We start from the raw sequence: 285,808 nt of genomic DNA, 5'->3' as shown, positions 1-285,808 counted from the left end.
CTTTTTTATGAGGACACTGCTTGTCACATAAATCAGTAGTTTATGTTTAAAGGGGTGGAGCAGAGAGAAGGACAGGACGGTGTAGTTCCTCTCCAGCACCACCAGGAGAATACACCGTGCCCGGCTCGGAGCAGGAAATACCACTCTTTGCTGCCGGTCATGTGACTGCCAGGGATGAGATGGAATGGTAATAGCATTATCAAGCTATTCTACAACCACTATCTCCCTGTGCCCTTGTGGGTGAGAGCTAAATATAGCCAGATAATCCTCCTCATCGCTTAGAAATTCAGCCAACGCTTCTTTTGTGGCGGGGATTGTTTCCTCCTCTCATCTTCCCGATAAACAAAAGCATAGAATATGAACATTTAATTTAACCTCTGCAGGTTTAAGTGGGTCTGTAGCTGGTATGTTCTGACCTCCTGAACCTGAGTCCTCCCTCCCCCGGGGAGGTGATGGACAGAAGACGGGAGCTCTGTGAGTTAGCGTGCGCTCAGACGAGAGATATTGATGATTCGTTGGGATCAAAGAGAAGATGGTTTGGACGGGCTCAGCGGGTTCTCGTGGGTTAATGGTTTGGTGATTTGCAGACGTCCAAGGACGGAGCGGAGAGATCGTTTGTCTCTGCTGCAGGTGTCTCGTCTGAAAGGATGGATCCAGATTTCACATCACGTGTCCACACGTACACGGAAAGGTTGCAAACAGCTCAAAGACCAACAGTCACGAATTTCATAGAAAAGCAGCAAATCTGTACATTTAAGGTGTCGACACCAGCAAAACTCTGGCATTTCTGCCTGAAAAATGTCTCAAGCAATTAATCGATTATTAAAATAGTTGACAACTTATTTCTTTCAATCGATTAATCAACTAATCCATTGCTTACTTTGGAAAGTGATGGATTAGTAAAAGACAAAACCCAAATGTATCAAAGTTCTTCCTCCACAAATTTCTTAAAGTATGCATGAAAATCAGTTATAAACCCACCGGGACGTCATCATGAAGGTCCTGAATCCCAGACTTCAAGTTTCCTTGTCTCGTCTACAAAATAAAATACATCATTAAGTTCCCTACATTTAAATTATAAAGCTCTTCTGTGTGTTAAAAACAGTTAACGAGTGTCTGAGTGAGACTACAGAGGTTGTCGGGTATATTAAACGTCCTCACAGCGAACACGGACACTCATCTACTCACTAGTCCGTCTTTTCAGGCCCACTTTAGTTGCACACTGTTCTAACTCTGACATTACAACTTGGACATTGATCAGTTTATAGAAAACCTGGATAGTAATTGTGCAGTAAGACTCTTAGTGGTGGTGACGTTTCAGTCATGTCGTCTGTTTGTAGCCTAACATTAGCTTCTTACTGCTACATAGTTAATTTAAACTGAAAAATTCACCAAAAGAGAGAAAGAGACTTTTAAAACTGCGACCCACTGATTGGATAAAAGTCGTAATAACAGAGATCAGATCTGACTTTGTTCCCTCGATGAACAATGTTCTCAAATATGCTTATTGTATAATTATGTTCTTTTGTTTGTGAGTCATTGTTGCGACGACTCAAACACACCCTGACTGATGAATGTCGGTGCAGAGGTGTGTGTGTCGGCGGTCAGGGGAACAGAACGGGGCGGTGCTGTGTGATGCCGGGTGTCGGGACATTAACAATAACACATTCATTCCTCTACATCCTGCCAAACATGAGGTCCGAGCAAGGCCCGTTCATGACATTTCCAATACCACAGCTATTGGACAGGACCGATCAGGAATGAGTGCTATTTCTCTGAAACTGAACACACCAAAGGAAACTAGAGTAAACAATACATTTAGCCCAGGACTACGACTAAGACCAAGGTTCAGCTCAGGAAGGCAAACCTCAGAAATACTTCACCTCAAACTCAAAGGATATTTAGCATCGAGTTACATGGAAGGCAGTCGTTATCTGACCTCCTGGTTGGACTTTACGAAGTATTTCCATGTAAGTTCTGAGTGAATTTATTTCATATTGTGACAGATTTTAAGAGAAAGGGGTAAGAGTAGAGAGAGAAGGAGCCACAGTGTGATACGTTAATGCAAAACAGTCATAGTACACGTGCTGTTGTATTAATAAAACAATGCTTTAATTAGTATTTATGAACTGGATCCATCCATCCACCATCCAAACTTCTATCCAACCAACCATCCACCCGTCAACCAATCAATAGACCAACCAATCAAGCATCCATTGAACCATCCAACCAACAAGACACCAAACCAAACAACCATCCAAACATCCACCCATCAATCAACAGACCAACCAACCAAGCATCCACTGAACCATCCAAACAAACAAACAAACAAACAAACAAACAACCAACAAGACACCCAACCAAACAACAATCCAACCGTCAATCCATCCATCCACCATCCAAACATCCATCCAACCAATCAACAGACCAACCAACTAACAAGACACCCAACCAAACAACAATCCAACCATCAATCCATCCATCCACCATCCAAACATCCATCCAACCAACAAGACACCCAACCAATCATCCATTCATCCAGCCAACCAATCATCCATTCATCCAGCCAACCAATCATCCATTCATCCAGCCAACCAATCATCCATTCATCCAGCCAACCAGACAACTAATCATCCAAACAACCAATCAACCAACCAAAGAACCAACAATAAAACCATCCAACCATCCATCCTACTCGGTATGCTAATTATTACCCCTCCAGTTCTAATCTTGTCGTGTTCACGGTTTTGCTGGAATGTCATAAAGTTCTGGCTCCAATGGGAGTCGACTGAGACTTTAACCCTTCAGGTTCTGTATGTGTTGTGGGTCCGCAGGTAGCTGGGTCACCTTTAAGGGACGTGGCTTTGCTCCTATACTGTCCTCTGTCAGCAGGAACGACGGCAGGTAAATGGATTAAGCGTATAAAAAATCAATAACCAATCACTTAAGCCAGTGGAGTAAAGCCAAGGGCTTCTGCCTGGTTGTGGCTGAGAATGAATAATAATATTGTGTGTGTATGTGGGCGTCATCATTTGGGCGAGTGGTGCTCTTGAATAGCGTATTCTATGTACAGCTTACTTAAGGACATCCTCTCTCTCAAGAACATTATGAAATCCATCAAGAATGAATTATGTTGTGATTTAGCCTCCTCTGCTCCGGCTGATAAATGGCAGGAAGCTAATGAGGCCAAATGATAATGGGGCTGCCGGCACAGTACGGAGAGCTACGCGGCTCACGGTCATTATTCTGTTCGGTTTCATTGTAATGCTGCGTCCGTCTCTGTTTCATAGCCCACACGTCCTTCACTGTGGACGGGGAGAAGGTGAATCTTTGTTTAATACCGGGACGCACCGAGGACGTCCGGCGGCGGCACGTTGAAGGTTTGACAACAGCCGTGATGGTCCGCTGTCACGTGACCCCTCTTTAAGATCTGTTCTTTTAGTAGCTTGTAACTGTGGTAACAATATGTTTAATGGAGGAAGAAGTCATCCTGTTTCATAGTGTGTGTCAGTCGTCCTTTATGCGATCTCTCTGCACTCTCATTACAATGAAGAAGTGGCTGTAAAGACAAAATGATCTGCTTGCAAGTAATTTTATTAATTGACTGGAGTTTCATCAGTCGGATGTACTCAACAAAGAGTCCTTCTTCAAGTGTAGGTCAGCTGAAAGAGCTCTCCTCAAAGTCTCCAGCTACTTCAGCTGTTTAGAAGAATGACAACCAACCAACCAACCAACCAACCAACTAATCCTCCATCCATCCATCTATCTGTCCATCCATTCATCCAACCAACCACATCACTTTGTACTGTCACTTGATCAAGAACATATACAGGATAAAGAAATGTCATTTCAGAAGTATTTGGGGGGAAATGTCAAGTACCAAGAGAACTGCATCGACTGAAAACAACCAAAGGTGAAGATGAAATCTCACTTCGGCAACATGATTAAGAAACAAACCCTGCAACCAAACAAATGTGACCTCAGTCTGTTTGTTTTCGGGACCCAATGGCGGCGCGTTGGCCACTTGTTTCCTGGCTGTGAGCCTCTTTCATCTTCTTCACCTGCGGCTGTGGACCGGACAGCAGCAGGAATAATGACTCCAGATTCACGACCTTTGCACGCAAAAAACACATTTGCATTTTGGAAGGAAGGTGTTGATCCGCCAACACTGTGGAGGGTCAGAGAGTGCATCAGGACATGTGGCTGTTTTGATGCTTGGAAATACGAGAACATGGCTGTTTTATATCCACGGGGGCGACTTGAAGATGTGAATTAATGTTTCAGGAGAACAAGATGGAACGATCTTGTTTCCGTTTCCAACAGCAGTTTGATCTGGTAATCTAGGTTTTTGTGTCATAGGACAGAACCTGCATCCATCACTTACTGAACCCCAACACAGCTGAAGGTCGCTGTGCCTTTAGGTGGTGTCTTTGAAGGCCAATGTCAGGAGTTTGGATCTTGTCTGAACTGGTTAAAATGCTTCTGACTTTGCCTGAGGATCAGTTCAGAGCTGCAGTCACGACCTTGAGTGTCGTCCATTTCTAGAAAGCAGAATCTGTGGTCACTTGTTCAGGAACTCACAGGCGCACTGAACTTAAACTGAAGAATAATCTTTACCTGTCTTTCGTTTGTAGTGGGGGAACAATTTGGACGTAGTCAATATCACCTGTCACAAGAAAAATGTGCCGACCAGCCACTCAGAACTGATCTCTCAACTCAGGTCTTTAAAGTTCCCATGAAACTCATTCATGCTGTTTGCTTTTTGCATGTTTCCTATTAAAAAAACAGCAGCTTTCTTTTACATTCACACGTTTAAATTCTGTTTTATAGACACAAAACTAGTCTACGCCCCAGAGTGAAGGATGAGGTGAAAACACCTTTTTCCAGGAAATACAAACACTTAAACTCCCTGATATGCTCTACCGTTATTTGAGATTTACTGTAAATGTCACTCTGGAGTTCACGTCATTGTTGTGTTGTCAGTGATGCAAAAGACACTGAAATCTTTTTTAATCCGTCTGTATATGTCAAAAAGCGTGAGCTCCATTTACAACTGCGAGTGTATTTTTAGTTTGTTGTACGATATAATTCTCCAGAGTTCACGGAAGTTTATTTTATTGCAATGTTTGATGATTTGTGTCGCCTACCTTGTCACCATTAGCAGGACGTGGAATTTTATTGTGAAGTATTCTGTTGTGTGGATAAATAAGCGGATGGCGGAGCAACACTAAATTTATATCAAAAAATGTAATATTTCATTGCACACTGGAGCTACGGAAACGTTTTGATTATCAAGAACAATCCTACAATGCCGATTCAACATGTAAATCATCTCATACCGTCCATATTATGTGCTTTTGACACTTTTGTCCAAAGTGACTTAAAGTAATTCATACGTTCATGTCGGCAGCTGCCATGCAAGGTGCCAAGCAGCACATCAGGAGTTGGCGTTCAGTATCTTTCCCAAGGACACTTCAACATGCAGACCAGGGGAATCGAACCAGCGACTTTCCAATACCAAGACACTGGCCCTGAGCTACAGTCGCCCTATAGATGGTTTGCGTATCACTTCAGACACACATCGCTGTGAGCAGAGTTTGAACCTGCATGGGGAAACCCCAACATTGGATTTCAAGTCCAACGCCTTAACCACTCGGCCATCACAGCTCAGGATCAGTGGAAGAACACTAAACAGTGCCAGTACAGAGGGCGATACTGGGTCTGAACGAGGCCTGAGAGACATTAACCCTTTAAATTTACATGTGTGTCGATGGCATCTGTGTGCACAGTGGTGTGTTCAGCCCACAGCTGATAACGACAGCGCAGCTCCAGACACTGAAAGAAAGCAGCTGAAGCGTTTCTCTTCACATCTTTTGAAGGTGTGAAGGAAAAAACACATCCTCCCGGTGCATGTGAGGAGCTGCCTGTTGCCCTCTCCTCTGCAGCCGCTGCCCTTCGTGGGCTTTGATCTCGTCCACGGCGGTTCAATCTGGGCCTCAGCTGTGGGAAAGAGTAGCAGGGCTTAACAGCACAGAGCCCAGGAGATAGCAGGTGCTGGAGCCGTGACCTTCCTATCCCAGGCCAGCATTCCTGCCTGTCAGCCCCCCCCAGGTCCGTGCATGCACCGTCTCCAGCCACACCATCTGGAGCTGTTTGTCCCGCTGCACTGTGTTCGAACGGGAGAGTGTCGGAAACGCTTCAAGCACTCGTCGACGACACCGCACGACCACAGCAGCTTTGATTAGGAACGAGGAACCCTCAGAGAGCTATGTTGTTTGTGGCTACGCTAATCCTCACACCTCTCAGCTGCAGGGTAAACACAGCGGCAGCCCCCAGCTTTAGGTCCAGAGCTGCGATACAGCCTCAGGACCCAGAACAGAGTAAAGCCTTGGGTCTGCTGGTGGATGATTGACCAACCAGGAGGCTCCAACTCAAACGCGCTGATGCAAAACCTGAGTGTGTTTTGTTGTGCATGTTCTTGTGCATCCTCTACGCTCGCTGCTGTATCGTGCACACGTTCGTTTGGTCGTGCAGCTCCAGAGAGTTATTTAAACGCTGATAAGCAGCAGCGGTGGCTTCTCTCACTGTCAGGAGTTTCCATTTGAAGTGCAGAATCCCGGAGAAGAGGAGGAATCTGCTCCCCGTCCTCTCCACACCTCTTATTATAAGCAGCCTGATGTACGAGGAATCATCTTGTCACTTGTTCGGACACATGTGGGACACATCAGGGAGACGAACATCGTCCCCTCGACAAGTAAAGTCAACACACTGGAGCACGAGAGTTAAACACTCCTCTGATGTGCTGACAGTGCGTTAATGTGCAGCAGAGACCACATTTACACCTGGAATCAAAGAATGATCCGTGTTTTACAGAAGTCCAGAGGGGAAGAACAATCCATTCATTCATCAAGTCTGATCTATAGTTTCTCTCCTGTGTTTATGACTTAAGAACTGGTGGAAAAAAGGGTCCTTCTTTCTTTCCATTGGTGAAATTCCCAGGAGGCAAAAAAATAAAGAATGTAATGTGTAAAACCGAGTGAAAGAAAAATGTTTAGGCAGCTTAAAAAGAAAAAAAAGAAAACAAGAATTCTCCTGGAAAATATTTATTTTCACACGGTTTCACACGGGAATTTTTTTTTCACACGTTTTCAAAGAAGAGAAAAAAATGTAGGAACGTAAGAAAGATGATCCTCAGAAGTCCTGAAGTCATAAACACCGACAGTTTTATGACAGTTTGTTTGTTCGCTTGGTTTCTGTTTTGAAAAAGATTTTTGTTGGGTTTTTTTTTTACGTGTGGAACCGAGTGTTTTCTTTTTTTCCAAGGACAAACATTTTTTTTTTTTTTTTAAACCAACCAAAAAAATGTTAAGGCGAATTTTTCTCACGAGTCAATTCAAGTCAAAAAAAAAATGTTCTTTCCGCTCGGTTTAATATGAAGAAACCAAACGTTTGTTCTCCTGGAAAAAGAAATTCATTTTTGTTTCCCGACTGTAAAACAATTATTTTTCACTCAGTTTCATGTGAAATGTTTTGGGTTTTTTTTTTCATCATGACAGTTAATAATAATTCAAAATAATTTTTTCTTGTGCAGAACTGAGTAAAATTCTTTTTTTTGTTTTTTGTCCTGAAATAAATATTTCTCAAGTGTTTTCACAGATGGAAAAGAAATGAAGGAAGTTAAGTAAGATGATCCTCGGAAGTTCTCAAGTCATGAAACACAGCAGAGAAAAGAATGTAGATCATAATTCACAAGGATTTTCTTTTTCCTTTTTTGGAACTGAGTGATTTTCTTTTTCCCAGGAGGAAGAAAAAGTTAAGAATTTATGTTCGACACCAAGTGAAAAAAAGTTTTTCAGAAGAATTTTTTTTCATAAGTGAAAATGTTTTTTGGGGAGAAACAAAAAAAATATTTTTTTTTTCCCTGAAAAAATATTTTTGTATTAATTAAAGTAAAAAGATTTTCCCTGTAGAATTTTTTTTTTTACTTTATGAAACCAACTGAATAAATATTTTTTTCAGGAGAATTTTTTGTTTTTCGTGTTTAAATCAGAGCAAAAAAAAAGGAAAATCGTGTGATATATTTTTCAGGATTTAATGTTTGATGAGTTTTTTTCTTCTGCCCTTCATTTTTACACATAGAAATAAAATCCTCCTGAAAAAAATATTTAACTTGAGGACATATACATTTTTTTAATGTGAGGAACAAAGCAAAATGTTTTTATTTTTTATTTTATAAAACCAACGGAATACATTTTTTTCCAGGAGAATTTTTTTGTTTGAATAAAATCCTCCGGAAAAAAAATATTTCACTTAATTTCGCAAAAAAACAAACAAACCAAAGGAGTTTGAAAAGATCCTCAGAAGTTCTGAAGTCATAAACACAGAAGAAAATAAATTCAGATCAGAATCGATCTCCTGATCAAAAACATTTTCTGTATTTGCACGTTTAACACAATCACGTCCGGATGGTTCAGGTGAAGTCGCCGCCTCGGTTCTGCCAGGTGGACTGCAGGGACCGGTTCTCCGGGCCTGAACTCCATCACCCTCCTTTTTTTCCTGTCCTGGTCGCCCTCAGCTCTGCAGGTTAGGACTAATGTAATCACAGACCCCTGCAGACGGGCCAGCGCCGCAGACAGAAGCCGGGCCAGACGTACAGGTATTCTAAACTGGTTACATTAGACCAAACAGGCCATCTGTCTCCTTCTGTAATTGGACACTGTGGATTAGAAGGAGACGGCAGCGTTTCCCAGCCAAGTGGGCTAGTTACTGTTTATTTGGAATTAATTACCAAGGAGAGTGGAAACCTCACAGCTCCCACAGAGTGAATCCAGACACTCGAGGCCGGGATGAGAGGAAGGAAGGAGAGTGCCATACCAGAGCTATGGCAACAGAGATGGGTCAGCTCAGAATGGTGGAACGGCTGACGTTAATAATGTCAGAGCCTGAGAGATGATGATGATGATGATGATGATGATGCAGCCGGCGTGTCAGAGTTAGGTTCGATAAGGACAAAAGCTTTTTTTTTTTTTTTTTTTTACAAACCCTCCTTCTCCGATTCGGTCACTCTAAACTCAGGCAGCGGATGAATGGATGTGTTCAGCGCTGGTAACGAGTATCCTGGTGTGATGCCATTAGCTTTTCTCATGCCGTGGGTGCTTTCCAAGAGTTGAGTGAAAGGACAAGAGTATATATCTCTGAGAGCCTGTGAGAACGGGGCATCCAGCCTGGCAGCCACACATTCGATCCTCGGTGTTCACGTCAGGCTTTTTCCTCTCACAGGGATCACTGTCAACGGTTTACCCACAATCACAGAGTCTCTATTAAAACAGATCTTTATATTGTATCTTCCATCGTCTTGACTCGTTTAATCTCGTTGGTTAAATCCATACAAAGTGGAATGTTTTGCTCCAGGAACAAACCGACAAACCTGCAGCAAAGTGAACCACCCTGGATTTTTTGCAACTGCTGTGCCAAAAATACACTCAAAAATATTACGATCGATTTATTGAATCTCATTCGTGAGAGTGTTGAGAAGTTGGAAGTTGGAGACAGACTCTCGTGTTCACGCTTCCTGAGTTTAAAACCTTTTTGGCGCCTTTCAGGAAACTTTCATGGGGATGAATGTGGCGCCATCCAAGCGGCGACGTGGATCAACCCAAACCTGCAGTTCCTCTAACGGCCACTTGAGACTCCTGAAGCCTGGTACCAAAAGTGGTTTTGGTCTCTGTAGCTAATTCATCCCTTCACTGTAACTGTAAAACACACTTTTTCCTCAGTTTAAAGGCTTAAAGTTGTGCTTTAGCAGGTAGCAGCATGCTAAATCCAGTCATTGATCTCCACCTCTCGCCCATGAAAATGTAAAACTCAAAATATGAAACACTTGTCGTTCTAAACTGCTGAGATAAAAACCTGGAACTATCTTCATTCTCGCTTCTCAGCTTCTCCGCAGAGTCCACCGAAATAAACGGAGATGACGTGACTCTTTATTTTAGAGCTCTGGACCGAGTCAGCTGCTGACGTCTGGTACCAACAACTCTGATCTTCATTCTGAATCTTCAGGAACCAGCAGGTGACGTCACAATGGCTCTGTCCGCCATCTTTACAGCTAATAGAGAAGTGGAGGGACGATTTAGTTCTGTAGGTTGTGGAGTTTATGATACTTCCAGGCGTAAATTAAATGTGCAGCAGTAAGAAGCTAATGTTGGACTACAAACAGACGTCATCACGGTCACATGACTTAAACGTCACCACAATTACTATCCAGGTTTTCTATAAACTGATCAATGTACAAGTTGTAAAGTCAGAGTTAGAACAGTGTGTAACTAAAGTGGGCCTGTAAAGACGGACTAGTGAGTAGATGAGTCTCGTTTAACCTCTGTAGTCTCATTCAGAAACTTGTTAGCAAGTTTATAATTAAACTGTGGGACATTTAATGATGTATTTCATGTTGCAGAACAAGACGTCTTCAGCCTGTGAGAACCACAAACATTACTTCACATTTTTGACTGAAAAGCAATAAATAAAACTCACAGACTTTGAGACGAGGAAGCCGGATGTGCTAACATGCTAACTGTCATTTCCTGGACTTGTTCACCGTACGGTTGCTCGACAGCCAATAAAGATCCTGTCCAACCTCAACTCGTGTTTTTTCTTTTAATGAATGGATCTTGAACACAGAATCGTCAGAGGAGAAAATGAGTTGACCAACACGGAGTCTCTTTAAAAGCTGCTCTTTTTATTTTATCTACTTTTTAAAAAAAACAAAACAAAAAAAGGGCTGGTGAAGGGCCGCGTCACTGCATTTTTTTCACTATGCTAAATTTCAGTTTTTGCATGCAGTGAAAATAAAAATGTACAAGTGAGACAACGCAATAAATTAGCATATAATTTACATTTGAAAAAAAAAAATTAGTAACAGTGTACCAACATTAATACTGAATATAAAATATAAGCAAAAATAATCACGATGCTTTTTTTCATTTCTCTTGCACTTTAGGTACAGGTATAAGCAATGTGACATTCAAACATCCGAGTTCACAGCAATGAGTACCAGTTTGATTGATTTCACTTCTCGTTTTATTTCTGGAGGCTCCCGTTCTCTCTCTCTCTCTCTCTCTCTCTCTCCCAGCAGACGAGTTAGTCCTGGTTTCGATCCACTGTCCTTCTCCAACTGCCTCATTCAAGGTTTTGGTAACCGATAAAAAAAAAATTAAAATCTGCTCGACATGTCATACTGAAGGTGGCTACAGAAAAAGTAGCAGCAGCAAAATTAAAAAAAAAACAAAAAAAAACAAATTAGTTGTTAACAGCTTCGATGAGATTCTTGCACACTCCTGCGTCGTCGTCGTCGTCTCGTCGGGTTTCTCCTCGGCGTTCCCTTTCACGACCCCGACGCCGGCACAAGGGATCGGTTACAACTGGGGCGAGCGTCCATTTTTTTTGTTGGTAGCACAAACAACAATACAAAACGGATAACAATGAAAATTTTCCCAGTGTGAGGTATAAACAGATACATACAAAAAAAAAAAAAAACAATAACATGACCAGCATTTACCAGCAGAGATATCTGACAAGGATATTATTTCATATTGTTTGGATCCAGCCTCACGTGGAAGCACACTGGAGGAGAGGGGGTTGAATGGAAGCACCCACTTGATAGCACCAGAAGCCTGGGAAGGCTGTAACCCCTCAGGGAGCGGAGCGGGAGGGAAAGAGGAGGTAAACACTGAACTCCATGGAAATAAAAAAAAAAAGGAGAAGCACCATTGAGTTGGCAGAGAGGGAAGAGGGGAGGTAACGTTATCTGGAGGAGTGTGTGTGAAGCCTGGATACGAGGTCTGGCAACGATGTGTGTGTGCGTAAAGGAATAGTTCTGGGGGAAATGCGTCTATTTGCCGAAGATGGATACCACTCTCATGCCTCGTGACGTTAGCTTAGCTTAGCATAAAGACTGGACACAAGAGGGGAACTCCTAACATGGCAGCAAAAGAAATGGGGAAAAATATATCAAGCGAATACAAAATTTGCAAAAACAAGAAAACGTGAAATATGAGGCACGTCTCCGTCAACTGCTGTGGAGCGACAGAACGAGGTCACGCAAAAAGAATTTACGTTATGAAAGAAATGGCGGTAGAAGAAGCTGTGGCGCTTTGAACGGGAAACAAATACTTTTATTTTCGTACCGCTAATAAACCTAAAGAAGAAGAAGAGACGTAAAAACAGGAGAGAAATCACCTCGAGGGATTTTGCTTCCTGTCTCTGACGACATGAAAGTGGTATCGAACTTCTCACCTAATTCTCGGCATCAAGGCAGATAAACACATCTCCCAAAAACTGTCAAACTAGTCCTTTAACTCCTGATCAGCGCTGAAACACAGATATATGACCGACGTCTGATTAGATAATCATCCGGCTTACAGAAACCGTGACCGCAGTGTGATTCCGATGAACAAGCTGCTTCATAGAAAATGCTCCTTCAAAACGAATCCTTCAAAAGTTGAACTGAGAGCTCCTCGCTGGATGTTTCCTGAAAGGCCAGTTTGGTGACAGTGTTTTTTAAGAGTGGCCAGGCATCTGACGATATCTTCATACTACGTTTGGACTGATAACTGACGCCGGGTCGTCTTTGATTTGTTAGGAACTAAGGCACCCGTCTGGGGGGGGAAAAAGGAAAAAAGCGATTCAAAGATCCTCCTCTAACCACGCGGTACGTTCTGGTCCTGGATTAACATCATATATAATATACAAATCCTTACAGTATATAAGGGTTTAACGTATGTTACAGTATGTAATATTCTCATTCCAGCACAGAGACATTGAATATGAATTCAATCACATTACATTCCCTTCCATGACAGTAGGCTACTATCTGACACAAACGTGATCAGAGGACAAAATCTCAGCTCTGTTTGGAATCGTACAATAAATATACAGTACACTGATCGGGTTTCTCTGTCGTATTTGAGCGGTAACTTGGCAAAAGTATTTACACGGAAAAGTGCACCGAAGCCAAAAAAAAGTCTGCCTGCCAATAGCACCATCACAGTCGTCCCAACGACGGGAGGAGTCCCGACGCCGTCCCCGAGCGAGGAGTCCTCCCCTCCGTCCGTCCGTCCGTCCGTCCGTCCGTCTCCGGGGTCCGTCCTCTGCGAGCGATGTGTGTCCAGCACTTTGGATTCATACAACAACAAACAACGAAGGAAGACTAACAATGATATTAATAATTATTATTATAATAAAAATAACATCACCAACAAATAATCTTCCGAGTTCCACTTCACAGAAGTGAAAAATTAAAAAAAAAAATAAAGTTTGTGTCAGCGTTACGGGCTGAGCAGTGGTTTGGGTTCCACCACGATGGAGGGTCGGAGGATCAACGGGGGGGAAATCTTCTCCTCACCAGCGCCGATCCGGAGGTTTGTTTGTCAGTCCGCCCTGTTTTTCTTCTTCTCTCCCTTTTCAGTGCCGTGTCAGCCTCCCTCCATCTTTTTTCTCTCTGGCCTCGTCTCTCTCTGTCGCTGCGTCTCGCTCGTCCTCTCCCGGGTCAGTGGCCCTGGCAGGTCTTGCAGCACATCTGTCTGAAGTACGCACGGCTGCAGAACTTGAACTTCAGTACCAGCGGGCAGTAAGCCACTTTGTTTACATCTTTGCATTCTGGTGAGAGAAAGAAGAGCGAAGAAGAATTCAGTTAAAGCAGCTGCGAGGAACTTTCACTGTGTGTTGATTCTGGCCGTCTGACGCAAAGATTGATTATTTATAGATTATTGGTTGTAAGAGGCAGGTCATCATCAGTTAATGGTGTTGCTTGACATCGTGCATCCCTAGTTTTAGTTTCTCTGACTTATCACCGATGACTTTGTCTCGTGTGCACAAGAGAGGATGGAAACTTGTGCGGTACGAGGTGTTCGCCGTTTCAACCGCGCCGTGGTGCGACTGCAGCGTGTCGGTGATACACGAGAGGCGCCGACTGGGCCGAACCTGCTGCAGGACGGCTGGTGCATCTCCCTCCACAGGATCCAACTCTGCAACTATACTTGGACGCAGAGGCTGAGACAGATCCTGGCCTCGTTCACTAACTGGGCTATCTGCCATCCCTACACACACACACACACACACACACACACACACACAGCTTGCTGGATGCCGGACAGGCAGCGCTCTAAATGCCTTATCACGATCAGAGTGTCTTCCCTTATTAGGCTTTGCCCCCGGCCTCCGCAGAGCCAAATGAAACGAGACGTTGCCTCACTGCTGTCCGTAAAGGAACAATTAGCCTACAGCTAATCCCATTAGCCGGCCTGTAAACGCTGCTCACGTTTTCCATTCAGGCTAATCGAAAGGGGCCCTTCTCGATGCATCTGAATAGCCATCCATCATGTGTAAGTGTATATGGAGGGCTGAGCTGTTTCGCTCTGACCAGGAGCCAACCTCGCTGGAAAGATTCATGTAGCTGGCAGAGTGTGGAGGAGTGTGTCATCCAAGTGTGTTTAGGTCAAAGTAGAACAGTGAGGATGAAGATGGAGACAGTTTATAACCTTTTTCAATTTGAGCTTGGTGTGAAAGCGGCTCACGTACAGCAACGCACAAAACCATCTGTCTCTGCATCGGGAGGAAGCTGCGGTCCGACAGACGGCTCGCCGAGCCAGCGCTCTTAAAACGTGATGGCGGACTCAGATGTGCGCTCGTACGTTGTGTCATCTTACCGTCGCCGTTGGAGATGGGGGTGGCGTCGCACTTGCTCTCGCACTGCTGCATGGTGGTGGGTCGGAGGGACTCTGCGCACTCGTTCGACGGCTGCCCGGTGTAGGACAGACACTGCACCGTCCTCATCTGCTGGCCCAGACCGCACTGGGCCGAACACTGAAACACAGAACACCAGAGTTACACTGAGCAGGAGCCCGGCAGACAACTGGACTTCAACAAAGAACTGAGGACCATGTTTCCCTGTGTGACCCTGACAGACACACACTCAGCTGTTCAGAGTAATCCCTGCACACACACACACACACACACACACACACACACACACACACACACACACACACACACACACACACGCGCCACACGACTTGATCCAATCAACCAATCATCAGGGCGCGGAGGCAGCGGGCAGACAGTCACCTTCTCCTCTGTCTGATTCAGCCGGCTGCCTCTCAGCGACTCTGGAGAACCGGGTCAACTGTCGCTCACGAGGTTTTTCTCGTGCAGCAGAGACGGAAACAGAAAAGTGTCTCCTGCATCTCTGCAACAAGCTGAGACGCAGGAGAATCATTTCAGACGCAGTTATGAGGCTCGTAAGTCTTTTATATTTCACCTGCACGTCAACGGCTACTTAAAACACACTGATTTGATTGCACACAGCATTACTTTTTAAGTTGATACGTGAAAGTTGCAGCTGATTTCTTAAATCTTTTATCCACTTCACGAGCAAAATAATATTTATTGGTAACTCTGAATGTTTACAGTGTTCATATCATTATTCCCAGCACTGCAGTCTTATTCAGGATTCATTTTCTTCTCTTGATTTTATTCGCTGTTTCTCTTTTCTGTTGTCGTTTTTAATCTCTGTAAGGCACTTTGAGCTACTCTTCTGTATGAAAAGCACCATACAAATAAAGATTGATTTGATTTACTCCCAAACATCTGAGTATTAAACAGTGTTGGCTCTTAAAAAAAGCAACACAAAGATGCTTTTAGTGTGTCGTGTGGCTTCTTGTTGTGTAACGAGAAGCGACTCCGTTCAATGGACTGGTCGTTGATCACGAGACAAAAGGAGGAAACATTAGTTAATGCACACCTGCGTTTCTTCTTCTATTGACGAGCCAGCTGTTATAAACACTCAGACTGGTTCTGTGGGCGACCATAAAAACTTACTTCGCAGAATTTAAAACACACAAAGAAAGAAAGAGTGCAAAAACGATGGGAGTCACTGCAAAACACACCGTGCGGTGAAACAACACACACCTGTCAGCCACCAGCGAGTGTGTGCGTGCCCGACGTACGAGTGTGTGATGTGAACCCAGCCTTCAACAAACGCCCCCCCGCCCCGCTGACGACAGAGCTACCAGGCTTTCTGTCACCTTCACTGATCCTCCGCGGCCGCCTCAGATCAGCGCGCCCGCATGTCATCCCTTCCCAATTAGAGAGTCTTTATTAGGACCCGCTGCTGGCCATGACAGATGGCGTACGTCAATGCTGCGACTTAAGTGGGATTTGAACCGGTGACCTTTTGGCCTGGGAGAGCAGGAGCTCGGTGGCTGGCAACAATCTCGCCTTTCTGACGCATCGAGGGCCGGCCGGGCGGCGAGGGACCGGAGCAGCGAGGGCGAAGCTTGTAATTACAGCCAAAAAAAAAAAAAAACACACACAGAGGGGAGAGAGCTGCACACACACACACACACACACACACACGCAGACATCTGCAGCACATGAGAAAGTGCTGTGTAAGAGTCGACTCCAGCTGTTGCTCTACGAGGTATTAACCTCGGCGCGGCGTGACGAGGCGTCGCTCTTTGATGGCGGCGTGGAGGTTATCAGTCAGGTCGGCTTTGTTTACGCCTGTTATTGGCTCCGATTGAATTGTAAAGGTGTGTTACTGATGTGTGTGTGAACGCACATGTGGCCGTTACGAGGAGAAGCCGAGGGAGCGCCGTGACCTAGACTGCCTGACTCTTGACCTTTGACCTCTGACCTCAGCGCTAAAGCCATGACATCATCACCTCCACCGGAGCAACGAGCGACCCGAGACGCCGTCCTCTAAACACCCGAGCGCTCTGTTTAAACTTCCACTTTACGCTGAATTATTAACAAATCCGACAAAATAACAAGCCGTACTTTTTGTAGATACAGCTCCGCTCTGACGCACGTTTTCTGGCGCGCGCTCAGCAACATGAGTCAGCTGTGTTGTAAAGTGTTCAACAGCTCTGCTGAGCGCACTAAGTCATGTCAGGGTGAGCCCGAGAATGCTACTCCTCGCTCTTCGTCTAAATCGTGTTCCTGGAAGTGATCGAGAGGCCTGGACCGAGGCGGAGATAAACTTCAAACATTCAGGGAGGTATTACTGCCACTGATCACACACACACACACACACACACACACACACACACACACACACACACACACACACACACACACACACACACACACACGTCACAGTCCTGCATGTGTGTCATCCAGGTGTAAATAATATTAACCGTTCACCAACACATGGAATCTATCTGTGCACCTTTTGTTTCCTTTTAAAGGATTAACCAGCAGACTGTCGTTTCAGGACGGTTAAAGGACGAGTTCGCCAAGTATATTCAAACTTCGGTCATCATCGCCTCCATTATCCAAGTCTCTGGAAGCCCCGTGAGCCCAAATTCATTCAGAAATATGCATATTTTAGTCCCTGTTTTTAAGATCTTCATTGCAGCAGCTGAGCTAAAAGCTTTAGCGCACACCGTCTGAAGTGGGAACACAAGCTAGAGACTTGTTTCAAGCCTTTTATGTTTTTTTCTAAAGATGTGTATCTCCTCACCGCTCTGCTGATGGAAGGTCGGGTCAGGTTTTGTAGTCCACAAAATACCAAATTGATTTGAGAAGATGTTCTTTACATCTTTCTTTAAGCTGACATCTTCACTGTAGCAGCTAAAAGTGTTAACAGGAACCATAAAAAGTGTATTAATAACGTATTTGCAAATCACTTCTGTGTCTCAGGGATTCCAGAATCTCAGACGAGCTGTACGGAGCCACTTTCTGTTGTTTTAATTTAAATTTTATCTCCAGCTTCTTCAGCTGTTTAGCAGAATGCTGCAACTCTGTTTTAACATTAAGCTCCAGAACTGTTTTGTGGACTACGACACTTACTGGCTGAATTATCCTTTTTGGCTGAACTGTTCCTTCAAGTGTAAAGAGAAAGCTTCTCAGGTGTGATGTGCAGGAGGTGCTGTCCTACCTGTCCCCATTCACCGGGGATCCAGCGAGGAGGAGGACAGCGTCCTAAACTGCAGCGGATTCGGACCGGAGGTTTGTTGTGGCTCGGGCAGTGGGCGGGCGGGAAGGTCTTGGTCAGGTCGCTGCTCTTACACAGGGCGATGCGGTGCTTGAAGCCGGGGCCACATTTAGGTGTGCACTAAAGAGACAGGAAGAGGTGTTCAGGGGAACGTCTCCACAGCAGCACGATGACCCGAAGTACGTTCAGGGTCTCGCCTCACCTCTGACCAATCCAGGGTGACCCACTTGGGCGGGCAGGACTGGTTGTTGCAGGACTCTTGTTCGATTGGGCGGTGAGTCAGGCAGTGGGTGTCCTCCAGCGTCTCCTCCTCAGCAGGTCCGATCTTCCTGATGCACAGAACCGTCCTCGTCCTCATCCCGCCGTCGCACGTCTTCCCGCACTCGGACCAGTCGCCAATGAACCACCTGCAGGAGGGAAAACAAAGAGCTGACTGTGAGCGATGTCCCGCAACTCTCCTGTTCTCCGGAGTGTTCGACTCCCTGTGGTTTCTTCATTACAAAACAGGCTTTGGAAATTAGCTGGAGTGTAAAATCACATTATGGCTCTGTACATCTGAGTGACTTCATCAAGGTCGGATTAACAAAAAGGGCAGAGCGGGAAAAAAAAAAGCCCCCCGGACATCAAACTTCTAAACGTCTCTGATACCAGTCCAAACATGAAACAAGTCAGTAGAAACCAAAGTTTGCACTGAATCATTTAATTCTTTTATCAAACTAGAACTTCAACAATTAGTCATTTTACAGACGAGTCGATCAAAAAATATCTTCCGAGTCTTTTTCATTTTTGGGATGTTTTCTTCTGCGCGGTGATGCAGAAAGAAAGAAAACAGCTCGTGCAGGTACAACAAGACCTGTGGACTAACCAGGTCGTGATTTCTGGACGGCGACATCATCGTTATCAATCAAGAAGAAGAAATAAAACTGGAGATAAGAGGAAAAATGTGTATTTTAGATTGTGTTCCTTTAAACGTGCCGTGCCGCTGAGCTTCTAACCTCCATAAAATTAGAATTGACCTTATTCAACTCTTCGTCTACAGACTCGAATATCATAAAAACTGCCGAGACAACAGCCCTCCAAACACGTCCAGCCTGTGAGATATTACATCATCTGCAGGAATGTATACAGAATTAACAACGTGTTCAAACATCTGTGTTGGCTTTCATTACCCGCGCTCATAAAACCCGGACGATTCTAAAACAATCGTGTTTACACGGCCGGCGTTACTCGGCCTTTTTTCCCGAGGCTGCGGAGGGTGTTTGCCTGCGTAACAGACACAAATGTCATGTGTGCACGCTAACACACACACACACACACACACACACACTGCAACAGCCTTCAAGTACTAATCAAAACAAATGAGACACCACAAGTCTGCGTCCACTGGATACAGATGTGAAAACAAATAACCGCGGACTGAAGTCTGAACGTATGAAAACAAACGACCCCTCATGCAGCACATTTATGATACTGTCATTGTTTTTGGCTGAGAGACGCCGACACTCATCGTCAGATCGTCTGAATCTAATTAATGCATTTAATCCCACTTTTTCCAGACGTGATTGAAGCGAGCTCTGTGTGTGTGTGTGTGTGTGTGTGTGTGTGTGTGTGTGTGTGTGTGGCTCGCAGACATTTGGCCACCGAACACAAGTTCATATTGCACCTGTGTACGTGTGTGTTACCCCCTCGAGGATCGGCGGCGAAGCCAAAACAATCAAAACACAGGTGGTCATTTTCAAGGGGCTCTAATTTTTGGCACGAGGCGAACACTGAAAATAGTTAACATATGAAGTTATAAATCACCGCCGCTCTTATTTTATTATTTTCTTCCAAACACAGCTCGCAAACCGGAGCTCGTCGGAGGCGGATTAATATCGTGAGTCAGGCTCTTTTTTTTAACTTAAAGCTGCTTTACTCAATATTTATATACGATCAGATGTCTGTGTGGTGTGAGCGGTGACACAGTCGTTCTCAGCTCCACCATGAATACAATATTCAGACCTGGACGCTGCGGAGACACTCGGCCTTGTCTTGATTATTTTTTTTCCCAGCAGCCCAGAAAGTTTTTTCCCCAAAGAAAACTTTTGCCAGGACGCCTCAAAACACAAACCAGGTCGATTATCCCTCTGAAAACTAATCAATCAGTTGATTTAAAGACAAAATATCAATACTGAAAAAACATAAATCTCAGTGCGGCGTACTCTGGAGGACAGGGCTCGGTGTTGCAGTCTCTCTGGTTCTCTGGATGTTTGCTGTCCGGGTCACAGTAGCTGTTCTGGACCACCGAGTTGTCGTCCAGCCTCTTACACACCACTTCCTGCTTCTGGGAACCTGCAGAGAGGAAGAGAGAGAGTGATCAATAAAGAGAGCTGCAGGGAGCTCTCTCGCCCAGCTGATTAAACCACCACCACCACCTCCACCTCCATCCACCCCAGAAACATGGAAGCCGGCGGCCGTCGTGTCGAGCGCTCGCTGTGTTTGAGCGCCGATGGTATCGCTTTCAGCCTGTAGTAAATCCAGACATGTAAATTCCTGATTCTTTGCAGGATATCTTGGCAAATCACTTTTACAGAGCAGAGAGCTCTTTACTTTGGCTTCTGACGGAGAGAGCGAGGGCTACCGTATCAGTGTCACACCTCCCACTGGGTGTGTGTGTGTGTGTGTGTGTGTGTGTGTGTGTGTGTGTGCCATACCAACTCAGAAAGGGGTTGTTTGGGCCCTCGTGGGACGTATCCCACAGCAGACTTGTCTGGCAGCTGTAATGAGATATGTGTGTGTGTGTGTGTGTGTGTGTGAAATATAGAAAATCTGCCCATCTGTGCTCGAAATGTGAAATACAGTTTGGAGGAGCGGTGCGAGGCATGGGGTAGAGGTAGCTTTGGGTTGTCAGGCTGTCAGAAGGTGTTTTTTCACAGGTTTTATTGCTGCAGTGAAATATTCGACAACGCTGGACGATCAGCGGAGCTCGCTGCGTCTGACGGGACGATGATTAAATAACATCGCGCTGATTTAAAGCTCCGCGCAGGCACAAGGCGCAAATTAGATCATTTGGGTCAACAATGCAAAGGCATGTTTACAACGGTGGAAGGCCGTGTGTGTGTGTGTGTGTGTGTGTGTGTGTGTGTGTGTGTGTGTGTGTGTGTGTGTGTGTGTGTGTGTGTGTGTGTGCTTCCCCATCTAAGGAATGGATTCAAACTGCTGCTCAGGACTTGGAAATCCTTCCTTTAGAGAAACCCACATGCTTATTCAGTCATGCTTTTACAAAATATTACAAACCCGTCCAGGCCACACTTGACAACTGGGAAGAAACACTATTTATTGTTACATGAAACCCATTGCTTTTGGGCTAAAAGGTTTGGTTTAGTCATTCTTGAGGCCTTGGTCAACATTTCAGTGCGGTTTCAGATCCTGAATGTTTGACTCTGTAGGACGAGAAGAAGAGCGAATCTGTGCGCCGCTCTGGTAAACCAGAAGCTATGCAGAGCAGCTCATTCACAGAAATTACACCATATTCATTACGCCGGGCTAAAATATGGAAAATATACATATTGAATTTATTAGAGGGCTCAATCTCCAGCTGTAAAGTAATGATTTTGGATCGCCAATTATGATACTGGGTTTCCACACACTGCTCCTCAGCGCTGGTGTAATTACTGGTTGGGGAAGATTTACAGAATGACACACACAAGATATGAAGCATTACATATTTGAGACTGTCAGAAATATTCAAGAGGAATTTAAAACACCCGCAGTGTGTTTTGGTACTCAACACCAAAATGCTTGGGGGTGCTTTTTTTTTTTCTTTCTCTTTTCTAAAGGCGACTTGAGCTCAGCAGAAGGTCGACACGGAGAAGACGGTTCTTCTTAGTTTAATAAGTTGTACAGCTGCTTTATAAAGTCAACGTCATGAGGCGAAAAAGAGAAAAAGAGAAGAAGATGAAGGCTGAACCTCAGTTAGCAACTGACAGGAGGAAATCAAACGCAGACTAAATGAACGCATGGACACCAGCATCAGGAATGCTCGAATCAGGGTCGACGAATATCTGCACCGATCTGATACGACATAATTAATTCACACTGCTGCTTCCAAACAGCGTCCTGCACGCATCATGAGTAAAATTACAAGAAAAAAACCTTTGTGTAAAACCATGAAATGTGTTATTTCATGATATATTTATGAAAATCTTCTTCACTGGGACCCTTAATGCAACTCATGTGACTCGTGTGATGAGCACGTCCATAATATAACATCCAAACAGGGTAAGTAGCATTAAGTTGTTAAGAAATAATAACTAGATATATATATATTTTTAAAAGCACTGATATCGGATCGCTGCTCGTTACTGGGATGGAAAAACTGTTATCAGTACATCTCCAGTGTGTCTCCATCCACCTACACTGGAACCAGGTTTAGCATTTAATAACGACCAACATGAAGCACTTTGTGGAAATTCTGCTCAACTTTCAGCTAAATTTAGTTCCCAGCTGGAGAAAGCACGACTGAATAAACACTGAAAATGAAAGTGGACACCCTCAGGTTCTTGTCAACACCTTCCACGCTGGCGAGGCTACAGCTGTGTTTCTGTGACCGTTAAAGAGTCCAGAGGAAACACGCTGCGGAGAGAAAGGTTCCAGTGCTGACTCACCTCCAGAGCAGGTAGCCGAGCACTCGGACCACGGCAGGTGGTGCCAGGAGAAGCCCACCTCGTTGTCACCGCTGCCGGTGCGCTGGATGGGAACGTTGAACTTGTAGCGTATTCCCATGTTCTGTTCCTGAAGGAGAACCTGCAGAGGAGGCAGCACACAGAGAGAAACAGGAAGAGGAAGAGGAAGAGGAAGGAGAAGAAGGAGAAGAGGGAGAAGAAGATGAAGACAAAGAAGGACAAGAAGAGGACGAAGAAAAAGAAGAACAACAAGGAGAAGGAGGAGAAGAAGAAGAAGAAAAAGAAGGATGAGAAGAACAACAAAAAGAAGAAGGGAAGAAGGACAAGGAAAAGAAGGAGGACAACAACAAGGACAAGAAGAAGATGAAGAAGGACGAGAAGAAGAAGAAGAAGATGAAGAAGGACGAGAAGAAGGACAAGAAGAAGAAGATGAAAAAGGACAAGAAGAACAAGAAGAAGAAGAAGAAGGACAACAACAACAACAACAACAACAACAAGGAGAAGAAGAAGAAGCAGAAAAGGAAGAAGAAGATAAAGAAGAAGGTATGTTTAGTAAAATATGTCCTCCTCCAATTCTTCTTCATCCACTTTATACTAATCTGTGCTCAGGTAGTGTGCAGCTCTGAGAGCTTCAGCTGAGACTGAACAAACACAGCGAGGCTGCAGGTTTGAAAACCAAAACAAGGAGCTGAAAGGAAACGTTCACCCAAAAATGAGTCAACGTCCAGTTTCATGGTCCACAAAACATTTCTGGAGTTCTCAGTTTCTCTGTTTTAAATCAAGTCTGCAGCTAAACTTCAGTTGTTCAGCAGAACGCTGCAACTCTGTTTTACTGTGAAGCTCCAGAAATGTTCAGTGGACGACAACACTGCACCTGACTTTATATCATCAGGAGGAGGAGAGGAGGACTTTATATCATCAGGAGGAGAGGAGGACTTTATATCATCAGGAGGAGGAGAGGAGGACTTTATATCATCAGGAGGAGAGGAGGACTTTATATCCTCAGGAGGAGGAGAGGAGGACTTTATATCATCAGGAGGAGGAGAGGAGGACTTTATATCATCAGGAGGAGGAGAGGAGGACTTTATATCATCAGGAGGAGAGGAGGACTTTATATCATCAGGAGGAGGAGAGGAGGACTTTATATCATCAGGAGGAGAGGAGGACTTTATATCATCAGGAGGAGAGGAGGACTTTATATCATCAGGAGGAGGAGAGGAGGACTTTATATCATCAGGAGGAGGAGAGGAGGACTTTATATCATCAGGAGGAGGAGAGGAGGACTTTATATCATCAGGAGGAGGAGAGGAGGACTTTATATCATCAGGAGGAGGAGAGGAGGACTTTATATCATCAGGAGGAGGAGAGGAGGACTTTATATCATCAGGAGGAGGAGAGGGGGACTTTATATCATCAGGAGGAGGAGAGGAGGACTTATATCATCAGGAGGAGGAGAGGAGGACTTTATATCCTCAGGAGGAGGAGAGGAGGACTTTATATCATCAGGAGGAGGAGAGGAGGACTTTATATCATCAGGAGGAGGAGAGGAGGACTTTATATCATCAGGAGGAGAGGAAGACTTTATATCATCAGGAGGAGGAGAGGAGGACTTTATATCATCAGGAGGAGGAGAGGAGGACTTTATATCATCAGGAGGAGGAGAGGAGGACTTTATATCATCAGGAGGAGGAGAGGAGGACTTTATATCATCAGGAGGAGAGGAAGACTTTATATCATCAGGAGGAGGAGAGGAGGACTTTATATCATCAGGAGGAGGAGAGGAAGACTTTATATCATCAGGAGGAGGAGAGGAGGACTTTATATCATCAGGAGGAGAGGAAGACTTTATATCATCAGGAGGAGAGGAGGACTTTATATCATCAGGAGGAGGAGAGGAGGACTTTATATCATCAGGAGGAGGAGAGGAGGACTTTATATCATCAGGAGGAGGAGAGGAGGACTTTATATCATCAGGAGGAGGAGAGGAGGACTTTATATCATCAGGAGGAGGAGAGGAGGACTTTATATCATCAGGAGGAGGAGAGGAGGACTTTATATCATCAGGAGGAGAGGAGGACTTTATATCATCAGGAGGAGGAGAGGAGGACTTTTTTTATCATCAGGAGGAGGAGAGGAGGACTTTATATCATCAGGAGGAGGAGAGGATGACTTTATATCATCAGGAGGAGGAGAGGAGGACTTTATATCATCAGGAGGAGAGGAGGACTTTATATCATCAGGAGGAGGAGAGGAGGACTTTATATCATCAGGAGGAGGAGAGGAGGACTTTATATCATCAGGAGGAGGAGAGGAGGACTTTATATCATCAGGAGGAGAGGAGGACTTTATATCATCAGGAGGAGGAGAGGAGGACTTTATATCATCAGGAGGAGGAGAGGAGGACTTTATATCATCAGGAGGAGAGGAGGACTTTATATCATCAGGAGGAGGAGAGGAGGACTTTATATCATCAGGAGGAGGAGAGGAGGACTTTATATCATCAGGAGGAGAGGAGGACTTTATATCATCAGGAGGAGGAGAGGAGGACTTTATATCATCAGGAGGAGAGGAGGACTTTATATCATCAGGAGGAGGAGAGGAGGACTTTATATCATCAGGAGGAGGAGAGGAGGACTTTATATCATCAGGAGGAGGAGAGGAGGACTTTATATCATCAGGAGGAGAGGAGGACTTTATATCATCAGGAGGAGAGGAGGAGGACTTTATATCATCAGGAGGAGGAGAGGAGGACTTTATATCATCAGGAGGAGAGGAGGACTTTATATCATCAGGAGGAGGAGAGGAGGACTTTATATCATCAGGAGGAGGAGAGGAGGACTTTATATCATCAGGAGGAGGAGAGGAGGACTTTATATCATCAGGAGGAGAGGAGGACTTTATATCATCAGGAGGAGGAGAGGAGGACTTATATCATCAGGAGGAGAGGAGGACTTTATATCATCAGGAGGAGAGGAGGACTTTATATCATCAGGAGGAGGAGAGGAGGACTTTATATCATCAGGGAGGAGAGGAGGACTTTATATCATCAGGAGGAGGAGGAGGACTTTATATCATCAGGAGGAGGAGAGGAGGACTTTATATCATCAGGAGGAGGAGAGGAGGACTTTATATCATCAGGAGGAGAGGAGGACTTTTTATATCATCAGGAGGAGAGGAGGACTTTATATCATCAGGAGGAGAGGAGGACTTTATATCATCAGGAGGAGAGGAGGACTTTATATCATCAGGAGGAGGAGAGGAGGACTTTATATCATCAGGAGGAGGAGAGGAGGACTTTATATCATCAGGAGGAGGAGAGGAGGACTTTATATCATCAGGAGGAGGAGAGGAGGACTTTATATCATCAGGAGGAGGAGAGGAGGACTTTATATCATCAGGAGGAGAGGAGGACTTTATATCATCAGGAGGAGAGGAGGACTTTATATCATCAGGAGGAGGAGAGGAGGACTTTATATCATCAGGAGGAGGAGAGGAGGACTTTATATCATCAGGAGGAGGAGAGGAGGACTTTATATCATCAGGAGGAGGAGAGGAGGACTTTATATCATCAGGAGGAGAGGAGGACTTTATATCATCAGGAGGAGGAGAGGAGGACTTTTTTTATCATCAGGAGGAGGAGAGGAGGACTTTATATCATCAGGAGGAGGAGGAGGAGGACTTTATATCATCAGGAGGAGGAGAGGAGGACTTTATATCATCAGGAGGAGGAGAGGAGGACTTTTTTTATCATCAGGAGGAGAGGAGGACTTTATATCATCAGGAGGAGAGGAGGACTTTATATCATCAGGAGGAGGAGAGGACTTTATATCATCAGGAGGAGGAGAGGAGGACTTTATATCATCAGGAGGAGGAGAGGAGGACTTTATATCAACATTAGGAGGAGATAGATTTAATTATTGATCATGGCAGCTTTAACGCTGTCTGGCTGGATCAGTGAAGGATCTGGTGGGTTTTATATCAGCCTGCTGGACTCAGAGGGAGATTGAGGCAGTCGGCTTTGTAAGCCGCAGAGAAACGTCCAGCGGTGGAGCGGCCGGCTGCTCGTCTGTGTGGTCTGGTATTTTCAGCGTTCATTTTCAGGCAGAAACCACCGAGTGTTACGACAAGAAAACGCTCTGTTGCCTCACATGAACACACAAACACGCAGCGGAGAAAAGGGCATTCACAATTTTACACGAACAAGACACAACAACAGCATGGACGATGACATTGTTGGCACGGATTTAAAAACAGCTTTCTTCAACCCTCAAACCGCCGGCTGAGGGTCATCTGAGGTCAGCGCCCAGATGGTGAGTTCAAGACCAACACGGCATTTCATGCTCACAACTGCTCAGACGGACATCATACGTGTAATTCACGGCACGATAACATTATAATATCATTACATTATTACCATGACAATCAGGTTTTCAGTGGTGGCTCCCAGCGCCTCTAAAGACTCGGGCTCGTCGGAGGGTCTCTTGTAGTGGAACGCCGTCCCTGCGATGTCAAACTTCCTGGGCCAGTCGATGGTCCACGCGCCGTTGATGTAATAATCGTCCCCTTCAGATTTCAAAGCTGAGAAATCACAGAAAATAAGAAACACTTTTTAGAAATCAGCAGCAGAGAGGACCAGCAGCAGGTGGAGGAAGTCACTGGGAGTGATGTCACAGTCGCTGGTCATCGTCATCGCCGCCATTTTCCTGCTGCCGCTGACGACTTCCTGTCTGTCTACAGGCTGAGCAGACACACCGCGCACACACTGACAGCGAGCGAAGACATTCACGTGCAGCGACATGTACATACGTCTAATTTGGGAAGAGAAAGAAAACACGCTTCAGGTGAAAGCCTGGACGAGGCTCATGAATACCGCTCTGTCTGGTCGTCAAAGCAGAAGTCGGTCTCCAAGCACAACAGATCTGAAAATATCCACTTTCTGAGCGTTGAAATGAGGCCAAATTGAGGAGATACGATCCAACCGCTCGCTATTCTGTCTGTTTGGCTCGTGGCTCTGCAGATTCCCCCTCCGCAGCATTCACGCAGATTAGACGAACAATAGTTTACTCCTCTTTAACATATCACAATCTCCCCCTGCGATAAATTCAATTTCAGCACATCTGGCACTCATTGTGAGCATTGTGATCTTGTTATTCTGAGCGGGGCAGTTTACACAAATCCCTCACCAACATCCCAGACTCTATTTTTATGTTGTCTCGCTTAGTTTTTAACTTTAATATAACATCTTTGCTGACCTAAATAGCAAAAGAAAAAAACCTCAGACAATTGCAGGAGAAGAGAAAATATTATCTTTATCACAGGGGTCACAGATGAAACTCATAACAATGATACAAATTGCTTGGAAGGGAAAATCTCGTCCGGCACAATAGCCAAAATTGCACTCTTTAAACTTTGATATATAGACATCATATCCCTCTAATCCTGGTGGACCAGGCAGCTGTCACCACGGGCCTATAAATCTGATGCGGCTCTTCGGTTCAAAGAGTAACTTAAGCCCTCCATCAACACCATCCGCTATAAATTCAACACGCCGTCACACGTCTCTCTCCTGTTAATGAAAAGACACAGAACGGGCTTAATTGAATCCGGTTGTTTGATTGTTTTGGGTCGGGCGCTGCCAGTGTTGCAAATAGTTTTTTGTTTAGTCTGGAACGCAGCGGATGAGTCTGGTGCCAAGATGGCCATCACATGTGTTAAGATTCAGGGTTGTGTGTTTGGTTTTACGGCTTCGTGTCAGAGGCGTCAGCAGATTAAAACGATGGCATCTTCTGTAATTTGCTTTCAGCGGAGACACGAGGAAATCCCAGGAAATGTGGTCGGAACAGAACCGAACAGATAATGTGAAACAGCTTCAGGTCGCAACAATTCGCCAATTTTATTGCGCTGAAGTGAGCGACAAGGTCTGATGGTGAACAAGACTGAGAGTCCGCAGCTACAGTGAGCTAAATGCTACAGACAAAATGCTAAAATGCTAATAATGACAACGGTTGATAGCAGGGTTGTTTTTGGCAGCCATTTTAGCCATTTTAGATTTCTATATGTGATAGTTTTAGTCCAGTTCTAGTCGACGAAAACTCAAACAGGTTTTAGTCAAGTTTTAGTCAGTTTTAGTTAAAAAAACAAAAGAAGTTTAGTCTTTTAACAAATTAATTTAGGTCAATAAGTACATAAGATCTAAAAGCTCACAATGTGTTGCAATGTGTTGAACTTGTAGATCTGCTATTTTCACAACAACAGTTGAAATATGTTGGAAAGAAAGCTGAAAAGTTGAAATATGTAAAAGGTTTCTGTCCAACAGCACTCTCCAATACTTATGGATTATATTTGAAAATACGTCCATATATCTGGGGGTAGGTGTAAACAGGTGACGTGACATGAAGCTCGAAGTTGGGCTGTGAACAGTGACAACGAATTTGTCTTCAAAATAAGAGCTTTACATTGCCCCCCATTGGAGTTTAGAACTGGGTTCTCAGCGGGGGGCTTTTAATTTGAAAGTAGCGACCGTTCGTAGCTTGCCGCTACAACAACAAGCCTACAACGAAGACAGCAGAGATGTCACGCATTTTAAACGTCTGACAGACCACAGACTAACATTTACGTCCATTCTCGTCTCGTCAACAAAAACTCACGTCTGCATCATGATTTACAGAGCGTCCCACAAGAGAGTGTAAGAGTTGTCCCCTCAGAGTTGTGGTGGATTATATTTAAAAATACATCCATATATCTGGCGGTAGGCGCAAACATGTGACGTGACATGAAGCTCGAAGTTGGGCAGTGAACAGTGACAACGAATTTGTCTTCAAAATAAGAGCTTTACATTGCACCCCATTGGAGTTTAGAACTGGGTTCTTAGTGCCAGGCTTTTAATTTGAAAGTAGCGACCGTTCGTAGCTTGCCGCTACAACAACAAGCGGACAATGAAGACAGCAGAATTGTCACACATTTTAAACGTCTGACAGACCACACACTAACATTTAGGTCCATTCTCGTCTCGTCAATGAAAACTCACACACGTCTCGACATGTTTTAGTCATCAAAGAGCCGCGTTTATCTCGTCACCGTCTTGTTATCGTCATGAAAAAAAGGGGCGAAAACATCACTGGTTTGGTCACAGCGTCATGATTTACAAAGCGTCCCACAAAAGAGTGTAAAAAAAGTAGTATGTCCCCTCAGAGTTGCCGTAGGGCCGCAGTGAGAACAGTAAATGTTTGTTGCGACTCAGTTGAGCCGTTGCTATTTTATCCAAAAACAAAAATATCGACCTCGTGGTGGCGCTGGAGGGAAAATCAGGGGATTATAAAAGTCAGTGAGCTTCATCTTCTGGGGACCACGAACATGAACGAGCCACAACAAAAACAAAGCTCGCTAAGTGCACATTAGTCTCGTGATATACGTGACTTGTGATCGTCACTTACCGATGTAATTTTTCGACATGGCGAGTTCTTTGATCTCGATGTGGACCGAACCTTTTGGGATCTGAACCACCTCCATGTATCCTGCGAAGAAGACAAGCACAGGAGATCGTTAAAATCAGACTCCCTCTTCTCCCTCCTAATCTCATTTCTACAAGAGGTTTTGTTTTACAAGACAGTCCAGACAGAAAGTTACATATCATGTTCAGCAGGAGGACGTATAGAATAAATTCCAATTCACCCAAAAAGGTCAAAGCAGGAGGACAAAACAATCCCCTCCTTTTAAACAGTCACACACAGTATTTTTAGATGGTTTAGTAGCCATACCATAGAAGGAGAAATATGTTTTCTCTCTCCCCCGGCTCTCTATAGACGACCTCAGACGAAAGCCGACACCGTGTCCCTATCTCTGCTCCTCGTTTCTTCACTCCATGATGTAATTAATGGGAGAAATATTATGTTTTGATCTAAACTCTGACAACATCACTCTAAATAGCCCCAAAACATATGTTCTGTTGGCGGGTGACAAAGGCAACACAGGCACACTTCCATGAAAGATTATGTTTCCTGGCTTCGGACAAAAGGACGATTTCTTCACTTTGAGTTTGTCACACACGATCTCCCCTCCTCCTTCTCACACTGAGCGGATCAGAGGAGCCTGAACGCTGCTTTGTTACAGAAACCTGAGGCTGAACAAACATCTCAGGTCTCTCATTCTTGAAAACTTCATCGTCTGGAGTGTGAAGTGTTTTACCTCCTCGGGGCAGAGACTCGTTGAAGAGTCCCTCCGTGGCCTCGCAGGTGCTGCCGTCCCCTCCGCACACACGGCATCGATCTTCTTTAGCGTCGGAGCTCAGGATGTTGTCGCAGCCCACGTGCTTTGAAGCCGACAGACAAAGCCAGGAACCAGAGTTAGCACTGATCGTTTTCAGGAGATTTAACATGATTTAAGGGAACAGGCTTCATGATCTTGAAAAAGGTGCAATATGTTAGAATATGAGTTGAAAACATTTAAAGTGACCGTATTTTTGTTTTTGGTTCAAATTCATTTTCAATGGGAGTGCTGCGGGCACTTTAGCGATAGCATCAAAATCTCTATTTTTAAAACACTAAGAAGGCTCGACACAACATGAAACTTTGCTCGTAGTATCACCAGGGTCTCTACACATCGCTCAACTGAACCACATACACTTGACCCGGACGTGTCGATCCCCGAGTACGTCTGGGCTGCCATGACAGCGGCGAGCGGAACAAGCTACTGCTAACGTGAGCTGTCCAAAAACCTTCTTTTTAGTAAACTCTGTGTACACAAACAATGTTCTCAATGCTCGTGTTCATGTGTAGAGACCCTGGTGATACTACCAGCAAAGTTTCATGTTGTGTCGAGACTTCTTGCTGTTTTAAAAATAGAGATTTTGATGCTATCGTAAAAGTGCCCGTAGCACTCCCATTGAAAATGAGTTTGAGCCAAAAACTAAAATACGGTAAATCTTAAAAGTGCCTCTTTTGTTGTAATTATGCTTTTACATGAAGGTTTGACTCATTTACATTCACAACTAAAGCCTCGGTAGCATTTTGGCGAGAGTTTCGCTTTAAATGGTCAACCAAAAATGTGAGGTCTCGTGTATTATGTTGCAGAGACATCTACTGAAGCTAACATGCTAACCCATTAGCCTGTCACGATCCACAGCTCCTGCAGCAGCAGCGTAATAAACCGTGAAGGGTTATTATATTATAATGTCTTGCTGAGTTAGAGGAGAAGATTGTTTCAACTCTCATGTCGTTTTGGGAAATAAAAAATAACTCAAGCCAGCAGCCGGTTAGCCAGCTAGCTAGCTGATTAGCTAGCACTTTGTAAAGCTGACTGATTAATACGTTATATGTCTCCATCTATACACCATCCTGCTGTCAGAAATACTCGACAGAACCACATGTGTTCCAATCTTATTTTGTGGTCTTAAATATCAAACGTATTCAATAAAACAGCAGACTGATCCTTTAACACTTCCAGCAGCTCCATTGTGATCCAGCACATTACAGCTGTAGTTGCTAAAAAACTTGGCAGGTTTGTTTCATATCAAACACATGAGAAATCATAAAACATGATGTTTATACTAACCACTGGAACATATAATAATGTGCTGGCTCCAAATTAACTTTATTAAGCAGGCTGCCTGAAGCCCATTAAATCTTTATCTGAGCTCGATCTGCAGCGATTGCATCATCGCTGCTTAATTGGTAAAAAAACTCAGAACGGCCTTGTTCAGCAGATTCTGACTGAAGCCAAAGATCTGTGTTGTTTCCTCTGCCAACGAGGTCGAGTGTTCACCTGCGTCAGTCTGCTGGTTGTTTGATTACACAGAAGATACAGAACCACGAAACCTTAAAGCAGGATGAGTTCTGACCCAGAACTGACCCTGTTAGCTTTTGGTGCTGATCCAGATGGAGGGACAGATCCAGGAATCTTTTTCTTTTTCTCAATTTCTTTCTTTTCTTTCTGTGAGATTGTTCAATGTATATTGATGATTTTGCAGGAAACAATTGACAAATCTTGATGAATAAAAATCACCTAAAAATCGAGATCTAGCCTATTTAAATATGTTTGGCGGAGGTATGCACTCTCCTGAGCAACACCTTAAATGGTGCCACAACGAATTTGTCCGCGTTAAAGTGTGTTTATGGGTCTCGGGGAAATAAATAGTATAAAGCCTTTTGTGTCTCCAGAGGAAGCTGCATGTAATCTGATTAAAGAGTTGCATTGTGGGTAATGTAAGCATCAGGTTTTGAGAAGGAAGAAGAATGTGAGGAATAAAAAAGGGAAAACTGTCCATAACGAGTCAGTTCAACACCTGCTGCCTAAATTACCCACAATGCAGCGCGAGGAGCTGCTGCTTTGCTCTGTTTTACATCCCTGCAGACTGGAAATCTTCAGGTTTCGCCGTTCAGATTAAAATCGGCAGACAGAAACTGTCGTGTGTCGGATTTTAACTCGGCAGAAACTTTATCAGCTCTGCGTTAATGAAGTCTGACAATCCATCTGGGAGGATGAGTGTTATCACCGACACTTCCACTCCTCTGGATCTCCCCGTTCTTTCTACTCTCCCTTCTCTCTCTCGCTCTCTGTCTCTCCACCACCTGCAGACAGCAAAGCACTTTTGAGTGTTTCTGAACGGCGTCCAAGCAGACGGCGTTCCCGAGATTTATCACAATGTGGCAGTGAACCCGGCGAGCCAGCCTTCTGAAATAAAAACGACACGCTGGATTCAGACTGGAAATAAACCTGCAATGCTCCTCTGGTCGGGAATATTCCACCTCTTAGGGTTCTCTTCCCATTAAAACACACACCGTGTTGTGTTTTTATATTAGAATCAGAGTAATGTCGTTGGCACGGACGCGGCGCGCTGCACGCCAAACAGGAATCAAATTGTACGGTCAGGTGGAAGTCAAAGCAAATACTTAAAGCGAGCAACCAAGAAGTTATTTCAGCTGCATCTCGGAAAATACATACACACACACACACACACACACACACACACACACACACACACTGGACAAAAAATGATTTATGCTCATGAAAACAAAGACGGCAGCAGCTGCCAAGTCCTTTCGATAAAATGTTATTTTCCCTTGTTATTAAATCAGCCTTTTCAAATATATATAAAATCATTATTCAATCAAAACAATGATTTTTGTGTTTTATTTATCACAAAACAATCCCGGTCGAGGCTGCAGACGACTGATAAGAGTCAGAAGAGAGCAAAAGCCCGTCGCTCCATCACAATCGGCGGCTCAAAGGCCCGATTGTTTCTCCTCTGGAGGATTGTGCAGTCTCGTGCTTTTGGCAGTCGTGTTTACACAATCAGTATCTAGCAAACTGTGCAGAGGAAGATAAAGACGGAGCTGGAGCTCTTTTGCAAGTCTCTCTTTTGCTCCGTCAAAAGGAGGGAATTAGTTTTTAAGCTGACAAAAATATGAGTCACAAACGATCACAGGAGCTCGCTGAGGCGACGTCAGAGTGAAGCTGGTCGTTAAATCGTCTCAGTTCAGGAGATGAAGAGTTTTATGGAGTTTTACAAGATAATCGTTCATAAAACTGCACCGACGGCACGATCTGACGTCACCATGCTGCTGTTGTTGTCATGATTCAGCGTCTTCTTCCTGTGTTTTCTTTTATTTTAGATTTTACGCCCTTTTGTGTAACTTCTTGCTCTTCAGTCTCTCCCGTGTGTTTTCCCCTCTCAGTGTTTTTCAGTTTGTTACCTCACCTGTTCCTCATCCTCTCGTTAGCGTGTTTAGTCTTTGTTCTCCCTCATGTGATGTTCTTGGTCCGTCTTCCTCCTGCGTCTCCTCCACTGATCTGTTTGCATTTTGATTTCTTGTTTCTCGTTTGATTTGAACTGAATTAACGCTCTCCTTTTGTTTCCCCTCTCCTGCCTCTCGTGTGTGTGTTTGTGTTTGTGTCCTCATCAAGTTTCCCCCCTTTAAGTGTAACAGTTGTTCCCACATCATGATAATTAAAGGAGACAAACTGTTAATTTTCAGTTTTGTAATCTTATTTTTAAGGTGACTACTAGAAAACGTTTACATGCTTGGGAATAACGACTTTTGCATCTCATTTTTTCAACTTCTTGGCTCATACTTTGAGATTTTGAACCTGTTCTTATGACTTTCATCTCGTAATTATGACTTCTGAGCTTAGTTTTTGTCTCATCCTTTTCTTTAACGAGCTGTAATGGGCTTCCTTGTTTATGACCGTGAACCGAACCCTGCTGGCGCGGGACACTTCTGCAGCGGGCGCCAACAGACGGTGCGCCTGCAGCAGGTAGACTGATTGTTTATTCAAAGCTGCTGCTGCTGCTGTGCACTGTAACTTCTGTCATCACTTTCGTTTTTTTCCCACTGCGGATGTTTCTGCCTCTGAGCAGAAACTCCTGATTGATTCTGACTGTGTGCAAAGTCTGGACACGTCATGTTTTTATTGAATATAGGTTAAAGGGATATTCCAGTGTAAATGTAATCTGTGGTCTAACACACTGTCACACAGAGTAAGACCCCCCCCCCTCGAGAGATCAAGTTTTCCGACCGCTAGCTTACGTAGTCTTAGTTACCTCAGAAAAGACAGCACGATAACAATACTCTGCAGTACACGCCTCCGAGATGAAACCACCATCAAAAAGCCACAAATAATGCTCAGAATGACACCAAACTTCAGCAACAGTACAAATAGGGTCTCAGAACAAAGTTTGAGGCATCAAACATCTGCTAGCTTTGCCGGATGTTTGCCGTGCTGTTGTGGGGAAGCCCTGACGAGTCGATTACCGAGTGCAGTAGAGTTCCACAGCTCAAGGATGAAAATGTATGATTATGACTCCATGGAAAAGCAATCAAAGTTCATATGTGTCTTACCTGCCAGTTTATAACAGTTATTATTGAGCATTTCTAACTGCACTCGGTAATCGGCTCGTCAGGGCTTCCTCACAACGAGCTAGCTGCTGCAGGAGAGTGGTGAGTTGTGTTCAATTTACAATGGCAATCCGGTAAAGCTAGCAGATGTTTGATGCCTTGAACTATGTGCTTAGACCCTATTTGTACTGTTGCTGAAGTTTGGTGCTGTTCTGAGCATTATTTGTGGCTTTTTGATGGCGGTATCTTGGTTGGAGGCATAGACTGCAGTGTATTGTTATCGTGCGGTCTTTTCTGAGGTTGATAAAACTACATAAGCTAGCGGTCTGAAAACTTGATCTCTCGAGGGGGAGTCTTACTCTGTGTCATGGTGTGTTAGACCATAGATTACATTTACACCGGAATATCCCTTTAATAGTGTGTCTCAGGTCCCACAGAAATGTGCGAACCATCCCAACAGTTTGACCACGTGGGTGTTGCCTCCTCACCTTACACTCTCCATTGATGCAGATGTCCAGAGAGTCGGCCTGACATCGGGTGCCGTCTATGACCGCCGGCGAGCGCTCGGTGTAGAAGTTGTAGCCCTCTGCCAGGCAGTTCAGCGCGCACGGCTTAACACCACCTGGTTCACACAAAGACGGAGCACATCGTTATCTGGAGTTCAGCCTGCACGCAGAAAAACACACAACATGACCTGAACTCTACCTCAGAGATTAATGATAAACAACACATGGAGACCAGCAGACACCGGTGCTGTCCCCCAGACCCGCGGCCGGCTCTGGGATCTCCACTACACTTGTTGACAATAATAACCATGTGGAGTGAAAGTCAGCGGTGCTCAGATCTAAAACCCAGAGCCTGACGTCACTGTAACACTGACACCAACAGAGACGGCTCAGCCTGCCAACAACAATTACACTGACGCAGGTTATCTGCTGTTTGTAAATGGCGGCTCCCGGCCCGAGGAGCGCCGCGAGTCAGGAGGTGATGGATTGGACAAAACAGACCCCTGTGATAAAAGACATCCAACTCCAGCTCTTCCATCTCTCAAAGAAAATAAAAGTCGTGTTTACATGCTTCGAACTTTTATCACTTTCTCTTGTGTTTTCAGTTAAGTGGATATTTTCCATGATCTGTAGACATCAAGGAGAGAAGTGAGGGGAGGAGAATGACAGCAGGCCTGCACTCCTAAACTCCTGCCAATAACTGTGATTGAATACAATAGCACTTGCAGCAGATCTGGCTCGGTGTTGATCCAGAAGAGACCCAAAGAATGAGCCCTTTCCTCGGGGAGGTTTCTGACATGAAATGTGTCAAGAGGCCCGTCCAAAAAATGTAAAAATCTCAAAACCAGGTCGGACGAGCAGCAGATCCAGCAGGAGTGAGTGAGCGCAGCACAGAGTTCTGGCTGCACGTCGAACAACTCAGCCATTTTGACGGCTTTTCAACAAACTGGCAACTCACAGGATTCCTGACTCTTGATGTGTGTAACCAACTGTCACATACATTAAAAATTGCTTCCCTCTTAACAACATATAAGGATGTTTCTGTCCAAATGGATTTACAGTCCGGTCCTGAACTCACCACCAGTGTACGGCTTCCAGTTGTAGTATTTCCCACGGAAAGGCATGCTGTCGAAATCGGCGCACTGCTTCTCCCGGAAGTCACGAGACCCGGCAGGACAGGGCTGCAAACACACAGGAGACGCTTTTGTGAATTTGTGATGATCAAATGTTTCATTCATTAACAATAAAAACACAATAACAACATCTCAGAGTCCTGAAACTTGAGATCGGATTGCCTGAAATGATGGATAATAACATATTTGCTGGATGGTTTGCCTCTCTTGACTTCACTCCTTTCCATGCTGAGCTGTGTTAAGTTTTAATATTGATCATTGTTAAATGTTTGTGAGGTCGATGTCGTGCTGCCTGCAAACTGTTTCCTTCTGTTGGTCTCGACATATTGACGGCTGCTTCTCCAAACAGAAGTCCAGTCAACGATGCAGTTTAGCTCCGAATTATTCAATACTGATACCTTTATTCATTACTGGTATTATTTGATGTTTGAATCCAGCAGTTCAGCTCAGCATCTGGTTGTCGTTGTTGTTGTTGTTGACCTAATTTTATTAAAACAAAACTTTGAGTCACAGCGAATTTAGCGGCTTAAAGCGATACAGACTTTTCTGATTAAACGCATTGTCCTTAGATTCTTCTAAATAAACATCTAAATGCAGACTTGGTGGATTTGACAAGTCCAAAACATTTTGTCTGTCAGCTGATTTTCGTGCCACGTGGAAATAAATGGAAACAAAATGCATACCTGGAAAAAAAAAACATCCATAAATACGCAGATCTGTTGCCTGCGTTAAAAAAAACACCATGATTTAAGAAGGAACAGTCACCTAAGATCTTTACATGTATGCTAGCATATTATTACAATCCGAGTACTTGTTTACTATCATTATTTATCATTTATTATAATAAATTTCTTCTCATAAGTCCTACTAGAGAACAGTTTGTTTTGTGTTTGGAGGCTTTGCTTTGTTTTCATGTGTGGACATTTTCTCCAGTAAAAAAAAAAAAGAGGTAAAAAGTGGAAAGAAACACTTTATTGGTGTGAAAGGGTCCTTTAGAAACCCCAAAACACTTTCCCCCGGGGCGGATAAAAGCTCTCAGGTCAAAGCTGTATTTCACAGGCTGAAAGTGTTCCACGCTGGAGCGGCCGAGCCACTTTCATTACCACTCGAGTGTTTGGCCAATATGGCAGCTTTTAAACTCGCACATCAAACAGGCAGATTGAGTCAGAAGAGACAGAATAATATTATTACAAGTGTGTGTTGAAGCGACGACACGCAGCCGAGTGAGTCAGAAGGAAGGAAAAAAAACCTTCAAAGATCAGATTAGAAGGGATTATTTTCTTTATCAATTAACTGGTTGATTTGAGTAATTGATTAATCTTTTTTTTTTTTTTCGAAAATACGCAATAATCACCTCAGAGTGACGTCGTCTAAACACCAAATCCCAAAAATGAGAAGCAGCGAGTGTTTGTTGTCGTTTCCAGCTGATTGACTGATTAATTAATTGGCCGAGCGGCATTACACAACTGTGAGTGCTCGTGTGACGACACCAGGCTGCTCCAGGCTCCAGAATTAAAGGGGAACTCCGCTGATTTTACGCGTCAAAGTCAATTTGCTCTTAATGAGGCGCACAACTGTACAACACAGTTGTATAACGCCTGGAGCTTCGTCAAGTCTGAGAAACTCTCCTGACATCACTTCAGTTCAGGCTCTGAGACGACTCACTTTGAAGCATGCGTCTGAACCACACGTTGGTGTCTGAAATATCTGAACTTTCTCCTCCTCACATTTTCAAAACAGCCTCGTTAGTTTATTTTGATGCATTGAGTGAATTATGGATGTTATAAAAGACGTAAACAGACAGAGAGGGAGACTGGAATGTGGAGAAAAAGCGTGTTAGTGTCTCGTATCTGCAAATTGTTTCGGATTTTTTTCTCTTTGTTGCTGCTCGGGACGCTTTACCAACCCAACATGCGTCTATTTGACCTCCTGGGAATAAGACTCAACAATCAACTGTCTTTGTGGTGCGTTCAGGAACAGCTGGGACAAAATGTCCATTTTTAAATGCAGAACAGTCGTTACAATTCAAGTCAGCATCCTCAAGTTATCTCATTATTACGCTCCCATGAACAGCCGTATAATATTAAGTCATCTCCTGCAGGAAGGACGTGGTAGCAACAGGAAGGAAAGGGAGTCGGCATTAACAGAAAGTATCTGACCGCTGATCAGTGTTAGAATAGCCGCGATATAATCATCAATGGCATCAATTTATGAGTGTGTGAGTGTTTGTCACTGTATCTGCAGCTCGCACAATTACACACACTTGGACGAGGTGTGGTCAGTGTGATGAAATAGCGGTGAGAGATGTTGTTTGTTTTCCAAAGAAAACACGCAGTGCTGCACTCAGCTGTTATTTTAAAGACTTTGCGGTTAAGCGTCCACCAGGGCCCGAACTATTTCAATTTTCACCTTGTGAAAAAAAAAGCCCACCTAGAAATAGTTGAACGGAGATTTTCAACTCGCAGCCATGTTAAATATTTGTTTAAAGCTTCGCTCCAGACCTCAAGAAAGAAGAAAAAAAATGAGTGTTTTTCGTGGAATACATTCTGTCACAAACAATATATGAACTATTAGGGTGACAAAGAGACGAATGAACCCAAAGTTACTGAGGGAATATCGAATCACTGCCTGTGCATTTTTATCACGGTCTGTCAGAAAGCTTAAAGGCAGCGTGAGGCTGCGAGCTAACATGCTCCTTTTAAAGCTTCTCCGAGGATGACATGTTCTGCAGGAGGAAACCTGGAGAGAACTGATCCAGTGTCAGAACACTTAACGTAGTCGGTGTAAGTGATCTGACAACTTCACGGTGATGTCCACTGTGTACTTTTTAGACAGATTGTTGAGATTATGATTTTTAACATCCTCTCATCTTACTCCTGTTTCCAAACTTCACACAACCTCACTGACTCGCACTCCAGTGGAGAAACTCAGCAGCTATTTCAAGTCTGGATGCTGTCGTGAGCAAGACATTTTATAATTGAGAAACCAAGAAAATAGATTGTGATGGTTTTTTTGGCCAGATTGCAGAAGTGACGAAAGTCCAGACAGTCTCACCTCCAGTAGAAGTACTGACTCAGATTCTTTACTCCAGTAAAAGTAATAGAGTACAGCTTCTTTACTCCAGTAAAAGTAATAGAGTACAGCTTCTTTACTCCAGTAAAAATAATAGAGTACAGCTTCTTTACTCCAGTAAAAATAATAGAGTACAGCTTCTTTACTCCAGTAAAATAAATAGAGTACAGCTTCTTTACTCCATAAAATAAATAGAGTACAGCTTCTTTACTCCAGTAAAAGTAATACAGTACAGCTTCTTTACTCCAGTAAAGTAATAGAGTACAGCTTCTTTACTCCATAAAATAAATAGAGTACAGCTTCTTTACTCCAGTAAAAGTAATAGAGTACAGCTTCTTTACTCCAGTAAAAGTAATAGAGTACAGCTTCTTTACTCCAGTAAAAGTAATAGAGAACAGCTGCTTTACTCCAGTAAAGTAATAGAGTACAGCTTCTTTACTCCAGTAAAATAAATAGAGTACAGCTTCTTTACTCCAGTAAAATAAATAGAGCACAGCTTCTTTACTCCAGTAAAAGTAATAGAGTACAGCTTCTTTACTCCAGTAAAGTAATAGAGTACAGCTTCTTTACTCCAGTAAAGTAATAGAGTACAGGCTCTGAAATGTACTCAGAGTATCAGAGTAAAAAGTCTCCCTCTGAAGGACATTTGTGGTCAAAGCTAACTGAAGCTCACGTCATATTAAGAGAATCAAAGACTATTAAAGTTAAAGGTAGAATCAGTAGGATTTGTCCCAGCTGTTCCTGAATGCACCACAAAGACAGTTGATTGTTTAGTCTCATTCCCAGGACGTCAAATAGACACATGTTGGGTTGGTAAAGCGTCCCGAGCAGCAACAAAAAGAGAAAATCAGAAACTCTCTGCAGATACGAGACACTAACACGCCTTTTCTCCACATTCCAGTCTCCCTCTCTGTCTGTTTACGCCTTCTTACATCTTTTACGTCTTTGTCTCGTCTCGCTGCGTCTCCCGTGCGTGATGTGCTCTGATTGGTCCACATCAGTCTGCTGATGGTGGGAAATAACAATAATCCAGAATTCACCTCAGATGCATCAAACTGAAGTAACGAGGCTGTTCTGAAGCTGTGAGGAGGAGAAAGTTCAGATGTAGAGAAGTCAAAGTACAGAAACCTGAAACATGAACTAAAGTACAACAACAAAGTACTTCGCCCATGCCATCGTCAACAAATCAATTATCTCCGTCCTTTAACGAAGCAGCAGAGCGTTCATCCAGAGGACAGCTAAGTCTCTTTGTCTTAGCGCTGCATCGTGTAGAAAAATAAATATCATATTGTGATTATTTTGGCTGTTGGAGAACCAGACTTGTTGGTCAGGACATCTCTGCAGCACCACAGAACTTCATTTGTCACACATCTCATCAAAAAACTAGACAATGTACTGTGTGGCAATGTTGGAATTTCTCTAGATCCAAGCAGACAGTCAAACAAGGAGGCAAAGAAATAAAGAAAACTCACGTCGGTGTTACAGGATCTGTAACGCTTCCTCTCCCCCAGACAGTACTTCCCTCCTCCAGACGGGCTGAGAGACACAGGAGAGGTGAATGAGCGGGAGGGATTGAAAAGTGATCTTCAAAACATCACACCAATAAATTACAATCGCAAAAAAACAGAAAAGAAATAAACAAAGCTTCAAAGAAATGATTGCAGGAAGGGTTTGGTGGATGCAGGTCATGAAACAGGCCTCGTAAAGTGTGTGTGTGTGAGCGAGCGTTTCATTCACGAAATCCCAGCTGCTCTTAAGTGTGACGTGCCATTTAGATCCGGCAGAGAGACCGAAGTCACGTAACCTCAGAACCGTCTTGGTCTGACTGCTCGTCCTCTCTTCTCTACACCTAGAGGGTTTTGTTTTTCTTCTTCTCGTATCTCTTTCCATCCTCTCACCTTCGTTAGCCTCCCCTTCTCCTTCACGACTATTTCCACTTCATTTGAAAATAAGACTAATGAATGTGTTCGAGGCTTGTCTGCCTGTGTTTTCTCTGCCTCCCTCCTCTTTGCACTGATGCCTGAGCAGCAGCGATCACCTTACACAGGTGTTCCACATTATGCCGGTGCCTTCTCCCCTCTCTCCCCCTCTCTCCCCTCTCTCCCCCTCCATTATTTTCCCTTCCCTCTGGTTCACCCTGGCTCTTTCTCATGTCTTCCCATGACGTGTTTGACGTCATATCTAGCTTCCAAAACAAAGGAATGCAACGCTGGAAGAGAGATTAAGATCCCAAACGTCTACTCGCCAGACGAAGATGCTCTGGACAATGATTTGTCTGGTGAGGACACATGAGAGGCCTTAAAACAGAACTACACAGCGCTATAATGCACAGCAGAGAGTGAGCTCTGTGCTAACTGATTGCACATGCTACATCAATCCATCTCGAACAGCATGAGGCTTCCTGCTGTCCAGGACAACCTGAAAGATCCTCCTTCTGTTGAAAGAAGGAAAAACACATCCTCTGCTCGGTGGGGGCACATTAGACAGGCGTCTGAAATCTTTAGGATCAAAAACTTGACGATTTGTGACTTTTTCTGCATCAGTTTATGGTGAAAGTCTCTTTATTATCGTAAAGAAAACAGCTAACAGAATGCTAGTTGCTTCGGCAGAGTTGTGTGTTTCCCGTAAAAAACAGGAAGCAACCGATTGCGTGGATACGCTCGCCCCATCCCCAAACCGACAAGTCACAGACGCTGATTCTCTACAAAGAGGGAGGCCAGGATGATGAAGAGGAAACACAAAACCAATTAACGAGCTAACCAGCTAAGAGCAGCTAACGTTCCATTCAGCAGCAGTCAAGTTGTAAGGTTGTGTTTGTGTTCAGTAATCCATGAGGTCTGTTCCTCTTTTTATACATCCACGGCAGCGTCACACAAATAAGAAAAGCATTTTATTGGATGAAATAAACGGAACGTACGCCCCCAAGTGCAAGATGAGTCATCGACATGTTTAACTCTAAAATACGATTTACAAATATGCTACGATAGGTTGTGATACTGGTGTAAAGAGGTGAGATATTTTTGGGTGGACTGCTCCTTTAAGCAACCACATAGAGCTTTAAAGGAAGATCTTTGATTTCCCCAAGGAAGAAGAAACATTTCACCACCACTTTGCTTCAGACTCCCTCTGCATCCACACACACTGCACACTCACACAAACACACACCTGTAGGCAGGACCTGGATGTGTGTGTTCAGCTTGCTGTGGCTTACTTTGCCTACTTACGCTGGGCTGTCACAGTGCCTCATGGAGGAGGATACACCGCCCCCACAGGTCCTGCTGCACTCCCCCCACATGGACCAGGGCCCCCAGCCTCCGTCCACACTCTGAGGCCAGGTACCGAACGCCACACACTCCCCCTGGTAGCACCACTGGCCGAGGGAGGAGCAGAGACACAGACAGAAGGACACGTTGGTTATTATGCAGCAGAACCGAGACATTTTCCTTCACAACCAAACAACTAGAGATGCTCCAGCCAGGAATAGTAAAATGTTTCACAAAAAGAGAGTCTGTTGTTTACGTCTGTCGTTTCCTGCTCACCGTGCACGCAGACCATAGGCGGAAATCCCGGGGGGTACAGGGGGGACATGTCCCCCCTCCAGTAAAGCTGTCCCCCCCCAGAATAATTTGAGACACAATTGATAATTTTTGAACAATGCAGTAGCATTTATTGAAAGCACAATGTAAGCGGTGCTCATTATAATCGCGCAATAATGTGCTATTTACATCTGTAAAGATTTAGTCCCCCCCCTCCCATTCCCAAATGGTTGAGTCCACCCCACACTCTTTCCAACGGGCGGAGCTAGCAGCTGCAGCAGCGTGTGGGCGGAGCCTGCTACTCACACCGTGCTTCGCGGGGTAAGAGGTCTATACCACACAGACATAGTTACATAAGTTACAACAATACACATCACATTTACTAAAAGTGCCAGGTCCAGGCTGTCTGCAACATTTATCCTGCAAAGCCTACTCAATTACGAGTGCTGTTAAGCTAAGTTAAAAGCTACAGATAGCGATAGTCACAGACAGAGAGGAGGAGAGGACAAGAGCAGTAATTATTTTTGTCATTCTAAAAGACTGTCTGGATATAAATGTCAGAATCAGATATAACTGACATTTTAGATGTATTTACAGGAAGGTTTTATCCAGTTATCCAGAGTTAACTGTCTTAACTCTCTATCTGTAAAACAGTTTTACAGATAGAGAGTTAGAATACATACAGTTTTGTGGCATAGTTATCAGATGTTTAACACAATAAATATATATTTTTGAGAAATTGTTTTATGTTAGATTATTCTTGAAAGTTTTTCCTTTAGTTTTGGGATCTTTTGGAGCTTTTACCTCTTGTAAATATATTCAATGGACTGTGGTGGAAGTTAGAACAGTGAACAAAGGTATTATGTCAGATGTGTTCACATAAAGTGTATTATTACCACCTTCCACCTAATACCATTGTTTTGTATTGCTGGGTGAATGAACTTGTATACAGGTAGGGTAAGGACTAATACAGTATAATGCAATTATTGTAATTATCATTACTTTTGATAACATTTTTTAAAACATTTGATTTGAACATACTGACAGTGCAAGAGTGCAACACTGCGAGAGAGAAAGAGAGAGAGAGAGAAAATATCATAATCTGATATCTTTCATCTGGAAAAAGGCAGTTATCTGATTATAAGAAATTTGATAAACAAACTTAGATGTTTGCCTGATAATTAGTTTATTCATTGCATGTGTACATGGTAATTTGATTTCAATCATTTTGTTTTAAGTCTAGACATGTGCAGGTGGACTCAGCCAGTGCTAAGAAAGGTCTTCTGCCTTCCTGTTGGAGAGGAAAGCATCAAATTGCGGTAAAAGATGCTGTATAAAAGACAGGTTACAACTTTTATTTCTTGTCCCCCCCTGGAATTATTCTCTAAGATTTTACTGTTTATTGTCCCCCCCAACTATGAAATGGGATTTTTGCCCCTGACGCAGACGTACAAACGATGGAGCTCGTCTGTGACTTTGCGTCTGTAAACGTGAGTGTGATTAAGATACGTGTGGATCAGCAGGTGGATAACTTCTCACATGACGTCCGTCCGCCTCCGTAAGCAAAGTAAAAGGTCAATATGTGAAACTGTATCAGTCTATTAGTCATTAACGATTGTTTTAATAACAATAACTTGAAACACAGAAGACTTGAGCGTCACTTTAGCAGCTTTCCAACAGTCATTAACTCCATATGAATGTGTGTGTAGTGAAATGTAGACTACACAACCTGACTGATGAGGTTTTCTCTCTCTCCCTCCGTCCGGCTTTAAACACTCTCTCACTTGCCGTTCTCCAGCAGTTGTGTTATTGCTGTCCTGGTTTCCTCCACGCTGAGCTCGAGTGACTCAAGTTTAAAGGAATAGTTCAACATCTGGGAGGAGGCGCGCTTGTTCGTTTTGCTTTCCAAGCGTGAAATGAGGTGATTTTACGTCTGCTTGTGACGGCAGGAGTGAGAAGAAACACAATCTTCCTCTGACAAACGAAATATAACCTGTCTATTCCTTAAATATGTCATCATTTCATCAGTGCTTTGCTAACAGAACAACATCTTAAACTGATTTAGCCTGATTTTAGTGTCTGTGTTGGATGTTTCCAGCGTACTGTGAGGTGTTTTCTACAGACAGGTGAGAGATAAACAGTGCTGTGCGTGCATGAGAGCTTCAGCAGTGTTTTAAGCCTCGTGCTAAGCTCTTCCAGAGGGAAGAAGGGATCAGAGACGGCCCTTTGTCTCTCCAACTGTGTCAGTAGGTTAAGAACCCAGAGAGGCTGGGCCGGTCAAGGTAAGGTGAGGGCTTCGTGGGGCCACTGGCCTCTTTCCCTGACTTACTCATTCACGTCCTGAGACGCTGTCCAAACAAGATTACCGGGGTGGAGAGGAGGGAGGCAGAAGGGAAAGTGACGGGCAGAGACTCAGAGGAGGGAAGTCTGCTTTCCTTAGAGCTTTTCTCTGAGTTCAGAATGAAACCTCCTCTCTGCCGGTCAGTTTCTGTCTCTCCCCCACCTCCCTCTGCCCTCTCCCCCAGACTCTCTCCCTCTCTCCCTGCTCCTGTTGGGAGGGCCTCTCTCCATTACACGCTGGGTGAGAAATGGCTGACATTCATATTCCTTTGAAGCTGTCCCCGGCAGGGGCAGACGGGGTATGCCACTGGCTCTCCTAAAGCTGCTCCGAAAGCTGTTCCAAAGCCCCCCAGGCTCAACCTGGGGCCCCCTGTGTTGTCCAGGACCCTGTCCGTGGGCCCCGGTCCTCAAAGGCTCCACTGAGCTAATGGTAATCACGGGTGACAGCTCGTGACACTCTCCTATTCTTCCCTTTTAGACCTCGGACCATCCGGTGACAATGGCTGCCGTAATCCGTGTTAAAACTGTCTCCCCTAACCTGGCTGGCATCAACAGCGGGCTGATGACCTAAAGCCTGGCCTGCTTACATGTGTGAGTGTGTGTGAGTGTGTGTGTGTGTGTGTGAGTGTGTGTGTGTGAGTGTGTGTGTGGCAGCACCCACTGCATGAGTGAACACTCGGAGGACGGTTACCCTTCCCAGAGCGGGATCGAGGCAGCGAGGTACCATCAGCTGAGGCGTCGCAGTGCTCGTCTTACATCATCAGCTGCTGAGCTAACATGGACACCTGCCTCACTCACCTCTAGTAATGTCAGGACTGATCTATATATATATATATATATAATATACCATTATCATGATATGAGACGTCATATAGACTGAGTTTCTATTAATATTTTGTCAAAGTTCCAACAATCGTTCCTTCAATCCCGTCACATATTGTGGTAATTTTGGATTTTGTTGCATTTATAGGATGATTTTTTTTTTAAATATTTTTTTTGGTGTGCAACCTCCACATGTGTGAGAACCGTCCGATGACTTACCCCTTTCTCGATGCTGCCGGTCTGGCACAGAGTCCCCTCTGCAGCAGGGATACTGTTGGTTACACAGCGGTTGCTTTTGCTAAGGCACCAGAGCTCTCTACACACTTCCTAGGAAAGAAGGCAAAAGCAAGTTGGTCAGAATAAATCAATGCAGCAGACTGGAGGGAGGGGGGCGGATAGCTAAATAAGGGTGAGGATGATTTATCAGAAGCCTTTGGTGGTTTTCCTCTTAGTGTTTTTCTTCTGCTCTCTGACAGCTGTGAGAGAGACACAAACAGCACGGAAATTCATGTATAAATCAACAGGATTCCAGATCGAATCAGCGGATGAGAGGAGCTGATGAGACCGCAACAGGCATCTCGCCTCGAGATCGCATATGCTTTGGATCATAGAGCATCTTGAGCAATACGCTGAAGGGTCATCGGGTGCTGTTAATGTTCTCTTATGAGAAATGAAGAGTCAGCTGGATCAACACCGTGACTAACGTTTGCTCACGTTCACCTCGAGACCACACGGGACCGTGACATCAGTTCAAGAAATCCAATTTCTGCTTCTTAGGGGAAATCAAGAGTGAGCAACAGGCCTCCCAAGTCTCAGATAAAGATGACTTGTAGGCCCAACAAATATCTTTAGTATTACTGAGCGCTCTGAATAAACATCGTGTCTTCTTCTCCTCAGAGTAGAACGTGATCAGAATCCATTTAGATTTCTAAACAAAGGAGCGTGTGTGAGATGGTGAGTAGACGGCACATAACAAACATCCTGAACGAGTGTTTAAACTTTTTAGGGGCAAAATTGAGGATGTTTTATTTCCATGTCCATTTGTGGTAATTAAGTTGCATCTCTCTTACATATTTTTTTCAATGTTTCTGTTATACCTGTTTTATTGACTCATCTGAAAGCAGAGGGGGGCGTGCACCAAAATGGTTCCAATCAAATGTGATTTTTGGCAAATAGCTAACAAACCCAAACATTAGCGAGAGAGACACGACCTTAAAATGGTGTGTTATTTTTAAGGTCTTCTTCTTCTTTTCGTGTCTTTGAAGCTCGTTGGTTATATGACAGTTTCCTCTTAAATTTTTTAGGTTGCAATACCTTAATAACCCATTTCATAACTGGGCGACAAAACCAAATATCACAACTTCCTGTGTTCCTTTTCAACTGGAAAGTCAAAATTTCGGAGTTTCCAGTCGGCAACTTCACCTGAAACCTTACTGACCTAAAAATCCAAGATGGCGGCCTCGTGGCTCAATAGCTGGTAGCGCTGTAGAATAAACAGTTTGTCTAATTAAATCAGTCTTACAGAAAGTTCTGAACAACTTCCATGTGTGGATGTGTTGCTTCAATGTTTGGATATGAAGTTATTCCCAGCTCTGTCTCAAAGTCGGAGGTGCGTACAGAAACGTATCCAACCAAATGTGATTTAGAGCGACAAACTAACGAACTGTTAATGAGGGTCGGGCGATGAAGCCTTAAAATATGGTGATATTTTTAGGCTACATCACAATACGAGATATTTATTTATCTTGATATTTTGAAATCTCCTCAAACGCATTTCATAACTGAGCCGTAAAGTCGAGTTCCTCCACTTTACTCCTCAGTCCAGAACATAAGGAGAATCCATTTAGGTGTGTGTGTGTGTGTGTGTGTGTGTGTGTGTGTGTGTGTGTGTGTGTGTGTGTGCGTCTCACGACACACACACACACACACACACACACACACAGAGATAGTGGGTAGACAGCACTAAGATGCCCCCCAAATAAATAAAACCATAAAGTGAACACATGTTACAAGGACAGCTCTGCACAACCTCGCATTAGATTTCCCATTAAGCTGAACTGGGTCATCTCGCGTCTCCACTTCAAAGGCCTTTTACAGGACAATTGTGTGCGGCGGAGGAGCAGGCCAATGAAAAAGAGTTATGATCCCGCGCGTAGATTCTGACCCCCGAGGTCAGTAAATATGCCACGGTGCCGCAGCTCTCTGAGCCTATCCAGATTAAATAAAGCGGCAAACTGCCACTCTCTGGTTGCAGCGACTCCCCTCAGCCAGCTGGTTTCAATAAGCCGCCCCGCTGCTCCATTCACTATCTCGGCCTCGCTAAAAGGTCAGCGGCCGGGGCCTTAACGAACTTGGATGTGGGCCTGATGGATTTACGCTAAGAGAGAACAAGCTGGCGATAAAAAAGGGCAGAGGCACGCAGAGAGGGCCTCGCTAATATAGCCATCAAAGGCTGTTTGTTTTTCATACCTCCAGCTTCCTCCGACTCATAAACACTCACATGGCTCGCCTTCAGAAGTGGGAAGTCGTCACCGAAACCAAATTATTGCCATAAATTACCCCCGACTTTCTCTCTCAACATCCGAGTAACTTTTCCCACCTCCGACACCGTCTCACGCTGCGTTTTTAAAGTCTGCGATACCCCGCGGATTTAAAAGTGTCGTCGGCCGTATTCGGTGAAATACTGCGTGGCTCGCAACCTCTTTATGTAATGGACCCTAAATACAAAGCAGTACATACTTTGGTTTGATTTGAGAGCAGTTTAATTGAAGGGTGATGCATCATTTCCAGATCTGACTGACTTCAAGTGGCCTAATCTAAACCCGCCAACGCTCCCCGAGTCTCTAGTTTTAACCCTTTCTCCTGCTGGGCTCCTTTCCCGTTGATCTCTAGATTTCATATTGTTACTAGATATAGTTTTTCTGTGTGGGACACGTGCAGTCAGACCTGGCAACCCGACCCAGAGACTCCCGAAAATCTACTTCTGTCTCACAGACTAATGTTAGCAGATGCTAATCATAGCCTCGTTAGCTACAGCTAACAAGCTTCCACTGACAATGTCAACACATTTAACAGGTGCAATGTTTACCATTTTCGTTTAGCGTGTTAGCATGCTAGCAAATGCTAATTAGCACTACAGTTGAGGCTGTTGGGGATGTCAGTTTACATGTGTTTACTTTACGTCGGTGCTAGCAGGACAGTCGGGGAATCAGCGAAGGCACAACGAACGTCTGCAGAAAAAATCTTGTATGAATCCAACGAGGTAGACGTTTTACAGGAAGTAAAAACTTTGGCTTTAGGATAAATCATCTGTGTACGACCCCCAACTCCAAAAATGTTGGGACACTGTGTAAAATGTAGAGAAGACTAGAATAATACAACTGTGTTTACAGTTTAACCCAGTTGAACAGGAGGCTTGATGAAAACGTAAAAGATTGTAGGTTGAAAAACATGTAATTCCCTATCTAACAGTTTGTTTTACGAGTGACATATTAAAACTACAATATGAGCGTTTGACACTGTTTACGATATAAGAGGCTAAAAGTGAAACGTCCGGGCTGAACTTCCTCTCCAATCACGCTTCATCTGTATTCTTCAGCAGCAGCAGCAGAAAAAAAAAAAAAGGATTCGTCCAAATGTTGGAAAAGTTCAATAAGTTATGGCTTCAGAAAACCAGACTCTTCATTCATTCGACCTTTTATCCATTTCTGTGGTCACGTCTGTCCTGTAAAGCAGTCGCACGGGGCATCTCTTTCACAGATGGCTGCATGAAATAGATCTGATTGTCAGATGAGAAACTCCAATCGAGCTCTGCTGGATTGGCGCCGGAATCCACTCCGCTCATAAATGTGCGTCTTTCATGCTGATCTAAAACCACAATTATGAGCTTAGGAGCCAAAATAACAGGGCTTGATTTTGGAGGCCTGTTATAATCTGCTGTCAGATATTTCTTTCAATGAAATGAAATAACTCTGTGATCTCAGCTAATCTCTGTCCTTCTCTTTTTACCAAATATTTACGTAACGCTAAACAATATCACGTTATTGTTCGTTAAATCTTTTGAGGATTCTTTCAACTGCTCGTTTTTACCACACGGTCGTTCCCTCGTCTTTCACTGCCTGTGTCACTCTATGTGCTGAGGTTTTCTCATTACTCAGGCGGTGGTGGGGGGGATCATTATCATTACAGACTTAAAAAAAAAGAAAAGAAAAACAGATGAGGGGAGTGTTGACTTCAATCCTTCATCTCTTTGTCTGGGAAGTTTTAGAGATTAAAAAGAAGAACACGGCGATGTGAGGACAGACACCTCGGAAGGAGCTCAAGCTGTCAGACGATAATAAAACAATTATCTTCCCCTCGCATGTTTACTGCGCTTTAATCTCAACAAGGAAATATAAACTTCAAGAAAACTGTCGTTATCCCAACAGGGAGCGAAGGCGCTGTAACTGTACGTCAACAACCCGTCAGTAAACATGTAGGGAGTAGAACTTTATCAGAAAAGAAAATGCTTTTTTTTTTGTATTTGCAGTGTTGATACACTTTCAGATAATAATAAAAAAATACAAGTATAATGTTCTTCTCATTTAAAGGAGCACTGTGTAGTTTAGAAGAAATTCAAACTCAGAATTTCAATATTTACAATATTAATGAGGTAATAATACAAATTCAGATGTATGTATTTTTTCCATGAGTGAATAAACAAGCTGCTCTCAGAGGAAAATTCACGTCCCAGGACACTGTTTGAAGCTAGGACAAGGTGGCAGGGTCCGCCACATGTAAACAAAGTATCACAGTATAAGTTGTGTCGTCGTTTTAAGGTCAGTTTGTTTATTCAGTCATGAAAACAGTTCTCTTCCAGTTTCTCTTCTCATTAACATTTCTTCACCAAAACTACAGAGTGCTCCTTTAATAGTCGTTTTGTTTATTTCGTGACTGTGGCTCAGCGTCTTGTTATCGGAAGGTCGCTGGTTCGATTCCCCTGGTCTGCATGTCACAGGCATCAAACCTCAGACTGCTCCACCGCCATCAGTGTATGAATGTATGTATGAATTACTGTAAGCATCTGATAAATACCCTAAAATGTAAAATGGCCCCAAAGAAAACTGTCAAAAAATTTGAAAAATGGGCATCGTAAAATTCTTAAACGTGACGTGAAAGTCCCCCAACAAACCGTCCATAATCCTGACCCATATTCAGTCTTACAGTCATATACGCAGGGATGGAATGTAACTAAGTACATTTACTCTAAGTGCTGTACTTGAGAACAGTTATGAGGTAATTGTACTTCCATTTCCTGCTTATTTATACCTTCACTGGACAACATTTTGGAGGCAAAGATTTTCTGACCAGGGACTAAAGATCAAAAACTATATTCTTTGCACTATCTGTTCATATCCGAATAAGTTATTTATTCATGCGATACTAAGTATCTCGTCTCCTTTATAACTCCAGTCATGTGTTGGTGTTTCAGTGAAGCAACCCCAAGATGTCTCTGAACACACCGTCCCCATGTTTCCATCTGAAAATGTGATTAAAATCAAAAACATATGACAGGCGTCAGTTTGAGGATGAGTGAGAGGAAGAGATGCTGGTTTCTTACCCCGTACTTGCACTGGCGTGAGGAGGCTCCGTACTGGAAGCGACACTGCTCGTCTGCATCGTACACCTGCCCCGGGGCCACTGTTGGGTACAGGAAGTCTCGTTTCAGAGGTTCATTGTCCAGACACGTCCCCCGACCTGAGCTGTCAAAAAAACAAACCTACAATAGGATTGTTTCTTACACAAAGAAACCTTTCTACACTCGGCTGATGGCAGAGTCAGAAAATGCCAAGATTGGATGATTAAAGAACCCCCCCTTCTCCTCCTCTTCTCTTTGTTTCACACGTTTAATTTAACCACCACACGACTGCTGTAGGAAGCTTGTCAAAGATCTCAAATGACATGTAGTTAATGTTGATATCACACATCAACGCCTACTCATCAAAGGGAGGGTTGAAGCACAAGAGGAGACATTTCACCAGAGGCAAAGAGGGCCGATCTGCCCGTCTTAAGAGAAGCAGCCCTCTCTGATTATATGGCTGATCTGTATGTCACCGCTCACACTGAATCCACTGAGGAGCCAATAAAATAACAGAGCAGGGAAGGAAGAGAGAAGTCTGGAGTGAGCTGTGGGTCATACGTCCAGGGCTAGGATTATGTTTAGTCTGTTTTGTCAGATAGAAATATGTGCGCTCACAATGAACTCACAGGAAAAAAAACACACACACACACATGTAGCTTTGTTGTATTCTAGTAGCTAAAAAATAAAAATACTTCAGCCGAGGAGCTCACAGTTTCCTTTTGTGGTGCGGAACAAAATTTAGTATTATTCTTTTGACCTTCTGCCAATGAGCGAGATACTGTAATCATACCCAAGACAAGCGTCAGTAAACAAACAGAGATGTATTTCATCTTGATTTCTACCTCCCCTGTTTCTCTCTGAGTCAGAGTTTTCTCTCAAGGCAAAATATTACTACAACTATTTACTACAAATCTGATTTCTTTCCAGTTGCTGCAGCTGCAACGTGCCTTCCACCCCCCGAACAGAGAAGTGGGCCTGGTGACGATAATACTGTAGAGGTAGACTGTCCAAAAGACAGGAGAGAACAAAGACTAAAGACTGAATCTAAGAGAACATTAATACACCTAATTTGGTCTCCAGGTTTTGGGATATTTGTCTCTGAGATTATCTGCAATACCTCAACACAATGAAGGTGTGTGGACACCATCCCAGTGTTAAATATTCAGAGAGACTTTCTAGATAATGTCCTTCAAACTCTACTTGAACATCACTGTGATGTCACGCTAACAACAACACTTCCTGTCAGACAAATGGCGGTTGATTTGCACTGCACGGATATGTCAGATCAGCAAACTTAAACTCGATGGTCCAACCTGTCTGATGTTCCTGCTGAGTTTATCTTATTTACTGTGCACCTTTGCTAGTGCCGTTGAAATCTAAAAGCCTGCTGGAATACTGTTACTTTTGGAGAAAACCCTCAAACAGCACCCACGTTGTGTAGATAGTAAATGTACTTGAGTGTGTTTGCAGCAGACACCAACAAAAAGCTGGTTTAAAGTCAAAGGCGCAGGATTTTTCTTGCTATTTAACGGCTGCATTGTTCAGATAGTAAGATGTACCTACACAGACGGGTTCACAACATGTTACACTCTGATTCTATGCTTATAGAGGCTGCTTTCTGTCATGTTAAACACCTCAATGCACACATTAAAGGCGGCACACTTAAGCAGCAAAACTGACAAAAGCTGTATTATAAACTTTACAGGACAGAGGAAACTCTCCAGAGGAAAGAGAATTAAACGTTTATCTTCTGAAACAAATATTTTGGACAGCTCTGATGGAGCTCGGGATTTATCAGGAGGACAGCTGCTTTACTCCTAACAATTCTACTGTGCGAATCTTAACTGTGCGCTACCTTTATGACGTTTAGATCAACACAGTGTTGCAAGCAGAAACTGTGGGGGACAACAATTAGCACAGAATGTCAATTTCTTTCACGAAGAGACACAATTGTCTTGTCTGTTTGTTTGTTGTCTGATTTATTGATTCATTAATACTTCAGTTGGTTCCACATTCTCCCATTGATTTAGAGTTGAAAAACGTATTTTTTCCGGAAAAACTTAACAACAACATAAATTTTAATTGTTACATGATGGAGAGCTGCACAGTCCAAACATAACAACACAATTTAACAAAACAAGACATGAAATACATGCTGTTTGTTTTCGTCTCAGGGTAGCAAATTAAATATAAAAAAAATATTTTTAGGGGAATTTAAACGTTCTGTTCTTTTCTTCCTCTTCCCCCCTCACTTCCCTCTTTCTCTTGTCTTTCTTCCCCTCTTCATCCCCTGTTCTCAGTTACTGAATGGAATAATCCTGCTTCTTGGCTCTTGCTCCTCGGAGGACCCTCTCATCATGGAGAGCGAGAGACAAGCTAGTCTCTGAGGCCCCCGGACTCCCTGTGCACCAAGGGCAAGCCTCACTATTTATTGATTTGGAGGGAGACAAAATAGTCAAATTTAAACATAGAGGCTATTATTTGACATGTTCGCAAAAGCTTCCTGTCCGGTGGATTCAGCCAAATTCATTATTCTGAGCGGAAATATCCTCTAATAAGCGAGAACATCAGCGATCCCTGAACTCTGACTCCAGAAATTCATGTAGATATCAACCAATGCTGATTGGATCCAAACAGAATTGAGACAGCAGCGCGATTATCATAAGTCACACAAGTCTAACATCACATTTAATAACTCGTCTCAGAGTTCAACAAACCCAAACTGGCTGCCATAAAACATTATAACATGCAGACTTGGGAGAATAAACTATGACTGAACTGTGAGTGCATTCATAAACCATTCCTAAAAAAAAAAAAAAAACCCAAACAAAGCACCGCATATTGCTTTAGCACGACGGTGAATCTAGGCCAACACCACAGCCAAAGTTGTTTACTTGGCTTGGGGAAGCATGTGTGATCTCCAAAACTCTGATTGAGGGAGAGAAAGGGAGGATAATTGGAGTTTACAGACTGAACCCTTTTGTAAGAAAACATAAAAGCTGAAGGCAATAAAAAACCAAAATGAAAAGAGAAAAACTCATGCAACAGACCGATGCAAATATAGCCTGAGCAATATATTTGATTCTGCGTAGAAAACAAGCGGACAAACTTTGTCTCTTCTTTGTGGGCTTTGGTCACTCTTAGACACTCGAGCCAGAAATAGGAAGGAACCCGACGGAGGCAGCAGAGAAGCAGCTCTTTGTGCCCCAGTTGGAAGTTGGCATATAATACTGTCATCTCTGTCACAAGTGCTGTTCAGCAACCCTTTTCTAACAGCTTTCAGCCGGAAACATCATCTGACAACCACGGCCGCTATTATCGGCTTTCTTGGAGGGGCCTCGCGAACTAAACATGAATACACAAACAGACACACACAGAGACACACCGCACACTTGCAACCGATACTCTAACACGAGGGTGTGTATTCGGATTTAAGCAGCACTCAGGTCTTTAATGACGGGCGATGAAGCTGAACTGTAGAGAGAGAAAGCCTCCGCAGGGATGGTGGATTAAGGAAAACTGCCTTTGGGTCTCAAATTGAGATGTTTTCAATCCCCTCTAAGCTTAAAGGGACAGTTCACCCCAAAATCCCAAATACAGATGATTCCTCCCACCTGCAGTGCTTCTTATCTGTCTACATTGTTTTGGTGTGAGTTGCAGAGTGTTGAAGGTATCAGCTGGTAGAGATGTCTGCCTTCTAGATGGCACTCAGCTTGTGGTGCTGACCCGGTTACTCAAGATAATCAACAGATCTTATTGTGAGCAGTTTCATGTGGGAACTATTTTCTTTTCTACTGAGCTAGACTCAACAGTTTCAGAGCACAGACAAAACTCTGACACTCACTTTACTTGTGGCCAGCTAGCTAGCCTGCTGTAATGGACGAGAACAGGCTAGTGTCAGTGTTAGCTTCTCCCTGCTGGGAAAAAACAGCATAGAGCACCACCAAAACACAACATATGCTGGTCTTGCTAGTCACTAGCAATGTTGTGTTCTGTGCTGGTTTTGGTGCTGGTCTACGCTGGTTTTCCCAGCAGGGCTGTGATGGGCTAACATGTGTATTAGCTTCTCCAACAAGGTCACATCACCATTAGCTTCTCCAACAGACATCCCTCAGTATTAGCTTCTCCAACAGACATCCCTCAGTATTAGCTTCTCCAACAGGCTAACATCAGTTTTAGCTTCTCCAACAGGCTAACATCAGTATTATCTTCTCCAACAGGCTAACATCAGTTTTAGCTTCTCCAACAGGCTAACATCAGTATTATCTTCTCCAACAGGCTAACATCAGTATTATCTTCTCCAACAGGCTAACATCAGTTTTAGCTTCTCCAACAGGCTAACATCAGTATTAGCTTCTCCAACAGGCTAACATCAGTATTAGCTTTTCCAACAGGCTAACATCAGTGTTAGCTTTTCCAACAGGCTAACATCAGTGTTAGCTTCTCATCGACTTTAGCTTCCCTACTAGGAAACAACAGATAGAGCTCCACCCGTTAGCCCCATCTGCTTGATATATTGGATGTTCTCATTATTGTAACTCCAAGAATTTAACTATTTTCACTTAAGGTGAGCTGCAAAGTTCAAAGTAAAGCTGCTCAATTAGAGCAGATTGTACTTAGTGTACCCACGACGTGCAGGGATCAGGGTAGTTCTTAGTTTCCTACAGTCCTGTCGAGTTCACAGTGTCAGTTTCTCCAGTTTTGTTCCATGCCAGGCTGGCAGGACTTAGCAAGCGATCCCTCATTCTGCCTCACGTCACCGCTTTACTCTTCAGTTTATTTGTGCTCCTCAAGTTTTTGTCTTCTCTGACTGATCCACATAACAGCGGAGCAGTGGTTGAAGGCAGCTGGCCGACACATCACCACCGAGCACCACATGAGCTCCAACATCACCCGCCTTGTGGTGCAGGGATGCAAGGGTGGAAGGCACCCAGTTATCATACACAGCCACAAGGAGGTCTGGCAGGAGGCTCGGTGATGAAATGGATGTGAATAAGTGGGGAAGGAGTTGCATATAAGACAGCCTAGCGGGTCACCACAACGGCCAGCCGGTGGCAGCGGGTTGTAAAGCGAGGCGGCTGCAAGCGAGCAGGAAAACAGGCATGCACCTTTTTCTCTACTGCACACACACACACTGCCAAATCCAAACACACTCAGACCGCTCCACAGCGAACACAACCATCATCCACTTACTCGAGAAAGCTGGTGATGTAGTCTTTGCTGCAGGCGGACCAGGAGAAAGGGTTGGTGTTGGCTGTTATGTGGGCCGCCATCAGTTTGGCTGTCTCGTGGCCTTTGGTACCGCAGGAATTCCCGATCCCATCGTGGTTCATCCCAAAACTGAAACACACACACAAGAAAAAAAGAAAATATAATTAAAGCAGCTGAGTATGAAGATCATGAGTAACCACTGGTCTCAAAGTGACCTTTTCTTCTGTTAACTCTCTTAACTTTTGTGGGAGAAGCTAACTCTGGACTTTGTGTTTATAACATTGATGCTTGGTGCGTCACACAGTCAGAGTGGATGGACACTTTTTCCCTGATGTCGTCGTTCTGATGTGAAGATGCCGACTGGTCACAGTTTCCCCTACGTAAATTTAAGATGTTTATTTAGTCACTGTATATAAGTTCTATAATGTGGGTATGGTTAATTAATTACATACCCTAAATGGCATATCTAAACATAAAATATCACAAAACCTGTCGTACAATAAAATAATTGTCGACAGGCTAACATCAGTGTTAGCTTCTCCGACAGGCTAACATCAGTACTAGCCTTCAACAGGCTAATATCAGTATTAGCCTTCATTACACTAACAATAGCTTTAGGAGAAGCTAACACTGATGTTAGCTTCTCTGACAGGCCAACATCAGTGTTAGCATCTCTGACAAGCTAACATCACTGTTAGCTTCTCCAACAGGCTAACATCAGTACTAGCCTTCAACAGGCTATTATCAGTAATAGCCTTCATCGCGCTAACAACAGCTTTAGCCTCAAACATGCAAATGAGTGCATTTCTAATTATGTAATGTCTCATTTGCATGTCAGAAAACTTGTAACACAAAAAATAATTTTCTTGATGTAAAGAACCAACTGCTGAAGTTTCATGGTGATATCTACTCATGTGAACTTTGACCCCGTTCACCTGCGGTGTCTAAACACCCGGTTCAGACGGGAGGACGGTGGACAGTCCAGGTTGCTGGCTGGAGGACGTCTCCCTCTGTGGCTGTAAAAGATTGAGCTCTGCGGCTCTGAAACAGCTGTGTGGAGGAGAGCCAGGGGTCGAGGGTCAAACCCTGTCTGGAGCTCGGCAGGAATGAAAAAAGTTCTAATCACCACTCTGATGCCTGCCTGTCAATCACCGCCTGCAGGTCTGAGCAGGCCGCGAGTCACGAGGATGAGGGAGACCCACACCGCTCCCGACCTCAAGAATTTATTTCAGGCTGCAAATAAATCATTTTCAACAATTTATATCTTTAAAAAAAAAAAAGCCTTATCTGTCTGGATATCATTTGAGAGAGAAGCTCGTGTTACGGCAGGATGTCAAAGCCTGACTTCTCCTCACAGTCCAGGAGCACAAATCAGCTCTAATGTATATAACAAACCCGACCACATCGCGCAGCCTGAACCTGTTTTTCTAAGGCTGGCGTTTATGACATTTTACCCTACTCTGGAAATAAATCAGGGCCGGTTGAAACCTCGCTGCAGTGTGTTTTTTTTATACATCCTCTAGAAGCAGAGACTATTTTTACAACTGCCCCACAACAGAAGCAGACACGAGACATAATAAAGGAAATCACCATCTTGCTGAACTCTCTCGAGAGGGATACGTAGACTAATACATCATCATTATTTTGCTTTATATTCAGGAGGAAAGAGCCAGAGGTATGTGGACACTGACATTTGCATGAGGAAATATGTGGAGATACAGTTCAAGACGTCTGCGAGGGGGAAAAGGGGGCTGCATGCAGGTCTGGAGGACTCGAGCAGTGAAGAAATGTTTGTTCAAGAGCGATTATTAGAGCGCGTGGTCGGGAAAATGATAAAAGGGTTTAAGAAGTTAAAGGAGGAACCTCACTCGTTTGAAGGAGTTAGACTCAGTCGGGTCATGATGTTGACGACTTTAGACAAAACCACAAAAAAGCTCAACTTTAACTTTAACACAAGTCATTTGTGAAGTCACTTGAAGTCAAGTGTTTTATGGCTTTATGCCGCCACAAGCTAGAAAAGTAGTTTTTTTTTAAATACATGGTTTAATAACAGGACCTTGTTCAAGTCCAACATTCAAAATGCATGACTTCCTGTTGGGTTTAGGTCACGGCACCAAGAGATGTTTGTTTGTAGGTCCGGCTGCGACACACATGAATACCAAATTTGGGGTCGGTACGTTTTAGGGGGCGCTAGCAAGTCATTTAGCTCGCCTATGATTGAAACACCTTAAATTAAATTCCTTGTACGTGCATTTTAAGTTTCTCTCCCACTTTCATTCTCGATTTTCTGGTAGGAAACCCATAACAGACACATATCGGTATATCCCGACACTTCTAATTCAAAACACAGTATTTTTGTCCTGAAACATGTCGGTGAGGGATCTTTAAGAATCAATCTGATGTTCTCGTCTGGTCCAAACGTTTCATCTTAAAAACTCACTTGTGTCCGATCTCGTGCGCGATGGTGAAAGCAGAACCGAGGCCGATGTCTTCGTTGATGCTGCAGCTCCTCTCCGGCTCGCACATTCCAGCCACCGAGGCCAAGCCTGGACACACACACACACACACACACACACACACGCGCACACACACACACACACACACACACACACACACACACGGGTCAGGATGCAGCCTTTTTAGGACTCTTGGTCATAAACACATCAGATCTTTAGCATCACCACCTTGACGTCTTCATCCCTCACAAACGTCAGACTGCTGGAAAACGTCTAGACGAGAGTTCAGATTTATTCATTTCAATTCATGTAACAAGGGAGCGCCTAGAACACGAGCCAAGAACAGGAATATAAGAACCCCCCCCCCCTTCCTCCCTCGCCAGCAGCGTACCCCGGCAGAAACCTGTCAGAAGATGTAGATGTTTTACTCGTTTCAGAACAAGAGAACACGAGAGAGAGAGAGACGGAGAGGAGAAGGTGTTTTAAGTTAAAAAAAACCCTCTCCAGGATCCAGGTGTCGCAGCCTGACAGGTCAGATCGGGAGACAGGAGGCAATTCTTCACAGATTACATCTACAGGTGACTGCAGAGAGGATCGTATGACAGCGCAAAGCAGGTGTGTGTGAGTGTGAGTGTGTGTGAGTGTGTGTGTGTGTGTGTGTGTGTTGGGGGATGTTACCATGTGGGACGTTTTGTTTCATTCGACCAGGTATTAAAGGAGCAGTTCACCGAGTCATCGTCTCCTCCCTCCATGCTGATGGAAGGTTAGTACTAAAAATCTTGAATTTCTTCTACAAAACTACATAGTGCCCCTTTAAGTTAAGGTAATATAACGATGTGGTTAGGTTTAGGAAAGGAAAACACTTGGTTAGGTTCTAGAGAATCATCGTTGTCTGGGTTAAATTAAAAATAAATCAGCGTTCACTTCTGCATTCAAACTGGTCGGGAGCAGCGATGATCCCCAAATATTAAAAATCATCTCCACATTGAACTCCCGGCTGACTGGAAGAAAATCTATCGCTCAATCTCAAAGAAAGCTTCGGATGATCTTTGATACTGACAGACGCGACACACCGGAGGGACTGTGTCGCTCACGCTGCGGTGGTCGTGGAGTTTCTGGTGTCGTCTGCGTGAACTCTGCCGCCTCTCTGCTCAAAGCAGCGTGGCTTTTGTATCCTCTTTACTAAGAAGCTAAACAAGAATAGACTCGCAAATCAGGGAGGCCAGTGAAGCCATTACTGCGGGGAAGAGAGGGAAGCCTGGAGGTGAAGAAAGAAGGAGGAGAAGGGAGGGAAAGGAGGAAGGGTGGCTACTCTGCGATTAGTTTAAGAATGTGTGTGAGAGAGTGAGTGAAGTGAGAGCAAACACACACACAAGTTGTTTTCTTAGCACCGGGGTGGACTGTGAATTATCTCCAGCCCCGTGATTACTCGGTGACCCTAAAGGCCAGAGATCTGACCCGGGAGCGTGATCCCCCCCCCCCCCCCTGAAGAGGAGAGGGAGGAGGAGGTGGAGGAGAGGGAGGAGGACGAGGAGGAGAGGAGGGTGGGGGTTGAGACAACGAGGAAGCCGAGCAGATGCCGGGGCAATTAAAGCGACCGGGGAATGTGACGAATGCGGTCAATCTGTCAAACCACCCCTGAAGTCACAATATTACCTCCAAGATATACTGAGGTGCCTGCAGGGCCTGGACAAAGATAAGATGGGGAGAGGAGGAGAGGAGGAGGAGGAGGAGGAGGAGGAAGCATGCTGTCCTTTTTCCACCCCAAATACCACCACAACCAGCATATCACCCTCTCTATCTCCCTCCTAACGCTCTCTGTAATTGTCCTTTCCCCCCTCTTCCACCTCCTCTCCTCTCCTCCACACACACCTTCTCCTTTCTCCCCCTCGGCCTCGGTGGAAGTGTAAACACCTTGGACAAACTGAGGGTCGGAGGGCGGAGGAGAGAGAGAGAGAGAGAGCGCTTTATATAAACCCGGAGCCGACCGCGGCGAGTCCAGGTTGGAGGAGCAGGAGGAGGAGGGGGGAGTCGCTGCGGAGCTATAATAACCCAAGTGAAAACATCCTTCTCATTATGTCTCGCAGGAGGAGGCCGAGGCGAGCGCCGCCGCTAAATAAGGTTTGTCTGAGGACACGTCGAAGGTCGGGGCGAGAATGAAAACCTCAAATTAAATCCTGAAGCAGAGGATGGGATCGTCAGCACTCACCTAACGTCCCGCAGGGTTTGTTCTTGTAGGTGCAGATGTCGTACCTGCAGGACAGGAAGAGGGACAAAAAGCACAATTCAAGTCTGAACTGTTTAGCAAAACAATCAATGAAGGAGAGTAACTAAGTACATTTACTCAAGTGCTGTTCAGAGGTGCTTGTTCTTTACGTGACTGTTTCCATTTCTGCTACTTTACACAACAATTCTTCCACATTTTGAACACAACAATCACACAAGAAAACACTTATAATTTACTTTTATTTGTACTTTTGATACTTAACTACATTTAATATCTGATACTTTAAGACTTTTACTTAAGTACTGTTACTATAGGTGACTTTAGCTTTTACAAAAGATATATTTTCACCCCGTCTCAAGCTCAGATGTTCATGACTTGACTTTATATCATCAGGAGGAGGAGAGGAGGACTTTATATCATCAGGAGGAGGAGAGGAGGACTTTATATCATCAGAGGAGGAGAGGAGGACTTTATATCCTCAGGAGGAGGAGAGGAGGACTTTATATCATCAGGAGGAGGAGAGGAGGACTTTATATCATCAGGAGGAGGAGGGACTTTATATCATCAGGAGGAGGAGAGGACTTTATATCATCAGGAGGAGAGGAGGACTTTATATCATCAGGAGGAGAGGAGGACTTTATATCATCAGGAGGAGAGGAGGACTTTATATCATCAGGAGGAGGAGAGGAGGACTTTATATCATCAGGAGGAGAGGAGGACTTTATATCATCAGGAGGAGGAGAGGAGGACTTTATATCATCAGGAGGAGGAGAGGAGGACTTTATATCATCAGGAGGAGAGGAGGACTTTATATCCTCAGGAGGAGGAGAGGAGGACTTTATATCATCAGGAGGAGGAGAGGAGGACTTTATATCATCAGGAGGAGGAGAGGAGGACTTTATATCATCAGGAGGAGGAGAGGAGGACTTTATATCCTCAGGAGGAGGAGAGGAGGACTTTATATCATCAGGAGGAGAGGAGGACTTTATATCATCAGGAGGAGAGGAGGACTTTATATCATCAGGAGGAGGAGAGGAGGACTTTATATCATCAGGAGGAGGAGAGGAGGACTTTATATCCTCAGGAGGAGGAGAGGAGGACTTTATATCATCAGGAGGAGGAGAGGAGGACTTTATATCATCAGGAGGAGGAGAGGAGGACTTTATATCATCAGAAGGAGAGGAGGACTTTATATCATCAGGAGGAGGAGAGGAGGACTTTATATCATCAGGAGGAGAGGAGGACTTTATATCATCAGGAGGAGGAGAGGAGGACTTTATATCATCAGGAGGAGAGGAGGACTTTATATCATCAGGAGGAGGAGAGGAGGACTTTATATCATCAGGAGGAGAGGAGGACTTTATATCATCAGGAGGAGAGGAGGACTTTATATCATCAGGAGGAGGAGAGGAGGACTTTATATCATCAGGAGGAGGAGAGGAGGACTTTATATCATCAGGAGGAGAGGAGGACTTTATATCATCAGGAGGAGAGGAGGACTTTCTATCATCAGGAGGAGGAGGAGGACTTTATATCATCAGGAGGAGGAGAGGAGGACTTTATATCATCAGGAGGAGGAGAGGAGGACTTTATATCATCAGGAGGAGGAGAGGAGGACTTTATATCATCAGGAGGAGGAGAGGAGGACTTTATATCATCAGGAGGAGGAGAGGAGGACTTTATATCATCAGGAGGAGGAGAGGAGGACTTTATATCATCAGGAGGAGAGGAGGACTTTATATCATCAGGAGGAGGAGAGGAGGACTTTATATCATCAGGAGGAGAGGAGGACTTTATATCATCAGGAGGAGGAGAGGAGGACTTTATATCATCAGGAGGAGGAGAGGAGGACTTTATATCATCAGGAGGAGGAGAGGAGGACTTTATATCATCAGGAGGAGGAGAGGAGGACTTTATATCATCAGGAGGAGGAGAGGAGGACTTTATATCATCAGGAGGAGGAGAGGAGGACTTTATATCATCAGGAGGAGGAGAGGAGGACTTTATATCATCAGGAGGAGGAGAGGAGGACTTTATATCATCAGGAGGAGGAGAGGAGGACTTTATATCATCAGGAGGAGGAGAGGAGGACTTTATATCATCAGGAGGAGAGGAGGACTTTATATCATCAGGAGGAGGAGAGGAGGACTGAGTTTACATTTATATCAGATACTTTAAGACTTTATCTTGAGGTGGTGGCAGGTGTTGTTGTAGGAAACACCTGGTCCACTCCTCCTCCATGTACGAGCAGGAGGTTTGTGCAGAAATCCTCCTGCTGAGTCACTCGTCACTCACACAGGTAATCCAATACAGCCTGTTGTGGGGGGAGGATGCCTTTAAGAAGACATCATACATTTCAACCGAATGATCCAATCATTCCTCAAGCTTTTAATCTATTAAAACCAAGGGCACAGCAAATTTAATTTCCCTCTCCTCCCCGTCTCTCCCTCCCTCTCTCCCTCTCCACATAAACTCCTCGTCTTCCCTCTCAGTGGAGAAGCTCCAAACCAGTGAGGTACGAGCGAGACCTCGCTGAGGACGTCTGCTTGTTTTGATTGATTTCCACTAATTTCCCCTCAGTGTCAAACAAGGCAGCGTCCTCTAAATGCTGCCCGACGCCAAAACTGACAGAGAAGCAACAGTACTGCTGCTGCTGAGGCGACGAAGATGAGGAAGATGATGATGATGATGATGATGATGATGATGATGGGGCTCCAACTGACCGTTATTTTCATCATCGATTAATTAATTTGTTGTTTGGTTTTATAAAATGTGAAAAATGCAGATCGAAGCCCGGGACGACGTCCTCAAATGTCAAAGACGAGGAAAATATTCACAGTTAACGAGCTGGAATAAATTTTCATTCTTAGAAATGACTCAAAAGAATCGACTGATTATCAAAACAGTTGTCGATTCATCTAATAGTTCATTATCGGCATCAAACATAGAAAAGAAGCAAATCGTCTGCTAGAGAAGTTGTTTAGTTATTTAGCTTGTCTTTCTTCCGTCGCTGATCTGAAAGTTAAACACAATCGGCCGACAGCTGCACAAATCAACCGACTGACGTTTTTAGGTGGATTCTTCCAGCATCACGAGGAATGTCTGACTGCTCCTCCAGACACGGTGGTGGTTAATGAGGGCTTCCTGCCCGCCATCAGCTATTTATACTATCTCCAATGTTAGCATCTCTGAGCTCAGCGGGCGCCGCCTCCCCACAGCTTATTATCTCATTATCTCTCGCCTTATTTTTTACTCAGTATTCACCCAATTCTATATTTACTCCACATTAACCAATACTTCATCATCATATGCCCAACAGCGGTGTGGACGTGCGCCATCTACGGGCTATAATAGCTTCTATACAGCTGACACGAGTGCTGCGGGGAATGAACAAAACCTGCAGTTATTTTCTCAATCTAAACAACTTTACCATTTGTGCGCTTGAAGGAAATGTTCACCTCCCACAAATTTAAAACTTCAGTCATCCTCTCCTCCCTCCTGATGATGTAAAGTCAGGTGAAGTCTCGTCATCCACAAGATTAAAAGAAACTACCAAAGTAACCTTCATGGTTTCATCTCCAGAAGCCCCGAGATCACAGCTCAGAGTGAAACTCTCGCCAAAATGCTAAACTTTTTGTGACTTTTTGTGTCAAATGCTCGTTTAAAAGCATAATTACCTTAAATCTCCTCAAAGTTACGTCGCATTCTGAGATCGACACTTCTCCGCTGGCAGGACGGCGGCAACTGCTAGCGTGAGTTGTTCAAAAACCTTCTTTTTAGTAAACTCTGTGTACACAAACAATGTTCTCAATGCTCGTGTTCATGTGTAGAGACCCTGGTGATACTGCGAGCAAAGTTTCATGTTGTGTCGAGCCTTCTTACTGTTTTAAAAATAGAGATTTTGATGCTATCGTAAAAGTGCCCGTAGCACTCCCATTGAAAATGAGTTTGACCCAAAAACTAAAATACGGTAAATCTTAAAAGTGCCCGTTTTGTCGTAGTTATGCTTTTAAAAGAACATTTGACTCGTGTACATTCACAAAAAGACCCTCGGTTGCATTTTGCTGACAGTTTCACTTTAAAGAAGGGTGTAAATAACATCTGTGGCACTCGTCTCTCATCTTATCTGATGTTTCTTGAAAAAGCACTCACATAAGAGTCTGGGTTCCTCTTTCAGTCCCGCCCTCAGGACGACCCAGTGTGGGTTTAATCTCCTTTGTGATCTTTTTCCCCTGAGATGTAACGACTTATAAATCTTGGCTCAGTGCGAGCTTCCTTCTTCTAAGTTGGTTAGTTTAACTTCCAAGCACCTCACATTCACCTGGAGTTAACTAATCCGCGGCTGAGAGCACCTGATATTGTCTCCTCCTGCTTATAAACTGTCTGTTCCTGGTGGAGATAAACCCCATGACCACTGCACCTAGACTTTACGAAGCAGCCTTCAGGTTGCTGCCGGCGCTTGAAGTTGAAACCGACAATAAAAACAGGAGCCAAAGGAGCTGGAGAACATCAGCTGACAGACAACAAGCAAGAGCACACTAATGATAGAAAGGCTGTTCTGAACAGAGCCCAGAGAGTCAGAGAGCTTGGCCTCAGCCCATGTCAATCACCGAACACCATCCTCTCTCCTGACAAAACCAGAGGGGGGAATATAGACCGGAGTTGCTAGGTTATGTGGCCAAAACAGTCCTGGCAACAATGAAGCCTGTTCCAGGTAATGACAGAGGTTTCGCTGTTTTATGGTAACACCCATGACATAAATTGCGGTGTGACAGGTACAGCACATTTTAATTTAAGAACTGAGGTCTTTATTCCCATCAGCTTTAACAGTTACAGGTAAGGTTTGTGCACAAGAGTTGGACATGTGACGGGCTGAGTACTGCAGGCTGCCGGCCGCCGCTATTAGCAAACACACACACACACACACACACACACACACACACACACACAACTACAGTGTGAAGCCGGAGCAGTGAATGAGCAGCTTGTATGTGCCAACAGCACTGAAAATAACCTGCAACCTATTTGCTCAAAATGAGAAAATTAGCAGCACTTACAATGAAAGTAACAACCGAATGAAACAACTCGTACTCTCTGAAGTTTCCACGCAGGCAGCAGACGTGAGGTCACACTTACCGGGTGATTAGGACGGCGTTGTCGTGGTGAGCCATCCCATTTTCAGGAATGCTGTTGCCGTCGCCGTGATGAGACAGGATGGACTTCTGCCACTTGCAGAAACTGTCCAGAGACTTGTCAGCGTGATGGTTGATCTCCAGGTTCGGCTGCCAGAAGACAAAATACACGCAGCATACAGTGAAACGTGATACAGCAGCGCAGAGAAAAACCATACGATGCAGCACAAAACTATTGTATTGAATCATGTCATCGTATCATGATGTGTTGGACTGCAACCGCGGCGTATCAACTGTTAACATGTCGTCTTGAATTTGTGTTGTATCGTCTCACATCACAGCAATCAGCAATGCATTTGTGTAGTAATCTTTTATATCACATCGTACCGTATCGTATCGTTCTGTATTGCATCATATTGTATCGTGTCGTATCATATCGTATCATATCATATTGTATCGTATTGTATCGTATCATATCATATTGTATCGTATTGTATCGTATCATATCGTATCGTATCACATCGTACCGTATCGTATCGTTCTGTATTGCATCATATCATATCATATTGTATCGTATCGTACCGTATTGCATCGTATTGTCTCACATCATATCGTATCGTATCGTATCATATCATATCATATTGTATCGTATCGTATCGTATCGTACCGTATTGCATCGTATTGTCTCACATCGTATCGTATCATATCGTATCGTATCATGTATTGTATCAAACCGTTTCGTACCGCACTGTATCATAACGTAACATGTTGGATTGATTTTGTTTCCTATCCTTTAGTATCGTATCAATACGATACAGTATCACATTGTATCATAACATGTCCCATTTTATTTGTGTTTTATTGTATTATATCGTAACCTATTATAACGTCTTGTTGTGTATTTGTATCGTATCCTATCCGATCATATCATGTCATACTGTATTTATATCGTTTTGTACCTTCTGGTGCACGATACAGGAAAAAGGTCATCCTTCGCCTCACCGTGCCCTTCAGTGGCTGCTAAGTACGCAGAGAATCCTCTCTAGAGTTGTGTTTGGTGACGTCTGCTGACACCCTGATGGTTTGATTACAGCCACGTACGTTTTCTATCAAGATTTACCCCTCTCAACAACTGATGGCCTCCACTGTCTCCAGTCCGAATGGAGGCAGAACTCCAAACAAATGTGACACTGCACATAACGCCACGTGTTGACAGCGCTAACCAAGGAGCCACCAAGCAGAGCGATTATCTGGATGAATTATCAGCAGGAGTGCTGAACTGGGATCAGAGAGGGTTTAGACGACAAGTTGTTGGAACGGCAGAAAGTTTCTGTACTTGATTTAAGTCGCCGCAACGGTAAAATCATTTACAGCAGGAAGAATTAGAGGAATCAAAAAAAAGGGAGGAGAAGAAGGACTTGCATTATTTAAGAAAAGCAGGAGATGTGGAAAGAAGACGAGCGGGAGGAGACGGAGGAAAACCAAGTCTGCAAAATGCATCTACGTCCATGAATGTAATGGGCTCAACGACCGTAAACCAAATGATTGATCACTCTGATTAATTACCGAACAACTCAACAGGCCATCAGTGACTCACTTCCACCATAAAATGTTGTTTGTGCTGTAACTCAATTTTCTGTTCATTTTATCCAAATCAAGAGCTGAGAAGCTTCCTTCCAACTGGATCAAAGCGCGGCGCGGCTTTACATGAAAACTTGTTTTTTGGACGTGACGCTACATAAAGAGCCGCTAGGAAAAAAAAAAAAAACAGATGTTAGATGGCGACTCTGTTTCTGCCATCACACATACATGCACATGTAGATGGAGGCTCCCTGAGGGAAGATACCCGAGAGCATCTCTTTTAATCTGAGGCGGTGTTTAGTCTCTCCTCCGCCTCCACTTACACCACGGCAATCATCTCAAATAGACACTGACTGCAGGTGATGTGGGTGATGATACTGCGGTTCAAATAACATCTTTCCAAATCAGTTTAGGATCTCAGGCTTCAAGAGACTCGGATTACACCTGATGAACTTTTTTAAATCAAGTCTCCAGCTGCTTCAGTTGTTTAGCTGAATGCTGCAACTCTGTTTTACTGTGAAGCTCCAGAACTGTTCTGATGACTACGACACTTCACCTGACTTGAAGTCTATCAACTATCATCGGGAGGAGAAGAAGAGGACTTTATATCATCAGGAGGAGGAGATTAATTATTATTTTTGAAAGAACTGTTCCTTTAAGAAGCTGGAATCGAAGCATTGTAACTTTTTTTCCCAAAAAATACTACATTAACCGATTTCCTGCAGACTTATTTAGAGCCAAAACTGATATGAAGACATTATTTACACCCTCGACAGTGAAGATTCCAGCTTTTCAAATCATTTTGGGATCATCTGGCTTCCGGTGACTTGGACATGGCATTTTAAGCTTTATTTGGTAGTTTTTTAACTTTTTAAATCTAGTCTCCAGCTGCTTCAGATGTTTAGGAGAATGAGCCGACGCTGTTTTGTTGTGAAGCACCAGAAATGTTTGTGGACGGCATGAACTGCTCCTTTAAATGTGAAAAATGTCCTGGTTTCAGTAAAGGACCATCATGTTGAACTTTGGGAAACACTGACCAACATTTTCACCATTTTTCTGCCAAGTGATGAATCAAGAGGATAATTCACAACAAAAATAATCTTGCAGCTCTAAATCAATGATTAAAAACGTAACTTCTTACCTGATCTTCCGTCAGAACAATCAGTCTGGTCACAATAATGTTCACAACATTTCCTAGACTGGCATCACGGTAAAGTTTGGCAACCTGACCTCCAGAAAAGAAGAAAAGACACAAAGTCAGACAAATTGTGTCCGAGAGCCACAAACAACATCCGATCTTCGACCATGGAGTGAAGAAAACAACAACAACGTGAGCAAAAAGTAGGATCAAACTTACAATATTCATTACAGACAAGATGTAGTGCTCAATGTCTTTGCGTCCGTGGTAACCGACCATCATTTTATCAGCGACCACGAGCGTCTCGACGAAGCGCTCGCTGCTGACGGAGCGCCGCTGTCGGTGGGTGCTGTTCGACTGCTCGCTGTCGTTTTGGGGCGCGGGAGACGAGTGGACAGGTGGAGGTGTGCTGAACTGGCAAGGTGCACTGCTTTTATTGAGGTCTGTGAAGGCCAAAGAGAAAGCTGGAGTTAATCATTTAATTGAAGTGCGTTCTGAGAGTGAGATGCTGGTGCGAGTGTCGTAGGAGCACGCGGGGGAATCTGCCCCTTTGAACCTTCGCAGCTGAAGCCGGCTCTTTATGACCCAGATGCTCTGGGAAAAAGCTATAAGATGGTACGTGTTCGGGCACGCCGGCTTCCTGACGATGACAGCCCTTTGCTGTTTCTTATAAGACCTTGGCCCAAATACCTAAATATCCACCTGGTTCCTTTTTCCAGCCCGTCATATCTCAGCAGACACTGTATCTGCTGGAGCTGTTTGAAATTCTGAAAAACCTGAACATGATTGTTGCTTCTATAAATAGGATTCTGTGCTTCTATAAAAGTCGGAGCCAAGTCGCTCTTTATGCACTGAGGAGCCTTTTATGAAAGCCGGAGTGAGACTTTTTTTTTTTCTTACAGGTTGAAAGGTGTCCAGGCCCAGGAGCAACTATAGCACACAAGAGGCCCGGTCATGTCTTACCAGAACCTGGGCCTAGAACCAAACCAGCACTTCCTCTAACCTGCTATGTATAGTTATTCCTTTACGTCAGTTCCACCCACACAGAGTCCAAACCCAGATGGAGGTTCACCAACCTGAAATGCCACAGCTGAACTCCTGGCTATGCTCTTGCGGTGAGGGAATGGCAGACATTTTATAAATAACATGTTGCTGTGCTTCGTCCAGGTTCCATTCGCTGGAGGTGGTGGAGGAAATGTTCTTTAATGGCTCGATCAAATACTGTTCTTCCTCTGTTGTTATGACGCCGTGCTGGTCGGGGGGGAGAAACGCAACGAGAGAGACGAAAGTTACAAACACAGAACATGCATACATCTGAACAAAGCACAGGTAATTAAAGGTGCAGTCCGTCTGATTCACACCAGGAAGTTTATTGTGGAGGGCTGTATTACCATTATTGTGACATAAGCGTTGTTTTTTCCTGATTACTGGTTGTTTTCTGAACTCACCAGACTGTTCTACTCATTCAGATACCAAGCGAGTCATTATATCCACATCATCCACTGATGAGTATCGATCAGATGCCTCACTGTGTTCGTTCATCCCCACAGAATCGAGGGATTCAGTGAGAAATACTGTGATTTTTGATTTTGCAGCCCAGTCTAACATTTAAGGAGTCCTACGGAGGAGATATATATCATGTAACACGCTCACAGTTTTAAAGGGGGAAGAAATTGAACAATTAGACGCATATTTGCCTCAAGCTAACCCGAAAAGACAAAAAGATGTGTCAGTGTGAGTAAACAAAGACTGCAAGAAACAACTGGAGTATGGGAAACGTAGAATCCAGCATTTTTGGTTGGAGGGACTGAGAAGTGTTTCTTTTCTTTATTGTGTCTCTAACAAGCCTCCCAACTTGTAAAAGTTACACTTAATAGGCGGAGTACTCCTTTAAATAAGTAATATATTCCCTGGTGTGACCTCTCACGCCGTGTTTCAGCACATACACTGAACCGACTCCATCCGGACCGACACCACAGAGGTGGTTCTCGGTCCTCCAGCAGCCTCTGTGGGCCGTCCACGGGGAGAAAACCCTTCAAAGTGAGTTTTGTAGAAAACACTGGCTCAATGAAACGATTAACCCCACATCACGCCAGCGCACAGAAACATGTTCGATTTGGGGGTTTTAATAGTGTGTGATGTCAGCATCTCAAAACTGTCCAGACAGCTGATTACATTAAAAGCACAGACACAGTTTTGTCCATTTTTGGTGCTGTTAGAAAAAAAAGGGCAAACACTAATTCAATTTATGATTCTCCGTGTAGGTCCTGCCAACACATTTGGCTACAGGTTTCTCTCCACATGATTTCATTTGCCAATACGAAGCGGGGCCTTTTTTTCCCTCTTCTTCAGAGTTGTTCCGAACCGAGGAGGGATATTAAAACGTCTTCCAATTTCTTGATTAGCGAAGAGAAGCTGGACAGTCGCACAGTCTGTGGATAAGAGCCCGAGGACTAAAAGCTTAGACAGGATAATTAGATGCCTTGTTAGCGCTGCTTAGTTTAGTCTTTTTTTTAAACACTTTGGAGTAATATCTCTGACTTTACACGCATTATTTTACAGATCAGATAAAAAACGAAACGCGATCTCAGCGATGGAAGCTTTTAAAGTCTGAGGATAAAGTGTGATATTTAACACACAAGCAGGAAAAAGGAGAAAAAGCCTCTGATGCTGCGCGCTAACAGATCCCCGAGATGATTTCTCTACATGAGCATCACCTCCAGTTCCCAAAGCTGCAGGACTCGCCGTGCCAAGTGGACGCAAGCCAAGATTCTGTTAAGCAAACTACAATTGGTCTAATCCTTTGGAAAGACTGGCTGACATCAGAGCAGCACCAGTTAGGTATGTATTGGTTATCTGACATTAGCATCGGGGTTTGTTTGAGGTTAGCAGTGTGAACTCCAGTACACCCCCACCCGCTTCGTTCTGCACGCTCAGGTCTGAAGGTGAGGTGTCCTGGTTCTTGTTGGGGCTCCAGGATCAATCCCAGTTCCTATTCTCACTCCCTGGAGTCACAAGGAGTCCGTCTATGAAACGAGACCCTCCGTGTAGCTCACTGAGCGCTTTAACACAAAACTACATCAGGTTTTACTTCAATTACATCAAACTGAGACTTTATCGACTTGGAAAACATCTTATGTGTGATTCATGACACAATTTAAACAGGATCCAAAGTGTTCTGGTCCCATCAGGTCCAACAGGAGGGGCGTGACTTCAGCTCGCTAAGGCGTGGTGCAGCAATGACGTACTTTTGTAGCTCACCCAGAACTTAGCATCGCCCTGGTGGGACCGTACCTATATTCCCCAGGTCCTATGTTCCCCGGGTCCTCTGTTCCCCGGGTCCTCTGTTCCCCGGGTCCTATGTTCCCCGTGTCCTATGTTCCCCGGGTCCTATGTTCCCCGTGTCCTATGTTCCCCGGGTCCTATGTTCCCCGTGTCCTATGTTCCCCGGGTCCTCTGTTCCCCGGGTCCTCTGTTCCCCGTGTCCTATGTTCCCCGGGTCCTCTGTTCCCCGGGTCCTATGTTCCCCGTGTCCTATGTTCCCCGTGTTCTATATTCCCCGGGTCCTCTGTTCCCCGGGTCCTCTGTTCCCCGTGTCCTTTGTTCCCCGTGTCCTATATTCCCCGGGTCCTCTGTTCCCCGGGTCCTCTGTTCCCCGTGTCCTCTGTTCCCCGTGTCCTATGTTCCCCGTGTCCTATGTTCCCCGGGTCCTATGTTCCCCGTGTCCTATGTTCCCCGGGTCCTATGTTCCCCGTGTCCTATGTCCCCGGTCCTCTGTTCCCCGGGTCCTCTGTTCCCCGTGTCCTATGTTCCCCGGGTCCTCTGTTCCCCGGGTCCTATGTTCCCCGGGTCCTCTGTTCCCCGTGTCCTATGTTCCCCGTGTCCTATGTTCCCCGGGTCCTCTGTTCCCCGTGTCCTTTGTTCCCCGTGTCCTATATTCCCCGGGTCCTCTGTTCCCCGGGTCCTCTGTTCCCCGTGTCCTATGTTCCCCGTGTCCTATGTTCCCCGTGTCCTCTGTTCCCCGGGTCCTATGTTCCCCGTGTCCTATGTTCCCCGGGTCCTCTGTTCCCCGGGTCCTCTGTTCCCCGTGTCCTCTGTTCCCCGTGTCCTATGTTCCCCGTGTCCTATGTTCCCCGTGTCCTCTGTTCCCCGTGTCCTATGTTCCCCGGGTCCTCTGTTCCCCGTGTCCTATATTCCCCGGGTCCTATGTTCACCGATCAGGTTAACCCTAACCCTAACCCTTTGGGTGAACAGCGGGGAACATAGGACCCTTTTTCTAAAAAATGGTCCTATGTTCCCCGGTCACATACAATGCAGGGAACATAGGGATGATCCCGCCCCGGTTCCCTGCAGCGCTCCATCATGTCTGTTTACACAAACACCACTGACGACTTCTGATGATGTATGAGGGTCTTTCTCATATTTCACAGGGGGAGATTTCAACCACTGGCCCTTATAACTCTGCTCTGAGGAGCAAGTCAGCACTGGAGGAAAAAACAAAGAGAGGTGTGTCCCAGTAAAAGTCTTCCCCGCGTACTCACCAGGCCTTTGCAGTTGCTGAGTGCCACTCGGGTCGTGCTGTGCTGGTTTTGCAAGAATCCCACATAGTGACAGTTATCTACCATGTTATGACGCCACTCCAGCCCGTCTTTGCCCCAATACTCCACTGTAAAATGTTTTGACACCAGGTGGGGGTTGAGCGTCAGGTTTAAGTGAAAGTGCTTTCCGTAGGCTGACAGTCTGTAGAACAGCCGGGACTCTGGGGGGTCCGAGGCGGGCAGCTGTCCCATGATGGGATCCACGGCTCCGCGTCTCCGCCGGCCCGGCCGGTGGTGCTTCACAGTGTAGCTCAGGAACTCTCCGTTCTCATCCACCCGCACCGGGACAGTCAGCTGGTAGTGCTGCAGGTAGGACAGGAACTCCTCTTTAACGGGAGAAAGGAGAGAAGAGACAATGAACATACTGCTGGTGACAGTGACAGTGTTAAAGGAACAGTTCACCCAAAAATGAAAATCCAGGCATCATCATTTCTGGAGCTTCAAACCGAAACAGTGCTGCAATAAAAAAACACATAAATTGTCTCCATGCAGCTTGGACGAGCTGCGTGGAGACAAACTCTGCAACTCTGTCCTGCTGTGAAGCTCCACAAATGTTTTGTACCTGACTTTCCATCAGAGATCACAAATTGATTTGAAAAGATGTCATTCACGCCCTTTTTGAAGCAGAAATGTTCTCTATAGCTGCTGACGTAAAAGAGTTAGCATGCATCGTGTCTGAAGTCGGTGCGTGAGAGCTGAACGAGTCTTTTCTTACGTTTTAGAGAAAGTCTCCAGCTACACGAGTTGGAGAATGCTTCAATATTGTCAGTCTGTGAAGCTCCACACCTGACTTTACATCAACGGTAATTTCTAGGTGAACTGTTCCTTTAAGATCCTCCCGCCCACCCGTCATACCTTGAGAGTTGTGTGAAAGTCTGTTGATGCTTTGAAACTCAGAAGCAGCCATCACCACCAGGCTCAGTGTCCAAGTCAGCGTCTTCCACAAAATTTCCATAATTCAGGGGCAGCTGTGACATGGGGTGAGGGGCAGAGGGTGCTACAAGCGGGTTAAAAGCACGCGATGGGTCCGAGGCCCGACCATAACAAGTCCATGGTTTGTCTCCTTCGCTCAAATGTTCTCGTGGTGCTCGAGGGCTCATCCAGGTCTCAGATTTCTCCTGAAGGCGAGCACTTCCACGTCTCACTGGCCTCTGAATTCATGTCAGCAGCTCGTAGCAAACACCGTAATCCATCAGACGCAGTCGCTCTCAGGTGTAACTCCAAACAGGAAGCTTTATATTGGAAACTTGTCTTGACCGATCCATCTGCATTCCTGCGAAGGGAATCAATCAGAAGTTAAATGACCCGGTGGCTCTGAGAGTCGGCGCTCAATCAGAACCATTAGTCAATTAATCGCTCGAGAAAAAAGGTCTTTAGGCTCTAATTTGCATTTTTCCAGGATGAACCCATCGATCAGAGTTCACTGATCCTCACAAATTAATACTTTTTGATTGATCGTTTTAGTCTTTAACTGCAGAAATATGAAACATTTGTGACCGCACGCTGCTCGTTGTCTCTTTTTTCAGGCTCTGGTTGTGATTTTCCACCATCGGCTGCTGTTTCATTAACCAAATGATTAATTGATTAATTGATTATACATGTGTGAACATACCAAGTTATTCAGTTGATCTTTGTAGGCTGGATTTCAGACAAAATCAGCTGATTTTTGTTGCATCCTTTCAGCTCTGATTGTCATTTCCCTCAATTTCCTGCCGTTATAATTGTTTCTGCATAAACCAAACGATTAATTGATTAATTGATGATGCGCGTGTAACCACATCAAGTTGATCAGCTGATCTTTTTAGTCTCATTTCGGCAAGAAAATTTAACTTTCTGACAAAAAGTAAATTGACATTTTACGCTGCAACCTTTGTGGTCTGATTGTCATTTTCCACGTTATTCAGCAGTTTTCCAAACCAAACGATTAATTGATTAATCAAAACGATTAGAATTAACCGACATGTTCCATTTAAAAAGACATGAAGCAACAACAAGCAGCAAACCTTCACATTTACGAAGCAGACGTGAAAAAGTGCAGGAATTGATGAATGATTGATCAGAAATAGCTGCAACACATCGACCCTCCCACGAACAACCCTGTGCAACACTGACTTATCGATCCGGTGATCACCTCCTGCAGTGACTGACAGGTCTGCACGGTGCCACCGACGCGTCACAGCCGCGTTAATACGCATGTGTAAATGTTCAAACAGCCGCTGACGAGCCGACCGGATTTCATTCGTGCTGCATGTGACAACCACAGCGCTGTAAACAAACGGAGCCAGGTGACGTCCGCTGAGAGTGACCGGGTGACAGCCAGTGTGTGTGTGTGTGTGTGTGTGTGTGTTTCCTCAGCTCCGACACTCCAGACAGACAGCGCTACTTACTTGGCCACTCTGACCCAGACAGTTGGCAGCCGGCCCGGGTGCATTACACCGGTACCTCGACTACGAACCCCCCTGAAGGAGCAGAATCTCTGCAGACTCACAGAATAAACCACCTGACATCTCTTTGCAAAAGAGCTCTGCAGACCTGCAAAAACTTTAAAAGTAGATCCAGTGCGTAAAAGTTTCCCTAAAAAAAAGTACGCATTTTGCGCGCAAAACGCCCCCAAACCAAACCAAACCAAACCCCCCTCCCCAAGAAAACTCTGTGAACCCGCTGCGCATGAATGAAGAGGCTACACAACACAGTCTGCGTCCCCACACAGGACTCAACCAACAAACTACACCTGAAACACACACACACACACACACTGTCCGTATTCTCAGCAGCGTTAGCGCATAGTTACCATGCTCATCTTCATCGCCAGCTCCGGTCCAACCGCGCAGAGAGAGCTCGGGACAAAAGACGTGAAGTGCAGCTGTGGAGTTGCTCCGCTGCGCTCCTCCGTTCATCTCCTCCTGGACTCTGCCATCCTCTGGAACTGCAAGCGTTGAGTCTCCGCTTCAGACCCGGACCCTGTCACCCAAAAACTGAAGCGGTTATGGAGCTGGATGTGGTCCAGCAGCAGGGGGAGACTATTTTCAGTCGTCTTCTTCCTCTTCTTCTTCTCCTCGGAGGCGCAGAGAGGCTTCAGAAAGTGAGTCGAGGACGCGGAGCCGCCACAGTCAGACTGCGAGCACCAGCAGGAGTTGGCTCGGAGCTGCTCCTCCTCACTACATCGCAGAGACCGGGTCTGTCCCAGTCCAGGACAGCTCCACACACTGCCAGCTTTTTCAGGGGGGGAGGTGACGTCAGTGCAGATGTTGCCTCTCAGCTCCATCAGCTGTGCGCATGTCCATCACAGCTGCCCTGAAATAACACCGCAGACTTCAGCTGCTTCACCCCGAGAGCAGGAGGTGACCCACAGCGCCTGTACTCGAGTAAAAGTACTCCGTTACACGTGAAAGTAAAGTCAGGGTCTCTCAAAGAGCTCGTTTAGAAACAAGACAAAGTGAAAGTAACTAGCGATGGAAGGTAACTGAGTACATTTACTCCAAGTATTCACATGTCCTGCTCCACTTCATGAATCTGTTACCTGGAGTAAAAGTGACGTCACTGTCTTTATCATTATCAACACATTTACAAACAACCCAAAGTGAAAGTAACCACTGATGGAATGTAACTTACTAACTGTTTTAGATACTTTTACTTTGAGTATTTCCATTTTCTGCTTCATTTGTTCAACAACTTTAGTTACTAGTTACTTCATGTGAGTGAGTTTCACACCACAAACTTATTAAAAGTATTATTTTTAAAGTACTCGATTACAAGTTACCCCCTGACAGAGGAGGTGTAGCGCATTATAAAACTACTCTATTACAAGTAAAGTGAATTAGCACGTTTAAATAGAGTGCAAAGTAACCAGCAGTGGAATGTAACTAAGTATGTTTACTTAAGTACAATGAGGAAGTACTTTTACTGACACTTGACTACATTCTGGAGGCAGATATCAAACTTTTACTCCTCTATATGTATCTGATTACTTTAGTTACAAGTTACCAGTGAAGGAATTTACATTTTAGTACATTTATGAGACGCTTTTGTTCAAAGAGACTCACAGTAATTCAAACATTCACACACTGATGGTTGCGGCTGTCATGCAAGAAGCCGACCGGCACATCAGGAGCAGTTTGGGGTTCAATGTTCAACAAGCAGATCACGGGAATCGAACCAGCAACCTTCAGATAACAAGACGCTGACTCTGCCTCTGAGCCACAGCCGATATAACTGAAGACGTTTGCTCACTTAAATCTAAATCTTTCCATTTTCTTCTGCTTTATATTCATATAGCTATACACTCCATTACATGTTTACTCCATTACATTTATTTGATAACTTTAGTTACAAGTTACGTCACAGATTCAGATCAATAACACAGAATCTAATCAGCACCTGACTGCAGTGATTTACTCAAACACTTTACTTAACTTACGTTCTTCTTGTTCTTTGAGTATTTTTTATTTTCTGCCACTTCACACTTCATGTTGCTCCTCCGTATTCATGTGATTACTTCAGTTTCTAGTTACTTTTCTGATTACATCACCGCCATAGATGTGCATTTATATATATATTTATTTTATCAGCCAACAGGAAACTTGTACTTTTCATACTGAGGTTTATTCAATGTCAGATAATTTCACTTCCTGTGGTTGTGTGTAACTTTTGTCAAATACTTCAACACAATTCACTCACATGGTGCTTTAATGTTGCATTTGGTCACAGAAGAGCTCAATTTATCTACTTTTGTGTATTTTATCTTTAATAATAATGCAGACAGCTCGTGTTTTTATATAAAATATGAATCACAGCTGTCAGAAACATGCAGGGAAGTAAAAAGCACAATATTTCCTTCTGAATTGCAACGAAGAAGAAGAATAAAATCAAAGTATTGCAGCACAAAAACCTAAAAACTATACTTGAGTAAAAGTGCACGTTGTCTTATATTGCTGCAGCGATGTTCCACTGACTGTATGTTCAGATGACGACGAACATCCACAGAGAACAATATGAGACAAAACACACACACAACTTTGAATTTAACTAATAAAATCTCCCGTCAGGCTGAAAGACGAGCACACGTTTGTCTGATTTTATCATTAACCCTGAAGTATCCTGATGTAAATCAAACACAGATTGTTAGAATAAACTTTATTTCTTTATTGCTATTAAGTAATAAAGTTTAAAGCTCTGATGTTTGTGTCGGCTCAGGCTGGTGAAAGTCTTTCGGGGGTCTGCTGTCGACTGTCGGTTAATGACAACCTCGTGTATTTTGCTGTAATTTGGCCCACGTCTATCTTTAGTCTGTAGGAAATTGAAAATCATGCCTATTCCCCGAGCTTCAGTCACAGCCGCTCATTATGTAGGAGCCCATATCATTACAGTCATTACACGCTCTCCTACACAGCCTGAGGAGGCGTCGCTGAGGTCGTGGGAGGCGGCGCCACCGTGTGTCTGAAAGCAGCATCGCAAAGGATCAGAAACACACCTAAAGATACATTTTTATTAATTAATGTTCCAGGAAACTTTGCTCATATATTCCACGGATCATATTGAACTTTGTACCACTTTCCATTCAGATAACTTTAATTATTCCCTGTTACTATAATTTGGAACGAGGCGTGTCGGCTGTAAGACCTGGATGTTTATGACTCAGGATTATTCAAACACAATAAAACTGACTGTACTGTGTCTGTTGAATGAGGTGGAGCTGATTCTGTTCCTGAAAACAATAAATGAAAAGGGCTTAATAGAAATGACGCAAAGAGAGAAAACACTGAGGTCAACACAGCACAAATATCTACAAATTGAACCATGTCTGAGTGTATTATTAATATTATTATATCATCTTCAGCTTTTTGAAAAGGAACACTTTCAAGAAAATGTTATTAATTGTCAAAATATTGTATATCTTTTATAAAAGGTGTGTTTTTTTCAGCTCTGAGGTCATTTTGTGAGATTGGCGCCACTAAATAACTTGTAGATGTGATAAAACTTCACAGAATCAACATCTGGCTGCAGGAAAGTGGAAACTAGTGGAGATTTAAATGTTTTTAAAATGACAGATTCTTCATTTACTTTCACAGCTTCAAGCTGCAACCTGTGATTTTCCTGAATTCAATGAAAAAAATGTGAATGTGATATTACAGCCAGTGAAAAGAAAGAAAGAAATCACTGAATGATGGAGGAATATAACATCTTCAATTGACATAATAAAGTTTACAGGAAGTTAAATTAATCCTTCCTGTCGAAACATAAAGTGTTTTATCAGCTACCAGGTGAGATTTAACACGATCTTAACGAGAGCAAATAACTCGACATAGATGTGATGGAACTGTACTCGAATTATGAGTTATTATTAGAAATGAAAGGATCTCATTTGGTCTCATTTGATGACTGTAAACATTCAGCAAAAACTATTCACAAAACTAATGTTTGGTTATTTTGTGGGTGTTCAGGACAAATTTCAACCCAATCCAGAGAAAAATAAACGAGTGGAGAGGTGAAATTTAAAATGTCAAAGCTGAAAAAGTATTTGGACTTCAGTTTTAGGATTTTAAAGTCTCTATATGAATTCTTTCAAGAGGATCCAGGAGATGAAGTGGAGGGTCTACGTGAGCACAATCACAGCAAATGTGCCGGGAAGGTTACTGATCCTCCAAAGGTCGTAAATAAGAGCGATAAATAAGTGGACTTTGGATCCCTGCAGTGAGACAATAGGTGAATTGTGAGTGAACAACTAAATGTGTAACAATGCGTCATTCTCTACGCTCATAATAGCTTTTTTCTTTAATTAAAGCAGTTAAATAAATTGCAGAACAATAATTACTTCGGAAATGTATTCGAATAATCAGGTAAACTACAAGTACATGAGAATCCTCACCTACCTGCTCGCTATACAAATATACACAATACAACATTTTTTACACAAAGAAAGAAATATATTCATGTATAACATTTGACGAATTAACAAGAAGGCCAAAATAATTAAAAGTGTTGTCAAAAACGCTTCGATATGATTATAAAGTTCCTTCGTATGCAGCAAGTCTCAAAATTGATAATTTTTTTAAGGGAGTCTGGTTGCTTTCTCCTCGGGATGGAAAGAAGCTGGTTTAGTGTGTCAACATTCATAAATAAATAAGTTTACAAATTAATCAGTTACTAAAAGAAATTGAACATTGAACGGAAAAGTTCATAAATACGACGGTAAATAAGTACAGAGGCAAATTAATACAAATATCAATCTATGTTTTAGTGTATTTTGGCATATTAATTCAATTTATGATTTATTTATTTATTTATTTATTTATTTAGGCAGATTTGGGTCTTATAGGTTTGTACATCACCACAGTACTTTGAATCATTATATTGAGGAAGTTGTTGAAAAATAGGAAGCGAACAACTTCTGTCTTTCACTCATTACATCACGCTCTCGTCTATCTTTTCCCATATTATTATTATTATTATTACTATTATTATTATTATTATTAACTTATTATATATCATAACCATTATTTATGTATTTGTTTCCCTTGTTAATGAGATTCTGATTTCAGAGTGACCTCCTTATTAAATAACGTACGTGTATCTGTTACATATAAAAAGTCTGATTGTGTTACTAACATGAATCTGATGCACGTGTCACTGGAGTTGAACTTACATGCACAGTTCACATTTGCATCAAAGGGTTTTTTCCTACATTTGAATAAAACATGAAAACTTCCTCAGGTGTGTGTGTGTGTGTGTGTGTGTGTGTGTGTGTGTTTCCTGTAATGAGGTGTGCACAGAGGAGTGTCACACATTTAAGTTTATTGCACTGTTGTGTCCTGTCGGTGTGAGTGAAGGTGTGTTCACTGACGTCCTTTACTGGAAGTTCCTGCACAATAAAAGCGATAAAGTCATCAACATCTACTTTAACTCCGCTCACTGCGTCTCTGGTCTCAGTCTGTCGTCCAGCAGTCTCCTCCGTCAGCTTCTCTCTCCATCCATCTGGTAAGATTTACCTCCTCCTTAACGACCGCTCGAATCCTGAACTCATGTCTCATGTTGTTTGATGTTCAAAAGAAGGTTTATACTTCTCTTATCTCTGCTGGAGGGAAACACACATGTAGTGATTTGAAAATGTGGCCCAGAGAACAGAGATAAGAACAAACATCTTTTTTTTCATAGAATCATCTCCATCATGGCCTGGACTACGCAACCAGGGCGAGTCCAGCAAACTGAGTTCCAGACCGGCACGTTCGACTGCTGCGATGACTGTGGAACCTGTGAGCGCTCCTTCCTTTTCTTTGAACACACGTCCACAGTTACACCTGCAGACAAGACGTAGATTTGTGTATGTTTTTCCCTCCGAGTCAGGCTGCTATGGTTTCTTCTGCTACTACTGCCTCGGCTGCTCCATCGCCAGCGACATGGACGAGTGCTGCCTGTGTGGGTTGGGAATGCCGATCCGCAGCGTCTACAGGACCAAATACAACATCAAGGTGAGTTCACAGTGGACGTGAGGAGCTGGATCACCTGTGTACAAGTAAACACACTCAAGTTTACCTTTAAAGATGCAAAACATGGATTTACAAGAAGATATAGATTGCTTAAAGGAACAGTTCTCCCCCAAATTATATTCAAACGTTAACATACGGACAAAGAAATACGTAAATATCTGTACTTACATTTGTAAAACAGGCTTGTTACTTTAGTTTGAATGCATTTCAAGGGGAATTATTATATTTTGAGTGAGTGTGAAGTGATTTTAACGTACAGACTTTCTCTCAAACCTTCTCACATGTTGTCAGACTGAACATCAGCTCATCCAGCAGAGGTTCATCCTGATGCAGCTCGTAAGTGTGTGTTTGTTTTTGTGTTTCCAGGGGTCGATGTGTAAAGACTTCATGGTGGCCCTGTGCTGTCCGTACTGTGCCGCCTGCCAGCTGAAGAGAGACATCGACCGCAGAAAGGAACAAGGGATTTTCTAAACACGCGCTCGTTTACAAAAAGCCTCACACTTCCACGTAATGATCTGTGGGGTTATCGCTGTGCAGCTGCCGAAACGAGGGAAAGTCACGTGTCTGTTTTATATCTTAGAAATTTGATTACACGCCGTCACGACATGTTGTAAATCTGCTGTGCTGACTGAAGCCACTGTGAATGCAGCCAGTTACATAAGATTTTTATAAAGGGGTATAAAGTATCATATAACATCACATGACAGACTAATCACAATCTTCCTGACAGTAAAATATTAGTCGGCTGGGACAAAAACATCACCGTGGATCTGAGCTGCAGACGTATTTTTGTGAGGAAGATTGATTTAAATTACAAAAGACATGAACGGTTTTCTAAAAATGAGCTTCAAAACGCCTCTAAGTCTATAAAATGGATGCTGATGAACTTGTGACTTGGATACTAAATATCCGTTAAACTGATTTTGAAAAACAAGTGATTTGATTTGAATAAAAGTCTCTTTGCTTCAATTTTATTTGGTAATTTCTTCATTTTTTGAATGTTTTTATTTACGGATGTCGGTCATTATGCAAATGTTGGGGAAGAGACGTGCACAAAGACGTGTACAGAAAACGAGGAACCAAACAGAAATCAAATTTGCTTCTGTGTGTAACAACATTTGCATCATTTCCGCATACAACCATGTTGGGCATTTTATTATAGTACCTATTTTGCATCATGTCTCCTGAACAAATCTGTGTGTGTTGATGTTCAGGGAGTACAATGATACCATCCACTACATGATTAAGGGCTCAGGTGAACAGGTAACGGTGAATTCAGGTACGCTGTGGTTAAGATACTACAGAGATTTTACTTTCCACAGTAACTGAATGACCTTTTTGTCAGCGTGTCTCCTGAACCGAACATGATGAGACAGAAAAGGTGTTTTGATGCATGTTGTGAAGACTTAACACAGAAGCTATAAAGATTAGATTAAATTAGATTAAAGAGAAGGATAATATTCAATATATATTTTGGGCGAGGTTCAGGGCTCCAAACTCTAAAAGTTTTATGCTTTTATGAAAAAGGGACATTTTAACATATCATCTGGACTTTATCCTCTATATTCTGATGTTTGTCTTTTATATGGATGCTTAAGTTGAAAAATAATTATTATTGGTCTCTGGTAAGGATTTTGACACAGGATTACATGAACAGTACACAGTTAGAGTACTTCATATTATTCATGCAAGTAGTCAAGGAAGTACTAAGTTCAGCAGTTTATGAATCTTGGACCACTTATAGAAAATGTTTTAAAGAATTCCTTTGGTGGATCGACACTTTTTGTCTGCCATGACGGCGGCGAGCGGAACAAGCTACTGCTAACGTGAGTTGTTCAAAAACCTTCTTTTTAGTAAACTCTGTGTACACAAACAATGTTCTCAATGCTCGTGTTCATGTGTAGAGACCCTGGTGATACTACCAGCAAAGTTTCATGTTGTGTCGAGACTTCTTACTGTTTTAAACAGAGAGATTTTGATGCTATTGTAAAAGTGTCCGTAGCACTCCCATTGATAATTAGCTTGCCCGAAAACGGAACTACAGTAAATCTTAAAAGTGCCTCTTTCGTTGTTATTATGCTTTGACACGAGGGTTTGACTCATATTCAATCACAAATAAAGCCTCGGTTGATTATTGGCGTGAGTTTCACTTTAATTACTTCCTCCTCTCTCCAGGTGAACAGTTCTGCGTCTGTCGGCTGGTGGAGTCACAGGTCCTGTGATTGTTGCCATGGAGGAGTTGGAGCGAGGATGCTGTCTTATGATCTGAGATAAAGTCGAACAGAAATGTCACAAAAGTGAACAAGTTGTGCAGTGACACCACCTGACGCATCTTATTGTCATCACCTCAGCAGTGACTGGGAAAAAAAGACTTGATGCACAAAGTGTGACATGGTTGAAGCTTCTGGCCGGAGACTGATGAGGAGGCAGCAGCAGAAGTGTTGCTGGGATCAGTTGATGCAGCTTTCTTTTTTAAATGTTTTTTTTTTTTTTTGCTGTATTGACAGAGCAGCTGAAGATGTGACATGCAGTAAAGGGCCCCAGGTCGGGACTTGAACCCGGGGCCACTGCAGCGAGGACAAAGCCTCTGTACACGGGACGCCCTCTTTACCCACTGAGCTAAACGGCGCACTGATGCATCTTTCTGAAGAAGGATGACTGTGCAGCCTCCTCGGCCTGCAGCTCTGTGGAGAATCATCTGACTGGTGATAAAGTGAGGCGTGTCCTTGCTGATGGAGCCGGCTCCCAACAGGTTCTCTTAGCCAAGGCCCACTTTCTGTTCCAGGCAGCTGAAGGACACAAACAACAGCAGGGATGGTTGAGAAAAAGCTGCTGATGTAAATTTTGGAAATGTTGTTTTAATAATTATAGCCTGACCAGAACTGGACTTATGAGGCCAGTGTCATTATTGTGATCTGTTTGTTTATATCAGCCATTAGTACATGTTTTAAACAATAACAAACAGTCTTGATGCAGATATCTTAGATTTTATCCAGGCGAGTAGCATTACTATGAATGGCAATGTTCGTCTGTCAGCTGGTCAAGTGTCCCCTTTTTTCCACAAATCCAAGGTGGCAACTGTACTGTAAAGACGGACTAGTGAGTAGATGAGTCTCCGTGTTCGCTGTGAGGACGTTTAATGTCCCCGACGACCTCTGTAGTCTCATTCAGACACTTGTTAGCAACCGCTAACTGTTTTTAACACATAAGAGCTCCATGATTAAACTGTGAGACACTTAATGATTCTGTCGTAGAACAAAACGTGTAAATATCTTCAGCCTGTAGTGACCACAGGTCTTATTTCAGGCATCAAAGTGAAAACCCATTCAATAAAACTTGGCGAACAGAACTGCTAAACTAACTGATACTTTGGGTTTTGGGACTGCTTGAGACAGCTGAGAGTGGCTCCAGCAACGACCTGTGATCCCATAAAAGGGATAAAGTGGTTACAGAGGATGGATGGATGTTGGGCTGATTATAATTTGAGAAGATAACATTTTGTCTCTCACAAACCTTACTTGTTGTAAGGTTTGTGAGAGATAAAATGCATCTTTACATGATTTGTCTCTGATGGTCCATCAGCACATCTGGCTGTGACAGTTTGTGAATGTTTTAAAAAAAGAAAGGATCCTGAAGGAGTTCATGATAAGACACTCTTCTTCTCCACATATTGACTTTCTATCTCAGAATGACATACACAGTCATTATCTGGAGATCCTGAATAGATCCTGAATAGATCCTGAACAGGACAGTGCTGAGACATCTGCAGGAGAGTCTGACTTCTGTTATATGACTTCTGATTTAAAGAGGCTCTGCAGGATGTTGTGATGTCACCTCCCCGTCTCTCTTGGTTACCTACGGCCTATACTGTCTTAGTTGCCTGTTTGCAGCACAACAGAGAAGCTCCACACAGCACCTTAAAACCTTTATATCAATTATTACAGAAGCAGAAAATAACAACAAACAAAAGTTTATCTCAGCTGTGAATTTAATTCTCTTTGCTGATATTCTTTAAATGTGGACTGAGAAGGTTTTACACAAATAAATCCAGAGTCATTTATCAGATGTTTGTGCGTCATTATGTTAAATTAAAACACGAGAATGTGTCAAACACGAAAGCTTAAACACACCAGGCGTTCAGATCTTTTACTTCCTTTTCACCCTGTTACATGTCAGCTATCAGATTAATCATGTCCACGTTTTTTAACATGCTGAGAGAATCACACCTTAAAGTTACATTACACCTCTTGTGTGATGACATCCGTGCCAGACACTGAACGTTTTTCCCTGTCGGCAAAGATGTAAATCAGTGTTCTCTGAAAATATAAACAAGTGATGGTGACGACGGCGCCGCTCTCCTCGGCTGTTTTTCATCACCGGGACTGAAGTGCAGACGTTTTGACCAGAAAGACGACACGTGGAGACGCCGAGGGAGCAGTTTGGGGTTTTTTATTCTGAGAGCGGTGTCGAGGTTTACTGGGTCATCTGGGTTTCCATGGCCTGTGCAGCCCACTCTGGAGCCGCCGTACGGATCTTTTCTAACAGGTTGTTGACCTGGAAACACAGAGACTGGATCTGCTTGTCCCACGTAGGAAGCGGTTCACGTGCTGACAGAGATAAAAGATCAGAATTATATTAAACAAATGTCTATTTAGGGACACGTGAACAACTGATTTACATGTTCACAACACTGTGTGTGAGTTCTAATGGCTGCTGTAGACCTTCCCATGAGCAGGGAGGCTGCTTTCTGCTGTTTGTTGTCAGTCCTGTTTGAAAAGGCTGCCCCCTGCTGGTCGCTGACCGTTTACTGAGCCAAATCATAATGTAAACACTGTAAGACATACTTTTAAAAGTTTGGGTTTTATTTTTTCCCCTTGACAGGAGTCTGTCTTGGATAAAGGGAAGTTCTGCATCAAACCAGATATTCCAACAAAGAACGGATTAATAAGAGCGTGAGAAGATAAACAATCAGGCATGTTGATCACAGAGTCAAGCTTACAAAATTAATAAAATAAAACATTAGGTTCAAAGGATAATATATGCATCTGTCAACTAGGGGTGTCACAATAATGACAAGTATGACAACTGTCACTTGTCACATATATAGTATGAATATAACTACAGTGGATCCCACAATACGTATGACACTAAACACTCTCGTAAGTGGGAAATAAACAATGAAATCTACAAATAATTAAACAGTTTTTTGGTCTTTGATTGTGGCGAGTTCTGCTTGATATCAAATATAAAATCGGACCAGCTGTCGTTACTCACTCTCAAAGTGTACTATGCCATCTATCTGGTCGATGAAGCCGTTCATGCGTCCTTCTGTGATCATCTGCGAGGCGATTTTCTCAGCCTGAAGACAAACAGTAGAAGCTGATGTTTCAACGTATGTTATGGAAAAGAAACAGCAGCATAGGTGACTATCATGAAGTAAAAAGATGAATCGCTTTTAGTCGTCTTTTTTAACTGTGGGTTCAATAATAAATACAAAAACATGTAAATGTAGGAAGGGTCTGTAAGTAAAGATTGTCTGTATCTATTTTCTAAGTCAACAGCTTCTACAGTGAGCTAAAATGAATCACAAATGTCTGTATAGATAAGGGTAAAAATAAGAAACACTAAAAACTCAGATCTCATCAGTGTCTGACCTTTGCTGGGGGGATTTCCAGCAGCGCTCCTAGTTCTTCAAACGTGATGTTGTTGTAGAGTTTACTGGCTGACAGCAGGTTGTGTTCGATCACCGCTCTGTCGAGGATGCTGGAGCCTGCGAGGGCGAGAACACACAACCTCAGCTGCAGTCATCACATGGTGAAATCTGACTGACTGTTTTCTTACATCCAGAAGAGGAATCTGGACTTTAAGAAACAAAACACTCCATGCATACGTCAAATATATCAAAAGACGTATAAAGCTAATTATCTCGACTCACCGTCTGCTGTGGTGGCTTTCTGGTGGGGCATCAGCATGGCAGCAAACTCCTGCAGCTGGTTCCCTCTGATAATTCGATCGAGGTACATCTTCTCCAGAATACCGTAGGTGGCCAGCTGCTGACAGCGCTCGTCCTTAAAGAGAGTGGCCAACATACGGGAACGCTGCTGGCCTGCAACACATACAGGTATTTTAGTTTTTCCCACTTTGTTTTGTCCTTTTATAATGTCTTTGAAAGTATTGTTGTAAACACAGAAGTCTTAGTGTACCTGCTGAAGCCAGTATGGTGCAGTTCAGAGCGTGTTTCAGTGCCTCCAGACGTTCAGTCTCGTGGACGATAGACTTATACGACAGCTCATTGTATCGTTGTGCAGCTTCAATGAACTTCCTCCTGAAGTCGAGGACTCTGGCATAGCACACCTGACAAGGAGAACTGCATGAGACACCGATCCAAACAACTACAGGTACTGATACAGCAAAATCCCCATAATAATTCATTTAGGTAGGACTGCAACTAATGATTACTTTATTACTGATTATACAACTTGTTCTCTTTTCTGTGATGCAGGGGGTCGAATCCCCCCAAAATATAATTCCAATGCAAAAGAGTGAATTCTCTTGTAATTTACTGTCGAGACATGATGAAGAACAGCAAAATTACTGCATTTAAGAAGCTGGAACCACATTTTTGTTTGAAGAATAACTGAAACAATTAATTGATTATCAAAAAAGTTGCCAATTTTTTTTTTCTTCAGTCAACTAATCATATATTCAACTAATTAATGCAGCTCTAAATTTAAGCACATTGTTTGCATTCAACTGAAAAAAAAATACCTTATAGTGAATCTGCAGCTGCTCATTAGACGACTCATTCTGAAGCAGTGACGCTCTGTTGATGTACGCCTCTGCCTGCACTGGATCATCGTCCTCCAGGTAGAGACGGGCAATTTTCAGGTATGTGTCCAACTTATAGTCAACATTGTATTGCCTACGAGGGGAAATAAAAAGGTTTTTAAAGAGCTGGATCACAAACATTAAATGTAAGGATATAAATCTGCCATTAGCTGACTTACTTCTGTCCTGTTTCGAGGGGAATTCCAACTAAAACCTGGGCAGCGTTCCTCCAGTCGCCCTCCTTTTCATAAATGGTTGCTAAGTGCTGTCTGATTGAGGCTACCTGAGGATCAGCAAGAACACCAATTAATTACGCATGTCAGTAGGAATACTGAGGTTTACTGACCTTATGAAGGCCTGTGAGAGAGTGTGAGGGCATTTACTTGTTCCTCAAAGGAGATGACTCGCGGCTGAATCTTTTCCAAGGTGAAGTGATACACGGCTTTAGCTGTGGCGTCAGGCAGATTGGGCAGATGTGTGCAGAAGTCTGTGAGCAGCTGCCTCGAGATGACCAGACTGACATTTTCATTGACCACTGACCAAGAGAGAAACAACATGGTTAGATATCCTGTTTACATCCTAATGTACAAAGCGTGTTGTGTAAAAAGAATTGGGGGACATCATACTTGCTTCAACAAAGGCCTTCAAGGATTCCAGCTGATCTGCATCTGTAAACTGAATGGCCTTGTCCAAAATCTGTCGATACCTACAAGAGATTTCACAGGTCAGATTCACCAGTTTAACTGATGAATGGACATCAAACAGGCTGAGACAGAAATATGGTGTGTTATGTATAAACACAAAATGAATATAAAGCTCAGAGGTACACACAAGTTATACTTTGTTTTGATACGTCATAACATTAAAACATTTGTTCCAACAAATACAAGTCTGTTAATTTTTTCTTATTAATTATTGTTCCTGACATTATTATTATTATTATTATAACAATAACGTGATATTTCATGAATATCGCGCACGTAATCGTTAACTGATTAGCCCGAGTTCCGACTCTGCTAGCTAATGCTATGCTGTTGCTAGCTAGTAAACAGCAGCCGTTAGTTTCATGCTATTGAGATGAAAATATAACAGTACTGTGTACAATGTTGGTGTTACAGCGTAAAGACGAATTTACTCAAATAAGTGCTCCGGTAAACAGTTAACGTTTACCGAGCTCAGCGTGGCTAATCTGGCTAGGTAGCGAACATTAGCTTAGCTTGGTCAATCACAGCGATTCCGTTCCTCGCTAACAGTTACTTTCTAGCTGTAGGAGAGCATGCAGCTGCTGTCTGCATGTAAAATGTTTTCAGAAACTCGTGTGACATACTTGGCGGCAAGATCTTTGTGAGATCCTGTTGAATTCATCAGCTGTGCCAGCTCCTGCCTCACTTCGGTCGCCATTGTTGCCCGTCGAAGTGTCAACAACACCGGCTTCCTCCGCGAAAAAGAGAGCGGGACTTCCGGTGTGCGTGCCCGCCGCGACTGCGTGCTCCTCGCGGGAGCGCGCGTGCACAGCGAAAAGAAGTTGAGATTTTTATACAACGTGCTGTTTAAAAACTAAATATTAGATTTAATGGTAACATTTCATGGTTCTGGCCTCTCAAGTGTCACTTTTATCATTTTTATGATCTTAATTTATTTTTAATCATATGTTCTCAGTGTTTTTCTAAATGTTTTCAAACCAAAACATCAATTGATTCCTGATTAAAATGATTAGCAGATTAATCACTAATAAAGTCCTTATTGTTTCTATAGTTGTCCTTTGTATTGTATTGTATTGATTGTATTTGTACATGAATGTACCTGCTGCTATGGTGACCTTATTTCCCTTCAAGGATTAATAAAGAATCTATCTATCTATCTATCTATCTATCTATCTATCTATCTATCTATCTAAAGTCCTGCTTTTACATTGATGCATGACAGGTAATATGATGTAATGATCATAGTGATGGTATTCATCTACATTGATTCCTAGATTTTCCTTATTATACTGACATACATTTACTTAGTAAAAATCACATGTACACTTGAACTTCAGCACAGTTACACCCTGTAATCTAAAATGTGTTTTTTGCATGTAGGCTATGTCATGGTTTCAGATAAGTAAATATAATCTAAACACACTGAGGACAGAAAACTACCGGCTGTGTTGTTGTTACCACAAAGTCAAAGCTTACATCCAAAGCTATAGTGGTGTATATTTTACATTTAACTGTCTTTTAGGACACTCAGAGGAGACCGATGAATTCTTATTCAGAATATCAATAAAAAATAATGATTGGCATTCATTTTACAGTTTTCTATTTTAGATTTAACAGGGACACTATGTAAGAACTGTTCACATATTTATAAACATTCTTATTTTCTTTATTTTTTTCATGACTGAGTAAACAAACTGACATTAAAAGACAAAACAATTTATACTGCCTGAGTTTGAATTCTCTTCCTCTAAACTACACAGTGCCCCCATAATATTTGAGTGCACTGTTATCATTTTGGACAGTAAAGAGTAAAGTTTATTGTTAAACTGTAAAATATCCTGTCAGTGTTACATATCTCTGTCATAAGCTTGTTTTAAAGGATCCTTGAAAAAATGTCGTATTTTTGACGTTATAGTGTTAATCGCCACATATTCAACTAAATAAATAACCTCTCTTTGTTTTCATGACTGAAAATACAAAAAGTCATACAGTTTGTTTATATGTGGCGGACCCTGCCACCTTTGCCAACAGTATTCTGGGACCTTATGTTTTCCTTCGAGAACAGCTTGTTTATTCACTGATGGAAACAGTTGTATCATTACTTCATAAACATTGTAAATATTACATTTGTGAGTTTGAATTTCTTCTCTCCAACTTCACACCGCTCCTTTAAATCAATGGCGGAGTTGTGTCGGTGAAGTTTTGTGCTGTACCTTTAAGAAAAACGTAGCCGTGACGTAGGGCGCGGAGGGCGTGGTCGACTTGTGAAATGTCAGGGAGGAATGGCGCTCGGCGCGGTATTTTGAACAATCGCCTTTTGCTTTCCTCGCTTTATCTGGAAACGTTGCCCAGCGTAAACACCTCGGGTAAGCAGCACGACGTGTCGGGCCGTTCTGGGCTTCGCTACACCGCATTCAGCAGGAAGCCGCACACTTAAAAAAAGTGTTCAGTGTTGAGAATGTTGTGCTAGCTAGCTTGGGTTAGCAGCCTCAGCAAGTTTGCTAGTACAGTTGTCCTGCCCGCTGGGCTGGCTTGATGAGGCTGATCATGATGATGAGGATGATAACGATGGTTAAGGGTTGACACCAGCGGAGAGCACCGGGGGGACAGGGTAGCCCCTGGAACTGAGCAATTACATCACTCTTTGTTCTGAGATAAAGTTTGGTGTGTGCTAACAGACATTATTATATCAAGTGAAGTTAACTGCGTCCGCAAATGAAAAGTAAAAGCTAGGTTAACTTAGCTGAACACTGAGACGTAACGTCATGGAGTTGTTTTGGTGGGACGGTAAAGCGACTTCTGCATTAACTGTTCATACTCAGAAACATTAAACTGTTAAATATGATAAAAGCACAAGTTAGCTCTTTGCTGTTAGCTGCTTCTGTACTACTCCACCGGGATCCTCCTGCTGTATCTGACGTGTTTCTGCTGTAGAAATGGATCCTGTGTGTGTATCTTGAATGGGTTAAAATATAATTTCAGCTGAAATGTATAATTTATAACAGGTTAGGCCCGGCTAACTTGACTTACAGCCACAAACCACAGGCTTACACACGCCCTCAGGTAAATGCATTAGGTCATTTAGTTATTAAGTGCATTGTCTGGCTGAAATGTTCTAATCCAGATGGATGTCTCAAGTGACAGGAGGGATTGTTGAAAGCTAGCATTGTTTACGTTGAGTGTGCTAAAAGAGTTTGTGACAGCAGCACACAGAGACCAGCGACTTCATCCTCAGCTCTCATGTAGCTGCTCTGTTTTTTGTATTGGCTAAGTGTTTTTTAGCACAGTGTAAATAAGAGTAAACGCATTCCTCTCAGTCTCTGTAGCTCAGCGTTAGCCGGGCAAGCTAACAGAGTTGATGACGAGGTAAAAATGGCGGATCTTTCGAAATCCAACCCCGGCCTGAAATAGTAACGCAGCCAGCAAACAGCTTGTCGCTTTTCCCTCTCACTCTTTGCTCCAACAGGGGACACTTCTGGGGTGTTTTGTGGGTTTAGTGGTTACAGATATTAGCACGGTTTAATGTGTGGACGTGAACACAGTCAGAGCAGTTAGCCGCCGTGTGTGTGTGTGTGTGTGTTTGGGGTGGGAAGGGTTCATGTGTGTGGATTAATGTTGAGCAGAGAGCTGCAGGACAAAGATCCGCCTGAGATGATCGCTGCGGCCTAGCTAACCTCACCATCAGCTGTCAGGCTGTGTCAGAGCTCTGCCGTGACTCACACACAGGACTCCCCTCCACTGATAAAACCTCACGTCGATACTCAAAACTAATTCACAGGCAGAAAGTTATCAAACGGGGCATTTTAGCAGTAAACACGGCTAACTCGTTAGCTTGAACTGCCTTTATGGTTTGTTTATTTTTCCTGTGAAGTCCTTTGCCAGCAGATTGCAGAGCTGTCCAACTGTTTATTAAGTATGTAAAGCATTACAACATTAATTCATGATATATTTGTTTATATTTGTTTTTTGTTAGATGCAACAGCTATGTGTAAAGTATTCAACATATTCTCTGACTTTAACCTGAGAAAGGTTGAATACATCAGGCACCATGATGCATTTCGTGCAGTAAATATAATAATAATAATAATAATAATAATAATAATAATAACAATAATAAACTTTATTTATTCGATTTGAGCTCACAGTCCATTTTTCTTTAATATGAGAAACATCTTGCTGCTAATCTCCTCAAGATTACAACGTAATTTGTTGTGAAAAATCAAGTCATTCAAATAGACTCTGGATTCTAACTGTTTTTGCCCAAAGATTACCGTGTGAGATGTCTCAATTAAAACTTAATTAAAGGAGCTAAGACGAGGAATAAAAGCGATAAAACAGGCAAAATCGCAGAAAAAGAAACAGGGGGTTATAAAATTATAAAAGTGAGATGCATAAAATAATAAAATCATCCAAGGAGAAGAAGAGGAATATTAAATATTTGAATCATCTGTCTTTGCTCTCTACATTTTAGCCATTCCCTCAGTTTTGCATAAACGAAAGGATATATTTCCGTTATCAGGCTTCACTGACGCTAACAAATCATGCATAGCAGTCACATGAAAGGGGTTATCGACTCGATAAGTCAGATTCTCCACATCAAACCATGAGTACGTTCACATAAAAGGGGAGATCAACTGGAAGCAGAGTGGAATATTTTATAAGGAACTGTTAGACAGATAATGAAAGAAGTTAAACTCATAATTCAGGCGTATCCCGTTAAGTTTCATAGCTCCTGGTTTTCTTTTGCAACAGTGACACAAACGATAATACAGCTTAGAAACGCTAGAGGGAGAAAAGTTGTGTATTGAACTACAATATGTGTTGAGTTGAAAAACATTACACATTTTTTTTGTGATGCTGACATGATTGTATTGTTCTTTTGGGATTAACAGAGAGCTGAGACGTTGCCAGCATGGATGTGGTGTCGCCAGAGCTCAACAGCCTTCTTCCTGATGAGATCATGGATACTGAGGCCATAGAGGACATCCCTCACCCCCAGCCCGATGGCACCGCGGTCCAGTCCGAGCCCAGCGAAGACACATCGGTCCCGATGGAGACGGATACGCCCATGTCTTCAGAGAACTTGAGCCTCTGTTCTGATGCCACTTCTACAGAACACACGCAAACTGTGACCACCTCCATCGCCACGGACTCCACGTTCCCCATCAGCTCCATGAGTCAGCTTCCTATATCCATATCCACATCGTCCCCTCTTCTTACCATCAAACCATCCATGGCTACTTCCATAGCCACCACCAAAACTACAGACAGTGTGACCGGGACAGTTTCTACGAGTGGTTTGCAGAAGCTCACGGCTCCGTTCACCATCTCTCCCGCCAACCACCAGATCATTCTCAACAAGGTGGCTTCATCTCAAGCCACAGAGGCAGCAAAGTCTGCAGGTTCTCAGCCGCAGGTCATCAAGCAGGAAGGACAAAAACTTTTGGTGACAGCCATAGGAAAGTCAGGACAGCCTATAGTGCTGCAGTTGCCCCACACAGGCAGCAAACCTGGTGTTTCACAGACTTCAGGAGACATCAAATCTCCTGCGCCACAGTTTAAAGTGGTGACAATCGGTGGGAGGTCGGAGCTGAAGCCTGTGGTGGGAACTGCAGGAAACCAGGTGACCACATTACAGGCCCAGCAGCTGAAGACTGTACAGGTAACAGATTGTTTTGTGTCATTGCAAGATTTAAACAAGTTGATCATAACCCACAGGGGATGAAGAATTAACTGAAATATTATTGAAATTGCAATAAGACCAAGTGCAATATCCAAAATCAGCTTCTTCAGACGCAACACAACATGTTGGTTTAACAAAAACTCTCTGTGAAAAATGAAATGCTAAAACTAATGCACCCACTAACATTGTGACTCATGTAGGAAAGGCAATAGGATTTTTTTTCAGAATAGCATCGCCGCTATTTGCATCATATTAGTGTTAAAAGAGCAGTTCACCCAAAAATGAAACTCATCCTCTCCTCCCTCCACGTTGATGGAAAGTCAGGTGAAGTTTTGTAGTCCACAAAACATTTCTGGAGCTTCACAGCAAAGTTGCAGCATTGTGCTAAACAACTGAAGCAGCTGGATGACTGTCTGAAGAGGGTGCACGAGTTCAACTGCACATCGAGGTTGTGAATAATGTCATGACTTCAGGGCGGAATCTAGATCAGACATGACTGATATTCCAGTGTCACGGCGCCTGTTTCTGTTGTATTTGTGCCCTTAAAGACAGTCAGTCAGTGTGGCTGTTGGCCAGAAGCAGGTTAAACCTTGTGTTTTGAATTTTGATAGTGAAACAACAGGCAGTCAGGGGAAAGATTGCAAGTGAACCGAAGTGAAGATATTTGCTCTGATGTTGTCGACCCTTCATCTTCTCCTGCACACCTGTCAATCACCCAGGTGTGCTAAAATTTGCCCTGTGAATTGTGGCGTTATGACACGAACTGTAGAGTTAAATCGTTGTACAGAAGATGATGAGCGTGTTTGGAAAAAATGCAAGAAATATGCTGTTAAACTGATAAACACATACAATACTGTACAGCTGAAAAAGACATGGACAGTTGAGGTCAGACTTCATCTTCTTAGTTCAGGAATCTGTTCATTACTTTCTTGATCAATTGATTCATTTGGTCTAGAAAATGATGAAACCTGGTAAACTAAATACTTTTTCTGAGTCACTGACATCACATCATTAAAATCAGCACAAGCTTAAAAAAAAGAGTGTGAATCAACAAGATGAGATGAAAACAAACACAACAAAAGAAACTAAAAATATACCAGTGGCAGTAATTCAAGATTAAATTAGACCCTTTATGAATTGAAAATGATTGTGTGAGTTGAACGCACATCCTTGTTCCTGAACATCTCCACAGATTTCTAAGAAAACACCGACGTCGTCGGCAGCACCGATCAAGTTTATCATCACAAAAACTGTTAACAGCAAAGGTCCCCAGACCACAGTGTCTCCTGTTATTGCAGGTAAGTTTATTTTTTATTTCTGTGTTCAGATGTTTCCTCTGTTCTGTTGCTTTTATAACAAAGCCACATTGTCTAAATCGTGTGTGGTGTGTTGGCAGGACGGGTCCTGACACAGAGTTCTCCAGTGATGCCTCAAAGGACCATCACTCTCTCAGAGCCCCACAACACCAGTATACAGAGTATCCCCGGCAAGAAGATCGCCATTTCACCCCTTAAGACTCCCAGCAAGGTAACGACTGCACCCGATTCCTCATGGACAGAATAAAGGTGTTGTGTTGTGTTTCTCCACTTTATTTCAGTTTGGACAGGCTGCAGGTTGGTCACCTCCAAATCAAATATTTTCCCTCTGACCTGTGGAGCTATTTATCCATCTAGATTGGTTTTGGTGTGGAACTAGATGATGCTCAGCTTGCGGTTCTCAGAGCACCCAAAAAATCAAGAGGTCATGTTTCGGTTACTCAAGATAATTCAAAGAGCTTGTGGAGTAAAACTGTGAGGAAAACTTCCCAGGAGAAAGAGTTTATCTGCTCCTGGACGAGCGGCTCGGGCTCATGACAGCGTGGGATGTAAATATTAATGTCATCCATCTTGGCTGAGCTTTAGCATTAGCAGACTTGGTTAGCAAGACTCTCGTCTTTTATTAGATGATAAAAATAAAATAGTTCCTACATGAAACTGCTCACAACAAGACGGGCAACTGGCAGCACAAATATCTAGCTGGATAAATGTTATTAAATGAATATCTGTGAGAGTATATATGAGACATCTTTCAGGTCAGCAGTCAGATTGATACGACATCTCTCTCCTTGTTCGTCTCTGTCAGGTGACTGTGGTTTCTGTGGCCTCCCCGACCTCCAACGCCTCTCAGAAGTCAGTGACGCTGCCTGTTAATGTAGCACTCGGCCAGCAGATCCTCGCAGTCCAGCAGTCCACATCTGCATCTCCAGTCAAGGTGGCCACCAGCCAGAGCACAGCGCAGGTGAGATCAGAATGAAGACAGAGTTTGAAAATGGTCCTGTTCTGTCATTTGGACTCAGAGCTCCATCTCCTGTTGAATCTGAACATTTTCAGACTCTAAAACCAGTCCAGTCTGTGGCTGTGGGAGGAGTCGGCGCCTCCCAGTTCAAGACCATCATCCCGCTGGCCACCCAGCCCAACGTGCAGCAGATTCAGGTTCCAGGCAGCAGGTTCCACTACGTCCGCCTCGTCACGGCAACCACAGCCAGCAGCACGGGACAGCCCAGCGGTCCCAGCACCAGCTCCATACAGACAGGTGACTCACACACACCACCCGACGGTTTCTGATAACACACTTTATTTCACAAAGACACAGTGGAAGCTCTTTACGTGGCAGCTCATTATACTCGATGTCCCGCAGCTAAACCCATGGTGGTGAGTACAGGAGCAGTGAGGATGTCAGTCCCCATCGTCCCGGCACAGACCATCAAACAGGTAACTCCTCATTCAGACAGAGCTTTATTTAAAACATCTCCAGAGCTGGATTCATGGATCTTGTTCCCTGCAGGTTGCACCGAAGCCTTTGACGTCAGCGACGGTCGTCACCACCACTCAGACCCAGCAACGCCTCATCATGCCTGCCACTCCACTACCCCAGATCCAGCCCAACTTCACCAACCTCCCTCCCGGCACCGTCCTGGCTCCGGCTCCAGGAGGAGGGAACGTGGGCTACGCAGTCGTGCCAGCACAATACGTCACACAGGTCAGCGGTGTTGGGGAGCTTTTTCATTCACCGCTCTTTGATATTCATGTGTTTTTATTTATTTCCTGTCATGTTTTCTGCCTCCCTGCAGCTCCAGCAGCCTCCGTTTGTGACCCTCTCCAGCAGCCCCAGTTTCCCAGCATCCACTGGAGTCCAGACTCAGGCCAGATTACCACTGAACGGGTGAGGAGGGACACGAAGACTGTTTTTAACTACTATCATTTATCTGCAGTTTGAAACTGAGAAGACATTTGCATTGAGATTAACTTTTGGACTTTGAAGTCATGAATTATTTGACTTGAGACACGATGGCTCATCAGACGTTTATGATTTCAGTTACGTTGTTTTGTCAGCATTTCACTGCTTAAACAGTCAAAATATCAGATTTTCACAACATGATTATTGTGGCCAAACAAATTCATGGTAACAATATTATTATGATATCTGTAGGTATTTGGAAAAAATAAATGCTGCCTATCAAATCTTTAACTTTCTGAATATTATCTTCAACTTAGTTTTGTCCTTTTTTTGCAAGTTGCCCTCAAAATACGAGTGTAGTGAGGTGGAGAGAGTTTGTAAAGATAACAGACTAACAAATACTACTAAATACTCAGTCACTAATGAACAGGCAACCTGATAAACTTGTAAACAAAAGATGCACAAACTGATACTGGATGGATTGATTGGTTGAATGTGCTTCGCTTTCATTTTAATCAAAGTTGTTTGTTGGCTCACAGCGTGTCGGCGGCAGAGACGACTTCAAGACCGAGGAAACCTTGCAACTGCACCAAGTCACAGTGTCTCAAACTGTAAGTATGACTGAAGTTTAGTTTTGTGTTTGACGTGCGTGTGAATTGTAAGCTCGACAAATGATGTCGCCTGACTGATCGACGCTAACTCATTCTGGCTGTTTTTCTCCCCAGATACTGTGACTGTTTTGCAAACGGAGAGTTCTGCAATAATTGTAACTGCAATAACTGCTTCAATAACCTGGAGCATGAAACGGAACGTCTCAAAGCTATAAAGGTAAGCTGGAGGTGTTTGTGTTGTTGGACTGAATCTCTTTCTCTCTGAGACGGATGAGTGAAGGTGAAACTGTGTTTTCCCTCAGACGTGTCTGGACCGGAACCCAGAGGCCTTTCAAACCTAAAATCGGTAAAGGCAAAGAGGGCGAGTCAGACCGCCGGCACAGCAAAGGCTGCAACTGCAAACGATCGGGCTGCCTGAAGAACTACTGCGAGTGCTACGAGGTGCGCTGTAATATCCCTCTGTCTCTTCCCTTCATAACGACCTGTTGGACTGCTGTTTAACTTTCTTGTTTCCTTTGTTCCACCTCGAAGGCGAAGATCATGTGCTCGTCCATTTGTAAGTGCATCGGCTGTAAGAACTTCGAGGAGAGCCCGGAGAGGAAGACGCTGATGCACCTGGCCGACGCAGCAGAAGTCAGAGTGCAGCAGCAGACCGCAGCCAAGACCAAGCTGTCGTCACAGATCTCAGACCTGCTCATGCGGACGACACCTGTTATCTCGAGTGGAGGCGGGAGGTACGGAAACACTTCTCTACTGCAACAGCAAGAAGTTACAGGAGCACTCCGGAGGATTGATGAGTGGTGTTGAAAGTATTCTTATCCTTTACTCGAGGATCGCTCCAAAATCCAGAACTCTTGTGCTGAACATCCAAGAGACCCGAGGAAACTTTGTCTTAATTTAATAGTTGTGGCTGAATGTTTACAGTAATCAGATTAATAAGAGGAAGACTTTTTTATTCACCATGTTCAGAAATATTCAGAAATTCATATCTCCACTAGTTTTCACTTTCCTGCAACCGAACTTCTGTCGGTTGTAATATTAATGTTGTTCTGTCACATCTGGAATTTATTTCGTCCTGGAAAAAACCGAGTGCCACACATCTTGTTGAATGAAGCTTCAGAGCTGATGAACCTACTTCTGGGTTATTTTGTGTGTAGAATTTCCCGAGAAGGATTATTTTCCTTTTAACATTCAGTGTTTTTATTTCATCTGTAGATATTTGTCCTGTTGACTCCAAGGTTTTCTCTCCATCTGATACATATTGAGTTTGTTTGTTTTTTATTGGGTTCAGGACATTTTCAAGTTACAGCTCATAATGATGTCATCTTGTTCTGTGTCTGGTTAGATTTTTTACCTTAGTTCTTCTTTAGCTCAATAGGCACATGTTTTGTGTTTTGACTCGTAACTTGGAAAATATCTAATTATATAATTGAACAGTCGCTGCTGACATGGAGGATGTTGTTTTCTCTCTCTGAGCTCTTGTTTTCTCATCTCCCCACAGGTTGCCATACACGTTCGTAACAAAGGAGGTGCTTGAAGCGACGTGCGAGTGTTTGCTGGAACAGGCCAAGAAGGCAGAACAGACTCATCAGCCTCAGGTGGAGGCAGAGAGGTTGATCCTGGAGGAGTTCGGACACTGCCTCATGAGGATAATCAACTCCGCGGGGAAAGCCAAAGCAGACTGTGCCTCCATCAACTGCTAGGCTGCAGCACTGTGGCTCTCCTCGCACTCTAACCCGCCCCGGCTGTGGGGCTGAGATGTATGGATTACTGTGCTCTCTGTCTCGGACCCCCGGGGTTTCCCTCCTGCAGGGAAACGGGTTGTCTCCCTCATCAAATGGCCTGAAAGTAGATCCCCCTGCCCCGGGCACGCTACGGCCAGCTGGAATAATAAACACGGAACAGGTTTGCACTGTTCCCCCACTCAAACTGAAGGACAAATGCACAGAGCAGACTGCCTCGGATGGACCTTCGTAAACTGCTTCACACGTGTTCGGCCGGCTGCGACGGACAGAAAACACTCTGAGCAAGTCGGTGCTGAACAGGAATTAAGTTGTTTCTTCGCTTTATTTTCCCTACGAGGCCCGATCACATCTGTTTTTCCTCCTCAAACCTTTGTTCTTCCATTTTATTCTGTTTCCTTTTATTATTCTTTCCCTTTTTGAAGGTTTTTTCGAAAAAGAAATGCCTGTAATTTTTATGTAATCATTTGTGCTGACAGTAGACAAACAGAACATGTATCTTTTGATATTTATTTTGACAAGTATTTGTAATCGTTGTGAGCGCTAATATGGTGTGGCTTATAGTGCTGCAAAATGTTAATTATTAACCTCGGCTAGGCTAAATTGTTTCTATGAAAATGAATTATCCTAAAGGTAAGATGAACACACACATAATGCATTATACACACACAGACACACACACACACACACACACACACACACAGCACTGGTCAGAATAGTTGGAACATGGCTAGATTGGCGGAGGTACACACTTCTTCTGGTGCTGTTGTTTTATTAGTCACATGCTTACTGTACATTAAAAAACCATTGAGACTGAGATTAATTGGTAAATGTTGTTTTCTGACGAGAGGTGAGCGCTGAAAGAAAGAACCACGTGCCAAAACTTTCAACTTCATGAACATGTTATGGAGAGGAAGAGAGAAGAGAGTCTGAGTGCTGAATTCAGTGACGCACATCTTGGCTAACATTATCTTATGACTAATGAATAATAATCTGGCTGTTTGGCGTTGATAAACACTGCGTCCATATGCAGTCAGACTTGTTGCACTGGTGGTGAACACACCATGAAAACAACCACCGCTGTGGATGAAAATCTACCTGACATGACTCAGATGTTTAAATGTGTTGTACTGGTAATCTCCTTATTAATAAACTAACATTAGCTCCTGTTGCTCTCTGTTAGCTGAGCAGAGAGAAAGGCTCTCGAGGAGCTGCATTAAGTCACATCCTTCCTGACTGTGGTGGAAAATCTGACCCAAGTACTTCACAAAGAAACCCACAGTCCAGCAGCTGACGGGGAGGGTTTCATTTATCCCGTCGTGTTATAATCTGCTCACAGACGACCAAAATGAAAGTGAAAAATACAAGTCGGCTGCTTTAAATTGTAACACATATTCCCCTTGAGATTTTGGCTCATTCGCAACTTCCCTATTCTGGAAGTAGCAACAGGCAACCAAATGAAACGCACCCTTTACTTTGAGTGAACTCTCTTGGTTTGAACATTGTTGGAAACACTGGGGATAATTTAAGTCCACATGTCAACAAATGTCCAGTTGTTTTAAATCATGTTAATGTAGAATTCCTACATATATTTTAAAGAAGTATCTGGATGTCATGAAACACGTTATGTTCACATATAATATACATTTCCATAAAAAAATTTAAAAATCACTGATCCATGCCCGTTATGGCTATTTACAAATAATAATTTTGACTTGGTATCTATGAAGACAAATCTGTGCGCATGCCCAGTCAGTCTTCAAGTCAGAGTCAGTACCTCCCAGGCAGCAGGTGGCGGCAAAGTGTCAATAAAACGGAAGAAGAAGAAGACGGCAAGACACCATTAAAAACTTAAGACGAGAGAAGTTGTGGAGCAGTTGTAGCACGATGTCTTCAGGAGAAGTTAATATTCAAGACAGGAACAGCTGAATTTCAACTTCAAGTGTTTTTTAAAAAAGCGCAAGTTATGTGCATACAATATAACAATTGGCGGCACAGGTAGCTAGCTACCTAGCGTTTCTCTTTTTAGCATGATTTCAAACGGGGTGTCGTTTAGCAACGTTAGCTGACTTTGTATCTGCACGTCAATGCTCCGTGTTCAGTAATTAGGTAAGTAAACTGCGTGGAAAATTAATCATTACTGTGTTTTTAGTGTGAATGTGTTGCAGACAGAACAGTTTGCCCGCTTCACGCAGTAAACCCGCCATCGTCAAAGCACGTGGTCCAGAAAAGACAGCGTGTTCCTGTGCTTCACGCCGAACTCCTATTAAAAATGTCATTGTTTAAGATTAATTCACTTTTCGACCAAGATTTATTCGTTTATAGAACACAACTCAAACATTTTCTGAAGTGTATACACCCACTCCTCAATTCGGCATACATCACGCAAGCATGAAATTGTTTATTTAGTAAAATGTGTTAAAATGTACTCATTGTGCTTGTGAAGGTTAACGTCTTGAATTCTTGTTTGGCAGATCAACAGAAGAAGGAGGCTGCAGTGGAGAGTGGACCTGACATGCATGTATGTATTGCACTTATGTCATTCATGTAATATAGTGAAAAGCCTTCCCAATGATTATACCAATCACTACCCATCTGACCCATTCAGTTGTCTGGGGAAGATTATTGAGAGCTTCTGAATGAGGGTTCTGGCACTCTAACACCAGAGCTTGTTGCTGTTTGTCAATATGACTTTTCAGCTTTATTGAATATCTGCTTTCTTTCTTCCAGTGTCGACCTGCAGAGGTGATAAAACTACATCTACTATAAGTAATTTTACTGGTTTGTCGTTGTTCTCATTTCAAGGTGTTTAATAAATATAAGTTGTGAAGAAAAGTTGGTTGTTTCTGTGTCTTGTTTTGGGGGTATGCTGAGAAAGTGTTTCACAATTTGGTTTCCTTTCCTACTTGGATCTTAAATTAAAGATTTTAATCTCTTTATCTACTGCAATAGTCCCACATTGAATGCTTAAATGTAATGTTCCACTATTTCCAGCTTCTATTGACTGGACTTGTAAAGAAAATGTAAACTTGTACAGTTAAATGTTTTGCCCCATTTTAACTACAAAAATTGGTTAAAGATATGACTATGTGCAATAAAAGTGAAATAAAATGTGCATTATTTCTGGGAACCAAAAATATACTCATAAAAAAATTATGCCTCAGGAGAAACACTAATTTTGAGTGGTTAAATTGAATCTTACTGGGACAAAAAATAATTGTGAAATTGAGAGAAAATATAAAAAAAAAAAAAATTTAAAAAAAAAAGGTGATTCCAGGGCTGCTAACACTTGCATAAAGCTGCTCATAATTAAAGATCTTAAATTGTAAATAAAACAATTAATTTAATGTGTTTATCTTCTACAATAATTCCACATTAAATTCCGAAATGTAAATGTACCACACGTTTTACTCCTATCTCCTAACTTTTAATTTTTGGGAAGATTTATTATCAAAACCTACCGCTAGCATCATTAGCACAGCTAGCATGCTAGCAGGAGTAGCGGTGTTGACGTCCCCCGGAAGCTGTTGTTCTTCTTCGTGGGAGGAGAAGGTTGTTGCTTAGTGCCACGTTGATGGAGACCAGTGGGGACGTGGAAATCTGTCTTGAGTCGGCAGCCGGGACCCGGTAGCCTCTTCTTCTTCTGTTTTTACAACCGTTAATCCTCACGAGCAGAACCGAAACGGGGAACTTGAGCGCGCGGTGGCAGTTTGTGTTTGTCGTCAGTTTTATGTGTGTTCACGTGAGAGGGAGAAAAGAAAAGGAAGGTAAGTGAAGTAGGAAGATTTCTGTGTGTGGGTTTGTATAAGAGTAACTGTCTCCACTCTGTTATACACTCTCCCTGCACAGGCAGCTAGCAGGCTACTTAACCCCTGTAGCTCCAGGACATGCTGTACTATGTCCCGGTGTGCACGAACAAGAAGTGACAACAAACTGCAGCTCGTTTTCTGCCTCTTCTACTTTAATTCCTCCTGCTGCTGAGGCTCCTCACTGTCACCACAGTGTTGGGGTTTAACTGGGCAGTCAGCTGTTAGCTTGCTGCTAGCTTGCACTTGTACTTTTTGTTTGCTGTATGTCCACATCTGAATGTGAGAAGCTAGCCGAATGGTGGGTCAGTTTCTTTAGAGGCATTTGTAATGTCATTACTGCCAATCGGCTCAATAATGCAGCGCCGATGTGATAATTAGTGTCAGTGTAAGTAGGCCTTTGTCTGTAACTGTAACTATTGTATTTAGTACAGTAATCAGGCTGAATGGTGAGAAGACAGAATGTAGAAGTGAGAGTACAACCTGAACTAGTTGTCTGTAAACCAGTTACTCCACAATATCACCTCGGGTCATAACTAATGTGCTTCCTTTTAGCCTGAGTCTATTTAAAAATAAAACATTTACTCTCAGTTAACAGTTTATTAGGTGCACCTAGATTAAGAGGAAATGTTAGCAGATATTTATTTTTTTAATGTCTAAATAAGTTAAATAATCACCTCTCTGTTTTCATAACTGAATAAACAAACTGACCTTAAAGGATGACACGATTTATACATTTTACTTTGTTTACATGTGGCGGACCCTGCCACTGTCAGTCTGTCTTGTTCTGAGAACAGCTTGTTTATTGACTTATGGGAAAAAAATACATATTTCTGAGTTTGTGTTATGACCTCATTGTTATTGTAAATATTAAAATACTTCTCCTCTAAAAATACTTGTTTAAAGAGGTGTACAGTCATGTGTGCAGTGCTGGTGAACTGTATACGTGTTTCTGCTATTTAAGCACTGACGAGGTAGGAATGAGACCGGGCCGGTGGATGTTACTGCAGGTTGACTGGCCTCATGTAGCAGCATTTTAACATTCAGACATGGACGACTTTCTAAGATAAACGCCAGCTCAACAGTTTGTCAATGTTTCTGGTGTAAAGCGAGAGAAAATAACGGGTCAAGGGATCGGAACGAAGTTAAATGTCGTCTTTGCTGTGACATCTGGGAGGGACAGTATCATGATCATACATTTTGATATGGCCCAAGTCTTCTCCAGAACTGTTCTGGTTACTGACACTTTATAGAAATTATGACATTGTGTGTGTGTCAAAGAGGCACTGAACCAAGACTGCACTTTTTACATAATTCCTACATATTGCAATCGATCATTTTCACAGATTGTCTTGCAGTTTATCAGTTATCGCTGTATCGTGATTCTGTTGTTATTGTTGGACACATTTGTCACATAAGTATGGTTAAAAAAACATCATGTTGCAATTATGTTGACAGATGGTGACGGCAGTATGGTTTAAATTAGTGGTAATGATCATTTTTGCGTGACAATTTTTATATAGAAGAAATTGCAGCTCCTGCTGTTTGGTTATCAGACTTTGCCGTTCTCAGATTTTGATAATATTTTAATTAATTTCGCAGCCTGAATGCAAATTTGGGATTTGTTGACTAAACTGGCTGGGAAAAGATTCTCATCAGTGATGGGGGTCCTCGTGTGCGATAACAATCACTCCATATCTCTTTCTTTACGGTCTTTCTTTTGCAAAACTGACTTCTCTGTCACCGTGGCTCATCAGGGAATGCAAAGAGAGTTTCAGACTCATTACATGCATTCTGTACAAATCACATCAGGAAGCGATCTTTTCACAGTCGGATGACTGAGAGATGAATGAAATGTGCCAGCTCAGCTACACAATCTGTTTTTAATCTGAATGTACGCTCTTGTTATCTGCGGTTGATTCCTGCAGAAGCCACATGGAGAGAAACAAAAGCTAAATTATAATGTTCTGTCACCACCCTGTAGTCACTTCTGCATGTTCCTCCGTTATTTCTGCAGGATGAAACTCAAAGAGATCAACCGCACAGCCATCCAGAGCTGGAGTCCTGCGCAGCACCACCCCATCTACCTTGCGACAGGTACGAGCATGCAGCTAGCAGCCGGCACAGGCCTGCAGCGGCTGACATATCTGGAGCTCTGACAACCGTTATATCATTTATATTGTGTGTACCAGCCAGTCATACAGCCACTTAGACTAATGAGAGTCAGAGAGCACACACCTCCCTCGTCTGCTGTTTGAACAACTGGAACAAGACGTCCCCTACTGGAGAAACTGCTTTCGTATATGATGTGACACAACATGTCCGGTCCTCTCTGTCTGCAGGAACATCAGCCCAGCAGCTGGATGCCTCCTTCAGCACCAATGCCTCCCTGGAGTTTTTCCAGCTGGACTTGACTGAACCGTCTCTGGACATGAAGTCATGTGGCAGCTTCTCCTCCACTCACAGGTACTGAAAGCTGCAGTCATGTTGTTGTTGATTGTGTTTCCTTTGAGTGCAGCTGTTCACCACAAACTTCTCCTCTCTCCCTCCACAGATACCACAAACTGGTCTGGGGTCCGTATGGAATGGACAGCGGAGCTCACCCGTCCGGCGTTCTCATCGCAGGAGGCGAGAACGGCAACGTCATCTTGTACGACCCCGCAAAGATCATGGCCGGAGAGAGCGATGTGATCATTGCTGAGAGCGAGAAGCACACGGGGCCGGTGAGAGCTCTCGACGTCAACCCGTACCAGGTATGATCCAGTTAAAGGGACAGTTCACCCGAAAATTAAAATCCAGTCATCATCTCCTCCCTCCACGTTGATGGACAGTCAGGAGAAGTTTTTTTTCAGGAGCCTCAGAAATATTTTGTGGACTATTAAACTTCAACTGTTCAGCTGTTCCTTTTACTCCAGTGTCAATTAATTTAACATCGTCTGAAACAAATGTAGAGACTGATTCTATTTTGTCCTCTGCTGCAGACAAACCTGGTTGCATCAGGTGGGAATGAGTCTGAAATCTATATCTGGGACATGAATAACTTTGGCTCTCCAATGGCACCAGGACCCAAAACACAGGTATATTTGTTTTACTCGACTCTTTACTATATTGTACATTAATTAATGAGTCATAGAGGAGGAAAGAAAATAGAGTATATTCCTGGAAAAATAAAAGAGCTGTCGTTTTGTCTGAAAGCCTCTGGAGGACATCAGCTGTGTGTCGTGGAACAGACAGGTCCAACACATCCTGGCCTCAGCCAGCCCGAGTGGCCGGGCCTCAGTGTGGGACCTCCGCAAGAACGACCTCATCATTAAAGTCAGCGACCACAGCAACAGAGTACGTCCTTCCTCCTGCACTCACACAAAGGCTTACTCGTCCTGTGCTAGTGAATCTTCTCAGGATCGTTTGGTGCCGTCTGCTCGACTGAATCTTTCTGCGATTGTGTGTTTTGTTTTGTTTTTTTAGATGCATTGCTCGGGGCTGGCCTGGAACCCAGAAGTCGCCACTCAGCTGGTTTTGGCCTCGGAGGACGACCGGCTGCCGGTCATCCAGATGTGGGACTTACGTTTTGCTACCTCTCCTCTGAAGATTTTAGAGAATCACACACGGTAAACAAACCTGTTCAAAAGCAGCGATTAGCTTCCTCTGCAGGCTTAAAGGACAAGACCGCTGATAATAGAACTGTATTGTTCTTCATGCACAGGGGTGTCCTGGCCATCGCCTGGAGCTTGGCTGATCCCGAGCTGCTCCTGAGCTGCGGGAAGGACAGCAGGATCCTGTGCTGGAATCCAAACACAGGAGAGGTAAAAATAAATGACAATTGATGTTAGTGATACCATAAATCAGTTTTTCTTCCGTCTTTAAATCCTCTGCTTGTGTCTCCAGGTGTTGTATGAGTTGCCCACCAGCAGTCAGTGGTGCTTTGACATCCAGTGGTGCCCCAGGAACCCCGCGGTGCTGTCGGCTGCAGGCTTCGACGGACACATCGACATCTACTCCATCATGGGAGGCAGCAACCAGGCGCAGAGCCAGAGACACGCCGACCAGGTGAGCTCAGACATCCTGAGAGAGGAGAAAAGAGAAAAGAGGCACTGATTTATCACCTTCTATGTCTAACATGACTGTCTCTACAGATCAGTACCTCGTTTGGGAACATGGATCCTTTTGGGACGGGACAGACTTTGCCCCCGCTGCAGCTGCCGCAGATGACCGCCCCTCCAGCCACAGTCACCCCGCTGAAGAAGCCTCCGAAGTGGATCCGCCGCCCCGTCGGAGCCTCGTTCGCTGTGAGTCCCGTTCGTTTAGTTTTCATGACTCTGAGGATCAAGCGTCCTCATTTTAACATCTGAAACCTTCTTCTCCCTTTTGTTCAGTTTGGTGGGAAGCTGGTATCTTTGGAGAACACAAAGCCGAACCCTCAGCAGCCCACCGCACACGTCGTTCACATCAGCCAGGTCGTTACAGAAACGTCCTTCCTGCAGCGCTCGGAGCAGCTGCAGGCGACTCTGAGCGCCGGAGGCTTCGTGGATTTCTGCCAGGAAAAGATCGACGCGGCTGCAAACGAGTTTGAAAAGACTCTGTGGTGCTTCCTGAAGGTTGGAAAGAATCATTTTCTAGAAACATTTGAATAAAACTGGAAACATTTTATTGTATTTTAAAGTTGTTTGTGTGACTTTTTTGTGTTTTCAGGCTAATTTTGAAAGTGACGTTCGCAGCAAGTACCTGGAACTTCTGGGGTACAACAAAGAGGAGCTAGCTTTAAAGGTGAGATGTCCTTTCTAGGCTCCTGTAGGCGTCGTAAGACTCTGTAGAGATATTTACTATTAAGTGTCTTTCAGTACATGTTGTCATAAACAAGTCCTCTTATTGTTTTCAGATTTCTGCAGCACTAGAGGAAAAACCTGCCGACCCTCCACAGGTACGTTTGTGCAGAGCAGTTAGTGTTATATTCTGTGCTGGATTATTTCTTGGCAGTGACTTCCTGTCATGATCCTCCCTGACTTTGACCTCATATCCTCCCTCAACGTTCAGGTGGAGGTGCCTGCTCCTCCAGCCGTCCTGCAGCCTTTACCAGAGCTCAGCTTCGTGCCTCCCGCTGACACTCCCGAGGCAGCGTTCGACCTGATCGCTGCTGCAAATCCTCAACCAGAAGCCACACTGGAACTGGACTCCACTCCCGAGGCAGCGTTTGACATGATCGCTGCTGCAAACCTTCCGCCAGACGCTCCACCAGAGCTCGACTCCACTCCTGAGGCAGCGTTCAACATGATCGCTGCTGCAAATCCTCAACCAGAAGCCACACTTGAACTGGACTCCACTCCTGAGGCAGCGTTCGACATGATCGCTGCTGCAAACCTTCCGCCAGACGCTCCACCAGAGCTCGACTCCGCTCCTGACCCGGAGACCGAACAGCCAGCAGCAGCAGCAGCAGATCCTGAGGACGCTGCGACCGACGAACTGGAAGAAGATGTGGACTCAGTTCTCCCCGAGGAAGAGGAGATCCCTTTGGAGGAGGTAGACCTTCACTGCTGCACATGTTCATAGATTCTGTCCTCTAGCTCAGTTGATCACCTTCAGAAACGATTGGAGCGATAATGAGCTCACATGCTCTGTCACGACGTGTCTGCACAGCTAAGATAATAGAAATCGCAGAATCTTGAGACACATGTGAGAGTAAACTGAAGACATGACGGGATGTTTCTCTGGTGTTTTCAGGAGACAGCGGCTCCAGTGGAGGAGGAGCCCAGTCCTGCTAAGACACCAGAACCAGAACTAGCTCCATCTCCGGCTCCAGCTCTGGTTCCGTCTCCTTCCCCTGCTCTTGTTCCATCTCCGGCTCCGGCTCCGTCTCCAGCTCCCGCTAACGCAGGAGGAGTCAGTCTCAGCATCAGTCAAGGTAACGAACCTCCCGTCACAGAGGGAGAACTAACTGTGGTTGTCGCGTTTGGTTCTAGTTACATACTTTCTGTGTTCTGGTCAGATGTGGACGGGCTGATCACTCAGGCTCTGCTGACCGGAGACTTTGAGGGGGCTGTGGAGCTCTGTCTCCATGACAACCGGATGGCAGACAGCATCATCCTGGCCATCGCCGGAGGAGCCGAGCTCTTAGAGAAAACCCAGAAGAAGTATTTCACCAAAACACACAGCAAGATAACCAAGGTGACGACGACAAGGAGAAGTTAACAAGGAGAGTTAATGAATTCAAAGTGGATTATTGATGATGTAACTGTGTGTTTGTCGTGCAGCTGATCAGCGCCGTGGTGATGAAGGACTGGCACGACGTCCTGAACACGTGCGAGCTGCAGAACTGGAAGGAGGCGCTGGCTGCCGTCATGACCTACGCTCAGCCCGAGGAGTTCTCCTCCCTCTGTGGTCAGTTTAACGGAAAGTTCTCCCAAAAATAAAAAATCCAGTCATCCTCTCCTCCCTCCCCGATGGTGATGGACAAAAATGTTTCTGGAGCTTCACAGCATAGTGAAAAGTGGTGTAACCCTCTCTCAGAGCTCACAGATCCCAAACTGATCTGGAAAGAGATGATTTACACCCGTCAGTGTGCGTGCTAACATCTTTAGCTCGCAGCTCAGTGAAGATTTCAGCTTACAAATGGGTGTAAATGGATCTGAGGGCTGCTGCAGACTTGGATCACACCAGACGAGCTGTACAGAGCCATTTTATATTTTGTTTTTGTGTTTCTTACATTCCAAATCAAGTCTCCAGCTACTTCAGTTGTTTAGGAGAATGCTTCATTGCTGTTTTGCTGTGAAGCTCAAGAAATGTTTTGTGGACTACGACTAACTCAGCTGACTGTATATCATCAGGAGGCGGAGAGGAGGACTGTCACACTGCTGCTGTCTTTTCTTTCCTTTTTCATCGTTCCAGCTGATGTGCTGGTGTCCTCAGTGTCTCCTGTCTCTTCTTTTATTACATTTTGTAGTCTCAGTCATGAATTTGTGGTCTATAATTGAATTTGTCTGCCGGTAGATCTCCTCGGGGACAGACTGGAGGCAGCAGAGGACGCCCAGCTGCAGGCTCAGGCCTGTTTGTGTTACATCTGTGCCGGAAACGTGGAGAAACTGGTGTCTTGCTGGACCAGAGCGCAGGACGGACGGTGTCCACTGTCTCTCCAGGTAGGTTTACTGCAACAGTTAATGGATTGGATGCTATTAAAATGATCGCCAAGAAAAAAAGAAGTCAATAGTCTTGGTTTCTTTCCTCTATATCCAAAAACTGAATATCTGAGCAGTTATGGATGTCATCTTGGTCATTCTTTACCATTTTCCAACGTTTTATAGACCAAATAACTAATCAAGGAAATAATCAACAATGAAATGACGATGAATATTTACTTGCAGCTGATGTTTACACAGTGACTCCAGCTTTGTATCTGAAACCTGCAACTAACTGATATCTTTGGACACTTGGGGGCAGCATCTCTGTTTTAACTCTGTATGAACACAGTTAGTTTACACTGTGGTTGCTCAAAGTCTGCTGGATGTTTAAACTGCATCTGTTTGCTAAATTCATAATAGTAAACTGAAGGATCTTAAATAGAAGGAAACACAGGAACAGAAGGCTGAAGAAGTGGTCAGATTTTGTGTTTTCAGTTTGTTCTGTTGCCCCAAAGTGAGCGCAGAAGTCCTGATTGTTGTGAATGCTTTGTGTCTCCACCTTTCAGGACCTGGTGGAGAAGGTGGTGGTGCTGCGTCGTGCCGTGGAGCAGACTCAGCGCTCGGGTCCGGCTGCTATCGGCATCCTGCTGGCTGAGAAGATGAGCCAGTACGCCAACCTGCTGGCCTCCCAGGGCAGCCTGTCCACCGCCATCACCTACCTGCCTGACAACACCAACCAGGTGTGTCACTCAGGCTGTGTGTCGAGTATTTGCTCATTAAGCCTCGAGTGAAGTGAACACAAAGATGCTGATCTGTTCATATCTGTCACTGTATCACAAACAAACAGTTTCTTTGCAGACACCCTGAATGTGACGCATCAGATCTCCACCCTGACGTAGTTCCCCTCTCTCGTTTGGACCTTGCAGGTCGCCGTGCAGCAGCTCCGGGAGCGTCTCCGTCGGGCTCTGGGGCAGCAGCCGGAGGCTCCAGCAGCTCCGGTACAAACCCAGAGAGCTCGGTCTCATCAGCCCGGCCCGACTCAGGCTGCTCCCCGCCATCCGTTCACCCCGATCCAGCCCGCCATGGTGCCTCAGCCCCCCGCAGCAGCTCCAGCACAGATGCCCACACCGGCCGCCTCGGCGCCAGCACAGCAGCAGTATTACCAGCCAGTAGGTTCCAGCATTACATCACACGTTACGTTACTGTTTGTCATTTTGACATGATGTTAGTCATGAACCTGAGTCTGTGTGAAGCCTGTTTATCATCAGGATGCACACAGGTTTTATTAACCCTGAGGGCAGACTGCTCTTCTTCCTGCTCCTCCTGTAAACCCCGACAACATGTCCAGGTCACACACGAGCGACAGCTTGTAATAGAAATACTCTCATCTCTTATCAAACCTGTTTATCTTGAGTTTGTGTTTTTGATTATGTTGAAACCTGATGAGATTTGCTGAGTGTTTGATTCCAAAGTGGATGATAATTTGATAAAACGCTCTCAGACTCCATCACCGTCACACACGACCGACCGGCTGATGAAGCTCTCAGTGCTGCTGTGTTGTCGACATTTCATCGATTTGGATTTCCATCTCACCACCGGGGTTTAAATCACACCAAGCCATGAAACATTAATAAGATTGTGCGTCTGTAGAAGAAACCGGAGAGCTACGGAGGACTGAAACTGACAAAATGTAAGAAATAAAGACAAAAATAAATGTCTCAATAAATAGATTATTATACTATTATACTAAAATAAACGTAGGCATGAATAAATATTTAGAATGGGACATAATTTGAAATCTGCCTTTCAGTTTATCTTCTTTATTTATCTGACGTTGTTTTATTTCCCCTGTTTATTAACTTTCCTATTTAATTCTAAATGTTATGAATTCATTTACTTATAGCGCAGTAATATTTGTATTCTTTTCACTTCCCACTTTGCAGAGTAGTAGTTAAATATAAACATAGATAATCTTATTAATTAATCATTCTAAAAAAATTTAAAAAAATCATAAATGAATAAGTTAAATTAAGTTTTTCAATTTGCTTTTGTGTTTATGTCATTAATTATTTTAAAATGTATTTATTCATATATTTTTTTTTTTTCATTTTGACTTTTGCTAATTGATACATAAATAAATACACAGATGAACGTTTGAAAATCAATAAATGAATAAAGACACTGGTCCTAACAGTAAACTGAATAAATACAGAAGCACTTTGAAACACAAATATCAGTTTATGTCCCATTTTATAAATTAATCAATCAACGTTTGTCTTTCTTTTGATAATTTGTTGCACTAAACGACATATTTGTTTATGTATTGAAACATGATTTCAGTTTCAGTCCTCTTCAGTTCACCTGCATGTGGCAGCAAAGTTTTCTCAGTGTACAAACTTCCTTTGTCGTCATTTGAACCCTGGTTCTGGTTCTGGTTCTGGTTCTGGTCCAGAGTGTTGTTGTGTTGTTTGGTGTCCCCCCTCCTCCCCCCGTCCTCCCCCCATGCTGCGGCCATCATTAGTATGTGCCGTGTGTCTCTGTGTGCTTCAGGTGAGGGCTGCCTCCACTGTCACCTCCTGGAGTAACCAAACTCCCACAGCCCTCCCCACTGTCCCTCCTCCTCTCCAGGACCAGCAGGTACACCGCCCGCCCACCTGGCCTCCACACACACCTGTGCTGATGTTTACAGATGTTCTCGCACGCAGACTTCCACCTCAGTGATTTCAAATAACTAAATATGATTCTCTGAAAATCCTGTCTGGCTGCTCTGGTGCGTCTGTGGTAACCTGCCTTCACCCACAGCGACTTCCTGTGTCTCCCGTGATGCGTTCACTGTCACTCAGCCCGTCGTTAGTTTCTCCTGCGCCTCCTGTGATTGGACTGATTAGACATCGTCCTCACGTCTGCCTGCTTGTCACAACGTGCATGTTGCTCTGAAGTCGTTGTATAAATGTCTTCTTGATTATTTTTTCCCGACTCAAAGAGGATCAGATTCTGCCCTGTTCAGCACCAAGCTTTATTTTTACAGTGGGAAGAAAAAGTCTTCTAGAGATGTTCCGTAAATTACAAACGCTGAATCTTTTATCGCCTCCTTCTCCTTCTGTTATTACCAAAGATCAGACTACATCACATTCAGCTAGCAGCTTCAGTATAAACTTAATATAAATACAACGTTATTAAAGCATCAGGACATCTCTGCTGGCTTCCTCTTCTGTTGCATCTCACAGAGACGTCTATCAGTGGGCATTTCTTTGTGTTTTATTTTGAAAATATGGAACCTGTGTGTCTTTGCAGGTGGAGCAGTCAAACCCGATGTACGGGATGCCTCCCGCCGGCTCAGCGTCTGCACCTCCACCCTCCTCCACTCCTGCTTACATGTTCTCCCATCAGTACCAGCGTAAGTGTCGGACACGTCCTCCCTGAGGAGTTAGCTGCACATTACGAGAGTCTATATCGTTAAGAAATCTTTGATATGGAGAGAAAAGGTACAGGTGAAACTGTGAAGGTCATTAAGCAACCTCGTCTCCTAAAAATAAAGTTTAATTTAACGTATGTGCACTCCCAGTGGAAAAAGTGAATATTTATGGCTTTTAAAGTGAAGAAGTTGTAGGAAAAAACATTTTTGAATACACTTTTTATTCTCCGGTTTGTCTCTGGTGAGTGTTGAGTTCAGTCAGAGGTTGAACTGAACTCACACACACAGACACACCATCAGTCTGCACCTCTGCTCGCTAACGTTAGCTCACTGCTCGTGGAGAAATCTGGCTGTTTTTTGGGCAGAAATGTTTTAGTTTGATTCGCGTCATGTTACGTTTAGTCACTCTCTGTCTCTCTCCTTGAAGTTAAAGCGACGGGCAACTGAATAAAACGCATCATTACTTTGACTTAACTTCAGATAATGTAAGAACACAGCTCAACAAAATAAATGAGAAAGGTCGTGAGTTTTAATGCAAGAGATTTTTCACTTCTGGTAAACGTTGCGTGTCGTCAGGCTGTGATTGTCGATGTGGCGAAGTGAATTATTTGTGTACAAACTGTATTTGTAGGAGACGAGCTGACACATGAACACACAGTCCTTCTTCTCTCTTCTTTCATCAAACATTTCCTGTTAGAAATGTTTGCCTCTCTCACACTAACAGAGGATGAGAACGTCTCGCAGCTCATTCTGAATGTTTATCTCTTTCTTTGAGTCTTTGAACATGAAGCACGTTGCATGATATCGTCAGTATAACCTGCAGCAGTTGTCCACTAACAGCGTCTCGTTTGTCCTGGGTGACTCCCAGCCTACCCTCAGGTCAGCCAGTACCCACCTGGAGCTGGTGGGGTGTCTATCTATCAGCCTCTTCAGTACTCCTCCTCTGCTGCTCCTCCTGCGGAGCCTCCTGGCTTCCTCTCTCAGTACACTCAGCCCGTCCCCTCTCAGCCGCCAACTCCGGTCTATCCCGGACAGCCTCCTATCAGCCAGTGCCTGTCCTCCTCTGCTCCCTCCCATCATCCTTTCTTTCCAACCTCCTCTTCTTCTTCCTCCTTCTCTGCTCCGCCGTCCTCCGGAGCATCTTTCCAGCATGGCGGTCCAGGATCTCCTGTGTCGTACATGCCTCCTCCTCCTCCTTCAGCGAGCGGAGTCTCAGGTACACAGCTTGAGTCTGACCCCGGGCTGATCCCCGCCTCCCAGAGAACAGGTCTGCATGGCTCCGATCACTCTCAAACAAACTCAGTGGCTTCAACTTCATCTTTTTAACTACAACCACGTTTACAGTGTCAGTCTGCTGCTCAGAGAGTCTTTGTTTTGTTAACTCATGTGTCACGTCAGCAGTAGGAAGCAGCCGATCATAAACCTCCTCAGACGTCGTCCAGGAGATGTTAAGATGTGTTTTTAAAGAGTCTTAATCGATAAAAATTCAGAAGTAGATGCATCGTTTCTGAGGACTGAGACGTCTCGCTTCCATCTCATGAGCGTCTTCGACCGATGTTGTGTTTTCAAAATTAACGTTAGATTGATTATAATCATTTACGTTGCAGACAAAAGTCAGAAGTCAGCCGTGTTTAAAGGGATAGACAGGACGGTTTACTGACATAACAGGTTTTAGTCTCTTTAACAAACGTTTGCTGTTTTTTAACTTCTTAAGATAAAAGACAGAATCAAATCTCACCGACAGTAGAAGCTCGATCATCTAATGAATCCGTATAGACTTTAATTATAATCAACATATTCATTGATAACTTCTTAATATTACATTTCCATGTTCTTCTCTGAGAAATGTAAAAGAAAAGGCCACATTTTTAACTAAAGACTAATTCTTCACATTTCACCAGATTTCTGCTGTTTTCTTTTAGATCAACTTATTTTAATATTTAGTTTTTTATATAACCAGACAACAAAGAGTAAAATCAGACTTTTGCAGGACCTGTAAAGCTGAAAGTAGTTTGGTAAAATTAAGTTAAGAATCAAACTTCTTAATCAAACATTTTAGTAAATAAATCACTTAAATTAACATTAAATTGATACAAAAAAAAATGAGACTTATGATAGTATTTTTTATTTTGTATTTAATTATTTAATAAAAAAATATTTGTAAGTGTTTACAGTTTTACATGAATGTAAGACAGAAAACATTTATATATATATATATTTAAGTTATTTATTTATTAATGTATCACCTAACAGCAGCCTGAGAAGATTTAATTAATATCTCATCCAAATATCTTTTTATTTTTCAAATTTGATTAAAGAAAATTAAATTATCCATCAAGAAATGTTTATATCTTAGTTTAAATTGTACATAACTTTCACTAAAATCATCTGAGAAAAAGTTTGAACTAAATTTTCACAGCTTTTTTTTTTCTAGTTTTGATCTTTTAATTGATTATAAATCACATGATGCTGATTACAATAAAAGGTGCTGAATATTTGCAGCTTAATGAAATCAACACTGTGGATCTGAAGAGGCGCGTTAAAGGAAAAGTTCAACATTTTGGGAAAAACACTTATCGTGAATCCTGCTGAGATTTAGATGAGAAGACTGAAACCAAAGATATAGAGTCTATTTACTGATTTATTGATTGATTTAACAAACATGATGTTACAAAATTGATTTGTGAGCTTTAGAAGTGCTGAGATGCAGATTCAAGCTAGCTTTTCGTCTCTTTATGCTAAGCTAACATCTGTAGTTTCATATTAATCAAAAGACACGAGAGGATCCGTCGTCTTCATCAGTGAGAGTCATTTGGTTTCTTATCTCGGGGACATAAACTGAAAAACTCTGGGTTTTGGGTGAAACAAGAGACTTGAGAACGTCGTCTTGATCGACATTTTATAAACAAACAACTAATCGATCACTTGAGAAATTAATCAGCAGATTAATCGACTGTGAAAACAATCGTTAGTCTGAAGCATCCTGAATCTTTTCATTCCTCATGTTCACATCAAGTCTCTGCACGCGAGTTAAAAACTGTATTTCCCAAAGTGTTGAACGTTTTCTTGTGATCAAAGTTTCGGCCAACAAATTGAACATATCCTGATACACTTTAGATCATGAAGCCGTCTCCTGGTGGTGTAATTATCCTGGTGTTTCTCCTGCAGGGCCTCAGAACGGCTGGAATGACCCTCCGGCTCTGAGCAGAGCTCTGAAGAAGAAGGTGAGTCTGCTGCCTGAAGTCAGACGTTAATATAATCTGTAACTCCTCGTGACAGAGATGAAGATGTGTGAAATGAAATGTATTTATCATCATTCAGCCGGTGCAGCAGACCTACACCCCTCCTGCCCCCATCACCTCTCCCATCATGGCTCCACTGGGCGCCGACCCTCAGGCCCAGCCGGTGCCCTCGGGGGCCCCTCAGGCCATGATCCAGGGCCCGCATGGTGCCCAGGTGCCGTACTCAGGCATGCAGCAGCAGCAGCAGCAGCAGCAGCAGCAGCAGCAGTTCTCCCCTCCACCCATGAACCCTGCGATGCCCAAGACCAGCATGGAGGGAGCACCAGGAGCTCCGACAGGAGACGTTATACAGGTACAGACTGCAGATTTATCTCACATCCATACAACAAAAACTGTTTTAATGTGAACATATTCTTATTTTTGTTGAAGGAGGTTTTAGTCATTTGAGTTTCACAGTTTCAAATCTATTTATTGTGTTAAAATATCAAAGTGAGACACTCAGAAAAGATAATCGCCTGTAAGAGTTCATAAAATCACATTTATGGATGAAAAATTATCCTTCTTAACTGTTCAAAACAGTTCTGTTGCTCCATAAATACGCTGTAAAAACATCAATATTAAAAATCTTTTGTTCTCCTACCTGTACCCTGATAATATTCCAATAACAACTGAACTCTTCATCGTCTAAAATCAGTGGCACAAATCTTTTTTTGGGGGTTTGTCCTCCAGTTTGCTTGTTAACAGTGATAATCTGAAAACAAAGTAAAGACCTTTACACACCACGTCTTCATCGCATCCAACATGCAGCAAGAACCTCTCAAAGTCATTCCCAACGTTAGACTTCTGACCCTCTTTTAAAACTCTTCCAGCCTCTGCAGTCGATCCCCGCTGAGAAGATCATGAAGAAGCCGATCCCCGACGAGCACCAGGTCCTGAAGACCACCTTCGAGGGGCTCATTCAGAAGTGCCTGGCTGTAGCTACCGACCCCGTGAGTCTGTCTGACGGAGACAACAGCTCCGCTCATCTCAACATCTCAAAGTGACAAAGTGTAATCTGACTCTGTTTCATGTTTTCACAGCAAACTAAGAGGAAGCTCGACGACGCCAACAAACGTCTGGAGGCGCTCTACGACAAACTCAGAGAGCAGACGGTGAGTGATGGTTCATAATGATAAAAAGAAGCAAAGAAGATCATGATGTCCTTGATGTTTATGAAAAAGGAATGCAGTTTTACTATAAACTGAATGTTAGATGAAGAAAAGAAAATACAAGTGCTGTAATTTAGTTGGAGAAGCTGCGGCTTCCTCGTCCTTATAGCTGTAAAACTCAGTCTGCCAAGTCGAATTTGGGATTTAATTCCTCTTAAAGTGAAACTCTCGCCAAAATGCAACCTAATCAAACCTTCGTGTAAAAGCATAATTACAACGAAAGAGGCACTTTTAAGATTTACCGTATTTTCGTTTTCAGGTCAAACTCATTTTCAATGGGAGTGCTACGGGCACTTTTACGATAGCATCAAAATCTCTATTTTTAAAACAGTAAGAAGTCTCGACACAACATGAAACTTTGCTCGTAGTATCACCAGGGTCTCTACACATGAACACGAGCATTGAGAACATTGTTTGTGTACACAGAGTTTACTAAAAAGAAGCTTTTTGAACAACTCACGTTAGCAGTAGCTTGTTCCGCTCGCCGCCGTCCTGCCAGTGGAGAAGTGTCGATCTCAGAATGTGACGTAACCTGGAGGACAGTTAAGGTGGAACGCTCCTAAAGCTTAGTTCCATTTAAATGCAGGATAATTTGTTGTTTTGTCGTTAGCGAAAAACAATATTGACCTTGAGGTTGAAAAAGGAGCCTCGTATAAGAAACAATACTAAAATCAAAAGCCGGAAAAGTCACGTGAGATCTCGCGTCGCGTTGTTGCTGGAAGACAGTAGTTCCACCTTAACTGTCCTCCAGGTTACGTCACATTCTGAGATCGACACTTCTCGGAAAACACAACTGCTGAGCAAGAACCTTCTTTTTAGTAAACTCTGTGTACACAAACAATGTTCTCAATGCTCGTGTTCATGTGTAGAGACCCTGGTGATACTACCAGCAAAGTTTCATGTTGTGTCGAGACTTCTTACTGTTTTAAAAATAGAGATTTTGATGCTATCGTAAAAGTGCCCGTAGCACTCCCATTGAAAATGAGTTTGACCTGAAAACAAAAATATGACTCGGGTACATTCACAAAAAAGCACAGGTTGCATTTTGGCGAGAGTTTCACTTTAAATTGTCTTAAATTCAGATTTGTGAAGTCTTAAATACCACAAACATCTTATCTGACGTAATCTAACAATCTTTATTGTTGCAAATCAAAGAGAAATATAAGATAAGAGTATTAAAATGTTGCTGCATGAGGCCAAATGTCCTCCTGTTACTTAACTCTGATTCCTCTGCTGTTCTTCTCTCCAGCTCTCTCCCGCTATTGTCGGAGGTCTCCACAACATAGCCCGGAGTATAGAGTCCAGATCCTACACGGAGGGCCTCAACATCCACACCCACATAGTCAGCAGCAGCAACTTCAGCGAGACGTCAGCCTTCATGCCCGTACTCAAGGTGGTGCTGACACAAGCCAACAAACTGGGAGTCTGATCGGGCGGAAAAATCCCAAACTCCTCCGAGCCGTCGACCGGTGGACGGCTGGAGAGGGACCGGTCGGGGGAGGTCCAGCTCGTTTCACAGGAAGAAGAATTCTGCGATGTACGAAAATCCTGTTAAATTCTTCTACGTGCCATTCATGTTCTCTGACGCAACTCAAACACAAGCCATGCTATGAGTCGCACGCAGTGGTGAAAGTAAATCCTGAGTGCAACAAAGAAAAGGGCTCCAGACTCCTCCGTAAAATACCAACAAGTTGAACCAAACATTTGTTTTTAATGTAAACTGGAAGTGGATTACTGTTTGAGAATTTAATGAATATGCAAGAATTGTATTGAAAATCTCCAAACTGCTAATTAGAAGATACAGTTTCATCTCGTTGGAAGAACCTAATTTATCGAGCGGTGTTGATCAGCAGTGATGACAAAGAACCAGGAGATTCAGGAATTTTAAGGGCATTTGTCTGTACTTGTGTTGAGATTATCAAAATAAATGTAGTCAGTTATGAGGCTGATCCGACCCGGATGTAAACATCCATCCTGAGTGATCCGATCAGACGAGGACAGCTCTCAGTCTCAGTTCACACCTGCTGTTAACACGAGCGACCAGCCGTGATCTGAGCTCACATCCCGCTTTATATGCAAAGTAATATCAGTGGGACAAAAGGACAGAATGTTTTTTAAACAAAGATATAAAGAAAGTAATGAAGAACATTTGCTGAATTTTCAAGAAGGTCCAAACAATTAAGAATTTGTCAGAGACAGCGTTTCACAATGTTTATAAAGTGTTTTCTAACTCAACAACTCACTAAATTGTGCACTTTTTCAAGGGAGTCTGGGGACTTTGACCTTGGGCGACACTGAAGCAGCCTATACTGGTTACTATTTACCGTATTCATAAAATTTTACATGTTTAGCATCAATGTAATGTCTTCTTCCATAAACTGAGTGTAAATGGTGGAATCAGTGTAAGTTAGGTATGATTCACTTCAGACACAGAAGCAGAATCACCTTCTTCTTCGATACTTTGACTATTTTAGAAGGAAACAAACAAATTCATGTTTTGCATTTTTGCCGAATTTACAAGAAGGTACGAATGAGTGAGAATTAGTTGTAGCCACTGAGGAAAGTTTGTTAAATTTCTTATTAATCCTAATAATTCTTACAATTACACAAATTGTAAAGGGAGTCTGGTACATAAAGTGTGTCTTACATCCCAACGTTGTAAGACACAAAGTTTAGCATTTACACTTAATATTTGAGAGGAGACAACATTTTACATTAAACATAATTAATTATAGGCTACTTATTCGTCACCACCCCTGTAGAAAAAGTCCCCAGACTCCCTTAAAAAATTGCACAATTTAGTGAGTTGTTGAGTTGGGAGGAACTTTATCAATGTTCTGAAACTCTGCTCTGACAAATCCTGAACTATTTCAGCCTTCTTGTAAATTCAGCAAACGTGACACATGAAGTTTGTGTCTGTTAGTCCTGGTGATGTTCGGGGTTATTTGGTCTACCAGATGTGAACTTACAGACTCAGATCTGTCCCCATGTGATCGAATCCCTCAGGACGGATGTTGGAAGCAGCTCCGATGAGCCTCTAACAGAACAAAGCCAGTCTTAATGAATTAGGTTTTAATAGCAGCATGCGTTTTTTGCTCACAACTGCTTGATCATGCAAACAGCAATCATTTAAGAAATATAAGCTCGTTCATCTTTATAGTCTTTTAATGTTTGTGCACTACAGAAACACACAGATACATTATAATCCATGAATATGTAGAATTTTACAGAATCAGGCTTTATTTTGACTTATAAACGCATCATCGCCTGCATGTATTTTGCAGTAGACCTGCGAATGAGGCTACAGAGAAACACAGTAACAAAAAATAAGATAATAATATGAATTAATTCAAACACAGTCTCCCTCATTTAATGAAGCATTAATGCTCGGAGCTCAGTTATACTTCAACGTGCCTGCTGTGACGTCTGATAGTCTCTTTACTTTCACCACTAGTGTCACTACATACAACACATTGGACCAAGATGATATCAGTGTGTGGGATACGTCAATGCAAATCAATGCAGTCCCATCTGTGGAGGACGTTTGTGTCGTTTTATTTCTTTTTCTTTACTGTTTTTTTGTTTTTCTTTTCAGTGTAATCACGAGGCTCCTGCAGAGTGCAATGGACTTTTAAAAAGAGAGAGACTGTGCTTTTATGAATTTTAAAGTATGCATGCTTAAACAAACGCTAACAGTCTTCTTTAACGGCATTTGGGGTTAATTATGCGCTAATTAATCAGACCTCAGAGGGAGAGTGGAAGGAGACTTGTACTTGATTTTCATTCCAGCAGCGATGATGATGATGATGATGATGATGATGGCTGTAGTCAGAGCGGTCAACCTCACTTTATGTTGTTAATAAAGAAAAACAAGTCTTTGTTTTAGATTGACTACATGCAATATTTTCAATAAATAGTATTTATTTACAATCTGATGTTGTCGTTTTGATTTGAGTGGGACGATAACTTGGTCATTGAATCAACTGTCACTCCAACTGTTATCTGTAATTTTTTTTTTCTGGAGGTAAATGTTGTATATTTTTCTTTGCACGCTGCTTCAGAGCCAAAGTTATCAAATGAATGTAGTAATCTGCAAAGAAAATAAAGGGTACACTTTAGAATTAATTGATTTTATTGACAATAGAATACCAAAAGAAGGTTTATTAAGGAAAACTTCTGTCTGAACTCAACAACAAAGAAAGAACGTCATGTGTGACATTTGCCGAATTTACAAGAACGACAAAATAATTAAGAATTTGTCCGAGATGGCGCTTCAGAAAGTTATAAAGTTCCTCCTCACTCAATGACTTGCTAAATTGAGTGATTTTACAGGGGAGTCTGGGGAAGTAGCTCTGATTGATCACTGTTTAGTGTATTTGTAAAATCTTACTGTTAATAAAATGTGTTGATGAATTCTTCTTCTTCAGTTTTCAGGCTTCAGCTGTTCAAGGAAATGTGGAGCGAGAATAAATAAGACGCACATTGAAGCGACAGTTCAGTTTTATCATCTTGTATTGTACTTTTTACTTTATTTGATAAATTTAGTTACTTTGCAGATCACAAGCTGCATCAAAGCCAAAGTGGCACATTTATAATATCATTTATTTTATCAGCAATCAGATAGAAAAAGAAATGTTTATTCAAGAAAATGTTTCTCCACTTATTGAGAATAAAATACCAAGAGAAGGTTTATTAAGGAAGATGTTTGTCTTAACTCAACAACACAGAAATATACTCAATGTATACAGTTTGCCATATTTACAAAAAAGCCAAAATAATTAAGAATTTGTCAGAGATGGCGTTTTAAAATATTTATAATGTTCCTCCATGAATCATTGTGTTACCTCAGTGATAGACAGTGACTTCACACATATACATTTACATTTGGAAAATAAGTGAAATTACCCTTTAAGTACAAATATTACTTTTGACAGGGCTTATTTAATATCAGATATTATGTGACTTTCACTTTTCACAATTATGACTTTTGGATACTTTTCAGTAATTAATATAATCCACTGATATAATATTAACCTGAGTACTTTCACATTAAAGTTATTTTGATTACATTTTGAAGGTAATATTTCTCGCTGTAGCAGAAATGATCTGACTTATTCCTCCAACACATTGTGCATCTCTTCAATTGAGCTGCTGTATTGCGCGCTCTTATTTTGAAGGACATAGAGTGAAACCGGAAGTGAAACTGATTCCACTCACCTGCTGTGGAGGAGCCACGACGACGACCAGGAGCGTGTTTGGCGGCAGATGGAGGAGCTGCTCGGTGTTTGTGACAGTGTCCGACATTTGTAATCAGTGTGTGTGTTGATTACAGCCTCGCGGCTGCTGCTGCTGCTCACAGGACTCATCACTTCCTGTTTACGTTTTCTCTAAAAATACTAATCATACAAGGTGAACTAAAAGAGCCGTTTGACATGTACCTCTGTTTTTAAGTGTTGCCCACCTCCTTCTCATCACACGTTTGTGTTGCAGGTGAAGACATGTTGAGGTTCAGTCCCTGGGCTCTGCTGCCTCCCATCTACTCTGCATGTACTGCTGCTGGACTGTGGGTGGTGTAAGTCAACTGTTAATGACAGGACTGGAGTCAGCATGACAGCAGTTATGTTTTCAATGAGAGCTTCCTGTATTATTTTGCGCAGTAGTGTTTAGTGTCAGTGTGGATCTGCTGCGGCAGGAATCGTTCTCTTCATCTCCTGTTTTAACACAATATTGAGGTTAAGGTGCAGTTTTAAAGCTGCAAAACGTTACTGATAAAGAGACAAAGACTACAAAGAACTACAAAGAGACAGAACGATCACAAAAAGGCACAAAGTTATTACACAGTGACACAAAACAACAAAGAAGTCACAAAACATTCATGACAGAAAACTACAAGTAGTCAAAAGACTACAAAGAGGCAAACAACCACAGAGATACTAAATAACTGCAAAGAGACACTAAACGACAACAAAGAGACACTAAACAACAACAAAGAGACACTAAATGACAACAAAGAGACACTTAACGACAACAAAGAGACACTAAACCACAAAGAGACACTAAACGACAACAGAGACACTAAACGACAACAAAGAGACACTAAACAACAACAAAGAGACACTTAAGGACAACAAAGAGACACTAAACGACAACAAAGAGACACTAAACGACAACAAAGAGACACTAAATGACAACAAAGAGACACTTACCAACAACAAAGAGACACTTAAGGACAACAGAGACACTAAACGACAACAAAGAGACACTAAACAACAACAAAGAGACACTTAAGGACAACAAAGAGACACTAAACGACAACAAAGAGACACTAAACAACCACAAAGAGACACTAATCGACAACAAAGAGACACTAAATGACCACAAAGAGTCACTAAACAACCACAAAGAGTAATTCAATGACCGCATAGAGATCTATAACGACTACAAAGTGTCCGTCACAGATACACCACACCTTACATAAACAATGTGACATCTCAATGATAATAATGTTAATCTTTAATATTCTGTTTGGACACATTTTAACAGATACATCGTTGCTGTCAGCGATGAGAGGATTGCACCGCTGGGTACAAAAAGGTAAGAATTAAACAACATGATGAGCTGCAAATGATGACCAAACAATATCTTGACAACTTTTTTATGTGTTTTTAGGAGAAGAAATGGATCCCACTATCCTCCATACATCAGGTACATATCCATCTTTTTTTCCTTGAAGCAAAGGTATTGTTGTAAATAATCTTTATTTCAGAACAGCAAACACAAATGTTTCCTCTTTTTCCACATTCAGTATTGCAGGAAACTTCCCTCCAGCCAGCTGCATCTTCAGTGAGGTCATGAACTTGTCTGCGTTCTTCGGTGAGAGCAGCTCATTAAAGATCGTTAAAGAAGTTAAATACAGTCAGAGTTCAAGACGCTGTTATTTAAAGAATTAGATCAAAGTGTTGAGTGTTTCTGTTGGTTCTTCTCCCTCACAGGGTTCATTATTGTGGTCCTCAGATACCTTCAGCTGAAACCCAGGCTAGACAAGGCTTGGCTGAACGTCGGGAGTCTGGCAGCTTTCTCTGCCGGCTGCTTTGGCATGACACTCGTCGGAAACTTCCAGGTAAACACTGACGGATCGCTCACAGACAGACGTGACGGGTAAAGAGTGATGTCATTGATCAGTTCTGGTTTTAGCTGTTCAACGACGAGATGATACACAACCTCGGCACCTTCATGACGTTCGGACTGGGGACGCTGTTCTGCTGGCTGCAGTCCTACATCACCCTGAGAGTCAACATCAGGAACGAGGGGAGGACGGCTGGTATCGTCCGTTTTCTGCTGTCTGGAACCATCACGCTCTGCATGATCCTCTGTATCCTTTCACTCAAAACGCTAAGTCCGCCAATGTTACACATTAAAGTGGGAGACAGAAAACAACTACAAGTCACAGAAACAAAACAACAGAGACACAAAATTACTACTTAGATTCAAAGAACAACTACAGGGACACAAATGATTAAGATGCACAAAATGACTACAAAGAGACAAAACATGACCACTAAGATTCACAAAACTACAGAGACACAAGATGACTACAAAGACACAGAAATAAAACTACAAAGAGACACAGAATGGTTACTGAGATGCAGGAACAATTACAAAAGGATTCACAAAACAACTACAAAGTGACAAAAAATAAAGTTATGACTCACAAAAGTACAGAGACAGAAAACAACTGTTAAGAGACACAGGAAGTGACTGCTAAGATTCACAAAGCTACAAAGACAACAATGAGTAAGACACACAAAACAACTACAAAGACACAGAAAATGAACTTAAACGAGCCACCAAATGAATCCACAGGTTCACAAAATGACTACTTAGATTCACAGAACAACTACAGGGACACAAACGATTAAGATGCACAAAACGACTACAAAGAGACAAAACATGACCACTAAGATTCACAGAACTACAGAAACACAGAAATAAAACTACAAAGAGACTAAGAATGGTTACTTAGACGCAGGAACGACTACAAAGAGATTCACAAAACTACAGAGACACAACATGACTATGAAGACACACAAAACTACAAAGACACAAAACATGATTAGTAAGATTCACAAAACTACAGAGGCACGACACAAAATGACAGAAAACAAAGATTCACATAACAATTACAAAAACACAAAAACAACTATTAAGAGACAGGAAGTGACTGCTAAGATTCACAGAGCTACAAAGACAACAATGACTTAGACACACAAAACAACTACAAAGACACAGAAAATGAACTAAAACGAGCCACCAAATGAATCCACAGGTTCACAAAATGACTACTTAGATTCACAGAACAACTACAGGGACACAAATGATTAAGATGCACAAAATGACTACAAAGAGACAAAACATGACCACTAAGATTCACAGAGCTACAGAGACACAGAAATAAAACTACAAGGAGAATAAGAATGGTTACTTAGACACAGGAACGACTACAAAGAGATTCACAAAACTACAGAGACACAACATGACTATTAAGACACACAAAACTACAAAGACACAAAACATGATTAGTAAGATTCACAAAACTACAGAGGCACGACACAAAATGACAGAAAACAAAGATTCACATAACAATTACAAAAAGACAAAAACAACTATTAAGAGACAGGAAGTGACTGCTAAGATTCACAGCGCTACAAAGACAACAATGACTTAGACACACAAAACAACTACAAAGACACAGAAAATGAACTAAAACGAGCCACCAAATGAATCCACAAGTTCACAAAATGACTTAATTTAGTGTGAAGACCGCATAAACAGAAACATGTAGCTCAGCTTTGGTCAGATTACACAAATGAAATATAACATCTTCAGTATTCAGTTTTACAGGTGCAGCAGGTGGAGTTTGTTGCCATTTGACTGAACCAGACCAGCAGTCTGTCACAGTTCTAGTCTTTATGCTAAGCTAATCTTAGCGCCTGCTGTACTATGGCTTCAGATTTACTCCACAGATTCAATCAGAATCAGTAACTGACTACTGCTCCTTATTAAGAATTATTTGATGAAACTACAGAATTACTTGTCCTTAAATTAAATACTACTTAATATCTGAATGTCTCATTAAACTAGAAGCAGAATATGAGCGTACGTGTTCACGTCCTGTAAGTCCTCGTCTCACCTTTAACTCACCTGTCAGACTTCTCCCTGATGCCTCAGGGCCTCCACGTTCAGGCAACTCAGTGTCAGTGGGCGCTGGTCATGTTCTTCCTCTTCTTCATCGGCACTTTTGCCATCGAGTTTCGGCACAGTCGCTTCAGCGCAGTGTGCACAGACGACTCCGGGACTCCAGTGAACCTGGCGCTCTCCGAGGTGTCCCGGTACCAGCCGGACGAAATGTAGAGATTATTTTTTTATCTGAAATGTAAAAGTTACTTAAAGCTACGACCAAAAATTTGCTGTTTACAAACTTTGTTGTCCTTGTATGAAAAGAAGTGTTTTAAAGTTTTTGTGTTACCAACTGATTTTTTATTATAAACTGGTTTGTTATTTTTGGGGTCTTTTCAAATGTTTGTGCTTTCAGATTGTATGATTTTAGATGTTACTCCTTCAATAATTTTCATAAAAATGCAACTTTGCACTGCACGCAATCAGTATCAATAAAAATACAGCAACACTCAACATCTGTGTAAAGTGTTAATGTTATTTACGCCCCTTTTTAGAGCTGAAATCTTCACAGGAGCCGTCCAGATATTTAGATTTAGCCCGTCTGCAGCTGGTGCACGAGCTCAGCTGTGAGTCGAGGATCGGATTACGCTGGACGAGCTGTATGAAGCCATTTTATATTTTAGTTGTTTATCCACGTTTTAAATCACGAGTCCAGATACTTCAACGCTGTTTTACTGCGAGGCTCCGGAAATGTTTTGTGGAAATGTCACCTGTCTTTCCAGCAGCATGGAGGGGAGGAGGTGATGACTTAATACTAATTTTCAGGTGAACTTTTCCTTTAACTGTTTTAGATTTACAGCCTAAAGTGTACAAAAACTTTCGGACTGACAGAGACACACCGTTCTGTGTGAGATGAGGCATTTATTGGAAGTTTTCAGATCATCATTCCTGAATAATACCAATTATGTTTCACACACAAATCCTCAATTTGGCAATTTTTTTTTCTTTAGGTAACTTTCCGACACCAATATTACAGATTATCAACGAGGATGGCACATTTAAATAGACACCATTCACCTGCGAGGAGGGACTAATTAAGACATTTGAACAAAGTTTGAAATGAGAACTTTCTGTCTGAGTGCATCTATTACTGTAACTCTACGTCCTAAAACATTACAGTGTTAAACAGTTCAACCACTGGATTAAACATACATCTGCAGCACGTGTGGAGGGAGGAAACGGCACGTGAATGGAAAATGTTTACAAAAAGGTGACAGATACAGCACACACACATACAGCTGGAAAAGTGTTGAGTAACATCGAAGAGGTTCAGAACTGGTGAGCAGTTCTTCTAAAAGGTAGAAAGGTAAAGTAACGTCACAGGTGTGCAGTTTTTCCTTCAGGGCTTTTTTCACTGCTTCTCTCAGCTTCTCCGCTCTCTTCCCAGTCGATCAAATGGTCCAACGACAGCGGTGTTCTGTTCGAGTTCCTATTGCGCTCCGGAGATCTGTTCCCTTTTACACGTGAAGGGGATCCTGAAAGATCTGAACAGAGGAGCATCTCACAGGCTGGGACTTCAGCAGCCCGACGGGCGGCTAACTGTAGCATCTCCGACTCTTCTTCAACTGCCAACGTGGAACAAACAAAAACAGTTGTAAAAAGGAGGGGGGAGGGTGGAGGGTGAGGGGCGGAGGAGGGAAGGAACGGGGTCATTATGGTGATGAAGCCAGAGAGGTTCTCCCCGTCTTCCTCCACGCTCTGTGTTAAACGCGTCCCGTCAGTTCAAGTTGGCTAAAGGATGTGATGAGGTTATAGTGGGACCTCTCGTCATCTGTCAGCTCCATGTTTCCAGGCCGGACCACCACCACCACGTTCGCCCCGGCTTCTTCAGCTGCCTTCGCCTCTGCAACGAGAAATCCACGAGTGAGTGTGTGGAGACAACAAGTAATCCCACATTAAACAGTGTCACCAGAAAACAAAAGGTAGCTCCAAAATTATAAGGGGCAATGCAAGTATTTCCACACGTTATTCGCTCCAAAATAAATCATCATCACAGTCAAATCCAAGCATCTTTGGCATCTTTGTTACCGGTTCCCTTCAGCTTTTCCTCCACAAGTGAACCCTCTTCTCACAGAGTTGACTAAAGGATCTCTGAAAACAACAAACATACCTCGAGTGACGTCTGTCAAGAACGTGATTTCCTCAGGTGGGCAGCCGATCCTCTCCGCAATTCTCTCGTAGCTTTTTCCTTCTACTTTAGCTCCTATAGTCGTGTCAAAGTGACCATCGAATAACTGGAAAGACACAAAAAACAGCAGATTACAATCAAACAAAGACGACTGTGTGAAACTAACTTTCTATCTAGACGCTGACGGGCGGCTGTACTCACATCTAAAACATCTCCTTCCACAGAGTATCCAAACAGAAGTTTTTGTGCCTCCACGCTTCCAGACGAGTAAATAAACACTTTGAGTCCTTGTCCTTTCCATCTCTTGATGGAGGGAATAACATCCTGGTAGACCCTGTTGGCAACACGACCACCATCACAAGATTAATCTTATTTAATTACAATTATAAAGCTTATGATATAAACAAACATGCATGATCAGACATCAAACATTTGTAATCAATTTGAGCATTTTTAACAGCATTTTCAGATTATTTTATGAATAAATCTTGATGGAGTGCAGTAGAGACAAGAAGGGATGAGATGAGATCTACGTTACGATTACGGTACAAACTCCAGCAAAGAAACCCAGAACAGCAACTTTAACGTTATAAAATAAGGAAACGAAGCTTTGACAAAGTGGTCTACACAGAAATAACCATTATTATACATATTATTCCACGAAGGTTTGAGCAACCACAGAGGACAACACAGCAGGCATATGGACAGTTTTTGATACTGCTTCCTATGTATCACATTTATCATTAATCACTTCCTGTTCTCCATCTGCATAGCAACAGAATGACCCGACATTGTATGCAACACCTGACAAACGGTTGACTATCTGTTTGTTTTTCTGGACATCAGCGCAGATGCTCAGAAATAAACACCGAGTCTTTCTGAACTCGCTTCACATCTTTTTCCATCGAAGTCATGGAAAACTTTTTAGGAAAAAGAAACGGGATGTGATTTTTTTGACCATCTGACTGCAACTCTGGACACAAACACACTTTTCAATTCAAACCATTTGAGATTTTATGCTCCAGCTTTCCAGTTTTAAATGCAGTGATGACGATGATGATGATGATGACGGATGTTGTGAAACATTCCTGTTCAGGTACAGACACGTCGATCACGTTGCTCAGTTTGAACAGAGCATTAAACTGTATAATAAACACATTCTGGATTGAGGAAAGCGATCAGTGTACTTACTCGCCTTTGATTCTCCCTGAAGAATACGCCGACCTCCACATGTGACCCTGGAGCTGTTTGAGTGCGGTTGACTTCCTGTCTGCTGCCATCTGCCACAGCACATTATCCACCACTTCCCTAATGGCCTTCTCCTCATCTGTGTGAACCGTCTGGTCCACGGCGTGGACGGGACACGAGCGGTTCTGTTTCATGTCCTCTTCAATCTGCCACGGGGAGCATTAACGAATGAAGGATCGGGTGAAAATCATCAGATATCAGGAGATTTCAGGAGTTTACACTTGATTTTGTCTCACATTTGTTCAGTAAACAAAGTGTAAAGTTTAACACATACTTAAACACGGCAACATCATATTATATCAGACAATTTAGGAAAAACCCTGGAAGAAAAAGCTCAACGTTGCTCTTAAATTAGTTTAAATCAGTGGTGAGGCCGTTGCTCCTTTACCTGTTTCTTTAAGAGATGAACATCTTGCTTGCACTCGTCTTCCTCCCAGTGAGTGGACAAGTAATCCTCGAGATGCTCCCTGATGTACGGAAATAAAATATCCTGGGAAAGACAAAGACGAGTCATCGGGTGTGTTTCAGAGGCTCGTACAGAGTGAAAAATACAATAAATCTCACACAAAACAGACTGAATGGTTTGAGATTTATTTACAAAACCAAGATTTGGACTTCGCCCGGCCTCGCCTTAGAACCCAGAATCATCCCAACCCACACTGTCCTGGTGCTTTCAAAAATAAATTAAAAACTCATTGTTTCAATGTCGAGTCACTGCATCAATTCTATTCTTAAAGCTTATGTCAAGACTTTTACATTATCATTATTATTATTGTTTATACTCATTTGTCTGTTTGCTTTTCTCTAATTCAATGCAGTTGCTGCTTGTTTTAACATCTTGTTATTGTTATTATTATTATTGTTATTATTATTATTATTATCATCATTATTACTATTATGTATTTTCATGTTGTCTTTGTTGAGCACTTTCGGCTGCATCTTTGCATGAATAATGCTATAAATAAAGTTATTATTTTCATCATGATTGTTATTATGATTGTTATGATTTATAGGTGGAAAACTCGTAATTACAGTAACTCCGACATGACGTGAACGCAGCATGATAAGCTTTAATTAGCTAGGTTGTGACTCTGAACATCCTAACAATCACATTTTAGTGACTATAAAGAGAGTAAGAACAAAAAGAGAACAATTTATGAGAAGAATTACTGTTTTATGAAGGTGTGAGTCTGTTATTAGAGCAAACTGGTAAAGCTACACTGGTTTAGCTGGCTGCTACTGGTGACAGCCGTCCGTTAGCATGGCCGCAGTGAGTCGTTGTTGAGTGCTACATAATTAGCTAACGCTGCTATTAAATTATTACGCGAGTCATCCTGAAAACAACAGATCGGTTTAATAAAACTCACCTTTACAAATGTGATCGGCGTGGTTGTACCTTCGATATCCAGCAAGAGTGCACTGGTACAGGCAGGGATTGAAACAGTGGCCATTTTTTTTAAGGAGAGTCTCTGCAGCTGGTTAGCTGACGTTAGCTAGCTTAATTAGCACTTTAACGGCGTTAAAGCTAGGAAACGCTGCCGCACCTCGCTGGTTGTCTTGACTAACCCGGGTCAGGAGGAGCAGAGCAAAGATTATCCCAGCGCTACAGAAGAAGTCCCACCCGGTTTAGCTGTTTGACTCTTAACTAGCTATCGTTGCCATCACCTCGCAGCTAACACAGACCCGCAGCCCAGTGAGCACACACATGTTCGGGGCTGTCAGTTCGCCATGACGCCCGGCGGGGGGCGCTGCGGAGCGGAGCTCAGTCAGTGAGCGACAACAGAAGAAGAAAACGCGATGAAAACAAAACGACGCTCACAAATTAAAAAACTGTAGCAACTGAAACTGAGTTCTTCCTCACTGACACACACATCCGCCTGAATTCAGACTAACATCACAACTTGGCAACGTTTAGACCGACAAGATAAGTCGCTTTTATTTAAGCTAACGGTCTATGGTAGCACAATACTAGCCAGCGTTAGCCGACTAGCTTAGCTTCTCTACAAGGGGGGGAATTCTGACGTAGCCGTTTAGCGACAACTTTAGTTAGCTTTCTAAAAAAAAAAAAAAAAAAAAAAAAAAAGCCAAAAGAAAAATGTCGGATGATTATGAATTCAGCGATGACACCACTATGATGAGAATGGAGGAGGATGGGGAGGCTAACAGCGATGACCCGATGTCTGCGGCCGGGGACTGTGGCCTGATGGGGGGCGAGGCCGAGGGATCCAGAATCGACGCCAGTAAAAACGAAGAGGATGAGGGGTACGATTACACCAACAGATCCTACAGTTTAAACCACTTAAACGTGTTAAATCAACCCAGTGTGATGATTTAAGATGCCACAGCTGTGTTGTTAAACGTCCAACAAGTGTTGTTGTCTCTGCTGTGTCCGCAGGAAGATGTTTGTAGGAGGGCTCAGCTGGGACACGACCAAGAAGGACCTGAAGGATTACTTCTCCAAGTACGGAGAGGTCGTAGACTGCACGCTGAAGCTGGACCCCATGACGGGCCGATCCAGGGGCTTCGGCTTTGTGCTCTTCAAAGACCCCGAGAGTGTTGACAAGGTACAGATCTGCCCCCACAGGTGATGTTCTGCCCCCCACAGGTGATGTTCTGCCCCCCACAGGTGATGTTCACACACCTGCAGAAACACGTCAGTGAGGTGAACTGTGGTTCTGATGACTGCAGGTGAACTGTCATCATCTCAGGTCCATGATGGAACCTGATCGATATATTGATCGGGCGATATTAAAAGGCGACATCGACTCGTGCTGAAATGAAAACCTTTTATTTTATTTTTTTAACTCCTTTTTTTTTCAATGGGTTTTCAAAGTTAAACATAAAGTTGGAAATAGTAGATGAATAAATAAGAAATACAATTAAATGTAAAAAATAGATTTAACATTTTTTTCAACAAAACAACAATAATTTAAGGGGTGACTTATCTTGCGTGTTTAGAGAAAAATTGAATATTACAAAAAAAAATTCTTAAAGATAAATTAAGAACGATGTCTATTTACAGGAGTGACGCTGAGATCGAAAAGTGGCCAAATGTGTGTCGATTGCCGCCCAGCTGCTGCAGTGCTATGCTGCTGCTAATCCGCTGGTATTCCACCGACACATGACGGTTGTGCCATTTTAAGACTGTTTGATGATTCTGTTGACCAATTGATAGCAGAAACTTTGAGTCAACCAAACAGAAAATATCCCAGTGTCTGCGCATCTGTCATCTTTTTTCTTTATTAGTGGCTTATTCCGGTCATTCAAATTACAGTCAACATGATGCATAATATGCCACCATGGTTATTGTCTGTGTAGTACTGCGTTATTTTGTTTCCCTGATAAAGTAAACTGGTCAGTAAGTATTGTTTGGTTGACTCAAAGTTTCTGCTATCAACTGGTCAACGGTACCCATCCAACAGTCTTTCATTGGCATAACAGTCTCAAGCCGCACACACCGTCATGTGTCCGTGTAATACCAGCAGAATAACAGCTGCATACCAAATCCAACGATCGTTATATACGGCTGAGCAGCCATTGACATACTTTGGCCAGGTTTCGATCTTGGTTATTTTTTCTTTCTAACCCTTTTTGTTGACTTATGATTTTCTCTTACAGGTTGCCTCACAGAAGGAACACAAGCTCAATGGAAAGGTCATCGACCCCAAAAAAGCCAAGGCCATGAAGAGTAAGGAGCCCGTGAAGAAGATCTTCGTCGGCGGTCTCTCTCCAGACACTCCCGAGGAGAAAGTCAGAGAATACTTCGGTGCCTTCGGAGAGGTACGACTCTGTTCGCTCTGCATGTCGGTACCTGCTCATTGATTCGTCATACACATCATTTGATTAATTTAAACATTCATTGATGATGTGATCAGGTGGAGTCTATTGAACTTCCCATGGAGAACAAAACAAACAAGAGGAGAGGATTCTGCTTCATCACATTCAAAGAGGAGGATCCTGTGAAGAGCATCATGGAGAAGAAGTACCACAATATTGGCCTCAGCAAGGTAAAGACAGCTTTAGTACCTGTGATGACTTTATAAGCCTGACGCCTGATCGCTGTGGACATAAATCAACTTTATTGCTGTTTGTCTAGTGTGAAATAAAAGTGGCGATGTCCAAGGAGCAGTACCAGCAGCAGCAGTACTGGGGAGGCAGAGGTGGATACTCATCCAGGTCTCGAGGAAGAGGTGGCGGTGAGTGGAGACAACTTTTAATGTAAATAATGTGACATATTCACCTTCTGAATCCCTAAAAACCATCAAAATATGACATGAATAATATAGTGTTGAAGCTACTTGACTAAATTGTGGACGTTTCTTTAAAGAAATACTTCAACAAATCTAGGAAACACACGTCATTTCTTTCTTTGTGAGAGTTAGAGGAGGAGTTAAACATCAGTCTCATGTCTGAATGGTAAATATAAACTACAATTATGAGATAAGTAGCTTAGCTTATAGATAAGAAACTGGGAAATAACCTCTAATTCTCATTAATTAACATTTATCAACTAATATAGGCACTTCTTTGTTTCCTGTGGAGAAAGTCACCAGACTCCCTTTAAAAATCACTCAATTTTGTGAATTGTTGATTCTGGAGAAACTTCTTAAACTAAATCTTTACGAAACGTTCTACTAGAAGAAGTATTTTTGCCTTCTTGTAAATTCGGCAGATTTTATAAATTAAAGTTTGTCTTTGTGTCCATTTGTTTGGTGATGTGCGGGTTTATACCTGTACACAGAGCAGGGAAGTGAGGTCACAGGTGGTGGACTCCAGGTGCAGCTGTGTACCTGTGATCACTCAGGATAGATGTTGGTATCAGTCTGATCAGGAACTTTCAATGACTTCCTGGAGTCACGCTATAACCATGAGCAGGAAACACACACACAGACATCATTGAGTCGCTGCCGGGCACACAACCCTCCATAAAACCACAACTCGTCATCCTGACTCAGACTCAACAGCGTCCAAACAAACATGGACGAACCCAGTGAGCCCCATGAGGTCTTGTCATTAAAAAACATGATGAACGGTATTTATTTTTACATCCTGTTTAATTGCAGGTCCCAATCAAAATTGGAACCAGGGTTACGGCAACTACTGGAACCAAGGCTACGGAAATTATGGCAATTATGGGTACAATAATCAAGGATATGGAGGATATGGAGGCTATGATTACCCTGGTTACAACAACTATTATGGATATGGTGACTACAACGGTAAGTACGTCCACACAGAGTGAGTATTTCTTATTTTATTTTTACTATATTTATATAAGATAACGATAATTAATGTGTTTATATATAAAATTATGAGTTAAATAAGGAGGTAATATTTGTGTACACAGATTCAGAGTTAACGAGGCTCTGTGGAACTTTTCTGTCTTGCCGGTCGTGAGTTTTTATGTTAATCCATTTCTAAACTAACGTTAGCGACTAACCCGCATTTAGTCTCGACCTTTGTGCCGTCACAGAGCAACAGGCCAATGAATTGTCATTATTTAAGAGAGTCAAGTCTAGAAGAGCAGCACGATTAAATCATTTTATCCCCGTTCAAGTAAGATGGGATCTGGGAAGAACCGGGTGTCTTCATAACGGGGAGGTCCAGATTTTTTGGTTTCAAAGCGCCACAGAGCAGCTTTTGGCTACATCTCCAACACAGTGTTCAGGTGTTGCGTTACATATCCTTCACTGTATGAAGAGATTAAGTCGTGCACCTGAATGCACCATGAAGTTAAACTCTGCAGAGGAGAGAAGCAGAGATGAGTCTAATGAGATAAACAACACAGAAACACGACAGAGATTCTCAGCAGAGTTTTTTAATAAATGACTTTCAGTACGAACTGTCAGTGTGACCAAAATCTTAATTAAGAGATTTACTCACCAAACAGACATTCTTACGGAAGCCCTAAACGGCCATGCGTTCATATATTTTATTTCCTCCGTTTTCCCGAGATAACGGGATAATTTTCTCGAGATCTCGAGATAACGAAACTTTGTTTCCCTGTGATAACACACCTTCGGACACACCGTAAGAGCTTGTACCCTGTATCAGCAGGAGCACAGTGAATCATTTCATCACGTTCATGCAGGCACATCTCAAACACTTCAAACACGATTCACAGGAACACAGATGTTCTCGGTTCACAGCGAGACGCTTTCAAAATAAAAGTCTAATATAATTAATGAAATAATAACCTGGTTTCAAAGAATATCAGTTAACTAAATGAAAACAAGATGTTCTTATTAACAATTATCACATTAAAGGTCATTTACAGTCGTTACACTAACTGACTGACTCATTCTCACACACACACACACACCTTATTATATTGTTATCTCGGGAAAGCAAAGTTTCGTTATCTCGAGATCTCGACAAAAATTATCCCGTTATCTCGGGAAAACAAATGAAATTAAGTCGTTATCATGAGAAAACTAATTTTCGTTATCTCGAGATTTCGAGAAAATTATCTCGTTATCTCGATAAAACGGAGGAAATAAAGCGTATGAATGCATGGCCGTGTAGGGCTTCCGTACATTCTGCCAACGTTGGACTCTAAAAACTACATTTACAGAATTTGTAGAAACATCGTGGCTCCCTTACATAACTTGTTGTAAATTATTACTGTTTCTGTTTCACTGTGTTCTTGTTTTGTTTTTTGAACATCTTAAATAAAAATAAGTCATGTCAATCAACGATGTTGTACCACACCTGTAGATCAGTCCGGTGGATACGGAAAGTCGCCACGGCGTGGTGTTCACACCAACAGTTACAAGCCGTATTAAAGGGGGAAACCCTCACCTTCAAGTAGGTATGTAAAAACAAAAATACACTACTTACTGTTAATTTAAAGTAGTCATATTTACTTTGCTGTTTGGTAACATTAATGTGTAATTTCTTCTTGTAAATTTCTTTTTCTCAGCACCCTCAAGTGCTTTACAGTAGTGGTAACATAGAGGCTACAGTCTTGTGGTGATTATTTTAACAACCGGCCTTCTGCTGCCTCTTTTGCACCTTCATTTTTTTTTTTTTTTTTTTTAATCTGTAAAGTTAACAGGTAAAGTACTGCTACTACAGTAAATGGATGCCAAAGTTAAGGATGTGCAAGGAAAACAGAAAAGGAAGTATGTTGTCTCCTAACTCTGACATACCTTGTTTGTACCTGCCAGCGGAGCTTCCTTGCAGGCCATGAGCTGACTCCCAGATACTCTCAGGGCCCGCTCAATGCGGACCGGGTACGAGAAGCATACGCTCTCGAATGCTGCCATTTGGTATGGTCTTACAACATCCTGTATCAGCATTTCTAAACTAAAACAATATGGGACACGTCCAGCTTTGTCATCTTTCTTTCCATTTTTAATTTGTTTGCAACTGTTTTGTAATGTAAAACGTAAATTATACACATGTAATTGTCATTTTTTACAGGCCCTTACTCCCCCACAAGTAATGATTTATAAATATGAGAAAATAACTATTTGCTTTTCAAAGGATACGTACAGCTTTCTCTGGACTTCCCAGTTCCTATTGTTAATATATGCATTCCTAATCTTATCTAAAATGCTTGTTTCTTTATTTAGCTCTTGTAGCCAGTAGTCCATGAGCTAAAACCTGGTTCGTATTTGGACTCTACTGTGTTGGGGGATAAAGTGCTTTACTTTGTGTACATGTATTGCTCTGTTTTGTCTTACTGACAGCGATGGAAAAGACTTCTCTTTTGTAACGAATTTTCCCTCTTATAACCTTTTGTAAAACAACAAGTGTCACCACATTTCCAGAAATTTGCATGTAATGCTTTCTTTAACGTGTATTTTTTGACCAGTCGAAGGTTTTTCTTCCATTTAGTATTTTGGCTTTGACCTCTTCAATTTATCACACCTCAGGATTTCTAGCTTATGGACTAACTTTATTTTTTATTTTTTTTAAACTGTAAAATGTTAAAATAATTGTTCTCAGTTTCTTTTTCTTTTTCTTTTTTTAACATTGGACATTATAAACACGGGGGATTCCTATTTTATTTTTCTTTCTTTCTTTCTTTCTTTCTTTCTAATTGAAGCGTTTCTTCGTTCATCTGGAGCTGATTTTGTGTCTGTTTTGTTTTTTCGTAGGTTTCAGAGCGATGAAAGAAAAGACAGCTGTGGGCTGGCGGGGCGTTGAGCCAGAGAGATGATGGTCTCCAGCAAAGATCACTAGCTGATTGTAAAATAATAACTGAGGAGCACTTTGACCTACAGCACATTTCCTCTCCAGTATTTGTTGTATCTTAAAACTTTTGGATTTTTTGGATGTTTTGCATTAATTTTGATTCCTGCAAAAGTTTGAGCGTCTGCGTTCTCCTTCCCTTCTTGTTTTTGTATTTATTGTCATCATATGCTAATTGTGAAATCGCTTCATTCATTATTACATTAGATTGGTTGGAGCAGGTCACACATATATAACAGTACTGTGTAGCAAAGATTTAAAAACAAACAAAAAAAAAAATGCGTTGTTACAATTTATCCTCTTTATCATAGTCATCAGTCATATATTACAATATGTTATTACAGAGTTTGACATTCATGAACATACAGAATATATATACACAGGTAATTATACATCAAGAAATGTGACAAATAAAAATATTAAACTCTTATTTGGACTTTTGATCCTTTTGTGAAATGTTAAGAGCCGCGTTCGTCACATGTTGGAGTGTTGAAGGAAGTTTTTCAGCCAAGTTTCTGACAATTTCATCGTCACGTCGTCGGCTTCATCGCAGAGTAACCTCGTCAGAATTACACATAAATATATTTGATCTTTAAACTACAAACGCATCTTGTTTTCTTTGAGCTGAAATCATCAGAAACTCTTCATGAGAGCGATTTAAAAAAAAGGCGAGCTGCATCCCAACAGCATGATCGTGTTCAGTCCCTGAGATTCTGAAGGAGCGTCGACGGGATTTAAATAGTATTTGTGGCGAAGAGGATGATGAGGATGAGGACGATCAGCACGATCACACCGATTATGATCATCATTTTTATGTTTTTCCACCAGTATTTCCTGGCAACCCGCGTGGATGTTCTCTGGAACGAGTCAGCCTGAAAAAGACAATTAAAACCTAATTAAACACAAGTGATGGAGGAAATAACCAGATTTTTTTTAACCTAAAGGGGAACGTTACTGATTTTCTGGTTGCATATGTGGAAAAAAAGTTGCAAAAGTTAAATAATACTAAGTATTTTGTGGCTTGATGTTACAGAAGCTTATTTCAGCCACACTGGGAAAAGAAAACTGTTTTTTTTATTACGTTACAGCGTGTAAAGTTTATTTTTTAAACAAGATTTTATGACGTTATTATGAAATACAACCTTACTAAAATATAACATGAAGCTTGATTTACTATAAAAATATATTGATCATGTTATAATGTGATAATTTGTTGTTATTGGATATATTTTCACACCATATCGCATCATAACGCGACACATTTCATGTTATAACAATGAAAGCACTATACTGTAAAAAAAGTATTATATTGTTTGTTATTATTATTACAATATTGTTTGTAATGTTTGTTATCGTTACTATATAATTTTTGATGTTATAACAATAAGTTATCACACTGTAATGTGAAATGTTTCACATTATAACACAAATATTAGTTATAACAAGGTTATAACAACATAAGTTTTCATAGTAAAGTATGAAACTTTTTGTTATAACAATGTTATTAAGTGAAATGTTTCAACTTATAACAAGATTAAATGTTTATCACTAAACCAAGTGAAGCTGCTCGTTATAACTAAGTAAGTTTTCAAGTTACAGTGTGAAACTTGGTATTGTATCAATAACATAACTATAATGTGAGATATTTCACATTATATCAAGATAAATAACATATTGCTGGTCAGTTTCTATTGTTGTGTCGTGGCATCAGAACGCTGCCGTACGACTGCACACGTGAAACAACAAGTTATGAGAGGTTGAGGTGATTAACAGAAGGAAGAAATGTTTTGTTGCATAAAAATTTGTTTAATTTCTCCAGCGCTTCTCTAATCTGTAAATTAAACCAGCTGGAAGTTTAACAACACTCCTGCAGGAATCTGAAACATGACGAGGGGCCCCTAGGGTCCATCAGGGTCCATCAGGGGGCCTCAGGACGCCTCCAGCAAAAAGGGAAATAATTTATTTTTCTTTTTAAATCTTCCCCTCAAACGAAACTACTCACTACAGCTGTGAGATTAAGTATAAGTATCTCATAATTGTTCTTTAATACCGCTGTGAGTCACGTACGATCTCACTCTGTGTCATCGTGATTAAACACTCACGGAGGCCTGCAGGTCATCCGTCTTCCCGATCAGATCGTCCAGTCGGTCTCCTCTCTCCAGCACTTTGTTGATGTTGTCTGACAGAATGACTTTCACCTCGTTGACCTGACCCTGCACCTGGTCAAGTTTGCCCGACGACCCGGGAGCCGGGGATTGAGGGTTTACAGCAGCCTGTGAAGAAAAACAGGGACAAACTAGTGTTCGTTAATCTGTGGATTACTTTCTTGATTAATTGATTAGTTGCTTGTTCAATAAAGTGTCAGAAAATGGTGTAAATGTTTATATTCAGTGTTCTGTGGTAGAGAAAATATTCACAATTAAAGGTCCACCTTTAAAGAAGGTTGATCTTTGAGTCTCATTCCCAAAATATTGACATATATTGACAGTTGCCATCGCAAAGGTTCAGAATTTGATGAGTTGTGAACGTACGTAAGAGGATCAGAGTCACTGTGAAGAAAACTCAGAATTCAGACTTTTTTCTGTCTCTGCGATTAAGAGTCAGAATCCTGAGAAAATAAGTTGGATTCTGAGAATTTGGACTTCTCTTTTTTTCTCATTTATCTATTATCTTTGATATCTGACAACTAGCTGTCTAATCAGTGTTGCTCTTCCAGTCAAACCACTCTGAGACTTAAATATAGTCAACAACGACCTCTGTGGTCACAATTCTCAGTGACCAGATTCACTTCCTGCTTCTGAGCGAACAGGAAAAAGACTCTATCAGTGAACCGCGGCCTGTCAGAAAACCCTCCCGCACAAAGTCGGTTAGCAAACATGAACCGACCCATAGGAAATCATTCGAGATCATATCAAGATGAAAATCAAGCTGTGGTATCTGAGATGGAACGACGTCTAAACACAGAATAAGAAGCACATCACTCACCATGGCAGCTCTCGTTTCTCTGTCACAACCAACAAAACAAACTCACACAAACACACAAAAGACCTCCACACAGTTCAGTAATCTGGTCCTGGAAGCACAACAAACAGATCTGTGCTTCTTGTAACGGTATGAGTCATACAGTAATCGCTGAACAAACGTCTGCTGAAGGTTGCACCTTTTTCTGTGTTACTCATTAACTAAACTCTTGCCTCAATCAAAGTCTCACTGGCCCAACAGGAGCCAGACATCATCGCCACAAACAACTGGATCAAGACCCTGCAGACCTTTCATTTCCTGCTTTTCATGAACTGTGCCACCACACAACGCTGTCAACTGCTGTAGAAAAAGAGAACATATCAGTTTAAACAACTTAAAAACCTCTACGAGTGTGTTCTACGTACCATCAGCTGATCGAGCAGGCCAGCACTGAACTGATACGTCCGGGCAAAGGGCTCAGCCTTCAGCTCAGCAGGGTGATTTGCAAGGCAATAAAGGAGTGAAGTCACTCTGTTGCTTCATTTCCTCATCCTGTGTTTGGCCGTTTGTTGTTTCAGCAGTGACAGTTTAGCTTATGTATGCAAATCTGCTTCACTTTTTTAGTTTTTGAGGGGAGAGCTCAGTTCAGCTCAGCTTCAACAACATGTGTGATTTCCTTTGTAGAAGTTGAAGGTTATGTAGAAGAAGCACATCTAATGAAAACAACTGTCACTCCACCCAGCAGCCGTCTGTAGTGTGAAGTAATGTGTTACTGACAAAACTGAAGAAGTATTCGGACCATTTACAGAAGCTGAGGTACCATAAATACGTACGAGTAAAGCTTTAACTGGGTTTAAAATGTTTCTCAAGTAAAGAAAAAAGTTTTATATTGAACTCATTGAGTTTTATATTGAATGCAGGAGTTTTAATTGTGACAGAATATTTTTAAACCGAGGTGTCCTGCTTAAACTGAAGTGACAGATCTCAAAGGAACAGAACCTGATGATGGAAAGTCGTCTGGAGCTTCGTAGTCCACAGAACATTTCTGGAGCTTTGCAGATAAAACATGTTGCAGCATTCTGCTAAACAACTGAAGCAGCTGGAAACTTGATTTAAAATGTGACAAACAACAAAACAATTATGAAATGGCTCCATACAGCTCGTCTGGTGTCTCCAGAAGCCAACATTTCTTATTAAATAAGGTCTGGGCGAAACTGGAAGGGGTGTAACTTCGGCTCTTCATCTTTTCCCTGATGACCTACATTGCATTGTGGGTAATGTAGGCTAAAACGAAGATTTACCTACGCATTCTGGACTTCAGACACATGTAAACGACTTTTCAGGTCACTGAAAACTGAGTTTAAGTAAAACTCTTGCCAGGATGAAAATATTCAGAAACAGTGTTTTCAGTGTTTATGTGTAAACAGAAAAAATGTTGGGTTTTTTGTTGGCTTGTCATCTTTGTTTGGCAGGCTTCTGATTGACCAATGTGGCCACATGTTGGTTTGGTGTGAAACCAAATGCATTTTCAAAAAACAAAAACAAAAAAACCTTTCTACGTGAGGACAAGGTCTAAAAAAGGCGATATTTCTGCTTCTGCTGTGTCCACTTTCCTCATTTCTTTGTCAAAACTGTCAAAAAAACTGCCTACATTACCCACAATGCATCACAGCCACTGAATGACATCACTGGAGGCAGTTTCAGATTGCATGCGGGTTCCTCTGGAGCCACAACAAGCTGTTTTCTACTCCCTCCACACATAAGTACTGTAAAGGCCTGTAAACACTTTAATATGTAAAGTCGGTGGAGTCACCCTTTAATGTTACGTTCTTCCACGTCCCGTGCTGCGTCATAACAGCGACATCTTGAGGCTGTCCCGGCTGCTGCCTGAAGGACTCCCGCATGGAAACATCCCGCTGGACGTCCCACACAGCCTTTTACACGGTGAAGTCCACCGAGAAGGACACTCGTGTGTGAAATTGTAGTTTTATAATTTCGTCCTGATTAAATTAGTGCTGTAAAGTCGCTTCAGCCGCCTCCAACCGCTTTCCGTTAAAACCGTTGGTCCCGACTGAGAGTCGCCTCCTCGCGAGCTCCTCTCCGCTCAGCCCGCCGAGTTAATCATTGCTTTTTTCAGTCGGACTTGGCGGACATCGAGAGTCTGGCTCCACTTCACAGCTCCGCGCTGAGCCGACACGTTGAGCTCAGCTCCTTTTTTATTCCGTTCAGTTCAACTTGTGTGTCCCGAGCGACGAGCTGAAGATGAACCCGAGCGGAGCCCGCAGCGGGAAGACGTTCCTGTTCACGTCCGAGTCTGTTGGAGAGGGACACTCCGGTACTGTGGCCATGTCGCTAATCTTCTGTGTACAACTGAATCACTGCTCCTGTCTTTAATATGTTGAAATGTACATGTGGTAACACTTTATAATGTCTGTCACATCATTAGAATAAACTGTATACGAAGACAATTACAAATGTATTGTTCATCAACATTTATTTAACAGTTAGAAGCAATGAAATGCTTTCAATAACAATTTATTAGCTAATGTTTATTGGAAAGTTGCAGTTTTTTTCATAATACTGTGTAAATGGTTAATAAATACTGTGTATAACATAATTTGGATGAGTTGCAACTGATGTTTTTAACTTTTACAATTGCTTAATGAATCTTTTATGAACCAAATTAAGGTTTCGTAAGTGAAATTACTTAAAAAATATAATTAACAATACATTTAGCACTTATTAATGATGGTTATTATAAAGTGTTACCCCTGTCAATAAGTTATTTTTAGCAAATTAATAAGTTTAATACATTTAAGTCAACATTGGCCATATTTGTTACTTATCTTCTTCTTCAGACATTATTTCCTAAGTGATTCGATTCATACTAAAGTCATATTTATATATTTTTCTGTATGGATGGATGGAGGCAGGAGCTCAGCATGTCTAACATCCTGGCTACAGCCCAGAATACAACTATGATTCATGTTTAATTGTTTAAACTGTGCACAGAGTGAACTGCGTGGACCTGTGTGGACATGTTGAGGCATGTTGAGACCCTCATAATCAATAGTGGAAGAAGTAAACAGATATTTTACTTAAAGGAGCTCTATGTACTTTTAGAGAAGAAATTCAAACTCCGAATTTTAATATTTACATTATTATTGAGATGCTACACAAAATAAACAAGCTGGAAAGGTGGCAGGGTCCGCCACTTGTAAGCAAAGTAAAACAGTATGAATTGTTTGTTTTGGAAGAAAAAGATCAGTCAATGAAGATCTTTACGTGATCTTCCTCTGATCTACAGGAGTTGTGTCCCCGTTCTTTCCTCTGACATCTCTGTCTTTGTGTTCACAGATAAAATGTGTGATCAGATCAGTGATGCTGTGCTGGACGCATACCTGAGTCAAGACCCTGACTCTAAAGTGGCCTGTGGTAAGTGCTTATGTGATGTTGGGTGAATTGTTCCTTTAATGTTGTAATAAAACCCCCATTTGACAGGTTTCCCTCCAAACAAACTCTGAACTATAATAACATCAAACATGAAAGCAGTGTTGCCGACATACGCGTGTGATTGTAGTTTCAAAGGTGTACCGATGGCTAATGGTTATACAATCAATTATCTTATACTGGATCAGCTTTTGTCCTGTAAAACAAAGTTCAATACTTTGTTACATCACTGGAATACGGCTCCCTCTGAAGCATCTCAACTAACAGCAAATCAGATTTTTACTGCAGCAACACAGACAACACTTTTAAATAATAAAGTAATATCAAAGAATTACTTTAAATTAGATCTTTAATGCAAAGATTGACTTAAACATGAGAGAATTGCCCAGAATATACTGCAGGGTGCAGCTGGCATGTCCCTTCCTCTCAACTCTAGAGGGCCGTGAAATAACACAAATAAAGAAAAAATTGAAATAAAAGTATAGACGGACTCGTTCATCTCAGGTGAAGAATCTCACAGCTGGTCGATATTGTAAAAAATATCCCATTTGATTATATCTGATATTGGCCAGAGCCTTATTGATACGTCTCATTTTTCACTCTGTAATCAAAGATTCCTGGTTTGTGTCTTTGCAGAATGTGTGACGAAGACGGGCATGATTTTACTGGTAGGAGAAGTGACCTCTAAGGCCACCGTGGACCTCCAGACTGTGGTCCGAGACACCGTGAAGTCCATTGGCTACGATAGTTCTTCAAAAGGTGCAGTATGGTGGGATTCAGTATTATTGGTTAATAACTTTGAGCGAGTGAAGTGAATGAATCCCGACTGTGATCTGCAGGTTTCGACTACAAGACCTGCAACGTTCTGTTAGCGCTGGAGCCGCAGTGCCTGGAGATATCAGACTGTGTGTTTGAGGGCAGGGATCAGGAGGACATCGGTGCCGGGGACCAGGTTCAGTGTTTCACCTATAAATCCTCATCTGTTTTATTTTTTTTATTATTCCTGGATTAATAATTGTTATATGTCGTGAAGATGGTTGTAAAAACTCACTTTGGGAGAGGATGGGGCTGCAAATAATGATTATTTTCTTGATTAATCGATAAATCGTTTAGTCTGTAAAATACAAATTTAAAAAAATGTTCAGTTGAGTCCAAAGTAATGTCTTCAAATTGCTTCTTTTGTCCAACATCATTTGTTCCATCTTGATCTCCTCAGGGTTTGATGTTTGGATACGCCACAGATGAGACCGAGGAGTGTATGCCCTTAACCATCCTTTTGGCTCACAATCTCATCTACAGGATGAAGGAGCTCTCACGTAACGGAGAGTGTCCTTGGATACTACCAGACGCCAAATCACAAGTGAGCCTCCTCAGAAGAACTAAAAACAAGCCGTCTCTCCTTTGGTTCCTGTCTGATAAAGAAATAAAGAAGCACCAAGAATTCTGCTGCATCTTCATTTAACTGTTCGTTGTGAGTTTGATTTTAGCTTCTCGGCTCTTTCCTGCAGGTCACAGTGGAGTACCAAGACAACAATGGAGCCATGGAGCCGCTGCGTGTTCACACTGTGGTCATCTCAGTCCAGCACATTCCAGAAATCAGCCTGGAGGAGATCAGACACCATCTGATAGAGAAGGTGGTGAAGGTCATCATTCCTGCCAAATACTTGGATGACAAGACCATCTACCATCTGCTGCCGAGTGGGAAATTCCTTTGCGGTGGCCCACAGGTGAGTGAGGACGAATCCCCAGAGGGAAATGTAATAAAAGAAAAGGCAATAAATCAAGAGTGTGTTAAAGCAGGTGTTGACCGATGTTTTTGTATCACCAGAGTGACGCGGGACTCACAGGGCGTAAAATCATCGTGGACACGTATGGAGGCTGGGGTGGCCACGGAGGAGGAGCCTTCTCTGGGAAAGATTACTCCAAAGTGGATCGGTCCGGAGCTTACGCCGCTCGCTGGGTCGCCAAGTCCTTAGTCAAAGCCGGACTGTGCAGGAGAGTCCTCGTTCAGGTGAGGAAGATAAGAAGACACGACGTGTTTGCTTACAGATGTTCGTGTTGAGGTTGAACCAGCACTTTGCTTAGAAAGAAAGTGATGACAAATCTCCAAATGAAACAGAACAATTCCATCTCTACCATAAGGTAAACGTGGCCGAGTAGCTTTTATGTATATGATTATAAATCTGTAAGATAAAGGCCCGGCACACTCTGCTGTCGAGGCACAGAGATGAGAAAGAGGATTTAACAGTACACTTTTGATAATAACAGTTTTGTATTAGTGATTCTTTGTTTATTAAAAGTGAACTGAAGGGTTCCTTGTTTGCTCATATTGATTTATTGTCTGTTATTCCCTTCAGATCTCCTACGCCATCGGTGTGAGCCATCCACTCTCCATCTCAGTGTTTCACTACGGCACGTCGACCAGGGACGAAGACGAGCTGCTGCAGATCGTACAGAAGAACTTTGACCTGAGGCCAGGGGTCATTGTGAAGTATGTGTAGTTTTCTTTCATAGCTCCAAACACTGTATTCATGTCTTGTTCTGTGAATATAACCGTATAATATCGACTGTGTTTCTCTTACAGAGAGCTCGGTTTGAAGCGGCCAATTTACCAGGCCACTGCCTGCTACGGTCACTTCGGCAGGGATGAGTTCCCCTGGGAAAAGCCGAAGCCTCTGGTGTTCTGAGTTCAGGAGCTGATCACATTCCAGTTCTCAAACAGTCAAGAGTCCAATCTGAGTCACAGAATCAATGTTTTCTAAACACAGCTGTGTCACTGCAAGCAAAAGTGTCTGTTGTCTGTCCTCTGTTAGTCTCTGACCCTGAACTGTGAAGGCAGTGATCTCAGTGCCTTTGTATAAGATTGAATTTTGATTCTTTCATTTTGTATTTTTAACACAACCATGATCAAGGTACACTCCTGTATGACAAACTGTAGGTATTGTTAAAAAATCATGCTGTGAATGTGACACTTTTTTTTAGAATCTTTGAATGAAACCATGTCAGATTTATTACAATCATTTATTTTGGTAAAATGTAATAAATATTTTATGATTTTAAAAAGCTGCATATGAATACCTCAGGTCTTTGTCTTCATTTAAAATTACCTTTATTTTTTATATACCTCCACTCCAGTTAATTTGACAGGCTACAGTTCTAGCTGTGTATTTTTACTTTTAGAACTATATTTTGCTATATTTCAAACAGCAACATGTATTTAAAAGGCTGATTTCTGGGATGTGTTGGACTGAGATGACCACAGTGTGAACATGCAGTGGCTCCATGGCTCCCACTTTGTCTCTGTACTAGCCAAGAAGCTAAAATCAAACTCGCATATCATTTTGTACATATTCTGACTGACGTAACGCAGTATAAACACACTGTGGTCGGCCTTCTGTACGGTTTTCATCGCCTGTGATAGCTTTCATCACCACTGGATGGAGTCACAGGGTTAGTCAACATTTTTCAGGAGCCAGGAGAACATGGCAGACTCAGAACATGATGGAAAGAAACATGTTAAATTTAAGTTGCTGCTACTTTATGTCAAACTTTACAGCTAAACAGAGGATAAACAACATATGGCTCTCTGAAGAACCCACATTTACATTCAGGGCATTTATCAGACGCTTTTGTCGCTTTTGTCAAAGCGACTTACAGTAATTCATACAGTCATTCATACACTGATGGTGGTGGCTGACATACAAGTGCAGTTTGGGGTTCTGCATCTTGCCCAAGGACACTTCAACATGCAGACCAGGAGAACCGAACCAGCAACCTTCGAATAACAATAACTCGCTCTACCCCTGTTTCACAGCTGCAAATTAACATGTATACTATTTTATTCTAGTCCTCATTGCTTAATGGCTCATTTCAGAATCATGTATATTCATATTTTATTACTGTATATTCAGTATTGATGCCTTCATGTACAGTGTTTTTATTTTTTCAGCTCAGAGTGACTAGAAACAAACGGAGAAGGTTTAGACCAATCAGAGACAGCGACACAGAGATGAGGGGGTCTTACAGCGCACCTGATTGGCTGAAGCAGCAGCAGCAGCACACACACACACACACACGCGCAGACGGAGGGCTGGTCGAGGTGTCTGCTGCTCTTGGAAAGTTCACGACTCTCTGATTTGTCTTTGACCGAGAGGCAGCCGAACCCCGCGACTCTTCACACAATGTGGACTTATTCTGTCCCGGTTCGGACCGAGCGGAGTTAAAGTCAGAACACTTGGAGTTTTTTTTACAAGGTTTTACAGGACGAGAAACATTCGGGGTGTGTCTGGAGATACAAAACAAAAAGAAACCTCTAACTTTTACTGCTAGCTTGATCAGTTGGGGGTTTGTTTTCTTCTTCGTTTGAAGTGAAAGGAAACGGACAGTTGGCTCAAACGTCACCGCCGCCATGACGGGCAATGGTGGAGTGTACGCGGTGAAGAGGAGGAAGAAGCCCGTTCAGAAAATGTAAGTGTTTTTTTTTTTTCAATGTGTGTGGATGTTTGTGTCACCGCAGGGTATGAAACAGACACCGCACTGTAGTGACCCAACAGGCCCGGGCTCAGCGCACCGGGGGCGGGGTCAGTGCTGCTCACCACCGCCGGAATCACCTCCGTGTAATGATTATTATTTAATTATAATCAATAGTTTTAACATTTACCAGCACAGTCCGGGCTGTGTGATAGTTTATGTAAGATGTCCGGAGAGCAGGAGGGAGTTTACCTGCAGCAACTATAGAGCTGAAGCCACGCCCCCCTCAGGTGAACCCCATGGGACCTTATATCAGAAAAACTTTGTATTTTAGTGTTTAACATACATGTTAGATTTATTGATCCTGTCTGATTTGTGCTGAGAATCCCCCAAGGAAGAAGAAGAATGCATGGTATGAAAAAATGTGTCCATAATGGTAGACCAGAGGGGCCTACATTACCCATAATGCAACATGCAGCTTCCTCTGAAGCCACAAACAGCTTTATAGACTACTCAGACCTGCGAACACACTCTAATGTGAGCAATGTGTATAAATTGGTGAAGTTACCCTTTAAGAGAAGCCAAACAAAGATGTGTTGTACCTGAGTGTGATGCCCCCAAAATATATACATGTAAATATATCTGCATATTATACACTTAACATCTTAACTTAAAGACTTATACTCAAGTATTATTCGTGTAGGTGAGTTTCACTTTAACCAACGAACCAAAGTAGATTAATGTCTCAACACAATATGTTGGTGCATTGTTGAGTTAATATATTTTATTTTTAATTGGACACAAAAAACACAGTTACTCATAATCGGAGAGAAATTGTTAACATTACAGTTTTATCCCTGATCTAATAGCATATTAATGTACACCCTTGCAGCAAGCAGAAAACTTTTAACACCTTTAATAAATATCAGAATGTTCCAAAATAAATAAAACGTACAGCAAATAAAACTGCGCAACCAGAACAATAAATGAAATTGACTCTGGTAATAAAACTCCATGTAAACACTGCAGGCAGTATAATCGAGGTTGTGTACATATATTGATAAGTCACTCAGATGATAAATACGTGTTAAATCAATAATGTAATTATGATGACAGGCCAGCTTCAGTTCCACCTGTCTAATCCAGCACGTTGAGCTGGAGAATATGTTTTTTGCTTTTTACCGGGCCGACTTCACCTCTTGTGACGTCCATTGGAGATCCTGTGATTTGTTTTGGATACACTGCCTTCATTTATTTACTCCCCCAGGCGATGTGCTGCCATTGTTTCCCAAATATAGTCCTCGGCTGTATTTGTCACAACCGGCGGTGACTGTTGCCATATCACCCATCAGCAGCTGGCAGCAGTCTGATTCTTCAGTATACATTTCTTGTTGCTTCATCGCCTCTCTTTTAGTTTTCCTCTCAGTTGAAAGTTTGCTCTCTCTCTCTGTTTAACAGTTTCATCTCTTCGTTCGTGCCAGCTTTGTTCTCTGTCCTCTTCCCTCCATCTCTCGTCTTAGATCTCTGTGTTTATTCACGGAGGGATGACACACAGAGCTGCTGCATGTCCCGACCTGCAGAGACGAGTTATGTCGTGGTGATTTGTAGTAATCATAGCTCAGGCCGAGTGGAAGATCAACAGACGCAGGCTGTCTCACAATTATGATGTAACTCTGTATTTGAGGTAATTTAGCTGTTTCGCTGCTTTGTTTGTTAGTTTTCCTAATTGAGAAATAAATATTTTATATGCACCACAAAAACCAAAGCACTTTTTTATTATTAGACGCATGTTTTTAGTTTAATTCTCGTAAATTCTCTCTATTCAAACAACCTGTGTTACGAATTAATTCAGAAATTTGAATGCGCATGACTGTTAAATGGGCTAATAAGCCTGCTAATCAGCCCATTTAATAGTTCTGTTCATACCTGTAAAGTTCTTCTGCCTAAACAAACTAAATAATCAAACTCTCTTTGTTTTCATGACTGAATAAACTGAAACAAACTGACCTTAAAGGACGACACAACTTATACTGTTTTACTTTGTTTATATGTGGCGGACCCTGCCAACTTTTCCTCTGAGAGCAGCTTGTTTATTCACTGATGGAACAAATAGATATTTCTGAGTTTGTATTTATTACCTCATTAATATTGTAATATATAAAAATCTAGAGTTTGAATTTCTTCTACCGAAGTACGTAGAGCTCGTTTAACACAAGTAGGAGTTTGAGAATCAGAAAATCTTTTAAACAAATTTGAAGACTTGAGTTAAACCTGACAAGTTCTATGGAGCCATTTTAGGTTTTTATTTTTACTTTTGGTAGTTTTTTTCCTTTTTAAATCAAGTCTCCAGCTGCTTCAGTTGTTTAGCAGAATGCTGCAACTCTGTTTTACTGCGAAGCTCCAGAAATGTTCTGTGGATTAAGACACTTCACCTGACTCTCCATCAGCATGAAGGGAGGAGATGATGACTGAGTTTACATTTTCGTAACGTTGTATTTTCTACCATCTCTGTGTGGGTTTCCCACCTTTACTTAGAAACAAGACCAGAGTTCAGAACATTTCTCTCTGTGTGTTTTTCAGCCTCGTAGTAATAAAAGTATGAACTGCTCTCTCAGCCTGTGCTTTCTCTCAAAACCAGGAAGTGGAATCTTTGTTTGATGTGGTCCAGAGTTTATTTGGGCAGCAACTGACGTCGTCTCTCAGAAAAGTCACTGGAATTTACAACTGACGTGTTGCTGTCATTAACAGGAAGAGTCAGTGTGTCAGTAAGACACACGAGTCTCTACGTCCACGCTTTTCTCACAGGATATGAAAAATCTACCTCCCACCTTAAATCAAAATGGAAATTTCACTTTCATGTGTTGTGGGTCGTCAAGCAAAGCCGACACTGAACTCATCCTTTTGTTTGTGTGTTGTTTTAAAGTGTGAAGCCTCCACCTGTGAAGACCAATCCGTCCAAACGCCACCGGGACCGTCTGAACGTGGAACTGGACCGTCTGACCGGCCTGCTGCCGTTCTCCGAGGAGGTCAGAGGTCGCCTGGACAAACTGTCCGTCCTCCGGCTCAGCGTGGGATACCTCAAGGTCAAGAGTCACTTCCACGGTCAGTGGCCTCCGCCTCATGGTTTTGTGGTACTGAGAGTAAAACGTACACAGAAAAGGTGTGAAATATTTAAAGTGGAGAGGGGGAATGTCTGGGGCAGAGAGTTATATGCTGCTCCAGACGGGCCGAGCACTGAGTGTTCGAGGTGTCACAGACGGAACGTGATACTGGGAATAATGAATAGTACTCTGCTGGGAGGGAAACAGGAGAGTGTGCTGAGAGGAGGTGGAGTCGATGCAGAGGGAACATGAGACGGTCGACTGGAACAGTAGGTCTTTATTCTGAAGACACACACACACACACACACACACACACACACACACACACACACACACACAGGTAAAGGTGGTAGTTGTTCACCTCCACCATCAGTACATTGTCCAGGTGTTAGCTTAAGGTGTGATTAAGGTGTTGAACTGTGCCTTAAAGGAACAGTTCGTCAGAGTCGAGCCTCTTTAAACCCTCTTAATCAGCGACAGAATTCAAGCAATGATCAGATAAATGCGTAGTTAGAATCCAGTTATATATTTCATTCTAAAATATGCCATTCTGTATAATTAGCACCTGTATTTTTGATGCTAAAACATTTATAATGTTGGTTTAATTTGACAAACACAGCTGAGCAAAAAGTCGAACGCTTCAGTTGAAGTGTATAATTGTGCCATACGTTGTTAGAAAGTTTAAATTCTCGTAATTCGGTTTCAAGATAAAACTGCATTAGCGAGCTACAATCGACAAACAACCAAGCTAACGAACTAGCATCTGTCTTCTCTTGTTCCCAAATGTCCACTAGATAAATTTTAGCAGCATATTTAATCCAAAACAACATCATCTATGATTAAATGGTGACAAAATGGCAAAAAAAGTGACCATGGACATTTTTCAGCCGTTTGATTGACAGCTCATCAGCCAATAGGAGCTCATATGCCCGCCCTAGAGTCCACAACAGCCAATGAGAAATCGTGTAGACAACTCACCCACTCTCTCCTCTTCCTTCTCTCTCCTGAACTACTGACACACCTGCCTTCAGGTAACTGATGCATCATGAAGCCAGTGAGATCTCAAAACCAGTAATATATAGTTTATATCAGTTTTAAAGCCATAAACTGTGAAGTTGTGTAGTTGTAGGAGTTCTGCTCTGACCGGTGCCGTCGTGGCCTCAGGTTCTACAGCAGCGGGCCTCTCCCCCCTCGCTTTGTGCCCCTCCGGCTCTGCTATCAGCCGGCTGATCGCTGCTGTTGATGGAGCAGGTGGGGGTGATGAAGCACGCTGGCACGACATGAGGGCTCTCCGCAGAGTGTTTGTGAATGAACCACCGAGTCTCACCGCAGCTTCACGACCGCTCAGTGTTTATTTATCCACCAGACGTAGATGTCGTTGTAAATATGACGCGAATGAGCTCACGGCAATTATTTCACAAACGAGTTCAGAGACTCGAATCCGTTAAGAGTTAAACCTGCTGGAGGTCGCTGCATCTGATGAAGTCTGTATCTGCATCAGCACGTTCAGCCCCGTGACGTCGTACATCATGTTGTGAGCGCGTTATCTCCTCGCGACTTTCATGTCCGTCCAGCAAACTGTCATCGAGCACCACTCTGCCTTGTTTAATGTCACCAAGGCAACAAGAGGTTGCATAACAACAATAAATCACCCGTTTATATCAAACCAAGCTCATGACACAAGACAAATCTGAGCAGCCTGCTTCAAACTGCTTCTTTTATAGAACCAAAAGTCCAAAAAAAGCAACAAATCCTCACATTTAAGAGGCTGAAACCAGATGGTGTTTGACATTTTTGCTTGAAAAAATGATAAATTAACTAATAGTTGCAGCTCTAGTGGCAGTGGAACTAAAGTCAGTGGGATTCGTCCTCTGGGGATCATGAACGTCTGTACAGTAGCTTCAGTCTGGTAGATCACTGCTGGACTCCAGCTGATCACGATTTTTCCAGGATGAAATTGTTCATTGTTGTCGGAGCGCAGACCTCTCGGTGGCCTCCTCAATTTCTTCTAATTCTTCGTCTAATCTTCCGCAGCAGTTTCCTCTGATTGTGGAGGGATGTTTGTTCAGGGCTGCACAACAAAGCCTCAAAAATAACAAAACTTTCACACAGTCCACACGCGATCTTTGATGGCTTTTTTAACGCTTCGTTAGAACTATGTTTGGATGTTTTTAATCTATTGTTATATGAGGAACAACACCGAGGCAGGGCGGCAGTTTGATACGCGAGATGAAAACACTTCTCTTGTTTGACCTCAACGTATCAATAAACAAAGATATTAGACTTTCCTCCATCGCTGATTTTAAATCACAGGTGAACGTTTTTATTAAGAATTGTAAATATTCTTCTTTTTTTCCCTTTTTTTTGAGGCCTAAAAATGCTCAAAAACTCATGAAACTTTACACAAAAATCAAATCTGGTGGAAATGTAATTTTTGGGGGGTTTTTTGGCTAGCGGACCCTAAATTGCATTTTTTTTTAATCACAGTTGAAAATTTGACTATGAAGTGTAAATATTACAATTTAATAAACAATATAACGATATTAAAAACTACTTCCTCTTCCGTCCTTTACCAAATTAGTGTTTTTTGAAGCCTAAACATCAAAAACACACACAAAACGTTACACAAAATTCAAAAATGTTAGAAATATAATTATTTTATGAGTTTCGGCCTCACAGGTGTGAATATCGATTTAATATCTGAGTGTTAAACAGATGCAACAATGAGAAATTTGACATTCAAACTTTGATTAGGTGTCACAAACTGCAGCAAAATGTTCTTGTTAATCGTTCCAACAGAAAAAGGAAACGCAGTGTTTTGTTTTCCGTCCTCTGCAGAGCGCTGAACATTCGGCGCTGCGACGGCTTCTGTTGTCTGTAAACACACAGAGACACAGTCTAGATTGAAACTGAAGCACTAAGAACTCAGTCGTCACAGGTGAGCTGTGAAGGAGTCCCAGGTGATGCTGCTGCAGCCGTCGCTAGGGGCGAAGGTAACCATGGTGACCCTGCCAGCACAGTTCAGGAAGTGAGACACCGTTGTGGGGGTGGTGGCGAGGGTTTTTTTGGGCTTGTGGCTGGCTGCAGAGCTGGCTGTTCATGTCTGCTTCCTGTGTTTGTGGATAACGAGGGGTGAACGAGGTTGAATGGAGGTCAGCGTGTCATTAACTCGGCCTCCGGCTGCATTTTCCTGCGAGATAAATCTACTCCGCTGAATCATAAACAGGCCTGAGATCCTGAGGCCTCTTTCTGACAGACTCTGCTTCATTTAATCTCGTGACACAACTTTAAGCTGCTGAAAATGGACATTGAGTGTCCAGTGGTGGAAATAAGTTTATATACTTTTACTTCACTCGATTATTTCCATTTTAAACCGAGTTGCCTAATACTTTTACTCCACTACATTTCCCAGATAACTTTCATTACTAGTAACGTCTGTATTCCTACACACAAGCAGAATGTCGTGCCAAAAGAAAAAGGCTGTTTTACAGCAACATGGTGTTAAAACTATAGCGTACACTTAAACAAATATATGTATTTTAGTACCACAAACAACTCCAATTCAAAAGACCTGAACTATCACTTGAACTACTCAGATTAAAGGGATATTCTGGTGTTAGTTTAATCCATGGTCTAACACACCGTGAAACTGTGTTAGACTCCCTCTCCAGAGATCAAGTTAGCAGACCGCTAATTTACGGAGTTTTATCAACCTCAGAAACGACCGCACGACAACAATACACTGCAGTAAATGGATCCAAATATAAACCGCCACCAAAAAGCCACAAATAATGCTCAGAACAGCACCAAACTTCAGCAACAGTACAAATAGGGTCTCAGCACATAGTCCGGGGCATCTAACCTCCGCTAGCTTAGCTGGATTTCTACTGAAAAGCTGACTAAATTTACCACTCTTCTGCAGCAGCTTCCTGTTGACTGGGAAGTCCCGACGAGTCGATTACCGAGTGCAGTAGAGTTCCGCGGCTCATGGATGAAAATGTATGATTATGACTCCATGGAAAAGCAATCAAAGTTCATATGTGTCTTACCTGCCAGTTTATAACAGTTATTATCGAGAGCGGACAGGGAAAAGAACGGAATTGAGCATTTCTAACCGCACTCGGTAATCGTCGCGTCGGGACTTCCCCGACCCGGAAGCTGATGGAGGAGAGTTGAAATCTGTTTTTAGCTTCCCAATAGAAATCCAGCTAAGCTAGCGGAGGTTAGATGCCCCGGACTATGTGCTGAGACCCTATTTGTACTGTTGCTGAAGTTTGGTGCTGTTCTGAGCATTATTTGTGGCTTTTTGGTGGCGGTTTATATTTGGATCCATTTACTGCAGTGTATTGTTGTCGTGCGGTCGTTTCTGGGGTTGATAAAACTCCTTAAATTAGCGGTCTGCTAACTTGATCTCTCGAGAGGGAGTCTAACACAGTTTCACGGTGATTTAGACCATGGATTAAACTTACACCGGAATATCCCTTTAAAACATCCCGTTCAAATATGAAGACTAACAAACAAAGTGGAGAAAAACTTAATAAAGTGAATTGTTTTAACATATTTGCAGGTCAAACATCGGGAATGTCAAAGTCAGGTCCCTCAGCACTGTATTTCCAGAGTAGTTGAAAAGGCCGTCTGTAAAGAATAAACCGTCTATGTGTAATTAATGAACTCTGGTATTTCTTGTTCTTTGTTTTTTGGTGAAGATTATGTGAACTTGTCGAACTCTGCCCCGCTGAAAGCCACCAGGATAAAATCCAGCTGTTTATTTAACGGGTCTGACTCAGGTTTTCTGAATTCATTCCACCGTCTGACTAAATCTCTGATGAAGCCTTCAGGCAGCTTCAGTCCTGTTCGTCCCTCAGCTGAGTCTGAAGGGTTACAGCTCCACTCCAGCCCTCCTCCTGGCCCACGTCTTTCAGGAGGTGCGCTGACTCTGCGTGTGAACCCTCTTCCTTGAAAACATCACAGTGCTGATCGGAGGAAGAAGACGTGGAAGGTGGGTGGGGGGGAGGAAGAGGAGGGAAGGCAGGACAGGATGGACGTGAAGTGAAGGAGGGGAGGCCAGGTTTCAGATTCAGTAAAACTGTCCAGTTTGTTTAGTCTTTGGTCGGTGCTGCACATTTTTCTGTCCCACTGAGTTCAACACTGGAAGACGTGTTGATGCATTATGCCAATTTGAGTCGGCTACAGTTCGCGTTGTAATAACAAACTCGAGATTCTTGCAGTCGTCTGAGTTTGTGGAAAGCTACTCTCGACCGAGATGACAGGGCAAATTCCTGGGTTTGTTGGGGGGGGGAGACGAGAGGCAGATCCAGTGGGTTTGTTTTAAAAAGGAGGGAGGGAGTGGGGGTACGAGGGGGGGAGGGTAGCGTGCCATAGAGTCATTACTGTAAGGAAAGGAAACAAGGTTTTGCTTAGCTGAATGAGTGCCAGCGATCACAGATTAGATTACACAAGAGCTTAAAAATCTCCTCTTTTTAACACCAAAAACGCAAAAATCACGAGTCGCATTTTCCTCACGATCCACATTTACAACATCTCTCCACAAAGACGTTATTTCTCCGTTTTAATCGTGAGCGTTTGCAGCTAACTCTGGGTGAAATCTTCTTGACTTCATGTTACACAAATACATGAATACTGTGCAGCTGTGTACACAGAAAAGCACATGCTCTCACTTGCTCCCCCTGCTCATGGAGGTTCACGCTGCCTGCAGGAAGTCACTGATACTTTTATCTGTTCCACAAATAAACCAGTGAAACATTAGCAGGGATGCAGCAGAGACACATGCAGCGAGTTGGAGAAACGCGCTGGATACTCCAGTTTACTTTGGCTCTAATGTTTCGTGCTTCTCTTCTCTCTGAACTGGAGACAATGGCGGCGAAAAAAATCTGTTTGATTTGAGATATTTTGCTTCTATAACGTGTCCTTTCAGAATAATGGAAAGAAAATGTCCAAAATACACAGTTAAGTGTTCATTTTTGTTTGTTTTTTACATTTAGAATGATGTAGTACATTTAAATATAATTGTCTTCATGTGAGAAGTTAATGGAAGAAGTTTCACTGTGATATCTGTCAGAAAATGTTACTTTATTCAGTGTTTTTGGTCTAAAATGTCTGGAACTGTATAATACATATTTTCAGAATATTAGTTTTGAGCCAAAAATCTGCACTGAACTTTCCAGTTTTATTGCTGTCTATATTCTGAAGGTTTTCACAGATGTTTTTATTCATTTATCATTCAAAGACTGATTTAAAGAACATTTTATTTAATAAAACATGGAGAAAATGATTATTTTATGCCTGTTGACATATTATATTTCCGGTTTATGAAGTGATAAAAAGAGATCAGAGTTAATTTCCATCATTTGCACATTTAAACATAAAATATTCAAGAACTTGTAATGGAAAATAATTGTCTTCATGTCAGTAATCAACCAAGGAAGTTCCACTGTGATATCTGTCTGAAAAAGTCTGAATTCAACAACACCGATTTTCTCCACTTCAGCAGTAAACACATGGAACTGTCCAGGTTTGTTGAACGTTTTTGACCGATGAGTTATTTTCTTTTTTATTCTGCAGCGGCGCTCCAGAAGAGGTCGGTTCAGCCCGTCTCCACCAACGGCAGAAATGGCCAGTCGTCCTCCCTGGATGGAGTCAGTTTCTCAGAGGGAGAGCTCCTTCTCCAGGTACTGCAACACAACACTGGATGTATCACAGTATTTGTCAGTGTGCATTTGTGTTACTGTGTATTTTTATTACTTCTTTAGGCTTTAAATGGATTTGTGTTGGTCGTGCGGACTGATGGGACGGTCTTCTACGCATCACCGACCATCCAGGACTTTCTGGGTTTCCACCAGGTAAATCTGTGACTCCAAACTCTAAATACAAAAGTATTCAGGTACTTGAATTGTCACTCGGGTAAATGTGAACTCCTCCCGTCCGTCATCAGTCCGACATGGTCCACCAGAGTGTTTATGAGCTGGTTCACACTGATGACAGAGAGATGTTCAAGTGTCAGCTGCACTTCGCTCTCAACCCCGGAGAGAACGACCCCCGAGCACAGAGTAAGAACCCGACCGGCCTTCAGACACACAGAGGTTTTTTAGTTTCACTCTCACGTGGAGATTTCAGAATATCAGATGTGGATGAAACAATAATCCTGTCTTTCTCTTCTCTCTGCAGATGGACAGTCCTGCAGTAACACTTCCAGCAGCTCTGTGAGCTTGTTGCCACAGTACATCCCTCCAGAGAACTCCGCCTTCCTGGAAAGAAGCTTCTGCTGTCGCCTTCGCTGCCTCCTGGACAACACATCCGGATTCCTGGTACAGTAAAGAAAGCATTTCTTAGGAATCAGAAACTAACAAACAGAAAACAGTTAACTGACATTGAAAAGTTATTCTACAAATAACATTTGAAACTGAAAGTTAAAGTCAAGAAACAACAACAATGTATTCAAACTAAAACAAATTAGTTTTAGTCCTGTTGAAGAGGACACGTCGCAATTCTGTTGATACCACGCTGCGTTCACAGTGTTGTCTAAAAATGGGAAATGGCATTTCTTATAACTTGGCTGTTAAACTTCACAATGTGGCGTATTTTTACTACGGCCTAAAACCAACTTGCTTATCGGCACTGTGTCACATCATCAGTTCATCGCTGCCCATCACATGAATACAGCGTGTAATAGACAGTGTTGAGTCACAATTATCAAAGTAACCACATTCCCTGAAGGCAACATAGTCGAGGAAGGACCTGAGCCTTCTCGATCCAGATACCACGCCCACATCAGCGAGTGCCCCGCCCACACCTGCTGGTGCCACGCCCCCCCCCCCCCCACACCACATCAGGGCCAAAAGTCTGAAAGTGAAAAAAATGAATCTGACATCCAATATGAAAATATGAATAAAACTGAGAAATGAAAATAAATTATTTATTCTGAAGACCTTCATGCAACTGTTGATACAGTTTGTCTTTTTAAACTTTAATTCTTTGGCTCATTTTGTCTGTATTAATGCATATTACATAAATATTAGCAAAAGGGTTATATAATATTGTTATATTATTTATTTTAAATTCAACTTCAGCTCATATAATGTCTATAACACTCTGTGTATATTACAGACAACTGCTTAAACTGTTGTACATATTATGAACCATTAAAATTATACATTTTTAAATCATTTGAATCATGTGTCACATATTATCAGACTTTTGTTCTGTGGTATAATGTTGGCGCAGGTTTTTTTGTGTATTTTGTGAGTGACATCATGTAAACAAACTGGTATTTCAAGGGTTAAAATCCTGATAATGAATGTTTGGTCGTTATTTTCAGGACTTATCAGCACTTTTCTTACACGAACGTTGAGGTCGGATATTTGGTTGTTTTCTGTTTCAAATTAAATTTTTCTCAGTCGCTGTTTTTTCTAACTAACAAACCTTTTCATACTCGTTTGGCTCCGTAATTGTTCACATTCACAGTGAAGACAAAAGCCAGATGTGAGTGGAAGAAAAAACTGTTATAAAGAGATCTTTGTGTGTCCACATGTTTAAATGTAACTGTGTCTCCTCACCCTCAGGCTCTAAACTTCAACGGGCGTCTGAAGTACCTCCACCTGCAGGGAGACACCGGAGCTGATGGGACGGCGGCTTCTCCTCAGCTGGCTCTGTTCGCCATCGCCACACCTGTGCAGCCTCCGTCAGTCATGGAGATCCGGACCAAGACGCTCATCTTCCAGACCAAACACAGGATGGACTTCGCTCCTTTGGGCATTGACACCAGGTCGGCAGTTTTGGAGAATCTCTAAAAATCTAATTTTTAGCGCAGATCGGTGTTGATGTGTTCATGCATGAGATTAAAGCAGCTTCTATAAGCACCTGTCCTCCCGTTTGTTTCTCTTCAGAGGGAAGCTGGTTTTGGGATACACAGAGATCGAGTTGGTCACAACAGGCTCTGGATATCAGTTCATCCACGCCGCCGACATGATGTACTGCGCCGACAACCACCTCAGGAGTGAGATATCCAACAGGACACACACACTGAACACACTTTCCACTGTTATACTTGTTTTTAACATGTCATGGCCGTTGGTGTTACATCAGTTTGTTCTGTCCTCAGTGATAAAGACCGGAGACAGCGGCTTCACGTTCTTCAGGCTGCTCACAAAAACCGGACACTGGCTGTGGGTTCAGGCGACCGCCAGGCTCGTCTTCAAAGGAGGGAGGCCAGACTTCATCATCGCTCGTCAGAAAGCCCTCACGTAAGCAGAATCCCTTAAAAAAACGTGTGGAGAAACTTGATAAACTTAGTGACACGCTGTCTGCAACAACTTCTAAATCATTGGTGCATTCTTGTAAATTCGGCTTCAAATATAAAACATTGAGATCTTCACATCCTTCGTCGATTTGATGTGGCATCACTGTACCAGCCTGTCTGCCTTCATGTCTGAAGTGGGTCATGCTGAGGATGTTAAAACCAGGTCAGTCTGCCATGTGATGAACTGGCGACCTGTCCTTTATTTTTCACTTCTTACTTTCCTGCAGAAACGAAGAAGGAGAGGAACACTTGCACCAGAGAAGACGGCAGCTGCCCTTCAACCTTGCCACAGGTGAAGGTGTTCTGTACGAGACCTGGATGGATGCCTTCTCCATGCCTGGTCCTCCGAGCTCTGCTGCACCCGGCACCACGGAGCCCTCAACAGAGAAAGCTCTGGACCCCGCCTCCCTTCTGGGTTCCCTTTGCCGGCAGGACCACTCCATTTACACCCAGCCGCAGACACCCAGTCCCCAGCTCCAGATGTTGAACCAGATAGAGGACCTGGATTTGGAACAACCCCAGTCGTCCTTGGAGCAGGCCTTCCTGGACAGCCACGCTCTGCTCAGCGTACCGGGCCAGACCCAGACCTCACAGAACAGGTCCTTCACAGAGGACCAGGATTTGATCGACTCGTTGGAGCAGATTTTGGGAGATATCGGGGATGGAGGGATAGAGGGTCTTGAAGTTGAGGAGACGGAGCTGAGGAACTGGGAGAACACACTCGTTAGGATGAATAACGAGAGGGAAGACTCATCGAAAGATGTAAACCACATCCTGGCCGATGACGTGTTCACGTACGTGGAGGAGGCTCTGAGGAGGGAGACTGGTGAGTTTGTGCAGAGGTCAGATCAAACTCATGTGTCCCACAACAGTTTATCCATTCAAGGACAGCGTCCTGCGGCTGTGTTTTCAAATAACAAGCAGCCGATGATGGACACGAGGTCTGGATTCAGACAGCAGCCTCTGCTGGGAGATGTTCTCAGTGGACTAAATGGTGCTGCACACACACATTCATCCACACAGTGTCATAACACACACCAGGGACACACCTCTCGACTGTGGCCGCCAAACAGCAGCAATCACCAACAGACTTCAACACAGTCCGGCCGCGCTGTTCGCTCGCAGCCTGACGCCAGGCAACAGTCCTGGCATCCGTCTGTCCAAAACACCAACAACTTCCACAGCAGCAGTCAGTCTGTCCTGGACGAGACGGAACAAAGAGTGCAATATGCTCCAAACCAAACTGTTTTACAGCTTCACCACCCTTCACCGTGGCAACAACAACAACAGCAGCTGCCGGCAAGTTTTCACCACCACACACTGACACATTCCTCACACACACCAGGCAGCGTGGACTCAACCGCGCCGTCTTTCCACCCGCAAACACCACGATTATCTGGCAGCTGCATGTATGAAAAAAGAGAAGGTCACATACCGAACGCTGCTACTGTTCCTGTGAGACACAACGGGCCCACACACGTCGCAGACGCTCCCTTCACAACGTCCCGTCCGAACATGGCGGTCGTCAACCAGGGGGCGCCGCAGCCGTCCGGTCACGTGGCTGACGGTTTTGTTCGTCTGAGCAGAGACAACAGTCAGTCAGGATATCCTCCTGAAAATGGATCATTACAGTCGTCCTTCTTCTGTTGGAACGGAGACGCTCAGGTAAAAAAGTCGTCATTAAAAACACAATTGAAAGCAAGTTAATAAACTAAAGCTCCGATTTCAGGATCTCTGGGACGAAAACGTCCCAACTGTTTGTCCAGGTGGTTTTAATTTGTCTTGGAAAACATGTTTCATGAGCTGCAGGCTGTTCTTGCCTCGTTCTGATGAACCGTCTCGATGAAGAGTTGTGTAGTTTATGCACAGTGTTAAAGGAATAGTTCACCCAAAAGATGAGAATCCAGGCATCCTCTCCTTGCAGAGTTGCAGCGTTCTGCTAAACAACTGAAGAAGCTGAGACTTGATTTAAAGAAACAGCCCCAAAAACATGAAATGGGAACTTGCAGCTCAAACTTCACAGTTTAATCTGAAAACACAAAAAATTTCAGGTGTTTGGTCTCTAAAATATCAGAAAATGGGGGGAATGTTGATCAAGATGACGTCCTCAGATGTCTCGTTATGTCCTCAACCCAAAGATATTCAGTTTATTGTCACAGAGGAGGAAAGAAACCAGAAAATATTCTCATGGCTTTTTAAAATTGATTAAATCTTTGAAGCTTATACTGAAACTGACACAAACTTCATGGGGTCACAGTTTAATCTGTAACGTATATATTCTTCACTTATCAGGCATCTAGACCATATTTTTCCTTGTTGAATCATCAGGAGTGATGACTGGACCGATACATGTCGAGCTGATCTCCTACAATCTGATCCAGATGTAGCTTTTAATCATAATCAACATATTTCCACACTTCTCTCCCACAGATCCCCAAAGCTCCCTTGAACGGCGCCGTTGACCCGTTTGCCTTCCCTGCCCTTCCTACAGGGAGCGTCAACCTCTCCCAGAACACCGGCCCGTAGACACTCTGACTGGAGACTGACATGCCTGGTGAAAAACGTGCGATCCTCTGAGATTATTCGAAGAGATGACGACCAGTTTCCCTTCACGGATATTTTTATAGATGCTGTGTTCACATTTCAAACGCCAAAGTCGTTGCTGCATCACAGGATTTTACTGAAGACTTCAGTATCTCTTCGAATATTTATCAACTTCAACCAGTAATTAGCTTCGTTTTTTTTTTAATCCACGTATTTGTTCTGTGAGTAACCAACAACGTTGTGAAGTGTCCTGTCGGCTGGATGGAAGCTGGACTCACACAGGATTTATTGCAGAAGAATTCTCAGCTGCAGCTTTTAAAGAACGAGGAAAAAAAAGGACGTACGCTTCATATTGAGGACCATTTCAGATCAGTTCATCTCTTCTCATCACAATGTGAATATATCTTCGTGAATTTGTAGTTTATGTCAGCGTGCATCTCTGAGAGGACACATCTTATTTCACATCGAGCTCTTATACTTTAAAAGTACAGAACAATAGGGGTCGACCGATTATCAGGGCTGATACTCAGCATTTCTCTGATCATCAGTAGCCGTGATTTTTCAGTCAGTTTGCCGATAAAACACATTTAAAAATGTGCTGCTGTGACTCTGATGGATCGTCCTCTCACACAACAGTGTCTGATTGGCAACACGTCACAGTTAATCTGAATCTGCAAAGTAAATAGTAATTAAATTCATAGAAGTAAATGTAGTAGAGAGGAAGAATAAAGTAGCAGAAAATGGAAATACTCAAGTAAAACACCGGAAAATTGTACTTAAGAACAGAAGTAAAGTTTAGTAAATTGTAATTTTGACATTATAATTTCATTTTTACTGGAAATGAATATCAGTTTTCAGTCTTCTTGATTTCTAATATTTGGTATCGCCCCTGACAAAAGCCACATCGGTCGACCCCGAATAGAAATGTTCATTAATGTCGCTTCTTATTTTCAGTGAACTCAACCAAAGGAAGTTTATTTCTTGTTTCTGTCTCGAAACACAGTTTGTGTTTCCTCTGACCTCTCCTCCTGTTCATGCTAAATGTGCTTCCAGTGTGAGTGAGGTGGACAGAAACCACCGTCGTCATTCTGTGCTGACGTTTGCTCATGAAGTTAAAACTACACTAAGGATATTTTTTAACAAGATGTTGGGACGATTTGTGTTTTAGCCAAAAACATGATATTTTCTGAACCCTGTCCTAGTGTGGAAACATAATTAAGCCACAAGGTGTCGCCACTTGGAAAAAATCTAAATGTTAAGATGCATTATGTTCTATTGGACAAAAATGATCAACAGAATGTGAAAAAATAAGAGTTAAGAGATGTTTTGTCTCTTTTTCAGCGGATAAATAACCTTCAAAATATGAGTGAAGGGAGGTGAAGACAGTCTGTAGCATAACTTTTCTAAAAAACTGCACAAAGAGAACGATTACACTAAATAACTAGTTGGAAGGCATCCAGATGAACTTGCTTATGTGGTCACCTGTCGCTGTATCGTCCAGGGAAACGTAAGATAATGCGTCACAGGTTGAGGAAGGAAGTCGACAGACGAGACTAAACATCGTAAACACTACGTCGTCTGTGAGTCACCTCAGATTTTCATGGTTAATGTTGGTTGTTTAACAGTGACAACAATAATTGCGCTGCTTCACCGTGTCAAGACACTACGTGTTTTAATAGAGAACTTGGATACTGTGCATTTAATCTGTTATTTTAGCAGGACTGTGGATTTTGTTCCCCTTCACTTACATTAGAAAGTGATTTCTTAGCAGCCAGCACGAACAGGAGGAAGGACGACGTGTTCTCACGGGCTCCGAACTGTTGCTTTAAGGCAGACTTGAAAAAAACTGTGAACGTTTCCTCTTTTAATTGGTTGGTTTTGTTTGTGCCTCCAAAGAAGTCGCTTGGATTTTATTCAGCTGTGAAACTAAAGATGAAAATGTAGAAACTTTGTGTTTATCCAGAGAACTAGACTTATAATTTCTTTCATGACACGATGCAGTATTAAAACACTGTAAGATTATATTTAACTTCAGTACTTTACCGTCTTCAAAACACTGATATCCCAACTGCAGTGACACCGGAAAATAAAAGATTTAGTAAAACTTAGCTTGTCACCCTTACGTGCAGCATTTACTAGCAAAAAAATGGACATTATTAAGTGTTTCAGTCAATAATTACAACTTTATGTAATAACGGCTGTGTACTATTGTCATTTGAGACCAAAACCATTTTGTGCACCAGGCTGTAAAACACTTTTACTTCTGTACAGTTTGATGTTTTAAAACAACATATTCTGGGTGTTGTTTCGCTTTTTGAGCCTCAAGTGGACGTTAGAGGAACTGCAGGTTTTGGTACTTCCATTTCTCAGCCAAATACATGAATAAACACTTATAAATGTCCTTAGATTTGCTTCTAGCTGCACAACAGAATGAGTTATAGTTTGTCACAGAACATTTCTTAATTATGAATTAGTGGATAAATCTTCAGACTCCAGACTGACGATGTGCAGGATGCTGCAGCCAGTAATCAAGTCGTGATTTCTGACATGATATCACATGACGAGTGAAAGACGGCAGCTCCGTGTGAACAGCGTGTGATTCATTTCAGTGTAAACAAGCTGTGTAAGTTTGTGTATCAATCTCCGCTTCATCAAAGAAGAACTCTGTTATCATATTCATGAATGAGCACTTTCTGCCTGTAAGAGATATTATTGCCATATTCTCGTGCTTCTGTTATTATAGCTAACATTAAACCCTGTAGCTGCTTTGTATTCCTTACGTAGAAGACATAACCATGGAGGAGTCTAATTTATTTTGCCATTAAAGAACTGTAACCCCTCAGATAGCTTCATGTGTTATTCCCCGTGCCACACATGAAGCAGGAGTTCATGTGAGGACAAGGTGTGATTGTATTCAAACTGGGTCGCCCGCTGACGTCATAACTCCGGACGTGAGCAGGTATCAGGTTGAGCTCTTTGTGATCTTGTGCTCCGTCTGCAGCGCTGCTAGTTTGTGTTGTTATCTGTGGAGGATCTGTGGGCGCGATGGCACATTCAGTGTTTTTTGTTCCAGCCTCCCTGCTCCCACATCATCAGCCTGCTGAGATAAATGTGTTCCCACAAGCCATTATGTAACCGCCAGCAGCCTCCCTGACACAGCATACATTCCCCTCGGTCTCGTCAGTGTCTCCTCAGGGCAGGACTGTGTTTTCAGACATAAGATCATTCTTTATTCTGTTGACAGACGCTGAAGAGTCGTCGGCTTAGAACAGGGGTCTCAAACTGCTGCGTAGGCAACTTTATACAAATACAACTTGTAAGATTTTGTTTTTTCCGAGTCACTCAGCTGAATTTGCTGCAGCTCAGATTTTATTGTGCCGGCTGGTTTCTTCACCACTGCAACTGTTTCTGATGCTAACATCAACATGCTAACATGCTGTGTCTCAGTTCAGTGTCTGCATCCTTCGAAGGACTCGGCCTTTGTGGTTTTTGAAGGCGAGTCCTTCAGAGAGACCTTGTTAACCTCTACAGCCGTTGTTAAATGTGACGGTCTAGCCTTTGGAGCATTTCCTGGTGGCTTTCTTCTTTTTCAGGTGCGCAAAGAATCTTGGGATATGTGAGGCCACGAAGGATCGTAGCGGTGCATCCTCCAAAAACAGAGAAAAGAAGGAGCATCTGGAGGAGCCTTCGGATTGGGACAGCCTTTCCACAGCGTTGTGACGTAACTGGCCTTCAAATGCTCCTCTGAAGGATGCAGACCCTGAATTGAGACACAGCAACAGTGACAATGCTAACATGCCATGCTCAACATTTCATTACAGTGTGTTAGCATGCTGACAAGAGCTAATCGGCACAAAATACAGTTGTTCATAGTAAGTACAACACTAAACAAAGTGTCTCATAGATACTAAGTTAGTTTTTTGAGAATATTTCCAATAACAATGACTTAGTTTTTCTTTTTCTCCCGTCACAGTGATGGAAATGGGCTGTATAGAAGAGTGATGCTACATTGGAAAACTGTTTTAGCTCCATCCAGAAACACAGTCTCGCCTTCATGACAGATAAACTGCTTGAAAACTTGCATTGAATTAGTGAAGTGCCCCTTTAACATGAAACACCTTCGTACAAAGATAGCTTCAGTGAGGATTTGTGGATGTTTTGCTTTTATTACAGAATTTGTTTTGTGACTTTTGTTCTCACGATTCACTGCGTTAATATAGTTCACATACTGCAGATTGATATCGATCACTTTACAAGTTGAAGATAATCAACAACTGATGGAATTTCCTTCCTGCAGTGAGTCGCAGTTGTTGAATAGACCCTTCATCCTGGAAACAAAGAGGTTAATGCATCCGGTTTCATCTCAAGTTTTCATTTCTGTTCTCCCTAATCAAATCACTCGAGTCCTGTCCAAGTGAGCAGTCAGCTCGTGCAATGCCGAACCATTATTTTACTTTTGGAAAATATGCAGAGGACCTGTATTTTAGCTGTGTTTTTTTAACACAAGTCCAGCTCTGAAATCCAAGCTGTCCCCGAAGAAAAGGCTGACGCATTTTTCTGAATGAGGGATTAAACACAAGGAAAAATAAAGTGACCCGATATCACAATCAACCGGACTCGATACGGCGTTCTCACGCGAGCAATCTGATGCTCTACTCAGAGCAAAAGGAAAGAGAAGGGCTTGATAGAAAAGAGGAGAGGGAGGGAGGAAGTGGCTCTGAAAACAAATGACTGCTCTGGGAGTTGGTTCATAAAGGCCGAAGGCTCAGTGGTTCAGACTTTAGTTCACAGAAAACGCCTGTGATGGTGATGACAGAGCTGAGGAAAGAAAAGCCTCAGACAGGAGTTAATCATTGACTTTTTATGAACCTGCCTTTTTGTTGAGTAATTATACAAATATTGTGTGAATAATTAGTCTGAATGAGATTGAAATGGGCTAAAATTAGATTTAATACATTTTGCAGGCTTGTTTCACAACATCAAAACATTTCAGAGAGAAATATTGTACGTTTTAGTTGACTGTAGACTGTTTTATTTGACAACTTTAGTCACTTACGGTTACATGTACTGTATATGTTGGCTCCTTCTGTCACGTTTCAGATGTTTCCACAATCGGACAGTTTTAGTTCTTCATGGAATAAACATAAAGTCATTTTGGAGACAGCTTCAGTTTTAAGCAGTTCCACTGAAGTGAAATTTCCCCCCTGAATTATTCAGATTTTATTTATTTATTTTAATTTTATTTCAATTGTCGAGCCCCAGAAAGGTCAACAATGATGTGTGATAAGAAAGCAAAGATTTGTAGCAGAACTTTGTTATTTTTCCTCTTTATTCATCACATGACCTCTCAGTTTTATCTTGTGACCCTTGTGAGGGGCCCGACCCCTAGGTTGGGAAACACTGCACTGAACTAGCTTCACCTTGTGCAGCTTCAACAGTAAAATGTAAAGTATATATATATGTCCTGTGTTGAACTACCAGCTGCTGTTTCTTTATGCAATATTGTATTGTAGTATTGTATAATGATAAAAAAATGATCTTCAGCCTTTATAAATTAATGCATCAAGTATCAACAATCTAATCTTACTTTAGATACTTTCAAGTACAGTTTGCTGATAATATCTCTTTACTTTTGCTTCTTATTTTAAATGCAGGACTTTTACTTCTGATGTCTTTTTGAAAGGGTTTTACATTGTTGTATTTGTACTTAAGTAAAGTATCTGAATACTTCCTCCACCAGTATCTTAGAAGGAAGTCCAACTGGTCTGTAACTCAACACCAGAACGGTACTTTAGCTCCATCGTGTGCTCATAAATAGTCTGACAAGACCCGTCAGCTGTTTTTAACCAGGAAAAGAAAACAGAATCAGAGGAAGAGTTAGAGAGCAGCAAAAGCCTGAAGGGAAAATAAATAATAGCCGGGGCGTTTATTTGTTTCAATCACTGAACAGACAAGGCGTTTATTTGGGACCAGACGGCAATTTGGGACAGGCGTTTAATTCCTTCCTCTCAAAAATCCAGGATAAAAATGTCATAAACTTGGCCAGCTTCTCGGTGAATTCTCTGGCATCCTGCTGGGCAATAGTTGTCTTCTGCAAGTGAAGTTGTTGCGGTGGAGGAATAATTCAGCTGACCAGCACTCACCGATAACTCCTCATCTCTGCTGTCACTCACGGTGGCCTACATTTGTTTCTCCATCCCCCTTATCATTTCCGGTACACTCTCTCGTGGCGTGCCCGTTTGCTGATAACTAATTCCCGCATGTTTATCTCAGGCTCCTCACTAGCCTTCTTCCTCCTTCCAGCAGGCAGCCTGGCCCTGCTGCTGTCCTCCTCGGACAGCTCCGTTTTATTTTATCGCCAATCTCTCATTCTCTTGGGGTCAACAGAGAAATGTCTAGCAGCTGCTTCTCCTGACTTTTCCTCTGCATATTTTAAGGCAGAAAGTTTGAATCTCAATCCATACTTTTTATTTATTTTTTGCTCCAGCTCTGAAAGGTACTATGTTGCCATGGAGATGGATACACAGACTTGGCGGAGTAATATTCTGAGTAATGAGTCAGGCGTGCTGTCATGCTGATTTGAGCACGGTCAAAATGTCTTGTTGACCAATCAGATTGCTTGGTCGGAACTACTTGTTGTATAATTTACAATTAAAAACTTTGATGTTTTCAAATGTAGAGCAGGTTGTAACTGAGGCTTCATTGTAAAAGAGAAAACGAGGTTCAGATTCACAGAGCTGCTCCTCGCCCTGGACTGAGTCACAGTTCCATCAGCCCTCCCTCTTCTTCCTCCTCTCACACAGCAGATCCACTCTCTCACTATATTTCCTTGTTCCCTCCCCTTCAGATCTACAGTTTGTGGATTGGTGTAACTGAGCTGACAGGTTTCATTCGCTGCACAAACACACCCTGTTCAGATCAGAGCTCAGACTAGTTTCAGTTATCAGGAAGTGAATCTCAGACAGTCGTTGTCACTGAGAGGTGAAATGGCGCAGAAAGCAGTTCAGCTGGACGAAAAAACAATTTCTTGTCCGATCTGTTTGGATCTACTGAAGGATCCGGTGACTACTCCCTGTGGACACAGCTACTGCAAGAAATGTATTAATGATCACTGGGACACAGAGGATGAGAAGAGGATCTACAGCTGCCCTCAGTGTAGGAAGAGCTTCACACAGAGGCCTGAGCTGCTGAAAAGCACCATGTTAGCAGTTTTAGTGGAGGAGCTGAAGAAGACTGGACTCCAAGCTGCTCCAGCTGATCACTGCTATGCTGGACCTGAAGATGTAGCCTGTGATGTCTGCACTGGGAGGAAACTGAGAGCAGTTAAGTCCTGTCTGGTCTGTCTGGCCTCTTACTGTGAGAAACACCTCCAGCCTCATTATGAATCACCTACATTTAAGAAACACAAGCTGGTGGAGCCGTCAGAGAAGCTCCAGGAGAACATCTGCTCTCGTCATGGTGAGGTACTGAAGTTTTTCTGTCGTAATGATCAGCAGTGTATCTGTTGTCTCTGCTCTGTGGAGGAACATAAAGGCCACGACACAGTGTCAGCTGCAGCAGAGAGGACTGAGAGGCAGAGAGAGCTGGAGGGGAGTCGACACAACATCCAGCAGAGAATCCAGGACAGAGAGGAAGATGTGAAGCTGCTTCAACAGGAGGTGGAGGCCATCAATGGCTCTGCTGATAAAGCAGTGGAGCACAGTGAGAAGATCTTCACCCAGCTGATCCGTCTCATGGAGAAAAGACGCTCTGATGTGAAGCAGCAGGTCAGATCCCAGCAGGAAACTGAAGTGAGTCGAGTCAAAGAGCTTCAGGAGAAGCTGGAGCAGGAGATCACTGAGCTGAAGAGGAAAGACGCTGAGCTGAAGAAGCTCTCACACACAGAGGATCACACCCAGTTTCTACACAACTACCCCTCACTGTCAGCACTCAGTGAGTCTACACACTCATCCAGCATCAAGATCCGTCCTCTCAAGTACTTTGAGGATGTGACAGCAGCTGTGTCAGAGGTCAGAGACAAACTACAGGACGTCCTGAGAGAGACATGGACAAACATCTCACTGACAGTGACTGAAGTGGATGTTTTACTGTCACAACCAAAGAACATGACGAGAGCTGATTTCTTAAAATATTCATGTAAAATCACACTGGATCCAAACACAGCATTCAGTCGTCTGTTATTATCTGAGGGGAACAGAAAAGCAACAGGCATGAGTCAAGTACAGTCTTATTCTGATCACCCAGACAGATTCACTAACCGGCGTCAGGTCCTGAGTAGAGAGAGTCTGACAGGACGTTGTTACTGGGAGGTGGAGTGGGGAGGAGAAGTTGGTGTAGCAGTCGCATACAAAGATATCAGCAGAGCAGGGGACTCAGATGAATGTGGATTTGGATCCAATGACAAATCTTGGATGTTAACTTGTTCCACAGACAGTTATGAGTTTTGTCACAACAAAGTCAAAACTATTATCTCAGGTCATCGGTCCTCCAGAGTTGGAGTGTACCTGGATCACAGTGCAGGTATTCTGTCCTTCTACAGCGTCTCTGACACCATGACTCTCCTCCACAGAGTCCAGACCACATTCACTCAGCCTCTCTATGCTGGACTTTGGTTTAATTGGTGGTCTTCTGAAGACTCTGCTGAGTTTTGTGAACTCAAATAGACAGAAGTCATTTCAGGGTCAGTGGGTTAAATTGTGTGTTTCATTTTTCAGACTTGTTGTGTTTCCATCATTGTTGCTGAGAGCTGATTGTTGTGGCATTTCTTCACTGCACACAGATCACCTGTCAATCAAACATTGTGGGCGGTACTTTGATGTCTTCTTGTTGTTCTGTAAATGTTGGACTTTCTTCAGGTGGCGCTCCTTCCTGTGTCTGTTAAGCCACGGAGGCTCTCGCTGCTCATGATGACTTCAGTTCACATGATCATAATCAATAAGGAGATGCTTCATTATTTGCTTGTACATAGCTGAGATTCTGCTCCAACACACTGATTGTGTGGATGAAGTGAATCTGCCATTTAACAGACTTCACTGATGGGACGTGGGAACAAACTGGGAAGTTTGTCCATGTTTTGCTGTTTTGAACAAAGGACAGTTCAGAATTTGATTCTGTTCATATTTTGTTCTGTTCACTTATTCTTCCATATTTTGAGGTGTGAGGCAAGTCGTCCGTGATTCGTACTAAACCTTTGTATGTGTCAGAAAATAGCAATAAGAGCAATAAGAGTTAATAGACTACAAAGAGAAGTTATAGCTTATTGATTAACATTTATGTTAAGATGACTGTTATTGATTGTATCTGAGTTGTTTTGTGAAAGCGGAAATGAACAATAAAGTGATGTCCATCAGTATCTTCAGTATCTGGTGTTATTATTAAGAAATGAGCAGCTCATAAAAGTTTTTCTTCTTCCTTCTCCGGTTTTGCTCATTGAATATGTTGAAGTGTAACCTGGTGGTAAATCTACTCAAAAATAAATTCTCACTAGCTCTATAAAATGTTTAAATGTGTTCCTTGTTGTTTTTGTTGAGTGTTACATTGGGTGCCCACATGTCCACATTTTCAGGGACAGTCTCTGTTTTCAAATGATTGCTGTATAGTTTTGGAGAAGTCAGAATTTGTATTACTTAGCGTTTTATTGAAGTAATATCACGAACTCAGAAATATATTGTTGTGCACTGCCTCACATGGGGCACCATGTGTATTACATATTGCCACATTAATAGGGAGTTTTGGGTTATACTTAGCTATAAATAATAATTGATAATTATCAGGGATAATTATTAATCATGATAACTAAGATCCAATTCATGTTATATCACCTCGGGGCACCACCATGAAGAGGGGAAAGGATGGCCAATTCATCAAATTAGTCTCAGTAAAAGGTCCTAAACTTTCATATTTAACTTAATAACTACAACCAGTATCACCATAGCAGTTAGTAATGATCGAAGGATTTTGGAGTTCTTGACAGAGTAGAGGTTGGTAATTTTCAGTCTTGTACAATATTAAATAGACGGCATGAAGGTTCAAAAGTATTTCACACAAAGAGGAAAACACACAATCCAACTAATATGTACTATATACAGGTGTGTGTGTGTGTGTGTGTGTCTGGAAGAGCAAAGAAACAATGGTGGTTCTCACACCATGTGCTCACTGATATTTCTAAAGTTTTATATGTTTACTGTTAATTAAATTTAGTCTTCTTTGGTATATTGAATGTAAATGATTAAATCATTACCATTCTTATTAAGTTGTATTTGTACCTAAGTAAAGTATCTGAATACGTCATCCACCAGTTTCCTAGAAGAAAGTCTCACTGGTCTGCAACTCAACACCAGAACGGTACTTTGGCTCCATCATGTGCTCATACATAGTCTGACAAGTACCGTCAGCTGTTTTTAACCAGGAAAAGAAAAGGGAACAGAACCAGAGGAAGAGTTAGAGAAATATCAGCAAAGTCTGAGGAGCCAAGAAACTTTTTACAACTAAAAACTTCGATGTTTTCAAATGTGGAACACTGGAAACATCAACGTTTTTAGGTGTAAAAGAAAAAATCAAGTTTTTTCTTCTGCCTGCTCCTGTTTGTTTATATATTTTGTTAAGGCAGACAATGAAAATCAACCAATGAAGATGTTTCTCTTCTCAGTTACATTTCCTCATCAAAACTACAGAGTGATCCTTTAACTATACATTAAAACCATGGTGATGGCACGGAAGTCTAACTTAATTAAGCCAGACTTATCAAAATAAGTGAGAATTGTCATGGAAAACCCCCCTTGTGAAGACGCTGCAAAGCTGTCAAAAGAACTGACTTGCAATACTGCTATACCAGCTGCTATAACAAAATATAAAACCACTGTAGATTGTTTTCTTTGACAGCTTTTAGGGATGTCCTGATCCGATCTGTAGGATCGGGATCGGGGCCGATCTGGACATTTTTCCTCTGACTGGAATCGGCAATTTTGAACGTGGACCCAAGCCCGATTTTTTTCTTTTTTTTTTTTTTTTTAAACATCAGAGCACACAATTTGTGTCAGAACGCAGACGCGCGCGTAATGTTACTCTGGCAAACCTGTGGATAAAATGTATGCAGTGTGGAAATAACTTAAATTAGAAAGCGAAAGCAGTCCAACGGCGACATGTAACATCTGCTATACATACTGGAGCTGCATTTAATAGTACTCATTTGATACGGCATGTAAAAAACAAACAACCAAAGAATACAACATGTTCACTAGAGGCAAGGCAAGGACACTGTAGCAACAAACAGTCGCGGATACTTTCAAAAGTTAAGAGAAATATCCTCGAGACAGCGACATGCCCACAAATATTACCGAGAGGGTCATCAAATTAATCGCTCTGGATAACCAGCTCATCTCCGTGGTAGAGGATCCGGGTTTTCTTCGTCACATGGAGTTTTTGAATCCCCAGTATGCCCTACCATCTCTGCATTACATTCACTCCACTTTCGAGTTACAACGTGTCGGTATGCGCACTAGTTCCGTGGGTCTCATACAGCAGAGCACGTAAAACAGGCAATAGAGGAGATGCTGAACGCGTGTGATATAGACAAGCAACGTGTCCACGTCACTTTATGTGGCAACGTAAAGTATATGAAAAAAACAACGATGATATAGAGGAACCAAGTGTGAGCTGCGTCTCACACACACACTCTTCAGCTGGCTGCACACGAGGGTCTGCTGTCACAGTGCAGCGTCACACACTCACCTGCTAACACAAGGAAGGTTGAGGCCAATGTTGTAATAGCATATGCAGAATAAGGAAGAGCCATATGAAAGTATTTACTTTGTTTCTACAAAATAAAAAAACCTATTAAGGAACAGCTTGGATGCAGGTACTTTTTTCTTAATGCAGCTGTATTATCCAGGAAAATATTAGATAAGGCCAAGTATTGGATCGGGACTCGGTATCAGCAGACACTAAATATTATAGGACTCGGATCGGGATTGGGGTAAAAAAAAATAAAAATAAAAAAACTGATGGGACATCCCTAACAGCTTTAGTTAGTTATTGTTGCATGTACTGTATGTCAGGCAGGTGCTAGAAAGAGGACTCAGAAGCAGAAGGGCGAACGGTTCAGACAAGCTTTATTTCAGGACTAACTGTCCCCTCGTCAAAAAGGAGCGACAAATCAAACAGGCTATAAACACTTTTTGAATCTATGGCAGGCAAACAAGAACAAAAGTACAAGAAAAATCACTCTCACGAGGAAAACTAGGACTAATATCTACACTGATCTGAATAGCAAAAACTTCTTATGAAACATTAAACAACACAAATTCACTCACCATGAGGAAAACCAAAAGGCTATAAAAATTAACTAAACTGCACTAAGGCTGAAAAGGATACAAATAAAAGGCACTCCAACGGAGGCGAGCAAGGCTACAAACAGAAATCTAGCTCAAAAGGCTGACCAAAAAATTACAAAAGATCACTCTTTCTCAGAGGCAAACAGAAAATCGAGATCAAACTTGGCGTGGCGCTGAAAAGACTTTGAAGGAAGGCTGTACACGGACAGTGATGAATGAAATACTCTGGCGACATGGACAGGGTAAGACAAAGACTATATACACATGAGGTGGGATGGCACAGGTGGAAACAATCGGGGATCAGGGGAGACGCCAAACCGGTGACACAGGAGGAAGGGCAAGTGACCTGAAACGAGAGGAGAGTTACTTTTCAAAATAAAACCGGAAATTCACAAAACAAAAACCCAAGACAGGACATCCCTCCCTGGTGTGACACTGTATATCTTGACTCCGTCTGTCACGTTTCAGATGTCTTGACAGTAAGTTTTAGTTCTTTATGGAGTAAACAAAGAGTCATTTTGCAGACAGCTTCAGTTTTAAGCAGTTTCACTAAAGAGAAACTTCCTCCCTGAACGTTTCAGATGGTTTTATTTTAATTTTCGAGCTTCAGAGAGGTCAACAATGATGTGTGATAAGAAAGCCAAGATTTGTAGCAGAACTTTGTTATTTCTTTCTCTTTATTCATCTCACGACGTCTCAGTTTTATTTAGTGACCCTTGCAAGGGGCCTGACCCCTAAGTTAGGAACCACTGCAATGAACTTATGCAATATTTGATTGTTGTATCGTATGATGATCAATAAATAAGCTTTAGCCTTTACACACTGATGCATCAGTGTCAACAATCTAATCTTACTTTAGATACTTTCAAGTACAGTTTGCTGATAATATCTCTATACTTTTACTTATAATTGTAAATGCAGGACTTTTACTTCTAATGTCTTTTTGAAAGGTTTTTACATTGTTGTATTTGTACTTATTATAAAGTGTTACCCATGTACTATATACAGGTCTGTGTGTGTGTGTGTGTGTGTGTGTGTATGTGTGTGTTTCTTGAAGAACAAAGAAACAATGGTGTTAGTCACACCATGTACTCACTGATATTTGTAAAGTTTCATGTGTTTACTGTTAATTAAATGATGTTTTATTTAGTTGTATTTGTACCTAATTTAAGTATCTAAATACTTCCTCCACCAGTATCTTAGAACTGAACACCAGAAGGGTACTTTGGCTCCATCATGTGCTCATAAAGAGTCTGACAAGTACCGTCACCTGTTTTTAACCAGGAAATGAAAAATGAACAGAATCAGAGGAAGAGTTAGAGAAACATCAGCAAAGTCTGAGGAGCCAAGAAATATTTTTCAACTAAAAACTTTGATGTTTTCAAATGTGATGCAGGTTTTAACTGATGCTTCGTTGTAAAAGAGGAAACAAAGTTCAGATTGACAGAGCTGCTCCTCGTCCTGGACTGAGTCACAGCTCGATCAGCCCTCCCTCTTCTTCCTCCTCTCACACAGCAGCTCCACTCTGTCAGTATATTTCCATGTTCCCTCCCCGTCATACCTGCAGTTTGTGGATGGGTGTAACTGAGCTGACAGGTTTCATCCACTGCACAAACACATCCTGTTCAGATCAGAGATCAGACTAGTTTCAGTTATCAGGAAGTGAAGCTCAGACAGTCGTCACTGAGAAGTGAAATGGCGCAGAAAGCAGTTCAGCTGGACCGAGACACTTTCTCTTGTCCAATCTGTTTGAATCTACTCAAGGAACCGGTGACTACTCCCTGTGGACACAACTACTGCAAGAACTGTATTAAAGACCACTGGGACACAGAGGATGAGAAGAGGATCTACAGCTGCCCTCAGTGCAGGAAGAGCTTCATACCGAGGCTTGAGCTGCTGAAAAACACCGTGTTAGAAGTTGTAGTGGAGGAGCTGAAGAAGACTGGACTCCAAGCTGCTCCTGCTGATCTCTGCTATGCTGGACCTGAAGATGTGGCCTGTGATGTCTGCACTGGGAGGAAACTGAGAGCAGTTAAGTCCTGTCTGGTCTGTCTGGCCAGTTTCTGTGGGACACACCTCCAGCCTCATTATGAATCACCTACATTTAAGAAACACAAGCTGGTGGAGCCTGACAAGAAGCTCCAGGAGAACATCTGCTCTCGTCATGATGAGGTGATGAAGATGTTCTGCCGTACTGATCAGCAGTGTATCTGTTATCGCTGCTCTGTGGACGAACATAAAGGCCACGACACAGTGTCAGCTGCAGCAGAGAGGACTGAGAGGCAGAGAGAGCTGGAGGGGAGTCGACACAACATCCAGCAGAGAATCCAGGACAGACAGGAAGATGTGAAGGTGCTTCAACAGGAGGTGGAGGCCATCAATGGCTCTGCTGATAAAGCAGTGGAGCACAGTGAGAAGATCTTCACCCAGCTGATCCGTCTCATGGAGAAAAGACGCTCTGATGTGAAGCAGCAGGTCAGATCCCAGCAGGAAACTGAAGTGAGTCGAGTCAAAGAGCTTCAGGAGAAGCTGGAGCAGGAGATCACTGAGCTGAAGAGGAAAGACGCTGAGCTGAAGAAGCTCTCAGACACAGAGGATCACAACCAGTTTCTACACAACTACCCCTCACTGTCAGCACTCAGTGAGTCTACACACTCATCCAGCATCAAGATCCGTCCTCTCAAGTACTTTGATGATGTGACAGCAGCTGTGTCAGAGGTCAGAGACAAACTACAGGACGTCCTGAGAGAGACATGGACAAACATCTCACTGACAGTGACTGATGTGGATGTTTTACTGTCACAACCAGAGAACTGGACCAGAGCTGACTTCTTAAGATATTCATGTGAAATCACACTGGATCCAAACACAGCACAGACACGTCTGTTATTATCCGAGGGAAACAGAGAAGCAACAAGAATGACAACATGTCAGTCTTATCCTGATCACCCAGACAGATTCACTAACTGTTATCAGGTCCTGAGTAGAAGGAGTCTGACTGGACGTTGTTACTGGGAGGTGGAGAGGGGAGGAGATGGAGTTGGTGTAGCAGTCGCATACAAGAATATCAGCAGAGCAGGGAGCTCAGATGAATGTAAATTTGGATTCAATGACAAATCTTGGATGTTAGTTTTTTCCAAAAACAAATATAACTTTGTTTACAACGAAGTCCAAACTCTCGTCTCAGGTCCTCGGTCCTCCAGAGTTGGAGTGTACCTGGATCACAGTGCAGGTATTCTGTCCTTCTACAGCGTCTCTGACACCATGACTCTCCTCCACAGAGTCCAGACCACATTCACTCAGCCTCTCTATGCTGGAGTTCACTTTGACTGGTGGTCTTCTGGAGGCTCTGCTGAGTTTTGTAAACTCAAATAGACAGAAGTCATTTCAGGGTCAGTGGGTTAAATTGTGTGTTTCATTTCTTCAGACTTGTTGTGTTTCCATCATTGTTGCTGAGAGCTGATTGTTGTGGCATTTCTTCACTGCACACAGATCACCTGTCAATCAAACATTGTAGGCGGTACTTTGACGTCTTCTTGTTGTTCTGTAAATGTTGGACTTTCTTCAGGTGGCGCTCCTTCCTGTGTCTGTTCAGCCACGGAGGCTCTCGTTGCTCATGATGAGTTCAGTTCACATGATCATAATCAATAAGGAGATGCTTCATTATTTGCCTGTACATAGCTGAGATTCTGCTCCAACACACTGATTGTGTGGATAAAGTGAATCTGTTCATGAAATCATTGAACAAGAGACGTTTAACAGACTTTACTGACGGGATGTGTGAACAAACTGGAAAGTGTGTCCATGTTTTGCTGTTTTGAACAAAGGATGGTTCAGATTTTGATTCTCTTCATATTTTGTTCTGTTAACTTATTCTTCCATAATTTGAGGTGCGGGGCAACTCGTCTGTGACTCGTACTAAACCTTTGTATGTGTCAGAGAAAAGAGCAATAAGAATTATTAACAAGGTGGATGAAAGAAAACACAGCAATAGACTGTTTATCAGGTCACACGTGAAGAAATTTAAAAATGTAGTTGATTTGAACATGTTTTCAGTCGTGTGTTGAGACAGAAATCAGCAGAAAATCTACAGAGGTTGTTTATATTAAAACCAAATGTAATTTTGAAAGTCTGTATGATGTTGTACAGTAAAGTAGAGACACTAATTTAACATGCTGCTCAAATATTCAATATAAGAGAAATAATGAGATGTTATAAACTTATTGAGTAACAATTATGCTGAGATGACTGTTATTGATTGTATCGGTGAAAACAGAAGTGAACAATAAAGATATATCCATCAGTATCTACTGTATCTGGTGTTATTATTAAGAAAGGAGCAGCTCATAGAGGTTTTTCTTCTTCCTGCTCCTGTTTGGTTCATTAAATGTATTGAAGGGTAACCTGGTAGTAAATCTACTCAGAAAGAAATTCACACTCAGGTTTGGAATCGCTCTCTAACATGGTTAAATAATCCTGTGTTCTTTGTTGTTTTCTGTTGAGTGTTACATGGCGTGACCATATGTCCGTGTTTTAAGGGACAGCCCCTGTTTTCAAATGAGTGCTTTGTAGTTTTGGAGATGTCTGAATTTTGATACTTAGAACTTGAATGAGGTAATTTTACAAACTCAGAAATATATTGTTTTACATTGCCTCACATGGGGCACCATATGTGGTACTTCATGCAACATTAATAGGGAGTTTTGGGTTAAATTTGGTTATAAATAAATATTAATAATTATCAGTCAGTTTGTGACTCTGATTAATAATTAACTTAATAACTACAACCAATATCACCATAACAGCTAGTAATTGTTGAAGGATTTTGGATTCCTTGACAGAGTAGAGGTTGGTAACTTTCACTCTTACAAAATATTACATAGACAGCATGAAGGTTCATAAGTATTTTACTTAACACTAAGATGAAAACACTCTATCTAACGTGTACTATATACAGGTCTGTGCGCATGTGTGTGTATGTGTGTGTGTTTCTGGAAGAACAAAGAAACAATGGTGGTGGTCACAGCATGTGCTCACTGATATTTGTAAAGTTTCATGTGTTTACTGTTAATTAAATGATGTTTTATTTAGTTGTATTTGTACCTAATTAAAGTATCTGAACACTTCCTCCACCAGGACCTTAGGAGAAAGTCCCACTGGTCTGCAACTCAACACCCAAATGGTACTTTGGCTCCATCATGTGCTCATGAATAGTCTGACAAGTACTGTCAGCTGTTTTTAACCAGGAAATGAAAAGCGAACAGATTCGGAGGAAGAGTTTAGAGAAAAATCAGCAAAGTCTGAGGAGCCAAGAAATATTTTACAATTACAAATGTTGAATGAAATGCTTTCAAATGTGGAGCAGGTTTTAACTGAGGATTCAATGTAAAAGAGAAAACAAAGTTCGGATTCACAGAGCTGCTCCTCGTCCTGGACTGAGTCACAGCTCGATCAGCCCTCCCTCTTCTTCCTCTCACACAGCAGCTCCACTCTGTCAGCATATTTCCTTGTTCCCTCCCCTCCAGATCTGCAGTTTGTGAATGGGTGTAACTGAGCTGATACGTTTCATTCACTGTACAAACACACAGATCAGAGCTCAGACTAGTTTCAGTTATCAGGAAGTGAAGCTCAGACAGTCATTGTCACTGAGGGGTGAAATGGCTCAGAAAGCAGTTCAGCTGGACGAAGAAATAATTTCTTGTCCGATCTGTTTGGATCCACTGAATGATCCGGTGACTATTCCCTGTGGACACAGCTATTGCATTACATGTATTAATGATCACTGGGACAAAGAGGATGAGAAGAGGATCTACAGCTGCCCTCAGTGCAGGAAGAGCTTCATACCGAGACCTGAGCTGCTGAAAAACACCATGTTAGCAGCTTTAGTGGAGGAGCTGAAGAAGACTGGACTCCAAGCTGCTCCTGCTGATCACTGCTATGCTGGACCTGAAGATGTGGCCTGTGATTTCTGCACTGGGAGGAAACTGAGAGCAGTTAAGTCCTGTCTGCAGTGTGTGGCCTCTTACTGTGAGAAACACCTGCAGCCTCATTATCAATCAGCAGCATTTAAGAAACACAAGCTGGTGGAGCCGTCAGAGAAGCTCCAGGAGAACATCTGCTCTCGTCATGATGAGGTGATGAAGATGTTCTGTCGTACTGATCAGCAGTGTATCTGTTATCTCTGCTCTGTAGAGGAACATAAAGGCCACGACACAGTGTCAGCTGCAGCAGAGAGGACTGAGAGGCAGAGAGAGCTGGAGGGGAGTCGACACAACATCCAGCAGAGAATCCAGGACAGAGAGGAAGATGTGAAGCTGCTTCAACAGGAGGTGGAGGCCATCAATGGCTCTGCTGATAAAGCAGTGGAGCACAGTGAGAAGATCTTTACCCAGCTGATCTGTCTCATGGAGGAAAGATGCTTTGATGTGAAGCAGCAGGTCAGATCCCAGCAGGAAATTGCAGTGAGTCGAGTCAAAGAGCTTCAGGAGAAGCTGGAGCAGGAGATCACTGAGCTGAAGAGGAAAGACGCTGAGCTGAAGAAGCTCTCACACACAGAGGATCACAACCAGTTTCTACACAACTACCCCTCACTGTCAGCACTTAGTGAGTCTACACACTCATCCAGCATCAAGATCCGTCCTCTCAAGTACTTTGAGGATGTGACAGCAGCTGTGTCAGAGGTCAGAGACAAACTACAGGACGTCCTGAGAGAGACATGGACAAACATCTCACTGACAGAGACTGAAGTGGATGTTTTACTGCCACAACCAGAAAACATGACCAGAGCTGACTTCTTAAGATATTCATGTGAAATCACACTGGATCCAAACACAGCAAACACACAGCTGTTATTATCTGAGGGGAACAGAAAAGCAACAAGAGTGAGTCAACAACAGTCTTATTCTAGACACCCTGACAGATTCACTGTATGGGAGCAGGTCCTGAGTAGAGAGAGTCTGACTGGATGCTGTTACTGGGAGGTGGAGTGGAGAGGGAGAGGAGTTAATGTAGCAGTTGCATACAAGAATATCAGCAGAGCAGGGATTTCACATCAATGTGTATTTGGATCCAATGACAAATCTTGGAGGTTAATTTTCGACACAGACAGTTATTACTTTAGTTACGACAAAGTCAAAACTCCTGTCTCAGGTCCTCGGTCCTCCAGAGTTGGAGTGTACCTGGATCACAGTGCAGGTATTCTGTCCTTCTACAGCGTCTCTGACACCATGACTCTCCTCCACAGAGTCCAGACCACATTCACTCATCCTCTCTATGCTGGACTTCGGTTCTGCTTTTGTGGAGACTCTGCTGAGTTTTGTAAACTCAAATAGACAGAAGTCATTTCAGGCTCAGTGGGTTAAATTGTGTGTTTCATATTTTCAGACTTGTTGTGTTTCCATCATTGTTGCTGAGAGCTGATTGTTGTGGCATTTCTTCACTGCACACAGATCACCTGTCAATCAAACATTGTGGGTGGTACTTTGACATCTTCTTGTTGTTGTGTAAATGTTGGACTTTCTTCAGGCGGCGCTCCATCTTGTGTCTGTTCAGCCACGGAGGCTCTCGCTGCTCATGATGACTTCAGTTCAGCTTCATTATTTGCTTGTACATAGCTGAGATTCTGCTCCAACAAACTGAATGTGTGGATGAAGTGAATCTGTTCATGAAATCACTGAACAAGAGTAATTTAACAGATTTTACTGATGGGACGTGTGAACAAACTAGAAAGTGTGTCCATGTTTTGCTGTTCTGAACAAAAGTCGGTTCAGATTTTGATTCTCTTCATATTTTGTTCTGTTCACTTACACTACTAACAAAAAGTTATCTGGCTTATGGGTGAAATTAATGGAAAATGTAAAAAAGTTCATGCTACAGTGGTATTATATCATGAAAGTAGGGCATTTAAGTAGAAACATACAATGGTGATTTCCATGTCAAACACTTTATTGAAATAAAATCCAACAACAGTGGTGGGTATACCACAACAAAAAAAGTCAATGTCTCAACAACTTGTCATGTGCGTCTCATGCTGTCCACAAGTCGAGTAATTGTCTGCTGTGGTATGGCATCCCATGCTTCTTGAAGGGCAGCCCTCAGGTCATTGAGGTTCTGGGGTACAGAGTTACGAGCCTCAACACGGCGACTCAGCTGATCCCACAGGTTTTCTATGGGATTCAGGTCTGGAGAAAATGCACGCACTGCATTTGAGGTACCCCAGTCTCCAGCAGCCGTTCCCTAATGATGCAACCTCGATTAATTGGAGCATTGTCGATGAAATTAGGCCTGTGTTGGTCATGCAGGGGCATAATGACTGGATTAATGATGTTATTCAGGTAGTATGGGCTTGTCACTGTACCATTCACAAAGTGTAGGGCAGTTCTGTATTGAATAGACACTGTAACACCACCACCACCAAAGGCTCATCTGGTGACAACAGTGGCTGATGCATAGCACTCTCCTTGACGTCTCCAACATCGTTGGTGGCCATCATTTCTGCTCAACGTGAATCGACTTTCATCAGAGAACAACACTGAGGCCCACTGGTCCCTCGTCCAGGGTAAATGCTCCCTGGCCCATGCAAGACAATGACGCCTGTGCCTGGTGGTGTAGTCAGGTACCCTTGCAGGTCATCTAGCACACAGACCACACTGATGTAAACGGTTTCACATGGTCTGACGTGACACTTGGGTGCCTCTCACCTCCCTTAAATGTGCCTGGAGTTGAGTGGCATTCATCATCCGGTTCCACAGGGCACTGTTCACAATGAAGCGGTCATCAGTGTGGGATGTGGCCAATGGACGTCAACTTCTATGCCTTTCTGTGACTCTTCCAGTCTCTCTGTATCTCTGTTGCAACCTGAATGAATGAATGAATGCTTTATTTCAAACATGTGAATAATATATTACACTTGAAGCACTAGTCATTAAAACCCTTTGTATGTTTGAAAAGGAGTAGGAAGAAGCATTAGCTTATTAATTCCTACCCCTTCTCCACTTAGTACCTAGTACTATAGGTTATCTTACTTCCTGTGTATCCTTTTTTTTTGTTTCTTTTTTTTTTAAAATACTCTCAACAAAAACAAACAATCACCAACAAACAACACAATAACCGCTTGTGTAAAAATAAAATAAATGACAAGTATGGCAAAATGTGAGAACCCTAGTGTTTGTCATACCCCTCTTCTTCCCTGTACCTTGTAAATACCATCTGTTTGTACCGCTGTTTGAATTTACTCATGGTTGGACATTGTCTGAGCTCCTCCGCTAGTCTGTTCCACAGTTTCACTCCACATATTGAAATGCAAAAGGTTTTTAAAGTTGAGCGTGCATACAGATGTTTTAGATTCAGTTCCCCCCTCAGATTATATCCCCCTTCTCTCGGAAAAAAACATGCTTGAATATTTACTGGTAGTATGTTGTTTGTTGCTCTATACATGATTTGTGCTGTTTGGAAGCTTACCAGATCAGTGAGTTTCAGTATTTTTGACTTTGAGAATAAGGGGTTAGTGTGTTCTCTGTAACCAGTGTTATGAATTATCCTGATTGCTCTTTTTTGCAGAATCGACAGTGGTTGTAGTGTAGATTTATAAGTATTGCCCCAAATCTCTGCACAGTAACTCAAATATGGTAATATCAGTGAATTGTAAAGAATGTGGAGTGATTTGTGGTCCAGAAAGTGTTTTGCCTTTCTTAGTACTGAGATGCTACGTGACAGTTTGCTTCGAACATGCTTTATGTAAGGGTTTCCATGTTATTTTTTTGTCCATAATTACACCCAGAAATGTATTTTCATGTACCCTTGCAATTTCAACACAATCTATCTGTATTATTGCTTGAGTGTTCATTTTACAGTTCCCAAATAACATGAATTTGGTTTTGTTTAAATTTAAAGATTTGTTTCTATCAAACCACCTCTTTAAAGGTGCAATATGGAATATGAGCTGAATGCCGCCATCTAATGTCTCAAGATCGTAGTCGCGACAACAAAAAAGTAATTCCAGCGGTCGGGTTGCCAGGTTTGTTGCCGAGTGTGTCAGGATCAGCCAGCATCATGTCAAGTGATGAATCGTACAGGGTAAGGACTAATTTAGACTAGTCAATTCATTTTACAACAGTATTTAATGTTAACCTAGCTATTCATCATCTATTAGATGCATGAAATCTCTGACAGTCCTATTTAGGCTAGCTATCATTAACCTACTGTCATTTATTCTTTTAATCTCTGACGTTTTGAGTGTTTCCGTTTCCTCCGTTTACTGGGTGTGGAGGTCGATGGGTCACGATCAGTATTCTCATATCTAGGATCAACGTGATACAATGAAAATAAGTATAGCAGAGGAGTTTGACCGACAGGTAACGTTAGCTAAGTTAGCAAGCGAATTAGCTTACCGATCCAGGAGAAAGTTCGCCATTTCCGCGTGTGTTATGATGCCGTGGAAATCCTTTACCTGAGTCCATCGAGCGTATGCTTCACCGATATTAACTCTGGTTTTTGCTCTTCTCCGGTCACTCAGCTGCTGGGACAGATAACGCACCGTTTGCTGGGGCTCTGAAGAGCTTGCAGACTCCGCCATTTTACCCAGTGTCAGCCTGGCTGTGCCTAGCTGTGCCGAGCTTTGCCGAGGTTGGGAAATTGGCAACCCGCAATGCCGACCGCTGTTTGGCTGGTACGATGTAAACAGGAAGTCATTGTCGAACCCGTCAAAATTTCTTAAATTATTTATTTCAGACTAAATATAATTTTTCAAGGAAACGCATTACCTTTAATCTGCGCCCCTCTAAACGCCCCGTGGATGTATTATTTTTGAAAAAATATAGCTTTTAATAAGCATATTACATATTCAACCTTTAATTTACACATTTCTTGAGTGATACACCCCAGAAGCTCCTGTAAATTCTTCCCTGAGCAAAACATGTTTGTGTCGTCTGCAAATAGCACCAAGTTCAATATATTTGAGACGTTACATATATCATTTATATATAGAATAAACAGTTTGGGACCCAGAACTGACCCCTGGGGGACAGCACAGGCAATGTCCAAGCATGATGAGCTATAGTCTCCCAACTTCACAAATTGACTCCGGCCCTTTAAATAACTCTCAACCCAGTGCAAAACTATCCCCCTGATCCTGTACCGTTCCAGTTTATTGATTAATATGTCATGATTGATTGTGTCAAAGGCTTTCTTAAGATCAATGAAAATTCGAATTGCATATTGTTTATTTTCTATAGCGTTAGTGATTACTTCTGTTGATTCCATTAATGCCAGTGATGTTGAACTGTTTGGTCTGAATCCATACTGATTGTCAGTGAGTAATTTATGTGTGACTATGAATTTGTCTAATTGATTATTGAATACTTTTTCCAGAATTTTTGAAAATTGTGGTTTTAATGAATGAACATTTGGGTAACATTTGAAGAATAACATGTTCATACATCCATCGTCCGTAGCCGCTTCATCCCTTTTTATGGGGTCGCAGGGTTTTTGCTGGGGCCAATCCCAGCTGTCTCTGGGCGAAGGCAGGGTACTCCCTAGACAAGTTGCCAGCTCATTGCAGGGCCCTCACTGATGGCAGAGGCTGCCATGCAATGTGCCAACTGCACTTCAGGAGCAATTTGGGGTTCAGTATCTTGCTCAAGGACACTTTGACATGCAGCTCAGCTCAGCTGGGAGCTGGGATTTGAACCAGCGAACTTCCGATCACCAGTCGACCTGCTCTATAATATTTGCATTACATCAACCAGAGCTAAAAGTCCTGTGCTTAGCTGTGCTGTGTTATGATGTGTGCTAATTAGGCCCAGTTCAACATAACCAGTCCTTGAAAGAAAGGTGCTGGTGGTTCCTGGGCTGATAAGCCAAGAAGCTGAATTTGCACCTAGGTGTGAAGACTGGATAATTATGGGAAACTGAGTTCAACTCAGAGTACATATTGAAATCCACAGTGAACAACATCATCTGTGGATCACAACAATGTATTTGTTCCATCAGTGAACAAACAAGCTGTTCTCAGTGGAAAACAAGGTCCCAGAATGCTGATTGAAGCTAGAAAGGTGGCAGGGTCCCGAACATATAAACAAAGTAAAACAGTATAAATTGTGTTGTCCTTTAAGGTCAGTTTGTTTAATCCGAAATAGATGAATATCTTTCTCTTCACAGTAACATTTCTTCCTCACAACTACAGAGTGCTCCTTTAACTGTGCGTTAAAACCAAAGTGAAATCTTCTTTGATTTTTTTCTTATTTGGCTGGTAGAAACCGATATGACGAAAAATCCTCATGTAAAAACAGTTGCTGAATACACAGGAAGATCCAAATAGTTAAGAATGTGATGTAGACAGCATTTCTCAAAGTTAATGAAGTCTCTCCTGACTTAACAACTCACGAAACTGTGCAATTTTTAAAGGGAGTCTGGTGACATTCCCCACAGGAGTCAAAGAAGTAGTAATTATTAATTACTGTTTACTGTATTTGTAAAGTTTTATGTTTTTGTTTCAGTATATTGAATGTACATGATTAAATCAGTCGAAACAGTGAGTTCAAACAGCTGCATGGATGTAAGACGACCTGTAGACTCAGAAGCAGACAGGCTGGTACAGAGGTGCTGCCACAACATGCCCATTTTATATAATTGTATTTGTTATTAAGTAAAGTATCTGAATGCTTCCTCCACCAGGATTTTGGAGGAAAGCCTGACTGGCCTGCAACTCAACAACAGAACAGTACTTTGGCTCCATCATGTGCTCATAAAGAGTCTGACAAGTACCGTCAGCTGTTTTTAACCAGGAAAAGAAAAATGAACAGAATCAGAGGAAGAGTTAGAGAAACATCAGCAAAGCCTGAGGAGCCAAGAAATATTTTACAACTAAAAATGTTGATGTTTTTAAATGTGGAGCAGGTTTTAACTGAGGCTTCGTTGTAAAAGAGAAAACAAAGTTCAGATTCACAGAGCTGCTCCTCGTCCTGGAATGAACCAAAGCTCGATCAGCCCTCCCTCTTCTTCCTCCTCTCACACAGCAGCTCCACTCTGTTATTACATTTCCTTGTTCCCTCCCCTTCAGATCTACAGTTTGGTGGATGGGTGTAACTGAGCTTACAGGTTTCATTCACTGCACAAACACACTCTGTTCAGATTAAAGCTCAGACTAGTTTTAGTTATCAGGAAGTGAAGCTCAGACAGTCGTTGTCACTGAGAGGTGAAATGGCACAGAAAGGAGTTCAGCTGGACCGAGAGACTTTCTCTTGTCCGATCTGTTTGGATCTACTGAAGGATCCAGTGACTACTCCCTGTGGACACAGCTACTGCAAGAACTGTATTAAAGACCACTGGGACACAGAAGATGAGAAGTGGATCTACAGCTGCCCTCAGTGCAGGAAGAGCTTCATACCGAGGCCTGAGCTGCTGAAAAACACCATGTTAGCAGTTTTAGTGGAGGAGCTGAAGAAGACTGGACTCCAAGCTGCTCCTGCTGATCACTGCTATGCTGGACCTGAAGATGTGGCCTGTGATGTCTGCGCTGGGAGGAAACTGAGAGCCCTCAAGTCCTGTTTGTTCTGTCTGGCTTCTTACTGTGAGAAACACCTGCAGCCTCTTCATGAATCATCTTCATTTCAAAACCACATCCTGGTGGAACCATCCAAGAAGCTCCAGGAGAACATCTGCTCTCGTCATGATGAGGTGATGAAGATGTTCTGCCGTACTGATCAGCAGTGTATCTGTTATCTCTGCTCTGTGGAGGAACATAAAGGCCACGACACAGTGTCAGCTGCAGCAGAGAGGACTGAGAGGCAGAGAGAGCTGGAGGGGAGTCGACACATCATCCAGCAGAGAATCCAGGACAGAGAGGAAGATGTGAAGCTGCTTCAACAGGAGGTGGAGGCCATCAATGGCTCTGCTGATAAGGCAGTGGAGCACAGTGAGAAGATCTTCACCCAGCTGATCCGTCTCTTGAGGAAAAGACGCTCTGATGTGAAGCAGCAGGTCAGATCCCAGCAGGAAACTGAAGTGAGTCGAGTCAAAGAGCTTCAGGAGAAGCTGGAGCAGGAGATCACTGAGCTGAAGAGGAAAGACGCTGAGCTGAAGAAGCTCTCACACACAGAGGATCACAACCAGTTTCTACACAACTACCCCTCACTGTCAGCACTCAGTGAGTCTACACACTCATCCAGCATCAAGATCCGTTCTCTCAAGTACTTTGAGGATGTGACAGCAGCTGTGTCAGAGGTCAGAGACAAACTACAGGACGTCCTGAGAGAGACATGGACAAACATCTCACTGACAGTGACTGATGTGGATGTTTTAATGCCACAACCAGAGCCCAAGACCAGAGCTGGATTTTTAAGATATTCATGTGAAATCACACTGGATCCAAACACAGCATACAGACGTCTGTTATTATCTGAGGGGAACAGAAAAGCAACATACCGGACACAGCAACAGTTTTATTCTAGTCACCCAGACAGATTCACTGGGTGGGAGCAGGTCCTGAGTAGAGAGAGTCTGACTGGACGTTGTTACTGGGAGGTGGAGTGGAGAGGAGGAGTTGGTGTAGCAGTCGCATACAAAAATATCAGCAGAGCAGGGAACTCAGATGAATGTGTATTTGGATCCAATGACAAATCTTGGAGGTTATTTTGTTCCACAGACAGTTATTACTTTTGGTACAACAATGTCCAAACTCCTGTCTCAGGTCCTTGGTCCTCCAGAGTTGGAGTGTACCTGGATCACAGTGCAGGTATTCTGTCCTTCTACAGCGTCTCTGACACCATGACTCTCCTCCACAGAGTCCAGACCACATTCACTCAGCCTCTGTATGCTGGACTTCGGTTCTGCTTGTCTGGAGACTCTGTTGAGTTTTGTAAACTCAAATAGACTGAAGTAATTTCAGGGTCAGTGGGTTAAATTGTGTGTTTAATTTCTTCAGACTTGTGGTGTTTCCGTCATTGTTGCTGAGAGCTGATTGTTGTGGCATTTCTTCACTGCACACAGATCACCTGTCAATCAAACATTGTGGGTGGTACTTTGACGTCTTCTTGTTCTGTAAATGTTGGACTTTCTTCAGGCGGCGCTCCTTCCTGTGTCTGTTCAGCTACGGAGGCTCTCGCTGCTCATGATGACTTCAGTTCACATGATCATAATCAATAAGGAGATGCTTCATTATTTGCTTGTGCATAGCTGAGATTCTGCTCCAACAAACTGATGTTGTGTGTGGATGAAGTGAATCTGTTCATGAAATCATTGAACAAGAGTCGTTTAACAGACTTTACTGACAGGACGTGTGAACAAACTGGAAAGTGTGTCCATGTTTTGCTGTTTTGAAGAAAGGATGGTTCAGATTTTGATTTTCTTCATATTTTGTTCTGTTCACTTATTCTTCCATATTTTGAGGTGCAGGGCAACTCGTCTGTAACTCGTACTAAACCTTTGTATGTGTCAGTTAGAGAAAAGAGCAATAAGAGCAATAAGAATTAAGAGACTACAATGAGAAATTATAGCTTAATGATTAACATTTATGTTACGATCGCTGTCATTGATTGTATCTGAGTTGATTTGTGAAAACAGAAGTGAACAATAAAGTGATGTCCATCAGTATTTACAGTATCTGGTGATATTATTAAGAAAGGGGCAGCTCATAGCTCATTTTTCTTCTTCCTGTTCCTGTTTGGTTCATTGAATGTGTTGAAGTGTAACCTGCTGGTAAATCTACTCAGAAATCAATTCTCACTCAAGTTTGGAATCGCTCTCAAAAATGTTTGCATGTGTTTTTTGTTGTTTTTTGTTGAGTGTTACATCGTCACGTCCGTGTTTTCAGGGACAGCCCCTCTTTTCAAAAGAGCACTATGCTGTTTTGGAGAAGTCAGAATTTTAATACTTAGAATTTTAGTGAGGTAATAAAGCAAACTCAGATTTATAGCATGGTCCACTGCCCCACCCGCTGCACCATGTATGGCACTTTATGGTCCTACATTATTGGGGAGTTTTGGGTTAAATTTGACTATAAATAATAATTGATAATAATAACTAATAAGATCCAATTGATATTAAATCACCTTTGGGCATCACCCTTGAAGAAAGGAAAAGATAGCCAATTCACCAAATTAGTCTCAGAAAAAGGTACTAAGCTTTCAGTTTGTGATTCTGATTAACAACTACAACCAATATTACCATAGCAGCTAATAATGGTGGAGGGACTTTGCAGTTCTTGACAGAGTAGAGGTTGGTAGCTTTCACTCTTGTACAATATTAAATAGACAGCACGAAGGTTCAAAAGTATTTTACTTAACACAAATATGAAAACCCACAATCTAACTAACATGTACACTATAGGGGTGTGTGTGTGTGTGTGTGTGCATGTGTGTGTGTGTGTGTGTGTTTGGAAGAGCAAAGAAACAATGGTGGTTCTCACATCATGTGCTCACTGATATTTTTAAAGTTTCATATGTTAACTGTTAATTAAATGCTGTCTCCTTTGGTACATTGAATGGTTAAATCATTCCCATTTTTATTTAGTTGTATTCGTACCTAAGTAAAGTATCTGAATGTTTCCCCACCAGTATCTTAGAAGAAAGTCTCACTGGCCTGCAACTAAACACCAGAATGGTACTTTGGCTCCATCAAGTGTTTATAAATGATCTGACAAGTACTGTCAGCATTTTTTTTTAACCAGGAAAAGAAAAGTGAACAGTATCAAAGGAAGAGTTAGAGAAATATCAGCAAAGCCTGAAGAGCCAAGAAATATTTTACAACTAAAAACGTTGACGTTTTCAAATGTGGAGCACTGAAAACATTCAAGTTTTTTTCTTTTTCCTGCTCCTGTTTGTTTATTTAGTTTGTTTAGGCAGATACTACAAATCAATCATTGAAGATCTTTCTATTCTCATGAACATTTCCTCATCAAAACTACAGAATCATCCTTTAACTGTGCATTAAAACCATGGTGATGGAATGAAGTCTTATTTAATTAAGACAGACTTATCGAAATAAGTGAATATTTTCTTTGGTCCTGCTTCATGGAAAACCCCCCTGTTGGAGATCCCAATACGATAAGTTTTAGTTCTTCATGGAGTAAACAGAGAGTCATTTTGAAGAGAGCTTCAGTTTTCAGCAGTTCCACTTAAGAGAAAATTCCTCCCTGAACTTGTCAGATGGTTTTATTTTAATTGTCGAGCCCCAGAGAGGTCAACAATGGTGTTTGATAAGAAAAGAAAGACGACAAAAAAGCCAAAAAACAAACACAAATGTGTTATTTTTCCTCTGTAGTCACTTCCCACCTCTCAGTATTATCTCGTGACCCTTGCGAGGGGCCCGACCCCTAGGTTAGGAATCACTGCACTTAACTAGCTCCACCTTGAACATCTTCCACGGTAAAATGTACAGTATATATATGTCCTGTGTTGAACTACCAGCTGCTGTTTCTTTATGCAATATGCAACATGCAACGAAACGAAAACGATGGCATGGTCGAAAAATGTATATAGGAAAAATACCTTTTAATTACCCCCAACCTCCACAATGCAGGGAGCAAATATTTCTGAAAGTGAAAATAATATGCAAATTGTACAAAAGAAACACAACGTAAACGAAGCAACATGATTTATCTCTGTCTGGCAGTCTTGCTGTGTAACCACTGCTCAAAGCGCTTCACAATACATGCCACATTCACCCATACATTCACACACTGATGACAGAGGCTGCCATGCAAGGCACAAACTGCTCATCAGGAGCAATTTGGGGTTCAGTATCTTGCTCAAGGACACTTCGACATGCAACTAGGAGGAACCGGGATTCGAACCAGTGACCTTCCCATCACTCGACGACCCGCTCCACCCACTGATCCACAGCCGCCCCTGTCATCTGAATATTTCCACTTAAACAAAACAAGTCATTTTGCCACACAATCAGCATGAAAATAATAAAATATTTGTATTCATGGTCACATGACCCAAGAGATTCGCATCTCACTCTTTTTAAGGGCGGAAATGGTTTCCCCCCGTTTTGCCTCCATGGCCGAGGACATGGTGAGTGTGGACTAATTGTGTGAGTGTGTATAAATATGTATAAAACTTGATCACGCTACCAAACAGTTAAGGAATGAATTGCAGGATGTCTTTAATGCTGTAGAGTTAAACGGGTCGTAGAGCTGTGTGTCAGGCGTGGGTGTGCTCCTTGCAGCCAGCGGTAACACAAAGCAATATGCATTGTGTGTATGTGTGTGTGCGCTGCCCACAGTTAGTGACGGAGCTGCTCTGTCACAACTGTAGTATTGTATGGTGATCAATAAATGAGCTTCAGCCTTTACAGGTTGATACATCAGTTTTAACAATCTAATCTTACTTTAGATACATTCAAGTACATTTTGCTGATGATATCTCTGTACTTTTACCTATTAGAGTTAGAGAAATATCAGCAAAGACTGAGTAGTCAAGAAATAATTTACAACTAAAAACTTTGATGTTTTCAAATGTGGAGCAAGTTAACCACATCCTCTTCTGTCTGCTTTTCTTGAGGCGTCATTCTAACTTCACTTATCAGGAAGTGAAGCTCAGACAGTTGTTGTCACTGAGAGGTGAAATGGCGCAGAAAGCAGTTCAGCTGCATCAAGAAATAATTTCTTGTCCAATCTGTTTGGATCTACTGAAGGATCCGGTGGCTACTCCCTGTGGTCACAGCTACTGCAAGAACTGTATTAATGATCACTGGGACACAGAGGATGAGAAGAGGATCTACAGCTGCCCTCAGTGTAGGAAGAGCTTCATACCGAGGCCTGAGCTGCTGAAAAACACCATGTTAGCAGCTTTAGTGGAGCAGCTGAAGAAGACTGGACTCCAAGCTGCTCCTGCTGATCACTGCTATGCTGGACCTGAAGATGTGGCTTGTGATTTCTGCACTGGGAGGAAACTGAAAGCCTTAAAGTCCTGTTTGTTCTGTTTGGCCTCTTACTGTAAGAAACACCTGCAGCCTCATCATGATGTGGCTCCATTAAAGAAACACAAGCTGGTGGAGCCGTCCAAGAAACTCCAGGAGAACATCTGCTCTCGTCATGATGAGCTGATGAAGATGTTCTGCCGTACTGATCAGCAGTGTATCTGTTATCTCTGCTCTGTGGATGAACATAAAGGCCACAACACAGTGTCAGCTGCAGCAGAGAGGACTGAGAGGCAGAGAGAGCTGGAGGGGATTCGACACAACATCCAGCAGAGAATCCAGGACAGAGAGAAAGATGTGAAGGTGCTTCAACAGGAGGTGGAGGCCATAAATGGCTCTGCTGATAAAGCAGTGGAGCACAGTGAGAAGATCTTTACCCAGCTGATCTGTCTCATGGAGAAAAGACGCTCTGATGTGAAGCAGCAGGTCAGATCCCAGCAGGAAACTGAAGTAAGTCGAGTCAAAGAGCTTCAGGAGAAGCTGGAGCAGGAGATCACTGAGCTGAAGAGGAAAGACGCTGAGCTGAAGAAGCTCTCACACACAGAGGATCACAACCAGTTTCTACACAACTACCCCTCACTGTCAGCACTCAGTGAGTCTACACACTCATCCAGCATCAAGATCCGTCCTCTCAAGTACTTTGAGGATGTGACAGCAGCTGTGTCAGAGGTCAGAGACAAACTACAGGACATCCTGAGAGAGACATGGACAAACATCTTACTGACAGTGATGGAAGTGGATGTTTTACTGCCAAAACCAGAGCCCAAGACCAGAGCTGACTTCTTAAGATATTCATGTAAAATTACACTGAATCCAAACACAGCAGATGCATATCTGTTATTATCTTAGGGGAACAGAAAAGCAACATACATGAAAGATGAACAGTCATATTATGATCACCCAGAGAGATTCACTGGGTGTCCTCAGGTCCTGAGTAGAGAGAGTCTGACTGGACGTTGTTACTGGGAGGTGGAGTGGAGAGGGAGACGGAGAGAAGGTTGTGTAGCAGTCGCATGCAAGAATATCAGCAGAGCAGGGAGGTCAGATGAATGTAGATTTGGATACAATGACAAATCTTGGATGTTAATTTGTTACACATACAGATATAACTTTTATCACAACAAAGTCAGAACTCCTGTCTCAGGTCCTCGGTCCTCCAGAGTTGGAGTGTACCTGGATCACAGAGCAGGTATTCTGTCCTTCTACAGCGTCTCTGACACCATGACTCTCCTCCACAGAGTCCAGACCACATTCACTCAGCCTCTCTATGCTGGACTTCAGTTGAACTGGCCTGGAGACTCTGCTGAGTTTTGCAAACTCAAATAGACATTCAAAGTTATTTCAGGGTCAGTGGATTAAATTGTGTGTTTCATTTCTTTAGACTTGTTGTGTTTCCATCATTGTTGCTGAGAGCTGATTGTTGTGGCATTCCTTCACTGCACACAGATCACCTGTCAATCAAACATTGTGGGCGGTACTTTGACGTCTTCTTGTTGTTCTGTAAATGTTGGACTTTCTTCAGGCAGCGCTCCTTCCTATCTCCATGTTCTGCTGTTTTGAACAAAGGACAGTTCAGATTTTGATTCTCTTCATATTTTGTTCTGTTTACTGATTTTTCCATATTTTCAGGTGTGAGGCAACTCGTCTGTGACTCGTGCTAAAGCTTTGTATGTGTCAGAGAAAAGAGAAATTAGTTGATTTGAAAATGTTACCAGTTGATCAATCACTGAAAATCTACAGAGGCTGTTTATATTAAGATCAATTTAATTTCGAGAGTCTGTATGACGTTGCACATTAAGGTTAAAGAACTGTTATGTAACATTTTACTCAAATATTCAATTCAATTAACAATTCTGTCAAGACGACTATTTTTGATTTTATATGAATTCAATTGTGAAAACAAAAGTTACAAAATAAAGTGATTTCCATCAGTATCTACAGTATCTGGTGTCATTATTTAGAAAGAAATTCATACAGATTTTTCTTCCTTCTGCTTCTGTTTGGTTCATTGAATATATTGAAGTGTAATCTGATCTTAAATCTGTTCTGAAGGAAATTCGCACTGAATTGTTCAGATAGATAGATCAATAGATGGATAGATATGTCACAGGGGTAAGGTAATTTTATTGCGTATTTTAGGCTCCCAGTGTTTTTAACTTGTAACATTTCTGTTTTTAGTGTGTTGTTTTAATTGTGAATTTTTTATTGCATGAATTGTACACTGTGAGTGTGTTGTGCTTTTATTTTGAAAAGCCTTACCCCGGCTGTGACACCCCCTCAACACAATCAGCACACCTGAGAAAACGGGATTGGCGAGACTTTAAAAAGGATCTAAAGTAAGCAGAAAACAGGAAAGAGAAGAAACGGACACAGAGACGGCGTGACAACGAGGGCGTGAGGGCGAACGGCGGATGCAGAACGGTGGGCACCTGGGACGGCGGCACTGTGACACCGAGCGCCGTAACACCGAACGCCGTAACACCGAGGGCACCAGAACGCCAAGAGGCGGGTGCTTGGAACGGTGAGCGCCAGCGATGCGGAAGTGTGTATCCTGTTAATGCATCTGTGGTTTCTTGGTTTCAAACAACTGCTCTCTCGTCTGATTTTAAACTTCACAATCTCACAATCACCTTTTTAATCATTTTAACTTTTCAACACACACTCCTGTGTGTTACAGATAGATAGATAGATAGATAGATAGATAGATAGATACTTTATTCAGCCTGAGGGAAATTTGCGTTCTTTGTTGTGTTCTGTTCTGAGTGTTACATAGGGTCACTACACGTCCGCACTTTCAGGGACAGTAACTCTTTCCAAATGAGAGCTATGTAGTTTTGGAGAAGTCAGAATTTTAATACTACTAGAATTTTAGTGAGGTACTATAGCAAACTCAGATTTACATTGTGTTACACTGCCTCACACGGGGCACCATGTGTGCTACATCATCTTCCTACATTAATGGGGAGTTTTTGGTTAAATTTGGCTATAAATAATAATTGATGATTATCAGGGATAATCATTAATTATGATAACTTCTAAGATCCAATTCATATCATATCACCTTTGGGCACCACCCTTTAAGAAGGGAAAAGATAGCCAATTCACCAAATTAGTCTCAGAAAAAGATACTATACTTTCATTTTGTGATTCTGATTAATAATTTACTCAATAACTACAACCAATATTACCATAACGGCTAGTAATGGTCAAAGGATTTTGGAGTCCTTGACAAAGTAGAGGTTGGTAACATTTACTCTTGTACAATATTAAGTAGACAGCATGAAGGTTCAAACATATTTTACTTAACACAAAGATGAAAACACACAATCTAACGAATATGTACTATATACATGCCTGTGTGCTTTTGTGACTGTGTGTGTGTATATATGTCTTGAAGAACACAGAAACAATGATGGTTCTCACAACATGTGCTCACTGATTCGATTTCAAAATACTCCTCTTGACCTTCAAGGCTCTCCATCACCTGGCCCCACCCTACCTGTCTGACCTCCTTATCCCCCATCACCCCTCCCGACCCCTCCGATCCTCCTCCACTCTCACTCTGACCGTACCACCATCCAGACAGAGCCTTCTCCAGAACAGCACCCCGACTATGGAACTCTCTCCCCCAACCAGTCTGCGACTCTCCCTCACTTTCCACATTCAAATCCCGTCTAAAAACCTACCTCTTTTCTCAAGCCTATGACCTCCCCTACCCATAACCACCTACAAACTTGTGAGAGAAACGGGAGCAACAAACAAAGTGTTGCATTTATAGTGCAGTTGGTTTCGGTTACCCTCAAATGAGCCCAAAATCTTGCAGGTTTGAAACTTGTATTCAATAAACTTGGTGTTCTGTGACAACCTCACTGACTCTGTGTCCTGTATTGGATTTTCACAGCCAAATTCACTCCTCCTCATACTCTGCAATATGAAATAAGTTGTTGACACAAAAAAGATAATAATAAAAAAAACCACAAAAGTTGTATAGAAATATATAAGCAATATTTTCCCCTTTTTTTCAAACAAAAGAAGGGTGTTTCGGGGCTATATACGCTTTCCATTTTTCCCACACTTCCTTAAATGTATGTTGCTGGAGCCTCAATGAAAAGGTGATTCTTTCCATTACAAAGATTTCATAGATGATATCATACCAGCTCTCCATAGATGGAGCATTCGGTTGGAACCATTCCTTTGTAATTGCTTTTCTGGCAGCAATAATTAGGATACCAAATAAAAGTTTTGTTTAAAAATTTGTAGAAGTTGAATGTAAAAGGCCAAAAAGGAGTTTGTCCCTTTTGATTTTAATTGAATTTTTGTTCCAAATATAGTAACTAATTCTGAGTAAATCTTATGCCAGATGACACTATTACAGACAAACAGACAATACTGCTGAAAGAAAAAGGCATAGACCAGCACGATTTCCATGCTGGTCTATGCTGGCATATGCTGGTTAGTGCTGGTTTGGTGCTGGTTTAGCTGGTGGACCAGCATGATGAAGCTGGTCCACCAGCAAGGTCCCATTAATTGTGATGGCCTACCAGTATAGTCTTGCTGGTGATGTTGCTGATGAAGCTGGTCGCCAGCATCCAATGCTGTCTTTGAATGAGAGGTGCTTGTGGTTCCTTGGCTGATAATCCAAGCAGGAGAAGGTTGTAATCCCAGTGTTGAACAATGCTGTTCCTGCTGAGCAAAGTCTGATGGGTGAAGGAAACAGCTCCTTTCCTTTGCAAGGTAGCAGCTTGGTGCTTGGTGTTCCTTGGATTGCATAGTTAGCTGGCAAGCTTTGCGTTGCAGCTGCTAGTGCTAACTAACCTGGAATACTAGCAGGACCTTGTGTCTTTGCTGTGAGGTGAAGTTATTTTGGCTTGCTGGAGATGCAGCTGGCAGCTCTCAGCAGCTGTTAGGCCCAGAAAAATCCAGGAGAAGAGAACTTGGGTGCAGGTAGCCCCATGGTCACCCTGACAAATAGTAGCTCAAAGCTGAAATGGCACCTAGATGTTAAGACTAGAGAATTCTGGGAAACTGAGTTCAGTTCAGAGTCCATTTTAAAATCCACAGTGAATCCCTCCATCTGTGCGCCCCAACAATGTATTTTTTCCATCAGTGAATAAACAAGCTGTTCTCAGAGGAAAACATCCAGAAAACACTTCATGACGCTAGAATGGTGGCAGGGTCCCGAACATATAAACAAAGTAAAACAGTATCAATTGTATTGTCCTTTAAGGTCAGTTTGTTTATTCAGAAACAGATGAAGATCTTTCTCTTCTCATCAACATTTCTTCACCAAAACTACAGAGTGCTCTTTTAATTGAAGCTTATATGGCGAAGTTTCAGGAGCAGGACCACACCTCAACAGCGCCAACTTCCGATATTCCTATAAATAACCACCTGACCCTCTCCTCGTCTTCGCTCTCATATTCTGCGCCCCTCCCCCCCACCCAATTTCTCTCTCCATGTTTCTTCTTTCCTTTCTCTCCTTCGTAGGACCATGAGGGGGTCCGTCGCTGCCAGAGTGCGGCGGCGGATTCTCTACAGAGCTTCCCCACAACGCACTCGAAGAGCTCGAAGAACCAAGATCTTCAACGTTTTCGTTTTCTCTTTCTTTCATAATAAATCGTTTAAACGTATCTTGTTGAAGGTGTGGTCCTTGCTAGTGAACTGTGCGTTAATACCAAAGCAAAAACTTCTTTGACTTTTTGTTATTCGGCTGGTAGAAACCGATACGATGAAATATCCTCAGGTAAAAACATTTGCTGAATTAACAGGAATGTCCAAATAGTTAAGAATGTGATGTAGACAGCATTTATCAAAGTTTATAAAGTCTCCTGACATTAATAACTTACCAAACTGAGCGATTTTTAAAGGGAGTCTGGTGACTTTCTACACAGGGTTTAAAGAAGTATTATTCATTGGTGACTGTTTAATGTATTTGTAAAGTTTTATATGTTTACTATTCATGAAACGTTGTCTTCTTTGGTATATTGAATGTAAATGATTAAATAAGCCGTAGTAGTGAGTTTAAACAGCTGCTGCGATGTAAGACGACCCGTAGACTCAGAAATAAACAGGCTGGTACTGAGGTGCTGCCACAACATGCCCATTTTTATATAGTTGTATTTTGCACTAGTAGAGTATCAAATCACTTCCTCCACCAGTTTCTTAGAAGAAAGTCTCACTGGTCTGCAACTCAACACCAGAACGGTGCTTTGGCTCCATCATGTGCTCATGAATAGTCTGACAAGTACTGTCAGCTGTTTTTAACCAGGAAATGAAAAGTGAACAGAATCAGAGGAAGAGTTAGAGAAACATCAGCAAAGTCTATGCCTCAATGTAATAGGATTCAAAAAAGAAATAATGAGACTTTAGGAGCTTTTAAGCAATATTTATGTCAAGATGACTGTCATTGATTGTATATGAGTTGATTTGTGAAACCAGAAGTGAACTATAAAGTGAAGTCCATCAGTATCTACAGTATCTGGTGTTATTATTAAGAAAGTAGCAGTTCATAGAGGTTTTCCTTCTTCCTCTTCATGTTTGTTTATTTAGTTTGATTAGGTAGAAAAAAAATTGACCAATTGACTGTTCTTTTTAACATTTCTTCCTCAAAAGTACAGAGTGCTCCTTTAACTGTGCGTGAAAAACCATGGTGATTGAATGGAAGTCTCAATTAATTAAGACAGATTTATCAAAATAAGTGAGGGTTTTCCTTAATCCTGCTTCATGGAAAACCGCCCTGGTGAAGATCCCAATACACTACAAAGCAGTCAAACAAACTGACCTGTAATACTGCTATACCAGCTGCTATAACAAAACATAAAACCACTGTAGATTGTTTTATTTGACAGCCTTAGTTACTTACAGTTACATGTACAATGTTTCCACCATTAAATAGTAAGTTTTAATTTTTTATCCTGTAAACGGAGAGTTATTTTGGAGACAGCTTCAGTTTTAACCAGTTCCACTGAAGAGAAATTTCATCCTTGAACTTTTCCTTTGGTTTTATTTTAATTGTCGAGCCCAAGAGCGGTCAACAATGATCTGTGATAAGAAAGCAAATACGACAAAAAAAAAAAAAAGATGAAGACAAATTTGTTATTTTCCTCTGTAGTCACTTCATGACTTCTCAGTTTTATCTTGTGACCCTTACGAGGGCCACGACCCCTAGGTTGGGAACCACTGCAATGAACTAGCTCCACCTTGTGCAGCTTCAACGGTAATATATATATATATATATATATATATATATATATATATATATATATATATATATATATATATATATATATATATATATACATATATACATACATATATATATATATACACACATATATATATATATATACACATACACACACGCACACACACATATACATATACACACACACATATATACTTTAACAGATTCTTTACAGAATCAGAAGAAGACATAGGGAAATATCAGCAAAGCCTGAGGAGCAAAGAAATATTTTACAACTAAAGGCAAAGGTTAACCACATCCTCTCCACTCTGTTTGTCTTGTTTCCGTCATTGTTACTTGAGGTATCAGGAAGTGAAGCTCAGACAGTTGTTGTCACTGAGAGGCAAAATGATGCAGAACGCAGTTCAGCTGGACCAAGAAATAATTTCTTGTCCAATCTGTTTGGATCTATTGAAGGATCCGGTGACTATTCCCTGTGGACACAGCTACTGCAAGAACTGTATTAAAGACCACTGGGACACAGAGGATGAGAGGAGGATCTACAGCTGTCCCTCAGTGCAGGAAGAGCTTCACACCGAGGCCTGAGCTGCTGAAAAACACCATGTTAGCAGCTTTGTTGGAGGAACTGAAGGAGACTGGACTCCAAGCTGCTCCTGCTGATCACTGCTATGCTGGACCTGAAGATGTGGCCTTGTGATTTCTGCACTGGGAGGAAACTGAGAGCAGTTAAGTCCTGTCTGCAGTGTGTGGCCTCTTACTGTGATAAACACCTGCAGCCTCATCATGATGTGGCTCCATTGAAGAAACACAAGCTGGTGGAGCCGTCAGAGAAGCTCCAGGAGAACATCTGCTCTCGTCATGATGAGGTGATGAAGATGTTCTGCCGTACTGATCAGCAGTGTATCTGTTATCTCTGCTCTGTGGACGAACATAAAGGCCACGAAACAGTGTCAGTGGCGGCAGAGAGGACTGAGAGGCAGAGAGAGCTGGAGGGGAGTCGACACAACATCCAGCAGAGAATCCAGGACGGAGAGAAAGATGTGAAGGTGCTTCAACAGGAGGTGGATGCCATCAATGGCTCTGCTGATAAAGCAGTGGAGCACAGTGAGAAGATCTTCACCCAGCTGATCGGTCTCATGGAGAAAAGACTCTCTGATGTGAAGCAGCAGGTCAGATCCCAGCAGGAAACTGAAGTGAGTCAAGTCAAAGAGCTTCAGAAGAAGCTGGAGCAGGAGATCACTGAGCTGAAGAGGAATGATGCTGAGCTGAAGAAGCTCTCACACACAGAGGATCACAACCAGTTTCTACACAACTACCCCTCACTGTCAGCACTCAGTGAGTCTACGCACTCATCCCGCATCCATATCCGTCCTCTCAAGTACTTTGAGGATGTGACAGCAGCTGTGTCGGAGGTCAGAGACAAACTACAGGACGTCCTGAGAGAGACATGGACAAACATCTCGCTGACAGAGAGTGAAGTGTATGTTTTACTGCCAAAACCAGAGAACATGACCAGAGCTGACTTCTTAAGATATTCATGTGAAATCACACTGGATCCAAACACAACAAACAGAGAGCTGTTATTATCTGAAGGGAACAGAAAAGCAACAAGAGTGAGTCAACAACAGTCTTATTCTAGTCACCCAGACAGATTCACTCGGTGGTGGCAGGTCCTGAGTAGAGAGTGTCTGACTGGACGTTGTTACTGGGAGGTGGAAAGGAGAGGAGTAGTTGGTGTAGCAGTTGCATACAAGAATATCAGCAGAGCAGGGTACTCAAATGAAAGTTTGTTTGGACACAATGACAAATCTTGGAGGTTATTTTGTTCCAGAGACAGTTATAACTTTTGGTACAGCAAAGTCAAAATTCCTATCTCAGGTCCTCGGTCCTCCAGAGTTGGAGTGTACCTGGATCACAGTGCAGGTATTCTGTCCTTATACAGCGTCTCTGACACCATGACTCTCCTCCACAGAGTCCAGACCACATTCACTCAGCCTCTCTATGCTGGACTTCAGTTTGGCTGGTCTGGGGTCTCTGCTGAGTTTTGTGAACTCAAATAGACTGAAGTCATTTCAGGGTCAGTGGGTTAAATTGTGTGTTTCATTTCTTCAGACTTCATTGTTGCTGAGAGCTGATTGTTGTGGCATTTCTTCACTGCACACAGATCACCTGTCAAAATGTTGTGGGTGGTACTTTGACGCCTTCTTGTTGTTCTGTAAATGTTGGACTTTCTTCAGGCGGCAATCCTTCCTGTGTCTGTTCAGCCACGGAGGCTCTCGCTGCTCATGATGACTTCAGTTCACATGATCATAATCAATAAGGAGATGCTTCATTATTTGCTTGTACATAGCTGAGATTCTGCTCCAACAAACTGATTGTGTGGATGAAGTGAATCTGTTCATGAAATCATTGAACAAGAGTCATTTAACAGACTTTACTGATGGGACATATGAACAAAGTGGAAAGTGTGTCAATGTTTTGCTGTTTTGAACAAAGGACGGTTCAGATTTTGATTCTCTTCATATTTTGTTCTGTTCACTTATTCTTCCATATTTTGAGGTGCGGGGCAACTCGTCTGCGAATCGTACTAAACCTTTGTATGTGTCATAGAAAAGAGCAATAAGACTTATTAACAAGGTGGATGAAAGAAAACAGAGGTCACAGGTGATGGAATTTAAAGATTTAGTTGATTTAAAAACTTCTTCTTCCTGCTCCTCTTTGGTTCATTGAATGTGTTGAAGTGTAACCTGGTGGTAAATCTACTCAGAAATAAATTCTCACTCAGGTTTGGGATCGCTCTCAGACATTTTTAAATGTCCACATGTTCTTTGTTGTTCTTTGTTGAGTGTTAAATAGGGTGACCACGGATCCACCATTTCAGGGACAGTCCCTATTTTCAAAAGAGTGCTATGTTGTTATTAGAATTAAAAAGAGGTGATAATACACACTCAGAAATCTACTATTTTACACTATGTCACATGGGGCACCATATGGGGTACTTCATGCAACATAAAAGGGAGTTTCAGGTTAAATTTGGCTTTCAATAATAATTAATGAATATAAAGAATAATTATTTATTATGAAAACTAATAAGATCCCATTCATATTATATCACCTTGGGGCACCAGACTTGATGAAGGGAAAAGATAGCCAGTTCACCATATTAGTATCAGAAAAATGTCCTAAGCTGTCAGTTTTTGACTGATTAATTAATGACTTAATAACTACAACCAATATTACCATTGACAGAGTAGAGGTTGGTAATAATATTCACTCATGTGAACTATTAAATAGACAGCATGAAGGTTCATAAACATTTGACCAAACACAAAGATTGAAACACATGTACTATACACAGGTGTGTGTGTGTGTGTGTCTTTAAGATCAAAGAAACAAAGGTGGTTGCTCACACCATGTGCTCACTGATATCACATGTGGATATGATGTACTGAAGCAGTGTGTGTGTGCGTGTCATGTGAGGCCATATTATAGAAGATGGCTAGTTGCATGCAAAGACCCTGAGTCTGTGTGAAGCATAATTCAACTAGCATCAAATTAGCCATGTAGAAAAACAAACTACCAATGACCTGACCTGAGATAACAATAACACCAAAACAGTGAACAAACACAGATTGAACACATTTGCATTCCATCAACCAGAGTTTAAAGTCCTGTGCCTAGTCATGCCATGCTACGCTGTATGCTATTTAGGCCCAGTTCAACGTTACCAGTCCTTGAAGGAGATGTGGTGGTGGTTCCTGGGCTGATAAACCAAGCAAGAGAAGATTGTAATCCCAATGTTGAACAGTGCTGTTCTTGCTGTCCAAGGTCTGATGAAAGACTGCAGGTGAAGGAAACAGGTCGCTCCTTTCCTTTGCAAGAATAGCAGCTCAGTGCTTGGTGTTCCTTGGATTGAGTGGTTAGTTGGCAAGCTTTGCGTTACAGCTGCTGGCGCTAACTAAGCTGGAATACTAGCGGGACCTTGTGTCGCTGCTGTGAGTAGAAGTTCTTTGGGGAGTGCGGCAGGCAGCCCCGTGGAGAGAGAGGTGGAGAAGAAAAGGGCTGGAGTTTTGACTATTTGGTCAGTGGGAGGTCTGTCACCCTGACCAATAGTAGCTCAAAGCTGAATTTGAACTTAGGTGTGAAGACTGGAGAATTATGGGTAACTGAGGTCAATTCAGTCCATTTTGAAATCCACAGTGAACAACTTCATCTGTGGAACCCAACAATGTATTTGTTCCACCAGTTAATAAACAAGCTGTTCTCAGAGGAAAACAAGGTCCCAGAATGCTGATTGAAGCTAGAAAGGTGGCAGGGTCCGCATCATATAAACAAATTAAAACAGTGTTGTGGCAAAGCAGCGAGGGTGTACTTTACTTGGTCACGTTAAATTTAAATCCAACAACGCCAACTAGGGGAATTTCGCCCCCAGGAAATATTTAGATGGATACCACCACTTGGTATTACAAAGAAAAAGGTCACAGGTTCAAAGTCACTGAGCAGAGACGTGCTTCCAAAAATAGACAAGTTTATTAATATTTTTTGTACACAATTCTCTAAAACAAATTTATATACAGTCTGGTGGGGATTGTTTTGTAGCCTGTATTGCACAGTTACCCTTTGGCCCTATAACTTTCAATTAGTAAGGGTATAGTTAGCAGGGCTGTGGGCCTTCCAGCGCAGGTGACTACCTGAGAGAGAGGGGAAGGGGTCCAATGAGACACACCAAACGTGAAAACCCACACACCGTCAGAGCACACCACACTGCACGATACTGCAAAGGAAAGTGAAGGGGACCACCACCAAATTCAGTCAGCCACCCGCTAAGGCCCAACAGCTCCTGTCACTGACAAAAAAGACAGCAAACGTTAGTAAAATCAAGTCCACCACACTAAAATAGAGCCGGGCTGCCACCACTGGGTACAACTGTGCTCCACACAGACACCACGACCAATGGGCTAGATTAACACTAAGATAAGGAAAATATAGACACAATTAAACACAGGAGGTTACAACAAAGAAATAATGAAAAATAATCAATGAAATGTGACTGTACAAAACGACCCAACGGTCCTGTCCTATTTAAATAAAAATCTAAATGCTCCTTTAATTATGCTCAGCATAGAGCGAACAGCCAGAGCGGAGCAGTCACAGCACAGACAGAACAGCGGAGATCCCAAGCGAGCAGACGGCTCAGGGTTGGAGATAAACCACCTGGCGTGGTGTACAGCTTGGCCGGAACGTTTCAAGCGCCACAGCCCCGTCAATAAGAGTAAGAGGCACCGGGGATGAAGCGCAGCAGCTATCACTCAGCAAAGCAACGCCGAGCGCACAGGCTCTGGGCCACACGTTCCCATTGTACCAGCCGGTGAACAGGCCAGCTCTTATGATCTCAGTGAGGAAACACGATCCGACATACACAGCTTCTGAAACAACCATGCCACGCCAGACCAGATCAGACCACGCCGCCAACACGGAAACCAGGCTCCATATGACAGGGAAGCAGACACACATCTGATGAGGAAGGTGTGCACCTACATATAGGTCTGCGCAGCACCGCCCCGCAATCAAGTTGATTGAATTCCTGCCTACAGCCCGGTGGCACTTGAAGGGATAGTTCGGGTTTTTTGAAGTGGGGTCATATGAAGTACATATCTATAGTCGATCTGTTCCCTACCATAATCACCAATCAGCACAGTCTCAGTTTGGAGGAGCAGAGAGCCGCTCCAGCCCAGAGGCTCAGCTTTGTACTGCAGTGAATGGGGTCCAGAGAAAAAGTGATATTAACCACCTAAAACAAGGCTCACCTAAAAAAATCTATAACAGTTCAAGTGTACGTTGTTCACACCGCTTTACATCGCTGTCAGACCGGCCTTTCTTTTGGCACTACATTTTCTGCGTAGGGATACGGAGGTTCTACGGTTGAGAAAATGTAGTGCCAAAAGAAAGTCCGGTCTGACGGAGGAAGGTAAATTCAAATACATACCGGAAGGTTTCCAATGCAGTGGCCCCGTCACAGAGAGAGACACAGGGGATGAAGCGCAGCAGCTATTGCCACAATCAGAGCCACCAAGTTATTTAATTTGTGAATAACAGACAGCATAAATACGACAGACAGACAATGAGCAGGCCTACCTCAGCAAAGCAACGCCGAGCGCACATGGGCTGTTACGCCCAGGCCGTTATGCACAGCTCTGGGCCACACATTCCCAACACACTCTCTCCAGCCGGCATACAGGCCAGCTCCACTGCAAAGCAAGAAAACCAACCAACACCGTAAATATGCCGACATAGCAAGAATGGCAGAGAGGTTTACCTTGTGATTTTAGTGAGGAAACACAATCCGAAACACACAGCCTCTGAAACAACCACGCTATGCCAGACCACGCCACCAAAGCAGAAACCAGGCTCCATATGACAGGGAAGCAGACACATCTGATGAGGAAGGCGCGCACCTACATATAGGTCGGCGCAGCACCGCCCCGCAATCAAGGTGATTGAATTCCTGCCTACAGCCCGATGGCACTTAATGCAGGAAGAAGAGAGGGGATTTATTCTGCAACACCAGTAACCTTATGAGAGGGCATTTGACAAAGGGAGTAAATGGCCATTTTGCCACATGAGGCTTCGTTGTTAAAGAGGAAACAAAGTTCAGATTCACAGAGCTGCTCCTTGTCCTGGACTGAGTCACAGTTCCATCAGCCCTCCCTCTTCTTCCTCCTCTCACACAGCAGCTCCACTCTGTTAGTATATTTCCTTGTTCCCTCCCTTTAGATCTACAGATTGTGGATGGGCGTAACTGAGCTGACAGGTTTCATTCCCTAAACAAACACGACCTGTTCGGGTCAGCGCTCAGAGTAGTGTCAGTTATCAGGAAGTGAAGCTCAGACAGTCGTTGTCACTGAGAGGTGAAATGGCGCAGAAAGGAGTTCAGCTGGACGGAGAGACTTTCTCTTGTCCGATCTGTTTGGATCTACTGAAGGATCCGGTGACTACTCCCTGTGGACACAGCTACTGCAAGAACTGTATTAAAGACCACTGGGACACGGAAGATGAGAAGAGGATCTACAGCTGCCCTCAGTGCAGGAAGAGCTTCATACCGAGGCCTGAGCTGCTGAAAAACACCATGTTAGCAGCTTTAGTGGAGGAGCTGAAGAAGACTGGACTCCAAGCTGCTCCTGCTGATCACTGCTATGCTGGACCTGAAGATGTGGCCTGTGATTTCTGCACTGGGAGGAAACTGAGAGCAGTTAAGTCCTGTCTGCAGTGTGTGGCCTCTTACTGTGAGAAACACCTGCAGCCTCATTATGAATCACCTACATTTAAGAAACACAAGCTGGTGGAGCCGTCCAAGAAGCTCCAGGAGAACATCTGCTCTCGTCATGATGAGGTGATGAAGATGTTCTGCCGTACTGATCAGCAGTGTATCTGTTATCTCTGCTCTGTGGAGGAACATAAAGGCCACAACACAGTGTCAACTGCAGCAGAGAGGACTGAGAGGCAGAGAGAGCTGGAGGGGAGTCGACACAACATCCAGCAGAGAATCCAGGACAGAGAGGAAGATGTGAAGCTGCTTCAACAGGAGGTGGAGGCCATCAATGGCTCTGCTGATAAAGCAGTGGAGCACAGTGAGAAGATCTTCACCCAGCTGATCCGTCTCATGGAGGAAAGACGCTCTGATGTGAAGCAGCAGGTCAGATCCCAGCAGGAAACTGAAGTGAGTCGAGTCAAAGAGCTTCAGGAGAAGCTGGAGCAGGAGATCACTGAGCTGAAGAGAAAAGACGCTGAGCTGAAGAAGCTCTCACACACAGAGGATCACAACCAGTTTCTACACAACTACCCCTCACTGTCAGCACTCAGTGAGTCTACACACTCATCCAGCATCAAGATCCGTCCTCTCAAGTACTTTGAGGATGTGACAGCAGCTGTGTCAGAGGTCAGAGACAAACTACAGGACGTCCTGAGAGAGACATGGACAAACATCTCACTGACAGTGACTGAAGTGGATGTTTTACTGTCACAACCAGAGCCCGAGACCAGAGCTGACTTCTTAAGATATTCATGTGAAATCACACTGGATCCAAACACAGCAAACACATATCTGTTATTATCTGAGGGTAACAGAACGGCAACAAACATGAAACAACAACAGTCTTATTCTGATCACCCAGACAGATTCACTGGGTGGCGTCAGGTCCTGAGTAGAGAGAGTCTGACTGGACGTTGTTACTGGGAGGTGGAGTGGAGAGGAAGAGGAGGAGTTGGTGTAGCAGTCGCATACAAGAATATCAGCAGAGCAGGGAGCTCAGATGAATGTGGGTTAGGATTCAATGACAAATCCTGGAGGTTATTTTGTTCCACAGATGGCTATAACTTTTGGTACAACAATGTCCAGACTCTCATCTCAGGTCCTCAGTCCTCCAGAGTTGGAGTGTACCTGGATCACAAAGCAGGTATTCTGTCCTTCTACAGCGTCTCTGACACCATGACTCTCATCCACAGAGTCCAGACCACATTCACTCAGCCTCTCTATGCTGGACTTTGGTTTCACTCGTCTTATGGAGTCTCTGCTGAGTTTTGTAAACTCAAATAGACTGAAGTCATTTCAGGGTCAGTGGGTTAAATTGCATGTTTCATTTCTTCAGACTTGTTGTGTTTCCATCATTGTTGCTGAGAGCTGATTGTTGTGGCATTTCTTCACTGCACACAGATCACCTGTCAATCAAACATTGTGGGCGGTACTTTGACGTCTTCTTGTTCTGTAAATGTTGGACTTTCTTCAGGCGGCGCTCCTTCCTGTGTCTGTTCAGCCACGGAGGCTCTCGCTGCTCCTGATGACTGCAGTTAACATGATCATAATCAATAAGGAGATGCTTCATTATTTGCTTGTACATAGCTGAGATTCTGCTCCAACAAACTGATTGTGTGGATGAAGTGAATCTGCTCATGAAATCACTGAACAAGAGTCGTTTAACAGACTTTACTGACGGGACGTGTGAATAAACTGGAAAGTGTGTCCATGTTTTGCTGTTTTGAACAAAGGACGGTTCAGATTTTGATTCTCTTCATATTTTGTTCTGTTCACAGATTCTTCAATATTTTAAGGTTTGGGGCAACTCGTCTGTGACTCATGCTTAACCTTTGTATGTGTCAGAGAAAAGAGAAATTATGAATCATGAAAGAAAACACAGCAACAGACAGTTTATCAGGTCAACCATGATGAAATTTAAAATTTAGTTGATTTGAAGACGTTATCAGTTTTGTGTAAAGACAGAAATCAGCTGAACATCTACAGAGGTTTATATTAAACCAAATTTAATTTTGAGAGTCTCTATGATGTCATTCATTAAGGTAGATAAACTGTGATATAACATGTTACTCAAATATTCAATTTGATGAACATTTATGTTAAGTTGACTGTTTTTAATTGTATCTGAGTTAATTTGTGAAAACAGAAGTAAACAATTAAGTGATGTCCATCAGTATCTACAGTGTCTTGTGTTATCAAGCAAGGGGCAGATCATACAGATTTTTCTTCTTCCTTCTCCTGTTTGGTTCATTGAATGTGTTGAAGTGCAACCTGGTGGTAAATCTACTAAGAAATAAATTCTCACTCAGTTTTGGGATCACTCTCAAAAATGTTCACGTGTTCTTTGTTGTTTTCTGTTGAGTATTACATAGAGTGACCACAAGTCCACACTGTTAGGGACAATCACTGTTTTCAAATGAGTGCTATGTTGCTTTGGAGAAGTCAGAACTTTAATACCTATAATTACAATGGCATTGCCTCACACGGGGCACCATATGTGGTACTTTGTGGTCCTACATCATGAGTGATTTTTAAAGGGAGCCTGGTGACCTTCTCCACAGGATTCAAATAAGTATTTTTTTATTGGTACTGTTTACTGTATTTGTGTAATTTTAAGCGTGGACTGTTAATTCAATGTTCTCTTCACTCGTATATTGAATGCTTACAGTAGGAGTGAAATGTGATGCAGGTTGTGACAACCTCATATGCTGTTGCAGACTTTGGCCACATGGTGGCAGTGTTGAGCAGTGTCATTGAGTCATTCAGTGCATTCTGGTCTTTTCTTCCTGTTTGGACAACCTGGAGATTTGACCTGTGTCTGTAAATACAAACATATCCTGTGAAATACTCTGGTACAAACACTTCAAAGACGTCATCTGTCCATATTTCGACCCTCAAAGACCTGGAACAAGTCTTTGGGGCGCCTGACTCTCCTGTATTTATTCAGTGTTTCCCCTCCTTATTCAATCAGTAAGCATCAAGTGTCAAACATCATTTAATTCAGGGGAAGCTGAAGTTTCAGTCTGACTCATTTCAAGTCTCATGTTTACATTTGTTTTCTCATTTTTCAGATGAATTCACAAGAATTTTAAAAACAATTGCCATCTGAAGTCCTGCTGGTCAGATGAAACACATATCAACAGGAGAGCAGTATTTGACACAACACCAGAGCTCTACCTGGTGCTTACCTTGGTTTCTAAAACCCTTATCGCCAGGATAAAAGTGAGCTGAGTACATTTCTGCAAAACCACAGATGAGAACTTGATGCTCAGCTTTCTCTTTCTCTCTCTTCTATTTCTCTCGCTGAGCTGATGCTCTGGATACGTTTAGGCACAAAAACCACCTGATGAGGATCAGAAAATATCTTGGTTTGAGTCCTCCTTAAAAACACAGAGTGGTGTCACACTAACAAATGTTGAAACACAGACATTCCACTTCACTCCAACTCCTGATGTAGAGGTCAGCTGATAAACCTGTGATATGAACATGATATGACATGATTTTGGACAAATGTCAGCATAGTACATAGAAGAAGAAGAAGAAGAAGAAGAAGAAGAAGTTGACGATGAAGAAGTCGACAATGAAGAAGAAGAACAAGAAGAAAGAAGAACAAGAAGGAAATGAAGAAGAAGAAGAAGAAGAAAATGACGAAGACGTAAAAGAAAAAAGGAAGAAGAAGAAGAAGAAGAAGAAGAAGAAGAGTTTCAACATTTCTCCCAGTTGTTCCATCGTTACCTGGGGATAGTGACCGGGGGAAACAGTGCCTCTTCAGACTCCTTCAGAACGACAAGTTACAGCAGAAAAGTCAGTGGAGTTCCAACAAGAACACGAACATGTTTCCAGTCTGTGTGGAATAAAAGAAGAGCTGAGAACAAAACAGCTGTTGTTTTCAGATTCTGCTGTGTTTCTGTACAAACCTGCACTCACACATTCAAACATTTTGTGTTTGAAGATGTTAAATTTGAACCATTTCACGACCTGATGTCTTATAAACTCCACCTCATACTGCACAGTGAAGGGTGGATGTACGTGACGGTCAGAGTTACAGGTATGTAATGAAATATCCACCTGAACAATGAGCTTTGTGAAATCCTTCTTTTGTTCTTCACATTTTTTTTTTACCTCTCAGTGCTTCTCCGTCTGTCACAGAAATTATTCATAATTTTCAATCAGCCATTCGTCTCTGTTTAACAGTAATTGAATTTTGATACGAGGGCAATTATTCACCATTTAAGGTTATTTGCATTAATTTGAAATATTAATGGGTTCTTTTGGGTGAGAGAAGAGATGAGTATTTGGTCACAGAGGAGCTCCACCACTCCAGGCAAATATCCACTGACATTACCCAGCATCCTCTGCTCCGGCAGGTCGAGAGAAGTGAGTCCACGGATGTTTCTCTTCTAACTTCAATCTAACCACGATTTCCTCATTTGATCTCCTTTTTCCTTCTCACACTGGCCTCTTCTCTGTTGGCTGACAGATACTAAAACTTAAAAACATCTGCAGCTCAAATTGAAGTGCTTTTTTTGGCTCAATGTTCAACCTCAACAGAATAGATAAGTTTGGTTGAGGCACAAAAACTCTTTGTTAGGGTTTGGAAATATCATACTTAGGCATAAATACCTGGTTATTTCAATGCAAACACGGCTACAAATTGCTCTGATGTCTAATCAAAAATATCCAGTTTAGTTGCCTCTAAGAAACCTGCAACTTCTCCACATGCCTTCTTAAAAATGTCCAGTTTATGGCTGCAAATTGTGCCGATACCTCATCAAAAATGTCCGGTTGTCTCGTTGAAAATACCTGGTTTCATGACCACAAACACAACCAGAAAATGTCCTGACATCTCAATAAAAATATCCAGCAATCTGACTGAAAAACATTCTGATGTCTTCTCATGAATTTCCCTTTTTGTTGCCAGCTAACACCGCTCTAAAATGTCCCTATGTTCCACTAAAAATATCTAGCTTTTGACTTCAAACTGTGTGAACATCTCAATAAAAATATCTGGTTTTGTTGACACAAACAGCTGGAAAATTCCCCAACTCCTTGTTAAAAACATCCAGTTTCCTGGCTGAAAATTGTGAATATTATCTCATTGAAAACACACACTTTTGATGCTAATGACACAAATGGAATGTGACCTGAAATCTCACCTAAAACATCCTGTTTTATTGCCACGAACATGGCTGGAAAATCTCCCGACATCTTATTAAAAACATTCACTGGTTTCACGCTTATATTGTCAACATTTATTCTGCCGATTGGGTGGAACCACTTTATAATACAACATGTCTTCCTTGTAGGGTCCACGTTGCTCCTGAAAACACTGTGGTTGGAAGAACGACTTCCCAACTCAGGAAATGGGGGGAAGATCTGAGCAGCTTGTGAATGCAGTATACTGTAAGTAAAGCTTCACAGAGCTGCTGGCACGGCTGCAGACTCTCTCTTCTTTTTTTTTTTCAATTTCCCTCCAGGTACCAGATGATAATAGGCAATCCTGTGGTGTTACATTTTCCCCTCAAATTTCAAGTATAATGAGATTTTGGGGGCTGGACACAGGGAGGTCAGAGCGGCTGTGAGATAAGGACAGATTCGTTGGAGAGAAGTTGGTCTCGGTCTTGAATAAAGGCTCAGAGTGTCAGACGTTACAGCCCAGATTGATTTGACACCCCGATAAGATATTCAGGAGGAGGACGGCCAGCTCATGAAATTTGCAGATCCTGATTGAATTTAGGATATTTTCATGAAGGCCATGTGCTGTGTGTGTGTGTGCAGGCTGTTGTCGGCTCAGATCGGGGGTTGGTGGAGGTGGTGGTGGTGGTGGTGGGGGTCGGATGTCTTTCTCAGCTGTTCTCCTCCTCTCTTGATTTGAGAGAGGAGGGAGCGACTCCTCCACCCATCAGTGTAGGTGCTCTCTTACATCAAGCAGACAGATATTGGATCTTTCTCTCTGTCCGGTCACGCTCGACTATCCTCAGCCTTTGTACATTTTGACAAACCTCCAAGGTTTCAAGGAATCCAGGTTCTCCCCCCCACCCACCTGCCAACCACCACCACCTCCATCACTGACAATTCTGAATGGAAAATAGCGAATCCCTTATTGGTTGGCAGCACTTTTAAGTAAGATACATTAAAATGTGAGTAGTTACTGAGGAACAAATCAGGAACGACTTGATAGTTAATGAATCGTTAATTAATAATTCCTTATTAAGTGTGATTTCAGGACTGTATGCTATAAATGATGAGTTACTGCAGAACAGACTGAGAGATTCAACATTAACGACTCATTACGTAATAATTCAACACACTGACTAGTGACGACTCATTTTATACAAACAGAAGATAACTAACATGATGACGTAACACTGACAAGTTTCTTTTTCTTCTGGTGTGGCAGAAATACTCTGCTGTATGTTAAAGCTCCCAAAAAAAGAAGACATCTTCAGCCCTGATGCTGCATTTCTTCCATGATCCTACCATGAAGTATTTAGTACGAGAGTTTGTGAAGTCAGAACGATTCATTTTCATGTCCTGAATCTGCCAGAATCCACCTCGAGAAAATGAAGAAATCCCGCTGACTTCACCGACTGAAAGACGTCGGCTGATATGCAGATGAGGGCCGAAGCGGATACTTTCCCCTCCTTTAACTTCTCCGTTTTAATGTATCACCTTGAGCTCCACAGGGCATCCTCCCAGGAGTCCCTTTGTCTATGAATGCTAATGGGATCTCTCTATGTTAATAATAAATAGCTGCTGATAAAATAATAAATTCCTAATGTCCCTCTCAGACCTTTTTCTCTCCTCCCTCCGTCTCAGATTAGTTTATCAGGGCTTCGCTGCCCCAAACACTCTGGGCTTAATTATTTAAAATGCCTGAAAAATTCATACCCTTCTTTTTTTGGGTGCAAAAGCCATCGTTCAGCCTGTGAAAATTTGGGAAAAAAAGAGGCATAGAGGGGATGAAATATTCAGCAGCGCGCAGGCCCTTCAATTATTTTTCAGATGCATGAATGTTAAAAAACACATGCAGAGTGAAATGAGCATTTTAAGGCGGAATAATTCCTACAGCAGTCTAATCCAGCACTGTCAATTATTTAGAGCTAAATCACCCCACCGACACTTTACACATTTATGTTTAATCACATTCAGGGAATTTGGATACAATCACTTGGCTATCATTTGTTTTGTTGTTTTTTTTTCACCCTGAAGCATTGCAATTAAGCGTAAGAAATAAAAGTTTGAAGATATTTTATGCTGACAAATAAAAAAGAAAAATTACATTTAAAAGATTCTCTCCAGCTGGGAGTCGAGTCCAGAGCTCCAGTTTGTTACTGCACTGTTAGCAAACACCGGACACATTCTCACAATAAACTACTATGGTTACGCTTTTGCAATGCATGATGGGTAGTTGTTTTGATTTAGATGGTCATTCTGAAGCGACCATAAAAAAAGAAGAAAATACTGTAATAAGGATACAGCACCATACAGTAAGTTAGCGATAGAATATTATAGTTTTACAGCATGGTACACATGCTAAAACGCTAACAGAATGCTAACAGACTTACATGCTAATAGGCTAACAACAGGATTAGAAGTGGTCCAATAACCTATACAGGCTAACAGGTTTACAGACATACAAGTGGGTTAACAAGGTACACAAGCTAACAACAGGCTAACAGGTTTACAGACATACAAGTGGGTTAACAAGGTACACAAGCTAACAACAGGCTAATATGATAACAGGCTAACAACAGGCTCACATGTCACTGATCTAGAAGACGTCTACAAGGCACATATGCCAATAGGCTAACATTCTTACGGATTAGCATTCTAACAACCGGATAACAACAGACAATCAGGCCTAGAAATAGTTCAACAGGGTCCACATCATAATGGGCTAATAGCTAGCAAAAGACAAAGTGGTCCAATAAGGTACACGTGCTAACAACAGGCTAACGAGCTCACAGGCTAACAACAGACAAACAGGCCTACATGCTAATTGGCTGACAGGCTCACATGCTTACAAGCAATATGTTGAGTTTAAGTGAAAACATGGTACATCGCTGTAATATTACTGTCATTTTATTGTAAAAGTGTATTTACAGTAACTGAATATGCTAATAACAGAATGATAATGTAAATGTACAATAAAATACTGTATTTTCACAGTAAACTTACTTTAGAAACACAATATATTACTGTGATTTTCATCTATACTGCTGTAAAGTAATTACAGTATTAGTATCCTTCACTGTAAAATGACAGTAATCATCTTCACTGCTTCCGTTCCCCGCCGGTTTGTCTCCCATCAATGTTTAACAGACAACGAAACATTAAAGAAAAGACGTTTCCATTCTCATCTGTAATTTAAGCGTTCCTCTGTGTTACATCCTATCCCCGCTATCGCTCTGCGCTACACAACTGCTTTTGTTTGCTGGCTGTCATCGTGCTGTATTATTTAGAGGCAGAACAAACAGAAAGCGCTCGCTGTCTTCTTCTCTTCTTCCTAATTCGTTTGAACACTGGCTCCTCGGGCCTGTCAGTGTAGCTACCACAGGGATCAATTTCACCACAGCAAACCCACTGGATCAGATCAGGTGGGACGCACACACTCTTAAAAACGCCCACGCTGTCTCCGGCGGTACTCTGAGGAGCCGGGTGACGACATCTTCGGGGGGATTTCTTCACACCGAGACGAGATGATTCAGAAAAAGAAAAAACTTCTCTCTTCCCGAAACTTTCTTATTAACTTTCAGGAGGCGCTGCTTTAATAACAGTCTGAAAATCTGTCATGTAATTGAAAAGAACATCGATGGCGATGAGAGCTGAATGATGGGCTTGGAGACGTATTTGAGTCTCAAATTAATTTAAATTGCTGCGTGACATGCCTGCAGGTTCTGGGTCAGTTTTTTTTTTTTATCTCCCTCGTTTGATCTCATCGTCTGTCCTTGTTTTTAACCTTATACTTAAATAAAGAATACAGAAATAAGACAGAGAGGATCTAAAGATGAATCTTTGACATAAATATTTAAGAAATACATCATAGTTCTTGCAATTTATTGATTCATCAATTAGCCAAACATTTGATAGTCTAGCTTTTCAAATGTAAGGTTTTCTTTTTTTGCTTTCTGGGTTTCACCTTCACTTTATGACCAATCAGTCAATCGATCAATCAACAAATATAACAGCAGATAAATTAGTTAGTGATAATAATCATCTGTTGCAGCACTGAACTGGAAACTAACCGATCAGATTTGACTGCAGAGTGCTGCAGGAATTAATCTGAAAACCTGAAGGTGAATCAGCATTTTTGTGCTCTAATTCGTTCACCTCTAAAGTCTGTGGTCGCTTAAGCTTAAAGGATCAGTTCACCCAAAAATGAAAATCCAGTCATCATCTCCTCCAGAAATCAGGTGAAGTGTCGTAGTCCACAAAATTTTTCTGAAGCTTCACAGTAAAACAGCGTAGCAGCATTCTGCTAAACGCCTGATGTAGATGGAGACTTGATTTAAAACTGAAAAACAACCAAAGAAACATCAAGCTTATTGGCACACTAATCAAAGTCTAATCAAATAGATCTCGGGGCTTCTGGAGACTTGAAACTCCATCGGATGAGCTGCATGGAGCTACAGTTTGCTTTTCTCGGTTGTGTCACCACAAGCGACATCTTTCATATTTAACAGTCAAAAAATTGAAAATGATAGTCTCAGATATCGTCTAGTGTTCAGAAAAAAACATCTGGACTTGTTACGGTTACAGTTATCGAAAAACATGCATGACTTATGGTTCACGGTCGATTTTCCCCCCCAAAACAGATTTGTTTCTGTTCTGGACTCTGTAGGCGACCAGTTAAATGTCTCCATCAAACGTAGATTATTCACCTCTCCAGTGAGGCGGCGTGACGACTCGGTCGAGCTTTAAAATGTTGAAAACTAGATGATGAGCTGAACATTACTCTTTTTTTTTTAAATGTGCACAAATATGATTTAAATGAGATTCAAGCCGTCCTGTGTGTGGATGAAAAAACACTCACTGTGTTGAAAGCAGACAGATTATTAAAACATTTATTAAAAAGCTTCATGCAGTAAATTATTCATCTGGACGACTCATTTTAAAAATCATGTCTGGTACATAGCTGATATTATTACTATATTTATAGTCTCATATTAGCATTACAGCATGAATTATTAAGGCTGGCATAAAGAGCTTGTGTTGATCGACTGTGACGCTCAGATTTCTTTAATCTTGTACTGAAAGTTATCGATTGAGTGTTGATGTTTATTAATGTAACGACGGGATTCATTCATTAAGTGTTTAAGATGTTAGCTGGTAATTATATGTCCATGTGAATCCTTTTCATATTTGCAGTTTGCACTGTAGCGCCATCTTAAGGTCCACATTTAATTTTATGTTTGTTTTGGAACCTCTGACATTGAGCTCAGTCTGGAACTTCTGCTGGCAGTGGTGTACCTTAAATTAAGGTGACAAAAACCTTCTACAGGATACATTTATAATTTTTTTTAATTTACATCCTCGATGTGCGATCAAGCTCATGCATCTATTCCAGACGGGGTGCATGCTAACGCTTTTAGCTTCGCAGCTGCACTAAAGTTTTCAGATTATTTTAAGGGGGTCGATAACGTCTGTCAGATCAATTTGGGATCTCAGGGCTTCTGGACGCCAGACGAGCTGCATGGAGCCATTTTATATTTTTCTTCCAGCTGTTCATTACATTTTAAATCAAGTCTTCAGATACTTCAGGTGTTTAGCAGAATGCTGCGATGCTGTTTTACTGTGAAGCTCCAGAAACGACGAGACTTCACCTGACTTTACATCAACATGGAGGGAGGAGATGATGACTGGATTTTACTTTTGTTGGGGGAACTGCTCCTTTAAATCTTAAGAAACGGCTTTGACACTTAATAAATCATACTCATTATTTGTATTTGTTTACGATGTAAACAGTTTGCTTGTATGTTGCTGTTCATTGTTGATTTATAGAGATATTTAAACATGTTTGTGTTCAGCTGTGTTTTTATGTTTATTCCTTCTTTTTCTTCTTCTTTATTTCTTTCTTATATCTGATGATGGAAATACTTCAGAGTCATATACACGTATATTAAATCTCTGGGATATAATCTGGAGACGTTGGGCGGCGGAAATCTGCAGGATCGGAACTGGAACAGAGACACAGACTGAGGGCAAAATATGAGAAAATACAATATGTTTTAAACATTAAGTGTATGCAGCGCTGACGATGAGTTGTGGGGACGGTCTCTCTCTCTCTCTCTCTCTCACACACACACACACACACACACACACACACACACACACACACACACACTCAGACTGGTTTATAATCCCTACAGGCCCCGGGGCCTTGCTCTCAGGTCCCTCAACTGGGTGACAACAAACCTGCCTCTCTGATTTATGGAAATGCAGATGGAGTTTTTATTATTACGCCTCCTCCTGACACACACATGCACACACACACACACACACACACACATGCACACACACACACACACACTTCTTGGTTCAACTGAAGTGAGGACAAAGGAGGTCAAACACTGTAAGAAATGTGTCAACTCTGCAGCGAAAATGGTGATTAGATGGTGGGCTCAGTGTGTGTGTGTGTGTGTGTGTGTGTGTGTGTGTGCATAAAGACATCTTGATATTTAATTGCAGTAATTAACATCTTTAAGGACTCAATAAATTATACAGTATTTCAGGTCAGCGTGCGGCTGCGAGTGAATATCTGTCTGTGGGTTTCTCTGCAGAAGAATTTAGATCCTTTATTAAAGTAAAAGTACAGAAGTATCACCTGTAAAACGTACCTGAAGTACTTAAATGCACCCTGAGAGTGATATATCATTATATATAACGATTAAATACTAATGCATCAATGTGTAAGCAGCGTTTTACGTTTTCTTCAGCTCTCCATATAATCTGTCTTCTCCTGCTCACCCCCACCGCGTCCTTAAATTTAATGAAACTTCTAACGATATATGATATTAATGTCCACATTACTTTTATATGTATGATACAATCGAAGCAGGGAAGTCTTACAGATCATTTCAGGTTGTATTTTAAAGCTAATTCACAGATTCTCTCAACAAGACAGCCACTAAATCTTCACCCTACAAGCAGATATAACTCTACCTCGTGTGCTTCACATGTCCAACAAAACATGTTTATAGAGAAGGAGCTAGTTTAGACAGTTAGCTCATGCTCCTGTTGGGTTTAAGCATAAAAAAGGTTAGAAAAGGTACATACGTGCCCGACCTGCCGTGGAAATGATCTGTTTTCGGATGCTATATGGTGTCTCGTCAGCAAATGTTGAAACACTCCAGTCCATCCCGTCGACCTCTCGACATGAAAGCCAGATAATAAAACGTGATAAGACTCGTTCTGTGGAAATAAAGATAGTAAAACTGCTAAAATGTGACTCTGGTGACCGACCGAAGATGTGTCTGACATTTTATATTAACTTCTACCTTAATAACAGAAAAACATTTACAGTTACGCCTGTTTTGACTCTAGGATGGTTGATAAAGTGTCTCACTGACCTGACAGCTGGATGCTGTTTAAGAGTTTTCTAAAAAGAAACTGTAGTGGAGCTGATGGAGCGTGTTTTCAATGTGCAGACGCCTCGTCCTCGCTGCAGCAGCATCGCAAACCAATGTCCTCTCTTCTTTATAAGCTGTCCTTTCAATAAAGCCATGAAAAGGCCCAATAATACATATGGAACTGAACGGCTGTGCTCACTAGCTAACAGCAACTTCACTTAGCAGCAGTTAGCTTTTTACGTAACTTACCTGAGCAACGAATAATAATATCTGTTAATCAGGAAACTCTTTATACAACCGAGAGTTGGGATCAGCAACAACAGTTTCACCAAAATCATAGAAAAAGGTTACAGATGTTTATAGAGGCAAAAACAACATGAAGAAGAGAAACTACCGCTGCTAAGATCACCTGGAAAAAATACTCTTAAAATGACGAAAACAAGAGAAATCAACAGTTCTTCTTCAGCATACAAACTTCTCGTATCGACTCCAGCGAGCAGAATATGATTCACAGCTGAGCCTTTTCATGTTCAGATGTGTGAAACATCCAAACTGTGTCTGAATACTCAAAAACCCACCCGACCCCCCCAAAATATCGTCAGAGAAGGAACCGGAGCAGCGAGGGGGAGGTAAAGGTGCAGAAAAACCTGGTCTGTTTTCATTATCAGGGAACATAATCCTCTTTGGACAGAGGATACTAAGCCGTCAGTCGCTGAGGAGGACGAGGAACAAAGGGAGGGAAGTGAGGAAACCATGTGAGGAAGAGGAGGCCTTCGTTTGTTCATGGATAAAAACACATCGTTCATCCGCTGCCGGCTCGTCAACACTCCGATATAAGAGCTCTCGCCTCCTTCCCCTCCTTCTCTCTCTCATTCTCCCCTCCTCCTTTTTCATGCTCTTATCCTTCCTTCATTTTTCACTTCAATTTCTTTTCTCCCTCCCTCCCTCATCCTCTCTCTGGAGTGCTCTTTATCCCCCAGTCCTCAGTATCCTCCCACACCCTCCCTCCCTCCCCCACATCCCCACCCCTCAGCGTTTAGTGATTAATGCGAGTTTTAATTGTCATGCTCACTTTTATGCTCATTAAAGTGTATTATGCAGCAGTTAGGGTATTAAAGTTCAGCGAGAAATTTCATGCATACTGATGAGAATGCAAATGAGCCCAGCGTGAAAGGGTAGTATGGTTTGTGTTGTGCAAGTGTGTGTGTGTGTGTGTGTGTGTGTGTGTGTGTGTGTGTGTCTGATTATCCCCAGGAGTGAGCCAGAGTGTCATTATCACCAGCGCTGTAGCCGTCTTAGCCGAGCAGAGAGAGTCCATCCATAGAAATCATGTTAATGGAAGTCTCAGAGCGTTTCTTTACGCCTGAATACCTGAATAGTATTTAACATACGACGCTGTATGTTGCAAGAAATGCAGCGCGGACTTTAATCAGCGAGGTGCGATCGATTCTGGTTCCACGTGCACGTCACCTGAAGCCGTGTACGCACAAAATGAAACCGCAGGAGCTGAACTGCTGAGGGGGTTTCAGGGTGGATATCTGCTGTTCGATGAATGTGGCGTGAACAAAAGAATGAACATGTTGGTGAGGTTTAAACGCAGGATTTGAATGTTTCGTGGTGCGTTCACTGACTTATGCTAAAAGATTTAGCCACACAAACACACCAGGGGGAGCAAAAGAAGGAAGGGTCGTCACTGAATCTCGCTTTGGTTCCAGAATGTGGTGTCAGCTGTATTGAAGTCTATGGGAGATGATGGAGAAACATGTTAATGTCTCCAGAGAACGAAAGAACAGAATAAGAAAGTAATAATGTAATTTATTACACGGCTCTTCTTAATGCTGTGGAATGCTCCATTCACTTGAATGGGCCTTCCCAACGTTCGGCAGTCAATTATTTTCGTATAACTGTCGTCGTCAAGGGAAAGTGGCCTTTTTGCCTCTGATTCACGTATTTCGTATCACTCCGCGCTCTAAAATCTTTGCTCCGCAAGTAGTCCGGTCACTTTTCACCCCAGCGTCTTCGGTTGCTAAGCGACATCAGCTGATCTGTTGTCTACTTCATATCGGGGAAAAACGTCCTCCTAGGCCACTAGTGTGGATGAGTTTCACATTAACTTTTGTATTCTTGGTAAATACGGTGATTTCAACTCTTGGCAAAAGGCTGAGTTGTCGTCACCGGTCAAGAAAAGAAAAAGAGAGGAAAGCAGCGAAGAGGGAGAAGAGAAACTATATTTCTCTGCTGAAAAACACCATGAATGGTAACAAATAAATTGTAAAACACACACTGTGTCAAGTTTTTTTTTCGTGTTGGCAAGTAACTGTGTAATAAGTGGGATAATGTATAGAACGGCGGTCATTATCGGGACTTATTTTCCCGATAATGACCGCCGTTCTATACATTATCCCTTACATATTACTTAAAAATGAAGGCAACTGGTAAAATGTGACTTACAGCACTTTTTGAGTTTCTCCCGTAGACTTCAATACAGCTGGAATTGCACTGGTTGCATCAGTATTAAAGGAGCATTCTGTAGTTTTGGAGATCAAATGTTAACAAGAACGATTTTCACTGACTGATATTTTTCTGCCTAAACAAACTGAATAAACAAACTTTATTTGTTTGTCATGACTGAATAAACCGAATAAACAAACTGACTTAAAGAACAACACAGTTTATACTGTTTTACTTTAGTTACTTGTGGCGGACCCTGCCACCTTTCTAGCTTCAAACAGTATTATGCGGCCTTATTTTCCTCAGAGAGCAGCTTGTTTACTCGAAGTATTTCTGAGTTTGTATTATTGCCTTATAAATATTATAAATATTCAAACTAATACTGAAAGTATGTAGTGACCCTTTAAGTTCCTTTGCTACACAGGAAGTAGCTCATTTCTGACTTTATATTTTTGTCTTGTGAGTTCAGAGCGTAGATCTACGCGGTCACGCTCGTACACCTTCGGATGCTTTTAGCTTTCGCTGCTACAGCGAAGATTTAAAAAACATCTTTTCAAATCAGTTTGTCTCCTCCGGGCTCCTGTAGACTTGGATCACACCAGACAAGCTGCATGAAAACATTTGATTTTACATTTTTCTCGTTCTTTTGGCTGTTTTGCTGCGAAGCCCCAGAAATGTTTTGCGGACTTTGTAACTTCACCTGTATTCCATCAGCTTAGTTTTCAAAATAAACCTTCATTTCTTCCACACGATCGTTTATTTGAAGCTGTAACACTTGTGCTATTTTGTCGGCGTCCCAGCAGCCTCAGCTGAAGACGTCTTGATATCTTCCTTTTGATCAGCGCCCGGGGAACATTTCAGACATTATTTTAAACAGTTTTATTCTCGCATAAACACACTGTTTGTCACTGTAATGAGCTTATCTGTCTCTGCTTTTCTTCCCGTGTTTTTCCCAGTCACTGTACCACCTGCTGCTCCTGCAGGACACTTATCAGCAGCCTCATTTCAGCACACTCGCTCCATGCTGTGTAAATGATTTAGGCTCCCTGGTTGAAAATCTTTACTATTGTCTCATTTCACCCTGCAGACAGCGCAGTTGAAGCGCAGTAACGACTGAGCCTATTCACTCAGCATGGTAGTAACAGCAGGCGGGCTGAGCAGAGGAAGACGGCGGCATGTGACACACTGACTTAAATAAGACGCCATCTGACAACTGAGGTTTTATTCATATCTCAGGCATCTCTCTTTTTTCGCTGTGGTACATTTCAATTTCAGATGCTCATTATGTTAATGAGGTGCTTATATTTTCCCTCTCTGAGACGACACCTCGTTTATTGAACCACACTGCTGCTGTCTTTTCACGGTTTAACCATGATGGTGGCGTCAGTCAGGTGGTCGATTCTACGGCAACGTCCGACGTCGGCCGGTTGCTGCTACCAAAATGTGAAGGGAATTCCATTTTAATGAGCTGCGTAACCATGAAGTAAACCAAAAAAGTCACCTGAATGTGCAGCATCTTTGGGTTCACTATGCTCTGTATCCCAGGAAGTAAATGTACTTAGTTACTTTCATTGACATGAGGAACTGTGTGGTGTTGAGGCCCGGTCCATCTTACTCACATCCACATCCACATTCACCGCCCGACATGCATTTCGGTTTTAACTGTCGACGTCACATTTTTCAATTTAGCTTCCCCTCGGGCTGTGAAACACCAGTGAGACCAGATTAGCCCCTTCTTCTTCTTCTTGGAGCTCCATTAATCAATATTTCTCATATTAACACTAAATTAAACAACTCTGTGTAATGTGAAGGAACCCACAGAGAATCATCACCCAGCTCTGCAGCTCTACTTTTTAGCCACTTTAGCCTCATTTGCCGGAAAAGTTCGGTCTCAACCTGGTTTCCAGCAGCAGGTAGCTTTAAAAAAACCACCTGCCGAGACACAGTTAGAGTTCGAGCAGGTGGAGCAGCTAAAGACGGATACTTTCCCTCATGTGATGGTGGAAAAGGACAAAAACGACTCTAAATAAAGGCTGTTGGTTCAACATAATGTTCAACATAATAAATATCGTTAATTACCCGTCAGAGATAAAGAGAACGAGTGCTTTGTCTCAGCCGACAGTTCAACCAGAAACAACTGTGCAAGATGTTTTCACAGTGAACCATTGTTGTGATCCAGACGAGTCTCCACCTGAGACTTCAGGTGAGAGCAATAATCCAGCTGATGAAACAGACATCCAGCAGTTTGGCCTGAAGGCGAAAAAACAGCAGAACCATTATCACAGTGAACTCTGTCCTGTCGGCCCGAGGTCACAACGCTCAGGTAGAAGTAATCCGGCTCAGAGAAACAATCACAAGTCTTTTTTTTGAGGCTACAGAACTAAATTCATTCACACAAGTTCTTTACTGAAGTACATCTGTGAGGTGTTTGTAGTTTACTTGCATAAAAAAAGACAAATGTGTATCAGAACTTTGTTTTCTTCTCTCCTCTCATCTGACGGACCCTCTCAGATTTGTGTGATGACCCTTTCAGAACCGCTGGACTTCTGTGGACTGGGTCGCTGTATATAAAGTATTTTACATGAGCTCTGACGTTGAGACATCAGTATTAAAGGAGCAGTCTGTTAAAGATGGTTTTATAACATCAGAAAACACCTGGAAGTGCTTCACGTATCTTTAATCCATATTATATATCAAACTGATCAGATGTGACATACAAAATCATTTAAGGCTTATTTTTCTTTTCTATAATCTGGGAGATGAAACTTTAGACAGTTTGAGGGTTTAAAATCAGTATTAAAGGAGCACTCTGTAGTTTTAAGGAAGAAATGTTAATGAGAAGAGAAATAAATCTTCACTGATTTTTATTTTTTCCGCCTAACCAAAGTAAATATTCAAACACTCTTCATCTACATGAATTAACTGAATAAACAAACTGACTTTAAAGGTGCACAATGGAGTTTTGGGGAAGTAATCACTAAAAAATAAAGTAAACAAACAAACTCTCTTTGTCCTAATGACTAATCAAACTGAATAAACAACATTTCATATAGTTTTACTTACTTAGAATATGAGTAATGTGAGTTCAGACTGCCAGGTTGTGACACAAAAGTCTTATTTGGTTTTATAACATCAGAAAACACCTGGAAGTGTTTCACGTGTCCTTTAATCCATATTATATTTCAAACTAAGTGATCAGATGTGACTTAGAAAAAAACATTTACAGCTAATTTATCTTATTTATAATCTGCTAGATGTCACTTTTACAATTTTATAGATCTTAATTCAAACTCTCTTTGTTTTCATGACTGAATGAACAACATTTCATACAGTTTTGCTTTGTCTATATGTGGCGGACCCTGCCACCTTTCTGGCTTCGAACAGTGTTGTGGGACTTTATTTACAGCTTGTTTATTCACTATCATTATCATTACTACCTCATTAACATCATAAATATTAAAGTTTATGTTCTGAGACGTCACAGTGGAGGAGTGCAGAGTGACCCTGCTTTTATGTCTCACAATAAGTTGTGTTGTCTTTAAACGCACCACATTCCAGCGGACCTTTAAACGTCACACAGGGCGGTGCTGCGTTCACTGCCCCCTCCCCCCAAACCACGAGGCTCCGGTGTTGACAGGCCGATCACCGCCCATATTCAAGTCCGGCTTTTCTGCTCCGCCAGCGGGGAGACAAAGCCTCTCTCTGCCCCCTGGAACACCTCGGAAAGGGGACATGGTGGTTCCTCCGACGACCCCCTTCCTCCGAGCCTTTCTCTGCGGCCTCACAAAGGATTAGCGGCCGTGCGGGAATTCCGCCCTCCGGTCGTTATGTAGCGGAGCTAGCCGGACAGACCCCGCCTTCCCTCCATTTGTCAACAAAGGGGTTTGACAGGCCCGGAGAAGCCCTGCCCCCATGTTTCCATAAAGCACGGCCAGCAGTCGGAGCCGTGCGAACCTTCTCCTTCCCGTCCCGGTTCATGTGGAGCGTTGACTTCCTCCGTCGCCGTTAAAAGCGGAGCTATCATGGCGGAGCGCGTACAGCAGCCCCCGGCCAAGCGGCTCTGCTGTAGACCGGGATACAGCTCGACGTGTCGGCAAGGCCAGCGGGCCGCGGGGGCTCCGTGCGGCGGCGGCGGCTCGGCGTCCAGCGACGCGAGCAAAACCCAGAACCCGGAGTCCCTGCTGGACATCGCGGCGAGGAAAGTCGCGGAGAAGTGGCCGTTCCAGCGGGTGGAGGAGCGTTTCGAGCGGATCCCGGAGCCCGTTCAGCGGCGGATCGTTTACTGGTCTTTCCCGAGGAGCGAGCGGGAGATCTGCATGTACTCGTCGTTCAACACCGGCGGGGAGGAGATCGGAAGTAGCGGGGAGAGCAGCGACGAGACGCGGCTGCCTTTCCGCTGGGGCATCGCTCTGCTGGAGAGCGGCTGCGTGGACAACGTCCTGCAAGTCGGTGAGTTGATGTACCGGGACCGGGTGGGCTGAGGGGGCAGGTTCGGTCCAGATTCACAGAATCACACAACAACACGAGCAGTTTATTATAGGTGGAGATAAAGTGACAGGGTCGGACAGACAAAGGGGGAAGCGGGCGGACACACAGGCGACAATGGGGCTTTAAATCTGCGGATGCATGAATGGGAATGTGTGACTGCCGGGGCATTTAAATCCTCTCCGCTCGGGGGGCAGTTTGAATGTGAGATGTGGCGCACAAAGAGCCCCAAATCCACTAATTGCGTTTAAAAGAAGAAGGAAAAAAAAGTCAAGCTGTGGCGTTAACAAAGAAGGATTCCCACATTTCCACAGCAGCAGAGAAACTTCCACAAAATACAGAAAAAATATGAGTAACGTGAGTTCAGACTGTCAGGATGTGACACAAAAGTCTATTTAAAATGGTTTTATAACATCAGAAAACACCTGGAAGTGCTTCACGTGTCCTTTAATCCATATTATAAATCAAACTAACTGATCAGATGTGACTTTAAAGCATTTAAAGCTCTTTTTCCTTATTTCTCGGTAATTTTGAGGAAGTAATGTTCATCAGAAGAGAAAGATCTTTATTCAAACTCTCTTTGTTTTCATTTAATACAGTTCAACTTTGTTTACATGTGGCGGACCCTGCCACCTCTCTAGCTTCACACAGTGTTCTGGGACTTTATTTTCCTCTGAGATCAGCGTGTTTATTCACTTATAGATACTAAAATTCTGAGTTTTAAAACTACATTGTGACCCTTTTTTAATAAATTAGGCTAACATGAGTTCGGACTGTTAGTTTGTGACACAAAGGTCTTTTAAAATTGGGTTTATAACATCAGAAAACACCTGGAAGAGCTTCACGTGTCATTAATCTATATTATATATCAAACTAACTGATCAGATGTGACTTAGAAAAACAGTTAAAGCTTATTTTTGTTATTTATAATCTGCTGGATGTCACTTCAGACAGAGCGTGACCCTTTTTTTAACTAATGTGAGTTCAGCTGAAGGAGCTTCACAGGTCTGAATCCTCCAGAATAAATGGAATGAATTGATCTGATGTGACTTAAAGAGGAATGAAACCGTGTCTGCTTTAAGGTCAGTTTGTTTAATCAGTCGTGAAAACAAAAGAGAGATTGATTATTCAGTTTCTCATGAACATTTCTCTCTCAGAACTCTTTAAGATGCTTGTTCAGCATCAGAAAACTCCTGGAAGTGCTTCACGTGTTCTAAATCCAGATCATGAATCAAATTAATTGATCTGAAAAAGCATTTAAAGGCATTAAAGCTCATTTTTCTTCTTTAAAAACCACAAATTCTTGCCAGGACAGCACTTAAACACTGAGCCCGACATTTTTTGTAATAGAATCAGTTCCTAAATGATTACATGAAAAGTTATTGAGTAATACGGGAAGCGTTCTGTGTTGGGTTGGGTCTCAACCGACGCACATTTCATCTGAATGAGCTGTTCTGTGCGGTGTTGGTGTTGCTGGACGTGATTGTGCAGCATGTTGCGTCTTTGTCATCCTCAGATTATTGTTGTTATTTAGATGTTTCGTCGTCTGTGTGTGTGTGTGTGTGTGAGAATATCTGCCGAGCGTCTCAGTGTGTCGGCTTGTTTACAACCTGCTGGAAGGAGAAACAGGAACACATGTGCTGAACTGACTGACAGCTGCTGGAGAACCACGACTTCTCTCCACCGACAACACACGTCGATGTAACATATGTGGGGTTTATTTTTGTCATTTAGTTGTAATTTTCTCACTCTGTCCTGCTCAGAGACCTCTTTGAGATTTTAATCACCCAGCAGCAGCAGCAGCACGTATCAAATGCCCGGCATTCCCATTGTGAGTTTGGCACTTTGTTCCTATTTTCATGTTCATTTGTGTCTTTTCAAGCTTCCCGTCGCCTCCTTAAAGGAAGGCAAACAAAAGCGTCTTTTCACTCCCCTGTTAAGTAGAAGAGATTTGGAAGGAGGAAGCGTATTGAGCACAGCGATTCTTTTTAAACGGGCCGTGATTCACACCAGTCTGCAGCCAATTGGTTCAGGTTTGTGTCTTTGTGTTCATGCGCGACCGGAGAGAGAAGAGACGACCCGAGAGCTCTCTGGGAAGCCGAGTCGAAGGAGAGATAGCTCACTTTAATTCAGTTTGCTGGGCTTTATCGCGGCCAGCCCGGAGCGTCTGTCACCTGTGAGCTGCGCAGACTCGGGACACCTTCTCAGGGATTCGCTGAGGGCTGTAATCCCATTACTCTGCATGGTTAATTTGAATTGTAATGCAATCTGAACAGTTTCTGCATGACCCGTCCCTCTTCCCCAACCCCCCCACAACCTCTAAATGCAGGAGGCTCATGTGGGCTTTGTGAAGGGCCACAGGGGGAATACACACACACACACACACACACACACACACACACACACACACACACACACACACACAGCCAAAACATGAGGCCTATATATTCCCAGATATTGGGAAATGTTTCTGCAGGGGAGAAACAGAATCTGGGAGAGCGAGGGGGCTCGATCTGCATGCTTACAAAGAGGAATAACAGTAGTGCACACACACACACACACACACACACACACACACACACACACACACACACACACACACAGAGGGAGGGTTTCTCTCTTGGCTGATTGCACCCCGGCCTGGAATTTGCTGGAAAAATAGAGCCAAGAAGTGATAAATAAAAGATGTAATCTCCCCATGTGTGGGCTGCACCAGAGGAGGGAGGGTTTCTCACTGCAGACCTTGAGGAAATGAATTGGCACACATGAGCTGTGGACCCTCGCACTCCACAACAAACCCTCACTGTTAATCAGCGCAAAGATAAAGGACGCCATTTTTTTTGTTCTTCTTTTCTTACAAGAGCAAACACTGCAGCTCCTCCGGTTCAGACCGGAGGGCTGCTTCATCCCCCCTGTTGTAGCCAATATCATGTCTGCGGGTGAAGTTATTGAGCTGCGAGGTGGACGACCAGCACCGGAGAAATAAGTGAAGTGTGCTGCTGCTTCAGGTGCACTCAGGGCTGCCGGCGGTTTAATACCAATATCTACTTCAGTTGTTTAGCAGAACGCTGCAACTCTGTTTTGATCTGAAGCTCCAGAAATGTTTTGTGGACGACGAGAAGCAACATAAAATGGCTCCAGACGGCTCATCCGGTGTAATCCCAGTTTCTGGAAGTCCCGAGATCCCAGTTTGATTTGAAAACAGGTTATTTACAGCCTCGACTCGTGGCTGAACTCGCTCCCTGACTTCAGACGGACAGACTTTTAGCTGAGCAGCTGTAAATAACGTCTTCTTAAATCACGTTAGGTCACTAAAGTCATTAGGATTCATCCTCTGGGGACGATGACAACACACACCCGCCTCGTGTGTTTGTATTTATTATTGTGGCTCATGGGTAGAGTCAGACTTGTTATTGGAAGGTCGCTGGTTTGATTCCCCTGGTCTACATGTCAAGATACTGAACCTGAACTGCTCCTGATGTGCTGGTCGGCACCTCGCATGGCAGCAACCACCATCAGTGTATGAATGTATGAAATTACTGTAAGTCGCTTTGGACGAAAGCGTCTGATAGACGCCCTGAATGTAAATATGTTTACAAAATTTAAAGGAAATCCATGAAGTAGTTGTTGAGATGTTTCAGTTTGCAACCAGCAGGACTTCCTGATTGTTCCTGATTGTTCTAACTGGAGTTTCACTTTATGTTTATCGTGGCCTCAAGAATTCACAATGACGCTCACGGGTCGATACTCTGATTATTATTATTATTATTATTATTAAGTCCAGGAGACAGAAAACGATATTTGGGACTGATATTAATTTGGATGGTCATTGTAACCACTGAATATCAGCTCCAATAATTAATCAATCCATCCCTTTATAATGATATCATTGTGATATCTATAGAAATGTGTAAAAGCTCGGTTAAATTCATGTTTAACTTGTTGTTTATTGTGTCTTTTGTGTCTTTAAATACTTGAATGACACTCAGAGAGGGAGGTGGAGCGAATAATCTCACGCCATGATAAAATTTTCTGTGTTATGAAGCAAGAATGGAAAGAAATGGAACTGATGTAAGAGGTGTTTGTTTTATTTACACAATACTTAACTTTTTTATATCACGTCATCAACAATATCAGCATATCGTCACACAATTTGTTCTGGTTAAGACATAAATTCCAGAATCGTGGTCGAAGCCTAACTGCTTTTCCATGCAATCCCAAAAAACACTTCAGGAGTTGATGCGAGGCTGCGATGACCTGCTGCGTCTCGGACACCGACGGTCTAAACAGCGTTGAGGTGTCGGTCCGAGCTGAAGTAAAGGCTGCAGTGACACGTTTAACTACAGACTGCGGTGTTTATCTGCGCGGTTATCTGCCCTCGCTTCATCAAAACAACTTTAAGATGAAACATGTATGTTGACCGGAGGGAGGAAATACACAGTGTCTATATATGTTGGGAAAACACGCGCTGTAATGTGTTTGTCACCTGCGTCAGACGGTTATTAGCTGCAGGAGAAGTTACAGCCGTCACTCACCTCAGACGCTTTTCTATCTCCAGCCTCGTTAGATTAGAGGTCATTAAAACACGGCTGCTGTTAATATGCAGTTCTTGATGGGAAGATGTAGATCACTCCTGGTTAATTTGGTCTATTAAGTGTCAGAAATAACAAACACTTTCTTCACAGTAATGCAAAAGCTTAATTATATCTTTTTTTGTTCAACCAACAGTCTGAAACCCAGTGATGGTTGAGTTGCGACTGAGAAATCATCCAAACATTTTGCATTTGAGAAACCAAAACCTAGAACTTTTAGGGATTTGCTCCATAGATCTTCTCAGCTCATCAGTGGTTTATTCAACATCGGTGACGGCGACACACGGCATCAACAATCATCTTCGAAATCATAGAAAAAACGATGGTCTCATACCTGCAGATCCTGCTTTAGAAATGTCACAATTTAAAGTTTATCTTCAGGGTGAATTAATCAGTGATAGTTATCGGTACATTCATGGATACAAAGCAGACGGGAGCTACTTATGGATGATTCGGCATATTTAAAAGCACCCTGACACACCAGGCCGACGGTCAGCTGATGTCAGAACCATTGATGAGTGTCGGTGGTCCTAGTTTTTGGCCCTAGTACTCGTCGACCCTCCTTAAGCGGCTTTTCGGACGACTGAGCAGCTAAAATCAGTGACGACGGTGAGAGAAACATGAGCCTGTCGTGTCCACGATTTTGCCAATTTAGCGAAATTTCCCCTTATTTGGCTTCTTATTCTTTAAGAATGACACCTGCGATTTTGTATCCAATATATTTTCGATTGGAATCAACAGTCCAGAGTCTTTTGGGTCCCCCTATTTTTTAAAATAGCGGACAAAGACTAGCGCCACCTGCTGGCATCGAGAGGAATCATTGGCCGTCAGAAGTCTTCGCGGTGCGTTCAGGTGCAGCTCATTGAGAGGCGGTGCAACAGTCGGCCTTCATCGCTGCTATCAAAATGCAAACAAACGGAGGGTTTCACTTCCTTGTTAAGTGATTTGGAAGAACCGACAGTTAACTCACTGAATCTCTAGCAACACTTTACTTCCTGTTGACGTAACTGCCAGAATATGGGAAGTGTAGCTGTTCCAAAACTAAGAACATGATTAGCTCTCCAAAATATCAGTTAAAGAAAGAATAATAGTGTCAAATCCTTTTGTTTCAACCTGAAAAACTGTCTCAATTTTGCCTTTTTAATTTTGGAAATGTAAAAATCCTCCTGTTTCAAACATTAACAGACACATTTACAAGTCTTTTCTGTTTGAGTTGTTGGTGAGTTTGTGTTTAAACTCAAGTTTACTGAGTTCAATTCAACATTTCTGTCATTTTGTACACTGAAGTGCAGAATTTGCGTCTCGTTGCTGCCGGTCTGTCACTGGGCTGACGGGCAGCGACGGTCTGCTGTCACTGCAGTCTGCGGATGGTTTTCCTCACATTTCATCATGTGACATTTAAGTCTCAGTCTGGCCTGTTTCTGTGCTCAGACGTTGGGTTTGGTTCTGCTGGCAGCGCGACATACCGTCACCACACAGTGAAATATCACCAGGTCTCTCTGAGACCGAGCGCAGCCAAATCTTCGCCGGCTCTGCCCGGGAAATGACTGTGACGATCATCGAGTGAGGAGTCGGTGTTACTCCCTCTGCTGTCACCATTACATTCTATCTGCAATCATGGAAGAATTACAATATACCATCTGAGAGTAATCTATTACAAATGTTACTTCAGTAAAAGTGCAGACGTGTTGTCAACAACATGTAGTCAAAGCATCAGAAGTAAAAGTTCTTGTTCAGCAGTAAAATATGTGTAGAATATTATTAAATATGATATTATTGGATTTTTAAAGGGCATTTTGTCGTTTAGGGGAAGAAATCCAAACTCATAATATTAATATTTACAATATTTAGAACTCAGAAAGATGTGAAGTGATTAAATAATCTGTCAGGGAAAAATAAGGTCCCAGAAAACAGTTTGAAGCTAGAAAGGTGGCAGGGTCCGCCACATATACAGAAAGTACAGAGCAGCTTCGTTCTGCGTCTGATCTGTTGGAGTCGCAGCAGCGTGTGTTTGCTGTCGTGTACCGAGAGGATTTATCAGCCTTTTCTCTAAAAGTGTGGAGCTGAAACTCGATGTAAAGCTCCAGGAAGACGAGGGGAGCTGCAGATGGAGCTGATGATTTCTCAGCAGGTTCATCGAGCGACCTCTTTCACTTCGTCACGTATAATAAAAATATCGATCGCGGCTGCTTTTAACCGAACCTCTGATAGTGTGATGCATCACATTTTCATGCACATAACTGCTAAACTCAGCATTCTGTATTAAATTAAACTTGAGCAAAGCATATTAAAGCACAATTAGTGTTAGCAGTGAACACACACACACACACACACACACACACACACACACACACACACACACACACACACACACACTGGTGTTGTGTTCATGAAGCCTCGGGCCTCTTGTACACACTGATTACTGCCGGCTCGCTCTCTCATCTGCAATTTTATGAAGAATCAATGAATCGGCGCTCACATATTGAATGATGCAAAGCTTTGTAAGTATGCTGAGGGAGGACACACACACACACACACACACACACATAAACATGCTCAGCCTTGTCGGTTGTTGATCAGCATTAATGGTGTATGCATAGCAACCTCAGTATGCTTCAGCTCTGCAAGATCGATTTTTATTGGAGCTACATCGGCCGCACGCTTTGAAGCGAACGCTCGGCTGGACTTCAGAGGTCGGCCGTCGGCGAAACTCACACAGCAGTGACCGTACTTGTGTAAAAAATTAGGAGGCAGTGCATGTTAATGTGCTGCAGCCGAGTCGGACTTAGTTTTTCTGTTGGTGCTGGTTGAAGTCTTGGAGTTCTGCCCAGGTATTTTCCAGGTCAGTGTCAAACACCACCAGGAATGTTGCTTGGAGTTTTCCACACAAACCCACACCCAGATGAACACACACACTTTTAATTTGCTTATGTAGTTTGACACAACGAATAAGTCTTTGAAAACACAAGGCTCCTGTTGGGCTATATTCTCCCGGTTAAGGACCTTCTGACTCAGTAGCTCGTTGGTTCCTCCTTTAAATTCTTTACAAACAGCTCACAAATATAAAATTTCACTCTAAAAGTATCTCAGTAATTTCCTCAAAAGGCTGGTCACTGTAGTTTTTTATCAAACGTCACCAAAACAGGAGGAAATACTTCATTTGTGCGGGGACTATTTTCAGCAGCGGATGAATACACATTTGGTGGTCTAGTGAGTGTGTGTGTGGTGTCAATGTAATGAAGGATATCAGATATATGATGGTGATATCTCTCAGTTTGATCGTCTTATTGATGGTTTTTGTCTTTTATTTTTGCGTTTGCTGACAACAGGAAACGCGTTGGTCGGTCTGTAGTTGACTTTTGCTCTTAATCTCTCGCCGCAGACCGGTTTAGCACTCTTTCCACATCCATCCACGTCTCCCTGATCGGTATTCCTCTGCCGTAGTCCTTCATCATTAACCTTCAACTGGAGGGAGAGGAGAGGCGGCGGAGCAGAGAGGTGGGTGGAGGAGGGGGAGTCTTACCTCCGTCTGCCCCCCAAATCGGCTCGATATATCTGGTTATATTCTCGTCTTATTTACCGTTTACTTCTTCTGGTACACCCACACGATGCTGGAGCTGGTTTAAGCGACTGGTGTAGAAACACGTTGGGCTGCAACTGTAGTTTCCATGTTTGATTAATCTGCTGTTTATTTTCTTCTTTAATTCCAGTTTCCTAAAGCACGACATGATGTTTTGGGGGTGATCTTATATTGATTTACGGACAGTGACATGGCGGCTAGCTAGCCTTGTTGTTATACGTACATTTACTACGTTTGTTAGCCGTACCGATATTATTAGCTTTGAATCTTGTTAGCATAACTTTAGCTTTCTGACTGATAGCTGAGCTGAATGGACTAGTTTGTCTCCCGCTGCTAAGTCGTATCTAAGGTTCGTCCTATTTACTGAACGAAAGAATGAAAGTCAAGAATATTTTCATCAGAGGTTTGTGGAAAAGTAGAAGTACTGACTCAACAAAAGTAATAGAGTACAGCTTCTTTACTCCAGTAATGTAATAGAGTACAGCTTCTTTACTCCAGTAAAACTAATAAAGTACAGCTTCTTTACTCCAGTAAAAATAATAGAGTACAGCTTCTTTACTCCAGTATAGTAATATAGTACAGCTTCTTTACTCCAGTAAAAATAATAGAGTACAGCTTCTTTACTCCAGTAAAGTAATAGAGTACAGCTTCTTTACTCCAGTATAGTAATAGAGTACAGCTTCTTTACTCCAGTAAAAATAATAGAGTACAGCTTCTTTACTCCAGTAAAAATAATATAGTACAGCTTCTTTACTCCAGTAAAACTAATAGAGTACAGCTTCTTTACTCCAGTAGAGTAATAGAGTACAGCTACTTTACTCCAGTAAAACTAATAGAGTACAGCTTCTTTACTCCAGTTAAAGTAATAGAGTACAGGCTCTGACATGTACTCAGAGTATCAGAGTAAAAAGTCTCCCTCTGAAGGACATTTGTGGTCAAAGCTAACTGAAGCTCACGTCATATTAATAGAATTCAAAGACTATTAAAGTTAAAGGTAGAATCAGTAGGATTTGTCCCAGCTGTTCCTGAATGCACCACAAAGACAGTTGATTGTTGAGTCTCATTCCCAGGACGTCAAATAGACACATGTTGGGTTGGTAAAGCATCCCGAGCAGCAACAAAGAGAGAACATAAGAAAAACGATCAATAACCTTTTGAGCTTGTCGCTTGAAATAAATACATAAATGATGAATAAATCCAGAGAAGACGCTGACTGTTTTTTTATAGACCGACTAATCGATTAATTGCCTCTGAGTTTGACACGAGACACTCTGTTGGTTGTGTCTGGGGAGTTTTCTTCAGCCACACTGTGTCTCAGCACGTCACAGCCTGCCGCTGTGCTCGCCTCGTGGGAACCCTGAACCTCACGGGGTGGTCTCCGGGGAGGAGCGCCCTTCAGCCCTCCGCAGCTCTGCAAACAGACCACTTTAGTTAATAACAGGTGAATCGCTTCGAGCCTTTCATACATATTAGCACCGCTCAGGATTTTCTGAGGTCAACCCAGCCGAACTGCCCGTTCTTGATCTTTTTGAATCTCATGAATAAAAGGCTGGAGATGAAAATAATAGCGTTTCCTGAGGGTCTGCGTCGAGAGGTGCCGGCTGGATGAGAAGCTCGAGCTTTTGTCTTCGTGGAGCAGGCGGCTCGGCGCTCCCAGCCTGACTGTAAATCAGAAGCTGCTTATGAGCAATGCTTACCTTTTAATGGGAACTTAAAGGTGTCATCCATCAGAGGCTGTTACCTCCGCTCACAGCCAGAGGAAGTTTAATGAAGACTGATGGTCCTCCTCTGCTCTGCTCTGCTCTGCTCTGCTCAGACTACAGAAACATCACAGTGTTTGAAGTCGAACAGAAATTAACAAAAAAAGAAGAAATTCAAGCCTGAAAAAGCTGCTTTCTTATAACGAATGACTACTATTATATGGACCTGTTAGCACTGAGTTGCTGATTTACACATCCAGCATCTACAGAACAAAATGATCCCTCATCCAGAGTTGTTTTTGTTTCCTCCTGATGAAAGTTAAGTCCAGTATTCACCCTCTGCTCACTGAAGGGAATATATCTGGAACTTTAGCTGCTAAAAGCTCCACGAAAACAACACTGTGATAATAAAGCAGTTAAATTGTGGCTAACAATGAGTTGAAACTCACTTTAAACTCTGTCTGTAACGCTCAGGGGAGCCGTTAGCTTCCAATATCCAAGTGAAATAAAAATGTATTAGCATGTCGTCGCCACGACTGGACCTATGAGAGCGAGCCAGCTAATGCTAACTAGCTCCCATCTCTTCTATAATGCAGAACAAACAACACAGAGTTTGTTAGAGCTGCTAATAACTCGGCCTAATTCAAAATAGTACGAATAAGTAATAACTTGTTGTAGCAAGCTAGGCTAACTAACTAGCTAACTAACTAACGATGGAGGCCAGTTACAGTGCTGTGGAGATTTATTTCCAGTGACCAGTACCTGCTGCTAATATAGCTCCGGTTAGCTTGTTAGCATGGTTAGCAGTGCAGCTTGCAGTCCTGTTTTCTTACTCTAAACTCCTCCATACTGCCATCAAACAGGCCATCGCAGTAACTATGTAGTTTGATGGGAGCTTTAAGGATGTAGAAGGACAGATACATTGATAATAGTGTATAAACAGTGTGTGTGTGGTTGTTAAAGAGGTGGAAACCCTCAGTTGTCAGTTTATTTTAACCGCGGGAACGACCCCAACAGAGGTCTGAGGTTTAGACCCTGAAAACTGAAAACGTATTCAAGAAAACGTGCAGAAGTAAAACGCAAGCCTGACTTTAAACACGTCCCTCCTGCCTCCTGCTCTCAGTATCTCGTCCTCGTTGAAGAGAAATCATCGACGTGTTTGTTTAGCCAAATTTAGCAGGAGACCAGACTGTGTCACATAATGTGAACCCGTTGTAAACCCCCTCCCCTCCCCTGTGTTGTCACGGGACCTGAAACCATTCACTTCCTGCCCTCCACGAGGGGGATCTCCTGCCTGGCTTCAGTTGATTATTCTGCATTCTCTTTGCATGCTCCACCTTTGCGCTGACTGACGTCTCTATCTGTAACAACAAGCAAATGATCTCGTTCTCCTGGTTCAACTGTAGCTGCGGGCCTTTCTCCAACCTCCAGCGTCCTGACTCACAGATGTGTTTTTGGGCGATGGCCTTCAGAGTCCGACAGGTACAGCGTGTTACATTTCAGACCAGCAAACCGGGTTTTCAGACGCATCCTGAAACTGTTCAGTCAGGGTTCTGTTGTCTGAACATGTTTGGACAAACTGGTTAAATCATAAACACTTGTTTCATGTGTGGCAATAAACAATCAGAGCTTATTTCTGTTATAGATGAAGTGTTTACGCCATTATTACTAATGGATTAAAGCGCTTTGAATATCACAACCGTCTTCTTCCAGCTTCTCAGTCGTGACGATTTGACAGTAAACTGAATGTCTTCAGGTTGTGGACGGTTGATTGAACAAAAACAAAGAGATCCTGTAATATTTTATAGGCTGTAAAATAGAGTTGAGTTGATAGTCGATGCCATCGTCCATCAACTGCTGATGTTTGACCTGACAAATCATCCCAGAAAGTTTCATGTAACATTGTCTGAGTGGGACTTCATGGACCAGAGGTCTCTGAACTGATCGCCCCCACTTCCACACCTCCCTGTCTGTGTTTCAAACTCGTTGCCCCGAGCTGATAACACAATTTCCCATCAATATTTGACGTCTCCAGTCCGACCCCGGTGACGTCCTCCGGGGGTTTACTTTCTCAGACTCCGAGCCAAGCTGAGCAGTTTTCTTCCATGACGACCAGACTGACCTTTTATGCATGAAGCAGAGCAAATAATCAGCAGATGGTTTCTTATAATAACACATAAACCTGCCTAAAACAGCAAAAACCAGTACAGTAACCCTCAAGCACTCACACACACACACACAGACACACACACACACGTCCGGGATGACACAAGCTACCACAAGCCCTGCAAAACCATACAGTGTGTTTCCGCACTAACGCGGTATGCCTGGCATGCGCCTACAAGTTGAGTCATTGTTTTCATCGGTTGAAGATGAGTAATGTCGGTACGTGTGATGGAAACGGGATGCGCTTGAAGAGCGTATCGACTGGGCTGTAATGCAGCGAGCAGCAGGGAGGGGCGGCGAGGCGAGAGGAGCGACGGTTAGACGAGGACGATCAGACAGAAATGAGCCAGAGTGTCGAGTTAGAAATGAGGAGAGGAGAAAAAAACTCATACTAACATACCATGAACTGGTACGTTAGTAAATATGACATGAATAGATGGTTTGTGATGATGCATTTAAGTGTTGGAGCTGCTGGAGGTGGAGACAGTTTGAACTACGTTGTGTTGTGGATGTTTATCGACACGCAGAATTTAAAGGGCCAAACTGATAAAGATGTTAAAGACGCAGCATCGATCAGGCTGATGTTATCGGTCGTGCTGTCGAGATATAAAGAAATAAGTCTATGATGCATTTTCGCTGTTACTGTCTGTCTCAGACCTCTCAGTGATCATATTAGTTATTTTTTTAGACTTGGTATTAATTACTTCCACCCAGAAGTGGTTTGTTGTTTTGTTTAGTTGGTCGGTTTGTTGTTTGTCTGATTTGTTGGTTGGTTTTTAACATTTCCCAACATTTTGCACAAAGATTAGTGAAATATTTTCTGTATCTTACATTTGTATTCTTTCTTCTTTCCTCTCACGTTCACCACCATCACAAACCCTCAGATTTATCTTTTGACAGGAACAGTAAAACATTAGATATTTGGCTGTTGATGGTTTATGTTTAGTTGTTTCCGTAGTATTCATTCCCCTTTTTGTGCCACACAAAGAAATCTTCATTCTTATAAAACAAACCGTTTTAAAGGTCGACGTTACACACTTGTGAGCATCTCGTATTCTCCACCAGAGTGAGAAAGAAAGATGAACATCAGTAAGTTGGAGGGCCATCATTTTGTTCTGTGTGTGGATCGGACATGATGAATCACATCGCAGCTGAACAGGAAAGCAGCTCCAGCTGGTCAATGAGATGCAGAGAGGAGAGGAGCTGGTTGGCTGTAGAAAAAGACTGATAACAGCAGAGAAACGTTGCACAGAGCAGACTGAGGAGGAGGAGGAGGAGGAGGAGGAGGAGGAGGGCTGAACCAGGAGTGTGTTGTAGTTCATCCTCCGGTCCGGTCACACCTGCTTGTTTACACAGAGCGCCTCTTTCCCCAAAGATGTTGAGCAAGCCGAATGTTGTTTAACCCAAACAGAAAGCAGCGGAGGGCGTGTAGCTCTGATGCTCTGCTGTGATACGGTGTGACCTGCATCCTGTTTTGACAGCGAGGGGCTCCTCCTCCTCCTCCTCCTCCTCCGTGACGCTGTAGGAAAGTATTCCTTCCTCCTACAGACACGCCGTTATGACGTCACGCCGACAGTTAAACGGCTGCTCTCTCTCAGGCGGCTGCAGACAAAGACCAGCCCGGACGATGTCGTCTGGCCTGTTGTTCAGCACACACATGCACACACACCATGTGACTGTTGGCGATCTGACAAAAGCCAAACGTGTCTTTAAAACATATCTGGAGCTGCTGGCTGGGCTGTGTTCTTTTAAAGGTACAGTTCACGCAAACATGGAGATCCAGTCATCGTCTCCTCCCCTCCAGGCGGATGGAAATTTCAGGGGGAAGTTTCGTAATCAACAAAACATTTCTGGAGCTTCACAGTAAAACAGAGTTGCGGCGTTCTGCTAAACAACTGAAGCAGCTGGAGACTTGATTTAAAAATGTTAGAAACAACCAACAGAAGACATAAAGTGCCTCCATGCAGCTCCTCTGGCATTATCTAAACCTGCAGAAGCCCCGAGATCCCAAATTAATTTTAAAACAGAAGTTATCAACACCCTGGACACACAGTCGAGCTCGTGCAAACTGAAAATAGAGTTGACGCTAACGAGAAAAATGATTCACGATAACTTAATGTAAGTCTCACACTTCAGGTCCTTTGAGTTCGTTTCTGAGAACACAAATCGTAATTATTCAGCAAGCTGTTTCTGAGTCACCGTTCTGTTTCTCACTTTTATGCTTGTATGCAAATACAGCGTGTGAATGTGACGGCATGAAAATACACTTTACTGGAAAGGGGGTCAGTCCATTCGGATCAGTCATGCACACATGTGGATTTGCGTCACTGATGTTGTTGAGGATGCAAACATTCCTAGAAATGGAAGACAGTGACATATATGATTTTACATGAGCATGAACACTGGGGATTTCAGTCGATAGGTCAAAGGTCACGCTGGTGCTCATAAAGAGAAGCTTTTGTTGGTTTGACTCCAGTAAAGTAATCGAGTACAGGCTCTGAAATGTACTCAGAGTATCAGAGTAAAAAGTCTCCCTCTGAAGGACATTTGTGGTCAAAGCTAACTGAAGCTCACGTCATTAAAGTTAAAGCAAGAATCAGTAGGATTTTGTCCCAGCTGCTCCTGAACGCACCACAGAGACAGATGACTGTTGAGTCTCCACGCTCGGCTCTAACATTTGCGAGCAGAGATGTGTTATTTGTGCATACATGGCCGCTCTGACATCTGAGATGAGCGAGCGAGTGAGTCAACCAACCGAAACTTATCACAGTAAAATCTGGATCGCAGTTTCGTTGGCGCCGTGAGACCTCGGCAGAACCGAGACTGTAACCTCAGGAGACGTTGAGCGCTGATCCAGTGGAGGGAAATGGTGACAGTAAAGGGAAAACAGAATACAGAAACAGCTGGAGTTGCACCCGCGTTCAGTTTCCTCTGAGTTAACTCCCATCGGCCCCTCGCTGGCCTGTTCCCACATCGAGCTGTTTCCCTTCAACTTTCTGGTTATTTCTGTCAGTATTTTAGTTGATGTGATCAAAGATCTGATGTAAATAATTTAAAAGATTGAGTTTACTTTTCTTTTTTGTTTTATTCAGCTCCTGAATGTGAATGTTACCAAAAACAACTCGACACAGCTTGAATTGATTGTTATCTTGTAGCTGTTCAAAGATGTCTAATACCGATTTGATCTTAATTACATTATTATTATGATGATCCCAAATGTTTCCAACAAATTTGGAACCAAAGAAAGAGTAACAGCGCTTTCTGTTTGATTGACTCTGTCTTAGAAGTTATAGCAACAGGCAGAGAGCGTGGAAAGAAACATAACGTGAATAAAACTAAAACATCACCGTTGCTAAAGGACAGAGGTTGTGTGTCTCCTCTGAATTCAGGTCAACTCTGAGTGAAGTCAGCACTCAGCAGAGACTCTGGTTCTGGTTCTGGTTCTCTGTCTCCTCTCTGTAACGTTACGTTGATGAAGTAAAGTCCATTTCCCCTCCAGCTCCAGTCAGCAGCCGACATTACTGCTGCAGTCAGGCTGATCAACAGGAGTGAAGATAAATAAGTAGTCGGTAAACGGCTCCGGATCAGAACAGAAACTGATGAGAATCCAGGTGTTTATTCCTCCAGAAGTTCTGGATCTGAACCCGACTCAGGCAGTAGTGACATATTGTGTGTTTAAGAATCGGTCAACCGTTCTTGACTAAGACTTAGATTAGAATATTGATACTGTTCTCATGTGAATCCATTCAAGATGAAGCTAGAGTCAGGAGATAGTTATCGTAGCTTAGCTTAGCTTAGCTTAGCTTAGCATAAAGACTGGATGCAGGGGGAAACATCTGGCCCGGCATAAGTCCAAGAAACCGTCTGGCACAACACCCCTGAAAAAAACCTTTGTACAGATTAAACAAACAGCCAGGCTAGCAGTTTCCCCCTGTCTCCAGTCTTTATGCTAAGCTAAGCTAAGCTAACTACCACCTGCTTGATATGTAATGCAAACGATAGAGGTCTACTTATACTTTCAAACCGTTATGTCACTGTTCTATCAAACTCTCGGCAAGTAAAGACTCAAAATGTCAGACTGACTCGGAGAATATCGACATCAGTAGCGAAACACCGCTCACGTCTTGGAAAACAACATTTAATAAACTACGATTAGGTCAACATGTAAGCAAACACTAAAAGCTTTTATTTGATTTGATTTCTGTCTGTATGGGATTCCTGCGCTCATTAGCAGCAGCAGCGCGGCTCTCTGTGGAGGCCGAGCTGTATCTCAGGAGTGGGAACAAATGCATTTGGAGAGGAGAAGCTCTGGCCGGCCTGCTGATGGTCCTCAGAGGCTAAACAAATGACTTTCAGTGAGCACATCGGGAACAGATAGCACTCAAACAAATGCTTTTAAATGGAGAGAGACGGGGGCGGGAGGGAAAATCCTCCTCTGTCCCTCTAGGAGCTTGTTGTGAAGCCTCTGATGGCCGTTATTTGTCTTAGCAAAGATCCACTGACGTCAAAAACGCTGGTGAGATTGTTGGTGTCTGACCGCGATCCTCCACGGAGGCGCTGCAGCTGTCAGGGGGCTGAATGTGAACCGCTTGTTTCCTCCGTTCTTCTAAAATTAGAGCACAATTTGAACTCAAAGTCGCTGCGTCATTAACACACGATCGACCCGGCACATGTATGATCGTACCTGCAGAGAGCGGCAGTCAGGGATCACAGGAGTCTTGAGAGTTTTGGAAAATACTTAAAGGAAATGTTCACTCAAAAATGTAATGATCAGATAATCAGCTCCACCTGGATCAAGTATAAGATCTGAGTCGTTCCTCCACCGCTCCATCTAGTCCCTGTGATTGAGCGACTGTTTGTTCTGGTGTTTGTCATTCGTTGTGTGGTCACATGTGAGTTCTGTATCTGATTGTTTCAGCAGTCCGTTAAAGCCGAGGATGAATCAGCGAGGAAACTTCCCCCGGGGTCCAGAACTCCAGAGGCCCCTGGAAGCTAAAAGCTCTCTGTGTGTCAGCCGGTTGACGGTCTTTAAGTCGATCCTGCTTAAAAAGACGATCTTGAAGAGGGTGTCCGAACTTTCTCTCAGTGATGAGACCGTGTGTCAGGAGATGTTACAGCGTCCTCGTTGTTTTTCTGACAGATAGGAGGAGTTTATCTCCAGCTGGTCGAGGAGGAAACTTTCCTTCTCTCGGTGCAGTTTGTTGTTTCAAGAAGGTTTCAAACACAGGAGAGTCGAGTGCAGATAACTGGATGAGTTGTTTTGAAAAATAAACAATGACAGGTAGATTTATGGTCAGTGGTGTGTGTATGTGTGTATGTGTGTGTGTGTGTGTGTGTATGTGTGTGTGTGTGTGTGTGTGTGTGTCAGCACAGAGAGCATTGATTAGTACATTCATAGTGTAAGAAGCTGTTGGCGATTAAGAGGAACGCAGACGACCCAGTTAACTCAAGTCCTCATTGACCTAATTTTGAGCTTGTGTGTGTGGAGGTGCGTCCCTCCAGCTCCTTACCACGCACACACACACACACACACACACACACACACACACTAGAACCCCGCTTTCCTTCACCTCATTATCATGTTAGCTTGTGGCTCTTGAACCCAGGTGACCTTTCGCTAAGCCCCGTCCCCCTCAGTTTACAAAGATAACAGTGGCAGATTTACCACTCAGAGTTCATAGTAATGAAAATAATGAAACTATTCATAACTTATATTTACATTTATGCTCCACAAACATTCATTTCTGCTTGCTGAAACAACAACTCTCACAGTTGTAGCCAGCTAGCTGATGGTACGCTAACTCTTGGCCTTGGAGGTAAAGCTCGGTGAGGTCGCGGCTGCAGGTAGTAATTAAGATATAGGCTAGCAATCCAATCCATTCAGACACAGACTGGGGAATGGTTTTAGGTAGCAGCTTAGGTAGTAAGCCAGTTAGCTGGGCATGCTAACGTTTGCAGCTTAGAGCAGATAAACCCACTATGTGAGTCATCCCTTCTTGTTTTTGCAAGCACCATTCAAACTTTTCATTTAGCGTAGTTTTCTTCCAAAGCTTGAGAGGGCTGCCGTTGGTCACCGATGGTTAACGAATGGTCACGTGGCTAGTTTAGGTAGTAATCCATTTAGCCGGGCATCCTAACGTTTGTTATAGAAGATAAACAAACTATTTGAGTCATTCCTTTTTAGTTTTTTAGTTTTTAGAAAGGCTTGAAAAACTCTCTAGATGCGTTTCTCTTACAAAACTCAACCAGCCGTCTGCAGTTGGTTGCTAACAGTTAACGAATGGTCACGTGGCTAGTTTAGGTAGTAATCCAGTTAGCCGGGCATGCTAAAGTTTGCAGTTTACGTTAGAGAAGATAAACACACTATTCGAGTCATTCCTTTTTGTTTTTAGTTTTTAGAAAGGCTTAACAAACTCTTTAGACGTGTTTCTCTTACAAAACTCAACCAGCCGTCTGCAGTTGGTTGCTAACAGTTAGCGAACCGTCAGTTTGCTACCTGGTTGTCCTTTAGTTGTTACATAACTGGTATCAGTTCCCATGGCGATGGACGATCCAATCAATGCTTAGAAAAAAAATATTGATGATAGCTTTGCCAGAATCGCAAGAGTCAGTTAGCGTTAGCCTCTACCTGTTAGCTTGTGTAAGTGTTGTGGTAAGCTGATCTTAAACCAGTCATTAAGGACAGATGGTAATCAGCACTCCATGAGTATTGATTGGTTGTTTACTTCTCCTTCCTACGGCCCCAGAGGCGCCGCTGCATCTCCACGGGTGAGAGATTAGGTTCCCCATTGTCACCAGAAACACACACACACACACACACACACACACACACACACCTTTGGTCATCCTTTGTATGCAGCTCAGTCTTCGGCCACAGAGCTCAGAATGACCCCCTGCAGCCTCGGCTTCAGTGTGCAGCCTCTGGCATGGAGGATCTGACCTGCTGCTCTCTCGCAGGCTTCAACGTCCTCGACTTGTTTTCAGCCATAAAATCTCCCCTCCTGTGTTTTCCCCTTTGCACCGAGACATCCTCATCTCTGAATCCTACAGAGACGGCTTAAGTCGACTACCTCGGGCTTAATTGGGAGTTAAGTGTTCAGCCTCGGTTTCCAGGCGGGTGTGTTCAGTGTATCTTTGCAAGTCTCATCTCATCTCATCATCTTAAATATTGTCGTTCTCCTACCGAAGATGATTTATTTAGGTTATTTATGAAGTGGCAACACTGTTAGCTTCAGTAGCTACGAAGCCAGTTGTCTTACAACAGGTCCATGAATGACTGATGAAAGATTGGTGCCACTCACATGTCTGCATGGCTGTTTAACTTAGCTTAGCTTAGCTTAGCACAAAGACAGGAAACAGGGGGAAGCTGCTAGCATGCCTCTGTCCAAAGCTAACAACATCTGTATACTAGCTCTTCTGCAGCTCACTGATGACCACATATTATATCATTTTAATCTGTACAAAGATGGCTGTTGTCGTTCCGTCCAGGACTGTTTCCTCGCTGAATGCGGTGACTTCCTGTTGTGCTAAGCTAAGCTCCAGTCCAGCTCTGAATCCAGCTCCAAAGTCGTATCAAACTCGACAACACTCGACAACAGTGAAGATGCTCCTTAGTTTGCTTTTTCTATTAATTCGTTTGTGAAGAGGGTTCACTCTGGACAGAGTTTGAGAAACCGAACAAATTTCTATCTTTTTTATCGTTGCATCGTTGATTTATTATTTTTAAAAAGAATACTTGCGACACTTTCTGACTTTTAGTAGAAGCCAAACAAAGGAGTTGTTGGTTCACTTTTCATGTTGATGCACGTACTGAAACTATTGTTTGCATCATTGTCCCAGCAGGACGTAACTTGCAGCCCAAAATACCAGCATTTTATTGTATTGCTGTATTGTTTGTGCTCCTGGATGTTCCAGCTGTTGTAAAATACCCTAAATATCTTTTTTAAGGAAGGATCTGATGATGTGATCTGTGGATGAGATGAAGAAAAGATTTCAAATAGAACAATCGAGTTGATTCACACGTACCTGACACACAGGTTGAATTTAACTCACCTGAGGTACAGGTACTGCGCCGCGCCGGGAGCGAAGGAGTTAAGTTTGGTTGCTATGCAGTGAACAGCGCTGTATTATGCAAGCTGTGAAGCGCAGACACACACAGAGGAAGTGCATTACAAAATGCTGAGCTCAGGGCTTTGGCTCGCCGCCAAGCATACACTCCTCCTGCATGTGCACACACACACACACACACACACACACACACACACACACACTCAGCTGAGGGCATACCGATTTTTCCAGCAGCACAGCGTCCTCCTCCTCCTCCTCCTCGAGTCACTCTCTCTCGTTCTGTTACGTCAGTAGTTCAGCTGTGGGCCAGGCGTGACTGGGGCAGGGCTGTGTAACGGGAGCACCACACAACAAAACTGGGTCTGTGTGTGTGCTTGTGTGTGTGTGTGTGTGTTTTAGTGACAGGATGTGGATGTGGTGGTGAGTGCGATCCAGTGTGTTTGTGTGTCAGCTCAGCAGGAACAGCAGCACTGAGAACAGGCGGGTCGTTCTGTCTCTGTGCAGGTTTCGCTCTCACGTCGTCTCGTTGTGTTTTGTTTTCTCCACCACACATGCGGACAAACACCTTCTCTGTGCGCGGCGTTTATTCCACCCTGCAGGCGCTGATAGGTGTCAGCCGTGTGGTGTCACACATGTGTGAGAACACTCGATGCAAAGTGGAAACCAAATCTTCCAGCATGTGAAATGTTTTTACACATTCATATATTCTGTGATGTGAGCAGCTGCTGACCTTTGACACGTATCTGTTGGTCAAACACGGATGTATCGGGGTCGGCGTGTAGCTATAACAGTGCAGAAAAAGATGCTTCATGATTATTAGATTTTCAGTGATGTTTACTGTTCCAGTGCTGCGATGTAGAGAAAATTAAGTTCCCCGTGAAGCTGTAAAATATCCTGTTGATCACTGCGAAAACAACTGTGCATACATCAGCTGACACGTTATCGGAGTATTTCACTCTCTGATAACGACTCTAAAGATTGCATATCTGTCATAGTTGTTTCTGCAGAAGTGTGTGTGTCTTATTACATGCTCACTGTTTTAGTTACAGCTGGTGACAACACAACGCTCCCTGCTTCATAACAACTGTTTCTAAATGAAATGAACTTTTATTGTGATGAAGTTAAAGGTCATGAAACGCGTTTGTGACTGAATTAGCGGCGCCACTTTGTTAGCGGTGAGACGAAACATCATTTTTGCGTTTATAGGACACGACGGTGACTGAAAGCCTCTGTTATTAATAACTATAATGTCATCATGTTGAAACAGAGTAAAATTTGTCTGGGGGATTTCTTTTACATTCTCAGGCTGTGAGACTCTGACTTAACAAATCATTTTAATTTTGTGACTTACCCAACCGAGGTAAGTCATAAAATCTGGTCTGGAGACGGGCGTTAATAATAACTGTAAAGAACTAGACAATATTCTAGATGTTTTTTCTTTGGAGGCTCATTTCGAGGCACCAGTATGACATTCAAACTGTTTCATAACCGGTTAAATCTCCTCGTGGTCGTTAAAGTAACGAGCGTGAGTGTCCTGCAGTGGAACAGAATCAGTTCACAGCCGAGTGTACAAACACAGATGACAAACTCTCCGAACACGTCCGTATCTGTCAGTCAGCCGACTTCTCGTCATTACAGGAGTTTAGTCATAAAGTTTTACTGCTGAGTCATCTTTCACCAACACGCGTCCCTCTGCTCCGCCTCATCTGGTTGGACGTGGTATTTAAACTCTCTGTGGCTCCCACATGCAGCTGCTGAGTTCTCAGATCGATATTAGTCACGAGTTTCTGTCAGCGTCAGCATGTCTGGTTTATCTCCTCCTCTGTAAATCACGAAACGTCCGTTTGTTTGGCCGTCAGAGGCCACAGAGCAAGTTCAAGAAGAAACTTTGAGGTCACGTCCACATTGGAGTCTGCCTCTCGGTCAATGTTTGCCCTCCTCAAACACACACAGATCTATAGGAGTCAGGTTGAGTTTGGTCGTAGGGTCGTTGCACAATAGCAGGTCTCTCTGCCGGTGGGGAATGATCCCGTCAGAGGGTGGAGGTGTTCAGGGGAAGGTAAGCACTGGAGGTGTTGTGGAAGGGAAATTAAAAGGAAATGAGAGTATCAGGATCTCTGCGTGCACCTCCCCCGTCCGTCTCTCTCTGTCTGCGTCTTTCTTTTACTTTCTTCTATCGAAATATGATCGAAATTGCAAAATATCCAAATAGCAGAAGCTGTAAATTGTTGACAAAGACGATAATATGTGACATCACGGCATCATGACGACGTTATGTAGAGCTGCAGCAAATGTCTCATCATCTTCAGGATTTTAATAAAGAACAACAGATCCTCAGTGACTCCCAACACAACATGACTTCTGCCCTTCGCTTGCAGTTTGGTTAGGTTTAGGAAAACATTGTGGTTTGGGTTCAAATTACTGCATTACTTCTGTTACAAACACACCTAGATGACTTTATTAATATGATGACACTGATTCTGTCCTCGTCCTCCTGATGGGAACTCGCTCTTTATATAGGCCTACTTCACCTGACATCCTCCTTTGCAGCAGGATCATGGGTTTAGTAAACGTAGATAAATGTAGATAAAATGTCATTTCATGCATTCTGGTGCATTTTAATAGGTGTCTTGATATTTAATCTGGCTTTAGCGGCATTAGAAAAATATCAGAAAGTCTACATTTTGTGATTTAATCCAGAGGAAGGGCCTCAGATCTCATATGTCAAGGTAATAAGAAGCTGAACAGAAGTAAATTGATTCAGTAAATAATTTATAACAGCTTTGTGGCGCAGGCTCGTGATATGCAACGTAACTAACATTTTAAGATCCTAAACGATCCTGCAGACAATTGTGACCCAACTCTGCTGTTTTCCTCTCATGTTCGGAGATTTCCCTCAGGAGGTGGTTGAGACCAAAACGGAGCTAAAAGAGAGTTTTGATTCTAACATCAACATATAATAATTTTGTCGTCTGTCTCTCTGCAGGGTTTCACCTCAGCGGCACCGTCAGAGAACCTGCCACGGCCTCGGAGCCCGAGCTCGTCTGCAACGTGAGCGTCAGCTTTGACCGCTGCAAGATCACAGCGGTGACGTGCAGCTGCGGCAACAAGGACATCTTCTACTGCGCCCACGTCGTGGCGCTCTCACTGTACAGAGTACGGAAGCCCGAGCAGGTCAAACTGCGCCTGCCCATCTCAGAGACTCTCTTCCAGATGAACAGAGATCAGCTGCAGAAGTTCGTTCAGTACCTGATCACTGTGCATCACACCGAGGTGCTGCCCACCGCGCAGAAGCTGGCCGACGAAATACTGTCGCAGAACTCTGAGATCAACCAGGTTCACGGTGAGCGGACACACACACACACACACACACACACACACACACCTACAGAAGCAGGTGCAGGTACCTGAGTTAGATTTCCTCATTTTCGCACCAGTGCAGGTCCAGCTGGAGGCTGCTGTCCTGAGAGACGACTCTGGAAAAACAAGCTGTTTAGAGACACACACACACACACACACACACACACATCAGGCCAAGTTTGCCTCAAACACATTGCAGAAATTTGTGAAATGAAGCGATTAGATGTGTTCCTGACAGGAATGTTTCAGGAACAGTTCATCCTCTCCTCCTCCTGATGATATAAAGTCCTCCTCTCCTCCTCCTGATGATATAAAGTCCTCCTCTCCTCCTGATGATATAAAGTCCTCTCCTCCTCCTGATGATATAAAGTCCTCCTCTCCTCCCCTGATGATATAAAGTCCTCCTCTCCTCCTGATGATATAAAGTCCTCCTCTCCTCCTGATGATATAAAGTCCTCCTCTCCTCCTGATATATAAAGTCCTTCCTCGCCTCCGATGATATAAAGTCCTCCTCTCCTCCTCCTGATGATATAAAGTCCTCCTCTCCTCCTCCTGATGTTATAAAGTCCCTCCTCTCCTCCTCCTGATGATATAAGTCCTCCTCTCCTCCTCCTGATGATATAAAGTCCTCCTCCTGATGATATAAAGTCCTCCTCCTCTCCTCCTCCTGATGATATAAAGTCCTCCTCTCCTCCTGATGATATAAAGTCCCTCCTCTCCTCCTCCTATGATATAAAGTCCTCCTCTCCTCCTCCTGATGATATAAAGTCCTCCTCTCCTCCTCCTGATGATATAAAGTCCTCCTCTCCTCCTCCTGATGATATAAAGTCCTCCTCTCCTCCTGATGATATAAAGTCCTCCTCTCCTCCTCCTGATGATATAAAGTCATGTGAAGCGTTGAAGTCCACAGAACATTTCTGGGGCTTCACAGTAAAACAGAGTAGCAGCGTTCAGCTGAACAACTGAAGAGACTTGATTTAAAACGTCTCGTCCAGTTCATCAAACTTTCAGGAAGCCTCAGGATCCACAGCTGATCAGAGAAGCTGTTATTGATCCATCAGATTTAAGTTTTAGAGTTTATTCTCCTCTGTGACTCGTGTGAAGTGTTTAAAGTCTGCGATGTTCCTTCACTTGTGTCGACTGGTTAATGTTGCTGATTTTGCAGTTTATGTATTGATCAGTTTAACCAGCGCTGCAGTAATGCTTTAATGCAAAAGGTGAACGATGTGCTGATGCAGTAAAAATTCATATTCATGTTTATTTAAGGGTCCATCTGTGCATTTATTAAGGTACCTTACTTCAGTGTTCCCCCTCGGTTCTCCTGAACACCATATTGGTGGCTGTAACGTGTCTATCACTTGTTTTTAAGAATTCAACAAATCAATCAATCACAAATCTGATAAGATGAATATTGGGGTCCAACTCTTGTATCCAATTTTCCTCCCTTTTTATCTTTTATGGAAATCTGCTTTCACATAACCGATCTGAATACTTCCTCCTCCGCTCACGCAGTAAACTTATTCAATCACACAGTTTAACGAGGCTCTTGTAATGACTCGCTGACTGGTTTCCTTTGTTTGCTGCAGGCGCTCCCGACCCGACGGCGGGCGCCAGCGTGGACGATGAGAACTGCTGGCATCTGGACGAGGAGCAGGTTCAGGAGCAGGTCAAGCTCTTTCTCTCCCAGGGCGGGTACCACGGCTCGGGGAAGCAGCTCAACTTACTGTTCAGCAAGGTAACAACAACAAAAATCACATGGTGCTGCGGACGCTGCATGGCAACCTTTACCCACAATCCCCCTCTCCTCTCCCCTTCCGGTGTGTGCAGGTGAGGGAGATGCTGAAGATGAGGGATTCCAACGGAGCTCGCATGTTAACGCTGATCACAGAGCAGTTCATGGGCGACCCCAGACTGGCGCTGTGGAGGCAGCAGGGGACGACCATGACGGACAAGTACAGGCAGCTGTGGGACGAACTGGGTACGCACACACACACACACACACACACACACACACACACACACTCGTTCACTGAGCACTCAAACACAAAACTATGTGAAATTTTACTTTGTTTGCTGAACATTTCTCTGCTGGTGAAACATTTCCTGGACTTCTTCTTCACAATAAAAGCTTTTAAACAACCACATAATGGGGGGCTTTTATTCTGAAGAGCTTTACAGGAAATGAAACGTGTTTATAACTGAATTAGTGGAGCCGTTTTGGGGGATGGTGACAGTTTGGTCCATAGTTGCTCAGCTGCACATCTTCAAGCAGGGAGCCCAGTTTGTGGTGGAGGTGCAGAACCCGGCCGTGCCGAGTCGAACCGAGCAGAACCAGCCGACAGATGTTTACGTGTCCAGCTCGTTATTTCACCTGCTGCTGTCATCCGTGCGTCCGTCCTGTGTGTGTTTCACTGATGTGGTGCAGAATCAAAGATTAAACAAGTCAGCATCTGAAAAAAAACAAGACTTTAGTTTATTATCTTGTGAACAAAATCCTATAAAAATAAGTTTGACTGTAAAAAGCAGCGAGACGCATCGTGTAAACAACAACAGCAGGTTGCAGCTCTCTCCTCCACCTTCCTCTTCCTCCACCTTCCTCTTCCTCGTCTGTTTGTTTGTCTTCGCCCGCTGTGAAGCTTCTTGCTTCGTGTTTCGTCACTCTCGTCTGACATCACTCTGCTCGGCGCTCTGTTTTCCCTCCTTGCTGTTGTCCTTGAAGCAGCCCTAACAAAGAGACGGAGGATAAAGCCTCTCTCCTCCCGTCCCCTCCCCCCCGATCCTTCCAGCCTCCCTCCCCCACCTCCCCCTTCCCTTCTCTTCCCTCACCTCTTCTTCCCTTTTCCTCCTCACTTCACTTCCTTTCTTTTCTTCTCCTGTTTCATTTTGTCGTCTGTTATTTTATTTAGTTTGCACCGACAGTCTTTGTGTTTTTAACCAGTCAGAGTCGACCATCAGGAAACTAATCCGGACGTCATTTCAACACATTTTTATGCTTTTCTTTGTTTAAAAACACTGTAAACTAAATCTAGTTGTTTTTTTTTTTTAAAATAAGACGCCTGAAGACGTCGTCTTGGTCATTAATTGCTTTTTCATAAACAAAGAAGATTAATTGATCATAAAAAAAATATCCTTATTTGCAGCCAATCATCTGAAATCTGCTGCCGTATCGAATCAGAAACTGTCTTTATTCCCAAAGCTGTTTTGCATCACTGAGAACATCGTCGGGGTCAAACGAGAAAATATTCCCAGTTCTCTTTCTGGTGTCTGGTTTTCCATTTCAGAGGCAGTTCTGTTTCAGGTGCACGTTGTTTTATCTGCACCTGAAGGTAGATTCGGTTTTGCAGCAGACATTTTTTTTAACCACACAGAAAAATAAACAAACGGCTCAAAGCTCCAATAAAAAAACAGTAAAAACAAATAACAGCTAGAATAAAAAAAGTAAAATTCAAGTCAAGATAAGAAATGTGTCCACGATAAATCATCAGACTCCTTTAGTCTTTTTAATAAGCTGCCAATAACCGGTGCCTGGTTCTCTTTACAATTTTGATTTTTAATTGAAAATCTACGGAAGCCCTGAGAGGCTGCGGGTCAAACATGCTACGTCCTCTGTTTGCCTTTGAGAAAAGATGAAATTTTATCATGTTTTCTCAATAAAAACTGCTTCATAATATTCTTAAATAAGCTGAAGCTCTCAAATGAGTCCGCTCTTCTGAATTAATATTTAACCTTTTGACTTGATATGAGCGTTTTTCACATTATGACTGCTGTGAAGGTCGAGCAGCTGAAAATGATTCACTCATTCAATGAGTCGTCCATTTATTGTGAAGACAGAGCAGAAGAAACGAAGCGTCTCTGTTTCATATTCAGCCTCTCGTTAGCTGAGGGAGGAGAAACTACCGGTATGTGTTTGAAAGATGAAGGCTAATAATCTATTTATATAAATTAGGAAGCTTGAAGCGTCGATCGATAACAGCACTCGATGATCTGACACCAGAAATCAGTCGCTACACTTGTCAAGACGCCATCCGCTGCTGATCTAATGAACAATGTTTTGTTTCCTCGTGATGATTATTTATTATAAATTATTATTTATCTGGTTATCCCGGGACAACAGAGCTCGCTGTTCAGATGAATTAATCTGTTAATATGAGAAAACAATCTTAATATCGTCATAATTTACTCATGAGTTTGATCTCTAACCTGGTCTCACATTTAAGTAGCTGAACATGCAGGCGTTTGGGTTTTTGGACGTCTGGTTGGTGTTTTGAAAGAAGGAAATTAAATCAAACGATTTATCAATACTGAAAATAATCTTTATTAGCACTTTCAGCTTCACTTTGCATCAATTTAAGGAGCTAAATTAGGTATTTTTGCCACAAAGATCAAAGTATTCTTCACACAAAGTATCCTTTTGCTGCTGCAGGATGACAGTGTTGTGTTGTGTCTCTGCAGGAGCCCTGTGGATGTGCATCGTGCTGAACCCCCACTACAAGCCCGAGCAGAAGGGTTTCTGGCTTCGACAGCTTCGCAGGTGGAACGGCGTGGACGTCTGCCCCTTGGAGGACGGTAACCATGGCAGCGAGCTGACCAATCTGACCAACGCTCTGCCCCAAGGCCCTCCTGGCAACCCAGGTGAGATGACACCCCCTTGATGAAGAAGAGACGTCACCTCGCTGTCTTTAAACTCCCCGAATCCTCCTCCACTTCACATCTTATCTCATCAGGAGGTTTCTCTTTCTTCTCTCCTCCTCCTCCTCCTGTTAAGTCTTCTTTCTCCACCCTCCCCCCTCTCTTTTAATCAACTCTCCTTCCTTCAATCTCTGTGCCTGCAAGCCTTATTACCTTTTTAGTGCGGCTAATAGAATGAGCCTAATAACACAGTTGAGGTCCTGCAGCTTTTTTCCACTAAATCAGAGAAAATACAGACACACGAATGTTTCTATCAGGCGCTAATAAAACCGTTTCGAATGAGAAGACGGGCGCTGTTATTACTGCAGCTGCAGTGTTGTGTTATCTACGTTCTGTAATCCGGCTGCGGCGAGGGTGTTATTCTGAATCAGACAAATATATTATAGTGATATGTCACTTCATTATTATTATTATTATTATTATTATTATTATTATTATTATTATTATTATTTGTCTTATTTTTATTTATAGTTTTCAGAATTACAATACACATAATTTTGGAGCTGTATAATTCTCCCATGGAGTCAAAGTCACGAGTTGCACTGTAGGCTACAACCCTAGCCTTGTGTTTTTTAATGTTTATTTGTTTACATTTTGCAGATTAGCATCATTAAAGTATGCCGAATTAGCTTTTAGCACTTCTTGTTTGCAGTGTACACATTGATATACAGACAGCTATCACTGGAACACTTTTAAACTGAGGAAAACTTTAAAACGTGATGATTTTAAGGCAAGTTCTGTATTTAGGTGGAGTATCTTTTTATTCTCCGATTTCTAAACAAGTTTATAGACATTTATTCAAGATGGACACAACCGATAATGACATCATCTGAAAGTGTAGGATAAACTGAATTTTAAAATATGTGTATTATGTCTGTGTGTTTACGTTTGACTGAGTTATGACTGTGGACTTGAGGTAACACAAGTAAAGAGTGCTCCGTGTTTTCGAATATATTTGTCTATATTTTGGCCGATTAGTATGCCGAATTAGCTATTAGCACATCCTGTTCCCATTGTTCCCATGGATGTACAGGTTACTGTAACTGGATTATTCAACACTGAGGAAACCTTTAAAACATGATGTTTCTAAGGCAGGTTCTGCAGTTAGAATGTGCATCTTTTTAAATTATCTTACGAACGTTTTATGTATTTATCGATATGTGTTTCGCAGATTCCCTGACTCGACCGCACCGGACCGTGTTCACGCGGGCGATCGAGGCCTGCGACCTGCACTGGCAGGACCCCCACCTGCAGCACATCATCACCGAGGACCACTACACCAACTACTGTTACCATGACAACCTCAACAGCTCCCTCTTCGACGCCCGAGGGTGGCCCCTGTGGCACGGTGAGAGAGCAAGGACACGCCGTTTTAGAGCGGAGATTGCTTCAAATAAAGGAGAAAAATGTAAAGGTGGTCGCTAACATACCTGCTCTCCTGTCCTGCAGAACACGTCCCGACTGCCTGCGCCCGAGTCGACGCCCTGAGATCTCACGGTTACCCAAAGGAAGCGCTCAGACTGGCCATCGCCATCGTCAACACGCTGCGGAGGCAACAGCAGAAACAGCTGGAGTTCTTCAGAACTCACAAAAAAGGTCAGTTTCTCCTCCTTCAGTCTTTGAGTAATGAAAAGTATGAATCTCGTGTCACAGACGTCTGAAATATTTTACTCTGTGGTTCCTATTTTTATATGACATTCAAAACTCCATTGAAAAAAAGCTGAAAATAAGCATCCAGGTACAAATCCAAACATTTAACAATGGGATGTAAATTTACGTGATTTCACGCTGGACGCTTTTGTTGTATTCTTTCACAGAAGTGCATTTTTAGATGATGTGAATAAAACAAAGAAATGTGCTCGGAGCTGCACGACAATGATGAAAGAAAACACACAAACTGGGGAAACAATCTACTACTATTATTATTTTACATGTTTTGTGATTCATAACACCTTCACTGAGTGTGTCGTCGGTTGCTGGGAGACGTTCATGTACAAGCTCATTAACTCATGATTTAGCAAGAACTCAAATAAAATTAATTATTGTTTAACGGGTAAATTAATTCATCAGTTTCCTGCCGTTAATCCGAGTCCGGGTCGGGTTAATTATTCGATTTTATTACTAGGATTTATTGACAATAATGTGATTTAAATGTCAGTAAATTTTTGTGCTTAATATTAATTGTAGTAGTTTTAGTTCCTGCTGGTTTTACATCAATCTTCGACCAAAATGACGGTTAGAACAAGAGTTGAAATGTAAATGTGTGTGTTTGTGTGTGTTACTGCAGAGCTGCTGTTTAAAGGCGTCACCTCCATCACTGCCCTGGAGGGCTGGGTGGGTCACCCGCTGGACCCCATCGGCACGTTGTTCAACACCCTGATGGAGACGGGCCGAGGCATCGAGGACGGAGCGGCGGTCCTGCTCGACTTCTCAGGTACAGAAACACACATACGGAAGTAAAAGTACCAGAACAACGCAGTAGAAATACTGCAGGACCAACAGAAGTGCTGCGTTCAGAATCAGACCACGGCATCATGAGCGTGTTTTTGCATGTCATTCACATTTTGCAGGACTTTTCAGAAGATAATCTCCTTTAGGAAATAATCAATCCAGAGTGGTTGGCGTGATTTTGTCCAAGAACGCTTCAATCGGATTAAATTAATCAATAATAGACGTAATTATCTTGTAGATGAGTCGTAGAAAATGAGGACTGTGCAGGTTTTCCTTTCATATCAAGCAGCAAAATGATTTTATAACCTCGAGTTTCTGATATCAGATCAGAAAAATTTATCTGAAAAAAGTTTGCAGCCAAGTAAGAAGAACAATATTTCTTTGTGAAGTGTAAAGAATTAAATGAAATACCTCAAAGTGGCTCTGAGGTGGAGTAATAGAGTAAATGTACTCTGTGTACTGCAGACAAACATTGACTCTGCAGTGATTGTGTCTTCCTGTCAGAGCTGCAGGCCCTCAGGTTGCAATCAGCGGCGATGACACAGACGTGCTGATCGGCCCGCAGTCATCCACCAATAACAGCTCATGAATAAGAAATGCAGCAGGAAAAACACTCCAATTAAAATGCATTAATTATGCAGAGAGCTCAGCTCGACGAACTTCAACATACTTTAGTCAGAGCGGCTCGTCTGGATACGCTCCGAGTCTCTGCACGAGTACACGGAGCCTCTGCAGCGAGGAAGTTGTGAAAGTTTTCAATTAAGACCGCGAGCACTCTGCTGTGTGTGTGTGTGTGTGTGTGTGTGTGTGTGTGTGTGTGTGTGTGTGTGTGTGTGTGTGTGTGTGTGTGTGTGTGTGTGTGTGTGTGTGTGTGTGTGTTCATTAGGGACTGGTGGCCCTCCTGGGAGCAGCGGTGAGGTCTGCCCAGACATCATTAAGCCATTAAAACACATGATTACGTCCCTCAGGAGCACTGACTCTGAAAAGGGAACTCTAGAGTGAACAAATAGATCAATAGATTTATCAATAATCCCCCCTGGGTCATCCCTCACCCTCCTCTCACCCTCTCTCTCTCTCTGTGCGTCACCCTCAGGCTCGCCGGGTTCGGGTCGGAGGGCGGAGCATCCCGTCCTGCCGGCGCAGCGTTTCCTGGAGGAAGGAGAGTCGTTCGTGTCGCTGGCCGTGGAGACGGCTCTGATTGGTTTAGGGCAGCAGAGGATGATGCCAGACGGCCTCTACGCCCAGGAGAAAGTGTGTCGCAATGAAGAGCAGCTATTGGCCAGGCTACAGGAAGTGGATCTAGACGACACACTGGTGAAGATCTTCCGGAAACAAGGCGCCTTCCTGCTCGATGGTGAGTGACTGAATGTACCTCGACCGTAACGTCTCCTCGCAGGATGTTTCAGGACGATGTTCAGATCGGTTTGTGTTTCCATCACTGATATCAGACTGCGACCGTTATCTCACTGACCTGATGTCTGTGTTTGTGTTGCAGGTGGTCCTTACAGCGGTCTGGGGGAGGTGCTCTACAGAGAAAGCGTCCCCATGCACACCTTTGCCAAGTATCTCTTCACCTCCCTGCTACCTCACGACGCCGAGCTGGCGTACAAAATTGCACTGAGGGCCATGCGGTGAGTCAACGAATCGGACCTAGTTTAAAGCTGTTTCATAACCCTGAAGAACTCTTTCAGACGTGGACGAGAGATCACAAACCACCATCAGATATCTGAGACCGGAGAGACCAAACAAGAGTTGTTCTCAAGTCGAGCTTCAGACGATGTTTTGCTGTATTTATTATTTATTAGAAAACAGTTAACAGAGCAGCCTCAGAGCTGAGATTGAGCTTCAGATCAATATTCCTGATCAAAAGAGTAAAATAATTATTCACACAACAAGTTTTTTTATCAGCTGAATAAACTTCAGTCAGCGAATCAACGAGAAATAGTTCCCACACGTCCTGGAGAAGCTGGTTCAGTTACTGTTTTACTTTTTCCGTTTTAAGTTAATTCTCTGTTGTATATTTGATCTTGCTCTTGATGAAAGCTAAGCCGAGCCGTTTCCTCCATCGTGTCAAGTTTGCATTTATATTTAGACGCTTGTTTGTATATTTTGGATGTATTTAAAGAATTAATCTATAAAAAAAGCACAGAAAGAGAGAGAGCTCGTCTGTAAGCTTCGTGCACCGACACTAGAAAGTTCTGAACCACAGGCCGGTGAAGCTCGTGTGACACGAGCTTCACCGGCCTGTGGTTCAGAACTTTCTGGTGTCGGTGATTTGTCGATATTGAGCGGTTATTATAAATGCCAGGATTGATTCTGTCGAGAGTTTAGTGACGGATATAATGTCGTCGTCCCTTTTTGGGGGGCAAGAAAAATGCAGTTTTTCATAGAGAGTAAGAAGACGTACTTTAAGTGATGAGAGTTGGGCGGTTCTGATCCGAATGTAAAGTGGCTTGTCTGCTTTCTTTCTAAATGTCCTCTGGTTTGTGTGTGCTGGCTGCAGGGATCGAGAGGAGGAGGAGGAGGAGGAGGATTTAGGAGCTATCTGGGGCGCTGTTTAATGACAAAACCTCCTTTTCGCTGGAATATTCACTAAATAATTCAACGCTGCTGAAAACGAGTTTTATAAAAACGTGTTAATAATAAATACATGCTGTTGGTTTCCTCCCTGACCGCCACGGGTGTTACCAAACTTTATTTCCTCTCGCCCAAATTAAACCCTTTTGATTTTCATCATATGTGAATCTCTCTTTAATTACAAAAGAAGTAATATTAGAGGACAGACTTGGCGGATGTAACTGTTTTAGAAGAAGAAGAATTGAGCTGTTTCTTTTGGACTCGTCCTGATTCTCGGTGCTCGTGGCCCGAGGCAAAGATCCACCCGAGTCGAGGTGTGGAGGAGAAAATATTGATCGATGCTGTAAAAGGAACATTTCTCCTTGATCACTTCTTTACCTTCCTGAAACGTTCCTCTGAGTCGACACATCGCATCCTGTGTTTTTTTGTCCGATCATGACTTATCGTCTTCTTCATTCCCTGTGCTCAGGTTGCCGGTCCTGGAGTCCACGGCGCCGTCCGGCGACCTGTCTCGGCCTCACCATATAGTGTCCGTGGTGCCCAATCGCCTCCCTCGCTGGTTCACTCTCAGCCACATAGAGACCCAACAGTGTGAACTGGCCTCCACCATGCTCACTGCTGCTAAAGGTACACAGATACAGTTTACAATACGTTGCAACTCAAGGTGTCTTTTGGTTGAAAGTCCTTTCTTATCTCGCGACAGCTCTGTGTTAAAGCTCTGGTCAAGTTTAGGTTCAAAAACCACTTGGTTAGGGCGTCAAAAAGATCATGTTTTGTCTTCGTGGTCTCCCTTAAATCACACGGTTTTGTTTCGCCACAAACGTGGCTGGAAATTGTCCCGACATCTCTAAAAACAGCCTGTTTTTTTGCCACAAAACACAGCTGGAGATGTCCTGACTTCCCCTCAAAAATATCTGTTTTTTTATCGCCAAACACACAAGCAGGAAATTGTCTGGAGAGCTCATGAAAAATATTCAGTGGTGTGATGCTTACGAATGTTGAAACCTGGTCCCAAACTGTGGTCACCGCCTCACCTCCACCCCCTGATAATAAAGTCAGGACACAAACATGTAATGTGAACATGATTTATGACGTTTCATAGGAACACTCACTCTGAATATTTAAAACAACATTAACATCCTGTTACCATCCAAACAGATCTTTCTCTTAAAACGATGTTTGTTAAATCTGAACCTCTGTTTCTGTGACCAGGCGACGCTCGTAAGCTAGAAACAGTGTTAGAGTCCATCCAGAAGAACATCCACTCCGCCTCCCACATCTTCAAACTGGCCCAGGATGCCTTCAAAATCGCCACCCTCATGGACAGCCTGCCCGACATCACGCTGCTCAAAGTATCCCTGGAGCTGGGTCTTCAGGTGAACAACACACACACACACACACACACACACACACACACACACACACACACACACACACACTTCATCTCATGTGTCGGGCAGATTCAGAGCTAACCCGGTGTTTCTTACAGGTGATGAGAATGACGCTGTCCACCTTGAATTGGCGGAGGAGAGAGATGGTGCGGTGGCTGGTCACTTGTGCGACAGAGGCTGGTGAGTTTGTCCAAGCACACCCTCTAACATCTGGCTTTGACCCTGCAGAAGTCTCTGGTGTCCATACAACGAGCAAATAAGGGGCGGGTTCATCACCAGACCAAGCTGTAGCTGCCATTAGATAGTTAGCTCAGTTAGCTGTGCAGCTAGAAGTCCAGACCGGGAGCCTGGAGAGGCGTCACAAAACAGGGTTGCTGCTTTACGACATTTATATATATTTTTATACTAAAATAACTTCATACTGCACCTTTAAAAATGAATATACGAAGGCTGTAACAGGACGCTGAGGCAGGACTGTTCTTGGCTAGCAGCAGAGAACAGCAGAACGAGTGCAGGGAAGATTAAATATCTCACCCTTTTAGGAACATTAGCGTTTATCTCTTGTGAGAGGAGAGAGCGAGTAAGCACAGCTGGCACTGAGGCATCGATACCGTGGAAAATCATTATTGAACCCATTTCAAATATCTGTCTGAGATTATTTAACATTTCACGTCCAGTTGAGGGGACTCAGGCCAAACTTTGTTTCCGAGGGCTCTCAGCAGCAGCAGCGGAGGAGGAGGAGGAGGAAGGGCGAAGGATTGACTGTCAGGGTGGTGATTATGGAAGATTGTTGGCTCCTGGCTGATTAAGTGCGCCTCATGTTTGGACTTGGAATACTGAAAGCCAGTAGCTGGTTTCCCTGAAGCGTACAGGAAGCTGGTGTCCAGAGGGACGGAGCTCTGTAGGGGGAAAACCCTCCTCCCAGATGATTTCTTGTGAATGTTGGGGTGGGGGGGGGGGGGGGGGGGAGTGACAAGGACTCCCTGTTTTCTGTGGGGGCAGTTTTGAATGGACTCATTGAGAACAGGCCAGTCGGCGATGCAGAGCAGAGCCAGACTATATAATGTAAGAGAATTAGAAATAGAATATCTAATTAAGCTGGTGAAGAGCCATTGTGAAGACCGGTGACGTGATCTGTTTGTTGGAACTTTAAGTTCAGCAGGTCAAAGTCGTGCACCAGTTAATAAAACAGAGGTTGAAGCTGAAAATGAAGGGTTTTTTTTTTCAGCTCTAGATTTTAACATCTTTAGAGTCTAAAAGAGCAAGTTTACTTTTGTAGAGAGTAAATTCATTTTCCATCTGGACTGCAGGTTTTGTTGTTGTTATCATCAACAAACCATGAAATGACCAAAAGCTGACAACATGTTGAACCAGATCCTCAAACCTCCCTCAGCACTTCATGTTTTTCGGCTTTATTCAGCATTTCTTTCTGATTATCAGTATCTGTGATTTTTAAACTAATTTAAACATTTGCTGCCTTTTTTACTGCAAGGTAATCTTGAGATTAACCAACATTTGGAGCGGATTTACAGTAAAAATGAAAAACTGAACCTGGATTTCCTTTTTCTGTGACTTCATTCTTTCTCTCCTCTACACTTACTTGATAAATATGGTTACTAGTGACTTTGAAGATTCAGAATATAACATTATTTATAGGGTATTAATTGTGACGTGAGAGATAAGAGATGTGTTGTGTTCGGGACATTGTCAGAGAGGAAAACAACACAAACAAACAAAAGCTTCAGCAGGAGTTGTTTGTAATACAACACAGGTAGACACGAGGGAAAATATAATAAGCTATAAAAAATAAATGAAGCAAGTTAAAAGGAAAGTGATGTGAGCATGTGTGTGAACACAGAGAGTTAGAGAAGGATGAGTTAGTGTTCAGATTATATTGTTGTCCATCTTTTAACAAATAACGTTATTTGTTCAATCTGGTGACATAAAGAGCGATTTTCTTCCTTGTGTACCAGAAGAAGAATTGGCGCAAACGGATCACACACAGTGAATGATGACGTCATTTAAATTAAAACTGTACCAAATGTAAACATGTAAAATAGTCAAACAAGGGACCAAAGATTGAACCTTGAGGAACACCAACATGAACTCTAAATTAGATTAAAATGATCGGACACATCTAACTCGTTCTGTTTGTCTCCGTCCAGGTGTGTTCGCGCTGGACAGCATCATGCAGAGCTGGTTCACCCTCTTCACTCCCACCGAAGCCACCAGCGTCGTGGCGAGCACCGTCATGTCCAACAGCACCATCGTCCGCCTGCATTTGGACTGCCATCAGCAGGAGAACCTTGCCAACTCCGCCCGCACCCTGGCCCTGCAGTGTGCCATGAAGGACCCCCAAAACTGTGCCCTCTCGGCGCTGACGCTCTGCGAGAAGGACCACATTGCCTTCGAGACAGCCTATCAGATTGTACTGGACGCAGCCGCCACGGGAATGAACTACACACAGCTGTTTACAATAGCGCGCTACATGGAGCACCGCGGTTATCCAATGAGGGCGTACAAACTCGCAACGTTAGCCATGACTCACCTGAACCTCAGCTACAACCAAGACACGCACCCGGCCATCAACGACGTGCTGTGGGCATGTGCGCTCAGCCACTCGCTGGGGAAAAACGAACTGGCGTCCGTCATCCCCCTGGTGGTGAAGAGCGTGAAATGTGCCACCGTCTTGTCGGACATTTTGCGGCGGTGCACGTTAACGACGCCGGGCATGGTGGCGCTGCACAGTCGCAGGAACTCTGGGAAGCTGATGCCTCTGGACAAGGCTCCGCTCAGGCAGCTACTGGACGCCACGATCGGAGCCTACATCAACACCACGCACTCTCGGCTGACGCACATCAGCCCGCGCCACTACAGCGAGTTCATCGAGTTCCTCAGTAAAGCCAGAGAGACGTTTCTGATGGCGGCTGACGGACACATCCAGTTCACGCAGTTCATAGACAACCTGAAACAGATATACAAGGGCAAGAAGAAACTCATGATGCTCGTTCGAGAGAGATTTGGTTGAAAGAGGATCGAACGACCAAATCGCCGATATTACTTGAGTCTCTTTTGTAATCCTTTCTAACTTGAAGTGAAAATCCTCCCAAAACAAATCATATTCCTGTGATTTGGCAGTTCAAGGGTCGAATGTGATGACCAGTCATCTTCGTCCACGGTGAATATGTCTTTTCATGTTGAGCTGTACGGTGTACGTGAGCACAGACGGACTCAGAGTTGATTTTTAGTGTTGGAGAAAGTAACTGGACGGCCGAAGATGACAGGATCGAGATGTGAAATATGTTTTAGGGTAAATTTTCTCCTAAAAGCGACGAGTTTGAAACTCAAAGAACACTGTAAACCGTAAAAAAGCAACAGCTGGTGTTGATGTGTATAAACCCATTCAGAAGGAGAGAAATGTTGATTTGTGGAAGTTTGTGTGTGTTTCCCTTTATATGTATGAAAGCGAGAGAGTTTTACACCGAGTATAAACTGAATAGTGTCCACGCGGCGCTCCTCGTCCTTCCCTCAGCTAACGTTCACAGCCTCAAAGAGAAGACAAGCGGCTTTAAACCAAACGGAGAAACTCCATCTGAAGTGACAAGTACCTCTTTTTAAGGATCCAGCTTTACTCTCCTCACGACGGAGACGGATCAGGGCCACTGTAAAAAAACAAAAAAATTGAAGTTCTGACTTTTCTTTTCACAATTCGGACTATTTTCTCTGGATTCTGACTTTAAACTCAGAGACGATTCTGAGTTTAAAGTCTGAATTATAAGACGAATGCCAGAATTTTCAGTATGAAGTCCAAATTTCCAGAAAAAAAGTCTGATTTCTGAGTTTAAAGTCAGAAATTTCTTTTGAAAAAAATTTAATTTATGAGAAAAAAGTCTGAATTATTAGTTCTAAGTCAGTATTTTTAGTGTGAAGTCAGAATTTTAGGAAAAAAGTCCTAATTTTGCGGAAAAAGGTCTAAATTTTATTTTGAAAAAGTCCGAAATTTGAGGAAAAGCTCAGAATTCTGTGAAAATAGACAGACAGTTAAAAGTCAGAATTTTTAGGAAAAAAGTCCTAATTTTGCGGAAAAAAGTCTAAATTTTCTTTTGAAAAAGTCAGAAATTTGAGGAAAAGCTCAGAATTCTGTGAAAATAGACAAATTGACTAAAAAGTCAGAATTTTCTTTTGAAAAATATCCAAATTTTGAGATCTGAATTATTAGTTCTAAGTAAGAATTTTGAGACAAGAAAAGTCAGATTTCTCAGTTAAATCTGAATTTCTCATTTAAAAAGTCTGAATTTTCAGAAAAAAAGTCAGATTTCTGAGTTTAAAGTCAGAATTCTGTGAAAAAGTAAAAAGTCAAAATTTTGAATTTTCAGAAGAAAGAAAAAAAAATATTTTGAAAACTAAATCTGAGAAATAAAAACGACAACTCTTTTTTTCTTCAGTGGCCTGAATCCGACATAAAAAACTCCAAATCCACAATCACAATTAATTTACTGGGTCGATATTTGTTTCTGCCGTCGTCCGGTTGATTGTTTTTGTCTCGAACATTCGGTAAAGATTTATTTTGCAGACATGTTCGTCACAGAAACACAAACTGTCACAGCGCTCGCTCTTGTGGAAACTTTGGAAACTGTCAACAAACATTCTCAGGGATTTCTCTTTGAAAAAAAAAGCAGACAAAAAAAGATAACGAAAGAGAACAAAAGCATTTTATTGTCCTGTATATATGAAAGTATATGTCTGAATATTGAAAAAAAAAATGTATATGTTAACTAATTTATGACAGAATATTCTATGTAAGGCACAATACTTGAAGCTGCAGTACTTTTGGTTTTTGAAACAAGGACAAAAAAAAAAAACATATCAGAAGGACTTCAAAACATTCGCCTTGCATTGCATCAGGGCCCGGTTCAGACAGGAGTCCAACACCGGCCGGTTCTGCTCTGCTCACATGTAATGAGCTGCAGAAAACTGTCTGGCTGTACGACAGGAAGTGGACGTGCACAGTGCGCATTCTCCCGAACACAGACGTGTATTGAGGATTGTTGGAGAGTCGGAGAAAGAGACGACTGTGGAGGCAGAGCAGCGGCGACACAACAGCCGGAGAGAAATCTGCCTCCTGCAGCGACCCGGCCGCCAAACAAACACTCTGCTTCACACCCTTCTTCTACTTCTGACGTCTCGACTTTGTGCAGGACAGAAAGTTGCTCTATACTGAAGGTCTCGACTGTTTCTCACTTTTTCTACGCTTCTGTTGTGTTTCTCCTCTTCGGCTCCCGTTTGTTTTCATTTCTCTCCAGACTTCCTCACACGAGAACAGCCTTCTTTCTTGCCTTGTCTTAATGCTTTAAAATAACCAAATGGGAGTTCTGACTACCAAACTTTTATCCATACGCCGACCGACTTCGGTTACAACCTATCAGTGTCTTTGATTTTTTTCTTAAAAATCTGAACTGGCTCTGTATTCTGTGCTTTAAAAGCTCGTTTCATCTGTTTTTCAGTGTCGTCTCTTGTTCATTCCCTCGTTTAGAGGTCTGTTCGTAGCTCCTCCTTTTGTTTTGTTTTAGAAAATGAAATATGCTCCCTTTTTATTTATTACGTTAGGTAAATGATTGTACAACCATGTCAACATGCTCATGAAGTTGAAACTAAGATTTGATACACTGATCGATTTATTTATGTAACTAAATCACTGTTTTATAAACTTGTTAATGAATCAACATTTTGTTTTTGATTAAATTCGTTTTTTGAGAGGACGACGTCTCCGTGTTCTTCATGTCCGGAGCTCCTGTTCTGAGAATAACAGAACTTTAGGGTTGATTTAGATTCTTCTGTATTATTGTGACAATAAACTAATTTCATATATTGATGATTATGATAGAAAATAGATTTTAAAACCATCTTTAATGTCTGAGAAGAATCTGAGTGGTGGCTTTTCTTTAGCTTTGATCACGACACACATTGGCCGTGGCACGTTTTGATCGGCTGCAACTTCACAACATTTATTTCTGTCTTGTATCGATGTTGGGAGAGTCGGGCTCTTCTCCAGCACATCCTCCATATTCTCCCTGGGGAGGTTCAGGTTCTGGACTCTGGTGTTCTTTCACAGTTAAGCCTGATTAATCCACTGATTGGACAAACCTGCTCATTCAGTATGTCCAGGTCGTCGGCTGACCTCGCGTTTTGGGCACATAACGTTTGCTGAACCTCGACATGACCAACTGAATCAACCCCAGATCATAACACTGCCCCCCACAGGGCCCCATCACTCTGGAACGGGGTGAATCTGGACCCATCAGACGACATGACCTGGTTCCAGAGTCCAGTCTTTATGCTCCACAGAGAACTGAAGCCTTTCTTTTCCATCTGGCCTCACTGAGAAGAGTTTTCTTCAGGCTGCACAGCTGTTTGGTCCCAATCTGTGAGCTCTCTGTTGATTCTACAATTTGATTTCACCAAATGTTTAAGTGATCTCTAGAAGTTGTTCACCACGACCCTTCCAGGTTTTAATAACGTGTTGGACAGTCCTTAACCCAATTTTATTAGTTCCAGCGATCTCCTTAGAAACAGAGGCAGCACGGTGATGCACTGATTGCCGCACTAAGAAGGTCCTGGTTTCGAGGCCCGGCTGTGAGTTTGCATGTTGTCTGCATGGGTTCTCTCCGGGTTTCTTCCCACAATCTAAAGACATGCAGGGAAAAAAAGGTCAATCCGTCAGTCTAAATTGTTCGTAGGTGTGAATGGTTTTGTTTTGTTTGTGTCAGCCCTCAGTCGTAAACACACTCAGTGTATCAGTCTAGTGGATATTGATCCACATCGATCAGAAATGACAGCAGAAGGGGAGAAGATCTGCGGAGCGCAGTTTATCAGTTAAGTTGAGAAGAAAACACACTGACGTCAGGAGGAGACTTTATTTATTTATGTGTGAAGAAAGCAACTCCACAGAGGATGATGGATTACTTGGATCATGCTTCATTCCAATAGTCGAGTTCTGCTCTCATGTTCCCATTTGATCACTTCTTTCAAGGGTTCTCGGTATCTTAAATCACGTCGGTTCGACATTTGTCCGATCTTGTTTCTTGATTCAGTACTTTTAACTGTTGATACCAGATGTTGAATCTGGTCCACAGGCAAGTTCAAACGCTCTTCACGAGGGAGGAAGTCATAATTTCTCCTAGTGCCTAATTTTACTTCCTGTAAAGATAATCTGGGAATGTTAAGCTTTCCTTATCCCACTTCCTGTCTCGTCAGGGGCCTGAATAGGCAGGAAGTTCTTACAAAGAGGAAGTTTAATTTTGGAAACAAACGGACCATTAAATAATGTAAATATGGTCCAAAGTAAAGGGGAAGTACAGACTGTGGATGAATGAATTAGAAGCTCCAGAGATCATCAGGATCCACATCTTTCTTTGTTTCTGCCTCTGTTGGAATGATTAAACAGTTGAATTAATGAAGCTTAACAACACGTTTCATTTTTTTTTAAATCTTAAAAGAAGCAAGAGTGTAACTGAATTTTAACTAATCTCAAATGTAGATTGCAGCCTCTGCTTACAAGATTAACATAAATGTTGAAATAATAAATAAAGATTATCTTAATTTTATCACACTCAACTGGCTAATACAAAACAATATGATTTCATTTATTTAAAACAACCTCTGGATCTTTCTTTTATATATTTCATGACTTATATGATTTATAAGCCATGTTTAGCCTTTTATTCTTATATTTGTTAATGTGAAATGTTGTTATCTTTAATGTGAAATGTTGTTATCTTTATTATTACATAAAATTATTATGGTTAAATTAGTTTAACTTGTCTTGAACTCTTTTCTTTATGCTTCAGTTAAGCTGTTTCATTAACTCAATGTTTTTTTGAGATATCAAACGGTGTTGAGTTTGTTTTTTATGTCAACTTATTAAAAATCAGAGGATGCTCTCGCTTTTTAAAAAACAGTTAAATATATGATTAAACCTCCCAACACCACCCTAATAACTCTGGTCCAGTCCCAGACTTCTGTATGAAAGTGAAATTAATTACTGAGCAGACAGCAGCAGTGTGTTTTTAGACCTGTAGCTTCACCGCCAGGTGATGTTGTGAGTCACACTTAAAATGGCCTCCAACTGTCACGCAGATGTATCATGTTGTATATCTCGGTGCACTTGGCCCTAGATGCTCCGACACACATACACATCGAGGTGGTGTCTACGCCAATGGAAGCGTGACTCCATCTGTGTGACTGGCACCGCAAATACATTTTATCACCCTTAATCACACATGTCCTGCGTGGGCTGACCTGTTATTCCACTCCTGTCAGTGGAGTCGTCGATGCTGTTTTATCTGTCTGTGCTGGGAACAGCGAGGACGGTTTGTCTCACGCTATCAGATGTCAGAATGTATAATCTATGTGTTATAAAAATGAAGCCAAAATGTTTTATTTATATCATCTGAGCTGGTAACAGATGTGTAGGCCGAACTATAGGATACCTAGAGTTTCAGCTGTTGAGTGTTTAAACCCTCAAGTTTCATTTCAGCAAAGCAGCAAGCAGCTTCCAGACCAACAACGCAAAAATCAAGTGTTATCGAGTTACTGGCGATATCTTGCATCGTAATACTGCTAAATTATGCATCAGTGCTCTCGCTAATGTGTCACTAGCCATAAAACAAAGTAAGCCACAGTAGTTGAGCTAGTTGTAAACTAATTAAATTATACTGCAAACACAGTAAGCCAGCTGAGATAGTTAGAAGATATATATCAGCTAGTTTTAAGCTAGTTAGGCTACATGATAATGCTGAGACAAACAGTAAGCTAGTTTTAAGAATCTTGTAATATGTTTTCAGACACTCAAAACTAAACTGGACCATACCATTTCTTTACATTGACGTCACTCTCAATTCTGTTGACGCTCGAATGCAGCGACTCTGAACGTTAATGTAAGTCGCTAACTAGCTTTGATACACTTTAATACAGCTTCAGTTTCTAAATTAAATTGTCTGAAGTGCTCTTTCATTGCTAAAATTCACTAAATGGCTAAGCTAACTTTTATAGAGTTTATTTATCATAAATCTTACATCTGGACAAACTGTACACACACGTTTACACCTTTTTCCCGGCACGACCAGCATCTATTGTTTCCGCTGTGTGTTAATATAAAATGTACTGGTTAAAAAATTAAAAGTAGTGTGTAATATTTTAGATATTAACTGATGGTATCCCTGAATCGAGCCTGACCCTGGAGCAGCAGAGCAGTAGATCACTGTTGCTCCGGCTGGACAAAGCACCTTGGTGAAGATTACTAGACTGCACCAATCATCCATCACGCTCAGGCTTGTCCTTGGAATACATAATGTAATGATAATCTGATCCAGTATGCAGATGAAGGCACAGTGGGGTGACTGCAGGGAAACAGTCCACCTGCCCCACAACACGAGTAGCCCCTCGCTACAGATCTGCTGTCAGATTACGGCCTACAGCGGCTTTAAAGCGATGAGGAATGTTAACAGGAACAGTTGAGGGCATTTATTTACGCTGTTAGTGTCGTCAAATCGGTGGTTTGCACAGTTTCAGCTATCAGATGTCCTGGTTTAGTTTGTGTTTATTTGTGTGATCAAATTGGTGGGAAACATCATATCAGCTAGGTACGGGATAACTTCTTATGAGATTATCAGTTTAACCAACATATGTTTGCATCAGTTTTCAGCGAGAGATGTCCTGGTTTCTATTTTGTATTCCATATTGGAGCTGATGTCGGTCCAATCCCACTGATTTAATGCACCGTGACTGTCACGCTAACTTAGGTCATTAGACGTGGTGTCTGCCACTGGTGGAACCATTTCAACACACATGCAGAGATGCTCATGTTGTGATGGGGAGTCTGCATGTGGGCCATGTTTGGAAGCCATTTTGTGCGCTGGCCCCATCGACACCCAGCGTTCATTTGCATGTCGCACTCTGTGAGAGATATTAAAGTGTATTATAAGTGTGACTTTCAGCAGATGTTAGCTCTCCTCTGACAACATCACTGTGTAAATTAAAGGAAGACGTTTTGGGAAATATGCTTTCTTGCAGAGAGTACGATACTGTGATCGATACTACTCTTACTCAGATTCAGACAACTTTGTTAATCCCACCAGGGGCGATTGAACAGCTTGTCCAAACCAGTCTGCGTGGTGGAGTATCCTGAAACGAGGACGCTCTTCATCCTCTGCTCTTGAGAAACGTCTTGACTATCTTGTTGGAGCGTCCTGGTTCGCTTCACACATCCACATCAAAGTTCACATCACTGTAGCTGGAGCATCCGTTCATCATTTCAATTACCTGCATAGTTCAACCACCTGTGAAAAGATTTGCGTTTCAAACCAAACAAGACCTTTGTCTCCATCAGGAAGCATCACATTCGTAACCTTTTCTTACGAGATGAAAACACCGTCACTCTCTTTTCCCTCGCCGCTCTTTCATCTGAGCCATAAAGACTCGGTGTGGGAGCTGTTGTTGTTTTCGTTTTGGAGCGCCGTGGCCCGTAAGGTGGAAAAACCTTCATATTCACAGCTTTAAAGGGAATCCAAAATGTCACACGCTGGAGCGATTCCTGTCCATAAAGTTTTCATAAATGTCACCGCGAAACGAAACAGCCAATAGCAATTAGGTTTTTCCTGAAAGGCCACCTCGTCACAACAAATCCCTCTGACTGAAGCGCAGGAGGAGAGAATCTGGTGAAACGGTGACTTAATGAATCTGATTATTTAGGTGATTTCCATTTTAATAACTGGAGTAATTACGTGTAGATGTTTTCTCTTGATGTTCAGCTCTTAATTGATTCCGTTTCTCCAGTTGTTTGATGCTTAATGGAGCTCAGAGGAGCGGCCTTTCTGTTTCTGTGCGCTCCGTGACATTCCTCGATCACTCCGATCCCTATTTTGGTCAATTTAGTTGAAAAGCGCTCGCTCTCAGGATGAAACTTGAGTTATTACACTCATGGTCAGTTACACCAGCGGCCAGTGATGACGGTCCAATCAGAGTCTCGCTGGACCGACTGAAAATATCCTCTCCAGTCTCCTAGCAACAGAGCGGGGCCTGTTGATTGGCATTAACAAGTGCTGCTGATGGTGAGGCTCTCCAGCGCCGTATCAACCGTCATCTCGTTCCTCGGAGCCTTTTCACATGTGAAAGGTGATTAAAAGAATATCTGAACAAACATGTAGTCGAGGCAATGACTTGTTAACACCTAGATTTCCTTTTGTAGAGGACACATAGCAGTTATTAGCTGCATGTGAACATTTAATAAACATTTTATAACGCATTCATGTAGTTGTAAGCAGCTATAAGGACATTTTAATTGTTCATTAATGCAGAATATTTTCAGCAATTACTATTTCTATTTATTACACCTGTGTTTAAAAACAACAGCCTGTATTAAGATTCACATCTGCTTGCAACAACATTATAGACTGTTAAACTATGTATTAAACGTTAAATACAGCATTTAAAAGTGTTGGTGTTATCATGTTTCAATGAAAAAACATGTATGCTGTTTTATTAATGATTACGGCAAGGGTTGATAATCAAATACTAACAAGAATGGCAGTCAGTAGAATGCATACCTCTGCCAAACGCCTAACAGTCCCCCTTTAATTCAGTCAAGCCTTACAAATATAACACATTAAATTCTGTCAATCTGGATTTTTATTTGGATCTACATCATTGTACTCACACTCGGATACCAGACACTTTCAATACGGTTATTCTATTCCCTGAGAAATGAATTTTGCTGTCGGTAACTCTGTGTTGCAGTTTAAAGCTTCCAAATAGAGGAGCTTTTTTGACTGATTAAAGCCTGATGTCATGCTAGAGCAGGAAACGTGGACCTAAATGCATGAGACAGCGGGCAGGGAGTCCAGTGGATGTGGTTTTAGTCCAGATAACAGCAATACAACGAACCCGCAAACATGACGGAACATCAGGCGAAACAGGAAAAGCAGGATATTTGACACTAAGCAAATAACTCAACAACGACTAAACAAAAAGACCGGACTTACATACATATTAAATGAATGAGGGTACAGGTATGGAGGGAATTAGCCACAGGAAACACGCTAACAAACATACGATGAATCTAAAATGACGGGAACGTTAGACATTACAACTCATCCATGATCCCAGTTTTCCTTATTTTGTCACCATTTATGTGTACAATACTATATTTTGGACTACACTGTTGGCAAATGAGCTGAATGATAACAGAAAGCATTAAACGTTGGCATGTGTAGCTAGTAAGTTGGTAATTGCTAGCTAACTGATAAACAGTTAAAAAAGCTAAATTAATTGGGTAGAAACATCATTTCTAAATAGTTCATTTACATTTCATTAATGAAAGCATACTTAAAAGCTCTTCATCCTTTACTGCATATCATTAAAAAAGGTTGATCGACAATCAAGTGTGACATGATTTTGGTTGAATGATTGAATAGTCTGTTTTGGTTGTTTTTTGACGATTGCTAACGCTGAAGCTTTTCTTTAAAACTGAAATACAATGAAGCTTTCATTGCTATATGACCAGGGTTTATGATGAAATATTAATTAATTCCTCCGGATCATAACCCTCAGTGGTGTCTTACACATCATCCCTGCTAGATGATTAATAGTCGCCATTTATTCACTTACCTAACAAGCCCGCAAATGCAGCGTTCAGTCGAATTAAGTGATCATTTCACTCAAACTCATTAGCACCTGAAAAGAAACAGGCTGAATTTAATATCAAAAAATTGCCCCCTTTGATAACGTTCGACCTTCCTGCAATAATTCCTCGCCATGCGGCGTAAATGTGTAACGTATTCCCCCTGTGAGATTTACGATAAAGGAAAAAAAATAGCGTTAATGTATTAAAGTTAATTTATATTCTTTTGTTAAATTTCACCTGAGGGCATCTATTACATTTATATTAAAGTGTGAGGAGGAGCAGTTAATTAATGTGTTTTACCAGATTAAATCTGCTGAAACTTAGTGGGCTGTTTAAAGATTGGTGCGAATGTTTGACTGTGTAATTAACTGTTAGACTGTTACCGGGCCCTGCTGGTTTATCTGCATGGTGAGGTTCATATTTATTTATGTTTTTGAGTCTATTTACAACCAGTGCTAGGAGACAGTCTGACCTTTGTATCTGCTCACTAACTTTTCTGATACACGAATATTTCTTTTGCAGATGTTCGAATATTCAGATGGAAACCTGAACGACTATCTGGCCGTGAAATAAACCAGACGAGAGGCTACAGGTAACTTCGGTGAGACAATGACGACCAGGTGGAGCAATTACACAATATTTAAATTCAACACCAAATTTAAAGCTGAACCAGGCGACTTTTCTATCCCCCTCGCTCCGAGTGTTACCCTGTGGCATTACTGTCGGCACTGCTGTCACAAGTGACTGAGTGGACTGACCAGTGGAAAAGGGTGTTAGAAAGCCTGATCCCAGTGCAGAGTGAAAAGTCAGAATGAGCCTAGAATGACAAGAAGAAGAAAAGACTTTGTTCATGTTTGTTTATTCATGATTTAAACCTTCAGTTGTTCAAACATCAGTAAAGACTGTTACACCATGGTCAGTGTGAATACTTGATTCAGACTGGCTGGATAGTGTCAATTAACTTTTGATGTACACATTTCACTTCAACGTTTAAAATAAATGTAATTATTAAAAATATGAACATCTGAATATTTTACAACCCTAGATGTGTTCCTTTAGTACATCATCCTCTGACCACCACAGGGTGCAGCTTTTAGTGGCTTACACTCAGAAAATTAATTGTCTGCTGACTCAACTATCGATAACACGTAACAGATAAATCATAGAAACTACTTATTTTTCCGGATCCCCCCAAATACCACAACCTAAATCTTAATATATACAAACTCTGTCGGTGTTCAGCTGATTTCTGTCTTTACACACGACTGATAACGTTTTAGAATCAACTAAATCTTTAAATTTTATCACATGTGACCTGATAAACAGTCTGTTGCTGTGTTTTCTATCATCCACCTTGTTAATAAGTCTTATTGCTCTTTTCTCTGACACATACAAAGGTTTAGTACGTGTCAAAGACGAGTTGCCCCGCACCTCAAAATATTAAAAGAATAAGTGAACAGAACAAAATATGAAGAGAATCAAAATCTGAACCATCCTTTGTTCAAAACAGCAAAACAAGGACACACTTTACAGTTTGTTCACACGTCCCATCAGTAAAGTCTGTTAAATGACTCTTGTTCAATGATTTCATGAACAGATTCACTTCATCCACACAATCAGTTTGTTGGAGCAGAATCTCAGCTATGTACAAGCAAATAATGAAGCATCTCCTTATTGATTATGATCATGTGAACTGAAGTCATCAGGAGCAGCGAGAGCCTCAGTGGCTGAACAGACACAGGAAGGAGCGCCGCCTGAAGAAAGTCCAAAATTTACAGAACAACAAGAAGACGTCAAAGTACCGCTCACAATGTTTGATTGACAGGTGATCTGTGTGCAGTGAAGAAATGCCACAACAATCAGCTCTCAGCAACAATGATGGAAACACAACAAGTCTGAAGAAATGAAACACACAATTTAACCCACTGACCCTGAAATGACTTCTGTCTATTTGAGTTTACAAAACTCAGCAGAGCCTCCATAAGACAAGCAGTGAAACCAAAGTCCAGCATAGAGAGGCTGAGTGAATGTGGTCTGGACTCTGTGGAGGAGAGTCATGGTGTCAGAGACGCTGTAGAAGGACAGAATACCTGCACTGTGATCCAGGTACACTCCAACTCTGGAGGACCGAGGACCTGAGACGGTAGTTTGGACTTTGTTGTGATGAAAGTTATAAATACCTGTGGAACAAAATAACATCCAAGATTTGTCATTGAATCCAAATACACATTCATCTGAGCTCCCTGCTCTGCTGATATTCTTGTATGCGACTGCTACACCAACTCCTCCTCTCCACTCCACCTCCCAGTAACAACGTCCAGTCAGACTCTCTCTACTCAGGACCTGAAGCCACACAGTGAATCTGTCTGGGTGATCAGGATAAGACTGATGTGGACTGGATGTTGCTTCTCTGTTCCCCTCAGATAATAACAGCTGTGTGTTTGCTGTGTTTGGATCCAGTGTGATTTCACGTGAATATTTTAAGAAGTCAGCTCTGGTCCAGTTGCTCTGGTTGTGACGGTAAAACATACACTTCAGTCACTGTCAGTGAGATATTTGTCCATGTCTCTCTCAGGACGTCCTGTAGTTTGTCTCTGACCTCTGACACAGCTGCTGTCACATCCTCAAAGTACTTGAGAGGACGGATCTTGATGCTGGATGAGTGTGTAGACTCACTGAGTGCTGACAGTGAGGGGTAGTTGTGCAGAAACTGGTTGTGATCCTCTGTGTCTGAGAGCTTCTTCAGCTCAGCGTCTTTCCTCTTCAGCTCAGTGATCTCCTGCTCCAGCTTCTCCTGAAGCTCTTTGACTCGACTCACTTCAGTTTCCTGCTGGGATCTGACCTGCTGCTTCACATCAGAGCGTCTTTCTTCATGAGACGGATCAGCTGGGTGAAGATCTTCTCACTGTGCTCCACTGCTTTATCAGCAGAGCCATTGATGGCCTCCACCTCCTGTTGAAGCACCTTCACATCTTTCTCTCTGTCCTGGATTCTCTGCTGGATGTTGTGTCGACTCCCCTCCAGCTCTCTCTGCCTCTCAGTCCTCTCTGCTGCAGCTGACACTGTGTCGTGGCCTTTATGTTCGTCCATGGAGCACAAAATACAGATACACTGCTGATCAGTACGACAGAACATCTTCATCACCTCATCATGACGAGAGCAGATGTTCTCCTGGAGCTTCTCTGACGGCTCCACCAGCTTGTGTTTCTTTAATGGAGCCACATCATAATGAGGCTGGAGGTGTTTCTCACAGTAAGAGGCCACACACTGCAGACAGGACTTAACTGCTCTCAGTTTCCTCCCAGTGCAGAAATCACAGGCCACATCTTCAGGTCCAGCATAGCAGTGATCAGCAGGAGCAGCTTGGAGTCCAGTCTTCTTCAACTCCTCCACTAAAGCTGCTAACATGGTGTTTTTCAGCAGCTCAGGCCTCGGTATGAAGCTCTTCCTGCACTGAGGGCAGCTGTAGATCCTCTTCTCATCCTCTGTGTCCCAGTGGTCTTTAATACAGTTCTTGCAGTAGCTGTGTCCACAGGGAATAGTCACCGGATCCTTCAGTAGATCCAAACAGATCGGACAAGAAATTATTTCTTGGTCCAGCTGAACTGATTTCTGCTCCATTTCACCTCTCAGTGACAACGACTGTCTGAGCTTCACTTCCTGAAAACTGAAACTAGTCTGAGCTTTGATCTGAACAGAGTGTGTTTGTGCAGTTGATGAAACCTGTCAGCTCAGTTACACCCATCCACAAACTGTAGGTATGAAGGGAGGTAACAAGGAAATATAGTGACAGAGTGGAGCAGCTGTGTGAGAGGAGGAAGAAGAGGGAGGGCTGATGGAGCTGTGGCTCAGTCCAGGACGAGGAGCAGCTCTGTGAATCTGAACTTTGTTTCCTCTTTTACAACGAAGCCTCAGTTAAAACCTGCTCCACACTGGGAAACATCAAAGTTTTTAGTTGTGAAATATTTCTTGGCTCCTCAGACTTTGCTGATGTTTCTCTATCTCTTCCTCTGATTCTGTTCAATTTTCATTTCCTGGTTACAAACAGCTGGACTACAACAGGAACTGTCTCATGAAGGTGGTATTAACATTATAGAAGGCAGAATTTAACTTCACAACAGCTGCTGGTATAGAAATGTAGGTCAGCAACACCACTAACAGTTAATTCATCATCTAGAATTAATTAAAAGCTGTTTTCAGTGCGGATGTCTGTTGTCACACATTGTGACTCAAGTAGGCGTCTTCATTTTAAAATGTCTCTGTTTCTGCCTGTCAACATTAAAATGCTCTTCTGGAGTATTCAAACTAAAATATACAGCTGCATTTCCAAAAGTCTCCATTTAACAGGTTCGAAAATACCAAGCGGTGCCAGGCGTAAACGCAGCAACACTTATTTATGAGTGTGGAAAAGGGAGCACATGACTCCGGTCCTTCATCTTGAGATCGTATCACTCGTCTTTTAAGTACCAAATGTTCTCGGGAATCAGTACATTTCTGATTTTCTTGCACATTATGAAGCATCCAGACCCTGCAGGTGGTCTGAGGTAGATTCACTCAGTGTTTCCAGCATGAAAATAAAGCAAAGTGAAGCAGTTTTTAGTTTTGTCTAAGAAATGTTAATGAGAAGAGAAAGAGCTTCCTTGGCTGAATAAATGTTTCTGCCTTTATGTTATTACCTCATTAATATTGTAAATATTAAAATTCTGCACCTTCTCCTGATCAACACGCTTGTCTTTGTGTGAGGACGCCAACCAGCAAAATCCAGCCAATCATTAAACTGCGTGCGTCCGTGTGCACGTGTATGATAATGGCCTCAGTATGTTTGGGGGGTGGGGGGGAGGGGGCATAATGTGTGTGTGCAGCCAAATTAAAGTTAATTTATATTCTTTAGTTAAATTTCACCTGAGGTCACTGTTTTAGGTCCATTTACAGCCTGACCTTTGTTTCTGCTCACTAACTTTTCTGACAAATGCACAAATATTTCTTTTGCAGATGTTGTGAAAATTTGCACTACATTCGGATGGAAACCTGAACGACTGTCTGGCCATGAAATGAACCAGACGAGAGGCTACAGGTTACTTCAGTGAGATGATGATGACCAGGTAGAGTGATTACACAATATTTCAATTCAACACCAAATTTAAAGCTGAACCACACGACTTTTCAATCCCCCTTGCTCCGAGTGTTACCCTGTGGTATTACTGTCGGCAACGCTGTCGCAAAGATTGTGTTAGCAGCGTGGCTACCGCTAACAGATTCCAACTTGACTTATGTCGCTTTTCTACCAAATTTAGCGGGTCTACACAGGGTTTTAAACACAGGTCAACTCGCTATAAATCGCCTATTGACCCCATTCCCACTTCGCTGGGAAAGAAAGCCCATCTGTGGTTTGTATCTGAAATGTCATGTTGTATGTCACTGACGTCATGTTTCACGTCACGAATGTGCCGGAAACAGTTGTTACAGAAGAGAAAACGTAAGTTATGACTATAACTATGGATCTGAGACCGAATGATGACCGTCACCACGGTCTTCACCTTGAATGATACCATCATCTCCCTATCCTCGAAACCATATAACAACAAAGTCATGTGACTGATCTTAATGAGGCTTGACTCGCCGCCTATAAAAGCATCCAGGTGAGCACGCCTCTTCCTCTTGCTTGGACCGCCTCAGCCCGTTCTGAGCGACAAGAGATGGTGACGGTCATCATTCGGTCT

At 42.6% G+C, this 285,808-nt stretch overlaps 18 protein-coding genes, 1 long non-coding RNA gene, 1 other non-coding gene and 1 pseudogene across 31 annotated transcripts; 15 read left to right on the top strand and 6 right to left on the bottom strand.

Moving 5' to 3' along the window:
- Positions 1–5,582: 5,582 nt before the first annotated feature.
- Positions 5,583–5,667, bottom strand: trnas-uga (transfer RNA serine (anticodon UGA)). The gene has a single exon. It is a non-coding gene; the product is annotated as a tRNA-Ser (tRNA).
- Positions 5,668–10,714: 5,047 nt separating this feature from the next.
- On the bottom strand, positions 10,715–78,060 carry adamts6 (ADAM metallopeptidase with thrombospondin type 1 motif, 6). The gene is made up of 25 exons (XM_030434766.1): positions 77,653–78,060; positions 75,717–76,134; positions 74,805–75,187; positions 71,340–71,514; positions 70,483–70,706; positions 70,267–70,350; positions 67,549–67,694; positions 62,395–62,438; positions 60,170–60,275; positions 57,712–57,858; positions 52,498–52,639; positions 47,118–47,225; positions 43,425–43,570; positions 41,673–41,736; positions 37,074–37,176; positions 35,978–36,111; positions 30,841–30,964; positions 30,090–30,170; positions 27,071–27,234; positions 22,639–22,777; positions 20,194–20,323; positions 18,195–18,399; positions 17,936–18,112; positions 14,703–14,859; positions 10,715–13,653 (listed from the first exon to the last, which is right to left on the bottom strand). Exons 2-25 carry the CDS (start codon positions 75,814–75,816, stop codon positions 13,544–13,546), a joined length of 3,393 nt encoding a protein of 1,130 aa, XP_030290626.1. The 5' UTR covers positions 75,817–76,134; positions 77,653–78,060; the 3' UTR covers positions 10,715–13,543.
- A 4,619-nt stretch (positions 78,061–82,679) lies between these two features.
- On the top strand, positions 82,680–84,313 carry plac8.2 (placenta associated 8, tandem duplicate 2). Its single transcript, XM_030434996.1, has 4 exons — positions 82,680–82,835; positions 83,013–83,110; positions 83,202–83,326; positions 83,711–84,313. The coding sequence occupies exons 2-4, from the start codon at positions 83,026–83,028 to the stop codon at positions 83,813–83,815; spliced, it is 315 nt and encodes a 104-aa protein (XP_030290856.1). The 5' UTR covers positions 82,680–82,835; positions 83,013–83,025; the 3' UTR covers positions 83,816–84,313.
- A 3,001-nt stretch (positions 84,314–87,314) lies between these two features.
- Positions 87,315–91,657, bottom strand: cops4 (COP9 constitutive photomorphogenic homolog subunit 4 (Arabidopsis)). The gene is made up of 10 exons (XM_030436826.1): positions 91,500–91,657; positions 90,799–90,878; positions 90,556–90,707; positions 90,352–90,455; positions 90,113–90,266; positions 89,548–89,698; positions 89,280–89,450; positions 88,999–89,114; positions 88,619–88,703; positions 87,315–87,951 (listed from the first exon to the last, which is right to left on the bottom strand). Exons 1-10 carry the CDS (start codon positions 91,571–91,573, stop codon positions 87,818–87,820), a joined length of 1,221 nt encoding a protein of 406 aa, XP_030292686.1. The 5' UTR covers positions 91,574–91,657; the 3' UTR covers positions 87,315–87,817.
- A 1,466-nt stretch (positions 91,658–93,123) lies between these two features.
- On the top strand, positions 93,124–102,947 carry lin54 (lin-54 DREAM MuvB core complex component). Its single transcript, XM_030436837.1, is given in 15 exon segments — positions 93,124–93,242; positions 95,771–96,538; positions 97,752–97,857; positions 97,956–98,086; positions 98,681–98,836; positions 98,929–99,130; positions 99,236–99,309; positions 99,383–99,577; positions 99,669–99,760; positions 100,315–100,386; positions 100,501–100,603; positions 100,689–100,715; positions 100,717–100,827; positions 100,918–101,120; positions 101,888–102,947. Coding segments are annotated over 14 exon segments (2,424 nt in total). The 5' UTR covers positions 93,124–93,242; positions 95,771–95,788; the 3' UTR covers positions 102,090–102,947.
- A 986-nt stretch (positions 102,948–103,933) lies between these two features.
- On the top strand, positions 103,934–104,963 carry LOC115592902 (uncharacterized). The gene is made up of 3 exons (XR_003986237.1): positions 103,934–104,237; positions 104,603–104,649; positions 104,859–104,963. It is a non-coding gene; the product is annotated as an uncharacterized LOC115592902 (long non-coding RNA).
- A 701-nt stretch (positions 104,964–105,664) lies between these two features.
- On the top strand, positions 105,665–125,091 carry sec31a (SEC31 homolog A, COPII coat complex component). 4 transcript variants are annotated; one of them, XM_030435948.1, is made up of 28 exons: positions 105,665–105,895; positions 107,952–108,031; positions 108,277–108,400; positions 108,489–108,687; positions 108,916–109,011; positions 109,130–109,270; positions 109,400–109,542; positions 109,638–109,737; positions 109,820–109,981; positions 110,068–110,220; positions 110,308–110,529; positions 110,624–110,698; positions 110,811–110,852; positions 110,966–111,448; positions 111,650–111,830; positions 111,915–112,093; positions 112,180–112,306; positions 112,916–113,061; positions 113,610–113,783; positions 113,970–114,212; positions 115,594–115,680; positions 116,338–116,440; positions 117,327–117,674; positions 119,627–119,682; positions 119,780–120,052; positions 120,570–120,689; positions 120,780–120,851; positions 122,158–125,091. In XM_030435948.1, the coding sequence occupies exons 2-28, from the start codon at positions 107,953–107,955 to the stop codon at positions 122,335–122,337; spliced, it is 4,308 nt and encodes a 1,435-aa protein (XP_030291808.1). In that variant the 5' UTR covers positions 105,665–105,895; position 107,952; the 3' UTR covers positions 122,338–125,091. The 4 variants fall into 4 exon arrangements, with proteins under 4 accessions (XP_030291808.1, XP_030291807.1, XP_030291809.1 ...); XM_030435947.1 differs by having other exon boundaries at positions 117,327–117,725; XM_030435949.1 differs by lacking the exon at positions 115,594–115,680 and having other exon boundaries at positions 117,327–117,725.
- A 1,005-nt stretch (positions 125,092–126,096) lies between these two features.
- tmem150c (transmembrane protein 150C) lies at positions 126,097–130,598 on the top strand. The gene is made up of 8 exons (XM_030435958.1): positions 126,097–126,317; positions 126,399–126,480; positions 127,452–127,502; positions 127,578–127,613; positions 127,714–127,781; positions 127,901–128,028; positions 128,103–128,280; positions 130,117–130,598. The coding sequence occupies exons 2-8, from the start codon at positions 126,407–126,409 to the stop codon at positions 130,317–130,319; spliced, it is 738 nt and encodes a 245-aa protein (XP_030291818.1). The 5' UTR covers positions 126,097–126,317; positions 126,399–126,406; the 3' UTR covers positions 130,320–130,598.
- Positions 130,599–130,986: 388 nt separating this feature from the next.
- enoph1 (enolase-phosphatase 1) lies at positions 130,987–135,234 on the bottom strand. The gene is made up of 6 exons (XM_030435957.1): positions 134,889–135,234; positions 133,910–134,011; positions 133,465–133,667; positions 132,475–132,607; positions 132,256–132,379; positions 130,987–131,988 (listed from the first exon to the last, which is right to left on the bottom strand). Exons 1-6 carry the CDS (start codon positions 134,970–134,972, stop codon positions 131,849–131,851), a joined length of 786 nt encoding a protein of 261 aa, XP_030291817.1. The 5' UTR covers positions 134,973–135,234; the 3' UTR covers positions 130,987–131,848.
- Positions 135,235–135,288: 54 nt separating this feature from the next.
- hnrnpd (heterogeneous nuclear ribonucleoprotein D) lies at positions 135,289–142,150 on the top strand. 7 transcript variants are annotated; one of them, XR_003986225.1, is made up of 9 exons: positions 135,289–135,783; positions 135,917–136,085; positions 137,140–137,301; positions 137,397–137,528; positions 137,618–137,717; positions 138,585–138,740; positions 140,239–140,328; positions 140,691–140,792; positions 141,627–142,150. XR_003986225.1 is itself a non-coding variant. In XM_030435954.1 (8 exons), exons 1-7 carry the CDS (start codon positions 135,617–135,619, stop codon positions 140,304–140,306), a joined length of 954 nt encoding a protein of 317 aa, XP_030291814.1. In that variant the 5' UTR covers positions 135,289–135,616; the 3' UTR covers positions 140,307–140,328; positions 141,627–142,150. The 7 variants fall into 7 exon arrangements, 5 of the variants coding, with proteins under 5 accessions (XP_030291814.1, XP_030291813.1, XP_030291811.1 ...); XR_003986224.1 differs by having other exon boundaries at positions 140,239–140,332; XM_030435954.1 differs by lacking the exon at positions 140,691–140,792.
- On the bottom strand, positions 142,007–145,259 carry LOC115592809 (vesicle-associated membrane protein 8). 2 transcript variants are annotated; one of them, XM_030435960.1, is made up of 3 exons: positions 145,107–145,259; positions 143,823–143,993; positions 142,007–142,592 (listed from the first exon to the last, which is right to left on the bottom strand). In XM_030435960.1, exons 1-3 carry the CDS (start codon positions 145,107–145,109, stop codon positions 142,455–142,457), a joined length of 312 nt encoding a protein of 103 aa, XP_030291820.1. In that variant the 5' UTR covers positions 145,110–145,259; the 3' UTR covers positions 142,007–142,454. The 2 variants fall into 2 exon arrangements, with proteins under 2 accessions (XP_030291820.1, XP_030291819.1); XM_030435959.1 differs by lacking the exon at positions 145,107–145,259 and adding an exon at positions 144,706–144,883.
- Positions 145,260–146,548: 1,289 nt separating this feature from the next.
- On the top strand, positions 146,549–151,198 carry mat2al (methionine adenosyltransferase II, alpha-like). The gene is made up of 9 exons (XM_030435946.1): positions 146,549–147,016; positions 148,039–148,116; positions 148,768–148,890; positions 148,971–149,083; positions 149,348–149,491; positions 149,640–149,858; positions 149,960–150,142; positions 150,489–150,622; positions 150,716–151,198. The coding sequence occupies exons 1-9, from the start codon at positions 146,944–146,946 to the stop codon at positions 150,816–150,818; spliced, it is 1,170 nt and encodes a 389-aa protein (XP_030291806.1). The 5' UTR covers positions 146,549–146,943; the 3' UTR covers positions 150,819–151,198.
- Positions 151,199–152,207: 1,009 nt separating this feature from the next.
- LOC115592889 (aryl hydrocarbon receptor-like) lies at positions 152,208–170,404 on the top strand. Its single transcript, XM_030436112.1, has 11 exons — positions 152,208–152,598; positions 155,525–155,703; positions 162,285–162,391; positions 162,473–162,562; positions 162,655–162,769; positions 162,888–163,027; positions 164,282–164,484; positions 164,606–164,715; positions 164,821–164,962; positions 165,246–166,683; positions 167,449–170,404. The coding sequence occupies exons 1-11, from the start codon at positions 152,540–152,542 to the stop codon at positions 167,542–167,544; spliced, it is 2,679 nt and encodes an 892-aa protein (XP_030291972.1). The 5' UTR covers positions 152,208–152,539; the 3' UTR covers positions 167,545–170,404.
- A 3,804-nt stretch (positions 170,405–174,208) lies between these two features.
- Positions 174,209–176,914, top strand: LOC115592215 (tripartite motif-containing protein 16-like). The gene has a single exon (XM_030434774.1). The coding sequence runs from the start codon at positions 174,549–174,551 to the stop codon at positions 176,223–176,225; it is 1,677 nt and encodes a 558-aa protein (XP_030290634.1). The 5' UTR covers positions 174,209–174,548; the 3' UTR covers positions 176,226–176,914.
- Positions 176,915–181,531: 4,617 nt separating this feature from the next.
- On the top strand, positions 181,532–194,899 carry LOC115592990 (uncharacterized). The gene is made up of 2 exons (XM_030436308.1): positions 181,532–183,266; positions 193,023–194,899. The coding sequence occupies exons 1-2, from the start codon at positions 181,590–181,592 to the stop codon at positions 194,760–194,762; spliced, it is 3,417 nt and encodes a 1,138-aa protein (XP_030292168.1). The 5' UTR covers positions 181,532–181,589; the 3' UTR covers positions 194,763–194,899.
- Positions 185,517–188,432, top strand: LOC115592216 (tripartite motif-containing protein 16-like). Its single transcript, XM_030434775.1, has one exon. It carries the CDS (start codon positions 185,552–185,554, stop codon positions 187,223–187,225), a length of 1,674 nt encoding a protein of 557 aa, XP_030290635.1. The 5' UTR covers positions 185,517–185,551; the 3' UTR covers positions 187,226–188,432.
- A 3,562-nt stretch (positions 194,900–198,461) lies between the features above and the next one.
- LOC115592219 (tripartite motif-containing protein 16-like) lies at positions 198,462–200,164 on the top strand (annotated as a pseudogene).
- A 3,143-nt stretch (positions 200,165–203,307) lies between these two features.
- LOC115592989 (tripartite motif-containing protein 16-like) lies at positions 203,308–208,820 on the top strand. The gene is made up of 2 exons (XM_030436307.1): positions 203,308–203,332; positions 207,271–208,820. Exons 1-2 carry the CDS (start codon positions 203,308–203,310, stop codon positions 208,077–208,079), a joined length of 834 nt encoding a protein of 277 aa, XP_030292167.1. The 3' UTR covers positions 208,080–208,820.
- Positions 208,821–212,805: 3,985 nt separating this feature from the next.
- On the top strand, positions 212,806–220,260 carry LOC115592214 (tripartite motif-containing protein 16-like). Of its 2 annotated transcripts, XM_030434773.1 has the most exons (2): positions 212,806–214,552; positions 220,243–220,260. In XM_030434773.1, exons 1-2 carry the CDS (start codon positions 212,933–212,935, stop codon positions 220,258–220,260), a joined length of 1,638 nt encoding a protein of 545 aa, XP_030290633.1. In that variant the 5' UTR covers positions 212,806–212,932. The 2 variants fall into 2 exon arrangements, with proteins under 2 accessions (XP_030290633.1, XP_030290632.1); XM_030434772.1 differs by lacking the exon at positions 220,243–220,260 and having other exon boundaries at positions 212,806–214,612.
- Positions 220,261–231,795: 11,535 nt separating this feature from the next.
- On the top strand, positions 231,796–273,168 carry LOC115592211 (zinc finger SWIM domain-containing protein 6-like). Its single transcript, XM_030434768.1, has 14 exons — positions 231,796–232,800; positions 255,928–256,284; positions 257,888–258,036; positions 258,129–258,279; positions 260,754–260,933; positions 262,162–262,338; positions 262,440–262,586; positions 263,278–263,424; positions 264,535–264,795; positions 264,937–265,072; positions 266,488–266,645; positions 267,231–267,394; positions 267,508–267,589; positions 269,575–273,168. The coding sequence occupies exons 1-14, from the start codon at positions 232,374–232,376 to the stop codon at positions 270,435–270,437; spliced, it is 3,399 nt and encodes a 1,132-aa protein (XP_030290628.1). The 5' UTR covers positions 231,796–232,373; the 3' UTR covers positions 270,438–273,168.
- Positions 273,169–283,136: 9,968 nt separating this feature from the next.
- LOC115592221 (E3 ubiquitin/ISG15 ligase TRIM25-like) lies at positions 283,137–283,794 on the bottom strand (the record flags this gene model as incomplete). Its single annotated transcript, XM_030434777.1, has 1 exon — positions 283,137–283,794. A coding segment is annotated over exon 1 (573 nt), but the record flags the coding sequence as incomplete, so codon positions are not given.
- Between the last annotated feature and the right edge of the window lie 2,014 nt (positions 283,795–285,808).

The sequence above is a fragment of the Sparus aurata genome, chromosome 12 (assembly GCF_900880675.1).
Source record: "Sparus aurata chromosome 12, fSpaAur1.1, whole genome shotgun sequence".
Lineage (NCBI taxonomy): Eukaryota > Metazoa > Chordata > Actinopteri > Spariformes > Sparidae > Sparus > Sparus aurata.
This window is presented reverse-complemented; position numbering and strand designations above follow the sequence as displayed.

Excerpts from the sequence above, each read along its gene's own strand:
- adamts6 (XM_030434766.1), bottom strand. The coding sequence starts at position 75,816 with ATGGAAATTTTGTGGAAGACGCTGACTTGGACACTGAGCCTGGTGGTG. Across the intron at positions 52,640-57,711 it reads TACATCACCAGCTTTCTCGA|CTCAGGTCGGGGGACGTGTC; the intron begins GTAAGTGGATGA and ends TTTTTTTGACAG. Across the intron at positions 27,235-30,089 it reads CATGTCGAAAAATTACATCG|CTTTGAAATCTGAAGGGGAC; the intron begins GTAAGTGACGAT and ends GTGATTTCTCAG.
- plac8.2 (XM_030434996.1), top strand. The coding sequence starts at position 83,026 with ATGGCCTGGACTACGCAACCAGGGCGAGTCCAGCAAACTGAGTTCCAG. Across the intron at positions 83,111-83,201 it reads CTGCGATGACTGTGGAACCT|GCTGCTATGGTTTCTTCTGC; the intron begins GTGAGCGCTCCT and ends CCTCCGAGTCAG. Across the intron at positions 83,327-83,710 it reads GGACCAAATACAACATCAAG|GGGTCGATGTGTAAAGACTT; the intron begins GTGAGTTCACAG and ends TTGTGTTTCCAG.
- cops4 (XM_030436826.1), bottom strand. The coding sequence starts at position 91,573 with ATGGCGACCGAAGTGAGGCAGGAGCTGGCACAGCTGATGAATTCAACA. Across the intron at positions 90,879-91,499 it reads CACAAAGATCTTGCCGCCAA|GTATCGACAGATTTTGGACA; the intron begins GTATGTCACACG and ends AATCTCTTGTAG. Across the intron at positions 89,699-90,112 it reads AGCTGCAGATTCACTATAAG|GTGTGCTATGCCAGAGTCCT; the intron begins GTATTTTTTTTT and ends TCTCCTTGTCAG.
- sec31a (XM_030435947.1), top strand. The coding sequence starts at position 107,953 with ATGAAACTCAAAGAGATCAACCGCACAGCCATCCAGAGCTGGAGTCCT. Across the intron at positions 112,094-112,179 it reads CACACAGCAAGATAACCAAG|CTGATCAGCGCCGTGGTGAT; the intron begins GTGACGACGACA and ends TTTGTCGTGCAG. Across the intron at positions 114,213-115,593 it reads AGCAGCAGTATTACCAGCCA|GTGAGGGCTGCCTCCACTGT; the intron begins GTAGGTTCCAGC and ends TGTGTGCTTCAG.
- tmem150c (XM_030435958.1), top strand. The coding sequence starts at position 126,407 with ATGTTGAGGTTCAGTCCCTGGGCTCTGCTGCCTCCCATCTACTCTGCA. Across the intron at positions 127,503-127,577 it reads GCACCGCTGGGTACAAAAAG|GAGAAGAAATGGATCCCACT; the intron begins GTAAGAATTAAA and ends ATGTGTTTTTAG. Across the intron at positions 128,281-130,116 it reads CACGCTCTGCATGATCCTCT|ACTTCTCCCTGATGCCTCAG; the intron begins GTATCCTTTCAC and ends CTCACCTGTCAG.
- enoph1 (XM_030435957.1), bottom strand. The coding sequence starts at position 134,972 with ATGGCCACTGTTTCAATCCCTGCCTGTACCAGTGCACTCTTGCTGGAT. Across the intron at positions 133,668-133,909 it reads TTCATCTCTTAAAGAAACAG|ATTGAAGAGGACATGAAACA; the intron begins GTAAAGGAGCAA and ends TCCCCGTGGCAG. Across the intron at positions 132,380-132,474 it reads TGGAAGGAGATGTTTTAGAT|TTATTCGATGGTCACTTTGA; the intron begins GTGAGTACAGCC and ends GTGTCTTTCCAG.
- hnrnpd (XM_030435954.1), top strand. The coding sequence starts at position 135,617 with ATGTCGGATGATTATGAATTCAGCGATGACACCACTATGATGAGAATG. Across the intron at positions 135,784-135,916 it reads AAAAACGAAGAGGATGAGGG|GAAGATGTTTGTAGGAGGGC; the intron begins GTACGATTACAC and ends CTGTGTCCGCAG. Across the intron at positions 137,718-138,584 it reads GTCTCGAGGAAGAGGTGGCG|GTCCCAATCAAAATTGGAAC; the intron begins GTGAGTGGAGAC and ends GTTTAATTGCAG.
- LOC115592809 (XM_030435960.1), bottom strand. Across the intron at positions 142,593-143,822 it reads CGGATGACCTGCAGGCCTCC|GCTGACTCGTTCCAGAGAAC; the intron begins GTGAGTGTTTAA and ends TGTCTTTTTCAG.
- mat2al (XM_030435946.1), top strand. The coding sequence starts at position 146,944 with ATGAACCCGAGCGGAGCCCGCAGCGGGAAGACGTTCCTGTTCACGTCC. Across the intron at positions 147,017-148,038 it reads TGTTGGAGAGGGACACTCCG|ATAAAATGTGTGATCAGATC; the intron begins GTACTGTGGCCA and ends TTGTGTTCACAG. Across the intron at positions 148,891-148,970 it reads CTACGATAGTTCTTCAAAAG|GTTTCGACTACAAGACCTGC; the intron begins GTGCAGTATGGT and ends TGTGATCTGCAG.
- LOC115592889 (XM_030436112.1), top strand. The coding sequence starts at position 152,540 with ATGACGGGCAATGGTGGAGTGTACGCGGTGAAGAGGAGGAAGAAGCCC. Across the intron at positions 152,599-155,524 it reads AAGAAGCCCGTTCAGAAAAT|TGTGAAGCCTCCACCTGTGA; the intron begins GTAAGTGTTTTT and ends GTTGTTTTAAAG. Across the intron at positions 164,716-164,820 it reads CGCCGACAACCACCTCAGGA|TGATAAAGACCGGAGACAGC; the intron begins GTGAGATATCCA and ends TTCTGTCCTCAG.
- LOC115592215 (XM_030434774.1), top strand. The coding sequence starts at position 174,549 with ATGGCGCAGAAAGCAGTTCAGCTGGACGAAAAAACAATTTCTTGTCCG.
- LOC115592990 (XM_030436308.1), top strand. The coding sequence starts at position 181,590 with ATGGCGCAGAAAGCAGTTCAGCTGGACCGAGACACTTTCTCTTGTCCA. Across the intron at positions 183,267-193,022 it reads CTGAGTTTTGTAAACTCAAA|ATTAAAGCTCAGACTAGTTT; the intron begins TAGACAGAAGTC and ends CACTCTGTTCAG.
- LOC115592216 (XM_030434775.1), top strand. The coding sequence starts at position 185,552 with ATGGCTCAGAAAGCAGTTCAGCTGGACGAAGAAATAATTTCTTGTCCG.
- LOC115592989 (XM_030436307.1), top strand. The coding sequence starts at position 203,308 with ATGATGAAGCTGGTCCACCAGCAAG. Across the intron at positions 203,333-207,270 it reads GAAGCTGGTCCACCAGCAAG|GGAATGATGCTGAGCTGAAG; the intron begins GTCCCATTAATT and ends CTGAGCTGAAGA.
- LOC115592214 (XM_030434772.1), top strand. The coding sequence starts at position 212,933 with ATGGCGCAGAAAGGAGTTCAGCTGGACGGAGAGACTTTCTCTTGTCCG.
- LOC115592211 (XM_030434768.1), top strand. The coding sequence starts at position 232,374 with ATGGCGGAGCGCGTACAGCAGCCCCCGGCCAAGCGGCTCTGCTGTAGA. Across the intron at positions 262,587-263,277 it reads CTTCAGAACTCACAAAAAAG|AGCTGCTGTTTAAAGGCGTC; the intron begins GTCAGTTTCTCC and ends GTGTTACTGCAG. Across the intron at positions 265,073-266,487 it reads ATTGCACTGAGGGCCATGCG|GTTGCCGGTCCTGGAGTCCA; the intron begins GTGAGTCAACGA and ends CCCTGTGCTCAG.